Raw genomic sequence first — 288,358 nt, 5'->3', positions numbered from 1 at the left:
AGTTAATGTCAAGGATTCCGAGACAGCGGAGGAGGTGGCCACAGCACTAGCACTGGTCTCCAAGAATTCTCAATACATCATTAGTGATTTTCAGGCCGCCATTATAAACTATACTAAGGGTAGGATCTCTCCTGAGACGTGGCATATCATCAGAGTCAACGAAGCAAAACTTTATAACGCAGAGAACGGCAGGCTATTGCTCTGGTTCCCAGCGCATACGACTCCAGGCATTCCCGCAATCAGCCCCAGCGAGGTAGCACACCGCGAAGCTTAAGGTCTTACTCGCCGAGCTGAGCAAGGAGTGACTTCCATCGGTCAGGGGAACGCGGAGGAGATCTGGAGAGAAAAAGACACATTAACAAGATTAAGCGATATTACCAAATTGTATCAAAATCGGAGGCGAATATTATTACCACTTCACACCAAAATAAACAGAGCTGAGTCTGTTGCTTGGAGGTGATTGCAAGCAGAAACCTATACGAGTTCCGTCCAATTAAAGACTTTCTACCCTGAGATATACGCGAGCGATATATGCAAGCTATGCAAGTCTGCTAGATCCATCCTTCTACACATGTTCTGGGGATCTAAAATATATCAAGAAAATGGCAGTCTCCCCGGAAAACCTGCAGGCGCGGTGGTCGGTCGCGCTGCTCAGCTCAGAACTCCAAGAGCAACTTAGGGCCGTCCAGCGAGCCATGGAAGCCGTGCGAGAGCAACAGCTCCCAGCGACCATCTAGGTGGCCCCAGGCCCGGGCCTCCCAATCGCCGCATTCCAAATAAAGTTCTCACTCATGTTTGTTATGTTGTGTGACCTCACGTGTCACAGTGGTGCATACCCACTGTGAAGGTTTGGCCAAGGATGGCCGCACACCCAACGGCACATACCGAGCGCCTAAATCAAACAAAGTGAAGTAAACTAAATAATCCCTACATACAATACTATTCCATTATCATGTCTGTGTGATTTAGAGATAACTGTGAGCCGACATTATGTGTTCAGGTTCTATTTCAGAATAATTTTTTTTTGTTTCGTAAAACAAACATGCACTTACTTTCACTATTTTATCAGTCAGCATAAAATGTTTATACTTTGTGCTTTTCTTAGACCATACAGATTTGTTATCAAGAAATAAAGTATCAAGAAATAAAGCGCAGTAAACGTGCCGTTTTTGCAGACGAGTTCATAGGCGAGGCGGGCATATTTTTTCGCTAATAACGTGATCTTCAGAAGACTGATGAACGAATGTCCATTACTTCACTTATTTATTAGTGCCATCTACCGCACGGTGCTCGAAACTGGTTTCCTCCTCGCCATATGCGTGACCCTAAATCGCCGCTCGGCCGCGCTGGCGCGGGTGGGGTGGTTGCGCCAGCTAGCTATCTTGTTCCGTGGTCGAGACAAGGTCAATCCAAATAGGCCACGAAGCTTCGGGCGAAAACCAGTTCAGACCAAATTCTCACCGACATCAGCAAGGGTGGTTATTGGGAAAGAAAAACGCATTTGTTGAATAAAACTAGACACAGCTTTATTAATTCAACAAAAATAAAATTCCTAATTAATGTTATACAAGCGTGGCGAGAATAAAAAAATAAAACTCTATTTTACTTTTTCACTATGAATAAATACCGTTTTTCAGCGCCCACTACATGAGGGTGCGTTGACATCGCCATCACTTTCAATGCTATGTAGCGCTTGCAAATGAACAGAAAGCCGCGCTCGTAAAGTTGACCTGTTATAATACGCCCCCCTCACACGTTGTGTTGCTTTGCTTGTCGACGTTTGTCTGAGTTTGGTGACGCGTGTAGTTTCATCGTTTCTTAGCCTGTTTAGTCAAAAGTAGTGAGTTACGACCGCCAGTTACAAACAAAAAGTTGTATGGTCTAAAAAAATGCACCCTAGCTGTATAAGCCTGTTCCCTGGCACTTGCAATCGGCGCACATATAACCTATGTATACAACGCACACATTTATCTGCGGGGATGCCGACCGACGTGGCAGCAGTCAAGGGCCACGCCAAACACGAGAAGATAGGCAATGAAAGATTCTATTTAATAATATGATGAGTGATAGAGTGGCCAGCCTTGCATAAAGAAGAGGGAATAACTTAGGATTCCATTGCTTACGATACTGCAAGAGCCAGAGCCAAAGTGAGAGCTCGTCTTCTCATTTATCTTTTTGCATGAATACCGGCACTTCACCATCGCGAAAAAATTGGCAATTTGGGGAATTGCCTGACTGCAGTGCCCATTAAAAACCATAGCCCAGCTTTCTACCTAACTTCACCAATGATTGTCATTGCTAACTCGAGTGGGCGTGGAGAGTGCACCTGTCTTCGATCTCGGTGGTTCAGCAGTGCCGAGGCGCCAGCAAAGGTCACCGTTAATGACGAAGGGCCTGATCGAAGCAGGGCACTCTCGATTCCGACTCACACGATTCGTTATTTATGACAGCGGGCCTTTGCATGCGAGAAGCGGCTCTAACGCTCATCGACACATAGCGCGGGCTCAGGACGCAGAGAAGGCGCGCACTGTACGCGGCCGATGATTTCAGTGGGCAGCGGAGCATAGTTTGCAATGCTGCAAGAACGTCATACGAGTGTTAATAATTCAGAATGGCGTCACATTACATAAAATGTGCTTTCTATATAACCAGCAAGTCAGTAACGTGTGCTCGCATGTAATGATGAGCGCTGTAAATGCGAGGTCTTTAGGCGCGAAGCATTATGAATGGTGTTCTTTGAGTTTGGAATTAAATAATAAACTGCGCTGCTGCGTCGAGCGTGTGCTCGATACGTTGACGTCTGTGCATGCGGCCGATGGACCGCCTCAGCTCGAGTTTTAGAAAGCGCGTGAATTGACAAGTTTGCAATATGTTGTTCCAGTAAACTACAACTTCCTATATTTTGAGCAGATTATATCTGCAAAAGTTTAGTGTTCCTGTGGACAGACAGACAGACAAGAAAGTTTATTTTGTCCTAAGGAACTACTTTGTCGTAGTCGCGGGCCGCACCTGCACCGGGAGTGGAAGACCGTGATGTTCAGCCCTTTCGCAGGCCCTTTGGACAGCCTGAAGCTGGACTTGAAGGTCGTCGCTCTTTTTTTCCTGTGAACAGAAAAAAACTTGACGCCTGTGTATTCGTACGTCTCCTTCTTTGTCCTCGTCCTTACTAAGTACTGAAACACTGCCTTCATGATGAACCAACAAGGCCATCTTGCCACTCTTGACTCCGCCATAAAGTTGATTGCGAAAATATCACATTTATCAATTCAGTAATTTACCCACAAATCTCAATTTATGCAACCTCTAAATTATGACTTTCACTTGTACATATACTGAAGTTGCCAATAAACACGGCATTGGATGACTGTAATTATGAGCGTTAGCTTGCTTCTCGCATATTTACTATGAATTCTGTTATTATGTGAAATTATTGTATTCCCCAGGAAAGTAGATTTGTGATTTTATTAAACGTCCGGTGTGTCTAGTAAGAGACAGTCAAAAAGCGTTAGCCAAGCAATGATGCATATTCAGCGCTGCCCTGTTGAGGAAAATTAAATCTTATTACTTCTTCCTACCACTAACTAAGAGTGACACGTCATGGACTGAGCTCGGCTCCTGTGTACTGAAGTTGGCTCAGCGTGTTTCACAAAACAAAGGAGTAAACACCCCTAACCAGGCTCTTGTCGCAGACCCCTTTCTTGCTCCTGCCACTGCTACCTCACACTCCTCACTGGCGAGAGCTGAGCAATAATGCGAATAAGCGTTATCGTGTTAGGAAACGAGGTGACAACCTTAGCCGAACACAGCTGCAGCTGACGCATGGTTGTAAATATTCCTTTTTTTTTTGCTGTGGGCCCGTCATGTAGATGTTAAAACTAAAACACTAAAATACAGTATACGGATCAATACAGCCTTTCATACAGGGCATTCGCGCGTATTTTGTCAAGTAATAATGTATTTTTGCTGTAACACTGACAACGTAGCGTTGTGAGACTAGCTTGAAGATAAAGAAAGATTATGTAAGAATCATTACATCATGAAAATCGAAATATATATAAATGTCCGCCATAAAACTTGATCACGATATTAATTTTTCAGAAGGAAGCCCAAGCAATCTCTAGGCACTGCACAACACCTGGGCATACCGACCAGTTCAATAGAAGTACAGAGAGTTGAGCTGGTTGGTAGAGTTTCATCGTGAATGAAGGTAAGGCGTGCAGACACGGACACAAGAGAAGAGAACCAGACAACACAAACGCCGACTACAAACTGAAGGGCGCTCCGTGGTGGAAAAGAAAGTAGACACGAAACTTACCTGCGCATGCTCAGATATGCTAGCGCCACCTGTCAATCAGGCACACGTGCGGGCCTACGTGAGAGATAACTGTTTAGGCATTTCATTTCTTCTTTACGCAAGTTAACCGAAGGCTGGCTCAAGCATGTACTTCCACTACGATTGATGTGCCAGGCCTCCATTAGACTCGTTTCTTCGTTCTTGTGCCTGTATAAAACAGCGCATTCATCGAGTTTGATGAATTTTTTTGTTTTATACACGCACAAGAACGAAGGAACGCGTCTAATGGTCGAGGCCTGGCATAGTAGTGGAAGTGCATGCGTGAGCCAGCCTTCGATTAACTTGCATAAAGAGTAATGAAATGCCTAAACAGTTATCTCTCACGTAGGCCCGCACGTGTGCCTGATTGACAGGTGACGCTATCATACCTGAGCATGCGCAGGTAAGTTTCGTGTCTACTTTCTTTTCCACCACAGAGCGCCCTTCAGTTTATAGTCGGCGTTTGTGTTGTCTGGTTCTCTTCTCTTGTGTCTGTGTCTGCACGCCTTACCTTCGTTCACGATGAGTACAATCGACTTTCTAACACTGGGTAGTATACACGATATGTTAAAACTACCAGCACTACTAAACAGCCTAACACAGTTGCTGGTAAACGCGGTATTAGGCAATATAGACGCACAGTTACAGTCCTAATTATACTTTAACGATAATCATTCGGCTGAATAAAATCAGTTATCTCGCGCATTACTTTCTTGGCTCTATGGTGGGTAGCTAGTAATTCAACTGCAACCACCCGGTTGCCTTAACTTCACCGAATACTATTTATGTGGGGCTGAAAATTAGAGGTTAACAATGAAGCTCGCGAAAACGTTAGGGGCCGCGCAAAGCGAGATATGTATCGAAAATATTCAAGGGCATTCCACCCTGCGAAGGTGGATGGCCAGCGGAGCAATAAACGTCGTGGTAGGAAAACTTTTGTTAAAGACTTTATTGCATCACTCCTTGTCATGTAGTAAAGATTGTCACAATGGCTTTGTAGTTGTTGTGATATACACTGATCGGCATACTCCCAACTCCAGACACCTTTGATAATGTCAAACCGATGCACGTACGCCGCTGGGTGGTCGTGGGCCGGATCGGTGTGGCATCGCAAGCGCTGTGTATCCAACACGAAACGCGTAAACCACTCCCTTTTCGGGCTCACATAGAGTGAGTAGCCACGGACCTTTCGACATCGCATTTCGACATCCGAGATACTTTTCCGTCTCTTCGACGCATTGTCCGATTCGCGACACGCGTCGTCCCGTCTGGCCTGCCGCTTACGGTCAGCCTCTCGGGCACGATCTTCGGTGGTGCACTGTTCGCTTCACTTTGCTGAGGGATTGTAGCCTCTGCCTCACGGGGCTCTGAGCCATTGAATTTTTTGCTTGCTTACGGAGGTGTGAATGCTTATGGGGGTATGAGCCATTGATGATGATAGTTTTTGTGTGCGCACACGAAAATTTTACGTTACCATCGCCATATACAGCTCCACTGTATAATGTTAGGTGTAACGTTAAGAGACAGGAGAGAGCTGTATCGATTAAAGAGCAAACGGAGATAGCCGATATTCTAGTGGAGATTAGGGGGAAAAAAGGGAGCTGGGCAGGCTATGTAATGCGCAGGATGGATAACCGGTGGACCATTAGAGTGGGTGCCAAGAGAAGGTAAGCGCTGTCGAGGACGACCGAAAACTAGGTGGGGCGATGAAATTAGGAAATTTGAGGGGCGATTTGGAATCAGCTTGCGCAAGGCAGGGGTAATTAGAGATCGTTGGCCGATGCATTCGTCCTGCATCGAGCATAAATATAGGCTGATGATGATGATATAAGTGTCTCTTCTTTCGTTTCTTTCATGTTTCTATGCTGCTTATGTCGTCCCTCGTTGTTTGCTGCGCCCCAATCTTGGTAATTAACCATGCGCCAACGAACCCAGCAACATGTTTCATTGAAATATAACTATGAGCCGCAGTAGCTGAGTGTCTGCACAAGGCTGTTGCTGTAGGTTCTATATGTATGCCATATATACATATATATGTGTGTGTGTGTTTGTGTATGTGTATTTGTGTATGTGTGCGCATGTGTGTATCTGTGCGTGTGTGTGCGTAACATTTTAAACATAACTATTGGTCAGTCACCAGCTAAGTTGCAACGAACACTGAAACGATGATTGCGGGAGGACAGTGGCGCAAAGAGTAATTTTACACACACAAAGATTTTAATAGATCTATTTTATTACTGAACTATAGATTACCCCAGAAGCTGCGGTTGGGGATAGCTGCCGGAATTATGAAAGTTGTGACATAGAGTTGCGCCGATAGCCACGTGGATGGTGATAGGCTCAGTGCGCGTGACTGTACCCTGCGGTCACAGCGTTCTTTTCTAGCTTCCAAAGCCCTCGGCGTGACGTTGCCTCTGGCGGTGTTCGCCAACGCAGTCCATTAAACTCTTTGTCATTGATGCAGCACTTTATTACGACGGATTCATGGCGTGCTGTCGCGAAATGCCGCTAAAGCAGCTGCCTCCCCACGGCGTAAATATCATAAATCGATGCTCAAATTTCAAGATTTCTGCAGCTCCCGCATGATCAGGATGGATCGCCAAGAGTGTGCTTAGCAATCAAGAACGATGTAACGCATTCGTTTTCTTTTGTGTGGACGTCATTGATCACCAAAATTGATATTCTGCCGCGAGCTTCTATGAGCAAACGAGAACGCAAAGCATCGGGATTTTTCATGTGTTCTATGTCTATGTCTTTATGCTGAAGCCTCGACTGCATTTACAGTCAAGCACAATTACACCAGAACGCCAGAACGTCTAGATCGTGCTCCGCTATACAGGTCACTTTACTGTAAATGTCGCGCACCGTACCGCTCGCAGCAGTGCAGGCTAAGGACGTTCAGGAAACGATAACCTTGATTTAACACGAACTGGAGAGATACTTTGTGAATTGGGTCACTAATTGTCTTCTGCACACTTCATCCGGCTGATTGTGCGATTGCAGCACACGCTATGACATCGATGTTTGTGGCATGCTTTGCCGTGAACTCCGAAAGTGACGCAAGGTACAGCTGCAGCGCGGCGAATGCCGTTAATGCCTGCATCGACAATTTTCTTGGTTAGCCAGGAGGCTCTTCTTCGTCACTGCTGCCTTCGCCCACCCTCGCCTTCATTCAATCTTTGATGGACTCGGCGATGTCGCTAGGCATCACTTCCGCGCAGATCATCACATCAGTTTAAAGGTCGAGGGGGGGGGGGGGGAGACCTGCGCTCCCAATCCGCACATCTGCTTTGTGGTGGCTACGGAGGGAAGGGATGATGGAGCTACATTCGTTGTAGACCAACAAATCAGCCTCCGGGTACGCCTTCTTATTTAGCTGTACATGCAAAAACGTACACACCTAAGGTATATGAGCCACAAATTTCTGCGGTGCGTGTAGTGCGCACTCCATTAATTTTGAAGAAGGCAGCTACAACGCGAACCTGTGTCTTTATGTCCTCCTTTATATTGCACATTCCATCTAGTAAAATGAGGTGTTTTGACACGTTCGAGAGTTTGTGTAAGTCAGTGAACACTTCAATTACTTGAATGCGTGAGCTACTACGAGCGAAGAGGAGCTCAAGCTGCCTGAAGCCGCGCCAAGCCAAGCCAGTGGCATAAAGTGCGCCTGTGCGTTACCACATGCTAGGCCTTCACGCCTCGATATTTAAAAGGAGTCTCAAAAAGTCCACTGAGATAGCGGCCGAAATTTGCTGTCGAGTTGAGATGAAGGGTAGCTAAAGTCTGCAAGACCGCCCGTGAAATAGGAAAACGGTCAGGAATGGCTGACTATTTTGACCTGAAATCGACAGGCTTGGCACTGCCATGACGGGTGATGACGTGCTTTCTGATTCATTCTTTGCTAGGGATGCATGGGGGAGATCTAGCCGTAAACTGCTTTTGAGGCAAAGTTCTGACATGATCATTTTAGCAGGAGCGTCAAAGATACATGTTTATCGGTATTCTAAATGATTAATGAATGATTTTATAGAGTAGCAAGCACTGGTTTCACATTTCAAATACAAGTGAAATGCACCGACGAGTCATTAGGCAACAAATGAATACATTGAAATAAAATGAGGGGAATTCTGAAGGAAACGTTGAAATTCAGTGACCTGAAATTCAGCAAGAGATTCATTTGTCCAGCAAACGCGTCACCGAAATTTTTTTAAAAATTATGGTTGATCCCTCTTTCATAGGAAGCGGTAGAACACGAAAGTGAAACGTGTCTTCACAGAAGCTGTTGCTTGGTGAACTTACGGTCCGCTGCAGCGAAAGGCGCACGATTTTCGAGGCCGGCGACCGTGTTGCAAGTTTGCTTAGCGCGCGGCGTCCTGCTGGCGAGTGGCTCCTGCGAAGATGCGAGCATTCTGGTCCGGTTCCGTAGTGTCTACAGCAGCCAGTCTAGCTGCCAAGTGCACAGCTGCAGGGATGCTAGTGGCAGAGTTTGCACCGTGCGCCGCGAACGCGCCAAGGCATTCTGGGCCGGTATTTTGTAGCGATGTCTTTCCGATGCTAATGCCTTTTGGCGTTTTCGCGCTTGGTCAGTGGTCAGAGCGACGGTCCGCTCACGTTATCAACACGATCAGCTGGTCGTGAGCGGTGGATGATAAGACTAGTATAGAATAAGGCATAAGGCTTCGCTACACAATACCGGCCCTGCTTCACACTGGCGTGTCTCTCGACGGAGCAGAGAGAGTTTCGCCCTGCGACGTCTTTGCCTTTCTGCGCCTTTTAGCGCCGCAGTTTACCTAGGTGGTGCCATCGCAAGCGAAGCAGTAGGCGATACACTGTTGATGTGTACGTTGAAGCCGCAATCCGTAGGTGACGAGGAGCCACGTACAGGCTAATCCGACGTTAAATGCCTACCCGGGGCCACAGAAGTACATGGGCTTGTCTGATCTTCATCCATTTGAATTTGGACGTTCTTGTGGCTTTGTTTATTGCAATTTATATGCCTTCATTGCCGTAAATTTCAGAGCAATCTATACTTTTCGAAGTGAAGAAGACACTGCGAACGCGTACAATCGCCACTGATCACAACGGCTCAGCTGGCAGAGGTGGCCAAATCGAAACGCGCCAAGCATCTCAAGGCACTGGCTTGCCTGCGATAAATTCACAAGGGCGTTTTACGTCGCTTGTCGACGCATGCGTCCGTGGCGAAATCAGTTGCTTACTTGCGTACGTGGTAAGCGGTCGTGCGTGGAGCAGTTTCAGCGGCCTGGTAGGGCCGCGGTATCAGGTCAACAGAAAAACCAGGCCAGGACTACAAATTTATTTTCGTCATTGCCAACAGGTGCATCCGTTTCGCACACAGTTTTTTTGCATGGTGACGTTAAGGTACGGTGGCTAGATGGGTAGGTGTGCCGACCGGGCGTAGATCGCCACTTCGCCGCATCATGACGCAGAAGTGGCGCTGCGGACAGTATAACGGTTCAGCTGCGCGCAACATCGGCTGCGCTGTGTAGACGAGCAGCGTGTTTGATGGTATCGCTGCCTCTGATTTTAGCTTTGAAGTACGCATTATACAATGCCGTTTTGAGTAGTGTAAGAAAAGCCAGAATGAGGAATTTGTGACTGTCGTCTAGTCAAAAAACACGATATGCTGAATTCAATTTTCTAACTTGGTAATTGGTCACATTTATAGGTATAAACGCGGCGCTCAGGCCTATTGAATTATAGACGTGGATGCATTTTTCCATGCATAAAACAATAGTGCAATGGTTTGATACGGTATATGAAAACGGAGGTGTTCATAGCGCTAGAAGACACGGACACAAACAAGAGAGCAGGACGAGCGCTCTCGTTCTTGTCCGTGTCTTCTAGCGCTATGACCACCTCTGATGTATATAACCAACTAGCCCAAAAAGCCATATATGGAAACGGGTTTACGCGATATTTAGTGAGTTTTAATGTTTCAATTTCAAGAAATCCAGCTATTGTGTTTTATTGCTGCCTCAGATACGGTATTTAAATTGTTACGAGAAGAATTGTGTTGGTAAGTGCATATGCATGGTTCACTGTTTGGTTGCAATAAAATAAAGCAATACATATTGCGCTAAATTCACGAATATGTTTAAAATACAAGAAAAGCTCTCGTAACTTGAGTAAGCAGACGCACCAACATAAATAGCCTAGCGCCAGCAAGGTCGCAACGTTGGTCCACCACATCATAACATTATTCACAGTACACGCCTCAGCTTCCGGTGCTTCCTCTTCTCCCTATTGCTTTCAGGCGCCATTTTATTGCCCATGAGAAGAAAGTAAAGGCGAGTAATTGAATAATAGAACGTCACAACATCGTTTGTGAGCTCTTTCTTGTGCCGCCCACAGCCGATCAAATTCGGATGATTCATCTTCAGAAAGGGTGCACAGTCGGCGATACTGTTCCTTCGTAACTCATCTAAACTGAAGCACAGCGTGATGGCGTCTTCGAGCGATGATACCAGTTTTTTTTAGTGCTGCAGAAGGGAGCAACAGCCCTGCCCTACTCATGCGCAGAAGAGAGCAACAGCCCTGACTTACTCATTCTGTTGAATTCAGTAATGTCCCTGAGCAATTGGAGCACTTGGGTCTTTGCAGGAACTCAATTGCTACGAGTACATAGCCTGCTATACAGAGCCTAGAGTCACTTTTCTTTTCCCTGTATCAGCGCAGCGGTGCTCGATGTAGCAGGCGCTGTGCACTTCATGTGCGGCTTGCGAATTTCCAATGTCGAGGGGCTCATGCACGAAGGCTTTTCGCTGTACCGCTTGCTCATTAACGTCGCCGATACTGAGCAAGCTACTGAGCAGCCCGGGGCATACATTTCCGCTGTCAGGAGACCTTGCCAGATTCGTAAATTTCAATACTCTTTCTCACAAATTTAGAGTCCGACTTGCAGTTCGGAGCGAAGCAGAAAGTCTCCTTCGTGGTTTTTGGTGGAGCAATGCCGCCGCTAATCTCGTCGGTCATTTTTCTGACCTGGAACATTCCACATAGCTTAGTAACTTGCAAACAGTAGGAGAGACCCGGAGCTCTTCATCTTTGAAACTGACACGAACAGACGACATACAACTATTCCAATACGGTCTTTATTTTTTTAATTTTTGCTCGCCGCCTGGCCACCTGCAGGAGATGACGCACGCCGCGGAACCGTTCTACTGACCACAGCCCCAATTTTGCGTCATGACGCGGAGAAGCGGTGAACTACGCTCCAGACGCGCCGGTCGGCACACATACCCATCTAGCCACCGCAGTTAATGCAAGGCATTGAAAAATGGACCCTTTCGGGACGCTCTTACACGACTGTCTCTCATGTCGGAAGTGGCTGCCCTGGTTGCATATCAGATGAACCATCTGTGGGCGGTGACTTTCAAGGACGAAGAAGGGAAAAAGAAGATTGTCGCTGCAGACGCGTTTGATGTCAAGGACCATCTTTGTGTGGTCGTCGACCCAGGTGACCGAGGCATCCGAATCAAGCTCTACTGGCTTCTTCACGGCTTACGGACATTCCCACTGCTTTGTCACCATTTGGGAAGGTGACTGAAATCACCAGAGACAAGGGGCGGGTGCAATGATGCGTTTACAAAGGGCCAACCACCCGTTGTGTGACACTGAAGCTGAAGGCTGGCGTCACCACTGAGGACTTGCCCCACCAGCTGCGAGTAGCGGATTTTGTCGCGCTCGTGCACGTCCCACGCAGAGCTCCTCTCTGCCTCCGATACTGGGGCATCGGGCAGTTGCGACTTGAGTGCCGCGTACCACGCTGCGGGCTTTTTCGTCGTTACGGCCATGACGAGACCCAGTGCGTGCGAACCTACGCCACAGTGATAAGCCTGGCATTGAAGGAGGACGTGACAGATCACCTGAGGGACGTGGTAGAAACAGTGGAAGCCGCTGATGAAGGGAGAGATGCCCAGCCCTCGGTGTTGACGCCCCTGAACAAGGCAACACCTGCGGATAAGGCCACGCCATCGGACGGCTGAAAAGACCTGTGTGATGACACGGCAGAACCAATAATTCGATTGAGATCGAGGAAGAAGACGCGAAGGAAATTTGCACCTCAGCAGAAGCGACGTCCGGGGAACAGCAGGACGCTTTCGACACTATGATGGCTACGTCTAGCAGGGCACCTGCTAAAAGGCTTCATGAGGAGGTGGATGAGAAAGAGAAAAAGTATCAAGAGACAGGGAGTGACGAGCCTCCCCCGAAGACTCCACCGGGACGACGACCGGCGATCAAGCCAAACGCCGCACAACAACCCCGACACCTGCGCTAACGCGGAGGCGTTTTTAGGAGAGCAATGGTGTTGTGGTATGGGGACTCGGGTTTGCCCGTAGGATGTGCGTTGGCCCTTTTCCATTTATTCTTTATTCAAAAGTCCATTTAGTTCTTTATTTCTCTCGCTCTCTGCCTGTCTCTCTTTTTCTCTCTCTGCACCTCCTGTCCGCCTATGCTCTGAATTCACTCTTTCCCAGCTAACGCTCTCCCACTTCGGCGATGCTGTGCACGACAACGAGATCAACCTGGCGTGGCTTTAATGACTTTGTTGTAAATGACGCAGTTACGCCCGAAAGGCGAGGCATCGGTTGCGATGGCAAATTAATAGAGAGCTATACGAAGCAAGGATAGTAGTTTTATGGGCCGTATAAAATTGTAAACATTCGCTTACTAACTAAATAGACAAGTACGGTGTCATGCGCGCACAGGTAAACATGAACACGTCTTGCTCAATGACCGCGGAAACTCGTGAAAATACCAGAGTGAGAAAGCGCGCCAACAGCAGCGGGAAAATTGACCTTCGCACTGTCTCTCTTCTCGCTTCAATGCGAACTAAATGTGGAAAGCACATCGCATACGAAGCTACCGGCACTCGGCGCATGCACTTTGTCCCCATCGCAGATCACTTTGAAGATGAGGCCCGCGCGGTCGCGCTGTGAGCAGCAGACGACGGAGCAGAACGCCCCCCACGCCCTCTCTCTCTCCGTCGCCTCGCCTCCGTGCCTCGCACGCGAAAGAAGAACGCGTGCTTCCGGCCTGCCTGCCTTCCTCCCTCGCCTGCACTGCATTGAGCCGCGATTTCCGGCTCACCTTCGTCAGCGTACAGCGTACGGCAACGATTTTATCGCCGTTGTACTTTATACAGAACCTCACGGCGACGACGCCGACGGCAAAAATGCGCTTGGAGTGTACATATAATTGCTGTCGCAATAAAATTAGAAGTGATGAACACACGGAGCGAATGGTTAACATTTTTCGCCCCAGGTAGAGCGTATGCGTATGTCACGCGGCGGGGAGGTCTGGGGCCTGCCTAATCTTTTTTGCGTAGGAGTATTGCCGTAGTAGAAGCGCTGACGACATTCGAGGGTGGTAGAATGGTCCTCTGTGAGTTTAATTTTTCAGATAGGCGTGGGAGGGCGATATGCGTGTATGCTCCGAACGTAGCATGGGAGCGGGAAGTCTTTTTTGGTCAAGTTCAGCAGCACATAAATTGTGCGACGCGTGTCAGTTTACTTGGTGATTTTGACTGTGTTTGCTTTCCAGCAGATAAAAATAAGTTGCCCAGCGTTTGCGATAAATGTGCCTTGCTTTTAAGTTCGTGTGTAAGGGAACAGCACCTCGAAAACATTGGTTATGTGTTGTTAAGCGAAAATTATGCCGTGTATACGCACTACCAAGGTGATTGTCATGGCAGGCTAGACATAATTCATGCTTCGTTAACTTTTGTACCTTTATTTTTAAATTATTAACTGTCACATATTGGTTTTAGCTAACATTGCCTGGTTATGTCAATGATAGGAAAGAAACAAAGAGCATCAAAATTGGACTTATGGAACCTGAATGCTTCCAAATAGAAGCTTTTGCCAGATGATGTTTTTAGAAAGGCAGTTCAAGAAAAGCTCGAAAATTTGCTCAGCACAACTACGTCTGCGTTTTTCATTGTAGAATGGAAACTCTTCAAGACGGATGTTAAATTAACCACAAATAGTCCAGCATAAAGAAAAAGAGCGTGAAAAGGAATTGCATCTTAGGTTAAAATACATGCTCTGCGCAGAAAGCTCTTCGCCGGGCTTATATATGAAAGAAATCAAAGAAGTGAAGTCTGAGCTTAAAGTTATGGATGAAGAAAATTACAAGGGTGTGGTATTAAGTGCATGGGCAGAACATTTATGGATGGGAGAGACGTCAACCAAGCGAGCAATGAGCGATGAGAAAAAAACGTGCAGTTTGAAAAGAAATCCAACGTCATTTGAAGAAAGCAACTGACACCATGTTTGGCTTCAGATCACATCTTTCAAAACAGGACATTCTTCTGCTTTTACAATAGGAAGTGTTAACCAACGTTCCTAAGGCAGGAGAACACATTGTCATGGCTATCCAGATAAAAGGGGTCTATGACAACCTAAGTCATACAGGCATACTGGATGGACTAGCAGAGACCAACTGCGGTCAAAGAACGTACCAGTACATCCGAAGCTTCCTCAACTAGAGAACAGCAGTTATCAAAGTAGGGGATGATGAATGCAAAGTCATCCATCCGCCTAACAAAGGAACGCCATAGGTTGCGGTAATCTCGCCTAGACTCTTCAGCATAGAGATGATTGGACTAGCCAAAAAACTCCAAGAAATTTCCGACATCCATCATTCCGTATACGCTGACGATATAACAATATGGATAACCAAGGGCAGCTTGGGAGAAAAGGCCGAGAAGCTCCAACGGGCAGCCAACATACTAGAAAAATATACCAAGAGGACTCCAGTGCTCGGCAGAGAAATCATAACTCATTCGTTTCACAAAAAACAAAACAAACAAACAAAGAACTGACCGGAGTTTCAATGTCGACACCAGACTGGAAGGGAAAATTATTCCGGAGAGGTCAATACTTAAAGTGTTCGGGATGTGGCTACGATCGAATGACAGATGTCTTCACACTTTAAACACGATCAGAAAAACAACTCACCAGACTAACCGGATGATAGTCCGTGTGGCTCATAATCGGAGAGGGATGGGGGGAAAAGACACCTTCAGACTGGTGAAAAGCCTGGTCATTAGCAGACTAAGATACTTCTTACCTTAGAATGCCATGAATAAGGAAGAAAAAGTAAAGGCTGATCAAATAATAAGGATGGCATATAAGACAGCCCCGAGGCTGCCACGCAACACTTCATATGAGAAGCTTCTAGCCCTCAGCCTCCACAATACATTTGATAAGCTGGCTGAGGCCCAACTCATAGCGCATAGGAGTCGATTGGCCCGAAACGCCAGCCGGCAGAACTCTTCTTCGCCGAGTCGGCCTTGGAGAATGCATACAAGCACACCTAAACACCAAAGAGCTACCCTGCCAGATCAAAAATCTGTATGGGGTCTCACCAATACCGCAAAATATGGATACGACATTACACGCAGGAAGGAGAAAGGCTAGAGCAGAACACATAGACAAAACAACGAAGTACTTGGACACTGCAAGATTCGCGGATACTTCACCATCTCGGGCCAACGCAAAGAATACGGTGGCGGTTGTCGTAAACGGAAAAGGTAAAATCATGGCCTTTGATTCGGTTTCCCGAGCAACCATTATAGAAGCAGAAGAGATAGCCATTGCCTTAGCTATAAGCGGAAGCATCGAGCGCAACGCTCCACTGACAATAATCACAGATTCTCAGGCCGCATGTAGGAACTATCAGAGGGGAAAGGTAGGCGTGAAGGCACACCGGATACTTACCGAAATCAGCAGAGAACTCAACGTCAAGTATACCCAAACAATAACTTGGGCCCCGGGACACGATGGTGTTACTGGGAACCGCCATGCAGATGAGGTGGCTCGACGTTTCACTAATTACCGAGCTGCCATGGCAACATCGTGGAGGACCCGGCACCTATCGATCCCAGTTATAAAGCAATCTTGCAATACTACAGAGAATTGAGAAGACTCTACCCAGCGCCGCACAAGAACCTTTCAGCCATGGACCCTGCGACGTTACGTAGGCTCCAAACGAATACATATACAAACCTCCATAGATACACATACACTACCCAACAGCATACAAAGACCATGGTGTGGGAGCACACCGACACTCTACGACATCACATGGGAATGCACAGCTCACACAGAAGAGCAAGAGGAGAATAACACGAGAGAGAGGTGGGGAGGCATTGCTATCCAGCTCTGCCCTCGGGGACCAGCTCAGGCTGGATGGTGTGGCCCACCGGTGCCCTGGAATAGGGGCCCGACCACTCGTTGTCGCCCCGTTTTAGGGGTAACAAAGTCTTTTGTGCAAATAAAGTTTTGGTCCTCTTCTTCCAAAGAAATTACAACATTAAGATGTGAAGGGCAAGTCACTAATGATCTTGGAATGATAGAGCACGCATTTCAGTCTTGTTATGAAACCTTGTTGGGGAAAAAGACCTGTGATATTGAATGTTTTAAGACTGACTTCTTGCCCGTAATGCCAACATTATCAGGCGAGGTCTGTGAAGCGCTCGGGAGACCAATAAGTCTTTCGGAAGCTCAGGATGCGATTAACAATCTGAGTTCCTGCAAGTCGCCAGGGCGTGATGGTCTCGGAGAGGGGGGGGGGAGGGGGGGGGAGGGGGGGCTATATACAAGGGCTTTAAAAGTGAAAGAATAGCTGTAGCATTACATCGCGTGATAAATGAGATAGGTGTACGAAAACAAGGAAGTGGCTCCTTCTTTTCGGACATCGCACATTATTTTAATTCCTAAAGTGAAAGGCAGAGCGAGACATTTGGCGATGGAAGCCTATAGACCAATAAGCTTGACAAATACGGACTCTAAAGTTTACACTAAGTACTGGTGAAATGGTTGCAAACTGTGATAAAAGATCTTGTGGTGCCCCATCAAACCTGCGGTATCAAAGGTATAGGTCATATTTTGGAATATTTTCGACGAAAAGGAGAGCCGATTCGCCATGATACAAATATATCTTGAAAAGGCTTTTGATAGAGTCGTCCATGATGTCATTTTCTCGATTTTAGAACATGTTAACGCCGGTTCAGTGATAACAGATGGAGTGAGAATGGTGTACAAATATTTCATTGCAACCTTAATGATTAATGGAAAATTAAGCGCCAGTATAAAAGTGCAGTCATCACTAAAACAAGGATGCTGCTTGTCGCCTCTTTCGTATGCCTTGTATTTAGAGCCGTTTTGTTTGAAAATAATAATAACCCACATATTCGTGAGTTTATCTATTCAGGAATTGAGACTAGAGTTCTGGCTTACGCGGAAGACGTAGCAATTCCTTTTTTTTTTGCAGAGATACAGAGAGTTTGGGTAAAACTATGACATAGGTTCTTTCTTTTTGCGCCGCAAATGGAAGTGCTGTCAGCTGGACTAAGTGCCTAGGCTTATATGGCACAGCAGCTGGCCACAGACGCTCGACTATTTTTGTAACATGAACTGGAGCGTTATCCCTGGAACCTTGGGGTGCCATTGCAACATTATTGTGACAGAGCAGAGTATTGGATCGAAGAAATAAAACGAGTTAAAGACCAGGCGGAAAAATGGGGCGGGCATAAGTTTTGGACGTTTTCAAGAGCTAGTGTGTGCTATTTGTTTTTAGTTACAAAAGTGTATTATGCACTACAAGTGTTATGCATGGCAAGCATTCGGTGCGGAAATTTCATAGAGTGTTTGCAGTATATATATGGGGACCCACTTGGGAAAGAACTTACCCGTGTAACTTGTTTATAGCTTTGAAGAATGGGGACTGGGGCTAACACATTTGTTTTGGAAACAGATCGTCAGTAGATTCTTTTTCTTACGGGATCAAAGTGATATATTTCTTTGTACTGTTATTCAACTGTGCCCGAGCGGGTTGTCTCATCGAGAAATGATCGAACACCAACACCAACTGGTTTTCACAGGGAAGTTCTTAAGTCATTTTCTTTACAGAAAGCACGTTCTTTGAATGAATTTTTGTCTTCTGTGACGTGAAAGAAACTCAATCGGGATCTTGTTGAAGTTTTCTTACCGCTTCCTGTATATCACACGATTCATACCTTAGGACCTGAACGCAATGTTATGGTGGCTAGATGGGTAGGTACGCCGACCGAGCGTAGTTCACCACTTCTCCGCATCATAACGCAGAAGTGGCGCTGCGGACAGTATAACGGTTCAGCCGCGCGCAACGTCGGCTTGCGCTGTACAGACGAGCAGCGTGTTTGATAGTATCGCTGCCTCTGCTCTAGCTTTGAAATACGTGTTATGTAATGCCGTTTTGAGCAGTGTAGGCAAAGCCAGAATGGGGAATTTGTTACTGTCGTTTAGTCAGAAGACACGATATGCTGAAGTCAATTTTCTCGTTTGGCGATTGGTAACATATATAGGTATAAACGCGGCGCTCCAGCCCATTGCATTAAAGACGTAGATGCATTTTTTCCATGCATAAAACAATACTGCAATGGCTTTATGCGGTATATGGAAACGTGTTTACGTGATATTTAGTGAGTTCTAATGTTTCAATTTCGAGAAATCCTAGCTATTGTGTTTATTGCTGCCTCAGTTACAGTATTGAAATTGTTACGAAGCGAATTGTGTTGGTAAGTGCATATGGTTCACTGTTTGGTTGCAATAAAATAAAGCAATACGTCATGGGCTAGATTCGTGAATATATTTAAAATACAAGAAGCGCTCTCATAACTTCAGTCAGCAGACGCACCAACATAAATAGCCTAGCACCAGCAACGTGGCAACGTTGGTCCACCACATCATAACATTATTCACAGCACACGCCTCCGCTCAGGTGATTCCTCTTCTCCCCGTTGCTCTTGCGCGCCATGTTCTTGCCCTTGACAAGAAACTAAAGGCGTGTAATTGAATAGAACTTTACAACATCGTTTGTGAGCTCTTTCTTGTGCCGCTCACAGCCGATCAAATTCGGAGGATTCAGCTGCAGAAAGGATGCAAAGTCGGCGATACTGTTCTTTCGTAACTCATCTAAACTGAAGCACAGCTTGAAGGCGTCTTCGAGCGATGCCACCAGTTTTTTTAGTGCTTCAGAAGGGAGCAACAGCCCTGAGCTACTCATTCTGTTGAATTCAGTAATGTCCCTGGGAAATCGGAGCACTTGGTTCTTTGCAGGAACTCTCTTGCTACATAGCCTGCTAAATAGAATATAAGCATAGAGCCACTTTTCCTTGTAGCAGCCCAGCGGTGCTCGATGTCGCAGGCGCTGAGCCCCTGATGTGCGGCTTGCAAATTTCCAATGTCGAGGAAGTTCATCGACGTACGCTTTTCGGTGGACGGCTTGCTCATTAACGTCGCCGATACTGAGCAAGCTACTGAGCAAGCTACTGAGCAGCCCGGGGCGAACATTTCCGCTGTCAGACAGTGGAACAATTCCGCTGTCTTTGTCACAAATTTAGAGCCCGACTTGCAGTTCGGAGCGAAGCAGTAGGTCTCCTTGGTGGTCGTCTTTGGTGGAGCAATGCCGCCGCTAATCTCGCCGGTCATTTTTCCGACCTGGAACATTCCACATCGCTTAGGAACTTGCAAACAGTACGAGAGACGCGGAGCTCTTCACCTTTGAAACTGACACGAACAGGCTTTATTTATATTTTTTTGCTCGCCGCCAGCCCCCTGTAGCAGACGACGCGCGCTGCGGAACCGTTTTACTGACCGCAGCGCCAATTTTGCGTCATGACGCCGAGAAGCGGTGAACTACGCTCCAGACGCGCCGGTCGGCACACCTACCAATCTAGCCACCGTAGCAATGTGTTGAAACGCGTAAACAAAATGTCGGTTAGACCTTGAGCGAAAATCTTCCTTTGTCAATTGAATTCTGGCACTCTCCCTGTGAAGCCATGGCTACAAAGTAAAGGCTTCTTTGCTCCTTGGTCTGTTAACTGCATCATATGTAACAAACCTGAACCTCTCGAGCACATCTTCTTGAATTGCCATGACTCTGTTTTCTTGTGGAATGTTCTCAAACGAACCCTGAAAAACAGAACTGCCCATAAGCCCTTTCGGTATTCGTTTCTTGCCATGCGCAGGCGCAGGGAGAGTGCCAGCTGACATGACAATGCTTTTCGTTATGAACAGCGTGTGGAAAACGCGATTGGATGTCAGGAATGACCGCGTATATGCAAGGTCTGCGAGCAACACCTAAGTGTAAGTCTCACGTACATGCGTGATGCCCTAAAGCACATGACTGAGCCGCCAAAATGGTTTCAAGAGCTTGACGCTTTGTTGTCTGTGGCCTTTGAAGGCATTTTAAATCAATACAGTCTAGTCAAATGATTTATTAATATTTTATACACCTAGTGACCTGCTTTGTATTTGTACATGTGTACGTATTGTTGCGAAGAATGTAATATAGAAAAAAAAGCGTCCGTGGCATAATGATTTCAATATCAGACGTCTCTGCTAGAGGTCCTGTGTTCGAATCCTACCATCGGACAGTTTTAATGTTTTTATTGTATGGTTAGTTATCGTTTAATTATTGTATGAAACCCTATGCACGACGCTACACTTAGTTCTTTATGCGATGGCTACAACGCATTGTAGCCTCCGCTGCACTGTGACTACCGAAGTCTGCGCTCGTTAGTGTCACGATGCAGTACTTCGTTTCACCGCTCCTATATGGCGGCGTTGGAGCCAACGAGAAAACTAGGAGTCATAAGAAGGAAAGTGAGAGAAATAGAGACCTTGAATTGGATGCAAAGAATGGAAACGAAAAGGACAATGGAGATTTACAAGAATGAGAAGAAAGAAATTCGAAGGGAAAATCTGTACGATAACACAAAGGGCAGTGCCATGCTATTTGAGGCTTGAACCGGTTGCCTAAAGGACGAAAACATACCGGAGCAAATATTCGGAACTAGATGAGGCATGTGTATGCTGCAGCAAATATCCGGAGACCACTCAACACATCCAAATGGAATGTGATGTGTACGTTACCCACTCAGAACAGTAGGTAACGTACATTTTCCAGAAGCGCTTGGGTTTAAAGTGGACGGAAGCATCAACCGGTCAGCAGTCGAGATCAGTAAGAGACATTTGGAGTATTGGTGGAAAAAAAGCAGGGTAGAGATTGATACGACGTGATTTGATGCCTTAGTGGTAGGTAGAGGTACAAGGTAGATATTGAGCAAAAAAAGATGAATTAAATGTATACAAAATGTTAGATAAAAAAGATGTAGAGCATACCTTATTAAATCACGCAGGCTAGGTGACTATTTGTCACCGCCCCGTTTCAAAGGGGAGGCCAATAAATCATCATCATCATCATCATCATGTGAACATCCGTTACATCCGTTGCCGGAAATCAGTCGTGAAACCCGGCATAAAAGACTTTCGTGTTAAAGAAACTCGCAATTTTAGGTATTTAAAACCTAACTTCTTTGAGCTCTTCAACTGCTCAACAAAAACAGGCACCAATATTGTTGCTACCTAAAGCTTGTGGCTCATCGCTCTCGCTGATATCATCGAACGGAATTCGCTCTCTTACACCAACTATGAACTAAGATGTTGACTTTGTGCGCTTCGTATTCTACATTATGAATAGCTTGTGGAACGCAAGTATATTGAATCCTCCTATTACACCGCAACGGCCCAAGTCCGAATATGTTCTTTTAAATCGGTGTAGTCACACTCAGGTAGATGGCACTGCAGTTTTCGCGCAAAATTGAATAAAATGGCAGTTGTCGCTTCCTTTTTCCTCCTATTAATCAACTTTTAACCTTTAAATTGACGAAACTTAGTTTTGAAAGAATATTTGATTGAGGTTAAACTATTACACTGATTATCTTTAATGTCGTTTCTAATTTGGCTTCCCCGAGGCAGCTATTTAATAGGCATGTCATGCTCTGATATATATATATATATATATATATATATATATATATATATATTGACGCGAAATAAGTTGGCGCGTGGTGACACTGGCCCCTTGAGGCGAGAACGACGAAGTTCGTGGTTGCGCGCGCGCTCTCCGAGGTCCAGCTATTATTAAAGGCTGACGTGTTTTTTGCCTATCTGTTGCTGGTCAACCATTCTAGCTGTACTAGCTGGGTGACATTTCTGGTGGAAGTGCTGGGTACGGTCGATGTTAAGATCTCCGGAGCGCACCCCAGACCTAAGCCCGGCGAGTAGTTCGGCCGAGCTTACCCCTGTGCACGTACGTACCAGCCGACGTCTCCAAGGACTCCAGCCACAGCACGGTTTGCTACCCGAACGGAGTAGAATGACGAACCAACCACCTCCTGCCGCTACTGCAGCATCGCACGTGGTCGTCAATCAGATCCGGGCGCCGAATCATTTCCACGGGAGTGCTTCAGAGGACGCCGACGACTGGCTTGACCATTTTGACCGGGTCGCCAACGTCAACGACTGGACACACGAGCGTAAGCTTCGCTACGTGTACTTCGCTCTTGAAGATTCCGCTAAAATATGGTTTGAGAACCACGAGGCGACACTGACGTCATGGGAAGAATTTCGTCGGCAATTCCTCAATGCCTTCGCCAGGGCGGACAGGAAGGAGAGGGCGGAGTTAGCAATGGAGTCGAGAATTCAAGGCCCGAATGAGCGAGTGACGGCGTACGTCGAAGACATGAATCGCCTCTTCAGACGTGCGGACCCCTCTATGACTGAAGCAAAGAAGGTGCGCCACCTAATGCGCGGCGTAAAAGAGGACATCTTTGCTGGCCTCATTCGAAATCCGCCGACGACAGTGGCAGAGTTCCACGACGAAGCCACCACCATGGAAAAGGCCCTTCAACAGCGGGCCAGGCAATACAACCGCGACGCCGTGATTTCAAGGGAGCTCTCTGCCGTTACCCTAGGCAACGACGTCGGCGCCTTGCGAGAACTCATCAGGGCTGTCATCAAGGAGGAACTGCAGAAGATGCAGACGACCGCTGCCTCTGTGGGACAACTTTCCATTGCGGAAATGGTGCGCGCCGAGGTCCGACAGGCCGTCCATGTGCCTGAACAGTATGAGGCACCACAGCAGAGAACGCGCCCTGAACTGAGTTACGCAGAAGCAGTACGCCGTCCACCACCCTCAAGTGCGTATAGCATGGTGCACCCCGCTCAGCAATTGGACGTTAGCTTCAGGCCTCGCAGCACACCGCACATGGCCGAAGCAAGAACTAGGAAGAGCGACGTCAGGCGCACCGCTGACTACAAGCCCCTTTGTTACCATTGTGGCGAAGCCGGGCACATCTACAGAATGTGTCCGTATCGTCATGTGGGGCTCCGAGGATTCGCCCCAAATGCACCTCGTCCACGACCTGGTGAGCAGCCGCCGGAAATAGAGAGTTTCGTCGCGAATCGTCGCAATGGTGATCAACGATGGCACGAGCCCCGTTCATCGTCTCCTGCTCGTTACAGGTCACCATCACCAAGCCAAGCCTTCTCTCGCGGCGCTCTCAGACGCCGCTCGCCTAGCCCGGCGGCTCGGGAAAACTGAGTTCAGCGACCTCCGGAGGTGAGGCCGCTGACGACGACTGTGCGCAAGATCCTCCACTACGACGACAACGACGAAAACAGAACGACGCAGACGTACAGACGCAGTCAAACACCGTGCGAGAGGTAATAACGTCGAACATTCCCGTCACCGTAGACGACGAAGAAATAACAGCGTTAATCGACACTGGAGCGGACACCTCAGTTATGAGCATGGACCTTGCCTGCAAGCTGAAGGAAGTTTCTACCGAGTGGACTGGGTCGCAGATTCGCACGGCAGGAGGCCATCTGCTAACCCCGGTAGGAAGATGCACAGCGCGAGTGAGCATTCGTGGATTATGTACCTCGGAGATTTCGTTATCCTCCCAAGCTGTTCGAGGGACCTAATTCTGGGAATGGACTTTCTGCAGGCTAATGGAGCCGTCATAAACTTACAAAAGTCGCTGGTAACGTTTTCAACGGCGCAGGCCTTAGCAGGGAGCAGCACTGACGACACGTATGTCAACGCCTTGAGGATTGTCGACGAGAACATCACGGTGCCGCCAAGGAGTAGCGTATTGACCCTCGTAACCTGCGACGCATTCGACGACTATGAGGGTATTGCCGAGGCAAATATCCCGCTGTTGCTCGAAAGACACATCTGCATCGCCCGGGGCCTTGTTCGAATACAGAATAAGTGCTCGCAAGTTTTGTTGACAAACTTCAGCCATGAGTATCAGCACGTCCCACAAGGTACAGCTGTGGCCTTTCTGAACGACATGGCTGACTTCTCCGATGTGGGCACGTTACAGGTGACTTCACCGGATGCAACAACTCACGCCAGCCTGAGTACCCGCGTCCACATCAATGCTGACTTAGCAGATGCACAGAAGGATCAGCTACTGGACCTAGTGACAGAATTCTCTGGCTGTTTTTCCACAGAATCTAAAGTCCAGCGCACCTCCATTACGCAACACCGGATAGTTACAGAGGAGTCGGCGCGGCCTGTTCGTCAGCACCCGTACCGCGTGTCACCTATGGAGCGGGAGGCGATTAAGCGTCAAGTTGAAGAAATGCTCAATGATGACGTCATCCAGCCGTCGACAAGTCCGTGGGCGTCGCCTGTCGTACTCGTAAAAAAGAAAGACAACACGCTCCGCTTCTGCGTTGACTACAGACGGCTTAACCGAGTCACCAAACGCGACGTTTACCCCCTGCCACGGATCGATGACGCTTGGACCGTCTGCGTCATGCTGAGTTCTTTACTTCGTTAGACCTAAAGTCAGGGTACTGGCAAATCGAAGTGGACGAGCGTGACCGCGAAAAAACCGCCTTCGTGACTCCCGACGGGCTATACGAATTTAAAGTCCTGCCTTTCGGTCTCTGTTCCGCTCCTGCTACGTTTCAACGAATGATGGACACTGTACTCGTCGGACTAAAGTGGCAGACGTGTCTAGTGTACCTAGACGACGTTGTTGTGTTTTCCAGCACGTTCGATGAACATCTCACCCGACTACGAAGTGTCCTTACCGCAATACGGAAGGCAAACCTCACCATCAAGCCTGAAAAATGTTACTTTGGCTTCCGGGAACTCAAGTTTTTAGGCCACGTGGTCAGCTCCCAAGGAGTACGACCAGACCCAGAAAAGCTAGCTGCCGTTGCCGAGTTTCCTCACCCTACAGACAAGAAGGCTGTTCAGCGGTTCCTGGGCCTCTGCGCTTACTACCGCCGTTTCGTTGAAGGCTTCTCGAGGATTGCTGAACCTCTCACGAGACTGACGCGACAAGCTGTGCCCTTTGCCTGGACGGAAGACCAAGAGCAGGCTTTCACCGAATTGCGCAAACGCCTTCAATCCGCTCCAGTGCTGGCGCATTTTGATGACACCGCGGCAACTGAAATTCACACAGACGCAAGCAACGTAGGACTCGGGGCTACTCTGGTTCAATGGCAAGACGGAGCAGAACGTGTAATTGCGTACGCGAGCCGTAGTCTCACAAAAGCAGAAGCTAATTATTCAACCACCGAAAAAGAATGTTTAGCAGTCGTGTGGGCCATCAGCAAGTTCCGACCTTACTTATACGGCCGGCCATTTCGAGCGATCAGTGACCACCATTCGCTCTGCTGGCTTGCCAATCTACGAGACCCGTCTGGTCGCCTCGCTCGTTGGAGCCTCCGCCTCCAGGAATACGACATGACTGTTGTCTACAGATCGGGCCGTAAGCATAGCGACGCTGACTGCTTGTCACGTTCTCCTATTCCCTTGACACCCTCCGACTTGGAGCTAGATATGCCGTTTCTTGGTGTCGTCGACGTGGTGCGCATGGCTGACTACCAACGTGCAGACTCTGAACTGCTTCCAGTCATCCGACATCTCGAGGGAGCCGACGTTGTTGTCCCACGCCCACTTTCACGAGGATTGACATCGTACTGCCTGCGGAACAATGTCCTGTACAAGAAAAATTTCGAGAACAGCCAAGAAACGTTTCTTCTCGTCGTTCCGACGGCGCTGCGCGAGGAAGTTTTACAGGCGTGTCATGACGATCCCTGTGCCGGCCACTTAGGCTTCGCGAGGACATTAGCGCGCATACGGCAGAAATACTATTGGCCACACCTATTTTCGTCGGTTCAGCGCTATGTGCGAACGTGCCGTGACTGTCAGAGGCGTAAAGTGCCACCCGTCAAGCCTGCCGGCCTCCTTCAGCCTTTGGATCCGCCTCCGGCGCCGTTCCAACAAGTGGGAATGGACCTTCTTGGTCCGTTCCCCACTTCTTCCTTGCAAAACAAGTGGATAATCGTGGCAACCGATTATTTAACTCGCTATGCGGAGACAAAAGCTGTGCCGCGGGGAACTGCTGCTGAAGTCGCCAGCTTCTTCGTCCACAACATCGTGCTTCGTCACGGTGCACCCGCTGTGCTCATTACTGATCGCGGTGCAGCGTTTACAGCGGAGTTGTTGCAACAAGTCGTCACGCTGACGCATACTGACCACCGAAGGACCACAGCCTATCATCCCCAGACTAACGGCTTAACAGAGCGCCTGAACAGAACATTGGCCGACATGCTATCCATGTACATTGATGTGGAACACAAGACATGGGATGAAATTTTGCCATACGTGACGTTTGCTTACAATACCGCTGTGCAAGAGACCACCGAGTTTACACCATTCGAGCTCGTTTACGGACGTCGAGTTACAACCCCCTTAGACGCCATGCTCCCGGTAGACCACGGAACCACAAGGAATGACACCACTGAAGAGTTCGTCGAAAAAGCAGAGGAAGCTCGCCAGCTTGCTCGGAATCGCATCCGCACCCAGCAGAATACCGACGCCTGCCGTTACAACCGGACCCGACGGAACGTCCAGTACTCACCAGGCGACCGCGTGTGGGTGTGGACACCTATCCGACACCGTGGGCTCTCGGAGAAATTGTTGCGCCGCTATTTCGGCCCCTACGAAGTCGTACGCCGGCTCAGTGATGTGAACTATGAGGTGGTGCCTCAAAGCTCTGACCCTAGTTCGAACCGACGCCGTCCCCGTGCTGAAGTCGTCCACGTAGTACGGATGAAGCCGTACTACGCACGCGAGGGATAAGCAACTCTCACAAACCGCTTCAGCATTGTGTACATTCCTGTATGTCTCTGTTTTTTTCATGTTGCCACCTTTGCCCATATTGCTCGCCCCATGCCCTTGAAGCGACCGGGTCGGTCGCTTTTGAGAGGGGAGCAATGACGCGAAATAAGTTGGCGCGTGGTGACACTGGCCCCTTGAGGCGAGAACGACGAAGTTCGTGGTTGCGCGCGCGCTCTCCGAGGTCCAGCTATTATTAAAGGCTGACGTGTTTTTTGCCTATCTGTTGCTGGTCAACCATTCTAGCTGTACTAGCTGGGTGACAATATATATATATATATATATATATATATATATCTACCGGCAACATCGCACCAGTGAGGGCAACTCCGTTCTGCGTAATCATGGATCATGATATAACGCCTGTACTTGTACACATATTCTGTTTTTGAGATCCATTATTGTGCCATTAGGTGCGTGCAGATTATGTGTCACTGCGTATGCGCGATAGGTTGTGACTGTTATTGGCCAGTCTGATAGAATTGGTACGTGACATTGCGACATTTTAGGGGACAGATGCTTTGATGTACTATCGACCAAAATGTTTACGGACCACAGGATTTCCGAAAACGCTAAACATCCGTGCTGCCTTTAAAAGTAGCCAGTGAAACCGTACATCACAATATTGTTCGCATATCCCAGTAGAGGCTGAAAATGGGGATACCAGGCTGCGTTTTGAGGCTGCGGAGATATTCAGCTTTTTGTCAGATTCCTTGGTCCGTAAACTTTCTTCGTCGATAGTACGTGAATTCCGTATTCTCTCTACCTGCGTCCTACATCGCCTTCGTCCTCGTGATATCGCTGCTTCGGCGTCTCACATTATACGCATCATCCAGTCTTAGGGCTGGATGATAGTATGGTTAGACGCTGCATGGATTAAAACAAACACTACTGTAAGCGTCGCATTAAGTTGTACATTATTTCATTAGTGACTTCACTTAGTCTTGCCTTCACAGAGATACCAACATATCCGTAGTACGTGTGTAATTTTTCTTTGTGTGTGTTTCGAGTGGGCACGGCGGACCATCCAGCGGCATGTGGCTTTACAAGCCCTTCTTCTGCTTCGTGCAGGTTTTCTTGCTGAGTCTGCCCGGTTCAACGGATCAGCCAGATATCACTTTGAACAACACGTGCCACCAGAGACTTGCGACGCCACATCTACGTCATCTGGTTCCTTCGCGGCATGACTTTCTACTGACGGCGCTGCCTTCGGGACATGTGACCGTCTCCGACTTGCCTATAAGAAGCACACGCCAGGAATTCAACTTCAGTGGGCACGGCGGACCATCCAGCGGCATGTGGCTTTACAAGCCCTTCTTCTGCTTCGTGCAGGTTTTCTTGCTGAGTCTGCCCGGTTCAACGGATCAGCCAGATATCACTTTGAACAACACGTGCCACCAGAGACTTGCGACGCCACATCTACGTCATCTGGTTCCTTCGCGGCATGACTTTCTACTGACGGCGCTGCCTTCGGGACATGTGACCGTCTCCGACTTGCCTATAAGAAGCACACGCCAGGAATTCAACTTCAGTGGGCACGGCGGACCATCCAGCGGCATGTGGCTTTACAAGCCCTTCTTCTGCTTCGTGCAGGTTTTCTTGCTGAGTCTGCCCGGTTCAACGGATCAGCCAGATATCACTTTGAACAACACGTGCCACCAGAGACTTGCGACGCCACATCTACGTCATCTGGTTCCTTCGCGGCATGACTTTCTACTGACGGCGCTGCCTTCGGGACATGTGACCGTCTCCGACTTGCCTATAAGAAGCACACGCCAGGAATTCAACTTCAGTGGGCACGGCGGACCATCCAGCGGCATGTGGCTTTACAAGCCCTTCTTCTGCTTCGTGCAGGTTTTCTTGCTGAGTCTGCCCGGTTCAACGGATCAGCCAGATATCACTTTGAACAACACGTGCCACCAGAGACTTGCGACGCCACATCTACGTCATCTGGTTCCTTCGCGGCATGACTTTCTACTGACGGCGCTGCCTTCGGGACATGTGACCGTCTCCGACTTGCCTATAAGAAGCACACGCCAGGAATTCAACTTCAGTGGGCACGGCGGACCATCCAGCGGCATGTGGCTTTACAAGCCCTTCTTCTGCTTCGTGCAGGTCTGTAATTGTTCCGGCACTATTAGGAGTGATTGCCGCGGTTTACTGGTCCTGCCGTGCCCCCAGCAGTGTGTTCTAATTGCGTATGATGCATTCTGCGCATGTAAATTACTCATGTGTGGCGATGTCGAGATGAACCCCGGACCTGATACGCCTGAAACGACTACCGTAGATTTGTTGAATAAATTACTTGAAGGCCAAAACAAGTTACCATCCGAGATTGCTGCTTTAAGAACCCAACACGCCAGTGTTGAAAAACTGATATCAGACCTAACTTTACGCTTTGCTGACTTAGAAAAGCAAACTGCCCGCATTGATACCATCGAGCAAACCATGCATTCTCTGCAGGCTAAAGTAGTGGATTTAGAAGACCGTAGCAGGCGCTCCAACCTGATAGTGTTCGGGCTATCCGAGGAGCCAAAAGAAACAGATACTATCCTAAAACGGAAAGTTATCGGCGAGCTCTTTAACGATAAACTTGGTGTTCCCTGCAGTTCTGTGGGAAGAATTCATCGCCTCGGCAAACAGAGTAGAAATATAAGGCCAGTGATAGTATTTTTTCAGAATTACAATGAAAAACAAGATGTCCTTCAGAATGCGCACAAACTTAAAGGAACGAAAATATCGGTGCAAAATGACTACTCCAAACCCACACTTCAGAAAAGAAAGCTTCTCTGGGACAGCGCCAAAGATGAAAAACTAAACGGTAAGAAAGTAACGTTAGTACACGATAAGCTTAGCATTGACAACGAACTGTATGCATGGGACGAGAGCACAAACACGAGAGTTAAACTTCCGAAAACCTATTTGCGGCCGAAAAATGGCAGGAAAGACACAGGTGCGACGTCCGTTCAGTCTGGTGCGGCCGGGACCGCCTGACTTCGCTCTTCCAACGTAAAAGAGTTTCGTCTTTTAAACATAAATGCCCGCAGTGTTGTCAATAAAAGTGAACAGTTGGAGGCTGTTATCCTGGGTCATGATCCGCATGTTTTAGTGGTTACTGAAACCTGGCTGCACGACGAGGTTGATGATAACGACGTTTTCCCTACCGATTATCAGGTTTTTCGGCGTGACAGATCAACTAGAGGAGGAGGAATTGCTGTTTTAGTTAAACATAATATTCAAGCTTTTCTCTCGCGACAAATTGACGATCATGAGAGTATAACGCTGAAGCTTTATTATCGAGGCCGATCCATTCTTTTGTTTGCTGTTTATCGCCCTCCAGATTCCCCACCTCATTTTTTGGCCGCCTTGTCTGAACACATGGCAACATTTAGTCATGAAAAAATATTTCTGGTTGGGGATTTTAACCTGCCCGGTATTGATTGGGAGGGTTTCCTTCCCATGCCCGTGTCTGGCACGCATGTAAGCTTTTTGTTTGATGTTATGTTAACCCTCAATTTGCAACAAGTTGTCAATCAGCCCACGCGTGTTCAGGGTTCATCGAGTTCCATACTTGATCTTGTGTTTGTAAGCCGGTCTTTAGATAATTTTGTTGTTACAGTTCAACATGGACTGTCTGATCACAAAATGGTATCTTTTTCTTGCTTGATTGATGTTGTCGATTGTATCACTGTTGCTGAAACTGTATCTGTAAAAGATTACTCGCGCGCCAGGGATGAAAGCATTCTAGACTATTTGGAACTTTGTCTTGACAAATTTACTGGATCTGATACTTGTGAGCTTTGGTCTGAGTTCAAAAAGATATGCACGTACTGTCTCGATCATTTCATTCCTAATCGAATAAAAAAAACTTCGAAGCAAAATCCCTGGCTTACGCGAGAAATCTTGCACTTGAAAAGAAAAATCAAACGGTTAAAGCGAGCACGTGCCGGAGTAGGGGCGATTCAGGCAACTCAATCAGCGTTAAGCCTGGCCGTGGGCTCTGCTAAACGGCAATATTTTCAACATACTCTTCCGAATTTCATTTCTACCGCCCCTGACAAATTTTGGCGCTTTCTAAGCAAAAAGAAGCAATCTTTAAGCCGCATGATACAGGACGGCTCTGTTCTCACCGATAAAAAACAGATTGCTCAACAGTTTAACCGCTACTTTGCCAGTGTTTTTTCACAAAAAAATACAACTGCTCCATCATACACTTCCTGTTCCCAAACCCAGACTGATATTGTGTCACAACCTGGCGTATTTGCAATGTTGTTGAATTTAAAGACCAAAGCCACACCAGGTCCTGATAACATATCAAACATTTTCTTGCGTCGATACGCTGAGATGCTTTCTCACTTCCTTGTCGTCATTTTTCGCTCTTCACTAAATGCCGGAGTTCTACCATTTGAATGGAAAATAGGGCGTGTAGTACCAGTCTTGAAGAAAGGTGACAGTGCGTTCTTCTGTAATTATCGCCCCATATCACTAACTTCATCATGCTGCAAAATGCTAGAGCACATTATAGCTACTTATATTACAACGTTCCTGAATGATAATAGTGTACTTTCCGCCTTCCAGCATGGATTTCGGAAAGGCTTGTCTACAGTCACTCAGTTAACTTCAGTCGTTCACAGCTTTGCGCAGGTTCTTGATAAGTCGGGGCAAATTGATGTTATTTTTATTGATTTTTGTAAAGCATTTGACCTTGTTCCACACTGCAAACTACTGTATAAGCTCGAATCTATAGGCCTTCCCCCTTTTCTTATTAACTGGATTTGCGCGTATTTAACGAACCGTGTTCAATTTGTCAGCATTGATGGGCATAATTCTGATGAACTTCCTGTTACCTCTGGCGTTCCTCAGGGAAGCGTCTTAGGTCCCCTACTCTTTTTAATTTATGTAAACGATCTTCCTGACATCATTCCAGACAGTGTGCAAATTAGACTATTTGCTGATGATTGTGTTTTGTTTAAGGAAATTGCTAACCATGATTGAATGGTGTAATCAATGGGGAATGCAACTTAATCCAGACAAAACTGTTTATATGAAAATTACCAACAAAAGAAATAGCCTTTCCTTCCCATACCACCTTCCTGCCCGCCCTCTATCTGAAGTTAACGAATGCAAATACCTAGGCGTAACTATAACCAATAACCTTAGTTGGAACAAGCACGTTAAAAATGTTTGCTCGTCCGCCTTCCGTAAACTCTGTTTCTTGAGACATAAACTGCGACATGCTCCTTCTAACGTTAGGCTCCTTGCATATACTTCATTAATAAGGCCAAAACTAGAGTACGCGTGTTCCGTATGGGACCCATACACAAAAACTAATATCGATGCCCTTGAGATGATCCAACGTAAGGCTGTCCGGTTTATATATTCCAAGTATCGTGCAACTGACTCTCCTACTCGTCTGATGAAAAAACACGGTATTTCAACGCTGCAAATCCGAAGGAAAATGCTCAGGCTAAAATTCCTCTTTTTACTCAAAAACAACAAGCTATCCCTTAAACCTGACTCCTACCTCAAGCCTTCCACAGCACGGCTGTCAAGAAATAGGCACCACGAATCACTTACACCCTACTACGCGAGAACTAACATCTTCAAGTACTCTTTCTTTCCTCGAACCATAACAGACTGGAACCAGTTACCTTCATCACACATTGCAAGCCTTGATGCCATTCAACAAACTGTTTGCTGATATGTATTTCTGTGTACATCTCTATGTTATGCCCCTCCTGCCTGGGCCCTTCAATGGGCCTGCAGTATGTTATAAATAAATAAAATAAAATAGTATTTGTCTAGTATAGAATTTACGAGCCATGTATATCCCATCCATATATGTATGCTGTCTCAGCAGTACGGTTTATGACGGGTCCTGCTGGAGGCTCTGCATTAGCGGTGCCGTGTGCGCCGATGCGAGCTCGCCGAGCGATCCAGCGAAATTGCTGTCACAGCAGTCAGTGGCTGTCCCGCGCACTTTGTTGCCGGAAGTTCATGCTCTTCTGCATGATCGGCTACCGGAAGAACATTAGGTAGATGAGACGCGCGCTGTGCGGCATCAGACCGATACGCGTTGCGTGCCGCCGAGTTTTACGATGCGTCTGTCCTCAGCTGCACGCAGCCCGCTTCTGACATCCCCAAGAAAAACGTCCAAAATTTTTTGCGAGAAACTTACCTGCGCTGTTTCATTAACCAATGCAAACAGAGCCCCACCATATCATCATAACGCAAGCGAAGCAAAATTAAGTAGTCACATTAGTTGCAAGTAAATAAATTTTCAAAAATTTCCTTTCACAGCACTGACACAGCCATCATCCCTTTCTTTTCAACGCTCGGAAGGTCACGCAAGCGTGCCAGTGGCTATGTACGCAGTGTAAACTAGAGAAAAATATAGTTTGTTTATCACTCGCCTTTCTATACGAGCCGATCAGTCAGCAAAGCCATAAGCTCGTTAGCGGTGCCATGCGCTTGCTGCTGCTTTCAAATTAACTATTCGGCTCATGTAAACAAGAATCCAAGCATCTCTACTACGAGAAGCAAATGTGAGGTAATGGTGTGCGATATAGCAGTAAATTAGGCAGAAATGGCGCATGGTTACCGGTGTTTTATTCGAACAAATTTTAAACAGAATTACAGGCGCTTAGGTTGTGCTTCTGTAGGAAAATTTTGATCACATTTCAACCTCGCGTTGTTCCAAGAAGCACGCGGAATGTTTTATTCCCTGGTTTGTTTAAAAAAATGAAGCCGCTCTTTTATGCGCAACTTATTATTGGAGAAGCAAGCTTTTGCTGATGCGTGGAGAAGATTCAATATCTATGCCAATAAAATCCGGAATAACGAGGCAATCGACGATTCCAAGTATTTTATGGAATGGGGCGCACAAAAGAACGGAATATTTTTGGAAGATTCTAGTGAGAACAAGGTTGGCGGCAAAGGACTGAGAACGTTTTTTTTAAGTTAAAATAAGAACGTCAGTCAATGTACAGATGGATGATAAAATGGACAGAAAGAGAGAGGACAACAGGAAGGCAGGCATGTTAACTGAAAAACGTGTGGTTGGTAACCCGACGCTGGAGGATGGTAGTATGCGAAAAGAAACAGCTGAGGCAGGAATTACTCATGTATGATGTGGTCCTCTTAGAAAAGAAAAAAAGAAACGGGGGGTCTCGCATCCAGCACCTTTGATACCTTCAGGTAGCCTACAGGATTTATTGGCCAGCTGCATGCTCCAAACGTTCACGTACTATGTGAAGCCGTCGGTCAAAAATCCCCCGCCTTGACGACCAGTTGCACGGGCTAACGCTCTCCGCGTCGCATCTTGTCCGAATACATGAATGTCCAAGATTGTAAACGTAGAAACAGCCGCCGCCGCTGCGCAATTGGTAGACCAACTCACACGTGTAAGTGTGGCTCCCATCGGCTGCAAGTTGACTTTTCCTGCACCTTCATTCCCCTTTACATTATTATTTTGACGCTTCAATATAAAACAACAAATAATTTCCCTTCTGCTTCCTTTGTGTTCATTAACTGTTGACTTTATGTGACAGTGGCTAAAAAGATTGGGCCGGTTGGTTCCCTCCGTTCTTATTCATAGCGTTGAGGGTGGTTTAGCACATGTGCTGGCGATCCAGACAGGTGTATTGTGCCTATCTCTATATTTTGGAGCACTGCAACCGGTTTTGCATCTCATTGTGAAGAACGGTGAAGTTTCAATAAACGAAAGTGAAATTACTAATATTTGAAGAGTGTTTGAAACGTGCAGCAAAATATTGAGATTCCAGGTAAGAAAACGAGACCCGCTGACACACCTAAAGAAACATCATCATCATCAGCCTATATTTATGTGCACTGAAGGACGAAGGACTCTCCCTGTGATCTCCAATTACTACTGTCTTGCGCTCGCTGATTCCAACTTGCGCCTGATAATTTCCTAACTTCATCACTCCACATAGTTTTCTGCCGTCTTCGACTGCTCTTCCCTTCTCTTGGTACCCATTCTGTAACTCTAATGGTCCACCGGTTATCCAGCCTACTCATTGCGTGGCCTGCCCCGCGTTTTTTACTTTTAATGTCAGTTAGAGTATCGGCTATCCCCGTTTTCTCTCTGATCCACACCGCTCTCATCCTGTCTCTTAACGGTAGGCCTAACATAATTCGTTGAATCGCTTTCTATGCGGTCCGTAACTTCTTCTCGAGCTTGTTTGTTAACCTCTAAGTTTCTGCCCCATTGCACTCGCATCGGGGCTACCTGATTGCGATGACAACATCAGTGACTCGAAGACTGCTATCCGGAACTTCAGTAGCGGCCACATTACAAACCTCGCGCACTCTCTACTAGTCGCTCACCCGCCGAAAAACTACATCGCTCTCATCTGGACTCCAGCACATCTAGGAATACCAGGCAACGAAATGGCTCATGCCGCTGCTCGAGGATTCACGGACCGAGTAGACGGACATGTGGGCCTTACCCTAGAACCCAATAACTCCCAACAGCACACCAATAAAGACGCACTCATCACATTCCATGAAATTTGCACGCCTAACGTATCCACCTCTCTCTGTGTCGAGCACACGCCAGAGAGAAATATTGTGACGCCAACTGCAAACTCGCACTTTTCTTACCCCACGCACTTTGCACTTTTTCTTTCCCAACACATACCCGACACACAAGTGTCGCTTCTGCCCTGTCCAGACAGCAGATCTCTCCCATATCATGTGGAAATGCCCCATAAAATATCCCTCCCCCCGCAACCTCAAACCATTAATTAGTAGCGAGGAGCTGTGGGAGACTGCCCTGCGCAGCTCCGATCCCACCCTGCAGGACCGAGTCATGAGGTGGGCTGAGGAGGTAGCGGAGGCCTACCACGACTGGTAGGCGGCCGTCTGGCAGCAGAAGGTGCTAAGACTGGAGCACACAGGCCTCCTTCTCTCCCCCCCGGCCCCTCCCCTTTCTTAAAAACAGAAATAAAAGTTCATTCATTCATTCATTCCTTCTGCCCCATATGTTATCACTGGTAGAATGCAACGATTGGAGACTTTTCTTTTCAACGACAGTGGTAAGCTCCCAGTCAGGATTTCGCAATGCCTGCCGTATGCACTCCAACCCAATTTTATTCTTCAGTAAATTTCCTTCTTATGATCAGAGCTGTGAGTAATTGGCCTAGATAAACGGACTCCTTTACATTCTCTAGATGCTGACTGGCGATCCTGAATTCTTGTTCCCTTGCCAGGCTATTGAACATTATCTTTGTCTTCTGCATATTCATCTTCAACCCAATTCTTACACTTTCTCGATTAAGGTCGTCAATCATTTGTTGTAATTCTTCCCCATTGTTGCTGAATGGGACAATGCCATGTGCAAACGGAAGGTTGCTGACATATTCGCCGTTGGTCCTCACTCCTAAGCCTTTCCAGTCTAAGAGCTTGAATACTTCTAAGCATGCCGTGAATAGCATTGGAGAGATTGTGCCTCCTTGCCTGACCCCTTTCTTGATAGGTATCTTTCTACTTTTCTTGTAGAGAACCACATTATGGATTGATCTGCAATCCTTGTAGATATTTGCCAAGATATTCACGTATGCCTCCTGTACTCCTTTATTACGCTATGCCTCTATGACTGCTGGTATCTCGATATACTGAATCAGATGCCTTTTCATAATCCATGAAAGCCATACACAGTGGTTGATTGCACTTCACAGATTTTTCGATTACCTGATTGATGACATGGATGTGATACATTGTAGAATATCCCCTCCTGAAGCCAGCCTCTTATCTGAGTTGCTTGAAGTCAAGTGTTACCCTGATTATATTGTAAATGATCTTGGTGAATATTTTATATAATACTGAAAGCAAGCTAATGGATGTAAATTCTTCAATTCTTTAACGCCTCCGTTCTTATGGATCAGTATAATGTCGGCGTTCTTCCAGCTCTCTGGTACACCTGAAGTCGTAAGGCATTGCGTATAGAGGGCCGCATTGTATGAAACGACAATTCAGAATCACTGTTTGGTTGCTGAAGCTAATCATTTAAATGTAAGGGCTCCGGTTGCAGGAGCTGTTAGAAATCAAACCCAAGTAAGTCGAATAGGTAAAGCAGGACACCGATTGAAAAATGCCAGGAAACATGCAAGTCGGGAACTCAACGAGGTATTTATTAGAGCTGTGGTACGGCAATGGGTGACATTGGATAATAACATTGACAAGCGATGAATACATAATTGTGGCTAAAATACTGAAAATATTTAATGCGAATGCAATACAGCACTACCTTCCCCTACTTTATTGGTCTTCGATCCAAGAAATTGATACTCTCTGTCGTCGCGCCTAAGTTTCACGGCACGCCAGGAATACTCTTTCACAATTATATCCAGCTTTCTGGAGGCGTTCTTCAAGCGATGATGTATGATAATTTTTTCATGGGTGCCACCATACTGCACATGCAGTAGCGCCATCTATGCCGCTTGTCTATGTCTGTTTTCGCCGTCATGCCGCCATGCCGGCTCAGTATTATATACATGTAGCAACACGAGCAACGTGCAGAACGGTTGTCGGCGCCGTCCGCGTTTTGCCCGCGTTCGCACCGAACGCGCGCGGCGTCCGTGACTGTTACCGGCGCCTCTGGCGGCGGCTCGGAGGTTTTCGAGCAGATCAGAACTGGACACTCGTCGAGCTGCGACGGAAGTCTGCCACCTTCTCGCCTCGCAACGTTTCTATATAAATAGGTTTGTGCTTGTAGATGCGTGTTTACTCGTGCTTAAGCAACTTATTCACGTGCAGCACATGCACGCTACATCTTCAATATTGGTTACCCGGACGTGATACGAACACAGAACCTTCTGATGCTCAGTGTTATAGGCGGCAGTTTCTGGTAGTTGTTCTCGGGCTCACACGGTCTACATACTATGACGTGGAGTCCTTTATGTTTGAAAGGGTTCTAGTGAGAGGCACTGAAGTGATTTAGGTTGGCATGGCCGGAGGTTCGCTTGCGATGAGCCGAACGGGGCAACCAATGCGATGTGTGAGCGTGTGTTTAAGCCTACAGTGAGCCTTGGAGATAATTTGTGTATTTCTCGAATTCGTTTCACGCATGTGTTCTCATTGCATCGTTCTCCCTTCGTTCTAAGCTGTGGTTCAGCAGCACTGAGTAGTTAGGACACTTACGCGACGATGGTAACAGCGTAGGTACCATGCTGCTATAGAATAAGTTGTGTTGTTTGCTTTGGCAAGCGTTGAAAATGTTATCTGCAAATACGTTTCGCGACTACTTCATTCGTTGGACGTGGTTTTCGCCTAAGAGTCAAATAGCTTTAGTTAGTAGCAACAGCATACCATACAGTGTGAATAACATTAGCCTATAGAACGTCCGGCTGCGGACCGCGTGAGTGTCCGAAGCGGCTACTTAGGGGTAGTTGCTGGGCATAGATCGGTTTGTCCTATGACGCATGGACCGAGCATGCGGCATAGCTATGCTTGGTTTTATTGCGGCGTTAGCCTGGGATCATTTTCAAGCGAAACTTGCATTGGCTCACCAGTTTCAGTGGTCACGCAAAAAAACCCGGCTGCTCACGGAGCAGCTGTTTCAGCTGCGCCGGAGCCGGCGCCGGATCACGTGACGCTTAGGGCCAATCAGGGACGTTTGGTGTGTCGCGGGGAGGGAAAGGGAAGGCATAGAGTTTCTCACTATATTACCTAGAGGGAAAACTGGCGCTGCTGCACTGTGGTATCCATGGGAATGCCGGTATATTGTGACTTCGGATTGGCATCGTCCTCGGAGAGCCAGAAAGCCTTGAAGACGCGCCTGGCTAGCACCATTCCGTCTGTCACAATGATTCACATCCTGCTAAAACAGCACGTAAATAACTGCTTTAGCTTCATTATTACAGAAAAAACGTGTTTTATTTAATTTTAAGGACTAGCTATTGGATGTGCAATTATATGAAACGTAAAATGTATCAGCTGGCCGCTAAAGTTGGAGGGCAGACGACAAGATTTTCGCTCGCTTTGGAACAACTTGTCGTCCGTTCTTGCTTTTCTTCTCTTGATTCTGCATTGTAGGTGAGTAAACTTTATTGAGAGAGGTAATATGGGTGAATGAAAGCCTTTTATGTAGATTTTATTTCAAGTACGCGTTATTTGTGTAGCCATAGCCACGTTTTAGACGAAGCTTCGTACAATACCAGCCAACACAAGCCTCGCAGACACATATCCCGTCATTCCCATGACGGCACATCGCCCTTTAAGAAACTCGCATAGACGGCGACGCCAGATTCATGGCTTCAGAACGGCGCAACAAGGAAGACGAAAAGACGAAAAGAGCCAGTTGCAGTGTGTGTCACCGGTTGTGGTTCGAGCACAACGTGATACTCGTCAGTGCAATTCATTCCGAGGAACAACGAAGAAACCCACGACAGCTTCGCTTACCCCCATTTTCCGGTGGGAGAAGGGTTGGTCATTTTTTTCTCCTTTCTTTTAACAGTGAAGCTGTTTAAGCCAGCCGTAATTTGCGGTGCGTAGCTAGAAACTGCCAAGAAAGAAAATAAAATAAACTTTCTTGCCGAGGTGGGATTCGAGCCCGCGTGCCCCTAGTCCCAAAGCGAGCGTCGTAACCACTAAGCTACACAGCCACTTTTTTTTCTTTCACGGTATTTATTAAATTCACACGTAATCCAATAAAACACACGAATTTTGCATAATCATAGAATGGCGGGTGCAATGAGTCACACACAGAAAAACAGAAGAGGCATTGTTCTGCTTTAAAAGGGTGGTAAGGCAAGCACCTCACCAAAATTGGGTACCAGTCCGGTTGAACACGAAGTCCATCATAAACATGTTTTAGGTGCACAGTCACCTGGATGAAATTTACTCTTGTAGGTACAACCGGTTCTGCGTTCCTGCAGAGAATGCATTTATGCGAACCATATGATTGCGTTCGAACGTCGTCGTCTTCGTCCACAGTTGGCGCGTTCGTACGCTCGTGCTCTGCGAGGTGAAGAGGTCTTGAACGCTATGAAAGCGATAGAGAGAGACGCATTCACGGAGCGGGTCTCCTGGAATGTGGTGTCGGCATTGAAACGCGGTGTCGGTGTTGCAAGCTGCGCTATGCAACCCGCAGTGACGGCGGTAAGTCCGAGACGCGCAAAAAGAAATTATCATCATCGTGAGTGATTAGATAAAAAGTTTGCGCGCACTTGCGGAAAATGCTCGGCTACGATCGCCCAGCTTCACTGTTGCAAGCGTGGCGCTTCCGAATGCAAAGTTAAGCGTATTTTCTGCGATAGATGGTGATCAAATCGTCCGATTGACGTGTATTTTTCTAATTTTGCATCAGGAATGGCGCTTATGCTGCATATGTATTTATTTATTAATACTGTCAACCCTTATAGCGGGTCATAACAGAGAGGACGATACAATGACATACATCAAATATGGACAATGTCAATGTACGCAAAGTTGCTTAACACTTGTCAATTCACAGTGAATAAGATGTTCACTTGAATGCTGTTCAGCGCACTTATGACATTTATCACAATACGTACAATGAACATCAAGTCGCACATATCACTTGGCACTTCAAACTAAATTGATAACTCCCGTAAATACACCTCAGTAGCATTTTCAAAGTCGGTGACACGTTTTAGGCTAACAATAGCGTTTGGCAATTGGTTGCACATTTCTATCGCATCCGGGAAAAATGAGTATCGAAATGTATCGCTGTTAGTTCGGTACGGCTTTATGACGTAGTCGTGGTTAGTTCGCGGGTTTCTTTTGCCTGGAGCATGTAGATATTTGAGCTTATCAATCTTAAGTTGATCCTGCATTATTTTATAAAGTACCTCAAGAAGATCCGAGTTGCAACGCTGTAACTTCAGCCTGACCGATTCTTTCCTTCAGTACGTCGAACAAATAAAACGCGCCGCCAGTCTCTGTATCCTTTCCAACTTCCTCTTAAGCGTCACTTGATAGGGACTCGAAACAACGGCTGAATATTCTAGTATCGTCGTAATGAAAGTGGTGTATGCAATCAGTTTTACATCACGCGATGCATGTCCCAGTTTTTTTTTTCTCAAAAAGTGTAACTATTGATAGGCAGTCGTGCAGGCGTTATGTATATGTTGGTTCTATGTCAAATTTCGTGTTATTGTTGCCCCTAAATACTTGAACTAGTGCGCATTCTCCAACAAGTGTCCTGCAATGCTGTAAGAAAAGAAATAAATAGTTTCCTTTTTACTGATGTGTGTATATGTACATTTGGGACAATTTATTTCCATTTTTCCTTTCCTACACCAGTCATCTAAATTTTGCGAGCATTTCTGAAATTTAAGCTGGTCATCTAGTTTAGTAATTGTGGTGTAAATTAAGCAGTCATCTGCGAAAAGCTTAACCTGAGCATCCTCTTCTGCCACGCTACTGATGTCATTGATATAAAGGAGAAACAGTAGTGGGCCTAATACTGAGCCTTGGGGCACTCCTGAGAGTATGATATAATGAATATGACACATAGCCATCCAGTTTAACTACATGCGGACGGTTTGTTAAATGTGCTTCAATCCGTTTTATTACACATTCATTTATTCCTGCATTATGTAATTTAACATTAATTGGATATGAGGCACTTTATCAAAAGCTTTCGCAAAATCCGCACAAACCACATCAACCTGTTGTCTTATATCTACTGCACCGGCAAAGTCGTGAATTGTTTCTATGAACTGTGTAACAGTTGATAACCCGGTCCTGAAACCATGTTGATAAGGATATAGTAAGTTGTTCTGATCTATAAACCTGAGTATGTGTTTTGCTATTATATGTTCGAAGACTTTGCAATGTAACTGAAGTAAGTGACACTGGACGGTAATATGTTGCCTGTCTTCGGTTACTTCCTTTAAATACAGGTATCACGAATGCGGTGCGCCAGTCTTGCGGCAGTGCGCAAGTTGTATAAGATTTTCGAATGATGACAGTTAAATAATTTGACATCCATTCTGCGCATCGTTTGAGGTATACAGCAGGTGTATTATCGGATCCGCTCGACTTTTTCGTATCTAATTTGAGTAGTTGCTGAAATATCCCTTGCTAGTTGATTTGAAGTGTTTCGATTGGAATAGTAGGGGGAATATGCAAGGCTTCTTCTATACTCACAGTAGTTTCTGGGACGTTAAATACAGATTGGAAAATTGTTAAGATTGTTTGCTATTTTATCCTTTTCTCTTATAATGTCGCTTCCAACATGAATTTCGTCAACTATTTCTTTCCTGTCGCTAAAATATCGCCAAAAATTTTTGAGGTGAGGACCTAAGGAAATCGCCGATTCGTTTTTTTCAATGAATGTTTGTTTAGATTTAGCCAAAGTCCGCTTGAGTTCAGTTTTTAGATTAGCCAAGACCACTGGCGAAGTGTTCCTTTTACGCCATCTCTTAATTTTTCTTTTCATATTGTTGCAGGAAGAAAGCAGGCCCACGAGTGTAGAAGAATGTATATTTACAAGCGAAGTATATGGCGTTCAGGCAACAGCCAGAGTCTTCGTCTTCCTCTCGTTAGTGTTCCCTTCTTCTTTCCCTTCACCGTAACAATATGAATTATATCTCCAATGATCCAAGAACTTGCCTGCTTTGTTTTTTTAACCCGCGAGGGAACATATTTGTCTATGCAATGACTTATAACACATTTGAATTCTTGCCATAATTCTTCTACTGTTTTTAGACCAGCGGTACTTTTGAAATTATCAAATTGAATCTCCAAAAAATCAAGAATCGAAGTGTCATCAGCCCTAGCATAGTCCCTAATTTGTACTGGCACATAGATCTTCACTTTCCTAGTTGCTCGGATAGGCACATCGAGACAGATCATCCTGCGATCCGATCTACCACCTTCTACCGTCACACTGTAATCATATAATTTGTTTGATAGGAACACCAAGTCTAGTACGGACCTTGACGTCAGTGTAATTCTAGTATCTTCAAGCACGATTTGTTTCAAATTGTACGTCAACATAATGTCTAGTATTTTTTCAGCGCTTACTGATTCCACCACCACAATACGAAAAATTTTTCCAGTTTATATGCGGTAGGTTAAAATCTCCAGTCATTACCAACCTAGTGTTCCCATTTACATGATAATATAAAAACTTATTCAAATTTTCGAGAAACTCAAGGGATCTTGAGGGTGGCCGATATACAACTCCAATAAGGAAAACAGTACTTTCACGAGTTATTTTACACCAGTGAGTTTCTGGTGCTTCACAATCAATCAACGAAGCATTCAGAGAACCTTTAACTATTATACACACCGCACCTCCACGTGAGTCTCTGTATTTTCTAAATATGTTATAACTGGGAGGAACAATGCAATCATTCGGTACATTTCCATGCAACCATATTTCGGTTATGGTGGTTATGTGAGGATCATGCGAAAGCAATAAATGCTCAAGATGCGTAGTCTTGTTTACTATACTGCGCGTATTAAACGAGAGCAATCTTAGCTATTTTTTTGGTGTCTCAAATCAGCTGCATGAGCTTTCAGATCCATTTGATCTAGTTGATACTGCCACGGGGATGAGAGTAGCAAAAGGGATAGGAAAATTATATTTACATCATATATACAGAGAGAGACGGCTGCAGTCAAGATGGCAGAACAACAACACGAGCGCTGCCCAGGTCATCTTCACCGTCTGTTTGGCGCATTCTTCATGCTCGGCATAGAGCGTAACATAGAACCCCCGCCGTTGAGAGCGCCATCTCGGCGCTTAAGGAGCAGTAGGATCTTGGCCGGCAACATAAGGCCTAAGGCGGGAGACGTGCACGATATTAGTGGCGGACGCGGCAGATTGGCGACTGTCCAATGAAGTGATCTAGTACGTGACCTCTGTCACCTGGCGGAGGACCTTGTAAGGCCCGGAGAATCGGGAAAGCCAACGTGGTGGCAAGGCGTCCAGAGAAGTACCAAGGAGCCCGGAGAGTAATTAACGACTCTGTGATGACTATCGTAGCGGGCCTTCTGGGACAGCTGGGAGGCATAAAGACGATCCGTTGCAATCTGGCGAGCCGTTGCAGCCCGAGAAGCTGCATCGCGGGCGTAGTCAGTAACAGGGTGCATAGGTGATGGTAAAGGAGTCTCGAAGGGCAGTGTGGGATGGCGGCCAAATAAGAGATAAAAGGGTAAAAAGCCAGCGGTGTCATAGCGTGACGAGGTGTAGGCTAATGTCAGATAAGGCAAGGTGCTGTCCCAATCACGGTGGTGTGAGGAAACGTACATGGAGAGCATTGTGGTCAGCGTGCGGTTGAGGCGCTTGGTAAGCCCATTGGTTTGCGGTTGGTAGGCAGTGGTTAGCTTGTAATGGATGGAACACGAACGAAGAATGTCGTCGACGACTTTGGACAGAAAGGAGCGACCACGGTCGATCAGCAGCTGTCGAGGAGCGTCGCGGTGAAGAATAACGTCGTAAAGGCGAAATTCCGCAACGTCAGTGGCACAGCTTGTCGGTAGTGCCCGCGTGATAGCGTATGATATCGCGTAGTCCGTAGGTAAGGCAATCCACTTGTTCCCAGTAAGAGTTGTTGGAAATGGCCCGATGAGATCAAGGCCGACGTGGTAGAAAGAAACACCGGGAATGTCTATGGGTTGAAGAGGACCGGCTGGCGACAAGGATGAATGCTTGTGGCGCTGGCAAGACTCGCAAGAAGGAACGTATCGGCGCAGAGAGCGGTGGAGGCCTGGCAAGAAGAACCGACGCCGAACGCGATCGTACGTGCTAGTTGCTCCGAGATGTCCAGCGGTTGGGGCATCATGAAGCTGTTCGAGGACAGTGGAACGGAGTGTTTCGGGAACAACCAGTAGAAGCTCTGGGCCATCGGAGCTGGTGTTGCGTTTGTATAAGATGCCGTCACGAAGCACGAATAATTGTAGGGACGGGCACAGTCACGAGAGCGTAGACGGCGGATAATGGTGGTGGTGGTGGTAACATTTATTTAGGTCCTGAAGAATCTTCACCCCGTTTTTATAGGGGCAAGACTGCGGGCCGCTCCCACGTTGGGACGGGAAGGCCAAGCCTCACCGCCGCATCGTGGGCCTTCTGGACAGCCCGGAGTTGATTAATCCATTCGTGGCTCTTGACCAATGAATAAAATGCGTCCGCCATCAATACGTGGTCCGCGGGGTGCTGTAAAGAGGGGCACTCCCAGAGCATGTGTTTGAAATCGCTAACTCCGCCGCAGTCGGGACAAAGAGGGGAGACCTCCGTGTACCTACTGATGATGGAGAGTGTGGGATACGAGTTCGTTTGTATTAGCCTGAGGGTCACGGCTTGAGGCCTCGTGAGATTTCGATGTGGCAGGGGGAAAGCCCTACGACTCATCTGATAGTGGCTAGTGATCTCGTTGAAGGTGGAGAGAATGTCCCTGAAACGGGGGGGTTCTGCCTCCGAAAAGGTCGGACCAAGCCCGTCGCCGGTCCCACCCGGCACACCGGCCTCCCAGTGCCCGGCGCGGCCGGAAAGACCTCGCGCCCGGGCATGGGCCAACTCATTAACGTTGGCTAGCCCCCCTAGTTCTGCGCCCTCGTGCGCCGGGAACCATGTAATGACGTGATGAGTAAACACCTTACCCTCAAGTGCCCTACCAACCTCTTCACAAACTGCCCCAGTCGAGAAAGCTCGAAGGGCTGATCTCGAGTCCGTATAAATATCTTCCCTGTCCGACCGAAGGAGCGCCAGCGCAATGGCCAGCTGCTCCGCCTTGCAAGCCGATGACGTCCTGATTGACGCGGCCGATAACACTCGACCCTTCATGTCCACGACGTTAGCAACAAAATGGCTGGAGTCGCCTTCGTATTGGGCAGCATCTACAAAACATGACTCTGCCTCGTGCGCATGTGCGTACCGCAAAAGCGCAGAGGCGCGAGCCGTCCTCCTGCCAGTGTTGAAAGTCGGATGCACGTTCCTCGGAATTGGGGAGACCTTAATAGCCTGCCTCACACTATCCGAAAGCTGAACGTTCCTATCCCTTAACGTCTTCGGATTGATCCCGACCTTAGCCAGGATCCGTCTTCCCGCCTCTGTAGACAAGAGTCTAGCAGTTTGTGCGGATTGCTGCGCTTCGATAACTTCCTCTAATGTGTTGTGGACGCCTAGGCTTGCTAGGTTTTCTGTGCTTGTGCGCATTGGGAGTCCTAGGACTCTCTTAATACTTTTCCTGATGAGCGTGTTCAACTTGTTCATTTCGTGTTTCTGCCATCTGTGCATCGGAGTGACATAATTCACATGGCTCATGAGAAACGCGTGGAAAAGCCTGAGGAGATTATCTTCCTTAAGGCCTCCTTTTCTGTTAGAAACCCTTGCAATGAGTCTGATTACTCCTTCAGCATGTCCTCTAAGCTTATCTATAGTACGCCCGTGCTGACCGTTAGCTTCAATGATCATGCCTAGCACCCGGAGAGAACGAACCCTTGGGATATCGCTGCCGGACGACGTTCGCACGCCAATATCAATCTCCTCTGGAGGCCTCCACCCTCTAGGCTTGGGTCCTCTTCTAGTGGGACGATATAGAAGTAACTCCGATTTGTAAGGCGATAGCCGGAGACCCATCCGATTGACGTGTTTTTCTACGCAATGCACCGCCTCTTGCAGTGCGTCTTCAACGTGCTCTGGCGGGTCAGAAGGCCACGGCGGATAATTGACCGCAAATTTGCCTCGCTGAGCTGTTCGCTGTGTATGTCGGATAAATCGGATATTGCGAAGACACAGGCGTCCGAATCGTGCGCTACCAAGTCGGGAGGGTCCACTGGATGACGGGATAGGCACTCCGCATCCTGGTGCAGTCTGCCAGACTTGTAAGTAACGTCAAAGCTGTATTCTTGCAGTTTCAGTGCCCAGCGACCAAGTCGTCCAGTCGGATCTTTGAGGAAAGACAGCCAGCAAAGCGCATGGTGGTCTGTGATGACCGAAAAGGTGCGGCCAAACAAGTATGGTCAAAACTTTCCGACAGCCCAAACTAGTGCGAGGAACTCGCGCTCAGTGATCGAAAATTTGCACTCTGAAGAGGAAAGAAGGCGACTGGCATAGGCGATGACGCAATTGCGTCCTTGTTGCTGCTGGGCGAGAACAGCGCCGATGTCATGTCCACTGGTGTCGGTGCGAAGTTCAGTGGGGGCTGACGGGTCAAAATGGGCCAAGATGGGTGGCGACGTAAGTAACGTCGAGAGCGTGTGAAATGCAGTGGCCTGTTCAGGGCCCCAAGAAAATGGCGTTTCCTTCTTCAAGAGTTCCGTGAGTTAACGGGCAACGTTGGCGAAGTTCTTGACAAAACGTCGAAAATAGGAGCACAAGCCGACAAAGCTCCGTACGTCTTTAGTGGAACGTGGTATAGGGAAGTCTTTGACAACACGAACTTTTGCTGGGTCAGGTTGCACGCGTTCAGCACTCACAAGGTGGCCAAGCACAGTGATTTCGCGGTGGCCAAAACGGCATTTGGCAGAGTTGAGCTGAAGGCCTGCTCGCCTGAAAACTTCAAGAACTGCCGACAATCGGCTAAGGTAACACAGGCAAGTTGACCATTTGTATCCACAGAGGAGGGAGTCCATCCTCCTTGCAAATGTAGCTGGGGCTTTACACAGTCCAAAGGGCATTACCTTGAACTGGTAAAGTCCATCGGGCGTAATAAATGCGGTCATTTCACGGTCTTGATCATCGACGGAGATCTGCCATTAGCCTGACCTCAGGTCGATAGAAGAGAAGTATGCAGAGCCGTGTAGACAGTCGGGAGAGTCATCGATCCGCGGCAAAGGGTAGACGTCCTTGCGCGTTACCTTGTTTGAGTGGCGGTAGTCGACGCAGGAGTGCCAGCTGCCATCTTTCTTCTTCACCAGGACGACCGGTGATGCCCATGGACTGCATGAAGGTTCAACGACGTCCTTGGTGAGCATCTTGTCGACTTCACGCTGTATCACTTCTCGCTCGGCATGGGACACGCGATAGGGACGTCGTCTGATTGGGCTGGCGTCCCCAGTATTGATCTTATGAGTGACCACAGATGTCCCGAAGGACGGTCATTGAAGTCAAAGATGTTACGGTAGGACTTCAATATGCGCCGCATATCGGCTGTCTGTGCAGGAAGGAGGTCAGACGCAATCATCTTGTCGATATCACCGTCAACATGATTGTGCGAGAAAGAGGAAGGGGCAGAGGATAAAGAAGCGTCGGTTACGAATGCAGCAACGGCACACTCATCGATAGATGCAATATGGCCAAGAGTCATGCCGCTTGGGATAAGTTGCGTGCACCAGCTAAAGTCCAGTATGGGTGGAGACGTTTGATTATCTGCAACTCTAATAAGGACGTGAGGCATAGCGACGTTTTTGACGAATAAGGCGTCAACGATCGGTGTCAAGATGTAATCGCCATTGCGAATGGGCGAACAAGACCGCAACTTCACATACATAATGGCTTGAGGAGGTAGACGAACGTAATCCACTGAGCACAAGTGCGGTTGGCGTGTAGTAGGAGCGTCATGGTAGCACGGTAGGTATAACTGAAGCAAGCCGGTTCCACAGTCAATAAGGCCAGAATGGGCAGACAGAAAATCCGTACCGAGAATGAGGTCAAGGGAGCATTTCTCGAGCACGGCAAGTAGTACTCTTGTAGATCGGTCAGCAACACTTACTCGCGTGGAGCACATCCCTAGCACGGGAAACGTTCCGCCATCGGCGACATGAATGAGCGGTACTGTGGGTGGTGTTAGGATCTTCTTAAGGCGGCGACGAAGCTCCGAATTCATCACTGATATCTGAGCCCCAGTATCCACTAGAGCGACAACATGTGCGTCATCCAGTTTAACGTCTATCAGGTTTCGTCTGGTCTGCAGTTTGGTCAGAGGATTTGGTAGGCGGTTCGTCGATGCAGCATCACCTCTGGGATCTGCATCGTCTAATTTTCCCGAGGGAATCGTTCAATCGGTGACGTAGGGCGGTGAAATTGGGGCGAGCGAGATGATTGGCGACGCGACAACGGCGAACGGGACTGGTGACCACGTGGGAATGGCGAACGACGATACGGCATGGGGGGAGCGTCTTCAGCGGTGGTTTGGGTATGCTCGTGGTAGGGCTGAAATCGGCCATGATCCATGTCGGGGTGACGGTTGTTTCCATAGGGTGCCTGATACCAATACCACCGGCTGTTACAATGGCGGGCAACGTGTATAATACGACGGCCGTTAAAGCAAATGGAACGGTCATGAGCAGTCCTCCACTCGGCTGGGTTGCGAGTACGTAAAGGCGGCCTTTGACCTTGGGCGTGCGAAAGTGAGGGACGGCGGCCGATCGGCTGGGAAGGAGCTGCGGCGCACACAGAGTCCAGGCCAGCATTGGCCAGCTCCTGATGAACGATAGGTTGGACTAGTGGCACCATCTGGGAGCTATGATCACAAGTACGGCGGCACTTAGAAGCAGGAGACGCAGCGTCAAGTTCAAGTCGGATGACCTTTTTCACGTGTTCTACGGTGAGTGGCGCCGACGGCTCAGGTACGTCTTCGCAGGACTACGTTTCTGCCGTGTTCGGAAGTCGAGCAAAATTATTGGCAAGCGCTTGCACTCTGGATGATGGCATCGATGGTGTCGCAGTCTTTGCAGATTAGCTGGTTGAAGGCATCATCTGCTATGCCCTTTAACACGTGGCCTACTTTCTCAGACTCCGTCATGCCGTCGTCGGCTTTGCGGCAAAGGGCAAGCACGTCCTGTATATAAGTCAGGTATGACTCTGTCGCTCTCTGCACACGAGATGCCAGCTCCTTCTTTGCTGCTGCCTTTCTACCTGTGGACTTGCCGAAGAGGGAACGCATCTTTTTCTTGCATGCATCCCAACTCCCAAGTTCGTCTTCATTATTCTGAAACCACACCTTCGCGGTTCCCTTGAGATAAAATAATATGTTTGCCAACATGATCGTCTCATCCCATACTTTCACGCTCGTACAGGGGTAGGCAGTCCTCGATGTCGACGTTGTCAGTCGCGCAGAATGTGCCTGGGTCCTTTAGCTGGGCCAGGACGATTGTTGTCGTTGCAGCCGCCTCGGTGGGCGCAGACACCTCTTCCGCCATCGTGGATAAAGCCAAGCGTCGGCCGCTGCGGAGCTCCATTGTACCATTTGGGTACCCCGCACCTCCCACCAAAATGTCTCGGGGATGAGAGTAGCAAAAAGGGATAGGAAAATTATATTTACACGATATATACAGAGAGAGACGGCTACAGGCAAGATGGCAGGACAACAACACGAGCGCTGCCCAGATCGTCGTCTTCACAGTCTTTTTGGCGCATTCTTCCATGCTCGGCATAGCGCGTAACAATACAACACGCTCACTTCGCTTCATTTGATCAGTATCACGTTTGCCCGAGTGCAAGTAGCTCTTGTCTCTGACGTCATCCGATGCGTATGACTGATCGTTTATTCGAAGTTTATCGTGCACAAGAACTACTTTTGCGCCTGCGTCCCTGTCCAAGGCTGCACTTTCCCATAACTTCTTTCGTATCCGCACTGTTTCCTTCGCATAGTCATTAGTTCTCATTACTTATCCGGATTGAAGTTCCCTTTAGCTTTGCGCAGCTTTTCAGGACGGTATCCTTTTCCTTGTAGTCATAAAATTTCAAAATCACAGGCCTTGGTCTATCAGGATTTACTTTGCCAATCCGGTGAATTCTTTCCACTTATGCGACTTCTATGCCAAGAGCATTAGAAAAAAAATGTCATTTACAACCCGTTTATTTAACACTCGTGCAGACTCGTTCGCGCTTTCAGCAAGACCAAACACCACAAGATTATTTTGTCTGCTTCTATTTTCATAATCGATTAAATTTTCTGATTGTTTTCCTACTGTGGTCTCCAATTTATCTATTCTATTTTTCATTTCGTCGAACATGGCTAGCACACTTTGCATCTTATCAGTTTTAGCATTCACTTCTGCAATTTCTTTCCTGACATCATCCATCTTGCGATCCAATGCATTTTGATTTCCTAGAATATCCTTCAAGATTTCAGCAGTTTTTGGGCCTGGATTTTCCTTAATATCCCCGGCCATCAGCAGCAACAGCAGTATTGACCAGCAATCCACCAAAATAGCACAAAATCTACGAGGGCATGGCAGGACTAACAAGCATCTATTATCACTACGATAACTAGAGCAGTAACTAGCCTGCAACAGCAGTAACGGCGTTTTAGGCATCATGCTTGCAGCCATGTGCCATGCCCTCTGAAGCGGATGTTCTCGCGTTGTTCCTTTTGTAGACTGGTCGCTGGTGACGTCACACCCGTGGCGGCAAGTCCGAAAAATGCGGACTCCAAGCTTGCATTTCTACAAGGTTGCGCATCGACGACGAAAAAGAGGCATCCATCGTCCCTCTCCGACATTCCGACGAGGAACCACGGCAGCATCTGCAACAGCAGTAACGGCGTTTTAGGCATCATGCTTGTCAGCCAAGTGCCATGCCCTCTATATATTACGCAATAGTGAATACCACAATATTTTCTGCGCCGATTCATGCAGTACAAGCTCGAAGAGATAAAAGAAAAATGAATTCATGGGAAATAAGTGCAACGCTATGATCAGCTTGTGAGGCATGCCTAGTTGGGACATGCGCCTAAGTCAAAGTACACGAGGGGATGGAAACAGTTTTTTTTGTGCCCGTCCACGTTGGGCTCGCTCGTTTTGTGGATATTCGATCATCACAAATAGCAATCGCATTCTTTCTATGCGATCCTCGTTCCGCATTACTGCTCTACAGGGCTGAGGAAATGCCGAAGAACAACACTTATTTTTCATGCTGGTTTACAATCGCAGTGATCGCTGTGTGGGGACCCATCAGCGCCATACAGGCATACGTAGGCATAGCATAATAGGCTTGAAATATTTGAGGACGATGCCGGGGGCTGACGAGAATATTGTAACCCTTGACGCTTAGGTATTTCGGGGTTGCATTGGGCACTCTTGCGTTCAGTTCCTACGCCAAGCGATGAAATAATTAAGGTATTTTCCAACTCACGCTGGCAATCTAGACACCGCTGCTCTTCATCGAGTGTAAAATGATGCGGTTACGTTAGGCACACACAGAACACAAATTTCCGTCTCGTGTTTGCGCAGCTGGGATAAATTTTCTCATACTGTAGTTCTTGCTGCAACCAAAATCTACACAATGGTTCTCCGACGACCTCGTATGAAATGATACCACGTAAAGTTTTTAGAGAACAAGCTGAAACACGTCCAAATAGTTCCGCAGTGCATGATGGCAACACATTTAAGCAGCGCCGCGCCGGCTTGCACAAGCCAGAGTGGAGGAAAGGCTCGCGGCGTGCCGCGCGGCAGACCCCTACACCTCGCGTGACGAAAAATTCTACATGCCCGGAAAATTTCCTAGAGAATATGGGCGTGCATGGTTCCACGCTTTCACTTTCTTATTGTGAAAGGTCCGGCGGAAAGTCGTCTGGTCTGCAGAACTTGTCGCTGGGCGAGGTGGTACATCTCAAGGACAGACTGAAAGGCACAAACGCGTGTAATGTATGGTGAAGAAAAACCCATTCAATTCTGGCAGAGCTGGGTCGCATGCCGGGCTTTCGCATGGATATTTAGGCTTACCACCAGCTAGGGCGCTCCACAAGAATGTGTCACTGGTGAACAAACGCAAATTGATTGTAAAAATACATTAACCCACCTCGTGTGCAATCTTTGGTTCCCAAGGTTTCTTTTTTAAGCGATGTCCCTCAATATGCAAAGTATGATATTACGCGCAACTTAGCCCGTGCACTCCAAACGTTGAACTGCACAAGTACGCTGGCTGAATTTTCATCGCCTCTCATAAATCTGTAGTAATGAAGCCTCGTTGCTGATATCGTTAATCATCAACACTTTGAGCACGCAAAGAGTTCAAAGGCTGCGCTGTTCACGAAAAGAACATCAGCGGAATTTCGCGTTTGAATTTTTTCACGTCACCCTGGACAGTTTTTTTATTTCAAGACTGTGCATAGATGCCTCTGCAAACCATGTAGTTGCCTAACGGGGCTCAAATGGCAGAAATCTCGCGCGAGCAGAAAGGCGTTTCATTAAGTTTTCCTGTCAGAAGGTGCTCGGCTAAACCGCACAGTCCCTTTTTGTTAAGGTCAGCGAGCTCGTTTCAGGGACTTCACTCGTAACTGTGCCAGCCGATTCATGAGCGCCGTCTGCAGTGGCCACTGAGCAGAAGACGCGGGCGACGCTGTCAGCCTATCTTTTCTCTAAAAAGCCATCTTTATAGCCACCGCTCAACCATTCAACTCCCCCGAACAAATCGCGATAGAGCTGAATGAATGTTTACCCTAATGACCTTCTTATCTTTTGTCAGCTCACCCCAGAACGAATCTAATTTATTTTACTGCACCATTCACATATTTCTCTTTCACTAAAGACTCCCATGGTTGGGATATCATTGAACCAACGTTTTTCCTTCCGCCTCGGACGACAGCCCCTCTGCATTTCTTCATTTGAAATCACTCAGTTTATTTTTAACGCCTCTCCTGCAGTCCCTAATGTAGTTATCATATTCTGCAATCTCATTTCACTAAAGCATGTGCGCATGCGGCTTGGTATATTCAGACAAACCCATCTGTCAACTGCAACTTTTTTTACATCCTTATTAATACGCACTTTCACATTTATTTACAGACTATTGCTCTTTATCTTTTGCTAATGTATTAAATGTTTTCCCTAATTTTCGTCAAGAATTGCGCTGTTGCCCTAATATTACGCAATACTCAGTTCAACAATATCTTCTGGCGTTACAAAACAAAAAAACAACAGTGTCAGTCAGAAGCCCATATATCTATAAACGCGCAAGAATTTCTAAGCAATTATGAGATCATGGTGGTGCGCTCGCAAAAATCGCTTGTTCGCAAAAGTTTACATGAATACCGCTATTGATGGTTCGAGAGCGCTATTGATCGTATGCTGCAGTGACCGTCCGCTCTTTCAGACGTCACGGAAAGTTCAACTTCCTCATAATCCTCAGCCTATAATTATGTCCATGGTAGGAAGAAGGCTTCTACTAGTGATCTTCAATTATACCCGCCTTTTGCTAGCTAATTCCCAGCTGTGCCTGCACATTTCCTAATTTCATCACCCCACCTAATTTTATGCTATCTTCGACTGCGCATCCCTTCCCCCCTTGGAGCCCATTCTGTAACTCTAATGGTCCACCGGTTATCTGTCCGATGCCAAACAATTTTGGTTTCATCGTTCGTTGCGCTGTCCTTAACTTCTTCTCAAGCTTTCAAATGGCTCATTGAGCGAACACGCCGGCGTCTCTAGCAGGGAAGCGACACCTAAATTCTCTTTGACTGCCACGCCACGTTACGTGCGCGCCTCGACGGAGCAGAGCGACGAAAGGGAACATCTGCTGCCGCGCTGGCGCGCAAGGTGTTGCCTGAGGGGAGAGGGCATCGACGCGATGCCACGTCACCGTCGCTCTCGGAAGCCTGTGTTATCCGTGCGTTCATTGTCCGCGCAAGCTCTCACCTGCGTCCTAAGTTGCCCTCGGTAACCGCTTTAAAGAAATTAATGTATAAATACATATTAAATTGTAAAGGAAAACATTGGCGGTATTGAGTGTTGAACCTACGACCCCACGCTCAGAAGCCGAGTGTCTTACCCACTGGGCTAAACGAATGCTTTTTTTTTTTGTACATGGTACTTGTTACAGTGAATGAAATGATGCATGTACAGGAACTATTTAGCACCAAGTGGCCATTAGTAACCACATGTCAACGAGCCGTACAAGAAAGAAAACGTCACTCAAAGGAGCAGCTTTCATCACAGCAAAAACTTGAAAGATGAGGTTATACACCTAATGAAAAGTGGATACCAATACGGCTGACATTCTTCTAGGTGGTAAATGTCCTTTGGGTGCGTAATCATTTGAGCGAAATGCGATCTCGAGGAAATTGTTCTTTCTTCAGTTCGGTCTTGCATACGAGTCTTCTACAGGCTATGCAGGCCTATCAGTAAAAACATCGAATGGTAGATCGTCACACGGAGCAACAAGATATCGGATACTGTGGGAATTTAAGTCAAAGTATTTTTCAAATTTCTGCGGAGGACATACCAAAAAAATGGCGTCTTTACAATCAATAAAACAGTGTTCAGTGGTTTCGGCACGTCACAAAGGCGACAGGTAATTGACGAAACGAAAACATTCTTTTTCTGAAGCCGTATTCTAACGGGCAAGGTTTCAGTGTGTAATTTGTAAAGACATTTGTACAAGGGGGAACTGGTATTTTGCGCACTCTTGCAAGTTCATCATGTCCTGGTAATGTGATGTATACTGATCGATAAAATGGCGGCGGTAACAACATCGATATTCATCATCATGACCATCATGAGCCTATATTTATGTCCACTAGAAGACAAAGGCCTCTCCCTGCGATCTCCAATTACCCCGTCTTGCGCTAGCTGATTCCAACTTGCGCCTGCCAATTTCCTAACTTCATCACCCTACCTAGTTTACTGCCGTCCTCGACTGAGCTTTGCTTCTCCTTGTATCCATTCTGTAACTCTAATGGTATACCAGTTATCCATTCTACGCATTACATGGCCTGCCCACCTCCATTTTTCCCATTTTGTCAACTAGAATATCGGCTATACCAGTTTGCTCTCTGATGCACATCGGTCTCTTCCTGTCTCTTAACGTTAGGCCTAACATTTTTCGTTCTATCCTTCTTTGTGCGGGCCTTAACTTGTTCTCGAGCTTTTCGTTAAGCTCCAAGTTGCTGTCCCATAGGTTAGCACGGGTAGAATGCAATGATTGTACACTTTTCTTTTCAGCGACAGTGGTAAGCTCCCAGTCAGGATTTGGTAATGCCAGCCGTTTGCACTCCAACCCAATTTTAATCTTTTGTAAATTTCCTTCTCATGATCAGGGTCCCCTGCCAGTAATTGACCTAGATAAACGTACTCCTTTACAGATGCTAGAGGCTGACTGGCGATCCTGAATCTTTGTAATCATTTTTTCGTGACACAGTGAACAAATAATCTTTAGAAAAAACCAAAGCCCCTTTCTTAAAGAAAGGCGGTTGAACGCGAAGCTTTCGCCCATGCAAACTGAATCAAAGTCCAAAGCCAACGATCACGCAACGAACCCAAGATATGCTGAGCGACCCGATGCGATGCATATGTGATATGATTGCTTGTTTACGATTGTATTATTTGAACGTTGACGTAGAATGAAGGCACATTTCGTCCAGTTGCATAGCCTTTATTTTAGATCGTGCAGCCGTTATTTACACGCACACACACACACACTTTCACGGACTGCATGCCGTTGCTGGTAGACGAGATCGGCCTTAAGGGTACGATCGAGCTCGCGATTACGTTCGCGTACGGCAGCTTCTTCTGCCGTGCGCAGCACCCTCGGTGTACCCATGGTGACGGCGAGGAATGCATTGCGTGAACGTGGCGTTGCAGTTCCGGTGGTTCTTATCGGTACATCTGGGAGTGTAAACTGTATTGTTCTACGATTGTGTGCGCAGATTTTTCTATTGTGTGCGCAGATGCGCAGATAGTTCCATTGTGTTAAGTTGGCTTTCTTGCAGTGCGTTTTCGGCACTCATGGAGGAATCAGCGAGACATAGAAACGTTCGCTTTAAAACGAAGTCAGAAAAGAAATAGAAAAATAAACCTGACTCATAAACCCTCATAAACAAGGTCTATATATTAAATTTGAGGATACCACCAATTCTGGCAGGACGTGAACCAGGTTAACCTGCAAGCAGGCTGGTAATACCGGATGAGAGCTATCCCCAAAAAAAGAGAAAGCGTGGGACTAACTAAAGCACATACAAATGCACCAACCCTAACCATCCAGCACTCACTGGTCGAAAAATGTCGCGTCTCATAGGTTCAAAACTGGAAGACCATATAAATTTTGGAAAAATCCTGTGAAAATTTTGAATGTAAAGACTTGCGCAGTGAAGAACCTGAAATACATAGAACGCTTCGGTTGCTAATAGCTGTTGCAGGTTTCTCCTCTTCCAAATATTGAAAGTCGGTGCGGGACAAAGGTATTTGAGTAGCGCTTAAGCGCTGGAACGCGTTCTAAGCGTGGACTTAACTTTTAGGCATGTAGTGGAACTCCTAGATATTTGGGTGGGATACAAGACCACTCAATGCCAGCATGGCCCAATATCCAGACCATAGCCTTGATCTCTTAGGACTATTGATCTGCGCACCGGAGACAGTTCCAAACTCTTCTATGACAGAAATAGTTTCATCGATGCTGGGCTTGTCTTTGCAGAAGAGTCAGATATCATCAGCGTATGCTAACACTTTTACCTCATTACCTAGAATAATAAAACCACGAACATTGCTTCAGTTCAAAATGCTCAAACAGAGTGGGTCTACGTAAAAAGCAAAGAGGAGCGGGGACATGGGACATCCATGTTTCACGGAAGAATGGATGTGGACGGGATTTGAGACGCTACCATTGACAACGAAGCTAGTTGTACAATGACTAACAAAGTCGAACGCCTTTACGCACTGTGGATTAGAGCACTGCACGGGCCGATTTTTTTTGGGTGGCCCGTGCAGTGCTCTTGGGTGGACTTTTTACGTTGGGCGGCCCGCCCGAGCCCGATCAAAACTTTTATGGCGAGACCCGGGCCCCGCCCGGGCCCGGAAATAATCTACGTTACCCGCCCGGCCCGGCCCGCCACCCCTTTACCTTAGGCCCGAGCCCGGCCCGAGCCCGACTCGAAACCGGTCCGAACCCGGCCCGAGACCGAAAAATAATGTTTTTCAGAGTTGAGACGCCCGAGAATAACTCTCTGCACGATACATGCACACCACCAGAAAGCCCGAGCCCGGCCCGGGCCCGCGTCAAAAAACCCGAGCCCGGCCCGGGCCCGGGTCAAAAAGCACACGCCGTGCCCGAGCCCGGCCCGAGCCCGTGAAAAAACTGTTCTACCCGGCCCGGCCCGGGCTTTCGGGTAAGCCCGAGCCCGTGCAGTGCTCTACTGTGGATCCCACATTGGCGTGTTCTAGAATAGAAAACTGTGGAGTGCCGTCAAGATGAAGTCGAAGTGGCGCGAGTACCGGAGGAGAAGAAGAGAACGAAGAAGTTCTATAAAATGGAGGAACGGCTTTATCTGTCTCCGTTGAGTTCTTTACATTTTGGCGCAGTCGCAGAGGATTACAACTAGTGCGCGTTGAGAAGACTCGCCGAAAGGGAAGATGGACACGCCGGGTAGCTACCGTCCAAGTGACAAGAGCGACGCTGACTCGGGCGGGTCTTCTACATCGATCGAGCCGCTCGTCGACGTCACCAGCAAGGCAAGCTCACGCGAGTGTCCCTTGACAGAGAGGGGTACGGCTGAATTTCGCACTTTGATGCACCATGACGAGAACTACTGTCAGATACCGTCCAATGAGTCACCTTCTGGACAGAATACCATATCTATTACGATTAACTTATTGCAGATGCAGTCAAAGCAGGTTGAGAAACAGTCACAGCTCTTGAACATAATGAGCCAGGCGGCATTACACAGAGCCGTGCCAAAGGGTGATGCCATAAAGCCGGACCATTTTGATGGTATGTCAATGGCTGCCACTACGTGGATTGGCTTTTATGAATACGCCTGCGAACAAAATCGATGGGATTCGGACGATGACAAGATAAGAAACCTCAGGCCATTTTTGCCGGGAATTGCAAAAAAGTGGTTCGACAAGAGAATCTTAGACCACCTTAGGGACACGTGGAGTGAATTGAAACAGAGCTTCCTGACATCCTTTGAAATTAACCGGTTAGAACGGTGGAACAATGCCATTTTGTTTAGACACAAAGTCGAAAGCCTTCAAGAATACTTTTATGAAAAGCGAAGGCTACTCCTGCTCGCTGACGCAAACCTTCCTGATACATAAATTGCGCCACTGATTATGCTAGGCATGAGCAGACTGTCAGAAACAGCTGCTGGTCAAATCTCCTAAGACCGTTGAGGATCTCTTCCTAGCCCTGAACAACATTGTTGTACACACCCTTGCGCATGCCGACCGACATCCAACTACGCGGAAGAAAGCCGAAAATGGCGGTCAAGTGGACGCCAACAGTATAGTAACCCGAAACAGATGAACGCAGAAGCGAAAGAGAGATCACTTGGAGTGACGGGATGGAAAGCCAAGTAAAGTATAAGGACTGTGCATCTGTGCCATACAACGATAGAGCTGCTGCATATTTATTGAAGACTAACATTCTTCATGCCGAAATGAAAATTAATGGCAGAGGCACGCATGTGCTAGTGGAGACAGGAGCATCTGTGAGTCTCATAAATGAGGTCCTGGCAGACAAAAGGGAAATCCGACAAGATAAAGCAGTGGAGGTACAAGGTTACAACGGCAGCAGAAGACTTCTGCATTACTGCACAACAGTGCTTGTTGAATACCAGAATCGGATAATCGAGGTTAAGGCACTTGTAATGAATGACGTGAATTTTTCTTTCATACTGTCAAGGCCGGACATGACGTGCTTTAAGTTAAACATATTTGGAAAGATGAATTAACTATCGACTCAATTTTAGAAGAAAACTTCTTGGCACAAGAAACGCAGGTTAAGATGGTCCGAAACGCAGACGAGATACTGACAAAGTATCCTGAGCTCATCTGCATTGGAGTGCACCCTCCTGCGACTTCTTTCCTGGAAGTTCCGTTCAAGCTGCGAGACACAAATGTAGTCCGCAAGAAGCCCTATCCGCTACCTCACAAAAAGAAAGTATGGCTCAAAAACGAACTGCAACAAATTATAGATGCTAATATCACCAGGCCCTCGACATCCCCGTTTGCATCACCTATAACAACAGTGCCTAAGGAGGACGGTACTTTCAGGTTGTGCACGAACTACCGAATGATAAACTGACAGGCTGACTTGTTTCCGTTTACTATGCCACGGATCGATGACAGAATTAATGAAACTGGAGGATGTGAGTGGTTTTCGCGAATCGATCACTGCAAAGGTTATTGGCAAGTTCCTCTACAAGAAGAATACAAGAAGTTTACAGCTTTTGTTACACCTTTCGATGTGTACGAATACAACAGGCTCCCATTTGGCTGGAAGAACCCGGACGCCTGGTTTCAAAAAAATGATGAACAATTTTCTATCTGCTTTAACTGAACGGTTTTGTAACGTTTACGTGGATGACATAATTGTGTACTCTAAAACAGAGGACCAGCACGCAAAGAATTTATCGCAGGTTTTGGAAGCACTTAGTAAAGCCAAGTTGAAGATCAATGTCAGAAAAAGCGAGTTCTTCAAGTGGTCTGTGGTATTTCTGGGCAGAGTGTTTGACGGCCACACGAAAAGCACCAAAGCAGAGTCTGTCGAGAGGATAAAGACATTGCCTCGGCCGTACGTTTGCATTCATTGCGAGTTTTTCTAGGCCTGTCTGGACACTTTCGAGCCTTCATACGCCACCATGACGAAGTGCTTGACATCTCTTACACAGAAAGGTGCACCGTTTGTTTTGAGTGAAAATTGCGAACAAACATATCAAGCACTTGTCAACATCATATCTTCAGATCCGGTCTTGATACTTCCGGACTTCGAAAAACCTTTCGAGCTCTGCACGGACGCATCACTTTATGGAACTGGGGCTGTCCTCTACCGACGGGATGACCCACAGTCACCAGCGCGCCAACTCAAGCCTCATACACATTTACGAAAGCGCAAGAAAACTACGCTACTACGGAAAAGGAAGCACTTGCAGTGGTAATGGCTGTAAGGTATTTCCGAACGTATCTTGAAGGTCGACAGTTCAAGCTGTTTACGGACATCAAAGCACTTACCTATCTTTTCAATCTCTCGCAACCTAAAGGCAGAATTGCGACGTGGATCAACGAACTCCAGCAATTCACATTTGAAGTGACCCACAGACCAGGGGACAAGCTACCAGAAGCTGATGCAATATCGAGGCTGCATATTTCATCAGCAGCAAATACTGAAAAAGTGTGCGCCAGCGACATCTGGGAGGGAACAGAGGAAATTCGACCACAGGGGGAGAAGTTTTACGTGCCAGATACATGCCGGCCAAGAATCTTGCGACTTTACCACGACAGCGCCAAATCGGGTGGACATGACGGATTCTCAAAGACGTTCAGGAAGATAAACCAGCGCTTTACCCCGGAAAGTATGAAAGAAGACGTACATGAATATGTCTGAACTTGCCACCTATGTCAAATGGCTAAAGCCAAATACAAACCTAGAGGAAACGAAGTGGTCATTCCCAAGTATTCGAGCGTACGATTTGAAGTTGTCCACCTCGACTTCGCTGAAGTCAAAAAGAAGGAGGAAGGCGTGCGGAGGACACAGGCTTTCCTTGTCGCCATTGACGAGTGTACAAGAATGGCAGCAGCTAAATGTTGAAAGGAGGATGCCAACTAGGTAATTGCCCTAATGGAACGCGTCATCTTCAAGACAACTGAAGTATTGGTCTGTGATAATGGACCTGCTTTCCATAGCGAAAAGCTCAGAAGATGGGCCGAACAGAGAGGCATCACTCTAAGGTTTTCGACTCCGTACCATCCGGAAGGCAACGTACTCGCAGAAAGGTTAATTCGCGACCTCAAGAAGTATTTGGATTTATACCCTACCTTCCCTGGTGGATGGAAATGCGCCTTGGAAGCTGCAGTGACTCATCACAATAACACCTACACGGAGGGGTTGGGCTGCAGCCCACACTTTTGTGCAAATGGAACAAGTCCTTGGCTTCCTGCAGATCCTCAGTTAGGAATCGCCGGCCGCGTTATTCTTCTAGAGGCCCCCAAGACAGCCTAACAGCAAATGAAATATAAATTTGGAATGAAGAGTCTTCGACAATAGACACTACCATAAGTTGCCTGTGGTTGAACCTGGGAGTTTTATACTGGTCAAGAAAGGACTGAGCGGCTCCAAGTGCCAATTTAGTGGTCCATACATGGTCACCATAACCGCAAACCAGCAAGGAATCCTCAAGTCAGTGTACTACGAGACTCCGGCAAAGAGGATCGAAGTTAGCTCCGTTGCGAACATCATCCCGTACCATCCCAGGAGGGATGGAGTCAGAGGCCCCGGAGAATGTGGAGTGCCGTCAAGACGAAGTCAAAGTGGCGCCAGTACCGGAGGAGAAGAAGAAGAGAAAGAAGTTCAATAAAATGTAGGAAGGGCTTTATCCGTCTCCGTTGAGTTCTTTACAACAACACCGGCTTGGCACCGGAGACAGTACCAAACTCTTCTATGACAAAATAGTTTTATCGATGCTGGGCTTGTCTATGCAGAAGAGTCCAATATCATCAGCGTATGCTAACACTTTGACCTCATTACCAAGAATAATAAAACTACAAACATTGCTTCAGTTCAAAATGCTCAAACAGAGTGGGTCTACGTAAAAAGCGAAGAGGAGCGGGGACATAGGACATCATGTTTCACGGAAGAATGAATGTGGACGGAATTTTAGACGCTACCATTGACAACGAAGCTAGTTGTACAATGACTAACAAAGTCGAACGCCATTACGCACTGTGGATCCCACATTGGCGTGTTCTAGAATAGAAAACCAACGCCTCCTAGATAGCAGGCCTGTGCACTCTGCTTTGTGACATCATGCTACATGGACCGAAACTTCATTCTTTCATATTTTGTCGTTTCTTTCTTCGGTCCCTCGTTACTTGGGAGAGCTTGCCTAATTGAATTGTCGCCTTAGCGCCTTGCTTCCTAATTCAATCGGTTCTTCTTAAGCCAGTCTAGTTACCGCTTCCGTCATCACGTCTATGTTATCACCTTCCTGTTCTAAAGCTGCATGTTTGTATGCGAGCACCAGCCTGAATTCATCTACTTTTATCTTGTCTGTGGGCTGGCCTGTTTCCTCTTGCCTAATTTTGCTCCTTTTCTCTTAAAATTAAGAGCAATCCTTGACCTCACTGACCTATGCGAACTACCCATTTAGCCTGCCTAACACATTTACATCCAGCACTCTGCTGGGGTCCGCACAGAATATGAAATATATCACATTTCCTGCTTCCTGGCCACTTCCTGTGATTGCGCGTCCGAAATAAGGTAATAGTTATTCGGCATAAAGTTCTTTCCACGAATTCAACCAACTTGTCTTCTATACTATTGCTAAAGTCTATGCATTAGTTTCTAAATACCTGTTGCCCAGCCTGCTGTTCCCCCACTTTCACATTAAAGTAGCCCATGAGTACACTATTGTGAGTTTGCACGTATCTCACTGCTAATCCAACATCCCCATAAAATTGTTCTATTTCTTCATCATCATCACTGGACGTTGGAGCATAGGCTTCTACTACCTTTCATTTATATCTCCTATTGAGCATTACTATGACGACTGCTACCCTTTCAATAACGCTGTAGAATTCATCAATGTTACCCGTTTATCTCCTTGTAGATTAGAAATCCTACCCCGTATTTTCTCTTATTTGGAAGACCTCTGTAGCAGAAGACGTGGTCATTAGATCAGCATTGTATCAGCCTCACCAGTTCTTCTCACCTCACTAAGGCCAATAATATCCCAGGCAATGCCTGATAATTCCTCAGTGAGTCCTGCTAAGCTAGCCTCACTCGAGAGGTTTCGCGTGCTAAACGTTGCCAGGTTCAGTTTCCAGTAGTGGCTTGATCTTATACAGAAATTCTTAATACCCTCTGCCGCGTCGGAGGTATGACCGCCTCATTAGTAAGGTGCTCCGCAGGCATGAGCGAAGCGATGGTGAAATTCTGCACAAGGCAGGCCAAAGCCAGTTCTGGTGAGGGAGGTTCCTGGGTGCTCAGGATAGCCTGAAAATTTTTGACTTAATATCTTTGTAAATATTCACTGGAAATGTGTTTGCCACCGTAGCCTGTGGTGACGCCGTATCACTCGCCCATGCTTTTAAGTTTCCTTGTAGAGTTGATAATTTAAATCACTTTGCTCAAGTACTTTGCTGCACACACTGCTAAGTCTCGACCCATTCTGTCTATTCGGGCACCCATGCTGATTCTTTAAACACGCCCCCGTTCAAAACGAAGAGCTGGCGTACGGCAAACGCGGCAAAGCGCTCGTGGCTCCTCGCAGCTATTGCTGTAAACCGTTCTGAAGCAGCGCAGTACAGCTCACGTCAAAATGATCCAGCTGTGACAGCAAAAGTCACCCAGGCACCCCCTTCGCGACTACACTCTGCGCAGTGTGCGTGGCGACAAGCTTCGGCAATCGGTATTCGTTGGAGGAAAGAATACATGACAATCGAAATTCTCGCCTACTTTTTTTATTGTTGCATTGCATGGGTAGACTTGTTTTGAAACTTCTATAACTATCGCTATAATTTTTTTTCTGCCTGACACGTTATGTATTGTGGTGAAGAAATGTTTCATGTATGTTTCATTGTTTGTAGCCTGCCACTGTAATGTCTTTCTGGCCTCTGTGGGTAGCAAACAAATAAATAAATAAATAGGTGCATATCGTTTGCCGTACATATGGCTTCGAAACGCGTTGCTTCTCGGAGAACATTCCGACTTGGCCACATACGTTGCTTCTGTGCACAACATCGCGTATATGCGCGCACCTTTATTGCAATAAGGTGCGCGCCTCGGACAGCATGTAGAGCACCCGTCTCTGCTACGGGAGGTAGGTGGGTTCGATTCCTACCACCACCAGGCACCCACTGGTTCAAATGGGCACAAGTGCAGCCCGGCCTGCCTTTCTGCTTCCTTCACGGGTTATACGCATGGGAAAGAAGCCTGCGCCCTAAATTTCCGTTGAAACCCTCGTGAGCACAAAACGAGTGATGTTTGGGCTGCTCCCATGTGGCGACCATTTACCATGTGGCGCCCCAAATGCACCTATTGAGGTGAGGACGCCTTCGGGTTGGAGGCAAAAACCCATTTCCAAGCGTTGAGGTCTTATAATGGCCCAGCACCACGCCGGGAGCGCGCTTGTACCTATGTTACCGGTAGGTACCTGGCGGCAGCACTTGCCTTTCACAGCTGTGGCGGATGCTCTTCAACAAGGCCGTCTGTGTTTGGACAAGATGCGCCGAGAAACAACTCGTGAAATCTCTAGTGGGCCCTCTTTCGAGATGTGCACCGCCACGAGAGCCGAGCACCAGACCAGCGAACATCTCTACTCATTAGAAAAAGACGGTGGTTTCCCTCATCTTATCCTCTCGTTGGGTTCTCACAAACGCCGACGGTGTTACTTCGGTTTAATCTGGCGCATCATCGAAGAGCCACTACGCCTGTGACACGGCTGCCGGTGTTCCTCATCGCACCAGCTTTGTGGCACGCTTGGTATTTGCCGGGACATCATTCCTGCCCTACAGCAGCATTTAGCTCGTGTGCTGCGTCATGCCCTATCGCTTCCGCGTATTGTTAGAAGCAAGAAGATTATATTAAAAACATATACTTTCAACCTCCTTGGTTAAAACCCATGTGAGGAGCATGAGCGCAGCGCTAAACCTTACTATCGCTTTAATTGCTCCGCCTCCGGGTGAAACTTGCAATGTTTTATTTTATTGAAGCCAAACTTTCACGCACAGAACAAACTCATAACGAATCAGTTTCTGCGTAGCCATCTGTACTGACACTGTAATTGTCCCGCTGGCCGGCTCTGTTCACTACGCGATTACGCATTGAAATTACAAGCGGTGCCTAAATGTCATCTAGCAGGGAAGAAGTTTGGGCGTGTTGGTAGTTCAATCGTAAATTGGGATACATAGCGCTAGAACGACACAAGGACGAAGAACAACACAGGACGAGCGCTCGTCCTGTGTTCTTCCTCCTAGTGTCGTTCTAGCGCTATGTATTCCAGTATAAATGTCCTAACCGGCTACGCCTTTAAGCACTTAAGTCCTTTATTTAAACGAAACTTTTTATGCCTTCTTTCTCTGGGTTTGATTCATGTGCTCGGTCGGTCTCTCGCCGAAAAAGGGGGGGCCAGTCCTAAACTGGGCTGATCACGGAGATAGCGTAATCCGCGGTCGCGTGGGTCACATGGTGGGGTGTCGGCGTACTGTAGATTTGCTGGGCCACGTAATCGCCATGCTGCAAAACACGTTGCAGAAGATGAACAGTTATATGAGATTTGATCGACCGCTTCAAAAAGCTTTGTTTAACACTGATTCCAGCACTTGCATTGAATCTACATACGTTTTCTGTCCCTCCATTAGTAATACTTGATGCGGATTTCCCATGCACAGGGCAGCCAGCTGCACATTACAGTGGCTGACTTTCCTGTCTGTCTCTTGTAATGTCTTTCTCTGATCATGTCTGCTTCCAACATTTTTTCGGTCGGATATTGAGCGTTGAACCAGGTTCAAGCAGCCTGGCAACTCTTGCGCTAGCTACATCAGAAATCAAACGTGGAAAAATAAGAAAGCTTTCATAATTTTTCTATAATTGATACCGACTCCTGTGTGTACAACTCTTCACATAGAAGAAAAAGAAAATTTCCAAAGGTGGTTGAAGCCGGACCCTGAATGACTTGTAATGGTGACGTGTGTTTTCAAGTGCGGCTCATCACGCAACAGTATCAACTGGCAGCAGGAATGCGTGGTTCGAAGGGAGGAAAGCTGCTGAGTGCCTTTTTCTTACTTTTCTTCTGAACCCCGCTAGGCACTCAATGTGGGTAATACCGAAATAATGTCTTGTGTGCACGAGGTGTCTTCAGCACGCCGTTCACCTTTTCGTCGATTATTTCTCAACCAGAGGCTTAGACAAGGGGAAATATAGACCTCTTTTAAATGCATGCCCGACAGCGTTTTCGCACCCAGAAGAATAACTCCGATGGCAGAACGCCAGTTGCGTGCACTCTTCACATTGTCCGACAACGTTCTTGCGGTGGCCTTGCCGTTATCAAAGGCGTCTTTGCTGCCCCAGCATTTGGTGCAGACCTTGTAGCCTAGAGAATCCTACGAATGCCTATCGAAGCTTTACTTGTTGCGCTGTCTTGAAACAAGTTTAGTTTGTTAGCATATTTTTATCTCTTCGCAGTAGCTCCATTGACTGCAATCTAATGGGAGTAAAATCATACTTCACGTGTTAGATGAAATCCTTCTTGGCAGAAATATCTAGAGGGTTAAAAAGCACTTCGCTCAGTCTAAGGTGCTTTTCCAAGGTTTCAGGCCCATTGATCAAAACATCGCATTATCTTTCTGCGCGTATATCCAGACGGAAGAATGCCTGTAGTTGTAACCACATGTCATAATGAAATATCTATTGTACGTAATCTTCCGATAAAAGTAATAGTAATTAATGAGAATTTACTCATCAATTTCTCGGAGTCGATAGGTTGAAAGTTGCAAGTGCAGAAGACAAGTTAGGTGAGTACTCATATCATGATAAGGTGGAAACTTGGGCGAGTTGGTGATTCAATATTGACATGTATGCACAGCGCATACATGCGCATATCATGTTCTAGTGCTAGAAACATTATGCGTAGAACCAGTTTCGAAAAATACGTTCTGAACCCGCGGCGTGAAGTGCACTGCTTTTGCAGGTAACAGACTTACATATAGCATTTGGCGCACAGTGAAACTTTTCTGGAACAGCAATGGATGCATCTCCCAGTCAAGAAAATGCAAGCTTCATCTGAGGGAAGTGCCCTAAACCTCAGTGATGTACCTTTATCCGAGGAATACCAACGTGTTCTGCGACGAGGCTCCAAGTTTTCGTTTGAGCACTTGTGCTGTGTCTCTCTTTCTTCGTCTCGCAGAGAAAGTGATAAAGTGACTTAAATCAACACCACCTAGATAGCACAAGGTCTACGCACTCCGATCCAAGATGTCATGCTACCTGGCCCGACTGCCATAGAATCTAATGGGGATGCTCCCGCGTAAGCAACAGTGATTTTGACGTCACCGCTTTCGTCACGCCAGCCTTGGCAATGGAAATTTTGGGCCAGGTAGCATGACGTCATAGATCGGAGTGTGTAGGCCTGTGCTTAACTAGCAACTAGCCCACCTTTCCATCCTATTGCAACGCTATATTAGGCGCAACGTTGTCGGCTTTTTCATGGCCCACCTTTTCTTGGTCTGACGGGCACAAAGAGTAGTCGAAGATATTCATTTTTATGAAAAGCGCGTGTGGGAAAAAGACGACATAAGAAAATATAGGGCAAAGAAAGGTCTAGCCACGCATCGTATCGCTGACGACATGTTTATTTAAAGTCTGTAATGCTCATTCTGAGATTTGCGTCGCTTTGGCTATAGACGACATACACTGTCTTCGCTATCGGCACATTTTGCTATTTCACTTGATTGGCGAGGTTGTATTGACGGTATTGCGAAGACTGTGACGACGACAGAGTGACAATGGTGTAATGACAAAGAAAGAGTGGCATCCATGGAACGACGAAGGCTGTATGACGACGACGGCCACCATGAGATGATTTTGATGTGGTGAAAATGGTATAACGACTACGGCATGAGATAACGACAACCGCATGACAAAGCTGAAATGAGGAATCAAGTCGATGGAGCGATGAAGGCGGTATGACAACGACGGCATGCTGATAGTGGGGCGGCATTTTTGGAGTGGGGACGATGGAAACCGACAGTGGGACGACGACGAAGGCATGACGAGAGTCGGATGGCGAAGTCAGAATGACCGAGATGAAACAACCGTGACCGAGTCACGACTACAATATGACGTCGAATGTATGAACACTGTGTAACGACAATGACCAGTGGGCACGCCAGCTGGTCATCCGCCAGAGCCGTGACCAACCCATTCATGTTGTTCACGCAGATTCTTCTATCCGCTGCGACAGCGATGGCCGCCGCCCTTCAAGATACGACCGGCAACGACACCCCTGCACTGTCTCTCATACACAGTGGAGACTGCGCTAACGGACCACTGCCACAGCTGGATTCTTGGGCAAGCCTTCACCGGAAACCAGAGCACTCAACTTCCGTTCCACCCGACTACTTAAACACCCTCCTTCCCCGGGATACTTTCAGTGGGCACGCCAGCTGGTCATCCGTCAGAGCCATGATCAACCCGTTCATGTTGTTCACGCAGGTTAATAACACGTACTCCTCTGTCAAAACCTCCCACCGTTGGCGTGCCCTTCCAGCGTTAGTTCTGTATGCATGTTCGTTAAAAAAATTTGGTCTCGTTGCTGCTGCTCAGTGGGGATATTGAATCTAATCCTGGACCCACTACTGAACAGTTGCTGAGGGAAATTCTTCATGGACAAAAGAGTATGCAGAAGCGATTAAACACCATTGAGTCTAAACTTGAGAGTGCGGAAGCCATAGCAGCCAAATATGCGGAACTCGGAGCACACTTCGAGAACATGCAGCGAACAATACAAAATCTTGCAAAGAAACTAATAGATTTAGAAGATAGGAGCAGGCGAAACAACCTATTAGTCTTCGGCTTCAAAGAAGATGCAAACGAAACACCGGATTCGCTATTGACCACATTAAAAGAATAATTATTTTTAGAGCGCTTAGGTGTTCTAGTATCTTCCGTTGAAAGACTGCACAGGATGGGCCGTAAGCAGGCAAAGAAGCACCGCCCTATCATTCTGAAGTTTATTGACCACTGAGAAAAAACAACCGTGCTGAGTAACTGCCACAAGCTCAAAGGGAAAAATATTTCAAGTTTCGGAAGATTTTTCAGCAGAAACACGGCAGATAAGGAAACACCTTTGGGACAGCACAGCAGACGATAGGAAAGCAGGTGCCAAAGTAAGGCTTCAATACGACAAAATAAAGGTTAACAATCAAACATATCGATGGGACAGCGCTCAGATGAAACGAATACCTGTCACCTTCCGTCAAGAAAACCCTGAAGGACTACACTGACCCTGTTCTTGTGTTAAAAAAGAAAAAAAAATATTTCGGTGTCTAAACATAAATGCTCGGAACATAGTAAACAAAACCGCAGAATTAGAGAGTATCGTAACTGCCCACAAACCCCATGTTCTAATAATAACAGAAACCTGGTTGCATAGTGATATCACCGACTCTGAAATAACACCTCGCGGTTACGGAATCTACAGATATGACAGGGATTCCCGTGGCAGCGGCGTTGCAATTCTTTTACAAGAAACATTGAGTGTTGCAAGACTACCTGATATTACAGGAATTGAATGTGTTGTTATGAAGGTTTTTCTTAACGTGTGCAATCTAATCATAGGAGGGTTCTATCGGCCTCCACATTGCGACACCACCTTCTTTGAAAATCTTAATGAGTTCTTGTGCGCCTATAAGAATAAGCGCTGCAGTATGCTACTTGCGGGCGATCTTAATGCTCCTTCTGTGAACTGGAATAACGATTTCCCTGAGCCCCTCTCAAGTGCTTCTGAGCCTTTCGTAGATATAGTAGTGCTTCACAACCTTTAACAGCTTGTCAAAGAACCTACCCGTATTCAAAACAATACACAATCAATTCTGGACCTTTTCCTAGCAAATACTGTCGTAGTCCGCCGCAACCCACAAATTCAGGTTTTCGAAGGTATATCAGACCACAAAATGGTGTACCTTACGTTGGAAGTGAATTTTGCTCCACAGACTGAAAATCACGACAGAACTGTCCCAGATTTCTCGCGTGCCAGTGATATTGATGTATTGGACGCAGTAGATGGTGCTTTTTCGGAATTTCATGCCATGTGTGAATCAAACGAACATTCTATTGATCATATATGGGGCTACTTCACGTCCCTGGTTCTGAAGCGTATCCGTGATTTTGTACCTGTGAAGGGAAAAGTGCTGCGGACGCGCAATACTTGGGTAACAAAAGAAAAAGTACGAATATAACGGAAGTTGACAAAGGCAAGAAAACAACTTAAGCAACGCCCAACTGTTCCCGCAAGCGATCGGCATCTTGGCTTGCGTACATTATTAGCTGATAAAATAAAAAAAATACTATAAAAAATAACACTAAACATTTTCTTGTCTCATCCCCAGGAAAGTTCTCGCAGCACTTATCGCCAAAAAAGAAAGCTGAACACAAACTCTGTATCGGTGATACCTTTTTAACCGACAATGCCGAAACCGCAGATGCGCTCAACCGATACTCCTGCTCAGTGTTTACGCGTGACGATGGTATCAGCCCACAGTTCTCTAGCTATGAACACCCTCTGCCGATTGGTGATATCAGAATTACTGAGAAGGTGTGTTATCACTTATGCTTCACCTCGACGCTAAAAAATCGCCCGGTGCTGATGGAATCCCGAATGCGTTTCTTTCCCGATACGCCGAATGGTGTTCAAAGTATTTAACCTTAATATTCGAGAAATCACTGTCATGCGCGGAAATACCAACAGACTGGAAGTACGCGAAAATCATCCCCATACCAAAAACGGCAAATCCGTCTCCTGACATCCTACAGGCCAATATCTTTACTCTGCACATGGGCAAAAACCCTCGAACACGTAATTTTCAAACACATCTCCACCTTTCTTAACGACAACGCAATCATTGACGCAAGACAACATGGCTTCCAGCTAGGATTTTCTACCGTAACTCAGCTCGTAGAAACAGTTCACGACTTAGCGACAGCTGTAGATCGACAAAGCCAAATCGACTTAATATTTCTCGATTTTGAAAAAGCATTTGACAGCGTATCTCACTCCAAATTACTGTTTAAACTAAAACCCATTTTAAAGAACGACAACTCAGTTAACTGAATTAAAGCATACCTTTCATTACGGAAACAATGTGCTCAAGTCAACGATGCAGCTTCGACGCCCGCAACTGTAGACTCGGGTATTCCACAGGGATCAGTGTTAGGGCCGCTCTTATTTCTTGTCTTTATCAACGACGTCATCAGTGACATACTCGTCAAGATAAAGCTTTTTGCAGACGACTGCATTTTATACGACGAAATACGGAATTCAAATGATCAGGAAGCTTTAAACACCTCACTGTTTATAATACGAACATGGTGCTCGAAATGGCAGATGACTATCAACCTGAAAAAAGACAGTTGCAATGACCATTACTCGCAAAAAGAATCCCATAACATTTACTTATAGCATTAACAACCTGTCTTTATCTGTCGTGTCTACATACAATACTTGGGAGTAGTAATAACATAAGATATTAGGTGGAATGAACATGTAACATACATTTATAATAAAGCAATGAAGAGACTAGGCTTCTTAAGGCGATCAATAGGAAACGCTGCACCTGAAATAAAACTTTTAGCATATAATATATTCATACGACGCATTATAGAATACGCTGAGATTGTTTGGGATCCGCACACAAGAACCAACATCACTAAAATTGAGAAAGTCCAAAATCAGCTAGGTTTATTTTCGATTCGTACAGCTGGCGCACATCCCCATCATCTCTTCTAGAAGCTGCAGAACTGGAAAACCTCGCAATTAGGCGTTACCGGGACAGAATGAAATTTTTCTTCTTGCTCTATAATAATCAATTAGGAATAGATAAAACATTATATATTCTACTGGCTAGCCACTGCTGCACACGCTCTTATCACAATAAAAAGGTTGGAGATTTTTCCTGCAGGACCAACGCATTTAAAAATTCTTTTTTCCCGCGTACGATTTCCGAATGGAACGCATTACCCGCCACAACTGTTGACTGTCCAACAATTTCATCCTTTCTTTCTGCACTTTGTGAATAAACCATAGCATTCATCCCGTATCTCTACCCGTCAAATCATGATTGTTAAAAGGTTTATCTTGTGTTGTTTCTTATGCCGATTCTTTTTCAGTGTCTGCTATCTTGTTTGATCATATTTCATACTCGTGTTTTGTTTCAAATGCCCACTCCTGCCTAACGCCTGGTAACAAGGCTGGCAGTACTTGTAAAATAAATAAAACGCAATGACGACGATGACGTGACAACGGTACGAGGACAACGGTACGACGAGTTGATGATGATGGCTTGAAGACGACTCTACCACGAAGACTGCGTGACGGCGGTGGCGTTACGACAACGACGTGACGAGTCAGATGACGCAGCCAGAGTGACGATGATGCCACGAACACGGCGGCATCACGATGACGGTATGACAGCGAATGAATGACGACGATAAGGATATGACGAAAATGGAATGAAGACAATGGCGTGACGACGACTACATCACGAAGACTGTATGACGTGACGATAGTCGGATGGCAAAGCTTGAGTGATGACGATACGCCGACCGCGACGGTATCACGGCAACCTTAGGACAACGAATGCATGACGATTATGGTGTTATGAGGTCTGCATGACGAGTCGGATGACAAAGCTGGAATGACGACGATATGCAACGACCACGATGACAGCACGACCACGACTACATTACTATAGTAGCCTAAGTTATTGGACAACTTGGGCCACTGCATGGGAGGGTGTGACGACGGCAACATGCCGAGGGGCAGATCACGATGGTGGAATGAGGACGATGAAAGTACAACAGTGGTACCACCAACTCGAGCACCTAGTGCCCCAAGCTGGTAGAAAACTTAGGCCGCGGGGTCGGCGTAAGATGACAGATTGATAGATAGATGGGCGCAAAAACGCCTGAAGTATGCAAACAATGCTAATTGCATGAAAAATCGCTACTCCGTTGTATTTATATTTCAAATACTTATCGCTTCAGTATCTTGTACCCGTAACATGATAACATTGCAAACTGTTTTTGTTGCCTAGCTCTGTTGTGTGCCTTGGCGCACAATGTGCTTCATTTCTATCGTTCCAAAAGATGTGTGATCTTTATCAGCCTCAATTGTTATTTAGAACTTGTCATGTAAACAACGTATGTCTCTGCTGTCGATTGTACTTGAGTTAAAATATCACGTAAAAATCACTAGAATATTTTATGAACGATCATTTTTAAAACAACAAGGCGTTTTATGAATCTGTATGGCTTCACAGTATTATTTCTTTATTTATTATTTTGTTTAGAATACAACGCATTGTCCGTGGTTCGGGACAAAAGGAGGTGATTAACCGTTTTACGGGGTCCGGCTCGCGCTAAGCGCTACAGCAGCCGTATTAATCTTAAAAAATGAAAAGTATACGGATAGGAAGACAAGTTCTGCCACACAAATTGTCAAAATTACGCAATATCCAGTTGTATAATAACAAAGTGCTATTAGTAACATTTCACACGTTTAGTAAATGTTGTTGGCTTAAATTGTACAGAAATATATAAAACAAAGAGCAAAATAGGCTAAAGTCACAATAACAGATGGTATAGAACACCCATTTAACAATAACCAAACTGAATTGTATATTTTTCTGCATTTTTTTTATAAGTCAGCGAACATGAAATTCGAAACTTTGAGCAGATCCACTTGTTTCGGCCACTTCAGTTATAGCACTCTGCTCATCACATAAATTAATAATTTATAATCTGTTGTTTGTTTTTCATAATTTGTTCGCGCTCTTTATACAAATATGTGCGTTTTATGAAAATCATGACTAGTGTTCCAGCTAAGGAAATGAAGAGAAAAGCCACTGCAGTCTCTCGATACTTCACAATATATGCACATTGACAATTTCATCTTATAAATAAGGCAGAAATGGGGAATTTTATGGTTTGACCTAAAGGCCGACGTATCAACGGGATCTCAGGAGTTGAGTAGTCTAATTGCTTTCCTTTGTAACGCAAAAAGTTGATCCTTATCAGTTTTATTACCCGTTCCCCTCGCCAGCACGCAACAACTGAAATGAGCATGGATGGCACAAAAATATAGTTCCATCTTTAGCCTAGTTGGTAAGAAATAACATAAACGATTAGGCATGCGAAGTGCCGCGACCAGCCTAAGTTAGACTGAAATGTGACGCCTAAAACGAATGATAATCAACAAGGTCAAGTAATGACTGACTGTAATGAAGTTTTACTGCTTAATCTATTGTTTTGTTCTGAGGAGAAAACAACATAAAATTTGTATTTTTTTGAATTTATTTGTAGATTGTTACATGAGACCCATAAATGAAGTTCTCACAACCAGTTTGATGTCGCTTCGAGCTAATCGAAGTCAGCCCCGGACAAGAAGACGCTCGTCTCATCAGCATATATTAATAGCTTTCCTGTAGTAGGAATATAAACAAGATCATTCACATACACTAAAAATATCAGGGTGCTCAAAATAGCAGAGAGCCCCATATTTGATTGGACTTCTGTCAGATTGAACAAGGTGGATAAAAATGTATTGTAGTCGATAGTGTAGATAACTATGGATGAGGCTCTTGCCTTTTCCTCTAAAACCGTACGTTTCGAGCTCACAGAACGAAATATTGTGTTTGATGGAATCAAATGCCTTTTGAAAATCTAAGTAAATTGCAACTGTAAATAACTTTTATTGAATATTTTTCTTGATTCCATCTTGAATTCCCTCTCGTGCCCTTTCTGTCAACTTGCCCTATTGAAATCCGTATTATTATTCCACGATGATACTTTTGGCTAATAAAAATTTAGTAAAGCCTGTGTGTAAGACTCTCTTAGCAACATTAAAGAAACGTGACAGCACAGATATTGGTCTGTAACTACCCATTTCATTGTATTTTCCACCTTTATGAACTGAAGTTACGCGAGCTATTTTTAGCCTATCATGGTAGATAGCTTATGACATCTTTCATTGAAAATAGGGTTTAGTCGTTTTGCTATTCAAACGTAACAGCCCTAATTGGTAAAGCTGCTATGGCATCTTCTCCGGCTGCTGACGTGTTTTCAGGAGACTTTAAAATATACATGATTTCATCTTCATATGCAGGAGGTAAAAATAGCGTGGTGTTACGACGGGACGCACGTACGTCAAACAGCTTCGTTCTGGCCGTACGGGAGGCGTGGACTCAGCTGCTCCAACGCTTATAAAATAATCGCTCAGCCAATTGGCTAAGGAATGACCACGCTATCTTATGCCATTTATCTCTAATTCGAATGGCACATGTGATGCAAGTATGTTTGTCAATTCATGAAATACATGCCATGTCTTGCGGCTGTTTTCGGTAGAACTTCGAACTTGCGCTTGAAAAACACAAATGTAGCTTTCTTCATGTCCATACTTAACCTGTTCCTAAACTTCTTAATTTCTTGCAAAATCTATAGGTCCTATCTCTTTAGAAATTGACAGAATAATTTTTCGTATGTTGTACACGCTGATAGAGGTCGTCTGTACTTCACGGTTTTCGTGATTTCTTGTGCTTAAGTACTGTTATGAGAGGAAATGTGGTATTGTAAGTCTGTTGTAATTTTGAAATAAATATTTCGTAAGATCTAGATGGATTACTCTGAAAACAGCCAATTAAAAATAAGGGTGTGATAAGTATGAGACGATGTGGGCTGCCTTCAATCTCTGCCTTCTTGCAGTCAAAAGTAAAAAAAAAAGTCGCAGATTCGCCTGAGGCGAAGTATCGATTGCGATAGCAAATTAGTGGACAGTTATACGCAGTAAGAAAAGTAGATCTGTCGGCCATATAAACTGGTAAACATAGGCATACTAACTAAATGAACAAGCATGGTGTCAAGTACGCGCGCACAAGTAAACACGAAGATGCCTCATTCGATGTACCGCCGAAACTCGCTGTCAAAACGCTGGACTGCAGCAAGCACGGCTGCAGCAGCGAGCGAATTGACCATTGTGCTGCCTCTCGCATTAACGAAAACTAAGCAGCGAAAACACAGCGCACGGCGGACTGTGTAACCCGTCGTGGATGGCGTTCAAGATACAGCGACCTAGCCGGGCGCGCGCGGCCGGGCCGCCCTTAATAAAAGCCCTCCCTACCCTAACCCCGGAGACTTGCACGCAACGGTGGACGGCATGTTTCCTTCCCGCTTCGCTCCCTTGCGTGCGCGAGACGGAGCCGCGATCGCAGGTTCATCTTCACGCGCTTTCACTCGCAACGGCACGCGGCGCCGATTTTATCGCCCTTGGACTTGATATGGTACATCACGGTGACTACGATGGCGACTACGACGGCGACTGTGACGGAGACTGCATAAATGCGCCTGGAGTGTCCATATAATTATTATCGCAATAAAACAAGGACAGAATAAAGGGACCGTATTGCGCACGGGCACAGTCAATGTGTAAGACCTCGTTGTCCGGTGGACCATACTTCAAGTGCAGTTAAGGACAATACGTCCGTATAGCCGAGAGCAGCGCGTATTACGCTCCAGTTTGTTTCAGGGCCAGAAGAGGGTGCCACGTACGCGCCCTCGACAGCTATTATCGATAGCCACAGTTCGTCTTCCTCTTTCATTGCACGAGCTATTTCTTTGCTATTATTAATACAATGCACATGAACCAACCAGCACATGGAGTGTTCATCAGGGCGGTAAATAAACATGATCTGTAAAGCGAGACCATTTCGCTATTGAGCAATGTTTTGCACCGTGATCACGCACCGCTTTCCCTGCATATACAGGGTGTTTCACATAACTTGTGCCAAACCTTAAAAATATGCAAATGCCACGTATCTGGACCGAACCAAGATAATGTTGTTTGCCGCCGCTTGGAGATACTCTGATTTTAGTTTCCATTCCGACTAATTTGATAATTAGTCTTAATTATTAGTTCCACTTCTCAATTATTACAATTAGATAAAAAGTCTTACTGAGAAAATTCTAGAGCAACATGAGCAACTACAAATACAGCTTTCTGTTGCTCAATACGTGCTACATAAAAGAGTTTTTCCGAGCGTGAAAGAAGCCCGCCTGAGCACGAGGTCACGGGATCGAATCCCGGCCACGGCGGCCGCATTTCGATGGGGGCGAAATGCGAAAACACCCGTGTACTTAGATTTAGGTGCACGTTAAAGAACCCCAGGTGGTCCAAATTTCCGGAGTCCCCCACTACGGCGTGCCTCATAATCAGAACTGGTTCTGGCACGTAAAACCCCATAATTAATTAAAAAAGAAGCCCGCGAATACACGCAAAAATTGCCGCTTGAGTGGCCGCTCGAGGCACTTTGCGTGTATTCTATATATATCATCTTTCACGCTCGGAAAAACACTTTTATGTAGCACGTATTGAGCAACAGAAAGCTGTATTTGTAGTTTCTCGTGTTGCTCTACAATTTTCTCATTGACACTTTTCATATAATTATAAAAATTGAGAAATTGAAAAATGATTGTGTTCGTCGAGGAAGGAAGGAAGCGGTGTGTCAAAAGGCTGAGTGGGGTGGCGGCCGAACAGGAGGTAAAATGGTGAAAAGCCAGTGGTCTCGTGACAGGACGAATTTTCGGCGAACGTCACGAAGGCTGACGTGCTGTACCAATCACTGTGATCATCATAAACGTACATAGACAGCATTTCTTTCAACGTGCGATTGAGCCGCTCCGTGAGTCCGTTTGTATGCGTGTGGTAGGCGGTGGAAAGCTTGTGCTCAGCAGAACAGGAGCGAAGGAGGTCTCCAACAACTCGGGACAAGGTGCTGCCGCAATCAGCGAGGAGCTTCCAGGTTGCGCCATGATGGAGGATGACGTCATGTAAAAGGAAATCCGCCACCTCAGTTGCACAGCTTGTAGGCAAAGCTCGCTTGATCGTGTACCAGGTCGTGTCATGAGTCGCGACAACGATCCACTTATTGCCAGATTTCGGCGTCGCGAAAGGGCCGAGAAGATCGAGACCGACGCGAAAGAATGGTTCTGAGGGCATGTCGATGGGGTGAAGGCGTCCAGCGGGCAGCACAGCATGTTTTTTGCGGCGCTGACAGAGCGCACAGGCTGCAACGTAGCGGCGCACAGAGCGGTACAGGCCTGGCCAGTAGAAGCGGCACCGTACGTGGTCGTAAGTACGTACGTACGGCAGGTGGCCTGCGGTAGCTGCTTCATGCAACTGCTCAAGAACAGATGTCCGGAGATGGCGCAGGACAACGAGTAAAAACTCTGGTCCTTCAGGGTGTAAACTGCGGCGGTAGAGAACGTCGTCGCTGAGTACGAACGTGTGCAACGTGGGCTCCGAATGTCCAGAATTGAGACGATCGATGACAACCCTTTACCATTCATCACTCCGTCGTTCAGTGGCAATGTCACGCAGATCAGAAATGGCTAGTACGTAAGCGTCGCTGTCATGCGCGTCATGTTCAGGGTGGTCGATAGGATGACGGGATAGGCAGCGGACGTCCTCATGAAAGCGGCATGACTTGTATAAAACAGCAAATGCATATTCTTGGAGCCATAGCACCCATCTACCCAATCGTCCAGTGAGGTCTTTAAGTGACAAGAGCCAGCACAAGGTGTGGTGGTGGGTGACCACAGAAAATATGCGGCCGTACAAGTAGGGGCGGAATTTGGCTACTGCCCAAACTAACGCCAGGTTCTCCCGTTCTCTAATTGAAAACTTCCTCTTAGCAGGTCAAAGGAGGCGGCTGGCGTGTGCAATTACGCGCTCTTCGTTACGCTGTCATTGCACGATTACATCCTCAATTCCATGACCACTGGCATCCATGTGAATTTCAGTGGGAGCCGATGGTTCATGAGCCAGTAATGGGGGAGCCGTTAGCAAGCGTACGAGGGCGAAGAAAGCTTTCATCTGAGAAAGGCCCCAGGTGAAAGAAACGTCCTTCTTAAGTAAGTCGGTGAGTGGGCGAGTGGTGTCGGCGAAATTCTTGATGAAACGATGAAAATATGAGCATAGTCTAATAAAGCTTCTTACGTCTGTGGTGGAAGACAAAACAGGAAAGTTCTGGCCGGCGCGAATCTTTTCAGGGTTGGGCTGAACGCCGGGGGCACTGACGAAGTGGCAAAGCACCGTAATTTGTCGACGATCAAAGTGGCACTTGGACGAGTTCTTTTGCCGGCCGGCGCGTTCAAAAACAGCAAGAATGGCTGATAGACGCATTAGATGACTCGCGAAAGTTGGGGAAAGTACTATCACATCGTCTAGCTAACACAGGCATATGGACCATTTATAGCCGCGAAGTAAGGAGTCCAGCATTTTTTCAAAGTTGCCGGGGCATTACAAAGGCCGAACGGCATAACCTTGAACTGGTAGAGGCCGTCAGGTGGGACGAATGCAGTTTTCTCACGGTCCATGTCATCTACTGACATTTTCCAATAGCCTGATCGAAGCTTTATGGATGAAAAGTACTTGGTGAAAAGTACTTGCTGGGCCGGACGGCATTACTTACAATATGCTAAGAAACCTTGGGCCGACAGGTACAAATGCTCTCTTAGACATTTATAATAATCTATGGATAGAAGAAAGTGTACCTGATTCTTGGAAAGTCACTCGAATTATACCAATTTTAAAATCGGGTAAGACGCCCTTGTGCCTTGAATCCTTCCGCCCCATTAGTTTGACAAGTTGTTTATGCAAAGTAATGGAGAAAATGATTGACGCGCGACTACAGTGGTGGTGTAATGAAACGGATATATTGGATATAGTAACCTGTGTGGAGCATGAACGTGCATGTGGCAACTTGACGATAGCAGTATTCTTAGACATCAAGAGGGCATTTGACACTGTTAGTCACGTTCATGTTCTGCTAAGTATGTTAGAACTCGGAATATCTGGCAGGTCCTTGCGATGGATTTCTAAATTTTTATCAGGACGCAAGATATTTGTTCAGACGAGCGAAGGAAAGAGTGCTGAACATGTTGTCAAGCAGGGAGTACCACAGGGAAGTGTACTCAGCCCTTTTCTTTTTAACTGCGTCATGGCTGATTTGGCGAGAAGACTGCCATCACAGTTAAGATTCTCACTGTATGCAGACGATGTGTGCATTTGGACATCTTGAACTATTGTTCAATTACTTCAGATGGCGTTACAAGACGGCATAAATATTATTAACCACTTTTTGAGAGAGAGAGGAATGGTTCTATCACATGCGAAAACTGCTGTATTGCCCTTCACTCGGAGACAGTTAAAAAATTTCACTCTTAATCTGGAAGGACAACCTCTAATGATAGTCAAACAGCATCGTTTTCTTGGAATAATACTTGATCGGCAACTATCCTGGGTACCCCACATAAAAGAACTCGAAAACGAGGTCAATGCGATAGTGAATGTACTTCGCAGACTTGCTGGCACATCATGGGGTGGATCAGTATCGACCATGCTCACTGTTTACAATGCATTAATACGACAAAAAATTGCGTATTCCGCGCTCATATTGCACGGACTTTCACACACGTCAGAAGAGCGACTTCAAAGACTTTTCGCTAGAGGACTGCGCATATGTCTAGGAGTTCCACGAGCGACTTCCAGTCGTCTTGTAATAGCTGAGGCTCGCCAATCACCATTTCCAGTTATGAGAACTACAGAAACATGCCGGCATTATTTTCGTCTTCAAACACAGCATAAAAACCACCCATTGGCTCTAGACATAATGAAACGAGATAGATGTTATGTTAATAAAGAAATTCAGGAAAATCTTCATGTATTGCCAAGAAATGAATTTTGGAACTGAGATGTCGAACATCCTCCATGGCTGCTTACTCGTCCAAAAATCGAATTGTCAGTAGATGGCATATTCAGAAAAACAGACATGTGCATTCAAGCTGCTCAACAACTAGCACTTTACCAGATTTATATGCGGTATTCAGGATACGTACACGTCTATACAGATGGCTCCAGTACAGCAACCTCGTCAGCTTCAGCATTCATATACCGCGCCTCAATAAACACGAATCGTTTAAGTTATCTCGTGCGACTTCGTCCACAACGGCTGAACAGTTCGCAATCCTATGTGCGTTAAAATTTATAACTTCAGTACGAGATGTGCAAAAATGGGTAATTTTCAGCGATTCACAGGCGGCACTCATATCACTCTGCAGCACAACATCAAAAACAATCAGTGATAGTATAATATACGAAACACTTAGAGACCTCACGAAGGCAAGCCAAGAGAAGCATGAAATAAGATTCCAGTGGATACCTGGACATTGTAACATTCCTGGCAACACAGCAGCCGATGAAGCAGCACGACAAGCACACCTCAAAGATGATGCAATTTCGCTCCCAATATCAAAAAATGAATTACGCTGTATCATAAGGGCAACATCTTTTCAAATGTGTAGAAATACGTGGTTTGACCAGAATTTGAAGAGCTCTGATTTATACCATATTGATCCGCTTATTGAATTCAAATTTCCGTTGTCATTAGACAGAAATATGGAAACCCTTATTCATCGATTACGACTAGGCACTGCCTACACAAAACATTTCTTACATAGAATTGGCCGTGCGGAAACCCCCGAATGTGATTGTGGATTTGTAGATGAAGATGTATATCACCTCCTTTTAGATTGTCCACATCACGACACACCAAGACGCCGACTTAAATCAACTTTATTGGCATTAGACCGCAGACCTTTCAGTTTAAGGAAACTATTGGGCCCTTGGTCAACAACGGCCTTGCAAAAGAGCGCTATAAAAGCGTTAACAACATTTCTTGAAGAGAGCGGCATTGTTGGCCGTTATTAACGCTTGTAATGTTTCTTTTATTTCAATGTAGCTGTGTATGTGTTTGTGGATTATGATTGTGTTGTATGTATGATTGATTGAATGTGTTGAGATTATGATTTGTGGATTTGTGATTTATGTTTATATTCTGTGCTGACTATATGTGAAAATGTGACTATATGTGACTATATGTAAAAATGCATGTGCACGATGTGTGCACCACCCGCTGACTAGAGACTGTATTGTAAGGTGCCATAATTGTTTATATTCTTGAGACTTTTTTCTACAGTGCAGTGGAGTGATTGAACTTCTACATTCTATGTACCACTTTTTTTTTTTCCTCACCGTGTTGCTGTGCAAACGTTGCTTATATGTGAAGGCTATTTTAAACCCTGTATGTTGTAGGTTAGACGTATTCAAGAGTTGAGGAGTAGCCGGCGCCTTACTTGTGCGTCAACATCTCCTCATATCATATCAATAAAAAAAAATAAAAAAAGTACTTGGCTCCGTGCAAGCAGTCCAAAGCGTCTTCAATACGCGGCAAGGGGTACACATCCTTGCTCGTGATTTTGTTGAGGTGACGGTTATCGACACAAAAGCGGCAACTGTTGTCCTAATTCTTGACAGCGACAACAGGGGACGCCCGCGGACTGCAAGATGGCTCGATAACGCCTTTAGCCAGCATCTTATCGACTTCTCGCTGTATCACTTGTCCTTTAGCATGTGAAACATGATACGGCCGGCGGCGTATCCAATTGTCGTCTCCGGTGTAAATACGATTGGTTATCACCGATGTGTGGGCGAAAGGGCTGCCGTAAAGTAAAAAATGTCGTAAGTTCTGAAGAGACGGCGGAAGTCAGCAGCTTGTGCAGGAAGAAGGTCAGGCGCAATCATCTTGCTGAGATCGTCTATGACAAGAGTAAGCGAATCGGAGGTGCCTGTAGAGGGCGACGGAATTGCTGCGTCAAAAGCCAATATCTCGCAATCGTTGACTAGCAAAATGTCGCCTAAAGACACGCCCCTAGGAACAATTTCATGAAAGCAGTTATAATTGAGCAGAGAAAGCGTGGTCTGATTGCCTGTAATAGTGAGCATGGTGGGGCGAACGGCCAAATTATTTTCAAGCAGTATGTCAGCGGCAGGACATATCACATAGATGCCGCCAGGAACAGATGCAAACGATATGAGAGTGACGTACGTAGTGGCTTGAGGGGACAGGCGGATGTTTTCGGCAGAGCATAGCCGTGGCTTAGTGACTGGTGGACTATAGCAGCCGTGGAGTAGCTCAAGCTGAATCGCACTAGACCCACAGTCAAAGAGGGCTGAATGGGACGAGAAAAAGTCTAAGCCGAGCATAATGTCATAGGGGCATTGTTCCAAAACGGCAAGCAACACAGTGGTTAGGCGCCCCGCGATGCCAATGCGAGCAGTGCACATACCAAGCACGGTAGGCGTTCCTCCGTCGGCGACGCGGAGGGTGCGTGATGCAGCGAGTGTGAGAAGTTTGTTCAGCCTTCGGCGCAACTGGGCACTTATGACGGATATGTGTGCGCCAGTGTCAATGAGTGCTGGGACATTGACGCCATCGACTACAACGTCCACCAAATTTTGTTTGGTCAACAAAGTGATCACAGGGTTTTGCGGTCGAGTCGTCAATGCAGCGTCACCTCCGGGAGCTGCATCGCTTAGTTTTCTGGAGACGGGCGTCGGGGCTGCATCGGTGACGGTGGACGACGAGCCTGCGGTGATAGCGACGGTGGTCGACGAGCTGTTGGCGAACGGGACTGGTGACGTCGAAATGGCGACGGGGGACTGTTGCAAGTGGCACGCGAGCGTCATTGTTTGGCTGTTGCCGTTAAAATGGAGGCTGTTAACGACACTGGCTCTGGTCGGGGTGATCATAACAGGCGAATGGCGGTCGTCGAGGGGAGGGGACAGTGCTGTTATTACAATGGCGAGCAATGTGTCCGACATGCTGGCCGGCAAAACATATTGGCCGATCGTCCGCGATTCGCCACTCGGCCGGATTTCGGTAGCGTGTCGGATACCGCTGACGAGTGGATGGACAAGGAGCATTGGACAGCTGAGAAGGGGAAACGACACATACATAATGAACTCCAAGATTGGCGAGTTCTTCCAACACCACCTAGTGTTGTTGGTTCTGCGCGGACTATTGCTTGCAGAGCTGGCGCTGGGGGGAGGGGGGGGGGGAGATACGTATGAGTCTGTGGATGTTTGTACGGGGGTCGTTAGTTCTTTATTAGCGGTGCTCTTGCGCGCGCTGGGGACGGCCGACCAAGTCCGGCAGCTTCTGCTTCCCAGTCGTTAATTTATTCCTCGTGGTTATCATACCGCACCTTCGCCGCATGCCTTGTTGGTAGAACTCCAAGTTATCTAACATATTTGTGGGATATCCCATTTGTTGTCGGCACGTGGCGATGCAGTCTTCCACGTCGAGGTGGTCGATGCCGCAGAACGTTCCTGGATCCCGCGGCTGAGCCAGTACAACCTTCGGGCTTGTAGGCGTTGATGTGGGCCGCGCCATTTCGGGATCTGTTTCGTCGATCATGTTGCCCAATCCGAGGGGACGACATCTGCGGATCTCCGTTGTTGTCGCTTGTGGGTACCCAGCACCTCTCACCAATTTGTTACGATGCGGAAGTCACATAAAAAGATGTACTTACACTATTTATAAGAGTGACAACGATACATAAACAAGATGGCTATCGACGTGTTACCACATGTAACTCTGTGACCGGCTGTTGACTATACTGAAGTTTGTTCGTTATGCATGCGAAACAGTAGGTAAGGCGCGCGGATAAGAGCATCTCCGATCCGTGCGTAACTGAATACGTGTCAAAAATTAAAGAGGCACTTAATTCTCCTTCCGTGCATTGAATGCCAAAGCATTCTGGGCGTGTAGGATATATCAACGTTCATAGTATTTCGACGTCCATGTCACGTGACATTGTCACGTCACGTCATCACTTGGTCATGTGACCTTGCAACTTAAGGTTCTTACTTCGTGACGTGATCACTTAGTCATCTGCTCGAATTGGGCTAAGTCAATTTTGAGGGTGGGCCGCCCAAACTTTGGGGATGGGCCGTCAATTTTGGGAGTGGGCCGGGTCAGTTTTCATCGACATTGAAGCGTGACGTCATCACTTGGTCAAGTGGTTTCTGGTACCATCGGATGTTAACTCCGGACGGACGCCGGATTTTCTGCATCATTTGGCATAAAATGCTTTCGCATAAATACGCGCTGCAGTACAGTCTCCTGGCTTATCAATACTTGTTTTGTACCATTCTACGCCCCTGCTTCAAGCGCGCTACATTTTTCAGGAACTTCCGCCAAACCTTCTCTCTCGTGCTTCGCAAGCTACTGTTTGAATGATACAGACACGTAGAATGCTATTGACCAAATCGGAATATAAATAAACACATCTTTGTCAATCATTCATTGCATGTACGCGAGAAACGCCAATAGGCTGCCGAGTAGTAATGCTCGATTGGCGCTTTCCTTCGTGAATTGCACGCCGTCGGCCGCGGCAGCAGATTTACATACGTACTACGCCACCGAAAGCGCCAGCAATGCTAGGAGGGCGAACTACGAAGCGCTGCTCGTGAGCCGTTGGAGCTGCGCGGAGGAGAAGGGTTTGTACAAGGGCGAGGAGGAGCGCGATCGGTGGAGCACCGTCGGCGGAGTCTCCGCACAACCGCGAACCGCCGTTAACCGCGGCGCGCGCTCGGCCGATCCGGCGGCGTCTCGCGGTCCTCGCGTGTGCGCGCTTCGCCCGGCGCGGCTCGCCGTGTGCGCCCACTGCATCTCTGGCACACGCACCTTCATTATTCTGTTCGGGAGCATCGCTCGAGTTTTTCCGTTTCTCTCTCCGTGCGCTCTCATTGAGTTCTGCGTGCGACGTCGTCCCATGCCATGCGGCGACGGCCGTCACCAACGTGCCAGCCACGGTTCCATCAAAGCGGCGTTACGTGACCTTCGTCTTCCCGGAAAACAAAGGCGCGTGCGTTGCAGCTGCATCTCCCGTTTCACTGCTCCGCGATGTCGGCTGGCTCGTGGGAGTTGAGCCCGACCGTAGCGGAGGCATGCGGCCACACGTGGGAAGGAGGAAACCCTCTCGCACCTCGTTCCGTTCATAGGTGATATCGCTGATGTGCATTTTGCTGGCGGTGCCGGGTCTCACCTCGACCGAGACCGTTCCTGGGGGAACAATGAGCTTCGAGGACTCGAATGTGACCAGGTGGGCTCAGCCGCCGACCCCGTGCGCGGAGTTGTGCGGGGAGTTGCCCTCAGCGCCCGTCTTCAAGCCGTCGTCACTCGTGCGAGTGGTGGTGCTCGCCGTGATAGGCGCCCTGTCTCTGGTCGGCAACTCGGCGACGCTGGCGTCGATATGGACGCATCGGCGTCGGCGTTCTTCTCTGTACATGCTGCTCGCCCACTTGTCCGTGGCCGACCTTCTAGTGACGTTCTTCTGCGTGTTAGCAGAGGCTGCCTGGACGTGGACCGTGCAGTGGGTGGCTGGTGACGCACTCTGCAAACTGGTCAAGTTCCTCCAGATGTTTGCCCTGTACCTCTCCACTTTCATACTGGTGGTGATTGCGTTCGACCGATTCGCCGCCATGCGTTTTCCCATGCGGCGTGCCAGCGCCCGCCGTACTGCAGCCCGCATGGTGGCCGCCGCGTGGACTACGGCGGCGTTGCTCAGCTTGCCGCAGGTATGATTGAGCGAAATGAGTCGAGATTTAGTCATTCTAGCGTTTGTGAGAGACTTAAACTGTTAAACAGAATACTTCACTGGTTCGAGTGAACTTAACAGCAGCCAAAAAGTGGAAAAACTACGAAGAAAAACGTTGGGCAAAACTTTTTCAGGCCCGAAGTAAGCGAATGCCGAAGCTTTGAGTAAGTTTTCTGGACCGCTGCTCCTAATAGAAACTGACGCATTTACGAAGGGCAGTGTTTGAAGAGGTATCAAGGTGCAGTGTACCTGGCCATTGCGGGATCAGTGTCCCTGCATGAATAGTTTTCTCGGCATTTTCATGCGTTCGTTGGGCCGTAGGCCAGCCCACAAGTTTCCGACAAAATGTAGACTTGCCTTTTATTCCCCCTAGGTTGGCCATTCCTTTAATTACATCGTAGTAAGCAATCGAATTTTTTTTTAATTTGGGTTTTACGTGCCAAAACCGAGATATGATTATGAGTGTCGCCGTATTGGGGGACTCCAGATTAATTCTGACCACCTGGGGTACCATAACGTGCACCCAATGCATGGTACACAAGCATTTTTGCATTTCGTCCCCATCGTAATGTGGCCGCCGCGGCCAGGATTCGAACGCGCGCCTTCGGGCTTAGCATCGCAACGTCAAAGCCACCACGTCAGGTATCGGAAATCTCAGAAAATGCGCAAAATAAATCTCGTGAAGCTGAAGGCACGGCCTGCTTAAAATCAGTGCTTCCATTTTGTTCTAATATACTGTGGGACTTCAAGGTTAATAGGGATCGACGATCATTTAACATTGTCAAACATGCGAAAGAAATAGGTTCAACACAGCAATTTGGGCGAGTTGGTAAGGGAACATTTTCACCTATATGCACAGCACGACACAGACGAGGGGCAAGGAACGCACGGCACCAGCGCTGACTGACAAGTGAGAGTTTATTGCGTGGGAGAATGTAATAAACACTTAGGTCACGCGGTGCGTGCCACAATTGCAAGGGTGCCGAGGAATCAAAATAAACTTTCAGTTGTCAGTAAGCGCTCGTGTCGTCCCTCGTCCGTACCGCGCTGCACATATACGTAAAAACAGAAATGGGTGACACTCATACTACAGACGCACTGATTTTGCGATCCTTGGAAGAAATCTTAAACACTACAAGCGCTGCATAGAGAACGCATTGAAGCTGCCAAGCAGGTTGTATATGCTGCATGACCTTTATGCAAGACCTGTATGACATATGCTGCATACTGCTGTATAGTTGCTGTATACTGTTGTGCCTCGGTTACATCGGGGTACGCACCTCCGGCCAGGCTGGTGCGTGTAGGTGCGTGTCTCCTTCATGGTGTTTGTGCCGTCCTGAAGTCCAACTTAGAATTCCAGGACTTCAGAGAAAGTCAGATTTATCACCGTCTGCACTAAAACAGTGGAGCTTACTCCTGTTGTACGATAGATACAGCAGTCATGTGCAAGTCTATACGGACGGATCGACTACATCGACCAGTTCTGGCGGTGCTGTGTTTATACCGACGAGAGGAGTAACAATGCGATTCAAGACCTCACATGTCACGACGTCCACGGCTGCAGAGCTCACGGCTCTGCGCAGTGCACTTCAATTTATAGACGCAGAGAGTCCTGGTACATGGGCCGTGTTTTCCGACTCGAGACCGGCTTTACAAAGTATGCAGGCAGTTCTCCGACGTGGATCTCACGAACAACTAACGTACGAAATTGTCAAACATCACCACGAGGTCAAACAGAAAGGCCGCGAAATTATTTTCCAATGGCTACCTGGCCAGTGCGCGATCAGTGGAAACGATCTCGCTGACAAAGCTGCCCGAGAGTCTCATCAAGAACAACACAGCGTTCCCATTCCTCTTTCCAGGACAGACGCTGGAAGGCAGCTTCCTCACCTGGCACGCAAGCTCTCTTTAACAGAGTGGAACACCCCAAATATAAGGCGCACCAGGCTACACGAACTGAACCCTTCGCTCCAACTCCGACCTCCACCCGGGATTCACCGACGTGAGGCATCGCTTCTATACCGGCTGTGGTTGGGAGTGGCTTTCACGATGGCGTACTGTGCCTTGATTGGAATGACCGAAAGTGCTACGTGCGACGTCTGCGGCAGCGAAGAGAACATAGAACATTTATTGTGTCACTTCGATCGATTTCAGTCGGAAAGACAAACTTTATCGAACGCATTGCGACGACTTGGCGATCGACCGTTGTCCGTGCAGGTGCTCCTTGAAGACCGTCCCCATCGCTCGTCGGCCCACAAAGCTGTGAAGACACTGCTGTCTTTCTTGAGGACGGCTGGCCTATGTGAACGCCTTTGAATTGCCCAGGCCCTCCGCGTGCGTGCGCGAGCTCACCATGTCCTTCCTCTCCCCCCCCCCTCCTCTTTCTATCTCATCTTTCTATTCCCTATTTCCCGTCCCCCAGAGCAGGGTAGCCAACCAGACGCATTTCTGGTTAACATCCCTGCCTTCTCTTTCTCTCCTCCTCCTCCTCCTCCTGTATACTGTTGCTGTATAGTTGCTGTACTGCTGTATAGTTGATAGCTGCCGTCAAGGTTAAAAAGAAACTGCCATCCTCTGGTCTGTTCTTTATGAAGTCCGGTAACTGTTGCTGTTTGTTTGGAGGACTGAATGAAGCTGTTTGTACTTCCGAAGGATTAAGCGCGCTTGTTGGCTAATGCTGGGTCCATTGAACAAAAGTACAAAACTCCGCCTTCTTAGTTTTCCAGTGGAAAGAAAGTCACTTTGAGAACTGTCACACAAGAATGGGGCAAGTAAACTGTGGCAAGAATCAGAGAGGTAAAGACTTGACACGAAAGAATGTAGAAATATCTCCACGTTGGTCCAACTCATAGAATTATATTTACCGCAATTCGTCGCTGCGAGTAAAAGCCCTCTCTAGTACGAGTGATGTAAAAGATAATTCAGAGCCAGCGAAGCTGTGACTATGGTGGGTCTGTTGTAGTGAATATTGCCCCCACGCATCACTCAACAGAACATGTCTATCGTAAGCGTTCGGGTTGAGAAACTCGCTTTGAAACCTGGCCGTTGCACCGGGGAAGTTGGCGCTAGCGTTGCCAAGGTGTTAACCACCGTTGTCGGGTTCCTGGAGGGCAAGACGACGCTGACGTTTGGCTTTAACATCGCGCTCCCTCAACTTGGGGTCCGCGGCTCTTCGCTGACGTTTCGCCTGGGCTTCGGAAGCCCTCACGCTAGGATGCGCGCTTTGACGACGAGATCTTTCCCGAGCGCTCGCGGCGGCGTTGCTCAAACGCATTAGGACACGTCGTCATTTGCTCATGAATGGCTCATACCACCTTAAGCAATGACTCATACCCCCGTAAACGCGGCCTCCCCATTACGACGACAGAAGAGAAGGGAAATTCTACGCTGGAATGATGAGTCGCAACGCAGCCAGCTGTGGAAGCAGACGACGATGACGAACGCGGGAGCAGTGGCACGCGCTCGTGCTCGGCACGATATCTAACGGCACAGCGCAAACCGAGAGGCGCCAACGAGCCAGCTGTGGAAGAAGACGACGCTAGAGCTAATGGTGCTGATGATATATTTTTCCGGACGCGGACAGGATGCTGCGGGAACTCTCCCTTAACAGCTTCGCTGTAAAAAGGCGGAATCACGTTGAGGAGAAAATTTCAACGCCGCCCTTACAAATCAGCTTTCGCGGTGACCGGCTGGAACTGTCAATATCATCAGCGTCGATCAAGGAACAGCTTTTTTTTAATGTATAGAAAGGAAGCAAGTCGAACAGAGACATTTCCTTCAGTTTTAGGAACGAGTAAACAGGTATTTCTGTTTTCGTTTTCCATGCGTTGTAGCCGTGGAGGATAGTGGAATTTTCAACATAAACAGCCAAATAGTACTGAATTAGCCTTGTGCGTACTTGCCATAATCAAAACGCAATCAGGCGTTTTCTGCCACAATTCTCAAAGCACTACGTGCGAAAATATTGAAGCTTTTCCGATACTCTGTTGTTTTTCTGGTGGAAGCAAAACAAAGCAGATTCTCAAATGCGTGAATTTTAGCCGTACATCAGTTCTGATAATCCTAGTCGCGAGCAAAGTCATTGCGATTTTTTTTTCGCAGCCGAGGTACAACCTGTGTGTGCCGCCTGTCCGACCCATGTAATGCATTGATGCCATTCCACCTGGCGCTGCTGTACCAGAAGAAATTTAAATGTTTTGCTGATGCCGTGGTCGCTAGGCTATTACTCCGCGTTTGTAGATGGAAAACGTATGTGTTGATAAAAACGCTTTAATTCAGACCTTTGCTTTTCGGTTGTGTAATAGTTATGGCAAGTTATCTTGACATTCTGTTATTTAGTGTCAACATTCCTGTTGCTGTAACTCATGTGGTGAATTACTTAAACGACAAATTAGTGCGTAAAAATTTTTAAAAATAAATTGTGGGGTTTTTCGTGCCAGGACCACGACGTGATTATGTCGCACGTCGTACTATGGGGCTCTAGATTAAATTTGACCGTCTGTGATTCTTGAATGTAAACCCAATGCACGGTACACAGGGTGTACCGTGTACCATGCATAATCAGATAGTTGTTGTGGCACGTAAACCACCATAATTTAATTTCTAACTTTTAGCAGCTCTGTTTAGACGCTCCTGAATAGAAATATATTTTGTCGGGCATAATTTTTTCGCTGATTTGGATTTCTTTACTACTTAACAGCGTACTTCACTACTTATCTTACATAAAATTAAAATAGGAGACAACGGCTTTCTTTATCTTTACCGTTCGCTACCACTTCAACATAGACGAATGCCTTCAGAGGGGAAGGAAGCCACGATGAACTATATAAAGAAAACACAAAGTAACAGGAAGGATGCCGTCCGTTTGTCTGCGTCTTCCTCGTGTTTTTTTTTTTTTCTCCTTTTTCGGGGTTTCTTCTCTTTTGCTGGTATTTCCCTAAGTAATATCATGTCATATACCAAATGGCGCAACAAATCGCTCATCTGGCCTGGGTCTCTTTTGAAACCACGCCGGGTGTTAGACAAGAAAGGTCCCATGCACGTTACTTCCACGAACGATCATGTGGTGCCGTTATATGCAATTACGCCTTGACATTGACAAAAAATATCACGAGTGAACTTATTGCTAATACCACACTGTCGTGCTGCTTGCCAACGTAAACTCAAACCGCGTTTAGACGACCAGATTTTATACCTCTGCGTGTGCTGCTCACAAAATTGTCTTTATCAAAATGAGCTTCTTTAACACAAGGGTTGACAGGCATGTGCACGGGTGGTCAACAGTTTCCAGGCCACAGCATGCGCGAACACATTGACTTCGTGTCCTGTGGTTTGTCATGTATCGTATTATAAAAGCTCATAGTTTTTTGCGAAGAGGGTAACGGACACTGTTTCTCACCGCACACAACTTCCGACTGCCAAAGTTATTCCAGGAGCCCCGCCACTTGCTTGAGAGTGAACTTGTTTGCCCCAGCTGTAGCCTGGAAACTTTTCACCACCCCTGTACATTCTTCAGTAAATCCCTCTGTTTTACAGGCGATAGCGAGTATAATGAGAGAATTACGTGTCCGTTAACAGAGGGTATTAGTTGACAAAAACCACAACGTCATTAATAACCAAGGGAGCATAAGCGAACGCCATTCTTGGACCCGCTCTAATCACGTCCTGACACCACTATAGCACATAGAACAAATGGAACTTAGTTTTACACGCAAATGGTCCTCAAAGCTGCTGCATTCAAATTAAAGCTCAGACACGTCGAAAGCAAATTTCGAGTTGTCAAACTGCAACAGAACGCTGCCGAAGCTACATGGACGTTTCTCAAATACATCCTAAAAATTCAGTGTCAATTCAGTGTTAAATGAGAGAGAAATGCGTGAGCGCAGGATGCATTCTTTTAAACCGCTTTCACCATATTGCGTAGTGTTGTTCAGAAGATAGGCCGACACACGTCCTGCTTCTTCGAGGAGCGAAGTGCAACTGACCCGGAGCAGACCACCGTCTGCTTGGATACAAGCTCTGGATAACAGCTGAAATTTTATTGAGCAGAAGGAATAATGAAATCAGTATACTCCACTTGATCGGGAATGCAGTCGTGACGATGCATTTCCGTGCCTCGAACTCGAACTCCGAAACCGATATAGACGGACCTCACGGCTTATGTCCTTCTGATAAAAAACTTAGCCAACTTAGTTTTAACTGATTCTCTAAGCTGTTCATTTTGCCACTCCTTGTAAAACGGCTCTCTAGCTGCGCGCGCATTGTTTACCAAGGCTACAGCCGGTCCATTCTGTCGTCAGGCGTTACGAAAAAAAAACGAGGTCCTGTTTTTGTTTTTTTAATCTGAAGAAAGGCGGGGGTGGGGCGTTGAATTGTACTGAAGACAAGTTCACTGCGGAATGTGGCCTCGGGACACGCAGCGAAATGGCATTTCATTCAGAGGAATGGAAAGTTGGGGAAGTTGATATGGATCCATTTGACGGCGACGAAAAGCGCAAGAAAACGCGCGGCTAAGCGTGCGCATGTGCTCGTTTTCAGCCTTCACGTCCTCGTGTTTTATTGCGCCTTTGATCGTTAAAAAAGGGCATTTCTCTGCCTCTAATGACTTCTTCCGCCGCGTTTTTTTTTTTTTTTGGCAGGAATGCGTGCTTGTCATTTTTTGCACGTTGAGGAAAAAAGAAAGGCGCTATTACATCCGTTAACAATGAGAAAAGCGATGTGCTACGCGTGTGATATGAAGCCAGCGAGCTACACACTGCGAAAAGCAACCTGTATTGTTAAGAGGAGTACAGTGCGTATGACTGTATAGAACCCCTGCATGCTGAAATACGTACATACATACATACATACACACATACATACATACATACATACATACATACATACATACATACATACATACATACATACATACATACAAATATGCATGCATGCATGCATGCATACAGACAGACAGACAGATCGACATGCATGCATGCATACATACATACATACATACATACATACATACATACATACATACATACATACATACATACATACATACATACATACGCACGTACATACATATGTAAAGCTCGATCCAGTTTTAAACTAAGATTCGGGCATATCGTGTAAAGAAATCAAAATATGTTATGCAAATATATTGTATCTTGTTCGTCACAACACGAATTTAGTGTTCAAAGGGGCAACGACATATCAGATCACTTTTTAGCTTTACAGGGTGTTATACGTTTTGGCACTCACCGATACACAAAAAGCATCACATTTTGGTGCAAATGAAGATACGCATTCAGAAGAAAAAAATAAGCATTGTTCTGTAATTAACTATGCAAGAAACTGCCCAAAACTTTTACCAAGCAAAACAATTTTTTAAAATAAAACTAACAAGAATATGAGACATAGTAGAAATTTAAAGAAAGCTTTTACAGTTTTATTGTGCAACTATTTAGAGCACAAAAGGTGAGTTTTCTTTTTCATTGTCTGCACGAGGTAGGTAACATGTGGCACAGTATTTATTTCATTAATTAACTCTGCCACATTTCCGCGACTCTGTTCTTTCAATCAATAAATCATTTATTATTATTATTATTATATTATTATTATTATTATTATTACACATTAATACAATTACAGAGTAAATGTACAGAAGGAGGTCTCAATGTAAAATATGTCAGGGAGACCTCCTGTTAGTAAATGTATGAAAATGTAGAACATACGATTAGAAAATGAGGTGAAAATGGCAGGAAATTGCAAATAAACATAACAATAGTAATTAATCAAACAGCTGGCAGTTGAAGATTACACAGTAGCGAGCAAGAATAATTCTATTTTGAAATACACATGTAAGTACAAACATAAAAGTAATGGAACAGGAAAATAATGATTACATCACATCAACAGTGCACAATCTAACACAACAACAAAATGAATGTAGAAGCAGCTAATAATCTAGGAACATAAACCGATACAGACAATGAATGCGTCTATATATATATATATATATATATCACGTCACGCATGTTAGTAAAAAGTGTTTTAGAATGCGACGGGAACAGTGAAGTGAAGGGCATGATTTTATATTTTATGCCAGAGAATTCCAAAATGAATTTGCAGGAAAGACCGTCATTTTACGTAGTTAGTGTTTACTTTCGGAAGCAAGAGGTTATTATTTTCAGAAAACTGCATGTTACTTGTATTGTAAAGTAGCCCTGAGGGAAGTAGCTCAGAATGCCACTGTTTCTACTTCTAATAAATAAAAGACCTAGTTTGAGTTGAAATGTGCAGGTTAATGGTAGAATTTCAAGAGTGCGAAAAATTGGTGGTGCTGATGCAGTGTATCAACTATGTATAATAATTAGGATCGCCCGGTTCTGGCGGTGAATGAGGTATGTCATGTGTGTGGGGTATCTGTTGCCCCACGATGAAATACAATAAGGTGACTGATACGAAAGCGTGGTAAGGTGATTTTAGCATATGTAGCTGAAAACAATGTCTTGTTCGAACGAGTACGCGGATGCCGAAAGCAATATTCTTAATTACAGAATTTACGTGAATTTAGGTTGAGGGTCTAATGTAACACCTAGAAAAGTAATAAAATTAGATGAAGTAATGGCGCAGTTACCGTTTTATAGTTCAGGGGTTATTGTAGGCGCTTTTCGGACGAGTGAAATAACATAAAGTTTGTTTTAACAGGGTTTACTTTGAGCAAGTTATGCTTACACCAAGAAACACGATTCGTGACGACGGCATTTAACTTTCTGAGTAGACTGTTAATGTCTTTATCACTAATAAATATCGTTGTATCGTCAACATAGAGGATGCAGTCAGAATAATTAAGTGGTGATGGTAAGTCAGTAATGTAGATAAGGAATAATAGAGGACCCAAAATTGATCCTTGTGGAATGCGCTCATTAGTTGTTATTGGAGAGGATAAAACACTTCCGTAACTAACAACCTGGCTTATGTTGGTAAGGTAGCTTTGCAAAAGTGCTAAAGCAAGCCCACAAATTCCAAAGGATTCAAGTTTAGCATACAAAATGGAGTTGGTAATAGTGTCAAAAGCTTCAGTTAAATCAACAAATACTGCCCCTGCCCATTGCCCATTATCCATAAACTGCTTTATACTGTTGGTTAGTTTTATCAGCGCTTATTCGGTTGATAAGTTAGCACGAAAACCAAGCTGTTTAGGTGTCAAAAGTTTAAATTTTGTTAGGTAGTTCGTTAGGCGATTAACAATGAACTTCTCAATTACTTTACTAAAAAATGGGAGGATGATTATGTTTACAGATTTTTTAGCGTAGTCATGAATAGTCCCGTCAGCCTCTCGGAACATTTAAGGATTAGTCGTTTTGGGTGCAGTGAATCGTATCACCCAGCTGCAATTTTCAAATGTCGATGATCGTGGTTCACATATTTTTAATGCGATTTGTTGTAGCAGAGCTTATGACGGGATAGCTTACTACAATTACGTTAAACATTTGGTATTTATTAATGTTAGGTGCTTATTATAGTTAATGAATTCCCAATAATTGGCAGAAACACTGTACGCTTGAAACACGCATACCGGGTGTTCAAAATTAAGATATACAGAATTTTAAAAACCGCCTGTGACGGGTAGCATAATTCTTATTGTTGAGCTGGGTTATTCGAAGAGGCGAACATTAGTAGCGCGAGAAATCGAAACACATATTCAACTAATTAACAAAAGATCACTAATTAGCGTCTTGGTGAATTAGCTTACGACACATATTGCAATTTACAAATTTTAGCCGGTTAGTTTGCAAGACTCTTGAAATGAATTTCCAGGATGACAGCAGTTGGGAGATATTATTTCCCAAACTGTGGGACGAAATGCATGGGCGTTCCAGTTACTTATGTGCTTCAATGTATAAAACAGCATTTTGGTAAAGAAAATTAAGTGGAACAACAGTGCATTTTTACGGCGAGTTTGATGGCGCATATCTCCAAACTGGTGTCATCCTGGAAATTAATTTTAAGTGGATGCGTCTTGTAAACTCACCGGCTACAACTCGGAAATTGTAATGTGTCGTAAAGTAATTAACAAGGAAGTTAATTAGTGATTTTTTGTTAGGTAGTTCAATATGTCTTTCGATTTCTCGTGCTATTAATGTCCGCCTTTTCCAAAAACCCAGCTCAACGATAAGAATTATGCTACCTGCCACAGGCGATTTTTAAAAATTCCGTAAAACCTAATAACACCCTGTATAAAAAACACCTCCCAGATTTGTTTCGGTTGTCAGCCACCGTCTCATAGTAAATAAATAACAGTGTCTACTTGCCATTAGTGCATATATCTTCGCCAATAGCTCATTAAGTAAACTACACAAGGAAGCGTTCTCTCACAGATCTCCGATTACCCCTGCCCTGTGTGAACGAACCTCACTCTGTGAACTTGTTGCTTTCTTTGTTGCGTTCGCATCAATAATTTCTTATTTTAGCTCGATCAGTGTCAACAGCATATGCTTCCTGCTTCCCCGTAGCTATATTCTACACCATTTATTTCACCAAAACAACATTTAAATAAGGTGTTATCGTTGCCTCCGTCTTAAATTGTGATGCTGCTGAACTGCTAGTGCATAATATCTGTAGTCTAAGCCAAAGGATCAGTAGAACACACCGTATTGCGCGTATATGCTCCGCTTAAAGCCCTCAAAGTACATAAAGGGTTCAGTACATGCAAAAGGTATGAATCTTTTTGGCAGATTTACAAATTTATTATCTGATAAATGGTATGCAAGAAAATGATGAGGAGCACTGCCGTACGAAACATGGCTTCTCTTAGGTGAAAGCATCGATTTGAAACCAGTTGCGATTTGTTTGTTTCCTCAAGCCTCTTACGTCGTTTAGTTTGCCATTGTCAAGATCATATCATGATGATGATGACAAAACCATGAAGTTACTGCAGTATACCGCCGCAGATTCTATTGCAATGTTGCGGAAACTGAAGTGGCTGTAAACAAGTGTAAGAAAGTCAACAGCGCATGGGAGAGTTACACAATACTCGAGACCCAATGCAACGTGGAACTAAAGAGTGGAACTGCAGAAATAACATTTATGTGTCGTGCAGCGAGAGCGCGCATTAACGTTGCAAAATAAATATTTCGCTTTGTGATTGCGATGTGCACTTGTCATTTACGATAAAGCACATGCCCACTCTAATATCCCCGATACCCGAGAGAGGGAGACAAAACTTTATTTTGATGGGGCACAGAGAGGAGTGGATCCCCGTGTTGCGTGGCGCCCTCAGTCCGGGGCCCCAGAGCGGTGGTCAAGAAGATGCTGTGAAACCGCTCATATTAAAGGTGACCGTAGGTCTGCTAAGTAGACTCAGACTCACCCAAAATTCTACTCAACCTGTGCTCACTCAGACGCACACAACAAAATTGTATTCAACCTGTTTCGCTCGGACTCGGAGTTATCCAATGTCCACTGAGCCGGGCTCAGTCGGACACCTGTTAATCCAAGTATGAGTGAGTTGACTCGCGAGTGAGCTTGCCGACCTGTACCGGAAAGATAAATACGTTGTCCATTCTTACATTCACCTTTAAAGAGATCTTCGTGCAGCCAGAAAATGAAAAGTGGAGAGTGTCTCAAACTAGCTCCTCGAGAGGGCATGCAACGCCTGCGTGCCTCTTTTGGGGCCCGTGAAGCCCGAAATCACGCGAACACGCATTGGGTGGCCGTGTCACCGCTTTGAGCAAGATGGCCAATACTAACAAAGATACACAGAGAGCAAGTGTCATTCTCGTCGTGAAGTTGCGCCACTCAGGGACGCTGTACGTTTGTACTGTGTGGTGTGCGCACAGACAATACAAACGCGAAGAAATGACCAAGGCGAGGTTGCGCGTTTATAGCGCTAATGGATGAAAGAACGCTACTGCTTGCTTGCCGCATGCAGAGGTACAAAGACCGTGACCTTGACACCCAGCGACGGCCCGGAAAAACGTGCGCCGCAAGCAGCGCAAAGAAAGGCCAAGTGGAAAACAAGGGAAGAAAACGAGCGGCCGCTGCGACGATACCGCTAGTAGCGCTAGCAAACCCAATATAAGCGGTTCTATAGTTGGCGTTTCACTTTGGCCGTGCTTTCTCTTTGGCGCCAGTCTTCCGCGGCCCTTCGGCACCCTGGCTTTTGACCTTTCTCGTGCGGGTCGCCCATGAGTCGCGATAGCTGGACACCACGGCGGCGGCGCAGACGGCGTGAAGGCGCCTCGAGTGTGGACGCAATTGCTATCGCAATAAAAGAGGGCCAGCCAGCTGATATGAAGCCGTAAACTAGCTAACAACTGTTGTTGCTGCTCAGTGCAGCCTTATAATGTGCAACGCGCGCCTTCGCGCATTACTAGCGCGTAACTTAATAGTGCGTGCTTATAAGCAGTGATATGTTCTAGACGTACTCAACCTGCTGCAATCGGGGTTTCTGCATTGTTCCGTGCTTCGTAAAATGTTCACCGTACGGCGTGGGTAGTTGACTACGCCATTGTTACTTTGATTCTACGGATAGCATTACCGCAGAGAGCAACTAGTGGTTGAAATAGTAGATCTATGGAGGAAGAAACTTCGGTTTCACCCTCGCGCCTGCGTTTCTTTACTTTTACAGACTTAGCTCGGGCTTAGATTTTGCGACGTAGCCTTTGTCGCAGAGGCAATAATTGTGTTTTATACAGTGCACAGACCGATCGGACTTTGAATTGAATTGGATTTGGGGGCACGTCTTTAACGCACCACCAGTAGGACTTTATGAACCACTGAATGCATATGCGACTCTGTTGGTGTACAGACCGTTTGTTTGTTTCTGGGGTAATTTCGTGTATCGTAATTTTCATCGAAAATCTGCAATAGCGCATCAGATCTTCAGCTAGTCTTACGCAGGACACGACTGCTTCTCATTTAAGCTATCATGTCTCTCTCGCTCTCTTTCTCTTACTCTGCTCCGTTCCACGAGTTTATTAAGTGTGTTGAAAGAGATATTATTAGAAATTTAACACGAATTGTAAGTTAAACCATGGGTATTCCCAGAGTGTAAGCTATATTATACACGAGAGCGCTGACATTATATGGGCGTAACAGCCATTGTCCTGCAGGGAATGTCACGTGTCGAATTTGTCGCGGTCGGATTTGTATAACGCGACCTCTATGGCGCGTTATGCTGGTGGTAATATATGTCAGAGAGTCGTATGTTAATCTCGGAATGGCTGTCGAGTTGCCTTTTTATAACAATACCAGCTGCTTCCCTAGATTTCGTATGAGAATACGCATCATACGTGGCCACGCTGCACATCAAATTCATGCATTACGAGAGAGAGAGAATAAGAAATGAAAGGCAGAGAGGCTAACCACTATGAGTAATTGTGGTGCTTGCTCCTCACCAACAAAGATGAAAAGGTTAAAAAAATGGGGAGAAACAAATAGAAAGTATTACAAAAATCTGCCTGCACAAACACGAGGAAGGCGCTTGACAACAACTAGTCTTTCACACTATCCCAACGCTTAAAAAAAAGCAAAAGAAAATACTTGTGTTTTTAGAGCATCTTGGGCTGGCGTCTAAGTGGACCAGGACTCAAGAGATACAGAGAGGTATAAAGAAAGCAAAGCAAGGACAGGGAGTTTGCATATCGTTTCGATACCCTGCCCTGGGGGAGGAGGAAGCGTGCGCAAAAGAAACAAGAAATGCAGTAGGAAAAAAAAAAAAAACAAGTGATTCGCGCGCGCACACAGCAGCGTTCACCACGCGATCGAAGGCGGCTGTACGACTCAAACGCCTTCAACAAATGCGCTAGGGTTGACAAAGCGCGTATCCGTAAGGCGGTGCTTGGTAAGCTTAGCTGCTTGGAAACATTCCACGGAACGTTGCTCATGTTGGCACGCAGAAACTTAATTGTGATGCGTCGTACATTTGAGAAGCCATTTTTGCATCCTCGCAGAGCCAAACAGAGCTGACACATTTTCTAGGCAAAATGATTTGGCTGCGAGGTGATTCCGCGTCTTCGCTATAGTGTCCGTTACTTGACGGTCTAGATTTAGTTATCTGCATTAGCAAGCAAAAACGGATATTAAGCCGAATGGAAAATCGCGGCAGCTTGGGTAATCACGTAAAGTGCCTCTTATTTCCATAAGAACACCCGTACGTTTCACAGCGGCACGAATGCCCCACTTTCATCGATAGTGCCTAGCAATCAGATGGGCTCTTTTATGAAGCTCGGTATGGTTTAGGTCTTCAAACAATTGCGTAATATGATTCAACTTTCTTGCGTCTGCAGGGTTTTTTTTTAATCCCTCTTTATGAGCTTGCTTCTGCTGCCTGCTGCTGCTGCTGCAAAAAAAAAAAAATAACTCTCAAGTTCGAGGGAATGAATTCTCATGGAAGAAGTATTCATTCCGGCTGAAACAAAGATGGTCGTTTACATAAACCGTACGCCATATGGTACAATGCGAGGTCGATTGCTGAAAGAAATGTCCTGACAAAAAACTAAAGCCAGTTACACCTCCCCTTTATAGTGGCACGACCATCGAGTGACACTCTTGTTTCTTGCGAAGCACTCAACTCCTGAGACGGCTGAAATTCAAAATAAATCAGAAAAGACAGATAACAAATAATGCAGTACAAAATTCATGGGTTTCATTATGAACATGATATCAGAGCAGAAGTTTAGTTACAAGTTGAGTTACTGAAGCGTCTGGAATAATTAGAATTAATTAGAGATCACTGATTACCGGGGTGCAAGTGCTACTAAGTGACACTCAAGGCAAAAATTAGGGTCGCCTACCATTATTATTTTTTATTTATTTGCATACCTACATTCACGCCGTGGCATTATTGTAGGGGTGGGTTTAGACCGGGAACAAGTTCATTAGAGTGGCATGTTGGGCAAGTTGGTGCATGGTTATACTAGGAGAACGCCAGAAAACTTGAAATAGAAAATAAACTCGAGAAGCAGACATACCAGACCTTCCTGTCGCGTTGTCTTTGTCTGCTTTTCGATTTTTTCTTTTTTCAAATTTGCTGGCATTCTTCTAGTATAACACAATACAGAGTCACAACTTTTTTTTTTTTACATAAAGAAATGTAAACGCATGATAGACGCATCGGTAGGTACGAAAGTATAGATACGGTGCATAGCGTGATTACAGCGACATACAAACAATCAATGCACACAGTTACAAGTCATGATGAGCTGTGCGCAAGGACTGCCAGAGCGCAGCGGCAAACATTTCACTAGGCGCGGACGTACCAGTATCGGGCTGGTCGCTCCACTCTGCAATTGCATGTAGAAAAAAATGACGCGTGAAATGTAAATGTGCATCATGAATAGTTTCGGACTTTCTTACCGTTGTCACTTTTAGATATGTGCGTGGGAGGATTAAGGTAACGATTTCCGATCACTCGCCAACTCCCCACAGTCAATCTGTTTTAAGTATGAACACCTGGTAAAGGTGCGTTGAAGTTTCAGTTTCCGAGGACACAGATCACCTTAAATGTTTGACACTGATATATCGTAACAATTGGAATTAGTCACAAAGCGTACGGATCGATTTTTGTTTTGTCTCCAAGGTATTATTGAGGACTTTAGTGTGCGGCTCGCAGACCAAAGAAGCATATTCGAGTATCGAACACAGGTTAAAAAAATATAGAATTTGTTTAATTTCAAGTGGAGCTTCCATAAAATTTCTTTTAATAATGTTGAGGAGATGTGCTGCTCTTAAGATGATGTACTCCACGTTTTTTTTTTACTTAATGTCTGATGAGAAAAGAAAAGCCCCAAGGTATTTTGCATAATGCATAATCTACTTTTTCGTTGCGATTGCTTGATCATAGTTGCAAACAAATGTCACCTCGCTTTTTGCTGAAGTGATTGTGATTACATTTCGCGGTATTGAGGGTCATGTGCCATTACTTGCGCCAATCGAGAATTCTATCAAAGTAAGCCAGATAAGAAGAATCATCATCATTTTCTATGTCCCCATAAAGGACGCAATCATCTGCGTTTAACCAAAATATTTATACTTACGTCAAATAAAGCAGGTTCTACAACGGACCATTGTGGGAATCCTGAAGTGATAGCCGCAAAGTATGATTCCGAGCAGTTTATGACCACCTTTTGTGAGCGACCTGATAAATAAGTGGGCACCCAGCCGAGCACGGAATCGGGAAGGCTTGACTTCTTTAGGGGCAACTGTGAGCGCGGAACAGTGTCGGGTCCCGTTTTAAAGTCTAAGAGAACGCAATCTATTTGTTTTCTAAAATTAAAAGAAGCAGAAATGGCATGGGAAAGTTCAAACAGCTGCGTGACACTGGAACAGCCCGCGCGGATACCGTGTTGAGCACGGTTGAAGAAATTATTTGTCTTTAAGTGGTGAAAAATGCTTGAATATCATGCATGTTCCAATTCCTTGCAACATGCGCTAGTTAGATATATAAGTTTGTAATTTTGTGCAAATTTATAAGGACCTACCTCATGAACCGGGACGACATTTGCGATCTTCAAGTACCAAGGAAGCTAACCGGAACTAAGGGAAGGTCTAAGCAAAACAACATGGTATCAGCAATGACGGAGGTACAAGTATTCAAAAAATATATATATATATATATATATATATATATATATATATATATATATATATATATATTGTCACGAGCGGCGATCCTGTGGTCGGTGCTTGGACGATGACGACGACGACGGGTGGTTTTTCTGGTGTGCACGCGCTCCCCTGAACGATTGCTGCAGCGTTGTGCGCCTTACCCTGTAAATATATCCATTCTATATATATTCTCCCCGTAACATCTTTGGTGGAGGTGCGGGGTAAAATGCCCATATTCGCGACCTCTTGGCGAACCACGGCCTGAATTAGCGAAATCGGAGCCAGGTTGTTGCTTTGCATACCGTCATGAGGTGTAACGGGTGCCATGGCCTCGAGTTCTCGACGGACGATCCTGGTGACGTTTTCTGGAGCTTGCGCTTGCCGAAGCGTGGCTAAACCTTCGCAGGAGGACGTGGCAGCCTTATTAGGAAGTCGGTCGAAGCGGTGAGTGATACGTTGACTTTTGGCCAGCTCAAAACGACGACATTCAGCGATGACCGACTCCACCGTTGAGCAGTTCTTACACAGTAGCAGATTGAATGCGTCGTCGGCTATGCCTTTCAGTACGTGGCCCACTTTGTCCACTTCAGGCATGTCCTTGTCGACCTTGTTGCACAGAGACAACACGTCCTGAATATACGAGATGTACGGCTCCGTAGACGTCTGAGCACGAACTGCGAGCTCCTGCTTGGCCGCTAGTTGTCGTGCGATAGGTCTCCCAAATAGATCGCGTAATTTCTGCTTACAGACGTCCCAACTCGTCAGATCTGCCTCATGCGTCTCGAACCAGAGTAGCGCAGTGCCCCGCAAATAGAAGATGAGATTCGCCAGCATTATGGTCGGGTCCCACTTGTTAGTGCGGCTGACGCGCTCATACATTGCCAGCCATGCATTGACGTCCACGCCGCTAGTGCCGTTGAATGTCCCGGGATCACGAGGGTGCAAGAGAATGACCGGTGACGGGTCTTGGTCACACTGGGTCGCTTGGTCGGTCATTGTGGTGGCAGCAACGCGCCGTCCGCTGCGAAGATCCAGTTCCCGGTGTTGTAGCGAGCGTACCCCGCACGTCCATCAAAGATTCTATATATATTCTCCCCGTAACAATATAAAGAATGAGGTCCGGTCCAGTCGCCTAGTTTGGCTTCAGCCTACGGAAACGTTTATACACTCCTTCGTAGGACGCAGAGATGTCGATATAATTGTGAGCTGGCGACACTTACACATCAGTGACAGGGGCGGAAAAGACTGACTTTAAATCATTGTTGAACTGATTAGCTTTCTCTGTGCAGTCGGTAATATTTCTTAGAGGATCTGATGTTGGCGACTTTACACCTTCGTCACTGCTATTAGATTTTACAAACTTCCACATTGAAATTTCTTTCTCGGAACCTATTCGTATTGTTTCTTTCATATAAAAAGACCACCATCCAAGCAATGTAATTTTTTCTAAATTGTAAAATTGAGGCGTATTGGCTAAATGTAACTGACCGCGCGCCTATGTTATGTCGTGTATGTTGTGTATGGGCATGGGCTCGTATAAGCAGAAGAATTGGAAACTCCTGGCTGAAAGTAAAAATGCACAACTGCACCTTTACATGTTTTGCATGCGAAAGAAACAGTTCTTCAAAACGCAGGTGATACATGTGCATGGTTGATTGCCGACGTAACATTTTTTGGGCCACAATTTTATGACGGACTCGCAACTGTTAATATTGTTTTTATTATAAATAATATTATTATTGATTGGTTGAGTGATTACTATAAATTTAATATTATTTGCTTGATATTGCTGACTGACTGCTGTATTCACTGTCGCAGTTTCTATTGCGTTTACTGTTACGGCCGGTGTCTATTGTTCGTAGTGAATACTTACTTTCTTCTTTGCCCATTCATTTGTTCACCACAGTTTCTTATCTCATGTTTGTATACAGTCAACCTATATTTTTACAGTAGTTTGTGCAACGAAGGAATATTATTGGCTGGGGTACCCCAGTTAATAATATTTTTTCGTTACACGTTCTTTTATTAGCGCCAGCATACGCATGTTGGCGGTTTGGCCAAATCCTCTAGTTGTAATTATCCTCGTTATGTTGTGGCCACAATAATAAAAGTTTATTTATTTATTTATTTTGCTTATGTTTGCTCGAAAATATATAAGGCCACACAATATGTCCGCTCGCAACCATGTCTGGAAAGGGACGCTAAGCCTACCCGCAGGGAAGCGAATAAAGAGCACGAGGATCAGTGTTACGAGACATCACACAGGAGCAGAGAAGAGCCGCGACTGACGCGGGTCGAGTACCACGGCTCAAAAGAAGTTCAGTTTTTATTATTGCGATAGCAATTATATGGACACTTCAACCGGATTTCTGCCGTCGGCGTCGCCGTCGTCGTCGCCGTCGCCGTCGCCGTGAGGTTCCGTATAGATAAAATCTTCGCCGCGCGCCGTATGCCCCAGCGGAAGCGTGCGGGGACGCGCGCTATCACGGAGAGCGAACGCACTCTATCTCCCACGCGCCAGCAAGGAAGCGGAAAGCCAGCGCCGGAGGGAGCAGGGGGGGGGCACTTCTCTGCCAACAACCGCGCTCTTCGCTCGTCCGCACAGTCTCTTATCTCTCCCACGCGCAAGCAAGGAAGCGGGAAGCCAGCGCCGGAGGGAGCGGGGGGGGGGGGGGGGGGGGAGGCGCACTTCTACGCTGCTAACAACCGCTCTCGGCGTTCGTTCGACCGCACCGTCTGTTATCTACACACGGCTCTGACCTTTACGCGCCGTGCATGCGCCGCTCAGTTTCCGTTGAAGCGATAGACCGCACGTACCTTCGCCCGCTGCCAGCGTTTTGACAGTCGTTGGCTGCAGTCATTCTGTGTGATCTATTCATGTTTGTTTGTACGCGCTCACACCACGCTTGTTCATTCAGTTAGTAATAGTCGGGCCACATTTTCCAACGCACGCTACACATGCAATGCTGCCCAGATCGGCAGTGCAGCACTACAGGTGTGTTCCTTCGCACGCGCTGCCCACGGTAAGCGCTTCTCATCAACACCACCGTTTCACACGCGCCTTCTCGTGGTCATCGAGTCTCTCTTCATGTCGGTCTACTTACGCCGCAGCACACCTGCTTACTTAATCAGCTCATGTTTACTACAACTCATATTGCTACCAAGGCCGCTCACCTTACTTCGTATGACATTGCTGTGTTGGTATCGCATTCATTGCTTCGCCCTTAGGGTGAAACTGTGACATTTTTTTACTTCGCATAAACTTGATTCCTCACCTTTTGGGAATACGAAATCACTAAGAGTGGATTCTCGAAGCCGACACGCCCAAATGTTCTTTTTTTTTCTTTTCTGATGCATTCCCCTATGTACAGAGCGGATTCGCAGGGCCTCGCTTGCGCTTTCTGCATACGAAATGTCAGACGAACACTGGCAGCACGTCTCTCTCGTGCTGTTTCGTGCCACTGCCTGTCGCACTGTAGCACCTTCTGCGGCTGGCCATCGAAAGCTTGTGCTTTCCCAGCTTACACTGTTATTATTAAGCTGGTTCTCTTTCACCGGAATACAGGACCCACATTCAAGAAAGGAACTCTTGTGAGTGCCTTGCTCGCAAACCAATTGAATTGCATGGGAGTGGGCTGCGGATGTTTTTCGAAAATATAGGCTCGCTCATTTTATTCAGAGTAGGGTAATTTTGAAGGCGCGGAGCTACACAGCAAAGAGAACAGAAGAGAGGGAGTTAAGATGCGTGTTTTTTTACGAGAAGCGCCTTTTCTATGGACATGTGATAATGCCAACGTGCACAGAAAGCAATAGACGACTTGATGGAATTGAATCTGGTTTACGTTCCAAAGGAGCACGTGGGCTATAAGGTACGCCGTAGCGGTGGCCTCTAGAATAATAGCGGCCACCGAAGGGCTATTTTTTTTAATCTGTACTTTAAATACGTTGCAGGCGTGTGCTTTGTAGTACGCCCAATAAGACTGCGGCCGCCACTGCCCGTGACAGAACCCGTGACATCTTGCAAAGCAACAGAACGCCATATATTCATAGTGAAAGCGTGTCTCGTAAGTAATAAAAAGTGATGACGCCATAGTTGGTTCGCGCATCAAATTGGCCCATATTAACAATTTACAGCCTTAAATAAAAACATTATTCCCTAAATTTTCTAGGAACCGGTCTTTCTTTTCATTGCCTTCTGCCATGGCCTTCTCTGTGGGTTCTTGCACATATCGAACATTTTATGCGCTACAAAATGGGAACAAACTCTTCCTTTTCACATTAAACATTTATCAGCTTTGAATGGGATCGCCAAACCTGTAATAACGACATGGGCTAGGTAATTAATTGAACAAGTACTAGTTCAACATTGCCTCCGTCTTCTTGCGCCTCCCTTTACACGCAGGTGGTACGAGCAGGGCTCCTCTATTTAAAGACAAAAAAAATTAAAAAAGACGCGCGATATACTCTGCTAATTCCTGCGCATTTCTCTTGAATCCTCCTCTATGCAAGCACATGTGATCTGTGTTCTGTCGAAACCGTTGGTCGGTGCCGCGTGCAACTTGGCCAGCAGCCAGCATTCGATGCTCCCAATGCCACAGCGCAGGCGCCGAGTCGTGCCTTCCGACAACCGAACTGCATGACGCGCATATCTCGGGCAAACATGAGGAAGACACGCGCGCGCGGAAACACCCTGGCAAATGCTTCTGCTAAAAGGTTTCTGCAATATGTCGACGAAAGACTTCGCAAATCCACCTTTCGGTGAAGCGAGCTCTGTTTACTCATTTTACTCAAACTTTACAGGTGCACTACGTTTCTTGCATTGCAGTCAGTGATATTTTTTGCAAATTTAGCACATTTCGCAAATGCTAAGCCATGAATTGCTGGCATAAATTGCAATTCCTGTCGTAAAAAAGCAGCAAATAAAAGCAGCTCTGGCGCGTCATCACTTCAAAAGGCGACAGCGAAAGCTATGAACTTGCGCATTCTTGTCTCACCCGTAATGACACTGATATCGCAGACACTGGCCAACGCCGTAAATAGATATACGCCCGCTACTTGGCTTGAACTTGTCCCTTCTTGATACACGCTGATTGCAAACTTTTGACGTGTCTTCTGCGCACCGCAATCGGCCCGTAAAAGCAGCATAAAACTACCATTCCACACAAAATAGGCACTAAGCTATCAGTTCCTAAAGAAAAAAAAAGCACGTGTTCATCATGCGAGTTCTGCAGAGCGGCTGTTCACTATTAGACAACCATGCTACTTTCGCGTCACGTGCTACTGTTACAGTGCACACTTAGTTAGGCTCGAATGCCGTCTTTACGTGAGGTCATTAGCTGCAGCTATCTGATGTGGATTACAACTTTTCCCAACGTTGAAATAGACCCCGCGTAATTAATATAATGTGTGCGCCTGCTTTTCGCATATCCTTTTTATTACAACAAACTCCTCAGCGCCGCGCTGTCTAAGTACTATCAGCGCTATCGCGTTCACCATGCATAAGCTGCAATGCGCGAACCGTGACTGGAGCTACGCTCTCGAGGAAAAAAAAAGGGGGGGGGGAGCTAGTTAATTACGTCATTCTAGCAATGCGAATAGCCCCGTATTGTCGTCTGCTTTCTTTGTGGAGCTACAGTTCCAATAATATACCGGCCTGTCAAGCAGCGCTCGCTCATTGAGAAACAAAACATGACAGAGAGAGAGAGAGAATAGTTACGAATTAATAATACTGATAGGGAGTATTTTTTTATGACCAGTGGTGCGCCATGACGTAGCGCACTGCGCTAAGGGCTAAGCACGTCCGCGCTTCTCGGCTGGCCAGTGTATTGTCTCTCCGCAAATAATGTAGACGACTGAAAACACGGAGGTATGCCCATTGCTGTAGTTGTAACACCTATTTCAGAATTTTTTCATATTTTAAACAAAAAAAGCAGCACCAAGTTGCGCTCGCCATGGTTGTATCGAACTCCAGTTCTGCGGCACATGCAGCTTGGTGCTCGAACCATTAGTCCACACATAATGCTTGCTGTTTTTTTTCTTTCTTTTTTTTTGCGGGAAACAAACCGATAAACGCGTCAAGAACTCTCTTATATCTTCGAGCTGCACGGCGACGAAAGACGCACATACAGAGCGCTATCGAGAATACGCTTCTCAGGTCGCGGTCAATCATCACAGGAAACACTAAAATGGTGGTAAGGGAAAGTACCTTACAAGTACATAAATTCGTATAGATCTTTCAGTCGGACGATCATTTTAATAAAATGATTTGCTGACGACTATAGGTTCGGCATTTTCGATCCAATACGCGAGATTTCCACGGGCTGTGCCCTCCAATGAGTAGGAACATGTCAAAGGGCACATCGTCACAGCTAGCTGGCACCAGAAATCGCACGGAAGAAGGATTTAAATCGAAGCCTTTGTGAAGAGTTTGTTGAAGCACATCCGAAAATAAGATAACATCCCTGCATCCTATAAAACAATGTTCCATCGCTTCGGGTGCATGACAAAAGCGACAATTAATGGACGTTACGAAAACGTCTTTTGAACGTAGCCAAGCCCTGACAGGCAAGGTTTCAGAATGTAATGCAAAATATGTGCGCATAAAATGCCTCTTCACCTACGAAAACGTTCATTTTTCCAATTTTGGTCACAATCGCCCGCGTACTTCTAACGTGCCGACGCCCACTAGCTGTTCGAGGTGATCGCCACGTGTATCACACTGCATAGCACGGGTTCCTTTTCGCCAAAAGACGCAGGAATGCAATGGGCAAATTTCGGGCATTTGATTAACCGCTGCACGAGAGCTTCGTTTCACATTGGATTCCGAGACGAGTGTTGGACCTGGATGATCTTTCTCGGGAGCGTCGCTGTGCCCGCGGCTCCCGAGTCGCAGCTCATATTGAACGGAATATTACCTCCAAGCACCGGAATAAACTCCCGCCTGACGTCGTTCTATTTATCCATCCTGCTAACTTGAAGTACATCAGCGAGGACACTGCGTGGCACAAGACCACACCTCTTTTGCGTAGGCAATTGGGGGACGGGGTTTAATTTATAAATGAATGCATAAATGGATATAGAGATGATGGAGAGAGAGAGGAGTGACACGGCATATGGATAATAAGTAAATAAATAAAACCCAATGCACTAATTGTATGTGAAGAAATAATCAGTATTAAAATTATGGGATTTCACGTGCCGAAACCACGATCTGATTATGAGGCACGCCGTAGTGGGGGACTCTGGAAATTTGGACCACCTGGGGTTTTTTAACGTGCACCTAAATCTAAGTACACGGGTGTTATCGCATTTCGCCCCCATCGCTATGCGGCCTCCGTGGCCGGGATTCAATCCCGCAACCTCGTGCTCAGCAGCCCAACGGAAGAAATATTAAGTATTAATAATAATATATTAATATAATCCATATAGGCTCGTTTCAGCCGCTTTAACAGTTGTGCGGCTGTGGTTTTCAAGACAAAACTGATCCGAGCACACCGGTTAAGCGGAACCTATGACTAACCTAGAATGCTTAATGCACTCGTGCAAATGTTTTGCGTACGCTTTATTCAAACTTAGGAAAACGTTTTTTTTTTTTTCAAGCCTGCATTCCTGCACTCCTTCAACAAGCGAACATACTAAATTTTTTAGTCGTCCCAAATTTTCTCACCTATATATTTTTGCGCACAGATAATCACATTTCGTAATAATCCCATTAGTTTAGTTCACATGCCGCCGACACCACATATTGTTTCTCGTTTCATATCATTCACACGAAGTGTTTTTAGGACACGAATGGGAAAGCATACTGACAATATTCTCGCAAAATGCGTGCCGCTCAATGAGTGAATTGCATTCTAGAATTACGCCAGAGGTACCTTTGGGGGCATATCTATAGAAATACCGGTTCAGTCATGAGCCGAATGTGCGTCGTTTAGTTTGGGTCAATCACGCGAGCCATTAAAGAAGAGCGCCACGAGACAACGGCGTCATCCATAAAGTCTGTTCGTTGTAGCTGTGGCTGTAGAGGAATTAGCTGCCGAAACTTCAGTGTTGCCTGTACTTCGCTGGAGAACGCGACCTTGCTGCTAGTGCACGGACAAACTTTAGATGTGTAGTTCGCAGGAAAGGATGTCACGATAAAGCCTCTCATGGGGCCCTGGACGACTTGTCTAACGTGTTCTTGCTTCTTCCCACGAAATAAATAAAGAAATGAAAACGATGGAAGAAGTTTCTTTGTGAACAGCCCTTCGTGGTCGTGTGCAAGATTTTATGGTCTACGACTAAAAGCCCCCGGGGGATGTGCGGCGATGGCGTTCGGTCGCTTCATGCAAAGCAAAAACGATGTTTGATTTAGTGGGTTCACTGAATCATTGTGTTTAGTGGGGCGTAGAAAATAGACGAAAAACGGCCAAAATGTTTCGCAAAATGTGCCATTTTGCTTTACACCAAAAGCGTATTCGATGTAAAGCACACTACAGGGTAAAGCAATTACGTATCTCTACTTTCCTGTCACTTTACCTCCCCCTCCCCTCTCTACCCAGCGTAGGGTAGCAAACGGGATCTTCCCATCTGGTTAACCTCCCTGCCTTTCCTCTTTCTTCTGTCTCTCTCTGTGCGTTTAACCGTTGAATTGCAATGCAGAAAGTCACTTGATTCCGACGGTTACATTAAACAATCAGAGTGAATGCACAAAACAATGAAAGAAGGCGACGTTGGCTAGCAACTCAGTTTATTTAGAGAAAAAGCTTCGATTGGTTTATTATTATAATATTGCTGTCATGGATTGCATGAAGGAACAATATTCCTCAGAAGAATGAGGCAGTGCTCCACCGCACACGAAATGTATGTCATGTGCATATGCGCATCTCGACAAATGAAACATGTGGCAAAGAATGATCTTTGCAAACTAACATGGAAACTCGAAAACAAATACTGTCGTTAAATTCCTTATAATAACATGATTTATTTATTCGGAAAGTTCCGAGCAAGGCTGACGAATTTTTTTTCCTAATTATGGCATGTGAGTTTGTCTTTTTCGCATTTCGCAATAAGTTTCATGTTCTTCTTCATTCGAGGAAAAAAAAATGTCGCGCGGGGCGAGGTCAGGTGAATAAGGCGCCTGGAGCGATGGAATCATGCTTACTCACCTGACTTTGCTCCGTGCGACTTTTTTTGTTTCCTCGAATGAAGAACATGAAAGGACTGCGATTTCACGACGTAGAAGAGGTGAAGGAATAAGCAAGAAAGGAGCTATCAGTCATCAAAACAGACGAGCTTGAAAAACGTTTCGAAGAATGAATCGCAGAGTGGACAAGTGTATCAAGTGTGATGGAGACTACTTTGAATGTTATAAGGTTGTTTTGTAAAAAATAAATAAATACATAGCTTTTTAAAAAATAATTCCGGTTATTTTTGGGTACCCCCTCGTAGTAGCGTTTTTATATTTTCAAACCTGGTCTGTCTCGTAGAAAAGTTATAAGCGACAACTTGAAGAGTGCTAAATCATAATTCCCGAATGAAATGTGTCTGTGCTCGCCAGTCTATTGCGATGCTCTCCTATAGGACGACAACAGTGTCATTTGAGAAGGAAATAGCACAAATATAGTAGCACTGAAAACAGAGTTAAGGTGGGAAGTGAGCAGATGTGCGTGTAGGAAGCGGCCGACAGACAAACCAATACAGTGAGAAGCAGTCGAACTTCAAGTAAGAGCTGTATTATTACTTTTGCATTATTAACTATCAATAAACTGGAAGATAATTCGAAGATAGGCGTGCTGGCCGTGGGTGTCTGACTTTGAACATAATATCTGAGGAGCTCTAAATAGCCCTAAACGAACTTGTTACCTTCTGAAGGCTAGGCTGCAAATGCTCTTTTCCTTAGGATATGCTGAACGCGACAGCCAGAGACAGCGCATCAATATATTCGCAACGGTAATCTATACAGGCTTGACGTGCATGATATTTTGCATTCTGTATGGCATTCAACGCATATAGCTACTTAACACTTATACAGTTAACATCAGGCGTCTCTTTTTTAGTGACGTTATATTCACCGTATCTTACGCGCAAACTTTCCAAAATTATCTACGTGAAAAATCTCCCGCAGTGCAACACATACTTGTTTTTCCTCAATATGGGCGTGAAAAAGTGGTACTGGCATCTTCATTAGCACTAATTGGCCACGCACCACTGACCAAAGAAGTCCTAATGAGCTTTCTGACGTGGATTTTATCAATGAACACAGGCATGAGTGCACACCACAAGTTTCCAAGCACCATGAGTTTAGATTCGCGGCTCTTAACGCGGCCCGCAAAAACATTTTTCTGCATACTCTTGTCCTGCATTTACTACCATCCTTCATAGCAGTGTGTTTTCTTTCATTCTTTTTTTTTTCACCTGCAAGAGCAGAGCGCCAGGCTAGAGGAGCTATATATTCTTGGCCGACCAGTCTGCATTTCCTCGAACTTTCCGGTTTCTCTCCATGTCTGCCTGCATTGTTCTCTTTATCAATAGCATCGAATAGCCCATGTTTTGGCTTGTCTTGTTGACTGAAGTTTTTTAATCTGGATTAGAGCTATTCTCTGCCTGTATTGACTCGTCATGCTAATACGTTCGTATCAGACGCCTTTAAATCAGAAAAAATTATTATCCATCAGAAGATTTGTCAAGAGGCTTTCGTTATTGGATAACTGGGACGACAGTAAGTACAGCATTGGCACGAACGACAAGACACACAAGAAGCAGGCGACGTACTAGTCCTTCTTGTTGGTCTTCTCGTTAGTCTGCTCATCGGGACCATGTGCAGTAGTCAAACTAAATGCAAGAGTTTGCGAAGATCGCTATGCTTTACCGCCGCGAAGGTCAATCATTCTCCTTTCTTTCTTTCTTTTTATAGGGCGGGGGGGTGGTATTTGCAGAAAGAAGTGGCCTCGCATTTGCAGGATATGAATACACTAGCAAACTAGTGAATCCCGTGCTGAGCACACAATTGCGGAAATTTCCGCTGGCGCGCGTGACCCAATTTATCCTTTACCCCCCCCCATCTCCACATTTCGCCATCGCACGGTGTCGCAATCGTTTCGTAAGTCGCTAATTCCCCAGTGACTGCTATATAAATTGAGACGCTTAATAGTGTGCAAGAAAGCGGTAAAATCACCACGAAAACTTACTTTTACAGCTTATTGTGCATTCGTATTCACCGGGTCTATTGAATTGGATTCATTTTCCTACTTTTGTCTTAAGCGTTTGCGCAAATGGGATACCGTCCAGATCTATAGCACCAAGCGTCTCAAGCGCAGGCTTCTGCGAGTTGATTACACTCTTCAAGCATGTGTTCGTGACCTTCTGGCTGGAGCATTAATCCTCTGCGTGCGGGGGCCTGGGTTCAAAACCGACCGTTGGACATTGCTGTTTATTAATTACGAGTTGATATGGTATTTTGCGCATATGTTAAGCGCTGTCGATATGTGAAAACGCCACTAACTGTGAATAATTATATATATATATATATATATATTATAAGAAGATAACAAACAATGACACCAAGGACAACATAGGGGAAATTACTTGTACTTATTAATTGAAATAAATAACTTATCAATTAATGGAAAATGAACATGGATGAAAATATTTTTTCATCCATTTTCATTTTCCATTAATTTATAATTTCTTTAATGTCACCTACGTTGTCCTTGGTGTCATTATTTGTTGGCTTCTTATGATATGATTAATAAAAATTCGGCCCCTTGGTTCCCTTTCTTCTCGTTCATTACATAACGAGGGCTCGAATCCGTCAACATTAATGCCTTCAGGTAGCATATTTGGGCTTCTTGACCAGTTGCCTTCAGGCTTCACCCAAAAAGATCACGTACTAGAGACGCATGCGGCAGAAAGGATGTTCCACATCCGCCACCTAGGTTTGGGAGTGGGGGCGCTGCCTAACACTGCCAGGGTCAGTTGTAGTAAAAAGCATAAATACCCCAGAAAGTGGATGGGAGAATGGCGCCGCGGTAGCGCAATGGTAAGAACACCGCACGCGTAATGCGAAGACGTGGAATCGTTCCCCACTTGCGGCCAGTTTTTTCATCCGTTTTCATTTTCCATTAATTTATCATTTCTGTAATTCAATTGGTAAGTACAAGGAATTTCCCCTATGTTGTCCTTGGAGTCATTGTTTGTTGGCTTCTTATGATATGATTATAAATATCGGGCCCCTCGGTCCCCTTTCTTCTTGTTCATATATATATATATATATATATATATATATATATATTGTTGCAGGAAGAAAGCAGGCCCACGAGTGTAGAAGGATGTATATTTACAAGCGAAGAAATATGGCGTTCAGGCAACGGCCAGAGTCTTCGTCTTCCTCTCGTTCGCGTCACCTTCTTCTTTCCCTTCACCGTAACATCACCCTCCCGGTGGGGTTAGCTCCGTCCCGGTGTAGGTTATGGAGCGTCGCTTAATGGGGAGACATAGGGCTTGAGCCTGGCGACGTGAACAACATCGCTGGTGACGTTGGGAGACACTGAAGGCTGACCGACTGGGGCGATCTCGTATGTCACGTCGGACAGTTGTCGTAAGATCTGGTATGGACCAGAATAACGGGAAAGTAGTTTTTCCGACAAGCCGACTCGACGTGAAGGCGTCCAGAGAAGGACAAGGGAACCAGGTGAAAAATGGTGGTCTCGGTGCCGAAGGTCGTAGCGTCGTTTTTGAGAAGCTTGCGAGACTGTGAGGCGATGACGGGCGACCTCTCGGGCCTGGGCGGCTAAGGCAATAGCATCGCGAGCGTAACCAGTGCTGGGTGATTGTACTGCGGAAGGTAGCAACGTGTCGAAGGGCAAGGTGGGGTCGCGGCCATACAAAAGGTAAAATGGGGAGAATCCGGCAGTATCGTGACGGGACGAGTTGTATGCGAAAGTGATGTACGGTAAAGCGACGTCCCAGTCGCGGTGATCGTCGGAAACGTACAGGGCCAGCATTTCGGTTAGTGTGCGGTTGAGTCGTTCGGTGAGGCCGTTCGTTTGAGGGTGGTATGCGGTAGCGAGCTGGTGTTCTGTAGAACAGGAGCGGAGCAGATCATCGACGACCTTTGAGAGAAAGTAGCGGCCGCGATCCGTGAGTAACTGGCGAGGGGCGCCGTGGTGCAGGATGACGTCGTATAGTAGGAAGTCGGCGACATCTGTAGCGCAGCTGGTTGGCATCGCTCGTGTAATGGCATATCTCGTGGCATAATCTGTTGCTACAGCAATCCATTTGTTTCCTTTCATAGAAATAGGAAAGGGGCCAAGGAGGTCGAGGCCCACACGGAAGAAGGGCTCTGTAGGGATAGCAATTGGTTGAAGCAAACCAGCAGGAGGCATAGCAGGCGTCTTGCGGCGCTGACACAGGTCGCAAGAAGTGACATAACGGCGCACAGAGCGATAAATGCCGGGCCAGAAGAAGCGGCGCCGCAGGCGGTCGTAAGTACGAGTGATGCCCAGATGTCCAGCAGTAGGAGCGTCGTGAAGTTGCTGGAGCACGGCCAGTCGAAGGTGCTTTGGAACGACTAGGAGCAGCTCCGGGCCATCAGGACGAACACTACGACGGTATAAAATTCCATCGCGCAAGGTGAACATCCGCAGAGACGGGTCATTAGGCGAGGAGCTTAGGCGTTCCATAAGTGTTCGAAGAACAGGATCTTGGCGTTGCTCGTCGCCAATATGGAGAAAGCCGGAGAGAGACAGAATACTGATGTCCGAGTCTGCATCGGTATCGTCCGGTTGATCCACGGGATTGCGGGACAGGCAGTCAGCGTCTTTATGCAGGCGCCCTGACTTATACGTAATAGAAAATGTATATTCTTGTAGACGCAATGCCCAACGTGCAAGTCGTCCAGTTGGGTCCTTCAAAGAGGAGAGCCAGCAGAGGGCGTGATGATCGGTTACGACGCAGAAGCTCCGACCGAAAAGGTACGGCCGAAATTTCGCGACCGCCCATACGAGCGCGAGGCATTCCCTCTCAGTGATGGAGTAATTTCGCTCGGGCGTGGAAAGAAGGCGGCTGGCGTAAGCGATGACACGGTCATGGCCCTGTTGACGTTGAGCGAGGACAGCGCCGATGCCATAACCACTCGCGTCAGTTCGTACTTCAGTAGGCGCAGAAGGGTCAAAGTGTGACAGAATCGGGGAGGTTGTAAGCCGCTCGATCAGGGTAGAGAAGGCTTGCTCCTGCAGTGGTCCCCAAGAGAAAGAGGCATCTTTCGTAAGAAGGTCAGTGAGAGGGCGAGCGATGTCGGCAAATTGTTTCACAAATCGCCGGAAATAAGAGCATAAGCCCAGAAAACTACGGACATCGTTTGTTGAACAAGGTACAGGAAAATTGCGCACAGCGTGGACTTTCTGTGGATCAGGTTGGATTCCGGCGGCGTTGACGAGATGGCCGAGCATGGTAATTTCACGGCGACCGAAATGGCACTTGGAAGAGTTTAGCTGAAGGCCAGCCCTGCGAAACACGGAGAGTATGGTCGTGAGGCGCCTCAGGTGGCTCTCAAAGTTCGACGAAAACACAATCACATCGTCGAGGTAACAGAGGCATGTAGACCACTTCAAGCCGCGCAGCAGAGAGTCCATCATGCGCTCGAATGTAGCTGGCGCATTGCATAATCCAAAGGGCATGACTTTAAATTGGTACAGGCCGTCCGGTGTGACGAAGGCGGTTTTCTCGCGGTCCATCTCGTCGACGCTAATCTGCCAATAGCCGGAGCGGAGGTCAATTGATGAAAAGTATTGGGATCCGTGAAGGCAGTCAAGAGCGTCGTCAATGCGAGGCAGGGGATAAACATCCTTCTTTGTTATCTTGTTGAGGTGACGGTAGTCAACGCAGAAGCGCCACGAGTTGTCTTTTTTCTTTACTAAGACAACCGGTGATGCCCACGGGCTACTGGAAGGTTCAATGATGTCCTTGTCCATCATCTTGTCGACCTCTTTCTGGATTATGGCCCTTTCTGTTGCGGAGACACGATATGGCCGCCTATGAATGGGGCTGGCGTCACCGGTGTTGATGCGATGCCTCACAACAGATGTCTGACCAAGTGGACGGTCGTCCAAATCAAAGATATCCCGATAAGATGACAGGAGGTGACGAAGAGCTGTTCTTTGCTCGGAAGGAAGGTCAGGGGCGATCATCTTACAAACATCGTCCGCAGGCGTCGAGCACGAAGGAATGGGTGACAAAGGTGCGTTGGTACTCAGGAAGGATTCGCAAGCCAAAGAAGAAATCTCAAATTCATCCAAAGGAGTGAAAAGTGCGACGGCAATGCCGTGTGGCAGCACATGCGTCGAAAATCCAAAATTGAGGATGGGCACCCGAGCGCAGTTTTCGAGGATCCGGATTAAGGTGCTCGGTAGGGCAATATTTCGTGACAAAACCACGTCAGTAAGCGGAGACACGACGTACTCGCCATCAGGTACGGGAGGACAGGGCGTCAGGAGGACATTCGTAGCCGCCTGTGGAGACAGCCGTGCAAACTCAGCAGAACATAAGCGGGGTGAAGCACAAGTTGTTGCGTCTGCGTCGGCAGGAAGCGGCAGATCCAGCTGTACAACACCTGCGGAGCAGTCAATTTGGGCAGAGTGTTTCGAAAGGAAGTCGAGGCCGAGAATTAGGTCGTGTGGACAGTGCTCGAGGACGATAAATAAAACAACGCTATAATGGCCCGCAATGGTCACACGTGCTGTGCACATTCCAAGAACAGGTGAAGTACTCCCATCGGCGACTCGCACAGTGCACGGTACGGCGGGAGTCAGAACCTTTTTGAGCCTTCGGCGGAGAGCAGCGCTCATAACTGAAAGCTGCGCTCCTGTGTCAACGAGAGATGTGACAGGAACACCATCAACTTCAATGTCCAGTAGGTTTCCACGTGTAGGCAGGGTCAACAGAGGATTTGTGGGCCGGGTCGGAGTTGCAGCTTCACCTCCGGGAGCTGCACCGCCTAGTTTCCCGAAGGGAAGCGACCGGTTGCAGATGGGGACGAAGAGCGGTGAACGAGAGGCGAACGGGACCGACGGCCTTGCGGAGACGGGGAGCGGCTGGATCTTGATGGAGCACTGTCGGCGTTGATGTTCCGAGGCGGCGTGTAGGGCGAGAAAGTGCGATTGTCTGGTACTTGGCGGTAGTGACTCGGAGACGACCACCGAGGAGACGACGACCAGCGATTACGGCAATGACGGGCGATGTGTCCAATACCGGAACAATTAAAACAGATGGGTCTGTCATCCGGTGTGCGCCAGTCAGCGGGGTTGCGGCGGAGTGGCGGAAAGCTTTGCGTCTGGGAGCGAGCGGCCGGAGAAATCTGGTAGGTGTTCGTATGGCGGACCGAGCAGAGAGATGGAATGCCCAAACTCGCTATTTCTTCCCGAACGACCGCTTGTATAAGCGAGATAGCGGGCACACTTTCCCGACAGTCGGAACGAATTGGAGCTGGAGCCATGGCCTCCAGCTCACGGCGAACGATACGCGTTAGATCTTCTGATCCTGTCGGCTGAACGAACCGCGGCGGGTCTGCGCACGAAGATGTCGCGGCGGTATTGGGCAGCCTGTCGAAATGTTGAGGGACGCGGCGGCCTTTCGCTTGTTCGAAGCGCCGGCACTCCTTTATAATTGCATCCACAGTGGCACAGTCCTTACACATCAGGAGATTGAAGGCGTCGTCTGCAATACCTTTTAGTATGTGACCAATCTTGTCCGCCTCGGTCATGGTGTTATCAGCCTTGCGGCAGAGAGCCAGCACATCCTGTATGTACACGACATAGGATTCTGTGGACGTCTGAGCGCGGCATGCAAGTTCTTTTTTTGCTGCCAACTGACGACCGACAGGTCTGCCAAACAGGTCACGCATTTTTTCTTTGCAGACGTCCCAGCTGGTTAGGTCAGCTTCATGCGTATCGTACCATTGCTTCGCAGTTCCTGTCAGATAAAACATGAGGTTTGCGAGCATCATTGTTGGATCCCACCTGTTGTTGTCGCACACTCGTTCGTACATCGTAAGCCAGTCCTCGACGTCGGTGTTGTCCGTGCCACAAAATGTCCCCGGGTCCCGCAGATGAGTGAGGATGACCGTTGGCGTGGACTGCTGAGGCGTTGTCGGTTGTGTCGGTTGATCTGCCATTGTGGCGGCAGGTAGATGACGTCCACTGCGAAGTTCCGTGATTGTACCCAGCACCTTCCACCAAAATGTTGCAGGAAGAAAGCAGGCCCACGAGTGTAGAAGGATGTATATTTACAAGCGAAGAAATATGGCGTTCAGGCAACGGCCAGAGTCTTCGTCTTCCTCTCGTTCGCGTCACCTTCTTCTTTCCCTTCACCGTAACAATATATATATATATGTATTGATCAGGATGTTTATAGGATGGCACTCGAAGCAGCGCAAGGGCGACTGTCCAAAAAGCGCAGCACGGACTCTCAGCACGAGCGGCGCTCGAGAGCCGAAGTACCCACTAGAAGGTACTGGTGAGGGAGACCCACTTCAAGGCGCTGGAGCGAACCACCCATTACAGAGTTCCAACGCTTCACTACAATTACCCCGGGTGTGAAAAGGGAGCCGCCCGGCGACTTAACAGGTTGTCACCATGAGTGGGTCATGGTATATCTTGAGGGGCTCCACATTGATGATGTCGCGCCCTCGACGGCGCATGTCCGAAGACGGTTCAACGGGTTCGATGAGGTAATTTACTGGGGACGTGCGTTCGACGACATGGTAGGGGCCTTCGTATTTGGGCAGCAATTTCGAAGAGAGTCCAGTTGCGGTGGTAGGGACTGAGAGCCAGACGAGCGCCCCAGGAAAAAACGTGGGCGCAGAAGTGCTGGTGTCGCCGCGAATGCTCTTCTGCCGCTCTTGTTCATTTGTAGTAAAGCCCCGGGCCAGGTCGCGACACTCTTCAGCATGTCTGGCTGTGGCAGATATGGGGGTATACTCAGACGTGTCTGGCTTGTATGGAAGGATCGTGTCAATCGTGTGCGACGGGTGGCGGCCGTACAATAAGAAGAACGGTGAGAAGTCAGTAGTACTCTGAGGGGCGGTATTGTAGGCGTACGTGACGAAGGGCAGAATGGCATCCCAATTGGTGTGGTCGGCAGCGATGTACATTGAGAGCATGTCGCCGAGCGTGCGGTTAAATCGCTCTGTGAGACCGTTTGTCTGTGTGTGGTAAGCAGTAGTTTTGCGGTGAACGACGTGACACTCTTTGAGAATGGCTTCGACGACTTCCGACAAGAAGACACGGCCTCGATCGCTGAGTAGCTCCAGGAGTGGACCGTGACGCAGTATGAATCGGTGAAGCAGGAAAGAGGCAACATCTCGTGCTGTAGCCGCTGGAAGGGCGGCAGTGTCGGCGTATCGCGTGAGATGGTCAACAGCGACGATGGCCCAGCGGTTACCAGCCGACGTCAGAGGAAGAGGTCCGTATAAGTCGATGCCAACGCGCCCAAACGGCCGCTTATGACATGGCAAAGGTTGTAGACCTGCTGGCGAGAGGTGCGGCGAAGATTTCCGGCGCTGACAATCGAGGCAGGAGCGAACAAATTTCTGCACGTACCGGTACGTTCCCCGCCAAAAATACCGTTGTCGAATTCGGTGGTAAGTTTTGTATACCCCAGAGTGTGCACACTGCGGATCAGAGTGGAACGATTCGCATATTTTAGAACGGAGACTGCGGGGTACTACCAGTAACCACTGGTGGCCGTCGGCGCTGTAATTGCGTCGGTGAAGGAGCTCGTCGCGAACGGCGAAATGGTGGGCTTGACGACGCAATGCGCGAGTGGGTGCTGTTGCCGACGGATCAGTGAGCAAGTCTATCAGCGAGACAATCCATTGGTCCTTGCGCTGTTCTGTAGCGATGGTGTGAAGGTCGATGGAAGAAACGGCCAGCTGAGTTCCTGAGCAGCGGGCGTTGTCGTCGGGTAAGGGGGAGCGCGAGAGGGCGTCGGCGTCGGCATGTTGGCGTCCGTTGCGGTAGAGCACGCGGATGTCGTAGTCCTGTAGACGAAGTGCCCAACGGGCGAGACGGCCTGAGGGATCCTTCAACGACGACAGCCAGCATAGTGCATGGTGGTCAGTAACGACATCGAACGGGCGGCCATACAAATAAGGGCGAAACTTCGTAAGGGCCCAGATGATCGCCAGGCATTCTTTTTCGGAGACGGTGTAGTTGGCCTCGGCTTTAGCAAGCGTACGACTTGCATACGCCACGACATATTCAGGGAACCCTGGCTTGCGCTGCGCAAGGACAGCGCCAAGGCCAAGACCGCTGGCGTCCGTGTGCACCTCTGTAGGGGCCGTAGGGTCGTGTGGCGTAGTATGGGCGGAGACGTCAACAAACGACGGAGCTTTGCGAACGCGTCCTCGCACACTGACGACCACGAGTCGAGGCGCCCTTTACTGCCAAGGAGCTTCGTCAGTGGCGATATAATAGTGGCGAAGTTTCGAGTAAAACGTCGAAAGTAGGAACACAGTCCTACGAAACTGCGCATTTCTTTGACGGACGTAGGTCTGGGGAACTCGGTTACGGCCCGAAGCTTGGCAGGATCTGGGAGAATTCCATCCTTGGACACGACGTAGCCCAGTATTGTCAGCTACCGTGCTGCAAATCGGCACTTCTTTAGATTCAACTGTAGACCGGCGTTGCTCAAACGCGTCAAAACATGCCGGAGACGTTGAAGATGCGTGGAGAAGTCCGGCGCGAAAACGACGACGTCGTCGAGGTAGCACAAGCACGTGTGCCACTTTAGGTTGCGCAAGACGGTATCCATCATGCTCTCGAAGGTCGCGGGCGCATTACACAGTCCGAACGGCATGACGTTGAATTCGTACAAGCCGTCGGGCGTAACGAAGGCTGTCTTCGGTCGAGCGTCCTCAGCGATAGGGACTTGCCAGTACCCTGAGCGCAAATCAAGCGATGAAAAGAATTCAGCTCCTTGGAGGCTGTCAATCGCGTCGTCTATTCGTGGCAGCGGATAGACGTCCTTGCGGGTTATCTTGTTGAGCCGTCGGTAGTCCACACAGAACCGTACGGAACCGTCATTCTTCGCAACAAGAACGACCGGAGACGCCCAGGGACTGTTTGATGGTCGAATAACATCCCGTCGAAGCATGTCGTCGACTTGCTCGTTAATGACACGACGCTCTGCAGGAGATACGCGATATGGACGTTGCCGCAGTGGCGGTTGGGAGCCAGTGTCGATGCCATGCGTGACAGTGGACGTGCGGCCCAAGGAAGTCTGCGCGACATCGAAAGATGGGCGAAATTCTTCCAGCAGGCACAGAAGCTGTGAACGCTGGACCGGCGTAAGGTTTTCATCGATGGAGGAGCCAAATACATCTTCGGGCGACGTATCCGACTTCGAAACAGCACTGAGCGTACAGGAGCTGGGCCAGTGCGTGTCATCGGGTGCGTCCACAATTTGTGCGTCTTCGAGGGGTTCCACTCTGCCGAGACATTGCCCGCTCAGCAATGTGACAGTATAGGGGGATGGATTGCTAACAAAAATGGCACTGTCACCGTGAGTGAGTTGCACTGTCGCAAAGGGGACCAACAATCCTTTCTTAGTGCGAACGCGATCGGATGGCGAAAGGAGTGCAATGGTGTCGCAGAGACCGTCGCAGTTCACTGACACAGCCGCTGACGCGTTCGGATGCACTTGGGTGTCGTCTGTGACGAGTATCTTCTTCGAAAGCGATGGTCTGTCTGCCGGCGTCATCTCTGAGAACGGCGAGAGTTCTATTTCGGCGGGTGTGCAATGAATGACGGCGTTGTGGCGGGAGAGAAAATCCCATCCCAGCATGATGTAATGCGAGCAAGCAGGAATGATGATGAATTTGACGGCATACATGGCGTCCTGAATGACTACGCGAGCTGTGCATACTGCTGTTGGGTGAATACTTTGGGCGCTAGCCGTACGAAGGGATAGCCCCGAAAGTTGCGTCGTCACTTTTCGGAGGAAACGGCTAAGTGGGGCGTCCATAACGGATACGGCGGCTCCAGTATCAATAAGGGCAGATGCTCGAACACCGTCTACAAACACGTCTATTATGTTCGAAGGTCTCTGCTGAGGGCTTTCACAGTTCGATAGTGTCGCATCCCTTGCCTCGTGGACTGCGACGTCTAGTTTTCCCGATCTCGTGCAACCTGACGTGGCCGCATCGGCGACAATGAGCGACGTCGTGGAGACGGTGAACGGCGGGTAGATGGAGCTGGGCGGAACGTCGGTGACCCAGGCGGTGGTGGTTCGTAATTAGGGTGCCTGGACTGGCTCATTATGGGTGATGCGACTCTAGGCGGCTGCACGCGATTGCAAAAACGTGAAACGTGGCCGGCGTAACCGCACGCAAAGCATATGGGACGGTTGTCGGAAGTGCGCCAACGGCTTGCCGAAGAGGGTCCCACCCATGGCTCAGGACGCGGTGGACGTAGCGGCTGCTGATATGGCTGCATGGTGGGCTGCAGACGGAGCCTAGTGACATCGGCACACGTAGGCGGTACAGCCGCTTCGAACGACGGTGGTCCAGCGACGGCTTCGGCGTAACTAAACGGGGCAGCCGCAGAGATGGCTTGGGCCGGTCTAGCGACAACTTGAGCGTAGCTAAGTGGCGCCGGTGCCGGAGGGCGCTGGTGACATTCGGGCATGACTTCGGCGATTTCCTGTTCAATCACTCGGCGGATGGGAGGCGCGAGTGTGGTTGATGGCTGTTCCACATGCTGCGGGTGGGCAAAGGGCAGCAGAGAGAGCTGGCGCGCAATTTCTTCGCGCACAAATGTCTTCATTTCTGCCAGCAAGGTTTTGTAGTCAGAAACGGTTGACAAGCCAGCGAGATCTGCGTCCCGTGCTGGCGGCCGACGGGTCAACGACCGCTGCCCGCGTAGCTCCTCATAACTCTGGCACAGCGTTATTAGCTCTGCCACCGTGCGAGGATTTTTGGCGAGGAGCATGGTGAAGGCGTCGTCGTCAATGCCCTTCATGACATTCTTGATCTTATCCAACTCGGACATGGTCGCGTTGGTTTTCTTGCACAAGTCCAGGATGTCCTCTATGTAACTGGTGAAAGATTCCCCTGCCTGCTGAGCCCGTTCGCGCAAACGCTGTTCTGCTTGTAGCTTACGAACAGGAGGGCGGCCAAACACGTCGATAATGGCAGTCTTGAAAGCGGACCAGGTCGGGAAATCGGACTCGTGGTTGTTGTACCACAGACTTGCTACTCCCGCCAGGTAAAATACCAAGTTGCTCAATTTTCCTACCTCGTCCCATTTGTTGGGTACGCTCACGCGCTCGTAGATAGCGAGCCAGTCCTCCACGTCGGTGCCATCCGCGCCAGTGAAGATAGGTGGATCGCGATGACGAGGGACACCGGCACATGCGGGTGGAGCGGGAGGAGGCGTTTGCTGGGAGGCGTCTTGCGGCATGGCAGATGGTAGTGCACGGGATCGAAGCTCCAGGGGCATCGAAGGGGCTTCGGAGCGGTTTTGAGGGTACAGCACTCTCCACCAATTGATAAGGATGTTTATTGGATGGCACTCGAAGCAGCGCAAGGGCGACTGTCCAAAAAGCGCAGCACGGACTCTCAGCACGAGCGGCGCTCGAGAGCCGAAGTACCCACTAGAAGGTATTGGCGAGGGAGACCCACTTCAAGGCGCTGGAGCGAACGACCCACTACAGAGTTCCAACGCTTCACTACAATATATATATATATATATATATATATATATATATATATATATATATATATATATATATATATATATTCACATCAGACCCGTTTAAAGCGAAGCTTTCTATGTGTACCCACCCGGCGACCGACACGAAACAGTAGTTTGTTTGGTAGACAAAGCAAGCTTCGCTTCGAAGACGTCCGTTATGCTCTATTCCGGCTCTTTTCACGAATTAAAGCTGAGAAAGCGCAGCTTACATTTCTTTTTGACCTCACTTTCCTATTCCGGCACTATCTTGATTTGAAACGAAGAATTTTTTTTCTTTTTTCTTGTAGCATACGAATTGCTGTGTTTGCAGTTCATACGTGAACATAGCAGCGCAGATGTACCAGCATAAATTAGGCTCTTCGCCTGGTCTCGTGCATCCTCGCGCTTTCGTTCTATTTTGTTCTAGTCAAGTTGCTCGTAAAAATATCTTTGCAGTTGTCGAGGGTGCGTTTGAAGTGCAAATACAGCCACGGCAGCGCGCACCAAGTTGACCTTATTGCGCAATTGGTATAAGAATTTTCTTACGCTGATCCTTTGTACACGTGAAAACGTTACCACCAGAGATTGGGATCGCGTACACCATGGGTGCGATCGGATATCTTTGTTCGAAATGCGTTTTGTTCAATTGCTGTGATGTCACGAAGTGGCAGTATGCAAAATTTTTTGACAACGGGAGGGAGAGAGCAGCCAACCGACAAGCGGTGAACCATGTCGTAGCCGCAGCCGCCGTTTTGATCCAATCAAATTCACAAGACTTGCCATGCGAAGCCGGTCTCGTACCGAGCGGATGATCGCTCGAACTTCACATCTCTCGTTGCGTTCTGCTCCTAGCAGACGACGTGCTCGTAATCAAAATGATTGACAGGAGCGTGTCGACATTTTGACGTCACCACCGCTTTCCGATTGGCTGCTCTCTACCTCCCGCTGTCACAAATTTTGCATACTGCCCCTTTGTGATATTGCAGCAACTGAACAGAACTCCAAACGACCAAAGATCTCCGGGCGCGCCCTATATCTGTGAAACGCTGTCCGTGCTTTTTTTTTCACCCTCACCTTTCAAGTAAATTTGTCTGCACAACGGGTACAAGTTTTCAGGGTGCAGAAGAGACATAATCAACGTGCATATCCTGCCCTACCTTTCTGTATGTTTTTTTTTTCGGGGATAACTTTCTCTTCGTCGTATCCGCTGTTCCCCCCGCAGCGACGGACAACCAACGAGCCCAAATCGACACGTCAAAGTCAACACCCTGTATTTTATCTTCTTGATAATAATGAAGGTTCTGTACAACGAATACTATACGGGAAGAGGAAACGCTACCAATCGGTAAAATTCACCGAAGGGTCTACAGAGATGTTTTAAGGAATTGCTCTGTACATCAAGCATTGCCTGCCTTGTCTCTCTTTGCGGTTGTGGAAACTGTCGCCTTTGATCATTCACGATGCTTCGAACTACGGAATAGTCTCTACAACGCATGCCATAAAATGCGTCATAATAGCGTTCACATCAGCTCGCTTTGTGCTTTGCCGCACTCTCTCATCATAAAGTAAACCTAGCGTCCACAATAACTGCATGTGCTAGGTAGTTTTGGAGGGCTTATTTGTTCTTAACCCTTTTCCTCATAGCGTTACTGGTTATATTAACTCTATGCTTTCCCTACCGGGGACAAGCCAGGATATTTGTTTTCACCCGCTATCTCACCCGCTAACTTAGTTTTCGCTCAGCGCAAGACGCGCCGGCATGATTTGGAACTTACACGATGTTATAGTTGATTCCATCTGTGGTGTATGTTCTCGTCGAACTTTGAGTAATCAGATGATATGCGCGACACGAATTCTGTAGTACTTTCCGGAAGGCACGCGGGCACCAGCGATTACACTGGAACGTTCGTTCGACGAGTCATGCATAAAGGCCGACGCACTTGACCCGCTGACCAGATTTCGACGATAATCGACCGTGCTCGCCGCTATCGTTGAGCTTTGAGTGCCACTTGTCTTGCTCGATACAGTTTCGCCCAATGAAGAGTCATGCTTTTGACAGTGTGTTAATAATCCCGTCACGACCACGTGCCATGCCAACATGTACCGCTCCTATGGGCACCGTTCACTGTTCATATGGCGCTACGACAGTTCATGTTTCGCCCCAGTATTGCCGACGCCGGCCGCTAGAGAGGTGATGAAAATGATGCGCCATTCCGAACGACAACGGCTTCCTTATCGTCGCTCGTTTGAGAGGTATGCCCTGCGCTTTGACGATATCAAGCTTACAATTGTTCACGCTGCTCATATCGATTGCGAACGCGTGCTATCATATGCAGAGCATGCGCACTTTGATATTTTCACAACTCGGACAGTCTTCTTTCGTGATAAGCGATCGAAAGTATCACGGCCAATGTATAGACCGTTTTTTCATGGGCGCCACCATTGCGTAGGCAGTGGCGTTATCTATGGGCAGTTGGCTTGCTGGCTTGGGCGAACGCCCGTGTTGTATGCTGTGGTATACGCTCAGCGGCAGTTTCTGGTAGATTTTTTCGCACTCGCGCGCTCTATGTAGCGTTAAATGGCGTCTTCTACGTGGGGAATGGTCCTGTGAGGCGTAGTGAAGGAATTTAAGTCTGAAGTAATTAAGCGGCTGGAGTAAACTGCTGGTGTTAGGGCGGACAGAGCACCCAGCGCGAGGTGGGCGCGTTTGTTTGAGCTTACAATCAGCCTCGGATATCAGTTGGGTATTTCTGAAAATTCGTGTTACGAATGTTACCTTACTGCAGCATTCTCAGCACTGTAATTCTAAGCTCTGGTTTAGCTGCAACGAGTAGTTACGAAACATTTGACTATCCTAACAGCGTGGGTACCGTTCTGCTGGAGAATAAGTCGTGCTGTTTACTTTGACAAGCGTTCAAGTTGTTATGCGTAGATACACTGGGCAACTGCCTTGTTTGCTGGGCGAGGTTTCCACCCACAAATAAAATAGTTTGGTTAATAATAACCGCATACTGTACAGTGTGAATCACACTTTTCGAGTGGTCGAACGACCAGCTGCAGACTGCACGAGCGCCCGGGGCAGCACTAAATGCTGTGCTATAGATATGTTTGTTCTATATAGCGTATGGTCCAAGTGGTCCACGAATGCGGCACGACCATGCGGAGTCTTATTGCGTAGTTATCCCATGTTCTGTTTTATTTTGCCGTAAAATGAGGACATATGAACTCTTTTTTTTTGTGCAGTCTCCCAAGTTCAGTCATTTACGACGCATTCACACACGTTACGGAAATTGTGTCCTTACAGATAGCTATTGGATTCTCTTTATGCGATCCCCTTTGTATATTGTACTTTACAGGACAAGCAAGGCAATGCCGATCTAAGCACGAAGCAATTGTGTGTATCATGTTGGTTTGCCAACCGCATTGCTCGCTGTGTTGAGCAAAGCCTTCGGCCTCTTGCAGGACTCTAACGTAGACATAGTGATTTGAAGTGTACTAGACTTAAAATGAGTGAGATCAATGCCGGTGGCTGATGCAAATGTTTTACAACAACTCTTCGTCGAGTGAAAACCGATACATCCAACATAGTTCACAAGACATACACACACCGCGGCTGATGATGCGCCTCGCATTTTTGCACATCCAAGAGACATTTCCAGATACTGTAGCTACTGCTCCACCTAAAGGCTACACAGTGGTTGTTCGACGACCTCGTAAGAACTGACATCCCGTAACTTGCACTCAGAACTAGCTAAAACACATGCGAATCGTTCCGGAGCGCGCGAGCGGCAACACATTCAAGCCGCGCCACGCCAGCTCGCCCAAGCCAGAGAGGAGGAAAGGCTCGTCGTGCGCCCTTTCCTCCTCGCCCGATGAAAAGGTCTATACAGCGTCTCTCCAGTTTTGCTGGTTTTGACACTGGCCGTCCCAAAGCTTCACTTGTAGTGGCGCATAGATCGCGCGCAAACTGCAATGAACGGTGTCTATTGAGGGGCAATCTGGGCTTGTTCATGTGAACCTGCAAACATAATTTGGCTTCACCATGCATAGGCTATTTTCAAAATGAGTTATATGGGCGTTTATCAAAGTGACTGTGGTTCTCTCTTTTAGTGCAAAGAACATGCCTTTCCAGCTAACCTAGTCTTGAAGCTCTCCATTGATGTTTTAAACGCGAAGCATGTTTTAAAATCTATTTATACATCTATCTATCTATCTATCTATCTATCTATCTATCTATCTATCTATCTATCTATCTATCTATCTATAGCCGCCTACGTCTTTGTGCTCTCATGGTCGTTTCGTTCACTAGGTATGTACCAAAATTGGCATACTATGACAAGAATATACGACTAACATAAATGATATGTCATGGTATGAATGTCATGACATGCATGTCATATATGTCAAGAAAGAGCTGCCTACGTCTTGGTGCTATCATGGTCGTTTTGTTAACTTGGTAGATACCAAAATTGGCATAGTATGACAGGAGTGTATGACGAACATAAGTGATAGGTCATGACATGCGTGTCATGTAGATTATGACAATTACCCAGCAAAAAATATTAACGCTGAAAAACCACTGAAATGGTTTCGGACGTGGGTAATAATTGAAGGAAGCACTAAAGGATGCTGATAGAAGTCATAGTCATGAGCATGACTCCGCATTAATGACATTGACTCAGCGAAAAAGGATTAACACTGAAAAACCACTAGAATGTGGGTTCGGACGTGGGCACTAAGTGAAGGAAACACTGTAGGAAGATGGTAGAAGTCATAGTCATGACCATGACTGAGCGAAAATGACAATGACTCAGCGAAAGAACATTAACACTCAAGAACCAGTGAAATGGACTTGGACGTGGGTATTAAGTGAAGGAAACACTAAAGGATGATGGAATAAGTTATAATCATGAGCATGACTCAGCAAAAATGACAGTGACTCAGTGAAAAATGATTAACACTCAAAAATCAATGGAATGGGTTCGGATGTGGTACTAAGTGAAGGAAAAAGCTAAAGGTTGGTGGTCGAAGCCATAGTCATAAGCATGACTAAGGCCTTACGGTCTCTTAGCTGTCTCTAAACTGACTCCTGAGGCCTCATGACATGAGTGTCATGTATGTCATGAAAGAGCTGCCTATATACGTCTTGGTGCTCACAAGGTCGTTTCGTTAACTTGGTAGGCTCCCCGCACACTGCTTCGCATAACATCGATTCTCACAGGTTGTGGAATCTGCCGGCTTTTAAATGCAAAGCATTTCGTGGCGAACATTTGCGACTTTGAGTGTATCTATCTAGCCGCCTACGTCTTGGTGCTCTCATGGTCGTTTCCTTAACTTGGTATGTATCAAAGCTGGCATAGTATGACAAAGGTTTATGACGAACGTAAATGATAGGTGATGACATGAATGTCATGACATGTGTGTCATGTAGGTAATGATACAGCCGCCTAGGTCTTGGTGCTCTCATGGGTAAAAAACACGATGTATCAAAGAATCGAGAATTAATGATGGTAATAGGTGCAAGTAAGGTTATGATACATAGTGAAATATTTATCGCGCATGTTGCAGCATATTGCGGCATTACCGTACATGTTGCCACAGGTACCGGCTTCCGTTAACCTGTGGCAACATGTACATAGGACAAACCGGTCGGTGCGTAAACACCCGTCTTAAAGAACATGAACGTTCTCTCGGTAAAGAAAATCATTCACACTTGTCGAACCACTATAATCTACGTCATTGTGATCCGGTATTTTTTGACACTGACATTTTGTTTTCAGATAAAAACAAACACGTGAAATAACAGAAGCGTTCCATATCAAAAAGTGTGCTGAAAATGCATAAGTCAACCATCGGTTGCAATTACTGACAGATAATTTGCATTTTTGAGTACTGGTTGAACTTTTTATTGCGATAGCAATTATATGGACACTCAAGAGGATTTCTGCCGTCGGCGTCGTCGTCGCCGTCGCCGTGAGGTTCCGTATGACGTAAAAACCAGTGAAATGGGTTTGGACGTGGGTACTATGCGAGGAAAACACTAAAGGATGATCGTAGAAGTCCTAGTCATGAGCATGACTCCGCAAAAATGAGAATGACTCAGCGAAAAAAATGATTAACACTTGAAAACCGCTGGAATGGATTTGGACGTGGTCACTAAGTGAAGTAAACACCGAAGGCTGATGATAAAAGTCATAGTCATGAGCCAAAATTCGCAAAATTGACAATGACTCAGCGAAAAAAGATTAAGACTCAAAAACCACTGAACAGGTTCGCACATGGGTGTTAAGTGAAAGAAACACTAAAGGATGATGGTAGAAGTACTACGCCACGCGCTGCCGCCCGGGCGACTGTATCCTGAAAGTCGTCTGCGGCGGGGGCAGAGCCCTTCCTTCCTGAGCTGTTTTCACGGCGACGAAGGTCAATTCGCTCGCTGCTGCTGCCGCGCTTACTCACTACAGCATTTTGACAGCGGTCATCAAGTGAGATGCGTTCATGTTTGCTTGTGCGTGCGTGACATCATGCTTGTTATTTAGTGAGTATGCCTATGTTAACAAGTTTATACGGCCGACAAAACTACTATCCTTACTTCGTATAGATGTCCACGAGTTTGTTATCGCATTCGATGCTTCGCCGTTTGGGCGAAACTCTGACATTTCTTCAAAGCCCTCTTCTTAAATAAAGATTTTCAATCTTAATACTTGTCTCCTGGCGCATATCTTTGTTTGAACCAATAAAAAGAATCGGTTTATTTGGGTCGTTTTTTTTAAAGAGTGCGCCATAGTGAAATGGCTAACAATCTCTATCCTGTAACAATGCCACAGCGAAGCACCGGAAACACACACACCATGTCACTTCGCGAAGATTGGCAGTGGCAAAAGCTCTAGACTTTAGAAGGCCACTTATCCCCCATAAGTGTATCGAGCCGGGAAAAAAGTTATGGTTGGTCCCACCTTCATATGAGGAAGGAAGGAAAGAGTGGAGAAGGAAAGGCAGGGAGGTTAACCAGTTCAGCACAAACGGTTTGCTACCCAACACATGGGAGCGGAATGAGGGGGAACCGCCTTCATAGGAATCGGTAGAACACGAAAGTGAAACGTGTCTTCAGAGAAGCTGTTGCATGTTTGCTTCGTGAACTCACGGTCCACTGCAGCGAAAGGCGCACCATTTGCGGGCACGTTACTATGTTGCAAGTTTGCTTAGCGCGCGGCGTCCTGCCGGCGAGTGGCTTCGGCGAAGGTGCGAGCATTGTGGTCGTGCTCCGTAGTGGCTACAGCAGCCATCGGAGCTATCCTGCTTCACGCTAGGTGTCTCTCGCCGGAGCAAAGCCGCTAAGCTAGATTCGCCCGGCTGAAAGTTGTATGATGATGATGATGATTTATTGGCATCCCCTTTGAAACGGGGCGGCGACAAATAGTCACCTAGCCTGCTTGATTTAATCAGGTATACTATGCATGTTCTTTATCTAGCATTTTTGTATACCTCTCATTATTTTTCTTTTTCAAAAATTTACCTTGTACCGCTGCCTATGATTTTAAGAGATCAGGTCGTATCCATCTTTTCCCTGCTTTTTTTCCACCAGTACTCTAATCGTCTCTTGCTGATCTCTACGGCTGATCTGTTTATGTTTCCTTCCACTTTAAACCCAAGCGCTTCTGGGAGTTGCACGTTACCTACGGTTCTCGCTTGGGTGGATCCCGTCGCATTCCATTAGGGTGTGCTGAGTGGTCTCTGGATCTTTACTGCAGCATACACATGTCTCATCTAGTTCCGAATATTTGTTCCGATATGTTTTCGTCCTTAGGCAACCGGCTCGAGCCTCAAATAGCAAGGCACTGGCCTTTGTGTTATCGTACAGATTTTCCCTTCCAATTTCTTTCTTCTCATTCTTGTAAATCTCCATTGTCCTTTTCGTTTCCATTCTTTGCATCCAATTCACGGTCTCTATTTCTCTCACTTTCTTTCTGATGATCCCTGGTTGTCTATTTACAGTTTCGATTATCCTGTACTTGGTTGCCAACTTTCTTGACCTCTTCCTCCATTCTGTGTCCACGCTTTTCATGCAGAGATACTTGTGCACTTTAGCAGCCCATTTATTTTCATCCATGTTCCTGAGCCTTTCTTCAAAACTAATTTTGCTTTGTGCTTCTCTGACTTCAATAGAGGCCCAACCCATGTCACCATGCACTGCCTCATTTGTCGTATTACCGTGTGCTCCCAAAGCCAACCGGCCTACTGATGTTTGGTTAACTTCCAAACCCGCCAATATATCCGATTTTAAGCATATGGCATTTGCGAATGTTAGCGCTGGCACCATTACTCCTTTCCAGATTCCACACACCACCTCATACTTACTGTGGCCGCGCAGTGCTCTGTGTTTCATCATTGCTGCATTCCGCTTCCCCTTTATTTTCAGATTATCGTGGTGGTTGCTTGAGTAATTCTTTCCTTCGTTTATGTGTACGCCGAGGTACTTATATTGCTTCACTATGGGTATTACTTGCTGTTGAATTGACACCACGCAGTTACTCGTCCCTTCATTCAAGATCATAATTCCTGATTTCTCTGTGCTAAACTTAAGGCCCAGATTTGTCGCTGCATTCCCACAGATATTCGCAAGTATCTGTAAATCTTTTTTATTGTCCGCTAGTAGCACAATGTCGTCTGCGTACATCAGTCCAGGGACCTTCTGTTGCACCATTTGTCCATTACGCATGTAGGATAAATCAAAACCTAATTCGCTGTTTTCCAGTCGTCTTTCTATGCCCTTGACGTAAAGCGTGAACAACAATGGTGACAGAGGGCATCCTTGCTTCAATCCTTGGTGAATTCCCACCATTTCATTTCCTTTTCGGCCTTCCCATGCCACTTGTACTTGGTTGTATCGCCCCAAAGCGTAGCGCCATCTTGTGGCGCCCACTGAAATCTCCGGGGTTTTCGCGGAGAAAGGGGAATGGGCGGGGCGGCGGCGGAAGGATACCACCGACGATGAGCGGGCTGCGGACGCCAAGCGTAAGCGTGCTGTCTGCCAGGACCACTAGGCGGAAAGAAATGCGAACCGCCCATGTGGCCCCGATCCCGCAAACTTGTAACGTTTTACTAGAGCAATGGTCAATCACCACATACACAGCTTCGCTGGTCATCCACCTTCACAGAGAGGAATGACACTGAATTTTTCTTTGGTGCTAACTTTTTTTAATCTGTTCTGTAGAGAATGCCCCCCCCCCCCCCCTTATTCAATGCGCTTCAGCGGGCCTGTAAGGTATTATGCAAAAATAAAATGTTACGAACGGCGTATGAAATTCGCCCAACGTCCTGAAACAAGTGTACATGACCGTGAAGCCAACATTTAAGCAGATAGGCCGAAATTTGCGAGTGATGTCTGGGCTAAGTTCCTGTAGCGTCACTTCAATACGGGCTTTCTAATTCAACATATTTATTAAACAAGACGTCGAAAGTGTTTACGACCACTTATTCGCTGTATTTCCCTATGTCCTTAACAACTCTAAGTAACGCTGTGTCTATGTTTGGCGAAAATAATGCACATGTTATCTTTAAACGTAGGCAAACTTTAACGTTTCTCGTCTAATTATTACCCTTGGAACGAAATACTAAATCTTTGTTGTCACCCTATTTTCACGCGTGCCGCGAGGCACCTATTATGTTGGCCGCGATGTCCCCGGCGAACTAAAAACATCACCCCATTTATATTTTGAGGACATAGGGGGCAAGTTATCGGTGATGTGTAGACAAAGCACAAAATGTGCGGGTATATTAGGCTCTTTGCAGCAAATTACGTACGAAAGATATACATAGTGTGTTACGTTTGGCCGAGTTGGGTTCCAAGCCGGGAGAAGAAGACGCCGGGAGAAGGAAGAACGTAGTTTTAATGCGGCATGATTGCCGAAAGAAGGTGTACAAACGAAGCCGCCAACGGCGTGATCCGCAGTCCTTTATAAAGGAACGCCGTGATCAAAGGGCGAGTGAAAACATATCAGCGCACATGCGCGAAAAAGATTATCGTCCGGAACAGATGAGCCAGACTTGGGCGCCGGCTGATAAGCGGTACGCAAACGCAACAGCGTTATCGGTGATGTGTAGACGAAGCACAAAATGTGCGGGTATATTAGGCCCTTTGCAGCAAATTACGTACGAAAGATATACATAGTGTCATAACTGTGTTTTGCGGTGAGCAAGGAATTTAATCTGCAGTCTGTGCAGAACTATAATTGTCACCGGGCTACAACATAATGAAAATGTAAGAAAGCTTATCTTTGATGTGCAAGGTAATTTTAATGTGCGTGGATAAATTACAGGCTTTTTAAAAAAAGTATTTAACAACTATTTGCCCGGAAGCCTCATTCAGCTGTTATCATGAATATTTTCCAGTGTCCTTAGAAAACTGTACGTGACACCGAGCTCACATTCGGTGGAATTAGTAACAATGTTAGCGGTTATACGCGTCTAAAGTGTAACACTTCTCGCATAATTATGTTCGTTGCAAATATATATACATACAGAACCCTCAATTGTTCTCTGTATTTTTGGCCATAAAAAGAACCAGTGATGGCCTTGGGGAACTAAACCAGTCACTTTGTTTATATTTAGGGGAAATATAGAGCCATGTTATGGGTGACGCGTTGGCAAAGGGGCAAGTGGCGGAGACGCGCGCTCACCTGCACCCTCCTAATAAGTGCTTGATCACGCTACCAAATTCTTCCGCACCCTTGAGCGCGCTTGATCACCTTACCTCCAACATTAGGCTTTCGGGAGAATTACAAGCATCAGATAGCCACCGTCTATTTCGGCTCACCTTGGTACCCTTTCTCTCGCACCAACAGCATTTAGCGCGTGGAGCTCGATCTTATCACACTTGAAGTTTATATGGAACCTCACGGAGACGGCCAGGAAGGGTGTCCGCACATTTGTTATATAAATAAATTGATTTGCCGTTTCAAGCGCGTATTTCCGGGAATTTTCATAATTAAGCAAGCGTCCCCACTAGTCCAAAAAAAAAAAAGCCGGCAGATCCCACGCCCGGAGGCAATCGACGTTAAGCGATGGAGCCTACCAAGTTAACGAAATGACCATGAGCGCACCAAGACGTAGGCGTGACGCGTGACATGACATGACGCGCATGTGACACGACGCGCATGACATCACATTCATCTCATTAGTCCTCAGGACTCCCTTTAGCTACGCCTAAGAGACCTTAAGGTGAAAGCTTCAGTCATTCTCATGACTATGACTTCGACCATCAACCTTTAGCCGTTTCCGTCTCTTACTACGACATTCGAACCCATTTCAGTGGTTTTTGAGTGTTAATATTATTTCGCTGATTCATTGTCGTTTTAGCTGAGTCATGGTCATGACTATGACGCCTACCACAATCCTTTAGTCTCGGCGGTCAGTGTAGCATTTTGGTTTGTAGCGGTTTTCTTCTTTTTTTTCCCCGAGGCTGATAAGTCTCCGGAGGCCAGCGCCGCCAAATTAATGTCGGCTGGCCGCCCACCCGCTGCAGCTGCTTTGCATCGGCTTAGTACCCACGTCCTAACCCACTTCAGTGGTTTTTGAGTGTTATTATTATTTCGCTGAGTCATTGTCATTTTTGCTGAGTCATGCTCATGAGTATGACTTCTACCACCATCCTTTAGTGTTGTCTTCACTTAGTACCCATGTCCGAACCAGTTTCAGTGGTTTTTGAGTGTTAATCTTTGTTTCGTTCGGTCATTGTCATTTTAGTTGGCTGTTTTGTGACCTACATGACACGCCTGTCATGACATTCGTGTCAAGGCCTATGGTTTATGTTTGTCATACACTCTTGTCATACTATGCCAATTTTTGTACCTACCAAGTTAACGAAACGACCATGAGAGCACCAAGACGTAGGCGGCTGTTTCTATCTATCTATAGATAGATAGAAACAGCCGCCTACGTCTTGGTGCTCTCATGGTCTCATCTACGAGATAGATAGATAGATAGATAGATAGATAGATAGATAGATAGATACTGTCAAAGTGGCAAATGTTGGCCAAGAAATGCTTCGTATTTAAAATATACAAGTGCTTTGGCAAGCCTATTCATTTTGGCTTTCTTCATAGCAAACGGAAGTAGAGCAGGGCAACTCGAGCGCGCTTTTGAAGCGGGAGGGGGAGGGAGATAGGAGGAAGTGAAGCAGGCGATATCAAGTCTTCGCGATGCATTGGCAAGCAAGAAAAATAAAAATGTCGCAGTTTCGCCCGAAAGGCGAAGCATCAATTGCGATAGCAAATAAGTAGAGAGATATTCGGAGTAGGGATAGTAGAGTAGTTTTATCGGCCGCATAAACTTGGACACATTCGCTTTCTAACTGATTGACAAGCGTGGTGTCATCGCGCACAAGCAAACATGAATAGATCACACTGAAATAACCGCAGACAACGACTGTCAAAACGCTGGCGCGGCCGCTGCAGCGGGCGAAGAATCGTGCGGTCTATCGCTTCAACGGAAACTGAGCGGCGAATGGACAGCGCATAAAGGTCAGAGCCGTGCGGAGACACGGCCGGGCTCGACTGGCGCGCGCACTCGCTTCTTAAGAAGCGAGCGAGCGCGCGCGCCAGTCGAGCACAGCCGTGGTGGAGATAAAGAGACGGTGCGGGCGACGGCCACCACAGCCAGTGCAAGCGTATTTGTTGGCAGAGTAGAAGCTGCTCCCCCCGTCCCTCCCGCGCTGCCTCCCCGCTTTTTTTTTTTTTTGCTTTCGCGTGGGAGATTGCGTTGCCAGTTCTTGCGCTGGGTTGCAAGATAAGCATTTGGTGCCGTAGCACAGCGTCGCCCCGCCTCCCTCCCCCCTATACCCCCACGGCCTTTTGGGCGACAATCGCGTTTGATTTCCGCCGTGCGTTGGCTCTCCGTGACAGCGCGTGTCCCCCGCGCGCTTTTACTCGCGCATACGGTGCGCGGTGACGATTTTATCGCCCTTGGAATCTATACGTAACCTCACGGCGACGGCGACGACGACGGCAGAAATCCCGTTGAAGTGTCCATATAATTGCTATCGCAATAAAACAGGAAAAAAATAAGGGGAGGGGGGGGGAGATGGTAGGTGTGTCAGTAAGTGCAGAGCAAAAATCGGGTGCCGGCACATAGAGCGACATTTTAGAGCTTGAAACCTGAGTCGCTCGTGCGCTATTCTCTCCTACGGACTCTCCTCTTCTGAAAATAGCTTGGGCTGCTCTAACTTCCACGGTGGGAACATAGTTCGGCATTTAATGCGCGACAGTGCAAAGTATATTATACGCATCTAGTTAGCATTACGGCGGAAACTCTGAAGTTAGTTAGCATGTTGCAAACTCAGCATCGTCCAGCTTCAAAGCGAGGACTTCAATAGCGCCGCAGATTTCTTTAATGGATGGCGTGGCCCGAAGCGCGCCACCCGCCGGATCTTTTCGACCGTGTACGATGAATCGCGGTGATCTCGGCACTTGTTTTGGGAGGCGAAAGCAGGGGATAGGGAGAAGAAGACCCTAATGAACGCTCGATGAGCCCGCTGGCATCGCACGGCAGATCGAAGCTCAATTTGCTATTCCGTGTACGACGGAATGGGCGAACGAGGAGGCCACTTAGTCACTGAGGGGTTTGGAGCCCAGCTATTCTGTCGATAATGGGGGCACTCGCATCGGCTGACGCCTGCAGATGTCTGAAATTGACTTACGAGTGAGCTCGACAAAGTTTGGAATTTCGCGCAAGACAAACGGCTAGCAAAAAAAGGAGCTGGTGGCATTGAGAGAGCGAACGTCGAGCGACTGAGAGGCGCCATCCAAACTCCACAGCTTACTCTCGCAAAACTGAAAAGATTTATCTGCTGTTGCTCGTTCTTGTAGGGCACATCAAAGGCGCCACCCGTCTCAAACGGTAGAAGGAAATTATTACGCTGCATTGACTCCCATACTGAAAGCTAAACGAAGCGAGAAAACATCCCGTGGAAGAGCTGAATGATGCGTAATGTAGCACGTTGAGTGAATCCCGCAGTTCAATCTTTACGTGTTCGCTGAAGAGGTGTCGCGCACTCCAGCACACTGAGAGTCACTTTTGAGGAATTTATGAAACATAACGTCAAGCTAACACGCACCGTTTTTGCTGAAACTAAATGTGCTGGGGTTATAACACGCTGACCGAATCGGAATCCCCGGGACTTAGCAAAAACAAGAAGAACGTGTCGCCGAAGAATATTCGGGCGTTAGTCTGCTGAACGTTCAATTGTGGCAGCAGTGAAGTCCTCAAAATCTGGTTTGCCTTCTCCGTCGGTCCCGTCCATCCGTCAATTCTGTTCCGCTGAAGACAACCGTTGTCGTCATCAACGACACACGACGATTATTTTTTTGTCGTTGTCGTCAGGCCACTTCATTATCCGCAGCATACAGAAAAGGAACCATCTCGACTGGTGTATGAGCCCATGCCAGTGGAGCAGTGTTTATTTGCAAGTCGAGGGCGCTAACCATAGAGCTATCGTTTTTTTATGTGATTTTCTGATACACAGCAACACAATACTCACACACAATCGGAAGACATACGTAAAGTTTTCACAAAGCTAAAGCTGTGGAGATCTGAGTACTTTTATCTGTAGCTCAACCTTGGTTCGGCTGACACCACATTAAAGCTCAATTAATGTTGTCAGTGGCTTGACGTTGGCCGACCGGGCGTCGATGTCTGCACGTCGTATTGCCTTTCCGTCCCGCCATGACTAGAATAATGATAACATCGACTGAGGTGAAGTCATCAGATTGAACGGACAAGAAACGGAATTCGTATGGATGAATCGGAAGATTTTTTTAGGGTATTTTCGGGCCAATTATTCATTGTCTTGCTCGTGAAAACGGTGTCATCGGCACAAAGAAGACGTACATGGCAATTATAATGGTAAACGTCAAACACGGCGCATACCCACACGGCGCATACCCAAAACAACTTCAATTACAAATGCGACAACGCAGCGACAACAGCACAATTTTTTCGCACAGAAGCTGATAAGATTGAACGCCGCCACGTGCCCTATATAGAAAAACTGCAAATACACACAAAAAATTATTTCGCTTAAATCTCGTATGTTGCACTGCGTTATTTTGTTAGTGATATCAACGGCAGCAGAAGAAGCCCGCGAATACACGCGAAATGGCCGCCCGACTGGCCGCTCGATGCACTTTGCGTGTATTCGCGAGCATCTTTCACGTTTGGGAAAACACTTTTATGTAGCATGTATTGAGCAACAGAAAGCTGTATCAGGAGTTTCTCGTATTGATCTACAATTTTCTCATTGGCTCAGTGACTCATTTCTCATTTCATCTCATTATAATAAGGGAGAAGTTGATTAACAAAATAATACTAATTATCTAATTAGGGAGACTGCTAAAAATTATCTTAGTATTTCGAAGCGATGCCAAAGAATATTACCTTGGTTCTCTCCAGATACGTAGCATTTGCATATATTTAATGTTTGGCCCAAGTTAAACTGAAACGCCCTGTATATTGACATCGACATGCGATAAAAATTCACTGTTAGTCAGCGCCGTGGTGTCTCTCCTCTCACCACCGTCTCGTTCGTAGCGCTGTTTCCTTGAATTTCAGCAATATACCAAACAGACCAATTCAAGATCCTACCACTTCAAGGGATCGGCTCCTTTTTAGGCGCATGAAAAAGCGATGCGCAGTGTTATCGAAATAACCCAAAGATTACGGTGCAGCGCAATCTCTTCAAGAATAAACTGGACGCCAGTATAATTTGCGGAAAAGCGTGCCATCTTTCTGCGTCAAAACTGCATCTCGAATATTTTTCATACAAGAAAACGCTAAAGGTGCTCTTTCGAGAGTTCCAGTAAGCTGTCATTCATGACTTAGGAGTACCTGCCATACATGCGGTCTCGATATTAGTCTGGAGGTGCTCTTCTCGGTAAGCGGGGTTCTTGTTACTATTCGACCAGGAGGAACTTCTTCAACGTGCCTTTCTCCGTACAAAAGCTATAGTATATATATAACGATCGGACACTCGAGATGTCTTGCGAAAACATTGAAGATTATTTTAATGCGATTTGCATTGTTTGGGAGCTTCACCCGGTTTGCGTTAAATACATTTGCTTCTAACTTCTTTCCCGCCGACTTGACTGATCGAGTGGTATGTGCCACTGGGAATGTGCGGCTCTTTTTTGAACTTCTGCCAGTCCAACTTGTGTCACTGGGCATGATCAAATGTCACCCTTCAATGAGGCTATTTAAAGGCAGCTTGGGTAACTTGGTATATGCCGCTTCTAAATTTAAAAAAAATCAATATTTTTTTTCTGGTGTTTGGTGAAATGTATAACCTCCGTCATATATGTATTCAGACTATCTCGAATGCATACATGAAGGACACGGGCCACGTGCGGACTTCTCGGCTGCGCCGCTAAGCGGCACAACATGTACAGAGGGAAGAAGCCCCCTCTTCTCACCTTTAGGTGAGAAGTCACCTAAAGCGCTGCTGAACAAGCCAGTATCACCTGCAAGTGGCATCTTTGCCAAATGTGAGCGAGAGCGCCCGTATAATATTTTAATCAGAGATGGAGATTTCAGCCTTCCCCAATGGCTGACGTGCTGCTGTAGAATAAATGCTGGAAACCTCATTAGACCTAATTTTCACGAATCCCCCAAAAACGTAAAAGAGCAGCTTTACAACACAACTGTTCGCACAATACTCGAGTACGCTGGCGCGGCTTGGCACCCTCATATCTCATTACTTATAGACAAATTTGAACGCATTCAAAACGGCGCTGTCAGGTTTTTTTCTGGAAATTGCAATTTCAACAGCAATGTATTATTAATTAAAGAAAGCCTTGGCTGGCAAACACTAGCGCAACACCGCTTAGCAAGGAAATTGCAACTTTTTTTTTCGAGTTTACTCTTATCTCAAATGCGAATAAAATAAAAATAAAAAAACATAATAACAGCAGTTAGAACGTTCAAGTACAAAGGCTTCTGATTACACAATTTTAGCTAGGGTTTACATCGTCATAAGAAATTGGTAGCAAACTAAGATATAAAGTGGTAAGTACAAAATTCACTTAGTTTACAAACATATAGTTGGGAAATTGCTTCGATTACACTATGTTAGCTAAAGCCGCTCGAAACCTTTGGTTATCGTGAATGGATACGACTTCAGCAGGAAGGTGGTTGCATTCCGTGGATGACCGAAGGAAAAATAACTGCAAAAACGTTTTAGTGTGACATGATTCGAGACCAACCTTATAAGGATGGTCGATTCGAGATGATACATATTGTGGCTGAAAAATGAGATCATTGTGGAGTGTTGAATGGTGGTATAGCTTGCGAAAAAGAACTGAACATGCGATTTTGCGACGAGAAGAAAGTCGACTAAGTGAAAGGTTGGTTTTCATGGCAGACACACTTGCAGTTCTATTGTAAATACGTAAGATGAAACGAACTGAATTATTTTGAACGAGTTCTAATAAAATTAATGCTTTGTGAGTGGCAGGATCCCAAACAGCGCATGCATATTCTAGTTTCGTACGTATAAGGGTAGTATAAAGAAACATTTTAGCAGCGAAGCTGTTCTATACTCGGCGAGAGCTTTTCTTGACATTGGAGCGAAGGCTACGGAGGCGGGGCCTCCGCACATTTGTGTTACTACGCAAGTAGTCCGGCAGCTTGCAGCCGATTTCAGTTCCAGTTTCGGTTTTCGCTAGCTCGCAGGGCTAGTGTGTTTAGCAAAACGTATTCGTCGACCAGCTCGGGCTGACGGCGCCTTACTCCAGCACAGACATTGCAGATAACCTGCTTGGTTTGTTTGGAGACCCACTTCTTGTCACTTCTTGTGGTGCCACATTTATCAATCATTGTCACATTTAGAGTATAGCCTCCTCGGAGAACGAAAAGGAGAGTTTGCGGCCACGCACAGTACCGCCGGCACCCGGGACGCCATGTTTACTGCGAGAGCCACCAGCAGGCGGTGCCAAAAATGTGGTGCCGTCCAAGAAATAAAAAAGAAAAAAATTAAGGCGCAGTCTGACTTTTTTTTCTATGAACAGCTGCCAATATTTGTTGTATATTTATAATTAAGAAAGTTTTATTTATTCGGGCCAAGTAACTCTTAGAATCAGAAAATAAAACAGGCACTATTTCCTGGTGCGCGCGCATGCAGGCGGTTCGGCTCTGTAGCTTCCACAGTGGTGTCAAGGAAAGCTGTCGCCGAGTATAGCTAACCGTAAAAGTGGCGCCTGCTGTCGCGAAACCTCGCCGAGCTATGACGTCACTGCGTTGCCTAGCAACCACCTCACGGAGCGGCGTGTACCTCGCCTCCATATATACATATATATATAGGGATACCAGAAGTCACAGAGGCATTGCGTAATCAAGGAGTACAGGAGGAACACGTGAATTATCTTGGCAAATATCTACAAGGATTCCGCAGCTACCTTGGTTCTCCACAAGAAAAATAGAAAGTCACCAATCAAGAACGGCGTCGGGCAAGGAGACACAATCTCTCCAATGTAATTCAATTCACTGCATGCTTAGAAGAAGTATTCAAGCTCTTAGACTGGGAAGGCTTAGGAGTGAGGATCAACGGCGAATATCTCAGCAACCTTCGGTTTTCAGATGAGATTGTCCTGTTCAGCAACAATTGGGATGAATTACAACATATGATCGAGGACCTTAACCGAGAAAGTGTAAGAGTGCGGTTGAAGATTAATATGCAAAAGACAAAGATAATGTTCAATAGCCTGGCAATGTTATTACGTTTGTAGCCATTTTCTTAAAGTGGAGGGGCCCAATTCACAGAAATAGTACTTACTCTAGAACTGTTTCCGGGAAAAATTCAAAGCAATTGTGACGTCAAAGAAAATATTGGCGAAGGCGACCAGCCGCTGACGAACAGCTGTTGAGAAGGAAAAGCCTTGTGAATTCTGCGACCTGTTCTACTTTCTTTCCTTGTACGTGCATAGTAAAGCACATTGTCCTATTCTAATTCCTGTTCTATTCATTGTCCTATTCAGCAACAATGAGGAGGAATTACAACAAATGATTGAGGACCTTAACCGAGAAAGTGTAAGAGTGGGGTTGTAGATTAATATGCAGAAGACAAATATGATGTTCAAAAGCTTAGGAAGGAAACAAGAATTCAGGATCGCCAGTCAGCCTCTAGAGTCTGTAAAGGAGTACGTTTATCTAGGTCAATTACTCACAGGGGACCCTGATCATGAGAAAGAAATTTACAGAAAAATAAAATATGGTTGGAGGGCATACGGCAGGTATTATCAAATCCTGACTGGGAGCTTAGCACTGTCGCTGAAAAGAAAAGTGTACAATCATTGCACTGTACCGGTGTTAACATATGGGGCAGAAACTTGGAGGTTAACAAATAATCTTGAGGACAAGTTGGGAACCGCACAAAGAGCGATGGAACGAAAAATGTTAGGCTTAATGTTAGGAGCCAGGAAGGGAGCGTTGTGCCATGGATCAGAGAGCAAACGGGGATAGCCGATATTGTAGTTGACCTTAAGAGGGAAAAATTGAGCTGGACAGGCCATGTAATGCGTAGGATGGATAACCAGTGGACCATTAGAGTTACAGAATCGAGACCAAGACAAGGGAAGCGCAGTCGATGACGGCAGAAAACTAGGTGGGGTGATGAAATTAGGAAATTTGCCGGCGCAAGACAGGGGTAATTGGAGATCGCAAGGAGATGCCTTCGTCGTGCGGTGGATATAAATATACACTGATCATGAATTCATAAAGATAACACTTCATAACTGTAAGTGTGTGTTGCTTTATTACGTTAAACCCAATCAAATAATTGAAAGAATTGGAGACGTGAGCGCACTAAGGGTGGATTCGTGTACTATACGGCAGGGGCTTAAGCAGGCCAATTACCAACTCAAAGCTGCACACTTAGGCAGCTATATCTGGATGTGCTGCAGCCTATTCGCCGATATCACATTCCGTCTGAGTCGTTTTCTAGACCGGAGCACACTTCAGAAACCGAGAATGGACGAACGTAACATGTATAATTGTTATTTTCTTGCAGCAACCTTTGTATGCGAAACACCCTGTAGTCTTAGGGCACAAGTGGCATTTTGAAAAATCGCACGGCTTGTAGTAAAAGGTGATTTCTTGCTTGCTCTGGCATATTTCCTTGCTGAATATCAGCGACGTATTTCCTAGGATCTTAATGGAGAATTACTTGGAGTGGCGCACATATGCACTTTCTTACGTCGCATTCTTCGGAGCTATAGTTACTTCTTTCCTTCTTGGCATCCGTTGGTGCAAAGACTGAAAGCTGCACTGGAAGAAACCGACAGTCGGAGGCAGCCGAATGGATCGATGCCACGACGTACCCTTCGCGAGTGGTGCATGGATCTCGCGTAACAGGCGAGCACGTGAATGGCGCGGTGGTGTCGGTAATTGGAGCTCCGCTGCTATTCAGCCGGCAAGCCGGCCAAAGCGCGATCCCTATCCCGGTCTCGACGGGACGCCAGCGAATGCAACGCTGGAACGCCCGTCTCTCTCGCTAGGTGGCGACAAGATCAGTGAACTTCCAAAGGAGAAGGCGGGGAGCCAGACACCCGCCGGTGCCGGAACGGCGCATCATCAAACGCGCATCTCGAGGCGATGCGACAACGAGCAATTAACCACGGTGCTTCGGCTAGCCTTCTGGCCCCGAGCGCCAAGCGAACGCAATTACACGCGGACTCGGTGCCAAGAGTCAGTGGCACGAGGGGTGATAACTGTGTGCAAGTTGTGAGCCAGCCGCTCTTGGTTTGAGCGCCAGAGTATTGCGCGCATTGCTATATCTGCTATAGTAGGGGCCGTATGAGCAAGCTTTGAAGATGATCAGCACATTACGAAATGCCCGTTGCACGAACTGTCGACATAGGGAACACTCACTCCGCTGTTAAACTTGCAATGTTGGACGTGCCAGTTCAAGGCAGCCCTACTTTTGAAGCGAAGCTTTCCTTGCCCTCTTTTTTATTTTTCCGCTGATTCTGCTGCTGCTATCGCTGTCTTCCACACCGTGTCGGGAGGTGACGGACAGCACACGGTAGTAGTGCGAGAGAAGAGACCATTATCATCAGCCTATTTTTATGTCCACTACAGGACGGAGGCGACCTCCAATTACCTCTGTCTTGCGCTAGCTGATTCCAACTTGCGCCTGCAAATTTCCCAATTTCATCACCCCAACTGAGCTTCTGCGGTCCTCGACTGCGCTTCCCTTCCCTTGGCACCTATTCTGTAACCGGTTATCTTCCCTGCGCATTACATGACCTGTCCAGCTCCATTTATTTCTAATGTCAACTAGAATACCGGCTATCCCCGTTTGCTCTCTGATCCAGACAGCTTTCTTCCTGGCTCTTAACATTACACCTAAAATTTCTCATTCCATCGCTTTTGTGTGGTTTTTAACTTGTTCTCGAGCTTCCTTGTTAACCTCCAAGTTCCTGCCCAATGTCTTAGCAGCGGTATAATGCAGTCATTGTCAACGTTTCTTTTCAACGACAGTGATACTCTTCTAGTCAGTTTTTGGTTGTGCCTGCCGTATGCACTCCAACACAATTTTTATTCTTCTGTAAATTTCCTGCTCATTATCAGTGTCTCCTGACAGTAATTAATTTAAATAAACGTGCTCCTGCACCGATTTTAGAGGCTTAATTCTGTTGTCATGAATCATGAATTCTTATTTTCTTGCCAGGCTATTGGTCATTACCTTTGTCTTCTGCATATTATTTTTCAACCCTAATGTCACACTTTTTCGGTAAAGGACCTCAGTAATTTGTCAATATTCATCCCCAGTGTTGTTGCACAGGGCAATGTCATCTGCCAACCGAAGATTGTTGAGATATTCGCCCTTGATCTGTGCTCCTAAGCCTGCCCAGTCTAATAGGTTGAATGCCTCTGAGCATGCAGTGAATAGTATTGGAGAGATTGTGTCTCCTTGCCTGACCCCTTTCCTGATAGGTAACTTTCTACTTTTCTTGTGGAGAACCAAGGTAGCTGTGGAATTTTTGTAGATATTTTTATCTGAAAGATAAACAGGGTAATATCATCAGCAATTTCGATGACATAGTTAAAGCAGCGGAATAATTCTATACTGACCTTTACAATACCCAAAACAGCCAAGCTACTTTCATTCGAAGTAGTGATGAACAGGATACAGAGGCTTCTTCTATAACTAGCGATGAAGTTAGAAAGGCCTTGAAAGACATGACCAGGGGAAAAGCTGCTGGAGAAGATGGAATAACAGCAGATGTAATCAAAGATGGAGGAGATATGATGCTTGAAAAGCTTGCGGCCCTTTGTACGCGCTGCCTCACAACTTCAAGTGTACCAGAGAGCTGGAAGAATGCCAACATTATACTAATCCATAAAAAGGTAGACATTAAAGAATTGAAGAATTATAGACCCATTAGCTTGCTTTCAGTATTGTATAAAATATTCACCAAGATAATTTCCAATAGAATGAGGGCAACACTTGACTTCAGCCAACCTAGAGAACAGGCTGGCTTCAGGAAGGGATATTCTACGATGGATCATATCCATGTCATCAATCAGGTAATCGAGAAATCTGCGGAGTACAATCAACCTCTCTATATGGCTTTCATAGATTATGAAAAGGCATTTGATTCAGTAGAGTTACCAGTAGTCATAGTAATGAAGGAGTACACGAGGCATACGTGAATATCTACAAGGATTCCAAAGCTACCTTGGTTCTCCACAAGAAATGTAGAAAGTTACTGATCAAGAAAGGGCTCAGGCAAGGAGACACAATCTCTCCAATGCTATTCACGGCATGCTTAGAAGAAGTATTCAAGCTCTTAGACTAGGAAGGCTTAGGAGTGAGGATCAACGGCGAATATCTCAGCAATCTCCTGTTTGCAGATGACATTGTCCTATTCAGCAACAATGGAGACGAATTACAGCAAATGATTGAGGACCTTAATCGAGAAAGTGTAAGAATTGGGTTGAAGATGAATATGCAAAAGACAAAGATAATGTTCAATTCTTGTTCAAGGGAACAAGAATTCAGCATCGCCATTCAGCCTCTACAGTCTGTAAAGGAGTACGTTTATCTAGGTCAATTACTCACAGGGACCCTGACCACGAGAAACAAATTTACAGAAGAATAAAATTGGGTTGGAGTGCATACGGCAGGCATTCCGAAATCCTGACTGGGAGCTTACCACTGTTGTTGAAAAGAAACGTGTACAATCATTGCATTCTACCGGTGCTAACACATGGGGCAGAAACTTGGAGGTTAACAAAGAAGCTCGAGAACAAGTTAAGGACCGCACAAAGAGCGATGGAACGAAAAATCTTAGGACTAACGTTAAGAGACAGGAAGAGAGCGGTGTGGATCAGAGAACAAACGGGGATAGCCGATATTCTAGTTGGCATTAAGCGGAAGAAATGGAGCTGGACAGGCCATGTAATGCGTAGGATGGATAACCGGTGGACCATTAGGGTTACAGAATGGATACCAAGAGAAGGGAAGCGCAGTCGAGGTCGGCAGAAAAGCAGATGGGATGATGAAGTTAGGAAATTTGTAGGCGCAAGTTGGAATACGCTAGCGCAAGACAGGGGTATTTGGAGATCGTAGGGAGAGGCCTTCGTCCTGCAGTGGACATAAAATATAGGCTGATGATATATATATATATATATATATATATATATATATATATATATATATATATATATATATATATATATATATATATATAATGTAAGAAGCCAGCAAACAATGACACCAAGGACAACATAGGAGAAACTACTGGTATTTAATAATTGAATTAAAGAAATGATAAATAATGGAAATGAAAATAAATTAAACAACAACTGTCCGCAGGTGGGGAACGATCACATGTCTTCGCATTACGCGTGCGCTGCTCTTACCATTGAACAACCGCGGCGGCGTTTTCCCATCTACTTTATGGCGTATGCTTTTACAACTAGAACTAACCCTGCCAGAGCCACCACTCACAAACCTAGGCGGCGGATGTGGAACTTCCTTTCTGCTGCAGGCGTCACGAGTACGTGATCTTTTTGGGTGAAGGCAACTGGTCAATATACCCACATATGCTACCTGAAGGCATCAATGTTGCCGAATTCCAGCCCTCGTTATGTAATTAACGAGAAGAAAGGAAACGGAGGGGCCCGATTTTTATTAATCGTATCATTATTATAATCATTATTAAGTTAATTGAAATGAATGAATCTCCTTGGTGTCATTGTTAGTTGGCTACTTGTGATATGATTAACTTGTGCGTAACGTAACTTGTGCCAAAATTGAAAAAAAATATATCCAAGTGTCACGTAGCTGGACAGAACCAAGGTAATGTCGTTTGCTGTCGCTTGAAGCAAGTTAGACACTTTATTTGTATGTCGCCTCTTCACGTAATTAGTTATAATAATAATTAACTTCTCAGATATTATAACCAGCGCAGTTTTTTTAAGCCTGAAAGACAGCCTGCGAAACAGAAAAAGGTGCCGCGCGACACTTCTCGCTCGATTTCGCCGGCATCTTTCAGTCTTGGAAAAAAGCTTTATGTAGCACGTATTGAGAAACAGTGTGCTGGATCGGAATTTTTTCATGCTGGAATACAATTTTCTGATTGACAATATTGCTGTGCATATAATATTTGAGAAGGTTTATAATTAATAATAACTAATTAGGCAATTAGGCGAGATACAAAGCAAAGACCGACTTGCTACAAGAGAATCAAAGAACATAACCTTGGTTCTGTCGAGCTACGTGGCACTCCCATATATTTAACTGTTTGTTTAAGGTTTTATTTATTTACTCATACTGTTGGCCTGTCGGCCTTTACAGGGTGGGTCAAAAGCAGCATTTCAACAATTAGTACACTACATGAATACTCCACTATTACATAGAGCACAAACAAACAGGTCAATAGCAGCATTTTGGCAATTAGTACAGTACATGATTAAGGCAGTACATGAATAAGCGAACGTAACCGAACAAAAATGATAAAGAAAACAAAAAAAAAACGTAAGCGTACAAAAGCTAAATATTCTGAACATACTCCAATCACTAATACAAGACTATAAATGCAATGTTAACAAACGAGCTCATACACACCCCAAAAATTACGCGGGACACCCAGCATATGGCTTTTGTTTCTTTGGTATAACAGTGTATTTTTTCCTGTGGTAATGGTCATGATTAGTGTTTTTAAATTTATTTTATTTATGCTAGTTTTTGTTTTAGTGTGTGAGATTAAAAAATCAACATACACATAACTTTGTAGCCGAGATATCTTGCACATTATTACGTGAATATCAATGTGTGATCTTGTGCTGTCATTTTGTATTGTATACTATACTGTGAAGTGGTTTCGTCAAAAGTAAGTCGAATTGTTGGTATTCTTGTTTGTTACAGAAATTACGGTCAACGTGCTTGTACTACCTACGTATTGGCGGGAATCAACAAATCAGACAAAAAGAAAACCAAATCAAACATCACACGCTCTAACAGCAACGAAAAGCACAGACCCGGCACGAAAGAAAATCGCAGAGCCCGTGAACGGTTATGCAACATACCCAGATAATATGAAATGACCTGGTGCTCTTGTCAAGTTAAAATGTCCTTCCTATATATTCTACTTAAATGTAAGCCTACTTCCGTGTGGACACGTAATAAACGACGTTGGGTTTATGGAAACAGAAAGAGAATTGGGCGGGGCTCGATTGGCGGGCATCCATAGCAAACCCTTTGGCTTAAATTCTGCAGCTTGCCATGAAAGGTACTAAAATGTCTGTCTCAGGGGTTGATCGACTGGATCCAAAAACGTTCAAAGAAAGGTATGCCTTGTGCCCTGTAGCTACATTTCTCGGCTGGAGTTCCTGCACAGACCGGTCATCTCCTTTTTGGCCGTTGAAGGACTCAAGCCATCAGTGCCAAACGCGAATTTTTCACTATAAATGAAAGAGCGAAAGCAAATAGCGTTAGAAAAATGGCTTGTAAGGCAAGAAAAACGCCCCACAGAGGTTTCTCAATCCCATAAGTGTGTAGCAGAAGGGAGGGGCTTACCTAGTGTAGCGAAAAGACGAAGTGCAGCGAAAAATCGATAGGTCAAACATCCCTGAGCAGCTAAGGAATGGGGGAAGACGGTGTAGCGACGTCGTCGAGGCCGAAAGGCGTGGTCGCTTCGCATCCTCTATCAAACGAGCTTGCCTGATTGCACGGCATGAACGAATGTGCTCACAATATATGCCTGCGGAGAAAAATTTTTTTACAGGAGTTATTTCTAAACTATAACGGCGTTTGAGCATTGTACCTACGATGGGATCGTTGTGGTATGACTGCTTCCACGACAAAAAAGTGGTCACAATTTTCTTAATAGATACCCATGTATCGACGTTATATAAAGTTAGGAAATTTGCAGGCGCAAGTTGGAATCAGCTAGCGCAAGACAGGGGTAATTGGAGATCGCAGGGAGAGGCCTTCGTCCTGCAGTTGACATAAATATAGATAATGATCAATACAGCGCATAGTAACAATCATAACTCTCGATTTCGTACGGAACACATCGACCCTTTTGTGACACAAGAATTTTGTCATGCTTTGTGTGTTATCCAGTTATTAGAATCATCATACTTAAGAGTGCCGGAAGTACAACTATGAAACAACAAATGAGACAACGGATAAAGGCGAAGCTTTAGCATGTTTGTTATTTTTACGTGAGAACGTTGTTGTAAACTGAATTTAAGTTAAAGAAACATTTATAAACAAATTTATTTGTTTATTTATTTTAGCCAATATACAACATTATTTTGCAAGACGCGGGTAAAAGCATTCTTTCATGTTCTTCCGTGCTACACTGAAGGCCCCTGCCACAATATAGTTTTTGCCGTAACACAACATAAATATGTAAAAAAAATGGGGGCAGCTTCACACTAAGTGGTGCGAAGACTGGGCAAACAGCGAAGCTGGCGGCCCTTCCCTAGCTTTAACTTGGCCTTTCATTAGTTTTAACTTGGTTTTCTGTTAGCTTTAACTTCGCCTTTTCATTAGCTTTAACGTGGTTCTCTCTCGAGCGTCGTCGTCTTCTTCCACAGCTCGCACATTGGCGCCCCTCGCCCCAACAACGCGAATGCATTCGTGCCATTGCACCCGCGTTCGTCGTAGTCGTCTTCTTCTACATTGGCTCCGTTGCCGCTCATCATTCCAGCGTAGAATTTCACTTCTCTTAAGTAGTGGGACGCGTAGAGCTGCTGCCCACGTCGACCGCGTTTCCCTGCGTTCGCGCCCAACGCGCCCGGTGTCACTCAGTGCAGCCGATGCCTCTGGCGGCGGCTCGGCAGGTAAACTCACGAGGCAAAGTGTGTCTCGGCACCTCGGCGACGCGGAGCTATACTCTGGAGTGACGTCATTGCCTAGCTTCGCCCCCGCACGGCTGTAGGGAGAAGCTAGGCAGAGGTACGGCACGGAGCGAGCGGTGCTGCTGCGGAAGTTAGGCACGGCGTCGCTAGGTGGCGCTGTGGCGGAACTAGATGAGGCATGTGTAGGCTGCGGTAAAGATCCAAAGACCACTCAGCACATCCTCATGGGATGCGAAGGGAATCATCCAGCGGAAACCGTAAGTAACGGACAACTTCCAGAAGCGCTTGGGTTTAAATTGGAAGGAAGCCGATCAGCCGTAGAGATAAGCAAGAACGATTAGAGTACTGGTGGAAAAAAAAGCAGGGAAGAAATTCTCTTAAAATCTTAGGTAGCGGTACAAGGTAGACTTTGAAAAAAAAGAAGAAAAAGGTTAATGAGAGTGAGTGAGTGAAAAAGTTGTCGCAGTTTCACCTGAAAGGCGAAGCATCAATTGCGATAGCAAATTTGTAGAGAGCTATACGGAGTAATGATATTAGCTTTATCAGCTGTATAAACTTGGACATGCGGCAGCACCGGCAACACGCAGAACTGTTGTCGACGCCGTCGGCGTTTTGCCCGCGTTCGCTCAAAATGCGTGCGGCGTTGGTGACTGTTGCCGGAGCCTCTGATATAAATAGGCACTTGGTGCCGCAGCTAAACGTCGCCTCCTTCCCCCCCCCCCCCCCCATACCACGGCCTCTCGCGCGTCGGAAGAAGGCGCGTTTGCTCTACATATATGGTGATTGTAAAGGAGGAAAGAGACGCCTACTTCTGCAGCCCTTAAGGGAGCACGGCGCAGAACGCGCGTTTGTTCTCCACCGTGCGTTCACTCCCCGTGAAAGCGCGCGCCCCTCGCGCCCTTTCACTCGCACATACAGCGTTCGGCGCGCGGCGACGATTTCATCTCCATTGACGTAATACGGAACCTCACGGCGACGGCGACGCCGACGGCAGAAATCTGCTTTTGAGTGTCCATATAATTGTTATCGCAATAATAACTTTATTGAGGTGCAGAGAAGACGCAGGGGACACCCCGCGCCACCCAGCTAGTCCCACGTAGGGACCGGCAAGCCGAGCTTGACGGCCCGATCGCGGGCACTCTGGACGGCCAGGGTTTGGTCGTTGAGTTCGGGGCTGCCCAAAAGCGCAGCCCACCTATCCTCGGTGAAGGCGGAGCCGATGGCTTCACACTCCCACAATACATGATTAAATGTTGCCGTTAGTCCACAGGCAGGGCAGTCCGCACTGGGATACCTTTCAGGGTATATAGCGTGAAGAACCGCAAGGTTAGGATACGCACGAGCTTGTAAAAGTCGAAGGGTCACCGCCCGCGCCCTGCATAAGGCAGGGTGAGGGAGGGGGAATACCCGTCTTGACAGATAATAATGCTTAGTGATCTCATTATACGTCATCAATGGTTCCCCGCGGAGTAGGGGGACTGCGGAGGCGGCGCGGTCAGTGAGTCCTCGCGCGGCCTCGTGCGCGCTCTCGTTAGGGTTAGAGGGAGAGCCCTCAGTCGACCCCAAGTGAGCGGGAAACCAAATGAGAGAATGCGGAGAGATACTTTTCAAGCTTTGGAAAATGAGAAGGGCCTGAGGGGAGACCATCCCGGTTTAATAGTCCTTAATGACCGCCTTATAATCGCTATATATTACCTCTCTGCGACCATCGAGCACAGCCAGCGCGATTGCAACCTGTTCGGCTACTAATGGCCTCGAAGTGCATACTGTAGCGCAGCAAGTGATCCTGGAATTAGAGTCGACGATGGAGACGGCGAAAGCCTCTTGTTGGACATAGGCCGCGGCATCCACGAAGCTTGCCTCAATGTGGTTGTTACGGACATGTTCGAGTAGAGCTCTACCCCTGGCCCGACGTCTGCCGACGTTGTGTGCGGGGTGCATATTGCGGGGAATGGGCGCGATGTGTAGTTGAGATCTGATGTCGCTGGAAATCCGCACAGCGTCGGGGCACTGGTCGACAGGGTAGAGGTCCATCTCATCGAGTATCTTGCGGCCCGCCGGGGTGCCGGATAGCCTGAGCAGCTGTGAACGCTCTTGCGCCACTATTATTTCTTCGAGCGTGTTGTGCACTCCGAGGTTTAACAGGTTTTCGGTGTGAGTGCTCACAGGTAAGCCGAGGGCAAGCTTGAAGACCTTTCTGATGAGGGAATTTAACTTGTTCCTCTCTGCAGCATGCCAATCATGCATGGCCGCCGAGTATGAAAAGTGGGAGAGCACAAAAGCATGTATAATGCGGATGAGATTGTCATCCTTGATTCCCCGGTGCCTGTTGGCGATCCTCCGGATGAGGCCGAGAGCACTCTCCGTTTTGGCGATGATCCTTCTGAGTGCGGCACCATTGGCACCGTTAGACTCGATATACATCCCCAATACTCGGAGCGAGTCCACTCTGGGAACCGGGGACCCGTCACCAGTGAAAAGCCGTATTTCGCTTTCGGACGCCGATTTCCAATCACGATGGCCACTACCTCTGGGTCTTTTCTTGTAGAGAAGTAGGTTAATGAGAGGTATACAAAAATGCTAGATACAGAACATGTATAGTATACCTTATTAAATCAAGCAGGCTAGGTGACTCTTTGTCACCACCTCGTTTCAAAGGGGATGCCGTAAAATCATCATCATCATCATCGGCGGGGCGAGGAAGTGGCCCTCCATTGCTAGGCGACGCATGTGACGTCATCGCCAGGCGCAGGAATTTGCGTACGCCACCGGACTACCTCCAGCTGAAACAGCTTCGCCGTTTAAAGAAATTCTGTAACACTAGACACTCGCAGTGTAACAACAAATGTACAAAAATAACATTACCGAAGAAGCCGTGTACAAAGACATCAGGGGTATCAATAAATTTCCAACAAGCAAATGCATCGGTCGAGGGTTTGACTTTTCTGCTCTTTATGCTTCAAGAAGCAAGAGGTCCTTCATTTTGTGGTAGTAAACACTAACGTCGGCAGGATGGCTCGGTGGCTATTCATTTTATAAATTGTGAATTCATTAACGTAGTGTTTGCTTCCCTTAGTTATTGAGTGAACGTGGTTTCATTATAAAATTATGGCTGATATTGGTATGAACTGTCTTCTGCGTGATATTTTCTGCAAAGTAAGGATTTATTTAAACCTTCTTGGCGTAAAACTTCCAAGGCTAGCTGATATGTATAAAATGTCCTGACGTAAAGTATTTGGAATTCCTTTTGTTATACACCCAACTGTGGCAGGTTTTTCAAATGAAATTTTTTTCGCATCCCATTTGTGGCAGGATTTCAGAAATGAACCATATTTGTCCTATTCCTCGGGTCGTCTTTCCTAATGACCCATTTTATTAAATGCGAAGCATTTCTTGCCGGCGGCTCTGTCCGTCCCTCCATCCGCCGTGCGGCGTTCACACCCGCACTGCGCATGCGCATCCTCCACCGCCTCCTCTCCTTTTATGTATATGTATAGTATATGTACGCCAAGCTCCGGCTTCGGGAAGCCGGAATCGGAAGCCAGCTTCCGCTTCCGGTTTCGCTTGCGTTTACACTTCCGGTTCCGCTTCCCGCTTCCGGAGAACGCTTCCGGCGTTTTGCCCGAACGATCCCCAGGTGCTTCGCCCACTCATCATCATTCACTTCGTCCTCTGATTCTCCTCCCGCAACGCCGCGATGAGTGCCACGGACAGCGCCAGCATCGGAGAAGGAGACTGGCAGCCAATCACCACAGGCTGAAATGGACTCTTACAGAATACCCCCCCCCCCCCCCCCACCCCTGTTGTGAGGGACGCCACAGCAACGCGCGCTGAGTGACATCCTCCCAACAACGACAGCGGCGCGACAGCGTCTTAGCTGCGTCCGAGCGAATGACGAGGGGCGAATGGCATACAAAAAGAAATTAATCCTCAGGAAATGCGACTCCAGGGATGGAACTTACTACCAGGACCTAATAGCTTACCTAAATCTTTCTCCGCCTTGTAGATTTTCGCGGAACATAATTTTATAAGTTACTGCAACTTTCCCAGGTCTTGTGTTGGTGCTGATTTTGGCTACATCGCGCTGTGATCTAAAAGCTTCTGGATTAATTAGCAAGGTGGTGTAGCGATATTTCCATTCAAAGAACAAGAAAATTAGCCCTTGTGTGCTATTCCGTTGCAGTCGGCCACGTGGTAATTTTTCCTTGTGTGGAACAGCAGGTATCACTAGAAGATATGTTCCGGTAATCTCGTTTAGGTTGTGAGGAGCCAGCTTATTTCAGAACGGGCTATTCTGTTGGGGTTAATGCTATGCAGTGAAACCAGTGCTTTTATTGCGATAGCAATTACATGGACACTCCAAAGCAGATTTCTGCCGTCGGTGTTCGTCGTCGCCGTTGCCGTCGCCGTCGCCGTGAGGTTCCGTATTACGTCAATGGAGATGAAAGCGTCGCCGCGCGCCGCCGAACGCTGTATGTGCGAGTGAAAGGGCGCGAGGGACGCGCGCTTTCACGGGGAGTGAACCCACGGCGGAGAACAAACGCGCGTTCTGCGCCGTCCTCCCTTAAGGGCTACAGAAGTGGGCGTCTCTTTCCTCCTTGACAATCACCATATATATATATATATATATATATATATATATATATATATATATATATATGTGTGTGTAGAGCAAACGCGCCTTCTTCCGACGAGCGAAAGGCCGTGGGGGGCGGGGGTAGGGAGGCGACGTTTAGCTGCGGCACCAAGTGCGTATTTATATCAGAGGCTCCGGCAACCGTCACCAACGCCGCACGCATTTTGTGCGAACGCGGGCAAAACGCTGACGGCGTCGACAACATTTCGGCGTGTTGCCGGTGCTGCTGCATGTCCAAGTTTATACAGCTGATAAAGCTACTATCATTACTCCGTATAGCTCTCTACAAATTTGCTGTCGCAATTGATGCTTCGCCTTTCAGGTGAAACTGCGATAACTTTTTTGTTAGGAGAAACGCTGTTATGTTTTTGCCAGTGTATTTTTATATTATATACAGGCATCTGTGAACTTTTTAGCATAGATGCAGACCGGCTGCGGCTGAGTTCCCTTTTATTGTTCGCGATAGGTTGTGCCACGGCCGCTGGATAAAAATAAAGTTGCTGCCTGCCGCGTCAGGCGGGCTGCAATGGGAGCGAACGTGACAGCCGTAGTGGCATTCGCGGCCGCTTGGCTGGCCCGAACGGCCCTACCTGTCGAGTATAGGAAGCGTCGGTTTCCACGGCGACGACGTTACAAGCGCGTTCCTGGCACTTTTTCTATGCCGATGACAACAGTCCTCATCTGGTGGTGCCGTGACGGATCACGCCGTTGTCGATGCACGCGGCAGGCCGCAACGTTCTAGGGGCGAAGCTCCTTAGGGTGTGGGTCGTTCCCTCCTCTGTGGTAGTAGTAGTATGCAGCCACCTCTAGTTTATGAATTGCTCAATAGATGGCGCTGTGTGTCCGTAGCCACCTGTACTTTATTAAGTGTTTTTTCACTAGATGGCGTTCCGGTACCGGTTCCACTTCCGCTTCCGGTTCCACTTTGCGCGCGTTCGGTGCGAACGCGGGCAAAACGCCGACGGCGTCGACAACAGTTCTGCGCGTTGCTGGTGCTGCTGCATGTCCAAGTTTATACAGCTGATAAAACTACCTTGACTCGACCCCATGGCTGCTTGGCATACTACTCAGGGTTCCCCTACGGGAAGATGGTGTAATTTTCTCTCTCGTTCCCGACGCGCGCTCTCTTTATCTCTCGTCCGTAGCTGTGGTTTACCCGAATGATCCCCCGGTGCTTCGCCCACTCATCATCATTCACTTCGTGGATATGCTGTGTTTTTTTTGCATGTCTTTTTCTCCTTTTTTTCTCCTTTTTTATCCAATGGCCGTGCCTGTGCTTACCCTAAATAGTAGTTTTATCAGCTGTATAAACTAGGACATGCAGCAGCACCAGCAACGCGCAGAACTGTTGTCGACGCCGTCGGCGTTTTGCCCGCGTTCGCACCAAACGCGCGCGGCGTTGGTTACTGTTGCCGGTGCCTCTGGGGGCTCCTCGGAGGTTTTCGAGGAGATCAGAATGGGACACTCGTCGAGCAGCGTCGGACATTTTACCCACCTTCTAGCCTCGCAACGTTTTTATATAAATACGCCTTTGGTGCCGCAGCTATATAGACGTCGCCCCCCCTCCCTCCCTCCCGTCACCCCACGGCCTTTCACGCGATGGAAGAAGTCGCGTTTGCTCTTTATATATGGTTATTGTAAAGGAGGAAAGAGACGCTTAAGTCTGTAGCCCTTCAGGCAGCATGGCGCAGAACGCGCGTTTGCTCTCCGACGTGCGTTCGCTCCCCGTGAAAGCGCGCGTTGCTCGCGCCCTTTCACTCGCACATACACCGTCCGGAGGGCGACGACGATTTCATCGCCGTTGACGTCATACGGAACCTCACGGCGACGACGTCGCCGACGGCAGGAATCCGCTTTTGAGTGTCCATATAATTACTAATGCAATAAAAAATTCATGTGCGAGTTTTTTTTAGGGGCGAAGCTCCTTAGGGTGTGGGTCGTTCCCTCCTCTGTAGTAGTAGTAGTAGTAGTAGTATGTAGCCACCTCTAGTTTATGAATTGCTAAATAGATGGCGTTGTGTGTCCCTACGTGAAAGAGACGCCGCATGTAGTTTTATGAATTGTTAGGGCTCTGTTATACTCCGACGTAACGTCGACGCGCGCGCACGCTGGGCGCAGCGACGCTACGCTAGCAAAACGCGAGCGCTCTATAGTCTGACGCGTAGCGCGACCGACGCAACCAGCGTCCGTCGGCGCGGCCCGGCGGCAGCTGGATGCAGCATGCTGCATTTCGCGCCGACGACGTTACCCAGACTGCACCGCGTCCGTGTTTCTTTCCACGCGGCGCTCACTTTCCGCGCGGCGCTAGATCTGCTCTACTGAGCATGCGCTGCTTTGGCTACGGCCGCTGCGTCGGGCCGCGTCGCGTTGGACTATAGGGGAAGCGGATTTGCGCCTGGCGGGGCATCGACGACGTGACGCGACGAAACGAACCCCGGCGCGCGCGCGCGTTGTGAACGCCGGAGTATAACAGAGCCCTTAACTAGAAGTCCGTAGCCCTGGTTGGCATGGAGACCGCTATGCATGTATGTATACGCATATATACATATATATGTATATGTATAACATAAACGGAAGCCGACTTCCGCTTCCGTTTCCACTTCCGCTTGCGCTTCCGGTTCCGCTTCCGTTTCCACTTCCGGTTCCGGTTCCGGTTCCGGAAGCCAGCTTCCGGCTTTCGGAGAACGCTTCTGGCGTTTTTCTCTCTCGTCCGTGCACAAGGGCGTTCGTGCCCGACGCGCGTTTTCTTTCTCTCGTTCCCGACGCGCGCTCTCTTTCTTTCTCGTCCGTAGCTAGGGGCGCTACATTGCACAAGGGTGTTCGTTCCCGACGCGCGCTCTCTTTATCTCTCGTCCGTAGCTGTGGTTTACCCGAATGATCCCCCGGTGCTTCGACCACTCATCATCATTCACTTCGTGGATATGCTGTGATTTTTTTAATGCTAGCTGCCGACGTTGCTACTGCCAGCAAATTCTAGAACGCACAACAGTTCTTTGTAGCCACACGGACCAGTTATCTACAGAGATAATTGACGCTGCTTGTATTCAGAGGCAGGGCGCCATATGCTTGCGAGAACCTTCCCTGCACCTTTTATACAGTGAGGTGTCGTTTGTAAACCCAAGATAGTGAATGTATTAGAGAGGTTTGTTGTTGTTATCATGTCAGTGTTAACTTCGCTCTGTTAGCTTTTCTTAAATATGCTTCTGCGCTATACAACGCCACAGCTTATAAAGTTTTGAATAGCTTCTTAGTTTTCATAGTTCTTATTTTTTTATTTCATGACATTACTAGCATAAGATGAGTATATATCTATGCGTGTTTCTGAATAAGCTTTGGTTTGAATTCAGGGCCTGTCACGTCGATTTGTTCTCTTAGTTGCTGGGTCTTTCTTGCACTGTCCGTTACACTTTTACGTCGCTACTCTTGGGAGACTATGAACGCAATCGATATCAAATTTAGCCATAAGCGGAGTGAGGTGAGGCGGCACTATGGCCAATGTTCCGCGGAAGTGTATTTTGTGAGGAGAAAAAACTACCTTTGTAAAACTTTCTTCTTTCTGGGGTTTTACGTGCCAAAACCAGTTCTGATTATGAGGCACGCCGTAGTGGAGGGCTCCGGATTAATTTTGACCACCTGGGGTTCTTTAACGTGCACTACAACGCAAGCACACGGGCGTTTTTGCATTTCGCCTCCATCGAAATGCGGCCGCCGGGGCCGGGATTCGATCCCGCGACCTCGTGCTCAGCAGCGCAACGCCTTAGCTGACTGAGCCACCCCGGCGGGTACCTTTGTAAAACTTTCTTAGCAAACAAGTGTTCTAGAACGTTCTATGCGAGCAGGGTTTCAAAAGGAGCAGTCTTACACGGGCAATGTTTTTAAGTATGTTGCTGGAAAGTATGCTGGAAATTGGTTTGTGTTCCTTCAAGGTTGCACAAATCTGCTTCAACAGGAAGACTGATCGGTTGTAAATTATACATGAATGGTATTTAAAATTTTTGTTGTTTGATTATTTATGTGATTCCGAAGCGCGAGCTCAAACGAAGCACACTGCTTTAACGCAGGGCTGTATTTATTTATTTATTTATTTATTTATTTATTTATTTATTTATTTATTTATTTATTTATTTATTTATTTATTTATTTATTACAACGAGTCTTCTTATGGCTAGGCTTCCGTGCATGGTTACAGTCCGTGCGCAGAATTGTGGGCCGATCCTGGTGATGTGCAGAAAAAGTCCATGCGCAAGAGCACGTACCCCTGTGGACTCCGTGACCTGTAACGTGCCCCTGAATTACCCTTGTCACACTTGGGACCAAAAGACGTCCCACGAACAAGGGTAACTACGATCGGATCTTAGCCTACAAGCCGACCCCCGTCGACCATGTCTACGTTTGCCCCGTCCTCTCTTTGTCGGCGTTCCTTGCGTGTCTAGTTTGCTGCCGCTCTCCCAGGGCGGCGGTACTGTCGCGCGTGTATGTAAGACAAGGTGCCATTCTACATCTAAATTTTCACTCCTCTCGTCGTAATGCGGAGGCCAGATTTGTGGGGATCCCATATTGAGCACGCGGGATCCAGTTTTGGATGCACTAGAGATGCATTTGACACGCTAATGATATGACACAGGGCGTAGCTAGGCTCCTGTTACGCCGAAAGTAGCCTAGAACGCGGATTGCTTCATTGGTAATATAAGTAATGTGAGAGGACCAAGAGCGTGTCAGTCGCTAAGGCGTTGCGCTGCTGAGCACGAGGTCGCGGGGTCGAATCTCGGCCACAGCGGCCGTATTTCGATGGAGGCGAAAATGCAAAAACGCCCGTTTGCTTGCATTGTAGTGCACGTTAAAGAACCCCAGGTGGTCAAAATTAATCCGGAGCCCTCCACTACGGCGTGCCTCATAATCAGAACTAGTTTTGGCACGTAAAACCCCAGATAGAAGAAGAAGATGTGGTTACGCCGAGGTACTTTCATGAGGGTGCAACAGATATGCAAGACGTACCGACCGTGTAGCTTCCAGGCACGTAGTTCAACCTTCGGTGAAATGAGACTACGTTGTTTTGTTCACATTTAACGACAAGAGCCACTTTCTGCGCCAATGCTGAACTTAGTCGAGATCGTTCTGAAGAGCCTCAGTGTCGCAACTGGTAGCAATGGACTTGTAGATGACAGAATCGTCTCCGAATAAACACATTTTAGATTATATACATGATGATATGTCATGAATATAAATGAGAAACAACAGTCGGCCTAATACGGTACCCTGAGGTACGCCGGAAATCAAGGGAGTTAGAGGGAAAGTGGTCGAATGCCTGTGGACACTCTGTGAGCGATAGCCAAAAAAAGTTGCAATTTCGCCCGAAAGGCTAAGCATCGATTGCGATAGCTAACTAGTGGACAGCTATACGAAGTAACGATAGTATCTTTATCGGCGTATAAACTTGTAAACATACGCATACTATCTAAATTAACAAGCATGGTGTCACACGCACACAAGCAAACCTGAACGCATCTCACTCAATGACCGCGGAAACTCGCTGTCAAAATGCTATAGTGAGTAAGCGCAGCAGCAGCAGCGAGCGAATTAACCTTCGACCCGCTGCTCGCATCAACGCCAACTAAACCGCGAAAACACAGCGCAGGGAGAAACGACTCTGCCGCCGCCGGAGATGGCTATTAAGATACAGCCGCCCGGGTGGGAGCGCGCGGCGTAGCAGACGCCCATATTAACTTCAGAATAGCATACTTTTGAGAGGGTGAAGATGATTTCAAGGTAGGAAGCAACATCGACAAGCTGACATTGAAGGCTACGCTGAGCTGCTATGAGAACGCCCCCACCACGCCTATAATGCGGTCATTCTTGAAGCTATGAAAATTCAGAAAGACAGATAGGAGTTCCTTATTAGATATGGACCAAGATAACCTTGCAAGTCTCTAAGAGCACAACAACATTGGGTTGTGTTGACTGGAATAAAGCTGAGAATGAATCGTGCTTGGGCAGGTGGCTTCTAATGTTAGCGTAAAGCAGTGAAAATGATCTTGCACGGGCATTAGCGGGACGTCAGGGCCCTAGCCATGGAGAACGAGCAACGACTTGTCTGGTCACGTGATACAAAAAATACGCCTTGTTATCTATCAGTGAGCTGCCATGTCGCAACTTAAATGGTTTTTGCCGTGACTTAGCATATTGACAAAGATGCCTCTGCGCTGTCCGAGTAAAGGTCAAACGCCCGTTGAAATGCTGTACGAGGAGTCTTTTAGCTTATCGAGCACGAAAGAACACGTTCATTATTCTTGAAATGAGCGAATTTCACAAGCACGAGTCGCGTCCTGTTTTCCTGCAAGGTGCCAAGCCTGTGTGGATTCGATGTCCCACTTAAACCAATGGATTCGATATCCATCGGTTTAAGTGGGATTGCCAAGATGCGAACTACAAAGGTCAGCAGCAAATATCTCAGACTGCACCCGTGACTCGACGCCAGGGTTTCTGAAGCCAAAAAATACCAGGTTTCAGCGACGAGCCCGGTCTTTAGCATCGTCTATTCTTGAAGTTTCTCACGCGACTGGTTGTTCTCCCCAACAAAAGCATCTTGCCTGCCTTGCTCCTACATTTCAATTTAGTTATTCGTGTGCGTCACAAGATGCATAAATAATTTAAGTGAACGTTATGATCGTTTTCAAAGATTGTCAATTGTGACAAGCTTCCGGTTTCAATTCACGGGATGACTTTCTGTGGTCGCCTTTGAAATGCTCATTTACCAGCGAAGAAGGTTTCCATCTTACTTAAGGCTATTGTTTGCCTCTCTTCGCATTCAAAAAGCCATATTTTTATTGACAGTAATCGGCTGTTTTCATAAAGGCAGTGAGTGGTAATTAAAGTTTCTATTAAAGTAGCTCTAGTCTGTTCAAGAGTTATAAAGATTGCGCATTTTGCAAGCCTCAACACTACGGTTAGCAAAGATGTCACGGGTTGACAAAAAGGCTAACGCATGGATGTGACCAGCAATTCTGTGGCTTGTGCTGAATTATCTTAAACAAGACCACATTTCGGCAGGAATTCCAGCATGAAGGTATACGCATTGTTTTTTTAAATAAGAGTGGCGTGCTAATGATAAACATACGCTAAAAATTTCTCCTAGAAGAAATTGAAAAGCCATTGAAGTTCAAGGGAGCTCATAGGGCTGCACAAAGCTTGTTTCAAAATTTTCAGAAAGGACGCCTTGTTTTATTTCTTTAATTGTATTACTTCCATTTCATGAAATGTGCCATAACATTTATTCCTTCTGGTATACGCTGTGGGTACATCAAATCATGCTTGCAAAATTTGGCTACTTGCCGCTTGGCTGTAATGAACTGGTAAATTAAATGGCGCGTCGTGTAAAATGAAAAATATCGTATGTACGTGTTCATGCTACAAAGCAGTCTACTTCTCATGGCCAATCCACTCGCCTGAAAGAGGTACACGAGGTGAGAACGGGGTAAGAGATTTATATTAGGCTATATTTGGCTAGAACATGGAGGGGAGGTATTCGAAGCGTCTGCTTCCTGTCTTGGCTATGGTTGTATAAGTGATTAATTATCATACTAATTATCGTGAGCTGTTGCCAGACTTCTGCAATCAGGAAGCGATTGCAGCGAGTAGTGTTGGTAAGCTTAACCTAGAATAGCAAGTGAGTTGCGTTTATTGCAGGTTTTCTTTTCTTTTTCTTTTTTAAAGAGAGAGACATGTTTATTGCGCTATAATGACATTTTATATTATAGCTAACACTCTTTACGCTGACATTACAAGATAGCGAATGTATTATGGCTAAGTGCAAGAGCTGCACCGTAGAGTGTCGCAATTTGACAGTGCGTTGTTAACGTTCGTACTGATGTATGGTCTTTTTGCTGTTCCTTTCTTTGCAGGACAAATTAACTTTATTATCGCTTAAAATGAATTTGGAAATCAAAATTTCCACTTATGGAAGCATAAAGTTAAGGAGTCGTTATGTTTCACCTTTACCATGTCATCACGGGCTCCACAAGGCGCTACCGACTATCGAGGGAAAAAAAACTGCCCTATGGTCCCGTTTACTTTGTTGTTCCTTTACTGCATGTAAGGGAGCGAAAGCATGCCGAGGCCAGCTGCGGCCCATTGTTTCAGCGCTAGTGCACACGCCCAGCCGCCTGATGAATGAACTTCGTCGGGTTGCCGCGTGCGAGAGACTGTTGTTCGTGTTCACGTTCACCAAAGAGCGGCCGAGGAGAAGAGCGCTGAAAAGAGCACTTGATTCGCCGGTGCCTATAGTGTGCGTGTTTTGTTTACGCCGCCCTTCGCGCGAGGGTTCTCAGCTAATGACACCGCCATTGGCCTGTCGGCCACGTTCAGCTCAGTACTCTGTCCGAAGAAAGCAGGCATCGTGTCCCGGTGCGACGAAGGTCCCGCGTCATTACCCTTGCTGGGAGACAGTTCCTACCAGCACGCTTCACCGCAAGCGACCTTGAATGGTCGTAGCATTTTTCGGGTCATCGTGCCTCTCTGTCTTTTGGTATTATCCCTACACGGTCGTAAATTATGCTACTGCTTTTTTTGCATAGTCAAATGACAATGTGAACGGCATTATATTGTCCTATACAGACCTTCACGGCTTAAAGCTTTCTCAATACCATATCTTGCTTTGTATTTTAATGCTGAATTTCTTAATGTTGGTGCTTACCTGTCCCTGTAAACATTTTTAGATCACCAAGTTAGCAAGACAGTTGTGCGTGCTTCAATACTATTCCACTGCAGTTCAGGAGCGAATTACCTGCAAAATCACAAACACGACGAAAACAAAAGCGACGGGTCTACAAACATTCCCGGTACAAACAGAGGCGCACAGGATTTCGATCGCGTGCTTGTGCCACGTTTCTTTTCCCCGAAGCCATCACACTCGATGGATTGGGTACAACAGACAATATAAAAATTGCAAGTGCCAAACAATATAAAAATTGCAAGTGCCAACACAGTTTATTTTCTTTTTTTTGTTTATAGTTTTAGAATGCCCATTTTCGTGACGCAAATAAGAATACGGAAATAAAAGAACACACCAAAGAGGCCCACTTGCATTGGAAGTTGTAGGAAAGCTGTAATACACCATACTTGCTTCTCTATTCAAATATCTAACACTATAATGCAAAATATATCACTTAATCACTGAAGCACATCCATATAAATACAACAGCACGGCTGAGCATGCGTTTTGTTCGACACTTGTCACAGTGGGCCTTCTGCTCCATATTTCTTTTCTGCTCTAAGTTGGAGTTTGTCAAAAATTATTAACAGTGCGCAATAATGAATAATTAATTCGAGGGTCGTGCGAAAGTAAAATTTGAAACCGAACCGAAAAGGAATTGAGTAATGCCAGAAGCGAAGCGAATATCCAATACTCTTTTAAGTTGTTTTCGTATAATGAACAGCCGTTCTCAGAAATAATATTTAAGGATGTTCGCATCCTAGAATTCATATTTTTTGCAAGTTTCCATCATCACATTGCGCATCATGAAGCTTATTACTAAAAGCAAAGTCAGGGACGACCTATCCTCCTCTTCTTTCTGGGGTTTTACGTGTCAAAACCAGTTCTTATTATGAGGCACGCCGTAGTGCAGGGCTCCGAATTGATTTTGACCACCTGGGTTTCTTTAACGTGCACTACAACGCAAGCACACGGGCGTTTTTACGTTTCGCCTCCATCGAAATTCGGTCGCCGCGGCCGGGATTCGATCCCGCGACCTCGTGCTCAGCAGCGCAACGCGTCAGCTGACTGAGCCACCCCGGCGGGTAGGGAGCACTCATCTTACGATGAGTGTCGACGGTAATGCGAGTAGCATTCAAGCAACGTAGCAACACGCCGCATTGATAAAGATGCGTTTATTTTTTATCTCTGAAGGTCATCCTTGGTCTGCCGTTCCTTCGGCTTATGCGGGACCTATTTTTCCAGTATCAGTTCATGTTCTTTGACACTCACATGCCAACGTCAGCCATGAGTATGATGATATGGCGATGACAGTTCTGAAATATACATGATTATATAATGAAAACTGAGTCACGGTGACGGCAGGAGGACAATGGCAAGACAATGACGGTATGACGACGATGGTTTGACGATGATCAAGAGACGATGAGGGAATGACGAAAAAGGAGTCGCGTCCATGGAACATCGAAGGCGTTATGACGATGACGCCATGACGACAATGAGATTATTGTTAAATGATGACAATGGTATAACGACTAGAGCTTCACGGCGATGACACGATGACAATGACAAGTGCATGTCGACAATGGCATGGCGATGACTCTATTGCGAAGACTGTATGACGGCAATGACGTGCGACTACGGCTGACGACAACCGGATGACGAAGATAGAATGTCAACCGTGGAACGACCACAACAGCCCAACGATGGCAGTACGACAGCAAATCCAGACATCGGCGCAATGAGGACGATGACTTAACAACGGCGGCATAATGCCGATTGAAGGGTGGCCACTTCATTACGATAATATGGTAAAGAAGAAATGACAGTGATGGAACGACGAAGGTGGATTGACGACCACGGCACGACCACAATGGGATAACGTTTCTGATGTGATGACGACTGTAAGAGGAACATGACGACAATAGTATAACGGCGACTGTGATGCCGATAGCATAGTGATAGTCGGATGGGGACGTTAGACCGACGACGTCGGGACGACCACGACGTCATCGCAACGATGCATGACAATGAATGCACTACGATCACTGTATGACGACGACGCAGTGACAACGGTGTCGTGACAGCGTATGAAGATAATAAGATGACTAGACAGTGTGATGACGACGACGGGACGGCGGCTGCATGATGACGATTGTATGGCGATGATGGCTTGAGGACGATGACATGACGAGAATCGGATATCGAAGCAGTAGAGACAACGATAGAACGACCACGAAGGCATCACGATAACGGTATGACAGCGGATGCGTGGCGATTGTATGACAACGATGTCGTGGCGACGATGGCATGATGAGAGCCAGAAGACGAAGCTGGCAGGACGATGATGCAACAACCATGATGGCATCAAGACCTAGTGGCCCAAGCTATCAGGCAACTGGGTCATTGGGTGGATGTTAGATGTGTGACGACGGCGGCATGACGAGCTTCTGATGAAGAAGCTGAAATGAAGACGTTGGAATGACCATGCCGGTAGAACGACCGCGAGCATCTATTTAATGGTCCAAACTGGTAGACAACTTGCGCCCGTGGGTTGGCGTAGGGAGGCTAGCTAAATAGGCTCAATATCGCTGAAGTAGGCACAAAAAAAATCCTTCGCTTGCGCAGTTTAAATCCAGCACTAATGAGGCTCCACTAACGTGAAACCTGGGGAAGTACGAAGCAGCGATGCGCCAGTGTTGTCGCTCCATGTACGCCTGCAGCTGGGCGTTCATGGCACAAAAGAAGTTCCGGATCGCGCCAACTGCTTATAAAGCCCTGTTCCTACTCTCGTGCCACACGGCGCGCGCTGATCGGGTGCTAGGGTAGCGCTGCATGGAGTGAGGAGGAAAGAGCGGTGGCGCCCTCTCTGGCGCTGCGTTGGTACGAGACTGGCGTTTGGGAAACGATTTTCATGGGTTTCTGGTAATTAATGCGCTTAATGCTTGATTATTCCTGTCTTTTAAATTATTCTGAATCATGTTAGTTCATCTTCAACGGGTTTTGATCAATTGTGCACTTATTTTAACCCTGTTTGGAGAAGTTCTTGCACGTGACCACGACGGCCCGTGACCACAACGACACGAGATCACAATGCAAGACTTTCACTATTTTCACGAGTGTCTGGTAATTAATGTTCTTAATGCTTGATCATTCCTATCTTTTACATTATTCTGAATCTTGTTAGTTTATCTTGAACCGGTTTTGCTCAATTATGCACTTGTTTTTTCCCGGTTTTTGCGCGCAACCACGACGACATGAGATCACATTACACGCCGACAGCCCGGGCCCCTCATGTGCTTCGCACTCAAGAGAGAGAGAGAGAGAGATACAAGCTCTAATGCATAATTCAGATGTTAACCTAGTTGATCGCCAGACATGCTACCCTATGTGTTGCGTGATGATTATGATATACACAATAATAAACACTTGTTTTGATTATGCACAAATTTACCCACCCCCCATTCTCCTTGCCCCGTTTCCGTCACAGCTGGATCGGCAGAAGATGTCGACGCTGTCGATGCTCACCTGCAGCTCCGACAGCATAGAAAGCTTGCTCTACAAGCGCTTCTGCCCGAAGGCCATGACCCCCTCCCTCCTGGGCTTCCACGCCGGGAACGCGTGGCACCGTCTACGCACCGGCACTGCAGTCACGCCTGCGTTCAAAGCCCAATACATTGACAAGTCGCTCGACCCCACCTGTCGAACTTGCACCACGGGTGCGCCAGCCGCAGCACACCATTTGCTATGGACATGTCCTGGCCTGTCATCACTGCGAAGAATCTGCCTTGCTGGGCTGCAGAGCTCAGTCGCCACACTTAATTACTGGATCCTTCCTAGACGGACCCCTCAACACCGCAAAGCTATATATGACAGCTTGCTCACCTACCCTATAAGAAGCGAAACCATTAACTCAATCTAGGCACCTCACCGGAAAAACCACTGGGGTTGCCTTTTCATACATGCACAATTTTCTATTTTTTATGATTTAATAAACGTATTTCTCCCTCTCTCTCTCAATAATAAACACATTAGGCACTCGCTAGGGTTTTCAAACAAATAAGCGTTCGGCAAATTCTCTAAATATGCATTGGATATACGTGTCCACTGCAGGACGAACGCCTGCAGTGGACATAAATTATAGGCTGATGATGATGATCATGATACGTGTTCAAAATTATCTTCAAGTACAAAAAAAGGTGTTCGGGGGGTTTTACGTGAGAAGCGATAGTGGGGGACTCCGGAATAACTTTGGCTACCTAAGGTTCTTCTCGAGCGCCTAAACTTAGGTATACGAGCCTATATATATTTCACCCCAATCGAGATGCGGTCCAAGCGGCCGGAATCAAGCCCGCTATCTTGTGCTCAGCAGGTCGACGCCATAGCTAACGAGATTCCGCGGCGGGTTCTTCAAGTGCCCATGTCTCGCATAGTTCTAGGCTATTGAATCCATCACATAGCTATATAATTGCAAGTTGGCGCGTTACTGTACTACATTTCGTTACTGTACTACATACATACGCTACTGTACTAAATTTCACGGCGTTCTTCTGCTGAGCACCAGGTCGCGGGTGCGATTCTCGGCTGCAACGGCGGCATTTCGAAGCTGGCGAAGTACAAGAACGTTCGCGTGCTTAGATCTAGCGACACGGCAAAGAATGCAAGGTGGCAAAAAATTTGTCCAAAGTCCACCACTATGGCGTCCCTCATTACACGATGAGCAGTTTGGTGATGTTAAGCCTGGCATTTTTGCAAAGTGGTGGGACACTGAGCATTACGCATTGTGGTTTGAAGGGGGCGTTTTGAACGTGTGAGAAACGAGGTGATAACACGAATGCTGACTGTCACCTAGAGGTTCACTGGACGAACGGAATTATATACAGGAGAAAAGCTGGAACTAATAAAGATAGCCAGCGTCACAAAAAAGTTACAGGCCTGCTCTGCACACGCAGCAGAGTCACAGCGTAAGCTGGTTGAGCGACGCCAGAGTAGCTCCAATTTCGGCACCACACACAACATGGTCTTCGCGGCAAAGTCTCGTCGCCTCGATTTTGACGAGGACCATCTGAACAGTCCGCCCGGCGTCGACGGCAAGCTGGGACTCGCTCCGCGACAGCCGACCGGACCAGACGTGTTGCGGATGGGCTCCTGCTCCACCCCGATAAGCTGCGAGTCGTCCTTCTCCGCCAACGCCGTTTGCTATCGCACCTCCGGCTGCCTTGGTTTCTACGCTTTCTGGCCCGCCGCTCCTGAGCCCAGCCGCTAATCCGGTTTCGAGTCGGACTCTGCCTGCGCGGCCCTGCCGCGTCAGGCTCTCCCACTGTCAACCGCCGCCCCGACTACTGAAATGGCCGCCGCAAATTCGCCCGATGATGCGGGCCCTTCCAGCGATCACCAACTGACACCATCGATGGTCAACCTCCCTGATGAAGACTCCGATATGGATTCGCGTGAATATTCCTCCCAAGATCCAGGCCTCCTGACATCGTCGTCCGATCCTGCTGCGAGCTCCCCTTCCCACGGGCCTCCGTGGGAATACTCTCTCAACAAGCACCGGGCGAAGAAGCTCCGCAGGGCCGCCCGGGAAGCTCAGATCTCCTCATCATTGGGTGCAGCTAATTCCGTGAGTGGCACTCCGTCCAATGTCAACGTCCCGTTCCCAGACATAACCCGAAAGCCCGGTCCTCGTCGCCCTAGACTTCCACCCCTTCCAAAGGGAGATCTGAAGGTAGTTATCCGGCCGACAAGAGGCCTAGCCCTCAAGCAATACCCCAACCACGCTATCTCGGCAGCAATTGTCATGTCCTGCCAGACCCCCGCCCGTGTGGAGGGGAAATACGTCGTGCGCCCCCACAAGGGCTCAAACATCCTGATAGTCAGCACCCCGCACGAGGAAACTGCTGACGAGATCTGCCAACTTACCCACCTGAAGCTGGCCAACCAAGCCCACCCCGTGAGAGCGTACGTGCCGTTCTCACCGCAAAGCATCAGAGGTGTCATTCACGGACTCGACCCCAACAACACAAGAGAAACCCTCCTGAAAGGACTGTGGGTGCGGGACACCCGCATCAAGATCCTGGGCGCCCGCATCTTGGGCACATCTACAACGGCACTGCTCACCATAGACGGGCCCCACCTGCCCAGGCTGGTTTATCACGGCGGGTGTGAATACCCATGCCACCAGTTTAGGCCGGCCCGGCAGTTCTGCCAGATGTGTATGCAGTCGGGACATCGTCCGGACGTGTGCCCAAACCCCAACACACCGGTTTGCCGCCAGTGCGGCATGCAGAACCCACCCCCCACCCATGTCTGTGAGCCGAAATGCGGACTCTGCGGTGGTCAGCACGAAACCGGCACCAGGGAATGCCCCAAGAGACTGAAACCAGCAAGGATGCTTCAGCCGCCACCCGCCCGCAACAACGCAGAGAAGAGGCCGCCTCGATTGGACGGCCTCCCCAAGATCTACAATAATCGCTGGTTCTACTCCGAGGACAGTGACTCAGTGAGCCGCAGCCAGTCCAGGAGCCGGTCTGGGTCCGGAACCCGAGCCCGGCAACAACAGGCACAACCACCACAAATTCGGACACCGCCCACACCGATGCCGAGGAAGAAGAAGCAGCAACCCGCCCAAGACACAACGAAGCAGGTGAGCTGGGATGGCAAGGGCAAGGACTCCCCTGCTCCTCAAACAGACCCCCGAATCCCTAAACTACAAGCTATTATAAAAGCGCAAAATGCTAAGATAGCAGAACAAGACGCGAAGCTCACAGCGCTTATGGCCAAACTTGAACAAGTAATTAAACACAACACCGCGCCGCCACCAGCCACACCCCCACAGCAACCCAAATGAAGTAGTGACACACCAAACGCTACAGCGAACACTACAGGACATGGAGAAGACACTAGTCAGCTCTCTCATCGAAAATGTCACCCAACTATTCAGCGCGCTTCAAGCAAAAATCGAGAACATAACTGCCACCCTCACGCAGGTAACTGCTACACAGAACCAACACTCCAACTCCATACAGGCGCTCCAGACTCAACGCCGAAAACGTGCCTCGTCATGCGAACAAGGCCCCTCCCGCAATCGCAGTCGTGCGAGTTCCATCGGGAGCGATTCAAGCCCGCCAGCCCACCTAGTCCCCCAATATGGCCCCAAACCATAAGCCAAACACTACTGAACACATCGAAGTATGGCAGTGGAACTGCAGAGGTTTCAGAAGAAAACAGGGTCTCCTGAAGCAATACCTCTGCACCACCCCCGTAAGACCTGACATTATCTGCCTGCAAGAGATAGGAGCCGACAGAACCCCTACGCTAGCCGGCTACTACACGATCCACCAACCCCACATGGCGAAGGTTGCAATCCTCGTCGCAAAAGACATCACTGTTATCGAGCACTCGTTGTCAGAACCGGAGGTTGAGCACTTAACCATAGAGATCGTGCCCAACAAACGGGGCCGAAAGAGCACGTTCGTGGTTAACACGTACAAGCCACCAAGGCCGGCGAAGGCCGATTTCACCAACCTCCTTTCCGAAGCCAGTCGACTGGCGCAAGCAAACCAGCTTATTGTAGTCGGGGACTTCAATTCCCCTCACCGGGACTGGGGGTATCAGTCAAACTCAGCAAGAGGAGTGACAGTAGCGCGAGCAATAGAAGCCCTACGAATGGAACTCCTTACCGACCCTCTATATCCGACCAGGGAAGGCAACAGTGTCACCCGTGACTCCTGCCCCGACCTCACCCTGAGCAAGAACGTTGCCGAGGCCACATGGACGAACCTAGGAGAAACCCTGGGCAGCGACCACTGTATACTCAGCACGTCCATATCATCTAGCAAAATTAGAAGACATCTGGGTGCCGCCCATATCACTGACTGGCCCAAATTCCGTAATGCACCCGTCCCGTCAGGTCCAATCCAGTCGATACACGTCTGGAGCGAGGACATTAGACAGGCATACAAGACAGCCACAGAAACAATACACCGCACACCGGAAGCCCCAGAGGTAGACCGCCACCTTCTCAAGCTATGGGAAAAGCGCAGCCGGCTCGTGGGAAGATGGAAAAGGCAACGGCTAAACAGATCCCTCCGCCTGCGGATCGCACAGCTCACAGAGGGCGCTCAGACATACGCCACCACCCTAGCACAGCAAAACTGGCAACAGTTTTGTGAGTCACTGCGGGGAACGCTGGGAACCTCCCGTACGTGGGCAATCCTGCGGAACCTCATCGACCCCTCTAAATCAAATCTGAATCTACACGCACCCTGAAGCGTATTGCTCACCTCTTTTCGGGAGACAACGTAGCCCTACTTCTGGCTCTAAGGGACAAATACATCGGCACCAGCACCGCGCCACCCTGCTCTGCGACCTATCTGGGTGAGGAAAATCCGGCACTCGGCGCTCCCATCTCCGAAGCCGAGGTGTACGCCGCAGTACGATCGTGCATTCGAAACACTGCGGCTGGAGCGGACAAAATTAACAACGCCATGATTCGCAACCTGAGCAAGGCACAGATCAGGGACCTCACCAAGTACCTGAACGACTCGCTCTGGGAGAAGAATGAAATTCCCTCCGAGTGGAAACACTTGGAAATCATAGTAATCCCAAAACCGGGCAAGAAGCCGGCAGTGGAAGCTCTACGACCTATATCTCTCACATCGTGCCTGGGCAAGCTCTACGAGTGAGTCGTCCAGACGCGCCTTCAACACTACATAGAAGATAACGACCTTTTTCATCCCTCCATGATTGGCTTCCGGTCGGGCCTGTCGACACAAGACGCCTTCCTTCTCCTGAAGGAGGAAGTACTCTCTAACATCCCGAGGGGTGGCGAACACCTCATTATGGCGCTGGATCTCAAAAGCGCGTTTGATAACGTGTCTCACGAGGCAATACTCTCCGAGCTCAGCAATCTCAACTGTGGCGAGCGCACCTTCCAATATGTCAAGACATTTCTGTCCAACCGAACGGCAACAATAGGAATGGGTGACACGAGATCGGACCCTCAAGACATGCCCAACAAGGGCACACCACAGGGATCGATCATCTCCCCGCTCCTATTCAACGTCGCCATGATCGGCGTCGCAAGGGCTCTGCAGCAGGTTCCGAACATCGGATACACCCTGTATGCGGACGACATTACGATCTGGACAAACACCGGCTCTCTAGCCGAGAAGGAAGACACACTCCAAGCGGCAGCAATCTGCGTCGAAACAGAGGCCATTCGATGCGGACTCCACTGCTCCCCCGACAAATCCGAAGTGATCCGCATACAGGGACACCACTACAAATCGCCAGGCAACCTAAACATCCTCCTACATGGGGTCCCAATCCGGGAGGTACCACTCATCCGGATCCTGGGCCTCTGGCTGCAGAGCGACGGAATGGCCAACCACACACTCCAACTGCTCAAGACTACAACACAGCAGATCTCTAAGTTGATCCGCCGGGTGGCCAGAAACAGAAAAGGCATGCGGGAGGAGGACACGATCCGTTTGGTGCAGGCACTGGTCATCAGCCGCCTTTCCTACGGGCTCCCTTACCTCATCCTGCTCCGAGCAGACTTCAACAAAGCCAATGCGATGATACGCGTAGCCTACAACAACGCCCTCGGTCTCCCACCGTACACACCCAACGTCAGCTTGGAAGCTTTGGGACTAAATAACACGTTCGAGGAAATTCAGGAGGCGGTCCTCCTGACCCAGAGAGAACGCCTCCTCTCCACAGCGACAGGCCGACACATCCTAAAGCGCATCGGCTACCCGGCGGACCTTGACGCTATCCAGTCGACCACAAACATTCCGACATCGTACCGGGCCAGAGTACACGTGGCCCCGCTCCCAAAAAGCATGTCACAATCCCACAACGAAGGCAGAAGAAACGCCAGAGTGGACTACCTCAAACGCACAGTGGGACGGAGCCCGAGGACGGTGTACGTGGACGCCGCCCTATATAAGAATACATCGAACGCAGCAGCAGCCGTGGTGGTGGACTCTTCTTACGAAGAAGTCTGCAGCATCTCCATCCCGCACTGCACCGTCACAGAAGCGGAAGCTGCGGCGATCGTGCTGGCCGTTCAGTACGGGGACGCGACCAACCGAGAACTTCAAGTAATAACCGACTCCCAAGCGGCGTGTCGGCTCCTTTTTGCAGGCAGAATACCTCAGAAATTAGCTAGATTCACGACTAATCCATTGGCTAGAAATTCATCGCTCAAACATCAGATCACGTGGGCTCCGGGGCACTTGGGGCTGGAGGGTAACGAGGCCGCGGACAGGCTAGCTCGAGGTCACACAAACCGAGCGGCCACAATCCTCGATCCCACTACCACCCTCCCCGTACCCGCGGCTTACGGCGCGCGACTTCAACACCTGCGCAAACAACGTCAGCTTTACCCCCCACCACACAAGGGGCTAAATGCACAGGAAGCACGGGACTGGAGACAGCTCCAGACCAACACCTTCCCCAACTTACACAAATACAGCATCATCTTCTCAGAACACTACAAAGACGCATGCCCATGGTGCAACGAACGACCCACCGCCTACCACGTCACGTGGGGGTGTACAGGCCCCAAACCCCCAGACATACAAACACAACAACCGGAGGAGCAGTGGGAGGCCACTCTGTCCAGCCCCGACCTAGAGACCCAGCGCGGACTGGTAATCCAGGCGAGAGCGGCAGCCAAGGCCACTGGGCTCTTGAAATGAAGACTCCACTCGATGTACATTTTCCTCCGTATTTATTTTATCTGTGTGAATAAACGTTTTCTACTACTACGGCAAGCTGCGGCTTGTAATGCTCTCTGCACAGCAGTCTGCTGAGCCCGATGATGCCTGGTTGTAGCCGCGCACGTAGCTCTACGATTCGCTTCTTCAGCAGCGGTTCGTACCTTGCGAGGAGGCGCATAACGTGTACCGAAGAGGTATCCAAAATGCGTAGCGCACATATAACATCGGGATCGCGGTGATCGCGTTGAACATCGGGATTCAGCCCCCCCCCCCCCCCCCCGAAATTTTTTCGTGCCGGGATGCACCGCCGACCAAACCTACCACCGACGCCGGGAATCCTTCTGGATTTTGTCTACAATGTCTTTTTCACGCTCGACAAGACATTTCGGCACGAACATTGCGAACTCGGGCTGGATTTCGTGGCAACGCCCTTGCACCTGGAGTCACGTACCGCAAGGAGCCCCAACCGAGCACAAACTTCCAAGGGCTTTTTCATAGCGAGCGGGCGCGTTGCGGCATCTCCCAGCGGCCGCGGAATCTACGGAGCGCATGGATTTCAAGTACGAAACTTTATGGGTATAAAATTCTCATAAAGTTTGACGCGAAAGGTGCACTGACATTTCCAAAGGCATGCTTTCAAAGATTTTCAATTCTGGAACTTTATGGGGTTAATGCGCTTATAAACTTGGGCCAACATGCGTGCACTAGAGCCCTCGTGTCCAAGCCGTTCCGAAAATGAAAGCACGCGCTCGCAATCTTCTACACACACAAAAATACTAAATATCACCGTGAATGTCAGCTAGCAGCTGATTTCTCCAAACATTTTCAGGAAGCGTGCCCAAGGTGATCGATCAGCTCAACCAGGGCAGGCAAAGTAAAATATGAGAAAACAGAAGAATGTAAATGACCTATATTTGAGGAAATTCTTTTTGCGGGCGACAAGGTCTGGCTCTCTGTGGCCAAAGGGACAGTGGCCCTATGGATTTACGCATAGCCCCCGCTGAAAATACAAGTATTTCCAGAGCGCTTCTTCGCTTGCGAGCTGATTGTAGAGATACATATCTGAAGAACCATTTGGAAAGTTGCCCCAGTAATGCCTCGTATTTAAGCCCAGATGCACAAAACCAAATTATATAAATTTGTGGTGAAAATATCAAAGAAAGCCTAGATGCAAAAGTAGGCTGCTTCTCCATACTTCCTGACGAAACGATGGACATCGCTGGAATCGAACAGCCTACTGTTTGTGCAAGGTACCTAAACGAGGATGCCAACGACATCGAGGGAGTGTTTTAGGTTTTAGCACCAGAATAGATGCCCTCTCTCAATGCGACTGCATGGTTCTATGTAAATCTGTACAAACTGCTGCAGATTCTAGTCACCCTTCCAGTGATCACTTCCAGCGCAGAGGGAATATTTTTTAACAAGAGTTTACTAAAAAACTACTTGCGCTCTACAATGCCTGTGGAACGCATGGTTAGGCTGGCGCTTCTATACACCCACAGAGACGTCGGCATCAACGTGTCCGAAGTCATTTCCCGCTTCGCTCAACTTTCCCGCCGAGAGAAGTTTGTCCTTTAGATAGCGAAGCAGCAAAAATCAATGCAAGTAAAAAGCTCTGTTCCTTCAGGTCCATAAGCTCTTAATTATGAAAACGTATGACTGTTCATTAGCTTTTAAAACCGCAGAAATTTCCGCCATTTATTCTAGCAGTTAGCATCATGATCAAAATTATCATGCGAATACAAAAATTACGAGGACATCAATAACCAATTTTGACCAACCTTGCTCACTGAAAGCCCGGCGCACGCGGCGTTTGCCAAAAACACACTCGGATATTGGGTAGTTCAGCTTGCGGCATCATCTGTGGCTTTCGTTTGTCCTTTTCTTTCCTTTTTAGCTACCTGCTCTGATTTCTTTTTTGAAACAAAGCAATACCCTCTTTTAATTTTAGGTGCAGAATAATTGTTGCCCATGTGCAGGCAGTTAAATTACACATTTTCGTACTGATTTCTGCATTATTGCTCTATTATTCTACCTGTATGGTGCTGTCGCGACCGCTGCATGGCCCGAGTATATATCACGATTTCTGCGATCATAGTTTTGTTCTTGCCTAGATCATCTGTCTTTCTGTGCGCAAAGTTTACTATCTGTGACTGCGCAACATGTTTATTTGTCTTGTTTGACGCATTATATACAGTGACGTTTGCTTAAATACGTAGACTTATTAGAGACTTAGACGTATATTTAAGTATCTTGTTGCGAGGTTTTGTGTATACAAGCAGCGAACTTAGTTTCCAGCGACTCTTTTTTTGCCCTTTAGCGAGTTGTATCTTCGCATTAGTATATTCCATTCTATCATCGCATTTCTAATGTATATATTGCAGAACTCCTGCTTTTTCTTTGTACTCACTGTTGCGAGTATAATCTCGCTGTAATTACAATACACTATCGGTAACAGCTGCTCGTGCGCAATCTATTCCAACGAGGGATAGCGTCATTCACGTTTTTTCCTGGCCGTTGCATATGTGCGAAAATGTAAACAAGGTTCTTGAATGACAAAGATTCATCAATATGTTTGTCCTCAACTTATTCATTTCATGGTCTTTACGTTTTTCATATCAGCTGTGCATGCAGCTGTGATGCAGCTGATGCAGCTGATCAGCTGTGCATGCAGCTGTGCATGCAGCTGGTTTCGAACTGATATAGTTCTAAAGTTCGTGTGATATTTTCTTTACCTATTAAACAGACAACAAAAACGCGGCAGCATTGATATCAGTTATTTCTGCGACAATTTTTGGGACATACGGATATATTCTTTTATGAAAAAAATTAATATTTTACTTGACAGTGCGTAGCGTTCAATAATTCGTTTGCAGCATCTAATATACAATGGCATTGGCAATGCAGTTATTACGTATGTATTTGATCCCTCGAAAAATTCTATAAGGAGGAGGCCGCGCTGCAACCTGAGCCCCCCCGAACAATATTTCGGTCTACGCCACTGGCCGAGACGACACCATTGCAAAGAAGCTACGTATAGAAAACTTTCTCACTACGTATGTAGAAATGTGCTTAGTGACGTTCGGTGCATTGGTGAAGTATAGCAAAACGAAAACAATCTTCGTTGCGCTTTACAGAACTCGCTTTCTTCATCCCGCCAAGTTGAGATTGTACAGCGAAGCTAAGGGCATTTTTATTTACTGGCAGCATTAAAATACACAGGTCCTGCACATTTTAAAAAATCAATTCTGGCCACACTGTACCAATGCGATCTCATTAAGGCACCAAATATGCAAGGTCATCATACAATTTTTTCCATTCTCTGTCTTCGGGCTGTGCTATGTAGATACACATAACGATGGCAAGCCACGCTTTATACATATGATTGAACCCAACGTATGCATTATATTGCTTTTATTCGTGGATGACGGGCTCTATGAGTTAAATAACGTCCGTAGGCAAAAGCACAACGTTTTCTTTCTCTGTTTTTTTGCAATGGACATTCTCGAACGCAAACTTGAATGTCGTCCCTGAAGAATGAATAGTAGAGGCGCGCATTGAAATACGTTACGAAGGGATATTCAAAGCGGTGATATGAGCGCCATTGCTATTAGTCAACACAAGTAATAAATTATGCAAATGTAACGCACATACTTTATTCTATGTGAGGCGAAGGTTCCTTGAAATGATTAACGAAATGCTATAAATCTGCCAATTTCATTCCTTCGTATTTGACGTAAAGGAAACTGGCGTGCTCGCATGCGCTCTCGGCCACTCGTTCTACGCAATGTGACATCATTTCCCAGAGCTAGCTTTATAGGCCACACGACATTGTGGCCTATAAAGCACCGGGTTGCTGTGGGGGCGAGAACCGAGGTTCGACTCCACTACTGTACATGTAATTCAATTTTTAATGCGTTAGCATTCTTAGGTTACTTCACGCAATTTCCGGCGCTATTAATGTTAGTAGCTATATATGTTTGTAAAAAATTAAATTCTGGGATTTTATGTGTCAAAACCACGATCGGATTATGAGGTATGCCGTAGTGGGCGACTCCGGAATAATTCAGACCACCTGAGGATCTTTAACGTGCGCCTAAATCTAAGTACACGGGTGTTTTGGAATTTCGCCCCCATTGAAACGCGGCCACCGCGGCCGGGATTCCATCTCGCGACCTCGTGCTTAGCAGCCCAGCACTATAGCCACTAAGCAACTACGGCGGGTCTCTGAATGTTTGTATTTAACCGTTTTTCCGCCTACCTGCGTGACTGGGTAGTCCGTGGTCAAATGGCTAAAGCATCTGGCTGCAATACCGAGGTGATTCCCACACACTAAGCGACCCATGCCAACATGGGTCACTTAGTGTGTGGGAATGTAGACTTCAACGAACCTTTTTCACGCCGACATGGGTTACTGTAGACGCAAGACTGGGTAGGTATCGCTGTTATTAGGAAACTTATTAACGCCGACTTGGAGCACTGCGTATGCGCCACTCGGTTTGTTCTAGTTTTTAATGAACCCTTCTGATGCCAACTTGGGTCACTGGGCATGTGCCAACAGGCGTGTGCCGCTCTTCAATGAACGTCTTCGCCACCAACTTGGCTAACAAACGTGCCACTCAGAATCAGCCACTGCACAACGACGAAAAATATCCTCTTAAATTTCTTCTACGCTCAGCAGAACCAAACCGGCGTCACAAGGGTTCCGCAACGACCGCAACGCGACGCTTTAACAGGCTGCGCCATCAATGCACTTGGAATGTGCTGCTTGTCAATGAACGTCTTTCACGCCAACGCTTTAGCGAGCTGTGCCATGACCGCACTGGGTATGTAGTGAGCCTCTCGCCAACGTGGGTTACTGAGTGTACACCCCTGAGTGTACGGCAACTGAGGGAACAATCTTCAGCGTTCGCAGTTCCCGATGCGCCACGCTTCTCGTCTCGGAGGCCACGCGAGGACTTCGTTGCAGTGCCACAAGATGGCACAGCGTGTCCAGAAAGAAGCGCGAGAGAGGAGCGTGGTTGCAACATGACGCCTCTGTGTCACAGACCCCGTGAACGAGGCGGAGACGCCGGACCAAATTCCAAAGCCGAATTATCACCTTCCGAAAATAATCCCACGAATGCAAGGACAATTAAGAATTGGCCCCCTGGTGCGCCAGCGACCGCCGGTTGCTGTCCGAAGACCGAGTAAGAGCCCAGCGTTGTCAAAACACAACAAAATATATTCTTCACACTGCCAATTCCAACATATCTTGAAGCGATTTAGCTTTCCTTTCTTTCAGATAGAGTGACAGGCTCGGGTGGCAACTGATGAGGAATTGCTCCTTGATCAGAAGCTCTCTAAGTGCACCGTACTCCTGTGCAATCTCTGAAAGTTCGGTCCACCTATCAAAATTGTGACTGAGCCGCGCGGCAAATTGCGTAGCAGTCTTGCCATCGGCTGGCTTTCCAGTCCTAAACTTGTCTCCGAAGCCTTCTACGGTGAACATAAATCTCTTCAGTAAAGCGGCTTTCACCCTTCCATAATTAGAGGCATCGGTTGGCGTCAGCCTGCCGTACACACTAAGTGCTTCGCCACTCAAACACGTGCTCAACGCAGTGGCCCATTGATCCTCTGGCCAATTCTGGCTTTTAGCAACTGTCTCAAATCTGTGCAAGTAAGCATCCAAGTCATCTTTTCTTTCATCAAATGTCACAAGCAGTTTGCTTGGGTTCAGACGGAAGCTAGTTTCTTCCCTTTCAGTGCTATCGACCCTTGCCTGAACGGGAGCGTCTGTGCGCTGCTGCAAACGAAGTCGTTCGAGTTCTAACTCGTGCTGTCTTTGTCTTTCTCTCTCAGCTATTTCAGCTTCCCTCTGTCGCTCCTTCTCCTCTCTTTCTTCTTTTATCTGTCGCTCCTTCGCCTCTTTCTTCTTTTATCTGTCGCTCCTTCGCTTCTCTTTCTTCTTTTCGCTCCTGGGCCTCTCTTTCTTCTTTGGCTCTTGCGGCCGCTAGCTTTTCTCTCTCTTTTTCTAAAGCTTCTTTTTCCTTCAGGCTAACCCACTTACGTAATTCCGCTCCGGCAAGACCCATCTTCTCACCAAGGGCAGCTAATTTCTCGAGATCCATAATGCCCTTCAAAAATCTAGCCGCGTGCAAAAAATATCTGCCTAGATTTCAACAATCGAACTGCTCTCTGCACACAAGTTAGCGAAACGTGGTGCAATACTCAAAATCGTTTACAATAGTAATGTACACGACCCTAGGCTCTTTCTCCCTACTATGGACACATAATTTGCACCAGAAAGGTCCTGTCGCGGACGCCAGAAATATTGTCACAGACCCCGTGAACGAGGCGCCGACGCCGGACCAAATTCGAAAGCCGAATTATCAGCTTCCGAAAATAATCCCACGAAAGCAAGGACAATTAAGAATGGGCCCTCTGGTGCGCCAGCGAACGCTGGTTGCTGTCCAAAGACCGAGTCAGATCCCAGAGTTGTCAAAACAAAACAAAATATATTCTTCACACAAGGCAGTTACACACACACTTGCACACTTAGGCTAGACACAACACAATACAAATCAGATGGGTATTAACAAACACAAGAAAATAATTCACGACAAGCACTAAGAGTCCGACACGTAAAGTACAAAATAAATAGGAATACTAGGTGTCCAATCGTATTCACCGTGCTGGTTGGTCTTGGAGTCAGACGATCTCGGCGTTGCTCGCGCAATTCTCGAAGAAGGAACTTCTTCCGGAAATGCAGACGCTTGATGAACCCGTCGACTAGCTTGCCGGGGAATCCCCTTCTTCCGCAGACGCTCGGTCTTCACGTTACATCAGTTCACCGGTGCGGACTGAACTCTCTGAACTCCTGAATTCCTGAATTCCCCTAAACGATTCTCACACGGCGGTTATATAGCGTCCACAGGCGTTCTCGAACATTCTTATCGGTGTCGTGATCTCGTAGCATGGCCAAAGCTTGGGAAGCTTCTACTCTTTCTCGTACCTTCGACAGCCGCTGTCGGAGCATTCTCGAGGGGGGGTGATGACTCATCCTGTTGGTGTATGCTCACGCGGTAGTATTAGGGAGCATTAGAATAGGGGCCCCAAACGTTTTGGGGCCCCAAAGAAATAGCGTCGACACCACTGCGCATGCGCGAGACGTTAACTGCGTTTGGGTTTTGCGTTGGGCACGCTATTTCACCGATTTAGTGGGAGCCCCAAAAGCAGCCCCAAAAGCTTTGCGTCAACAAACATGGCGGCACCCATCGAAGCGACGGCTCGCCGAGTACCAAACTCGGCTTGATTCTTGGTAATGCGTGAAGTTCGTAAGCTAGGAGAAGTGACTGCGGTTATCGTTTTCTCTCAACTAACGTGTGTAATGAAGATTAATTCATTGGACGCCGCTGATTCCGAATTCGATTGTCGATTTCACCGCTCGTAGGCCTAACGTGGATTAGCTTGGCTGGTGAAGGCACGTCAAGTTGGTTACTCAAAATTAGGCGCAACAAATCGCTTGCTGCTAATAGAATAACCTCTCAACTGTAATTAAACGAAAAACCACGAAAGTCAAAAATTACTCTTCCTATCATAAAATGGTATAGTTTATTTTAATATTTATAATAGTTTTTCTTTGACACCGTAGTGGCGCTGCAAGCGCAAGACGCTATTCGCAAACGCAAAGCCCTATTCTAAAACTCTTCACTCTTGCATGCCCCAACGCTAACACCAGCAAAGCTCTTTGGGGCCCCAAACTTTTGGGGCCCCTATTCTTAAAGTCTCTAATGTCTGGCGACTCGCCGGGTGAGAAGGTGTCTCGGCGCGCGCGTGTGCTCTCTCTCTCTCTTTCTCCGGTTAAGGTCGCTTCGTTGAGTCTCTTCCAGACGTTTCGGCGCCGTTGTTAGCGTTGTTGCTTGAGGCGTATGCGCTCTCCCCCTCTGTTGAAGTTGCCGCGGGGCCGGCGTGTTCTTTCGCTGGCTTGCGCGACACTCGGCGCGCGCTTGGATTACGCGCTCTTTTGTAACACTCTGTCAGCGTTCGTGCGCACCGGCGTGCCATGCGCTTGGAGGCCAAGCGCAGGCTTCGCGGCGGCGGCGCTAGAAGGTGCCGCGTGTTAGAGAAGCGATAGTAAGAGGCGATTGGAAGATTGATGGAAGAAAAGTAGGGAAACGACAAACAACGTACAAAAACAAAGTCCCCAATAAGGGTTCAGAAAGTTTGGTGATGGAATTTTTTTTATTACAGGTAGGACATTAGGCAATATAACAACGAGCTTGGTGGCGCAACCCACCGCCTTCGTTCCAAAGGGGACGCTCCTAGCATCCATCCATCCATGCGAAGCGCGAAAGAGGGATCCGGCTGCAGTGCACGCCTCTTACATGCCTCGTTTCGACAGTGGCAATTCTTTGTGTCCCGCGAATACACGCAGAATTGCCGTGCGACTGGTCGCTCGAGGCACTTCGCGTATATTCGCGGGCGTGTATTCGCGGGCTTGTTTCACGCTCGGAAAAACACTTTTATGTAGCACGTACTGAGCAACAGAAAGCTATATCGCGAGTTTTTCATGCTGCTCTGCAATTTTCTCATTGACACTTTGACAATTAGAACAGTACTTCTCAACTTAGATAATTAATTACAATTAGCTAATTAAATCTCACTTATGAAAAAATTACTTGCGGCTACTCCATTGCACTGGAAACAATATGCACTAGGTTTGCTTCGCGTAACGCCGTTCCTCTTTTTTTAAGTTGCGCTGCGTGATAGCGGGGACACCCTGTATATTGCCACGTGCGTTTCGTTATGCAGCATGCCGTTCGATAAGTAGTGTCACGTACAGAGCGTACTTGAAGTGGCCAGACAACGCAGGAACAAAAAAAAGGGGGGTAGTTTATTCGGGGCGAACTTGTGCCCTATCAAGAAAAAACAATACGATGTCTTCGCCGCAAGCGCACTTGATGCGGGCCAGCGATGGCGATAGACAAAATTAATGTTGTTCACTACCAGAACCTCGGCTTTAAAAGAAGGGGATACAACCGGTTACCGCCCCGCTACTCTCTATCGCGAAACCTGATAAGACGTGCACGCCATTTACGTTAGCTACCATGCGTGCGTATAGAAAAGACAGCTCTAATCGAACGGCATGCTATAGAAATAACGAAACGCACGTGGCAATATATATGCAAGTGTTATTGATATACTGTACGACGCCGAATAGTTGTTTCCGTTCGAATGTAACGCATAACAGCACTATTGAAGTTTTAAAGGTGCGTGACCGATGCAAGTGAGGTCTGTTATTCCAAATGATTGTGTTGCCGGAGAGTCGTGGCTGTTGCGCAGAGGCGCAGATCCTGAGAGAATTACCGCACGGGTGTTAATAAGTCCTGCTTCACAAGTTTCTAGCTGTCATCAATGTAAACGCCTCATTTTGGGGCAGCTTGTATTTCTGTGAACTTGATTCAGGCAAGTAAAACTTTTTTTGACAGTCTCACCATGTTGCAACCCATTAAAACTGCATGGGTGCCCCATTTGGTACCACTCTTATCTTATTCAACGAACGCAGCAGATATACACATATCTCTACGTGTATGTGAGTTATGCCGTTCCTTGAATTGCTTCATTATTATCGTTATGACTGTGCGCCGGATAACTGAAAGCAGCCGTTTATAATATACAAGCTGCTCAGTTGAGCGAACATAGTTGGGAACGGCATTGCATTTATGTATAAAATATAGGATAGGATAGGAATAAACTTTATTTGTCCAACGGTTATTGCTGTTGGTGCCCGGGCCTAGGCTGCCAGGGGTCCATCGCTGCAGGAAAATTTTTCTGAGATTCCCAGCAATAGCCCTGGCCCGCTGGACGGCCCACTCCTGGTCTCCGGGTGCCTCGCTGACGAGGGCGGCTTGCCATCTCTCAGCGAGGCGCCCCGCTTGAGAGGGGTATGAAATATAGGATAAGCATAACATGTTTCTTTTGGAAATCAGACTCGAGAATAATTTATTTTGTGTACACCCCTAGAAAAAAGTCGATGAACACAGCTACTTGCTTTTTGTTTTTAATTTAAAGAAATTCTTGGGTTTTACGTGGCTAAACCACGATATGATTATAAGGCACCTGGTTTAGCTTTCACCACCTGGGGTTCTTTAACGTGCACCTAGACAAAAATGCACGAGTGTTTTTCCATTTCATTCCATATTTTGTTTTCCATATAGTATCCACTATATAGCCACTAATTAGGCTACCGCGCCGGTTTCTTTCTTTCTTTTCTTTAAGTATCGACTGGAAAAAATTCCACGTATGGCTTACGGCCAAAGATTACCATATAGAATGGCTAACTAAAACTGTTTTTGGAGCTCGAAGTCCGAACACAATAAATGACCCCGTACCACTTACTCCGCATTCTGTTACGCGAGGAAAGCGGAAACATGAAGGAAATGTTGCGCTGCAGTTTTTTTTTTTTTTCTATAACAATACATCCCCTAAATATGAGTACGAGACGCCGGATGGGGTAGATATGTTTTATTTGTTTGATGCAGGAAGGTTACATATGTTTCTCTGTCTGTGTTTCGCAAGACCTACTGATGGAAAACTATATGCGCAACAATACACACGAGAGATACATGCTGCTTGAAGAACGAGAAACAATATTTGTTTTCCAAAGGGAACCGTACACCTCAAAGTGGAATGAAAGCCGACACTGTGGCCGCAATGCATGCGCAATCCCCAAGCGGCATTAAAGAATAAAATAAAGAAGAGTAAGAAAGGAATTTATTCTGAAGGCATAAATACATGTCATATGCAATTATGAACATCATCTGAGCAATCCAGTGGCAATTACCAGCGCGCGAAGTAGTACGAATGACCCCGCCGAGCAGTATCGCCAGCAGTTTCCAAGGGCGCGACCTTGATGCGGCCCAATCCACTTCAATCGCAGCGTTGCCAAAGTATTTTTCGTCGTCGGGCGCCTCACTGCAAAGCATGCGCCTGCCCCAGCCGCTCGTCGACTGCAGATGGCCCTCACCCAGTTGACCCCCAGTATTCAGCAATCCTGAACTACCACAGAGGGAGTCGCTTGTGATATCCCCTACCCCATCGAAAACTAAAGACGGAGGATGCCGCTGCCTGGCGTAGGCTCCAGACAGGCACTTACACGAACCTACACATATTACATCGCATGCACCGCACAGCCTACAGGGACGAATGCCCGTGGTGCGGGGCCACACCAACCCTATACCACATTACGGGGGAGTGCACGCTACACAACATAGAACACCAAGACACGAACACCACGAGGGAGCAATGGGAGGCACTGCTGTCGAGCTCGGCCCTCGACGACCAGCTCAAGCTGATCCAGAGGGCAGAGAAGGTGGCAAAAGCCAGCGGAGCCCTGGGGCGCGATCTTGTACGCGTTCCAAAATGGAACGGAACGCCTCCGTTCCATTTTGGAACGCGTACAAGATTGCGCCCCTGGACTTGGGGCCCCGACTATTAGCGGTGCACCGTCAGCGCAGGACAAAACTATCTTTGTAATAAAGTTTATCTATCGATATATCACTCAACCGTATTCTAGTACACTCTAATAAAAGGCAGACCGTTGCTGAAACCTATAACTTGTGGGTGCGCGACGTGTCGACGATTTGACGCAGGCCCTATGGCACAATAACCAGCGCAGTTTCCGGTAGACGGAGGTAACAGAACAGAACCATTTGAAGTGATCAACGCGGACCTCACCAGACCATTACTGGCCCCAGAACACTATGCAGCTGAAACTAACAGAAAAAACTTGCAGTGGCTTAGCTCGGCTATGCCAGGATATACGCAGCGTTAGCAAAGGTTCAGCTGATTATTCTTAGCTTTCCTGGTTGTCTAGATTGTCAAGGATTAGCTTGATTGTCATGCTTACTGCTGCTCCAATGACACACACGCGGTATACGTATTATGTGGCACATGTATATTTATTTTTGCTCAACGTCACGTTGCTCTCCGACTCTCCGTTCTTCTGCGCTGTTGAGCAGCATTTGCGCTCTCCTTCTCCATGGCTATACCACACTGGCAAACGCCAGTCAGAAGCGCAGCGGCTCCAGCGCAGTGTCAGACGGCGACTGCGCAGCGAGCGCGCGCCGGCGCCAGTGCGTCTACCACGGCTACGACGTCACTCCTCTGGAATGCGCAGACCGGCTGCGGGGAGTCGCGCGCGGCGGCGGCGGAGTGCGCGAGAGGTGCCGGCTCCGGTTAAAGCCCCTTGATCTTGAAAGTAGCGACACTCTCCTCCGCGCGCGCGCTTTCCTCCTCAATTCTCCTCGCCCACCGGCTGCGCGCGCTGCGCACGGCACGCTATTGCGCCTGGGCTCCCGCGGACGGGCCGCAGAATTCGATGGAGGCGCATTATTTTGGGCCAGTTGCGCGCCCCAGTGGCGTAGAATATTTTGAAAAATGGTGATAACAGCAGGGAGAATGCTGAAGGCAACGTTTATGATGAGGTTGGTTTCATCTTAAAGCCGCATGAATGACACACACTTATGTAAAAGGAGCTATGAGGCGAGTTCTATACTCCAGTTACTTTTTCTGCCACATGATACGCTGCTTTCCTTTTGGATCTGATCTAGTATTGCTTGTGGCAGATCGCTCTATGTTTGGCAGTTTTTTCTTGTATGTGCACGCATGTGCACCGCAGGTATTATATTCAGTGTGCCTTCTTATAATGAATTACTGGCGAGAGCATCGTCCGTCCATGTGTTTGTCTCAATGTCAAAGCTTTTGCGCTGTGGTTTCTGCATTGAATAGGACGGTTGCACAATTTCAGTGTGATGAAGCGGTGCCGGCAGCCACTCATCACCCACAATAACAGAATCTGAGGAAAGGTATTTACAGATTATTCTTTAGGCGTCGGTGTCAATGAAGCTTAAAAAATACTCGGTATACCTATGGGAGAAGGCATTCTGTATTTTTAGGCAAAAGACACGCCTCTAGAAAAGGTATTTTGATAGTTCACACCAACATAGCATTAAGTTATGTAGTAGGATAGTTAAAATTGTGATTTTGATTAGCGGGAGGCCCTATTGCCGACGCATTGTAGATTGCGGGCAAGCATGCCGTGGCGACAGGCTCTGCATAAAGAATCATAGTGTCGTTGGCTGCATCGTTAAGCGACCGAGATCATTATTGCTGAAATTATTAGAGGCGGGGCAAGGAGCAAGCAGCAGCAATCACTTACGACTGTCAGTTCGAGGTTCATGCGCTGTCGAGGGGGTTTCCTGTGCTTCACGACAGGTCGGTGGGAGAAAATTGCTGGAACTGCGTTGGGCTTCAGCTTTCTTTTTTCCAAGTTCTTGTAATATGCGCGGCTCAAATTGGTCTTCAGTGAAATGTAGCTAGAACATTTATCGGAAGAGTTAATCACTCAGGCAGGATGAATAAAACATCCTTTATACAAGTACAAGTGGCTAATACGCTGCAGTGCGGAACATTATTGCCTACATAATATTCCCTGCATTGCTACATCATAACCATAATCATTATTGCTCAACCTTCGTAATCAAAGCGCATTGATACAATGACATCTGCTCGTGTTACATGGATGGAAAAGGTTTACCCACAGAACAAAACCGAAGAACGATGATTGTAACGCATTCGCTAGTAAAGCAAAGATTCCCGGCCTTCACCTAGAAGTCGATATCAACAGCAAGGGTGCGCGATCATGTGAACATCTCCTGCACATTACCTGTATCCGTGAGACAACCACATAATAATCGTCACCCACTCACGCATGCATGGCAGCCCAGTTCAAAGCAAATTCAAGAACTGAAAAAGATCACCAGGTGTCCTTAGCTATCGCCTAAGAGACTCGAAGGCGAGTCTTGTAAAATCTACTGTAATTCATCTCAATCCACGCTAATCCACCTTCATGCACCTTATTCTACCTTAACCCACTCTAACCCTCCTTCATACATCTTAATAGAACTTAATCCACCTCAATGCACCCTTATCGTCCTTAATCCACATTATTCAACCTTAAACCACCCTAATCCTCCTTAATACACTTTAATCGACCTTAATCCATCTTAATATTCCTTCATGCACGTTAATCGACGTTAATCCACCCTAATCCTCCTTATTATATCTTGATCCACCCTAAACCACCCTAATCCAGCTTAATCCTCCTTAATCGACCCTAGCCCTCCTTATTTAACCTTAATCCCCCTTCATCAACTTTAAACACCTTAATACAATCGTTAATCAGTCATGAATTACTTTGCTAATCATTAATAATTTATTATACACGGCTGGACATGATTTGACTCGCTTCTGGCCTTCATTAGGTCACGTTACTTTCTGTACCTCAAACGCTCACCTTGAAACATATCCAACTAAGGGTCTCGCCTTAAAATGTGGACTAGCTGGCGCTCATCACCTGCAATACCACGGGTATACTTGCCACTATTTTTTGGGGCCCTGCATTCATTGTATTTGTGACTGACACACACTTCGAAGTAAGCTGTAAATAGCTCCTCTACAAGCTGCTATTTCGATTTTCAGTAAAACAGGCAATGGATCCTAACAATCACGAAAAGTGCGATCGAGAGGCTGTATCTTCGGGTATATCTGTTAAGTGGAAAGCAGAATCTACAGTGCTGCATTTCCGATTGAATAAGAGTTGAGGACGTGCGAGGTGATGGAGTCCCAGCAGAATATTCAGCATTCTGAGGAGAACCCATTTTATGCAACGTACAAATTGCCGCAGCAAAAACGCGAATGAGCAGGCCGGAAGAATTGAAAAAATGCACCATTAGGGGATGCTTTGATACGAGCAATAAGACAGGCGCCTTACCTCGCAAACAACACTGTTCCTTGTCGGGACAAAGTTCTTCCGGCCAATGTTTTGCAGCCACTGCTTCTTGCGCAAGCTATCACACTTTCCTTGCGGTATCGTAAAAACTGCATAGCCATCATCACGCTTCTTGCTGCAGTTATATGCGCAGCAGCACGGCATAGCACCAGCAGACAGTGCTCGAAACAGCGTGCAATGTTAGCGCGCGACGTTCTCTATAAGCCGAGCCAGCCGAGCTGAGGCGCAAAATGGCGTGAACGAAAAAGCAAAACACAAGCAAAACGCAAGCTCCGCTCGTTTCCAAGCGCAACGGCAGGGAGACCAATCATCGTGCAGGAAAACGCGCCCAAGGCCGTCTGTCGCGGAGGGGACTCGCGAGGGGCGAGGAGGAGGCGAGGAGGTCGCGCGCCGGCGGCAAAGTACAAAGAGTGGCGGTACTTTCCTACATCAAGGGACTTTAGCTCCGGTGGCTCCGGTGCGCAAGCCGTGTGACATCACTTATCCTTGCGCATGCGCAGTACGGCCCTTGATGTACCACGCGAAACGGGCTTGGCTAGGCCAGTGTAGCTAACGCTACAAAAGTCAGAGCCCTTCCACCCTGAGAAGAGGGAAGTTCAGCGAAGCTGGCGCTCTGCTGAGATTTGCTATGTTGGGGTTTAGCTGTATTGAGCATTTGCTATGTTAAACTTGGGTACTAAATGGTAAACCGACCCCTTGGCTACGTATTCAGGAAAGAGGCTTCGGTGCAGGCTCCGAGTAGCACAATGGGGTATTTTTTAACAGTTAGACGACGGCTATACAATGCCCGGCTCTGAAAGAACAGACTCGGCATCCACGGGCGACGGCGTTCATAGCGCGTTCCTCAGGTTCCCAGACAAGAGTCCTTGACCAAAGCTAACGCAAACTCCTTTCACACGCCACTCCTCCGTTAACGTATTTTTTTCGTAGACAGGCGGGAGCCCGAAGAGAGCCTGTGGCACAGGCGGCCGAGGCCGGCAGGTGCGCGCGTGCGCAGACACACACACACGCACAGTCATACGTAGTGGCCGCCCATCTCTTCCCCGCTATCAGGCCGCCGCGCCGCGCCCTCTTCGCCTTCCTTACATTTATCAACGGCACTGTCAATAGACGCACGTGGAGCAGCCAGAGGGGCGAGGGAAAGCGCGCGCGTCAGCAGCCGAGGCGCGCCGCCTGCCTAGCCTCGCTAGCCTTCCAGCAGGGCTCAACTCTAGTCGGGCGCAGCTTCCAGCAGGCTTGCCGCCCTAGCCTGGCAGCCGCGCCCAACTCTATTGAGGAGGGAACGCGGCATAAGAGAAGGTCAACTGGTGCAAGAGAGATAGCAGGGGCTCAGCTAGCTGGGAGGTAGGAGGGACCGTGTGCTCAAAAATACGATGACGCTCGAGGCAATGCTGATGATGATAGTTTTATTCTACACGCGGTCACAATCCTCGGGGACTGTGCCCTTAAAAGCTTCGCTGTAAAAATTTCATTGTGATCTTCCCCTATGCAGCCACGCCAGCTGTGCATTTGGAGCACGTAAATAGCCCATCTTCGGAACCTTCTGCATGTTTTTTTGGCGATGTGCTTCGAGGCGATGATTGTTCACAGTAATAATGTGAAACATTGCAAAAAGGTAAGCAAGGACAGAGATGGCATGCCTACACAGTTGAAAATAATAATTTAAGACAATGTCTAACCATAGGCGCCGACTACGGGGGGGGGGGGGGGGGCTCTGGGGCTCGAGCCCCCTCCGGAATTTCCCCGGAGGGGCTGAGCCCCCCCCCCCCCCCCCCGGTGATCCGTAGCCGACCCCCCCGCCCCTAAACTGTCATTACCGGAGTTCTGTTACCCACATAACTTGAGGATTCGCTTGCGGGGCCTCCACATTTTCACTTTTGTTGTGGCTACAAGCTTACGGCACCATTGTTCGCGCGGACGTGCACGGCTTTTAATTTATACTTTCCCTTTATTTCGGCAAATTCTGACAATAGGAGGACAAGCGCATTAGAAGCACCATCGGCGGCTACCTCATCCGTGTTTCCTCACTTTAACATTTTTTTAAATTTTCCCTGAGAACACCACGCACACACACAATATATTTAAATATATACAAAGGACAAATGTTATTATATTTTTTAAATAGAAGGAGGTATCCAACTAAATGGATAGCCTACACCTAGAAAATGAATATGTTGATGTATGTTCACCTCAATTCAAATTACTTTGCGTGCTTTTTTGACCCTTAAAAAAACCTGCAGACTTCAGTGACCCCTTCGGTAGAGTCTTCTACCAACGGCGTGTGAAAAGCACGTGAGTGATATGTGTCTCAATATTGATTCTCTTTCCAGTAGGCAATGCTAACGATCGACTGCCGACAAAATAAAAGAAAAAACGCTCTTCTAATTATTTACAACTTTTACGCGTTAGGGATGAAAACATCGCTTCTTGCATGCAGAGGCCATAAATACGGGGTGTTTCAGCAAACGCTTTCAAAAAAATTTTAAAGGTTGCCTGTGGCAGATAGCACAATTATAGTTCATGAGCTGGTCTACTCGAAGAGGTGGACATCACTTGCACAAAAAATTGAAATGCATAATCGACTAATTAAAGAAAATCACCAATTAGGTTTTTAACATAGTAACTTATGACCCGTGTTGCAATTTACAAATTCTAGCCGTGGAATTCGCAAGGCGGATGCTCTAGGAACTAATTCTCAGGATGGCACCAGTTTCGAGATAATCCGAACATTGTGGAGAAATGCATTGGCGTTCCAGTTACTTTTGCGCTTACCCGCCGTGGTTGTTTAGTGGCCATGGTGTTGGGCTGCTAAGCATGAGGTGGCGGGATCAAATCACGGCCACGGCGGCTGCATTTCGATGGGGCGAAATGCTAGAACACCCGCATACTTAGATTTAGGTGCACCTTAAAGAACCCCAAGTGATCTAAATTATTCCAGGGTCCTCCACTACGGCGTGCCTCATAATCAGGTCGTGGTTTTGGCACGTAAAATCCCATAATTTGTTCTTTTCATACATTTGTGCTTTGATGCATAAAACGACGTTTTGTTGAGAAAGTGACTGGCACGCCAATGTATTTCTCCGCAAAGTTAGAGAATTAATATCTCGACACTGGTGTTTGCCTGAAAATTAGTTCAAAGTGGATCCGCACTCCACGGATAGAATTTATAAATTGCAACATGGTCCATAAGGTAATTAGCTAAAACCGAATTGGTTAATTTTGTTAATTAATCGATTATTCATTTCATTTTTTTTGTACAAGTAATGCCCGCCTCTTCGAGTAGACGAGCTCATGAACTAGAATTGTACTATCTGCCACAGGCCACCTTTAAAAATTGTGAAAACTGTTCGCTGAAACACCTTAATTGTATATAGAATTCACTCAGTAACCGAAATGATGCCAAGCTGGATTCACTCAAAATGACAATAAATAGAAGTCTAGAAGTCGTGCGCAGCAGCGCTTATACTCGGACTCAAAGTACTAAAAAAATAAAAAAAGAGTGCAGTTTGGCCGGGAAGGCGAAGCAGTATCAGTGATAGCGAAGTAGAAGACAATTACACGGAGGAAGATTCTTGCCGTGTAAATCCGTGTAAGGATCGCACCCGTTTAAGCTCCGCACCCATAACTTGACAGCGAATATTTAAAAAAAAAGACATCCAACTGAGAAGCAATCGCGTCCCGTGCGTTCATTCTGATCGGGCTGAACAGCGAATTGTCGCGCGCAGCGTACTTTCGCGCGTCGCTACTGGATGTCGATAGGAGGCGAACGCGGAAGTTTACGGCGGATTTCATACGCGTAGTTGGAAAAGTGAGGTCGCATGGCCCGGTCCCATGAAAGGCTCGTCAAAATCGCGAGGGAAAAGTGTGGCCCTTACACGAGTTATAGTGGCCATATAAGTTAATTGTAGTAAACATTCACCTAAAGTTAAAATAGTAAGCATAGTGGTCATAGTGTACAATAAGCATGGACCATGTAAACCTGTAAATACTTCACTGGATGACCTCGAGCACTCGCTTTTACAAAGCAAGCATTGTGAAGAACGCCGGCAGCGGGAGGCAAACGGTTCGTACAGCTGCGCGATTCACCGCAATCCTGAAACTTAGATTCATCATCATTATCTGCCTATTTTTATGTCCACTACTGACGGCCTCTGTGAGTGATCTGCGATGACCTCTGTCTCTTAAATCTGCAATACTAGGGGCGCAGAAAAACAGCCCAGCAAGGAAGACAGCAGGCATGAAGTTAGCAGCCATCCCTGGTTGCCCTTTATCATTGCATCCACCAACGATTACCAACAATTAGATATGGCACGAGGGCCCCATAAGCGTCAGCCGCGCACAGTCATTCACAGCTACGGCAGGGCTAGAGGAGAAGACGCGTGCTCTCCGTCGCTTTCGCATTTGATTACGTGACCTACAACTAACTCGCATATTGAGCGCGTGGGAAATAATGCCCATCAAGCCGCCAACCTTTTCGGCTCTATGTTACGTGCTTTTGCCCGCACCCACAGGGTATGGGCCGCTCATGTATATGGCTTTTGGATTTAATGCGGAACATCACGGCGACGATAACCGCGACAATTTGCCTGAAGTGTCGATTTAATGGCTTTCGCCATAAAGCTAGAAACAGAAAATTGTTAGCAGAGGGTGTATATATATATATATATATATATATATATATATATATATATATATATATATATATGGGTAGCTGGTCGGGCCCCAGCCCACCCCCCCCCCCCCCCGGAAAAATGAAAACTTTCCGCCTATGTGTCTAACCATATATTCAAGTGAAATGGAAACAATTTTCGGAGTGAGTAGCATGATGGACAGCGTTTTGCAAATGAGCAGAGCCATCAAGTCAGCAATGAGGAAGGTCATTCGCAGCAAACTTCTTTAGTTCGACAGACTGCGCATACTAACAATGGAGGTAGAGGGTGTACTAAACAATTGACCGCTCAATAAAGGGAACTGTACTAGATACAACCAATCGCTCTAGCTGACACCAGTGGAGGAGAGCAACGGCTTTCGGAGTAGTTTGAGAACGGCGCGGAAGCATCACAATTGAACAAATTAGGAGTATACGGCAACAAAAAAAGAATTGGTGGCACTGGTTGGACATGGAATGCCGGAAGAAATTACGATGTCATTCCACTTACGAAAAGCAAGTACTACGTGTTAAGCAAGAAGACGTTGTGTAGCTTGGCGGTGGACATAGACGGGTCCTTTAGGATTTGGTAAATGTTGTACAAGTCTGCACTCCTAGAGGCTTAAAAGTTTGGCCATTCGTACTGAAGGTTAAAGGAAGGCTTTCCCGCCGACAGGTGCGGCAAATCTCAACCTGAGTCCTGATTACTTTTTTTATGCTGCACAATTGGCCGCAAGGCATAGAGAATAATAGAAAGCCAAATAAAAGCTTCTAATTCGGCATCATGCAAAAACTGTATCAGTATCTTTGCAAACTTCTGGTCCATCACCCAACGGTTGTGGTTTTTACGTAGGTATACCTTCAGTCCAGCCGTTCTTAAATTCCAAAGTCTGATCGCCCGCGTTCCAAGACACGTCCAAAACAGGTATCGACACGTCCAAAACAGACACGTCCAAGACACGTCCAAAACAGGTATCGAAAAGATTGCGACGGCCAGTAGCTGTATAAACTAGACAAAATGTGAAAATAAGATGAAGGCGATGTGTTTGTGTGCAGTTGCGCCCTCGTGATAAACAAATATACATAAAAAAGAACTTAAATTTTTTTTGCACGAATGATAGCAGCTCTCTCGCTTCCACAAAGGCGTTGATGAACGTAGCTTTATTGAAACGATGAACTTTGCGGATACAATAATTGTGAGGTGGTGCGAGGAATTTCGAAAGGAGTATAATGGTGTCATCGCTAAGGCTCGCAAACGCCATTCTGTGCTTAAATTGAGAGGTCGTGTTGGAACTGGAGGCTACCCAAAAGACGTTGTGCCGATTGGCACTGGAGGCCTACAGCGAAACCATAAATGGGCAGGAAAGCTTGTCATTGGTGGCGCATCTATTGAAGTCCGAGAAGCGAAGATCAAAATTAGTTTTGCCGACAGATTAGTGAGCATGTATATAAAAAGTAATAGCCGGCAATAGTGGCAAAATATCTCTAATTAGAAAGGGGGAAATGATAATGATATAAAAGGTGAAGAAAGTTGGCAACCAAGTCCAGGGTAATTGGAAGTTCAAGTGAGCGACCTTGATCATCAAAACGAAAGTGAGGGAAACGTAGATGTTAAATTGCATGCAAAAGAACGACACGAACCGTCCATGAAGTTTACAAAAACGTGAAGCAAGAAATATACGTAGAACACGTTTTCTGCGATAATATAAAGGGCAGTGCGTTGCGTTTTGAGGCGTGAGGTTTTTTTCTTTTCTTTTCTGTCTTCTTTTATAGGGGGGTGGGGGGAACAGCAGGGTCTTTTCTTTTTTTTCGCCCGAGGTGCAAATGTTCGCGCAAATACAGGTGCAAATATTCACCATGATGTTGGGCACGTGTCAGCTTCAGAAATAAAAAAAAAAAAACGACTGAGCACATTATCATTGCATGCCAAAATATTCTTACGGGGAGATAATTACCCAGCCAAAATTGCATGATTCGTCCACCTTGAAGAAGCACGGAGGAGAAGGAATGAGGGAATCCTATAAGCTCGATTTTTGTTTGTCACAACCACATAAAGGAAACTAACACTGAAGCCCGAAAAAGGACGAAGCAATGAACTGTTACGCTTCATTAAAACGCAGAAATAACAAGCTGAAGGAAATGAATGCGGACGAAAAGATAACTTGGCACACGTGGGAAATGAACCTATGTCTCCCGTGTGTGATCAATATTCACAGGGGAGGGACCCAGGTGAGGTAGACAGCTACAAAGCAATGCAATGAGCTTGAGCGCATGAAGCCAGCGCTTTCAGGTCAGGAAGGCCACTTTATCAGCAGCATTGAAAAGAAAATGGCGCAGTCAGTCAGCGTCGCCAGGACTCCATATATGGGGCCGAAACTTGGGGGTTAACAATCAATCCTGAAAGAACACTGAAGGCCACGCGAGTGAGGAAACAAAAATAACAATGAAGATAGGGGGGTGGCAGCATTGATAACAAAACATGCGCTGGTGGTTGATGTTCTAGAAGAGATTAGATGAAAGAAGTTGAGCTGGCGTGACATTACAATTCGTGCAGTACAGCCGGCTGCCTGTTAGTGTAAAAGAACGGGTGCCAGGCCGTGAACTAGAAACGAGTGTGGCAGATTGCTAAATGGAGCGATGAGGTGAGAAAATTTATAGGGGTATGGGAAAGTGAAGACCACGGGCCCCTTTGTCTTCCAGTTGACTCAGGGCGGCTCATTCTGATAAGGGTGATGATGACGATAACGCTTTATGCTAATACCGATACCAAGACGTCTATAGAGTTGCTATAGCTTCTATTACGTCTTAACCAAATTTGTTTGTACGCGAAATTATCGGTCAGCTCACTTTATTGAACTATTCAGTTGTTTGCATTGCTCGTGAATAAAAAATAGATATCGCTATTATGATCACCATCAGCAGCAGCAGCGATAGTGTGACAAGTCCACTACAGCAAAAGGGGTTCTCTCAGAGATGGCCAGTTATCTCTGTAGTATAATACGCCAGTTGACTATCCTAAGCATGAAAATTGGTTAATATCATCAGTCTATATCACACTGTGCCGCCCTAGATTTTTGCTTGCCATGCATTCTGTAACTCTATAGAGCACTGGTTATTTTTGCTCGACAAGAATGAATTGTGAAGTATTCGCGCCAGTGCTGACAGCTCCCTTTCACATGATCACCGGAGATCCGCTTTATACATCGCATAGGGTGCCCTAAACCACTTTGTCCCATCAGTCTTATGGAGAACCGCCTTTCGCCTGTAGTACATACTTATATTTCCTCAACCTGTAAGGTTACATTTGTGGAACACATTGCCTAACGGGGGGGGGGGGGGGGGGGGGGTAACTGAGGGACTACAAGATCACCGTTTGAAGAATTCACACCATGGGGCCTATATTTGTGGGTACATCATGCCCCTGATGTTTACGCGTACTAGAGTTAGAACAACGAAGTATTGCAATTGGCTAATACTTCCAATTGTGAGACTGCACGAAATTGTCTGTATTTTTATTCATGGTTTATTTGTAGCAAACGTTTCTCCTATTCATAATATAGAAAGTGCTCTGAAATGGAAACCTAAAGTGCGCCGAGTCTGCCAAAAAAAAAAACGTTGGAAAATGAGATTGTTGAGGACATGCTTAACAAGAATAGTTGTAGCAGCGAAGGCCAAGGATGATGAAGTTTTATGTTTAGGTCTAGGATGTATTTCTGTCTTGTGCGTTTTTTGAGGATTAAGTAAATTATACTGCTACAACAAGGTTCATGATATAAAGACTGGTGCTTTGACTCATTAAAGAATTACTGAAGTGTGTTCTTTCCCCATTTCCACAAGTACATGCTGAAACGGCAGGGGAATGTTGTGAGTGCCTCGTCAGCGCCTTGTCTGTCGTACTCACTTCGTCCCGTCCTAGCTCTGTTTGTTCCCGTCCTAAGGGGAAGTTCTGCATAACTTGTCCTAGCGAGAACATCAGAATTGCACACGAATGCTCGAAGAGGCATATGATTATGTATTCCTTGCGGATGTCATCAGGAGACTAGCGAAAAACCGTCGGGTCAGGCGAACGCATGTTCATCAGAAACGTATATCTACCAATACGTCAAAGTAGGCGTTTCAAATCGGACGAGATTTCGTTTACTCAGTGTGGACAGGGACACAACAACAGTAAAATCAAAGCAGGGTGTTAGCGCCTGCACCCGTCGGAAGCATTGTGCCGTTTATAGAAGTGTGCAAACGATGACAGAACTTGAAGAAAATGACAGAACAAATGCCGTTTCTGTTGTCCTTGTTTTGTCGATATTTTGTTGCACTTAAGGTGTTTTTTAAACGAAGTTTTATAGGCTCACTTGTGCCGGTCTCAGTGTACGCATACGTGGTATCATCATCAGCATTGGCTCGAGCGTCGTTGTCTTCTTCCGCAGCTGGCTCGTTGGCGCCCCTCGGGTGGCGCCCGAGCAGTTTCCGTGCGCTCATTGTAATTGGGAAAACGAAGCGAGCTCTCTGTGGAAGCCGCGTCAACTTTTGGATCTGGAAAAATGCGCTTAACCGCGGAACTGTGACATGACGAATTTCGGCTATCAGAGTGCGCGAAACTGAAACCGGGAGGCTGGAGCGAGGGCAAAGACGCGGCCCTCGAGACGACTTTGTGCTTATGTCACCCACGGGACATATCCTGCGACGATCCACTTCGGCTACACTATCGCCTTGGCCGTCAGGTGCGTGCTGATTGGCTGGTTGAGCAAAATCAGCTGAGCTCATCAGCACGTAGTACTCAACCTGCCAATCAGCTCATCCGATTTTGCTCAACCAGCCAATCGTCGCAGAATACGTAGCTGCAGCGGGAATACGGCTCACTACGACATCGAGGAGAACGGAGGCCGGCGTGCTGGAAACAGGCCTGCGCACATTCTTTTATGACGTCATGCTACTTGGACCGAAATTTCCATTGTCAAGCCTGGCGTGACGAAAGAAGCGACGTCAAAATTGCCGCGGCTTACTCGGGTGCACCCCTATTTAGTTCTATGGCGGTCGGGTAAGGTATATAGCGTGACGTCGTGGATCGAAATGCACTGTCCTTGTCGCTGAGAGCCCGCTGCTGGGTGACGTAGGCAGCCTCGAGGGGCGCGTCTTTGCCCTTGCTGCAGCCTCCCTGTTTCGGTTTCGCGCAATCGGATGGATGGAGTTGGTCGTGCCACAGTTCCGCGGGTGAACGCATTTTACCCGATCCAAAAATTCACATGACTTGTACGGAGAGCTCGCTTCAATTTCCCAATTACGATGAGCCCGCTGAAATTAAAAGCTTAAAAATAATGAACTAACTTTCTCAATTCACGACTAATCACCACGTATCATCCCTCACCCTGTGGTTTGAACCACTGAAGGCATGTCTCTGAAGGAACCACACTTTCATTTCAAAACAGCTATTTTTAGATATTGCTTAATGTCTTCGTAGAAACGCCGGGTGTATAAAGTATCTACAGAAAGCTATATTCCCGGTTACAAAATACGATCGTGTTAAACAGTCCGTTGCTATCACGCTAACCAGCGTAGACTGGAATCAGTGTCGATCATGATGATGCGTTCTGTGCATCATGATGCGTTCTGTGTCGCATATGCACATGGTACATTCAGCTTCGGATAACAGTCATTTTCACGGAGTGGGGGATCTCCGCGCTTTTCTGAGCTGTAATGGTTCGGAACCTCTTTCGAAATTCTGCATTGTAAATTCTGTACTAAACAGTAGGCGTCTAGCGCCGTTTTGTTGTGTGGGCGAGCCAGAGAATACTTATGAATAGGCGGTTCCCATTGGAAGTATTCGGCGGAATCTTACGCGCAGTCAACGAATGCAGTGCAAAGAGTACGCAATAAACTGCCGTGTAACAGTCTGTCAGGGCACTGAACGCAATATGTATGCAAGTGTGAGCCTCGAGTGCTCGTAGACATGGTGCTTTTTTTTACACTATGCAGTTTTTTTTTACAGAAAAAAAGTATTAGCTTTGCAAGCATATCGTTTTTGCGTAGGGGTTCAGTGCGAGGCGGTCATGCTTTGGCGCTAATAACGGGCGTTTCTGAAAAATAATTAGCAGGAAATTCGTTATGACGTTTTTATGAGAGCCTTGCGACAGCTTTTATATGGGTAACATGGAGGTAGTGATATTGACGCTCGTTTGCATTGCTTGTCTTTTTTCCGGTTGCCGTTTTTCAGCGGCTATTGTCACAACGTTATCGCTTGATGGAAGACGCGCCCTTATGCATCAAAACTTTCTCGAATGTCGCTGCCGATTCCGTAGAGAAATAATCGCTTCTTATCATTTGAGTACATTCTGGAACGCTCGCGAGCACCAGCCTCTTGACACTCTTGACCCGTAGATCACATCTTCAACGACTGCCCACCGTACTTATAGTTGTCCTTTAAGTGTCACTGTTTTCTTTTTATAGGAACAAATCAGCCCAATAAACAATTAGATTCGTGCCCTACAGTTCCCACAGCCTGGTTTTTCACGCCACCCGAACGTGAAAATATTTTTCTTCACCCCCCCCCCTTTCTAATACTTGAATATCACTTCCATTTCGAGATATTCATAATCAAATTTCAAAACTTAATCCAGCCAATATTGAAATCGAGACCCTTAGTTGCATGTCTTTCAAGCTGGTTTAAGGTGGATTAAGGTTAAATAAGGAGGGCTAGGGTCGATTAAGGAGGATTAAGTTGGATCAGGGTGGTTTAGGGTGGATCAAGATGTCATAAGGAGCATTAGGGTGGACTAACGTCGATTAACGTGCATGAAGGAGATAGATTAAGGTCGATTAAAGTGTATTAAGGAGGATTAGGGTGGATTAAGGTCGATTAAGACGTATTAAGGAGGATTAAGGTGGATTGAGATGGATTAAGGTCTATTAAGGTGGATTAAGGAGGATTAGAGTGGATTAAGGTCATATAAGGTGCGTGAAGGTGGATTAGTTTGGGATGACGTGAATTACAGTACATTTTACAAGACTCGCATTCGCGGCTCTTAGGCGATAGCTAAGGACACCTGGTAATCTTTTTCAGTTCTAGAATTTGCTTTGAACTGAGCTGCCATGCACGCGTGAGTAGGTGACGATTATTATTTGATTTTCTCACGGATACAGGCAATGTGCAGGACGCGATCGCGCACCCTTGCTGTTGACTTCTAGGCGGAGGCCGCGAATCTTCGCTCTAATAGCGAATGCGTTACAATCACCTTTCTTCGGTTTTGTTCTGTGGGCAGACCTTTTCCATCCATGTAACACAAGCCGATGTCATTGCATCAATGCGCTTTGATTACGAAGGTTGAGCAATAAATAAGGATAATCGTTATGATGTAGCAATGCAGGGAATATTAGGTAGGCAATAATCTTTAGCACTGCAGCGTATTAGCCACTAGTACTTGCATAAAGGGCGTTTTATTCATCCTGCCAGAGTGATAACTCTTCGATAAATGTTCTAGCCTCATTTCACTGAAGACTAATTTGAGCCGCGCGTATTACAAGAACTCGGAAAAAAAGCTGAAGCCCAACGCAGTTCCAACAATATTCTACCACCGACCTGTCCTGAAGCACAGGAAGCCCCCTCGACAGCGGCATGATCCTCGAACTGACAGTAGTAAGTGATTGCTGCTGTTTTCTCCTTGTCCCGCCTCTAATAATTTCAGCAATAATGATCTCAGTCGCATAACGACGCAGCCAACGACACTATGATCCTTTATGCAGAGCCTGTCGCCACCGCATGCTTGCCCGCAATCTACAATGCGTCGGCAATAGGGCCCCTCGCTAATCAATATCACAATTTCAACTATCCTACTACATAATTTAATGGTATGTCGGTGTGAAGTTTCAACATACCTTATCCAGAGGCGTTTCTTTTGCCTAAATATATAGAATGCCTTCTCCCATAGGTATACCGAGTATTTTTTAAGCTTCATTGACACCGATGCCTAAAGAATAATCTGTAAATACCTTTCCTCAGCTTCTGTCATTGTGGGCGATGAGTAGTTGCCGGCACCGCTTCATCGCAGGGAAATTGCACAACCGCCCTATTCAATGCAGAAACTACAGCGCAAAAGCTACTTTGACATTGAGACAAACACATGGACGGACGATGCACTCGCCAGTTATAAGAAGGCATGCTGAATATAATAACTGTGGTGCACATGCGCGCACATGCAAGAAAAAACTGCCAAACACAGAGCGATTTGCCACAAGCAATACTAGATCAATGCACAAAGTAAATGAGCGTTTCATGTGGCAGAAAAAATAACTGGAGTATAGAACTCGCCTCAAAGCTCCTTTTACAATAGTGTGTGTCATTCATACGGCTTTAAGATGAAACCAACCTCATCATCAACGTTGCCTTCAGCATTCTCCATGCTGTTATCACCATTTTTCAAAATATTCTACGCAACTAGGGCGCGCAACTGGCCCAAAATAATGCGCCTCCATCGAATTCTGCGGCCCGTCCGCGGGAGCCCAGGCGCAATAGCGTGCCGTGCGCAGCGCGCGCAGCCGGCCGGCGAGGAGAATCGAGGAGGAAAGCGCGGCGGGGAGGAGAGTTTCGCTACTTTCAAATTATCAAGGGGTTTTAGCGCCAACGAGCCAGCTGCAGAAGAAGACGACGCTCGAGCCAATGCTGATGGCTCGAGCCATCGTGAAACGCGCACGTTTTACAGCTGGCTTAAAAAGGTTCGCTCTTAAAAAACAAAACAAAAAAGAACGTTAGCCGACACACTAAAACACTCCAAAAGCAGCGATAGGAGTTCCGAAAATCCGGCAAAATCCCCTAAATACAGACAACCAGAATCACGATCCAAATATGTTTTACGGCGTCTACGTAAACCACAGTTGAAAAAAAGACTACACTTGTCAAGAGTACCTTTCTCTTCGACCATCCATCTTGGTATGGTCGCGCTTCCTTTGTGTATTTGTTCGCTGGCATGACTGAGTCTAGGATTCGGTATCATCGATGGCCCTATAGGGCTCCATCGTGGCGGTCTTGCGAACAACGTGCCCGAGCAGCGTTGAACTGAAGCATCATTTATCCTTTCTTCGGAGACCAGTCGCACTGTAAAGATGGCATTTCTGATTTCAGTTGACATTTTGTTTTTAACTGATATTTTAACACGTTCAGCTGGCTGAAAACAGGCTCAATTTTCTCTCACTTCTAAAGGGCCGTGGATGAACCACACATTTGCGACACGTGAACCACGAATTATTCTAAAAAATTTTATTTTTGTACCGTCCAAAAAGAAGCAAGCATTACTTGAAAAGCACTAAATGACCCGCCGCCTGCAAGGGAACAAATTTTCATGCTAAACAGTGCCACAAACCGATAAATTTAGTGGTAAAGCCGCTTATTTGGCAACACTGATGTTAATAATAGAGGAGGATTTGTTTTGGGGCTAGTTCAGTGGCGTAGCCAGAAATTTTGTTCGGGGGGGGGGGGGGGGGGGGGCTGAGGTTAAAGCGCGGCCTCCTCCTTATAGAAGTTGTCGAGGGATCAAATACATGAATAATAACTGCATTGCCAATGCCATTGTATATTAGATGCTGCAAACGAATTATTGAACGCTACGCACTGTCAAGTAAAATATGTATTTTTTCATAAAAGGATATATTCGGATGCCCTCAAAATTCTGGCAGAAATAACTGATATCAATGCGGCCGCGTTTTTTTTGTCTATTTAATAAGAAAAGAAAATATCACACGGACATTAGAACTATATCAGTTCGAAACCAGCAAAGCAGTGTATACAGCTGATATGAAGAACGTAAAGGCCATGAAATGAATAAGTTGAGGCCAAATATTTTGATGAATCTTCGTCATTCAAGAACCTTGTTTACATTTTTGAACATATGCAACGGCCAGCAAAAAACCTCAATGACGCTGTTCCTCGTTGCAATAGATTGCGCAGGAGCAGCTGTTACCGGTCGTATATTGTAATTACACCGAGATTATGCTCGCAACAGTGAGTAGAAATAAAAAGTAGGAGAGAGAGAGAGAGAATAAGTCATAAGGGAAAGGCAGGGAGGTTAACCATGCTGAACCCGGTAGGCTACCCTGCACGGGGGAAGGGGGAGAAGGGATTGAAAGAGAAGCAAGAGAGAAGTTCACACGTTGCACATTTACAGTTAAGCGTTCATCGCTGAGTTTCGTCACAGGCGGTCATGCAGGCTTGCGCACTTCAAAAAACACAGCAGCGCCTTTGTAGCACTGCACACAGCAGACGCACGAGGCCACGCGCCCAAGATCTTTTCCTCCGTAAAAGGCCTGTCGTCTAAGTGCCCCAAAGCCGTCCGAAGGGCAATCCTCTCATCTTCGTATCTGTGGAAGTCACATAAAAGTAGGAGCTCTGCAAAATATACATTAGAAATGCGAAGATAGAATGGAATATACAAATGCGAAGATACAACTCGCTAAAGGGGAAAAAAGAGTCGCTGGAAACAAAGTTCACTGCTTGTATACACAACACCTCGCAACAAGATATTTAAATATACGTCTAAGTCTCCAATAAATTTACGTATTTAAGCAAACGTCAGTGTATATTATGCGTCAAACAAGACAAATAAACACGTTGCGCAGTCACAGATAGTAAACTTTGCGCACAGAAAGACAGATGATCTAGGCAAGAACAAAACTATGACCGCAGAAATCGTGATATATACTCGGGCCATGCAGCGGTCGCGACAGCACCATACAGGTAGAATAATAGAGCAATAATGCAGAAATCAGTACGAAAATGTGTAATTTAACTGCCTGCACATGGGCAACAATTATTCTGCACCTAAAATTAAAAGAGGGTATTGCTTTGTTTCAAAAAAGAAATCAGAGCAGGTAGCTAAAAAGGAAAGAAAAGGACAAACGAAAGCCACAGATGATGCCGCAAGCTGAACTACCCAATATCCGAGTGTGTTTTTGGCAAACGCCGCGTGCGCCGGGCTTTCAGTGAGCAAGGTTGGTCAAAATTGGTTATTGATGTCCTCATAATTTTTGTATTCGCATGATAATTTTGATCATGATGCTAACTGCTAGAATAAACGCCTAAAATTTCTGCGGTTTTAAAAGCTAACGAACAGTCCTACGTTTTCATAATTACGAGATTATGGACGTGAAGGAACAGAGCTTCTTATTTGCATTGAATGTTCCTGCTTCGCTATCTAAAGGAAAAACTTCTCTCGGCGGGGAAGTTGAGCGAAGCGGTCAATGACTTCGGACACGTTGATGCCGACGTCTCTGTGGGTGTATAGAAGCAGCAGTCTAACAATGCATTCCACAGACATTGTAGAGCGCAAGTAGTTTTTTAGTAAACTCTTGTTAAAAAATATTCTCTCTGCGCTGGCAGTGGTCACTGGAAGGGTGACTAGAATCGGGAACAGTTTACACATTTACATAGAACCTGCAATCGCAAAGGGAGAGGGCATCTATTCCGGTGCTAAAACCTAAACACACTCCTTCGATGTCGTTGGCATCCTTGTTTAGGTACCTTGCACAAACAGTAGGCTGTTCGATTCCAGTGATGTCAGTCGTTTCGTCAGGACGCATGGAGAAGCAGCCTGCTTTTGCAACTAGGCTTTCTTTGATAATTTCGCCCCAAATTTCTATAATTTGGTTTTGTGCATCTGGGCTTAAATACGAGGCATTACTGGGGCAACTTTCCAAATGGTTCTTCAGATATGTATCTCCACAATCAGCTCGCATGCGAAGAAGCGCTCTGAAAATACATGTATTTTCAGCGGGGCCTATGCTTAAATCCATAGGACCACTGTCCCAGTGGCCAACGAGAGCCAGACCTTGTAGCCCGCAGAAAGAATTTCCTCAATAATAGGCCATTTCCTTTCTCCTGTTTTCTCAAATTTTACTTTGCCTGCCCTGGTCCAGCTGATCGATCACATTGGGCACGCGTCCTTAAAATGTTTGGAGAAAATTATCAGCTGCTAGCTCACAGTCACGGTAATATTTAGTATTTTCATGCGAGTGGAAGATTGCGAGCGCGTGCTTTCATTTCTCGAACGGCTTGGGCACGAGGGCTCCAGTGCACGCATGTTGGTCCAAGTTTATAACAGCATTAACCCCATAAAGTTCCAGAATTGAAAATCTTTTAAAGCACGCCTTTGGAAATGTCAGTGCACCTTTCGCGTCAAAAGTTTATGAGAACTTTATACCCATAAAGTTTCGGAATTGCAATCCATGCACTCCATAGATTCAGCGGCCGCTGCGACATGGCGCAACGAGCCCGCTCGCTATCGAAAAGCCCTTGAAAGTTTGTGCTCGGATGGGGCTCCTTGCGTTACGTGACCCCAGGTGCCCCGAAATCCACCCCAGGTGCCATGAATCCAGCCCGAGTTCGCAATGTTCGTGCCAAAATGTCTTTCGAGCGTGAAAAAGACATTGTAGACAGAATGCAGAATAATTGAACATAGCTCGCCTACACGAACATGTCGCAGCCTATGACACTAGGACACCTGAACAATGGAACATTCCGCACTCAAGAACGATTTATGGACAACAAGTGCTTCGACATACACTTCCGACTTTACTCAATAACCTCGCCTTACGAGAAATAGACCTTCTGTCCTTATGCAGCCTGCACAACTACTTTCAGTCAAACTAATCCTTGTTGTTTAATGAGTTTGTTCATATGCAATACTCTATGACTTTTCCCCCCTTTATTTGCTTTCGTTTATGCTGCACTGAATATAGTGCTATGTTATGTTTCTTTCCCTATTTTTCTTCCTGTTTTTGTAAATTGACACCTTCCCATCTGTTTACTCACATGTGAGCGCCCGAGGCCCTCTGTTGCCTTTGATGGGTTTTTGGGCTGGTCAAGTTGCCAGCGTGCAACATTTTATCCAGAACCCCACCATGTAATTCTTTTTATGGGAAATAAATAATAATAATAATAATAATAATAATAATAATAATAATAATAATAATAATAATAATAATTATTATTATTATTATTATTATTATTATTATTATTATTATTATTATTCCCAGTGTCGGTGGTAGTTTTGGTCGGCGGTGCATGCCGGCACGAAAAAATTTCGGGGGGGCTGAAGCCCCATCATATTTTTATTTGATATCATCATACTTATCATCATACTTATTTTCATATTGTAGCGCATGTGACGTTTGTCTGCGTGTCTTCCCTGTGAGTGTGCGTTCACGCTACAATACGTCATTAATGGGCTTATCAGAGACCCAATTTACTTTAGAAACTGGTAAGGGCGTTTCCAGGAACAAATTGAATTGGCCACCAGTTTATGAAATCTTTGTGGAGGTTGGAAAGACCGTCAGAAGAGACAGGATGATAAAGCGTCATCGGGAACTCGTGCGCAAAGTTTAATGATAATATTATACAGTCTGTAAAGCCTATTGTTGCCTTGAGAAGTTCATTTAGTGTGGCTTGATGTCCTGAAATTTCTGCCACTGTAGTAGCATCCTCGATTGGTTTCTAGCATGTGTCCAACATTGCATCTGTTTCAATACTGTCTTAAAAAACATTTCCCACAAAACGGCTACCTAATACATCATGGGACCAGTCTTGGCGGCTTTAGCATATACACCTACACTCAACCTTAATACCCGGTGACACTTGTGGTGGACGTTGAATTGTCCGTGATCTGTTTACGATGGCGCATCACTTTAACTGTAATATAATGTTAAATTTGGTGTAGCGAGCAGAAACTTCGCTTTTCATTTGCTTGTTTCCCAATGGCATGAGCCCCTGACGTCAGCATTTGAACAATTATCCAGCATTCACTTTATGCGACAGTTATGCGATCACTCTACAGTTGCTTGTGGTTAATTTGAAAACGAAATTTCAGGAAGCTATGCAGCAGCGCTGTACAGCTTGCTAAGCTGGCTTTATAGTTTTTAATTGTATCTGCGTCGGCAGTTAAAGGTACCCTGCGTGCATTAAGTGTAACAGTTACGACATCAACGCACTTCAATTTAGCCATGAACTTATGTTTATAAATAAAGTTACCACAGCGAGGCATCGATTGTTTTTTTATATTGAGTTCAGTTTAACTTTTTGAGCGCGCAGCATCTAGACGCGAAGTGAAATAAACCAAGGCGCAATTTCCCCGATCTTTTTATGGTTACGAGACCACAGCTGGTCCCGCCATTTATGACGCATACCTTTGCAGGCATTGAAAGCGCTCGTAAGCGCTTTTCTCTGAAAATCAATGCAATAACCTGTGTGCAAGCAATAAGCGGAAATATGACTTCCAATGTAACCTCGCTAGCAGGCTTGTCTGCAGCATTCGTGGTTCTGTTGACGACCCGTTCCTCCATTTATGATGTTTTCTTTTTGTTTTCAACTTGATGTACTTGTGGGGGGATTTTTTTTTCTTTTTTGCTACGCAACGTTTTCAGTTTTGTGCCATTCAAAGTTGCCTGTTGCTGTGGGGCCTCGTAAGCGAGCTCAGCCATGTAGGTTTCGCAGAATGCAGCGCTCCTTGCTGTCCTGCTTTGGACCACTGGTACTTGTAGCGCACGGCAATAAGATGAAACTGCAATCTCTCAGTTTAGGTTCTTCTGTGTTAGTTTTTTTTTCGTTTCCCGTGTTTGATGAAATCATGCGTTGAAAGCTGCCCTGTATTCGCGCTGCGAACCTGTTCCGATCAGTTCTTTATTTCAATACATTTATAGATGTCTTCTTGGAGACGGCCTTGGTTTTATTTATTTGCTAAATCTCCTCTGAGAACTACTCAATCCCTCGCCTGTGGTGAGACGTTAGCTCACCTGAGCTTCTGCCCGCGGTAACTAGATCACTTTTCGGTATCGTTGACAAGAATGCTTGATTTGCATTATAGAGCTAATCCAGATAAAGGAAGGCCACTTTATTTCACATAAACTGAGGTCAACGCCATCGTAATGAAGTTCAGTGTGATACCAATTACTCATGTCTTTTTGTGTGTGTGTGTTTGTCTTTTCGCGCTTGGGGTCTTCTCCAAGAAAAATTCCGACAGAATGCCTCTCACGATGGCTGTTGAGTTTAATACGATAAGTATCCATGCAATGCAGTGACACACCGTATTGCAGAAGACACCTTTACTTAGATTCTGTGGTGGTCATTGCGATATTTCCATTGCTTCAGCTATATGCGGCATTGCTTCGACATACACTGTCTCCGGGATTGGCCCACTTTGTTATGACACTCGCTGAGCAGGATGCGGCAGTACGACAACGACTGTATGACGACGACGGAGCAGCGCAGGTGGTACGAACATGACGGCAAGGCGGTTACGATTGAGAAATGAAGACGGGCATCCCTCCCCGATCCCGAAAAAAATTTCTGGCTACTCCTCTGAACATATGTGCAGATTCGCACGCGGAAAACAAATAAATTCACACACCAAGAGTACTTTTCTGATCAATGATTACTTCTTCAAAGAAGATGGCATATCTTTCTGTATGATATATAAAAAAAATGCAATTTTGGGTACATACGCTATCAATAAGGTGGTCTTCTTGAGTGCGCGACTTTTAAGCTCCAGAATTGACCGTGCTTGGCATATTAATAATTATAAGGCAATTGTAAATATTACGCCTTACTCTCCGTTTTTCAAGCACTATCCTTAGGAACTAATATCTGAAACGTCGTTTGGCTATGTAAAGCTGAGGCATTCATTTGAAACCCAGAAGACAAATGAAAGTCGTTTGTGTTCGCACACTGAAGTTCCAGGTCATAAAGCTTCAGGTCATCTGGAATGTGACGGCAGCTCCCCTTGCTGCATGAGTTCTTTACAGAGTTTTTGTGTCGACAAAGTTTTTTTTTTTTTTTTTTTTGGGGGGGGGGGGGAATCACCGTTTTGCAACCTAACTTCTTATTTGCATTCTGAACTTTGCGTGACAGTGTATGTCGTTTGCCTTCTGTGCTGCTGCACCTTGATATGTCTTTCGTCTTGTTGCTGTCGAGCTTATTTCCTTTCCATTTGCGGATTACTCTTTCTTTTTACTATTGCTTTTGTCATTTCACAGTTGTTTTACTAAATGCCGCATTTTTTTTCATTTCACGAACAATCTTCACATTTATGTATGGTGTTCTTTATATGGCATTCCTATCTTTCCTGTAAATCCTTCGCATTGGTAGTTCTTGCTTTTATACCATATGTTTATTTATTTGGTGCCTCACTAGTTCTGTCTTGTTGTTGTTTTTTTTTCACTATTCTTCTATCTAATGCTGTCATGCTCACTCTCAGCATTTTTTATGTGCATGTACCACCTTTTGTCATTTTCCCTTGTTCTGCGATAGCCCCAGTAAAGCTATCACACTGCGGCGCATGGCGTAACCTTACACCCATTTTACCTTTCTTGACACCCTGGCCTACGCAGCGTCTGTTTAATACGCGAGCGAAAGCAATAACTTCAATGCGATGAGAAGGCAGCTGGCAGTTCGAGCCGACATGGGACGTCTGCGCAGCCAGGTACCGCCAGAGAAACTGAGGGATCTTCGCAAAAGACGCGGGCCCCTCTGACGGATGCCTTATCTTAAGGACAACCCTGCGTTTACCTATAAGATAACAAGAACCCCATTAGAGCTCAGCAAGTCACGCCGTGGAACCGCCACTTCTGGGAGACAAAACATGTTTATATAGTTATAAAAATGCATTATAACATGCGGGGTTTTACGTGCCAGAACCATGATCTAATTATGAGGCACGCAGTAGTGGGGGACTCCGGAATAATTCGGGCTACCTGGAGTTCTTTAATGTACACCCAAGTCCAAGTACACGGGTGTTTTAGCATTTCGGCCACATCGAAATGCGGCCGCCGTGGCCGGGATTTGATCCCACGACCTCGTGTTCAGCAGTCCACCACGCACTATAATACCTTGTTCAATGGGAGCGTTTCTGAAGCTTTGCTACTTAATCCACTGTTCGCAAGAAATGCAGTGGATTAGAAAACATTGAGTGACACACTGCTTTTGGCTTTTCTCTTCTTTCTAATTTTTTGGGCTGCCTGTGTGCAATCAACTAGCGGGTTTTTTAATACGAGAGAGAGAGAGAGAGAGAAAAACATTTATTAGGCCATCGAGTTGATCTTGAGGACGAGTGGGTGGTGTCCTCATTCCAGGTCTCCACTGGCCATGGCTGCTCGACGTACTTGCTGGACGAGAGCTTCTTGTCCCGCCAGGGTATCGCCGGTCAGCTGTACCTCGCACCGCTCAAATGACGTGTTAGGCGTCTTTAAATGTTCAGGTTTGCCCCCGCACCCCCATGAGATGTGAAAGAGTGTAGGGCGTGTGTCGCCGCACCAGGGGCACATGCCGCGATATGTTTGTGGGTATATTTTGCTGTATCTGTGTAGGTTTGGGAATGTGTTTGTTTGGATAAGTCTGAGGGCTATTGCGTCTTCAGTGCTGAGCTTTTTGTGAGGGGCAGGATAAATCCTGCGGTTGAGTCGCTGGATCTCGAGTCGGTCGCAGTAATTTGATGGCAGGGGCACAAAGGTAAAGGGTGGGGATTGATCAGACGATTCGTTTTGCCCCGCTCGGTTAACTATATCGCTCGAGCTAAGGCGTTCGCCCTTTCGTTCCCCTCCAGTCCCGCGTGACCCGGCATCCACGTGATTTGATGGGATTCTTGCAGCCTCGGGCCTAGAATCCTAGCCGCCAGCACCGGTGTTCGTCCGTTGGTAAAGTTGCGGCAGGCCTGTTGCGAGTCGGTAACGACATGAACTTCCCTGCCCACCCTGTCATGTTGCTTTATTACTAGCGCCGCGGCTATGGTCTCAGCCGCAGCTGGGGTCTCTGCCCTGACGGAGGCCGCGAGGGTTAAGGAGTTGTCTCTCCCGTTCACGGCAGCTACCGCGAAGAGGCCCCCTGCAGGGTACGCCGCCACGTCCACGTACGTTACGTTCGGGTCATCCTTGAATTGTCGGCGCTGTCTGTCGACCCGCGCCTTGCGTCGTCCTTCATGGAGTTCATGACTCATGTGCTTTGGTATGGGGTTCGCCGTGATCTTGCTTCTGACCTCAGGCGGGAGTGATCTTTGCCCATCGAGGGCACGAAGCTCCGTTGCCGTTCCGGTCCGGTGGAGGATGGCTCTGCCCGCCGCCGTGTTCTGTAGTCTGGCTTTTTGCGAAGCCATAACCGCGTCCGACAGCTCAGCGAAGGTGTTGTGGATCCCGAGAGCCGCTAACTTCTCGTTTGAGGTGGTAACAGGGAGACCCAGGGCCGTTTTGTACGCGCCTCTGATGATGGCATCGACTTGTTCTTGGTCGCGTTTGTTTAGCGAGTCGTAGTGATACGGCATGCTAAACGTTACTCTGCTGATCACCAGAGCCTGGACGAGGTGGAGCGTGTCCTCTTCTCGCATGCCCTTGCGGCTTCTTGTTATTCGCTTGATAATCCGCGAGATCTGGTTGGTGGTGGACCTTAGGGTTTGGATGGTGTGGGTGGCTTTCAAGTTGCTCTGGATCCAAAAACCCAGTATCCTAGTCTTTTTGTTTTCCGTGATCTTGTGGTCCTCGAGATAGAGGTCGATAGGGCCGGGTGACTTGTAGATGTCTCCTCCATGCACCCGGATCACCTCGGACTTCTCGGGCGCACAACGCATCCCGCTCGCTGCCGCAAATCTCTCCACGGCCGTCGCGGCCTCCTGAAGGGTGGCCTCCTTTTGCGCGCGGGAGCCCTTGGTGGCCCAGAGCGTGATGTCGTCTGCGTATAGGGCGTAACTTAGGTCCGGGATCTTCCGCAGCTCTTTGGTCACCGCTAGCATCGCGATGTTGAAGAGAATCGGGGAGACTATCGCCCCTTGCGGCGTTCCTTTGTTCGGCACGTCGATCGTATCCGATCGAGTCTGGCCTATTCCGATGGTTGCCGTCCGGCCCGTCAGGAACGATTTGACGTAATTAAAGATGCGGTCTCCGCAGCTGATGTTGTTCAGTCCCTTGAGAATGGCCTCGTGAGAGATGTTATCGAAAGCCCCTTTCAAGTCGAGTGCGAGCAGGAGGTGTTCTCCTCCCTTCGGGATGCCCTTGAGAACTTCTTCCATCAGGATTAGGAAATCATCTTGCGCAGATAGTCCCGGCCTGAAGCCAAGCAAGGTGTGCGGGAAGAGATCACCGTCCTCTATGTAGTGTTGGAGGCGGGCTCCGATGAACCTCTCGTACAGCTTGCCGAGGCACGAAGTCACCGAGATGGGACGTAGGGCGTCGATCGCGGGCTTCTTGCCTGGTTTAGGAATGGTCACGACTTCCGCGTGTTTCCACTCGTTCGGTACGTGGCCCTTGCTCCAGAGTTCCTCGTTTGGGTATTCGGTCAAGTCTAGGATGTGCTTAGGGCTCACGTTTCTAATCATGGCATTGGTGATTTTGTCGGCCCCGGGAGCAGTGTTGCGCTGTGAGGCTCGTGCCGCGGCATACACCTCTTCCTCCGTGATCGGAGCGTCCAGTTCTGGTCTTGGTTCCCCTTCGTATTTTACGAGGCAGGGTCGTATGGGGTCGCTACCCAGGTATCTGCTTTTTAGGGTGTCAATCAGATCCTGGTCATTCCCGGGGAATTTGTGAGCGATTTCTTGAAGCGTCCGACTGGTTGTCGATTTGGCCTTGTCGGGCTAGATCAGGCAACGCAGGATGGCCCACGTCTTCGCCGTGCTCAGGGTACCCTTGAGCGAGGTGCAAAACTGGACCCAATTTTTGCTGCGTCAGCTCGGTCGCGTAATCCCTGGCTTCTTCTGTTATATGCGCGATTCGTAGACGGAGTTTCCGGTTTAACCGCTGTCGCTTCCACCGTTTGAGGAGGCCCTCACGGGCTTCCCACAGGTGTAAGAGCCGGCGGTCGACTTCGGGCGTCTCGACCGTGCGCTGGATGGTTTTGGTGGTTTGGATGGGGGCGTCTCGGAGGTGCTGCATCCATTCCGCTAAGTCCGTTATACTGCTTTCGGGTGGGGAGTACTGCCTGTACGCCTCCCAGTGCGTGAGCCTAATTTCTCCAATTGTTCTCTTGAGTTTCGGGGTGGACACCGAGATGCTGAGGATGTAGTGATCGCTGCCCAGTGTTTCGCCCAGGTGCGTCCATGAGTATTCCCTTACGTTTTTGACAAATGACAGGTCCGGAAACGTGTCCCGACTAGCACTGTTGCCTACTTGGGTTGGTTGGAGGAGGTTGGTTATCAATTCGAGGCCCGTTTGGTCAACCGCATCGATGAGCGACCTCCCCTTCTGCGTGTCTTGTTGGTAGCCCCAAGCCGTGTGTCTAGCGTTCATATCTCCCACCACTACCAGCTGGTTGCAGCCAGCGGCTCTCGCGCTGTCGTGAATGATTTTGCGGAAGTCGTCCTTTTGAGCCTTCGGCGGACTGTACAAATTCAAAATGAAAGTGCTACGTCTACCCCTCTTCTGCGGGAGGACTTCTACAAGCACGTGATTAATATCATGATGTTGATAATGTTGTCCCACGGCCGTCACCGTTTTGTGAACTAAAACCGCAACCTTTGGTGATCCCACGTGTTTAATTACGTAGTAACCTCGTAGCTTGATGGGCTGGTTCCCGACCTCTTGAAGGCAGATGACGTCGGGGGGGTATGGGTGATTTTGGATGAAGAGCTGGAGCGAACTTGCCTTCTTGTTGAAAGAGCGACAATTCCACTGCCAGATCTCGAGGTGTTTGTGGGCGCTGCGTGTGGTGTTAGCCATTGCTGACGCCGTCGCAGTTGTCGGCGTCGCTGACGTCACCCGTATTGTTTATGCGCCTGTGCGCCTTGATGCGTGTGTTGTTGTTTTCGTCGTCAACCCGCTTGCGCGAGCCAAACTCTACCTTGCGTATTCTTCTTTCAAGGTCTTCACTGCTTAGTGTGTTCTCCTTGACCTTATTGTTTAATTCGCCCATCTGGTAAAGCATCTGTTGCGTCGTAGCATAAATGCTTTCGAGGGTGACTACACTTGATTGGCCTGACTGACTTGACTGGTTTTTTAGTACGAGTATTTCCATACCCAGTAGTTTAATCAATCAATCAATCAATCAAAGAGAGCGTTCATTATTTACAAAGGTGGTACATATTTGATCGATTATAGAGAAGGAGCGCCCATAGCTCAAGGCTGTTTTGAGGTGTGTGAAGAGAAGTGAGTAAGCAACAGTGATTATACATTAGCAACGACTAGCACATGCAACTAGCACTAATTCACATGCAACAAAACAACAAAACGGTACGTAGTAGTAAGTATGAGAACCATCAAATAAACCTTCCATTAGAAATAGGATTAGTTTTTTCCGTAAATATAACAAACCATATACATTGTTTTAAACCGTAAGGCAGGTTATTCCAAAATGCTACAATTACAAAGTGGGCCATGTGTTTTGCATGGTTATTGGATACCTTTTGGTAGCAAAAAGTTGTTATTCAAAGCGAACCTGGTGTTATTGGAATTGTAAAGGCTACCTTGTCAAAATCCTTAATTGGAATGAGGTTGTTTATAGTCTTGAACAGCGTGATGATAAGGTGATAGTTAACCATAAGCCTTAACGGAAGGATTTTATATTTCCGAACGAGTGCAAGGACGTTGGTGCGGAAAGGACTGAAGGAGATTAACCGAATCACTTGGTTCTGTAAATGCTGTAATCGAAGTATATGTGTGAGATACGTATACACAGCAAGTAAAATGGCTGTGAATGAAGATGTACTGTAATGATAGTAAAGTACGACGCCGAAATTATGTATACGCTGCGCCCGTTCTGTTTTACGTGTCCCTTCTTTGTCCGCGTATTTCGGGCACTGCCCTGTCGATACTCGCAATGATAACTGGGACGTGTCAAGCTAGCGTTGCGTCTAGCGAAGCTTATTTCAGGCCCATTTTTTTACTCGACCCGTTGTCGTCTAGGCCTGGTAATCGAATCTATTGTGCCGCAAACTGCATCAGAACGCACCACTTTATTTACGGGAAGGCGGCCGTGTCTTTAGCTGGCCTGCTGATAAAGCATAACTGATGTTTCATTCACCGTATATGTCTCAGTCATCTTAGCTGACTTGCTCTCGTGGCGAAAAAAAAAGTGCAACTACTGCAGTCCTTAATAAAACTTATTGTTGGGCTAGTTGGTACATTCTTCACACAACGATAGGACGCAACACATCAAGGAAAAAATACAGGTGAAAGAGCGTGATGCTCTTTCCTTTCACCTCTATTTTTTTCTTGATGTGTTGCGTCCTATCGTTGTGTGATTACTGCAGTCCTCTTTGCTATATCAGAGACTTAACAAATGCATTCTCCTCCGATAATGATCGCATAAACCTTATGGTGTGAGAAAAACAAGCCCGTAATAATATTATTAATTTTGATAGTTAAATCACCCATGCATCAAAGAACTAGATCCCTGCAAGCAGTCCGCGCCAGGAGGAATAATGCTAAGTCGGTGGCCTAAAGTGCGCATCCGTGATTGCTTATCGCCTATCATCTTGAAACACTGGCCATAACTTACCTGCAGTAGCATGCGCTCGCTTAAGCACAACGTGGAGAGGGGAAAGTGTGTTTCATCACATATTCAGTGGTCCCAGATTGCACATATCCAGTAGCATTTATCCAGTAACCCCAAGGGCACATGCCCTTGGGGCATGTGCCACTCGAAGTAATGTTTAGTATGGCATTTCGATGCGCTAACTTTGAGATGATTGTCAACGTGCGATGATACATAATGAGGAATGAAGGAAGGAGATTGCTTCAAGTTCTCATTGAAGAAACAAATTGTGTGAAATACGCTCAGTCGGGCAAGGCGTCCTAGTACAGAAAAATTAGGAAAATCCAACGTTTTGTTTTTTTCTTCTACTTTTTCTTTTATTTATGAAACGCTGGATTGGCGCCCATTATTCAAGAGAGTGAAGACACCCGCCGTGTTTGCTAAGTGGCTATGGTTTCGGGCTGCGAAGCACGAGGTCGGGGGTTCGAATCCCGGCAACGGCGGCCGCGTTTCGACATGGGCGAAATTTAACACCCGTATACTTATATTAAGGTGCACGTTAAAAAAATCCCCTGTGGTCTAAATTATTCCGGAATGTCTCACTACGGCGCGCCTCATAATCAGAGCGTGGTTTAGGGACGTGATTATCATCAGCAGCAGCCTAATTTTATGTCCACTGCTGGACGAAGGCTTCTCCCTGCGATCTCCAGTTACCCCTGTCTTGCGCTAGCTGATTACAGTTGCAACCTGCAAATTTCTTAATCTGGTCACCTCACCTAGTTTTCTGCCGTTCTAGACTGCGCTTCCCTTCTCTTGGAGGAGGAGGAGGAAAAAAAATGTCACAGTTTCGCCCTAAGGGCGAAGCAATGAATGCGATAGCAACACAGCAATGTCATACGAAGTAAGGTGAGCGGCTTTGGTAGCAACAACACGCAGAGCTGTTGTCGACGCCATCGGCGTTTTGCCCGCGTTAGCTCAAAATGCGTGCGGCGTTGGTGACTGTTGCTGGAGCCTCTGATATAAATAGGCACTTGGTGCCGCAGCTAAACGTCGCTTCCCTTCCCTCCCCCACGGCCTCTCGCGCGTCTGAAGAAGGCGCGTTTGCTCTGCATATATGGTGATTGTAAAGGAGAAAAGAGACGCCTACTTCTGCAGCCCTTAAGAGAGCACGGCGCAGAACGCGCGTTTGTTCTCCGCCGTGCGTTCACTTCCCGTGAAAGACGCGCCCCTCGCGCCCTTTCACTCGCACATACAGCGTTCGGCGCGCGGCGACGATTTCATCTCCAAATGACGTCATACGGAACCTCACAGCGACGGCGACGCCGACGGCAGAAATCTGCTTTTGAGTGTCCGTATAATTGCTATCGCAATAAAACGTTTATTAAGACAGAAAAAAACAAAACAAGCAGGCGTCTTCCTGCTTGTGTTGGGAGGTGCCCTCAATCCAGGGCTCCTGCGGCTCTTGCTGTCTCCCAGGCCCGCCGCACCAGTTGTTGCTGGTCACGAGGGTCCGAGCTAGTCAGCACGGCCTCCCACTGCTCGGGTGTGGGGTTGGGTATATGCAGGGCTACCTGTATATTGGGGCATGGCCATGTGGTGTGATATAGCGTATCCTATATCACACCTTCTCCTTCTCTTGGTATCCATTCAGTAACCATAATGGATCCACCGGTTATACATCCTACGCATTACATCGCCTGCCCAGCTCCATTTTCTTTCGCTTAATGTCAATTAGAATATTGGTTATCCCCGTTTGCTCTCTGATCCACACCGCTCTCTTCCTGTCTCTCAACGTTAGGCCTAACATTTTTCGTTCTGTCGCTCTTTGTGCGCTCCTTAACTTGTTTTCGACATTCTTTGTAAACCTCCAAGTTTCTGCCCCATATGTTAGCATTGGTGGAATACAATGATATTACACTTTTCTTTCAACGGCAGTGGGAAGCTCCCGGTCAGGATTTGGCGATGCCTGCCATATGCACTCCAACACAATTTTATTCTTTTGTAAAGTTCCTTCTCATGATCTGGGTCCCCTGTGAGTAATCGACCTAGATAAACGTACTCCTTTACAGACTCTAGAGGCTGACTGGCGATCCTGAATTCTTGTTCCCTTGCCAGGCTATTGAACATTGTGTTTGTCTTCTGCATATTAATCTTCAACTCCAATCTTACACTTTCTCGGTTAAGGTCCTCAAACACTTGCTGTAATTCGTCCCCATTGTTGCTTAATGGGGCAATGTTTATATTAGGACAATGAATAGAATAGGAAATATAATAGGACAGTGTCCTCTACTATGTACGTATAAGCAAAGAAAGTAGAACCAGTCGCAGAATTGCCAAGGCTTTTCCTTCTCAACAGCTGTTTGTCAGCGGCTGGTCGCCTTCGCCAACATTTTCTCCGACGTCACAATTGCTTGGAATTTTTCGCGGAAACAGTTATGGAGTAATTACTATTTTCGTTAATAGAGGACCTCCACTTTAAGAAAATGGCTGGACTTTATTTCTACGTCCTACGCGAAATAACCTAGCGGCGCCGGCGCTTGCACATTTTACCTTGAGAAACTCAATGAATTCACTAATGCTTATGCGCCACCGGAGGGAGGGCCTGCGTGGTCGGGGTGGTTCGGGATTATTTTCTCGGCCGCAGACGTCGACGCCGACGCCGGATTTCCTGCGACATGGGGCCTTTAACGCTATCGCATTAACAGGGTTGTTGGCCGCACTGTTGCGAGTAGTGCTTCTTCCACTCCCAAATAAGCACGCGTGCGCTTTGCTAGAGGGATCAGTCTTGATTTGGCAGTCACTAAAAAAAATGGAGCTCCCGTTTAACGCTAATGCGAAGTGCAAAATTCGCGCATTTATTCGATTTTTGAGCGCAAAAGGCGTTAAACCAGTTGAAATCCATCGGCAATTAACGGAAGTGTATGGACAATCGTGCGTGGATGTTAAGAAGACTTGTAAGTGTTGTAGAGAGTTTACAGTCGGTCCTACTGAAATTCACGACAAAGAAAGCATGGTAAAGGACCGTCAATTTCCGACAACACAGTCGCGACGATTGAGGATAATCATGCGTGACGATCGAAGGAACACTCTGGATGATCTCTGAATTTTGGTTCCTGAGCTTTTTCAAAGCACCATACACAGGATTTTAGCGGAAAAGTTGCAATATCGGAAGTTGTGTGCAAGATGTGTACCGCGTATGCCGACAGAAGACCACAAACGGGAACGAGTTGATACTCGCCGTGAATTTCTTCTCCGGTATGCAGGCGAAAAGGTGAACTTCATGGACTCGATTGTCATGTGTGACGCAACCAGGGCATCCCACTTTACACCTAAGACAAAACAACAGTCACTCCAGTGGCGGCATCCCTATTCGCCCAAGCCGCGAGAACTCAAACAAACAGTCTGCCAATAAAGTCATGGCAGCTGCGTTTAGGGACCGGAAGGAGGTACTCTTGGTCGACTCATTGCCTGCTGTGGCAACAATAAACGCTGACAGGTTCGGTGAAACACCTTAAAAACTCAGAAGCGCAATTCAGTACCGAATAATACGAATGTTGAGCAAGGGCGCAAGCATGCTCCACGACGACGTCCGCCCACACGTTGCCCGTCAAGCCGTCGAGCTCCTGCAAAACTTTGATTAGAACATCATCACCCATCCACCATACAGACCAGACTTGGCAACGAGTAACTACCACGTGATCCCTAAGTTGAAGGAACATTTTTCTAGGACGCTGGTTCTGTTCCGACGACGAGGGGAAACATGTGGTTCAACGCTTTCTCTATAGTATAGAATAAAGCATTCTTTATCCTTTAAAATGATGTAACTATTATAGTATTGAATGGTTGTTTGTATATCTAAAAATATAGGAGATCGTACTTTTGGAATTGCCCAAAAGCCTAAACTGCACGAACTTCTATTAGGCATCAGCAAACACGTAATTTATTTATTCACCAAAATAGTGCGATAATGAATTATTAGAAACAAAGGAAGAAAGAATGTCACACACCCCGTGAACGATGCGCCAACGCCGGGCCAAATCCCAAAGCCGACTTATCAGCTTCCGAAAATAACCCCACGAAAGCAAGGTTGGGATCCAAAGACCAAGTCAGAGCCCAGGGTTGTCAAAACACAACAAAATACATTCTTCAAACAAGGCAGTTACATACACACATACACACTTCGGCTAGGCACATCACAATACAATTCAGATGGGTGTTAACAAACCACAGGAAAATAATTACCGACAAGCACTAAGAGTCCAGCACGAACAGTACAGTATTAATAGGAACACAAAGTGTCCACTCGTAAATACCGTGCTGGTCTTGAGCCGGAAGACCTCCGCGTACCTCGAGGCAAATATCAAAGAAGGAACTTCTTCCGGAAATGCAGACGCTCGAGGGTCTCATCGGTTAGCTTGCCGGGGAATCCTCTTCTTCCCCAGATGGTCAGTCTTCACGTCACATCTCTTCACCGGCGCGGTCTGATCCCCCTACTCATACCCGCACGGCGCTTTTATCGCCTTCGCTGGCATTTCTCGAACTTTCTGACGGAATCGTGTTCCCATAGCATGAACAAAGCCTGGGAATGTTCTAGACATTTCTCGCGTTTTTGGACGCGGCCGCCGAAGTCTTCGAGGAGGGTGGTGACTTGTCCGTTGGCGCACGCCCGGGCTGTCGTACACACACACACTTTCTCTCTCTCTCTCGACACTGTAGCCTTCGCGTATCTTTTCGAAGCTTCTAGTCTGCGTTGATTGCGTCGGCTGTCTGGCGTATGCGTTCTCTCCTTCTGTCGAAGCTGCCGCGGGGCCGACTTGCTCTGTGGCTGGCTTGTGTGACACTCGGCGCGCGCTTTGATTATGCGCACTTTTTTGACAAAGAAATACCGCAGTGTGTACGTATAAAAACAGTGTTGGAGTGGCTAACGAAAAAACTGTCTACTCCATATCGAATGTATGTAAACATAAAGCCTAATGCAAATGTTTACACCTTTATGTACTATCCACCGCAACCTTAAATAATTAGGAGTGCTGAACGTTATAAAAACTATTTATGTTTTTCCCCTTACTAATGTTTGCTGGAATCATATGCATTCACTTCGTCAATGTAACTACCTTAAGTGTTACGTGCTTTTGCTAGCCGTCACTTAAAATCGATCCACAAAGCTAGGTATGAGCATATTTTTGCGCGAAGATGCGACAAAGAATTTACGGTCATTCAATTGAAAGGAAAACTTCAAACGACAAAATTGTAGGGCGCTCTGGGAAACGTCAAGTTCTGCAGCTTCCCGCTTTCTACTTCTGAAGTATTCTTTTTTCCTGCTTCCTAAAGGACCGGATGCTATGTTAGCCTCCTTAGATTCCGGCAACATTGATGCCTTCAGGCAGCATATGTGGGTTTATTGACCTCCATATGTAAAGGTGGGCCACTTTCGACATCCTGTGCGACCTTTCGTACCGAAGCCACTACAATGCCTCAAATGCATGAAGCTGGGTCACGTGAGAAGCGTATGCTAGAATGCAGCAGTGTGTTATCGCTGCGCTGAAACACACTCCGCGGATGATTGCAGGGCCACTGTTCTTAAATGCTCGAATTGTCATGGGCCCCATGAAGCTTCGTAAAAGGATTGCCCAAACATGAAAAGGGAGCTCGCTGTATTAAACCAAATGGCGAGAGACCATTCGTCTCACCGAGAGGCTGCCAAAACCATCAGAAAGCGGTGGTATCGCCGTTCGTTGAAGAAAGTCACCGCCTCTACCGCGTCTGTCGCATAACCATCGGCTCCACCTGCCTTGCCGCCCAGACCAGTCACGGCTGATAGAAACCAGAATGCTGTAAAAAGTGAGACTGCGGCTGATGCAGCTTGGCCTAGGTTGCCAACACCACAGCCACCCGTAAATTCACAGCGCACATCGGCAACCACGAATGCTGAACCTCCAGCCCATAAACGGCCTGAAGAGGACAAACAAGTGATCGCGATGCTTCGATCTATGATGAACGCTATTCGCGTACTCCTAGGCAAGCTAAAAACGTCGTCAGCTCAGAGTGCACTACAGGTACTGGATGTTCTAAATCTAGTACTTGCAAGCCTTGAGTAGACACCATGGCTCGTCCAATACTGTCAATTCGCACTGAGGTCAGACAAGCTTCGATTTTACAGTGGAATGCCAGAGGCTTGAGGCCCCGCATCTCATCCTTCCGTCAATATATTTTCACAAATCGGATTCCCATAATTGTTATTTGTGAACCCAACGTACTTACTCCCATCAAACTGTCAGGGTACGAACCATTTGTATCGTCGATGTGCGAGGAGCGCACCAAAATTGTCGTTTACATCCGCACGGAGTTTACGTATGCGCACCATGCAGTACAACCACATGATGACAATCAGTATGTCTGCCTACGTGTAAGAAAGAAACACGTGTCATTCACACACATTGGTGTCTACTTATCGCCGTCAGGACGATTTGAATGCGATAGACTGCGAGACATATTGTTACATACCATTGGTCCTTGGATTATAACCGGCGATTTAAATGCACATCACTTACTCTGGGGTAGCTCGGCAATCAATTCCAGAGGCAGGAATTTGGTGTCATTCGCCAATGATCACGATCTTTGTGTGATGAATGATGGCAGTCCTGCATACCTGCGAGGCTTCAAGTACAGCAGTTGCCTGGATTTGACTTTGGTATCACGATGCTTCAGCTCGCAAGTACAGTGGTTTTCAGACATATAAACGCATGGATGTGACCATATTCCCACTTACTTGAAGATCAGGGGGCTAAACAATTCCTCCTCGTCGAATTCAGTACAACGTATCTATTGGACTAAATTTAAGCTACATATGAAAAATGTATGCAGAGAAGATCTTGACCATAGCCTGGAGGTTACCATCTCAGAGGCAATGAGAGAAGCTTCATGCCTCTTAACGTTGACAGCGAACCGTTCCCAATTTCACGTAGAACTGGAGAGGTTAACGGCACTTCGACGACGAGCTGAAAAGAGGTACAGGCGCACGAAGGCAGTTTGTGACCTGAAAATGGAACGAAGAACACAGAAGAAAATCCAGCGCCGTTTGGACAAATTGCAGGAACAACGTTAGAAGTCCTTTTGTGAATCACTGGACCCTCGTAAACCACTTTCATACATCTGGAGAACAGTTCGTGGCCTCCGCTCGTCTCTACAACAGCGACATCCTTTCATGGCCTTAGCCCTACATCAGTGCCATACGCAACTTGAGGTGGCAAATGATTATTGAGCGAGGATCGCTGGCGTGTGTGTCACCCCCAACGCCGAAGATGTTAGTGTCGTCCCTGTGTCTCGCGTCCCAGCAATGGAACTTCCATTTTTTATGAAAGAACTTGACGCATCTTTGGCTATAATGCAGTGATTTGGGCTTGTTGGTATGACATCGTGAGGCTTATAGCGCATGAAAAGACAAGGACGAATGAAGAGGTGATGGTGTGTAATGGTGTGTAAGATATTTTTTGTAAACGGCGCATGTATGATGATGTATGCGAAACACTTGTATATATGTGTGGGTCCTTTGCTCGAAATAAATACTGTTGCAAGTTAGCGCCTGTGTGTGTCACCTCTTCATTCGTCCTTGTCTTTTCATGCGCTATAAGCCTCACGATCTTTGGCTACTTCTCGACGTTCATCTTCACCAGGGCCTGACGGCATCACCTATGCAGTTCTTGCCCATCTTGGACGAGAGGCCAGGCAAGAGCTGTTGAATTACTACAACCGCCCATGGCATGACGAAGTTGTTCCTCAGCACTGGAAAATAAGCCGGCTTGTACCACTACTAAAACCAGGAAAGTCGCCTTTAGACCTGACTTCATATCGCCCTATTGCCCTGGCAAGTTGCATTGGAAAAGTAATGGAAAAGATGATCCTTACACGCCTAGAATGGTACCTTGAACGCCAGAATATATACCCTGACTCAATGACAGGCTTTCGGCGAGGCAGGTCTTCAATAGACAATGTTATCGACCTGACAATGTACATACAGCAACAAAAATGCCTCAAGCGCATATCAGTGACGCTCTTTCTTGATGTGAAAGGGGCGTATGATAATGTCACACATGAAGCGATCCTTGAGTCAATTGGAGGCTGTTAGAATCGGTAGCCGTATGTTTCAGTGGATCAGAGACTATTTGACCAGAAGGTCCTTCCTTGTGCAGACCAAAAATGGCCCCTCTGCCAACTATTATACCTACGGCGGTGTCCCACAGGGTGGGGTATTGAGCCCTATTCTCTTTAACCTAGCTATTATTGGCCTTGCTGAACTATTACCCAAGACAATGCACCTGTCAATGTACGCCGACGATATTTGTCTTTGGTCTTCTGCTGTGACTCGTCTACAAGTGCGCGCAAGAATTCAGCGGGCAGCCACCCTAACTTGTACGTATCTCCGAAAACAAGGCCTTACTATGTCCATCGAAAAATGTGCGCTCATTGCGTTTACGCGCAAACCCATGACACCGTACCCTGTTTCTCTCAATGGCCAGGCTATTACATACCAGAAGTCTCACCGCTTCTTAGGTGTGATTATTGAACGGAACCTTTCATGGAGCCCCCACTGCATCTACCTGAAGCGGAGACTAATTTCGATTATACATATAATGAAGTTCCTGTGTGGAAAAACTTGGGGAACGTCGGTACGGTCCATGCTGCAGCTGTACAGAATACTGTTTCTGGTCTTTTTACGATACAGCTTGCCGGTTTTGGCGAACACATGCAAAACAAATATTCGTACCCTCCAAAGTTTGCAAGGTCAGGCTCTGCGGACATGTCTTGGACCTCCACGATGCGCCTGGACTCATGCAACAATCGTGATTGCTAGAAACTACTTGATTCCAACATACATCACGCTTGACAACCTCAGAGCACACATTCGACACCTGTGTCGCGTACCCAGTCATCACATTGATGCTTTGCCGGCACAAAGACCTCAGGCCACGTTTTCGAAACTTGTCGCGACACATCGAGGCTGCCTTCCATCGGGCTTTACACCAGCAGCAAGACCACTGTCACCCCCGTGGTGTCTACGACAGCCACAAGTACACCTCACGATTCCGGGAATTATGAAGAAGCTCCGTCATTCCACGGTAGCTCTACGACAGTTGACATTGTCATTGATGAACGATGCATATGAACTAAGAACGCAGGTTTACACTGATGGATCTGTCTCAGCCACCAGCTCCACAGGCGCTTTTATCATCCCGGCCTTACAAGTCATAAGGAAATTCAATGTGTCCCACATAACGACCTCTACGGCAACAGAACTTGCCGCCCTACTTGCTGCTGTTTATTACATCGTAGAAACACCACCTCGAAAGTGGGTCATTTTTTGTGACTCCAAGGCAGCCCTTCAGAGCCGGCAGTCAGAATTACGACGCAAGACACATGGACAACTGGTGCTTGAGACCAGAGAGGTTCTCCATCAAGTCCTCGTGAACGGACATGACATCATCTTTCAATGGCTGCCGGGGCACTGTGGCATCGTCGGTAATGACCTTGCTGATGATCCGCCCGTTCAGCCCATAAGGAAACCCTCACTGTTCCTATACCGTTATCAAGGACAGACGCTGCGACGGGTCTTCGTTTACTCGCTCAAACCGAGACAGAAACTTCATGGAGCAGCCCGATTTTTACGAACTGTCATCTCCACCGGCTGGATCCTACACCGAAGCTACAAATTCCATCGAACTTCCCCCACCGTGATGCAACTTTACTTTGCCGCCTCTGGTTAGGGGTGGTGGCTATTACGAAAGTGTACTCATTCCTTCTGGGCATGTCCTGCACACCAATCTGTGACTCATGCAACCGTGAGGAGACGGTGCAACACGTGTTGTGCTTTTGTCATCTTTATGAGACCGAACGCGACATTCTCCGGAGTGTGTTAAACGATTAGACAGGAGACCTTTTTTCAGAGACAAAGATTCTTTGACCGTGGCCCTACGCGTCGCAGGTTTACAAAGCGACGCGGGCATTGTTACAGTTCATGAAGTCGACTGGCCTCAGTGACCGATTGTGAAGTGTTGGACAAGCGCACGTATTCCTACTGCGAGTACTTTCTTCCCTTTCTCTCTTTTCTTTTCATCCCTTTAAACCCCTTCCCCGTGTAGGGTAGCAGACCTGACGTGCGTCTGGTTAACCTCCCTGCCTTTCCTTTCTTCTTTTTTCCTCCTCCTCCTCCTGCCTTCATCCAAAAAGATCACGTATTCGTGACGCCTGCGGCAGAAAGGATGTTCCACATCCGCCGCGAAGGTTTGTGAGTGGTGGCGCTGGCTAACACTCCCAGGGTCACTTCTAGTAGTAAAAACATAAATACCCCAGAATGTGCATGGGAAAACGGCGCCGCGGTAGCTCAATGGTAATAGCATCGCACGCGTAATGCGAAGACGTGGGATCGTTCCCCAATTGCAGCCAGTTGTTTTTTCTTCCATTTCCATTTCTAATAATTTATCACTACTTTATTTCAATTTGTAAGTACAAGTAATTTCCCCTATGTTGGCCTTGGTGTCCTTGTTTGTTGGCTTCTTATGCTATGATTAATAAAAAATCGGGCTCCTGGGTAACCGTTCTTCTCACATTAAAATAATTTTATATATATAAAGGACACGTGACATGCCCTTTTGTGCGCCGCGATTGCAGTGCTCTGACACGTGTCATGCATTAACGCACAGCGCACGCGTCCGCGTCCGCTTTATAGTGACAGGGCAGCGGCGCACGCGTTGACTGCACGGTTTCCGCCAGTGATGCGCTTCCTTCGCAGCGGTTCATGATAGGAATACGCAGATCAGGCAGCACACCAGGCTGAATGTGTTTTTTGTTCATACTGGACAAGCTTGAGAGCACTGAAATCGCGGCGCGCAAGGGGATATGTTACGTGCGTCTTTTCATATTTCGCGGAGTCTCTTTGGGGCACAGTTAAATGATTACGTAACAAGCAGAAAGTCGGAAGCTGCTGAATAAGACGGTTCCTAAAGCGGTCTACAACTTTCTCCTCGAAATTTTTGCCCTAGAGTTAATATTTGCATCTTTATGCTATCAAGCGGGAAAAAAGAACAAAAAAGAAAGGACAGTTGGACTTGCGCCATGCAATACCGCAATATATATATATTGTAATGCTGAGGAGCAGACAGACAATCGGCCTTCCGCCAGAACGCCTTGTTTACTTCTGCCTCCTCTTATTCGCTCCGCGTCTCCCTTGGCTCTGCCGTGCACTTTTTCCTTACACTCGGCCACGCTGTTGAAGATAGCTCAGGCGATTGGGAGAGCGTGCTGGTGATAGCCATCTATAATCGACATGACTTGGGAATGGGAGTCGTCATCGTTAGGGCCGTCCTGTGCGCAACCAGCTTCTCTGGGGGTCGGAACTGAGTGTTGCGCTCGGGTCTCACTTGGCAAAGCACGGCACACTGCACAGCGGCTGGCCGCACTGATGCGCCATGCATACAGCGAAATCCTGTGCTCAACCATCGTGTGCCTCTTCGCGACGTTGCCGTTGACGAGTCAAAGCTCACCATTGCAGTCGAATCGGCGAAGCTCGACAATATTCTGACTGCTGCCGAGTCGTCTATGTCCGAAGGCGGAGTCAAAAGCGATGCCTGGTCAGAGCCCGCGATATTTTCCGCGCTGGAACCAGGGAACAGCTGTTTGTGCACTTTAGTCTGCGGTATCTTATTCGTATGATAGGGACTTTTAGGCGGCATGATAAGGTCTTCGATAATTATGGTCTCGGCGATGCCAGCCGCCTGGGCTTTCTTTAGCGAGACCTCACTCAGTGCGTAGCGAATGGTCGCACGTTCAGTCAACGGTTGCTGCGAAATCCCGAGCTTTGGCTCCCGCGGGTCCAGAAGTTTATCGCCTGCGCAATCCATATACAGATCACGGTTGCGGACTGGTAGCTGCCCATCATCGCAGCTCGACGGACCCGCGATGTTCAGAGGCATAGACGGCCGTCGCTCGTGAACTCGAACTTCGCTTCCGCCAACCGTTCTTATGGGTTGAACGGCTCTTATGGAAAGCGTAAGCTCGGAGGCCGCCTGGCGGTGGGTCACAGCAAGAGCAGTGGTTTGCCGGGCTATTTCCGCCGGCTGCTGGAAGTCGCAGTGCCTCATACCCGCCAGGCTGTTTGTCCAGCTGCCCGAGGTACCAGGGCCGGTGTCCACGGATAGGGCGGCCGTTGTGGTAGTCGTGGCAGCCGGTTGTACCAAAAAGGAAGCATCGACGGCATACCTTGGTGGCTGAGGAATCGAAGAAGTGCCGGGCATAATATTTTCGCCAAGGGAAGTGTGGATGGCGTTCCCAGGCAGGGCAGGTCCAAGACGGAGGGCCCGAAGCGCTGTCCCACCGTCTTCGGTAGAGCCGACGATGATAGCCGGTGAGCCGGCGCCTACGGCGGGGCAGCCTGCGGCTCTCCCTGTCGAGGCGTTGCTGGGCACACCTGCCGCAGGATCGAAGCGGTAGCTCTCCGGAGAGCCGTGCGCAGAACTATGCTGTTCGGACTCACTGCAGGCATGGGTAAATGGGCTAAAAGCAGCTATCAGAGCTGCGCTCCAAGCAGACCAGGACAGCTGCTTGATGCCTTGATAGTTTTTCCATGTCTTGGCGGCACCGGAAAGTCGTTGTGCTGCAACCAGCCACCTTGTGTGGTCGTTCCAGGCATGACGATCACCCAAGGCATTGATGTTGCGGAGCCAAAGGATGACGTCGTCTGGAAAGCCGCGAAACGTTGGTATTTCCACGAACGCCGGCGGCAGGGAAGCGTGGACGGCGTTCCGAGGCAGGACGCAACCGCCGACGGACGCGAAAGCGGTCGTCATACCCTGGAGCTGTTGTGTCAGCTCGGCGATGGCGTGGAAGAGCGCATCGGTATATCCCTGTCCGAGAGCCGCCAAGGCGGCTTGGACACCGTCCCCGGACAGTCCATTGGGTACCTGCGACGGTAGGGTGGTGGGCTCCATACCGGCGGAAGCGTGAACGGCGTTCCTGGGAAGTAGGGACCCGGCACGCTGAAGCACCGTGCGAGGAACACTGACGGCTGGAACACCTTAAGGCAGGTCCATTATCGACTGCGCCATTGTAATGCTGAGAAGCAGACAGACAATCGGCCTTCCGCCAGAACGCCTTGTTTACTTCTGCCTCCTGTTCTTCGCTCCGCGTCTCCCTTGGCTCTCCCGTGCAGTTTTTCCTTACAATATATATATATATATATATATATATATATATATATATATCGTGCATTTGGTACCGTCCTTGGAAGTCCTTCGGCACATTTTTAAATCTTTGCTAATAATGACCGCGGTCCGTGCACCGAAAGGCGGGGGACAGATTTGCGACGGTGGCCGGAGATGGCGGCCAGCTGGCATGTTAGGGAGGGAAAGCGTTGCGGTCATATTCATACGCGTTTTTTGTATAGTTATCTCACTTTAATTATGTAGTGCCTTTTTGTGTTCATTTAGTTTTGGTTGCTGTCGGACCTGGATGAAGGGCGGGTATTGTAGGTCAAATCTACAAAAGATATTTGACCGTCGTACTTAAAAAGAGATGTCTGTGGCAGCATGCCGCAATTATTTTCTCTAAGATGGACTTCTGCAAAAGAACCACACACAGTGCCTCAGCTTTTTGTGATATGAAAAGTTCAACGACATACTGACACAGACACACACCAGGTCCTGCGAAGCGAACCACGAGAACGCAATTGATTTTTTTGCAGACCGCCGACCCTCATCACAGCCAAATGGTCGTCGCATTGGTCACCGTCTCATCAGTGGGACATTTTTGTTTGTCATCCGCATCTTGACGTCGGCGGTCGGCCGCTTCTTCTGCCGTCGTGAGCGTGTTCTCGCGAAGCATTTCAGTGGCTGAATGGGCGCCGTCGATCCTCCCTTTCCCTCATAGTCGTAGGGACACCAGATCGATTATTATGTACACCGCAAAGTTGATACAGTCCTTTGAAGTGAACAGCGAGTTGAGTGAAATATGTCGAGATTGAGTGCGCAAGCTTGTAAAATTATTATCTGGGAAAGAAAATCAATAAATAGAGTGTCGTACCCAACCCGAAAGAACAATACTGAGAATGCTGAAGCTTACTTTGTTGGCTGTTTCCTATAGTGAAAAAATTAATGCAGTTTCTTGAAATATAATTATATGGGCTACCTAGTAGCTGCTTTGCTGACATACGAAGATAAAGCAGTGGGTAGGAAAATGTAGTGTAACTTATGTCAAGAGCGTGCTGAAACCAAAGAACCAATATCGAAGACTCACGAAGCTTAATCTCTGTTTCCGCTTGTCTGTCTTGAAATACCTAAAAAAATGCGACATTCAGTGTAGTTGCGCGTTTTCTTGGGTTGATAACGTCATCAGCGTCGACGTATATCTAAAGAAACTTTTATAATGTAAGATAACTGCTTGCGAAAATGTGCATAATAACTACTTAACTGAGTGAAATAGGCCCTGTGAGAAAGCTGACAGCGCTATCTAAGTGGACTCTATAACCGTTTTTAGATATAAACGAAAGCTTATACGCTTGCGGCTCAGCTTGAGACGATAAGTTCAGGCATATTTCACTCGCGCGACGGAAGCGGAGAGCACCAGGGACGCCCAACTGACGCATCCCTCGGCGGCTCGAAATGCGAACAGCCGCCGGCCCGCCATTATCTCGGCCATAGAACACGGTCGGTAGTGCATGGTGATTTGCAAAGCGTCACTGCGGAGCTACTGCGTCGGCCGGCGAGCATATTTGGCCCTCGCAGTCGCCGCGGGGCCCCTGTATTGTTGGCGTTTCATTTCGCCCGGTGGGGAGGAGGGTGCGATGGGGAGGAGTGGTTTTACGGGCGTATATAGCATTAGAGTTCCTCATTCGGGGGCTAAGTTTGGGTTGGCCACGCAAAAATGGACTTCATGAACTCAGGAGTAACCAATATCACATCTATTTCACAAACCTAAAACTAATCGGAACAAGTTTCCTACTACGATAAAGGGGTAATCTTAATTGTCCAGAATGTATTAGAGCATACATTGCTTATTTCTTGCTTAGTTAGGAATTGTGCGGCTTTTTAAGTTGTCTGCAAAGCAGTCGAGTTTATCCTTAAGGAATCACTTAAATGTCTGGCCAGCCTTATATTTAGGCACTTGTGAGCAGCAGTGTTGCCAATTTAGCAGTTGTCCAGCTAAATTTAGTGGATTCCGGCGTTGCCAAATTGGCAGATTTGTTCACTTGCGGGCGGCCGTTCTTTCAGCGATTTTCATATGATGTTGGTTTCTTTTCTGTCGGTAGAAAAACTTACTATTTTGAGCAATAGTTCGTGTTTCCCATGTCACAAACGAGCAGCTTATCCTTGCCCCTTCGGAAGTAAGGCGAAATTATGATCAATCACAAAGTGCGTGCTTCGCATTTCTTCCTCTATGTGTCCATGCCTACTCAGAGCTCTAGCATAACGACATACTGTAGCTCGTAGGCACATTGACAAATAAGACACACGTCACATCCACCACTAACAACTTATTACTAACTTGTTACTTACGCGTTGTTATTAACGCCGGTAATGTATGTTTGTGTGTATTTAATTGTAATTGTGCCTTCGCGCTGCAGTATGTCGTTAAGCGAACACTAACTAGCCCAACGAGTCCACCTGCAGAATAAAGCTCTAGACTTCGTAGCAGTTTGCTATTTTCGCATTTAACGGAATCTTGGATTATTAAATAGCTTTGCAGAAGTGCATTCAAAGGTTCAGCTGGCTAATTTCGCTTTATCTCTATGGTGGTTGCGTGGTCCAACACGGACGTTGAGCGTGTTTTCATCTAGTTTAATGTGAATAAATCTAGTTACGCAACAGGATGTCCACTGAGAGGACGAATGTCATCCTTACTCTGCGGGCTGGTCTCCAAAAAAGTGGACACTTTGGCCGAGCACGTTGTTCGCAAGATCGCCACCATGAGGTGTATACGGTGTCGCCAATGGCACCGACCCTAGGTCCAGTCACGCCAGCGAAAAAACACACACAGAGAACCCATGGCCCCACCAAGATGAAACAGAGAAAAGTTTTGTATAATTGTATGCCCTTCCCGGCAGTGTAATATGATTTTCAGCCAGTGAGTGCAGGTCATCGGAAGCATCTTTTTTTATTTTAGTTCTCTTTCGCAATACGTTTCCACACTTCACAGTTGCACATAAAGCACTTATTACTATTGATAATCTATGTAATTTTATGCCAGTATGGACGAAAAGAAAAAAAAATTCTGCTCATTGTAACTCTTTTGAGACCGTGTTCTATGTAGGTGAAATAAAACTGATTTTGAACGTGATTCTGATTGTTCTCTCCATTTACTGGGTGTTTTAACGGGTTTTAAACTGCTCGTATTGCAAGTTTTAGAGTTCTTTAGGGTCTTCACTAGCGGGCTTTGTAATTTACAGTGGGCAACACTGGTGAAGCAGCTCAGCATGGATGCAGCGTATACATTCTGGTTCATGAAAACGAATTCTCATTTTCAAGAGAAGCCTTAAACCGGCCTTTCTTCTAACAACCAGTCGTCTATTATACAATATGCCGCCTTTTTTTTATTTAACCGGGCAAGTATATTCTGGTATCCGCTTATTGCATTTTTTGCATCTCGGCGAGAAGGTCAATATTTGGGTTAACGAAAATTAAATATAACAACATGATACGAACAAAAATTAGAAAATAGAATATAATGGCTTAAGCAATTCGCGTATTGTTTGAGCTAATTGGTGAGACATACTGGTATAAGCGCGAAAAAACGGAGCCAAGGAAATACGCATGGGCTGGACTGACGCTCGTCGTCCTGTCGATGCTAAAAAAGCTCGTCTCCCTTCAGGAACAAAGTTAGCTTGTAGTGGGCGCCAGGCCTGTCGTTGTGTGTTACTTCATCTTCAGTTTTGCGCGATACAATGCTTATGTGACAAACAACATTAGGCTGTTTTTCAACGGTGGCCGCTTTTTTTTTTCTAGGGATCTTGCCGCAGCCATTTATTTCCTGCAACGGTGTCATTCTCGTGTACCACACAATCTCATGTTCATGTCCTACTTCCATCGTGTCGAAATTATTGTGCTTCAGCGCTCGTCAATAAATCGAGCGCTGCACCGCCCGCAAGAACTGCGCCCTACGAAACGAAACATGCGATTAGGGTCGTCGATACGTAATCTATATGCACTTGCCATGATGAGTTATTGGGCCCACCAGGTGTGTATACAGTGGCGTGTCTGTTGTTGATCTTGGGTGCATATAAAGCTCCTACTCTTCCACCGACGCCGCCTTGCGCGACGCTATTTCGCTGTGTCATTTCTTTTTCTTGCCCTTATTCGTGCGCCTAATGTGCAGGTGTTCATCTTCCGTGTTCAGCGAGGCCCATTCGTCGAGGAGTTCTACCAGTGCGTCACGTACGGGTTCTACTCTGCACAGTGGCAGGAGCAGCTGTACACCAGCTTGTCGCTAGTCTGCATGTTTCTCCTGCCTCTCGCCACGCTGGTCACCACCTACATCTGCACATTCTACACTATTTCAGGTAAGACGCTTTGTTCTTTGAGGATACACCTCATAATTGATATACTCCTACTATATGGCACTTCGCTGTAAATTAGTCTCAAATGGCAACTTATGCCATTTTGGACTAATAACTTTCGTGTTGCTTTCAAAAGCTTTCCTTTCGTTCAAGTGCTTCAGGCAGTAGAACGCAGCACTCGCAGGGCTAAGGCAAAGGAATGACTATTGGAGTGAAGATACAAACGTGAAGAAACTGCACCCACAGCGAAATAATAATAACTCGTGAAATCTGCGATTTCATGTTTCTTTATCAACTATGACCGCAGTTAAACGCTCGCAAAGGGGTATTCTGCATGCGTCCGTTTGTCCGTTCCGCGGCGCTCCAGCATTCGTCATTATACCACGATTGATGCATGGTGTTCTTTTGTTTTACTTATTATTAACATCACTGCATTCGCCCCGCGGGCAATATTGTAGCGGGGGTGCCCATTACAAGATTAACAATAGTAATAAAATAAATAAACACAAAATATTGAACATCAGTGTAAGAAAAAGTCGCCCGCCACGTGTCAGTCAAAGTAAAAAGACACATGATGAGAGGTGGATTGGGCGTAGATTAACACTCCTTCATCATGAGAGTGTTCATGAACATGACGCTTGAGTAAGGCGGCAGGTGGGCCTCGCAAGCGCTGGTTCCGCTCGCTTGCGTCGCTCCGAATTTTCGCCCTGTTCTTTTTTTCCCCACTGCTGAAAAAAAAATGTCATTTCGGGGCCGCTTTGGCGGTTCGCCATCACTGCAAGCGCCTATACTTGCAGGGTTCGTCGGCATTTACATCCTCCTGATGCGGCGCCCAGCTCGTACGTCTTCTTGTGCGGCTTCGCGAGTGCCACCGCAGTACTCGCCGCATCGGTGCGGCGCATCTAAGCTGTTGCCCGGTGTTCCGAGGGAGCCGAGCCATACTGATGCAACCCTTATCGGTGCCAAGACCGTCTTCTTCTCAGAGAGGAGTCCAACGTGCCAAGATGGAACCGTTCTACTCAAACCTATCAATACTGTCTCAATATGGGTGCCTGCTATGACACTAGTTGACAAGCTGAAATAACTCGAACAGATACAGGTCTCAGAAAAATGTTTCTTTCCGGTTCCATACCGAACTCTCTCTCAGTCCAAGAACACTTGCACTTCATTGCGCAACAACTCGAGTACCTCACCTCTGTTATAGTGGCTAACTCAAGTGCCTAACTCGAGTTCACCAGATAACATTTTGCAGTGAAACTGTCGCGGAATCTCTGGGAAGTCGGAGAGCTACGCCATTGCCTCAGATATTGGAAGCGGTGTGCCTGGACTCCAATGCTTCGAGAATCCAATGGCCTGTCACCCATTTCAGGGTTTGTGGCGCACTCCTCACTTTCAATCTTGCATAGTTGGAGTGCTACGCCTGCTGTCCCTTTAGGAAAGGTGGCCGCTTTCGTACGATCCACACTTTATAAGACCCATGTGGGCCTTTCGCGGTGGTGCACTTTATGGAAAAAAGTTGTGGTCGTATTCCGCTCCAACGCACGGACGTTATCATCGTTTCGCACTACGCCCGTCCATGTAGCGGTCGTACGGCACGGTTGTGTCTCGGCAGGTTGACGCATCAATGACAGCAGCATCCTGGATGCCACATTATGGTAGGAGGAGATTTTCACCCGCCACACACCTCATGAAGTTACGCTACGTTTAGTGCGCGTGGTACGTTTGTACTGCACACATTTATGGAGTCCCAGTTCACGCTCCTTATTAATACGTCTGTTCTCACCCCTCGGTGTGAAGACCCTCGCGCACCGCCACATTCGCCGGACTTGGTGGCTAGGAAGGAGGACCGTCTCGTGGCCATGTGAACCCGACTTCTGGGGTTGCGACCATCATCCAATTCACCTTAGCTTTTCTTCGGGCCTCCGCTGGCTGTGTCGAGTGGTTGATTGGGATCGACACAGGGTGGTATCAGAAAGCACAGTCTTCAACTTTCTGCCGGACCCATCGCTTTGTCTTAGTGGGACACCGTTGAAGTGCCACGTACGTCATGGGTGGATGAATCGTGCCATCTCCAGATTTGCAAATTTTGCGTCTATGGGCGTCGCGCAGCCACATAGAACTTGCATCAGAACGTCACCCTAAATCAATTGCCATTCGGTTATAGGCTAAACGCAGCAGCTCGGTGCCATGAACAACGCTTGGAACGTGGCTTCTGGATGAACTGGTGCTCTTCGCTAATGGAACGCCGTCGGCGTCCTCCAGACCCCGCAGACTGTGCCCTGCTAGCATCTTGTAAGGCACCAGAACTATTTGCGTCTGTTCTGTGTTTGACCTTCCGTTTGTGCCTTGTCTCTTGTTTGCGCTTTAAAAAGTGTCAAGTAGGCACAAAATAGGCCCACAGAAAGTTATATTCGCCGAAGCCATCGCCCGCACTTACATTCCTGCTTTAGATACGGCCCCACCTCCTTTCATTGTTCAAAACCGTTTGCTAGCGGACGCAGGCACGCTGCCTGTGCTCGCCGCCAGCGAGGGCAAACAAACTCCCTTCAATCTGGCGGAATGTGCAGCAGCAATACACTTATCGAGCCATGCAGGGCACCAGGACCGGATGGAATACCTGAGAAACTTTAGAAAATCACGAATGGCAAAGTTCTCGATGTGTTTCTAAGGGCTACCAACGAAGCTTCGGACAGGAGCCATTCCTCATTGTTGGCGGCATGTAGAAGTGGTTCCTATCCCCAACCAGGGCAGCCTCCAGTCAATTTCGCTCATACGCATCCAATAGCGCTCGCCTCAACGCTGGGCAAGCAGATGGAAAGTATGGAATGGTAGTGCTGGTACGATTCTGGCCAAATTGGGTTCCGTCTCTATCTGGGCACTGAGAATGACCTTGCGTACGTAGCTTTCTTCTATTGTTCTCAGCCAGCGAAGGCCACTATCGACGGATTCGCAGCGTTCTGGCTATGGACATTCTCAAAGCTTACGACCATGTCAGCCACGAAGCTATTGTCAGAATTTTCATTGGCTTGAGGTCCCCAGCCGTATCTGCGTATTCGTGGGGGCTTTTCTCAGCGTTTTCACTTTCTCCATTCCCCTGGCTGGCCACGCAGCGGGACAGTCCTTCTCTCATTGTGGTGTCCGACAAGGATCTGTGCTCGTACCTGTCCTTTTCAACGTCGCCCTTCTTCCACTAGCTTGGAAGCTAGCGACGATACAGCAGGTACAATACATCGTGCATGCGTACGACAACACTTCTTGGTCTGTTGATCAGGAGTTGATCGATGGCCTCTTCACATCTGCGCTTAGCGCATATGGGTGAGTCAGCCATTCCAATGCGATAGTTGTATAAGTGAGGGCTACTTCTACGCACAACCGACACAGCAGTGCTGCGTCTGGTCGTGACAGGACTGTTGGAAACTACAGTTTGAATTATTGTTAGAGTCTGTGAAATCAACTGTTAGAGTTCTACGGAACATTCCATTCACTCAAGGCAATGGTATGGGCGAGCTCGCAAAACTATCTTGAGCGTCTACTCTTGATAAAGGTAGTGTCGGTGCTCCAGCCTGCTCTTCTCGGGCAGGGCACTGGCGAGGTGGTTCACCCATTTGCGAGGTGGTTCGTCTCCAATATATGCCACATCAGTGCGAAGAGCGGCCAGCTCAGAACCCGTAGGTGTCGGGAAAAAGGAAGTCTTAAACTTGGTTACGACCATTCGAAATGAGGCAACAGTGGCGCCCGTCGAACCATCCGACATTCCGTGCTTATAAACAGATCGGATTAGCGTACGAAGTATGTAAAACATTCCATGTGATCTGCTTGGGAGCCGAGAGGACAGGCTAGCCGTCTTCGCAATTTCTGGAACAAGAACATACACAGGAGGCCTTTTTCAAGCAACACAGAGGACATGGCGTTCTTGTTGTGGGCCAGTATCTCAATGACATAGAGTGCTGGTTAGCCGCATCTGATCTGGAGAACGCTGCCTTGAGTCTTTTCTCTGGCTAGCGAGGGAGATCGTGGTCTGTTGTATGAAAGTGGAATGGAGGAAGGAAAAAACATAGGAGGGAGCATTACGTCACGCAGCCAGCCTTAGCAGGCGAACGCTCCGTGTAGCCAGCAGTGGTGGCCCAACACGTGACCTCTTGCGTCGAGATCACGGAGAATCGAGATTTGCCGAAACGTTTGGTTACGGTTACGGTAGTTTTACAGCGTAAGCTGTTATGGGCTCATTCTAATAGCCGTTTCTGGTCGCGATGATGCCGCCGCCGCTCCCGTAACCGCCGGAAATGCGAAAAAAAGTACCCGCTCTCCGCTGGGATCAAACCGAGGCCCGCTACGTGGGAGTCGGATACTTTACCACTGAGCCATGCAAGTGCTTGCTATCAGGGAGAAGAAAAGTAACCTTTATACGCGCCCTATACGCCGGCGCGCCGGCGCAGTATCGTGGCGCCATCTAGTTAACGTGCCTGCAACCGCCGCGTGCGACGAGATGCGATTCAGACGAGGCGCGCAATAAATGCTATCCCGATGTTAGATGGGCGCCACGTATTCTGGGTACCTCTTCGGTACACGTTATGGCGTCTCCTCGCCAGGTACGAACCGCTGCTGAAGAAGCGAATCGTAGAGCAACGTGCGCAGCTACAAACAAGCATCATCGGGCTCAGCAGACTGCTGTGCCGCAGCTCACCGTCGACACCGACGCCGGTCGGACAGTTCAGATCGTTCTCGTCAAAATCGAGGCGGAGACACTTTGCCGCGAAGACCTTGTTTTGTGTGGTGCCGAAATTGGAGCTACTCTTGCGCCGCTCAACCAGATTACGCTGTGACTGTGTGCTCCGTGTGCCGCGCAGGCTTGTGACTTTTTTATTCGGCGCGCGCTCGGTCGGCAGCTGCTCACATGATAGAAGGAAAAATATATTTTTCATTGTTTAGATTTTTTTCTTGGTATTGTTTTTGTTTATTTGTCGTCATACAGTCGTTATGCATTCGTTGTCATACCGCCATAATGAAGCCGTCGCCAATCGTCGTCATTCCTGCTTCGTGGTCAGACTCTCGTCATGCTGTCGTCGTCACGCTTTCGACAGCGACCCAATGGTCCAAGTTGTCATCATGGCAGCTTAGGGCACTAGGTATATGTTTGGAGTCGTGATGTCCTCGTAGTCGTTGCATCGTAGTCATTCCAGCTTTGTCACTGTCGTCCTGCCGTCGACATTACGCCGTTGTCGTCACACTGTCGTTCTCATGCCGCCGTCGTCCCGCTATCGTTTTATAATGTGATCACCTAAGTAGCGCCATCCCATTGCAATGTCGTCGTCATACCGCGGTCGTCGTTCCATCAATGACAATCTTTATTCTTTATTGTATTGTAATCATACTGTCGCATCGATTCATGGTTACGCCACCCTTGTCATGCCCTCATTGTCAGACGCTTGCTATCGTGGCTTCACTCTCAAACCGTCGTCGTAATGCCATCGTGGTCGTGCCATGATCGTCACTCCTGCTTCGTCACCCGACTCTCTCATTCCGTCGTCTTCACGCCATCGTCGTCATGCAGGTTTCTTTGTGCAGTCATGCACTCGTCGTCATCCAATTGTCCTCACGCCATCGTCATGCCACCGTCGTCGTACAGTCGTCATCATGCATTCGTTGTCAAACCGCAACCGCATGCCATTGCGATCGTTCCATCGTGATCATTGTAACTTCGACATCCGACTCTCGCGATGCCGTCGTCATCATACATTTGTCGACATGCCATCGTCGTCAGGCTGTCGTTTCATCATCGTCATCACTTCAATAACGTCATCCCATTGTCGTCATACCACCTTCGTCAATCCATCGAAGTCATTCCTTGCTCTTCATTCTATCGCCCTCATTTTTAGTTATGTAATAATGACTGTGTGCCATTGTCATTCTATTGCCGTGATTGCGTTACTGTCACACAGACGCTACCATGCATCCGTTGTCATCCGCCGTCGTCATGCCATCTTGGCCGTGCATTGTCGTCATTCCCGCTTCTTCCTTTGGGTGCCGTCATCGTCACGCCATCGTTGTCATACGGTCGTCGTTATCTCATTGCCATCATGTCGTCGTGGTTACACGCCTTTGTCGTTCAATCAATATCATCCCTTCTTAGTCATTCCATCGTCACTGCGTCGGCGTCATACAGTCGTCGTCATACCTCTATGCTCATGGACAACCTTCGCAATCGAGTAACATAGCAAAGTGGTATGATATACGAGTATGTGGCATATATCCCGTGCAACGAAAGTGTCAGAAATAGCACTACACGTAGTAAATGAACGCGACTTCGGGAATATATGGTGCCTCGCTACATTGTTCGATTGCTATACGCATTACCGTCGACAGTCATCGTGAAATGAGCTCTGCCGTTACTTTTTCTTTTTCTTTTCTTCTCGCAGTGCAGCGGAGCGCGTTTGGGTCTGCGAAAAAATCCAGCAAGGAGCGGGGCGGCCGAAAGTCTGGGCGCAGACGTGGCGGCGACCAGCCCTCATGTTCGGAGGTTCGGGCCCCGTCGTCGATGGAGGAAGCCAGGCGGCGCCTGCTGCACCGGGCCAAGATGAAGTCCCTCATGATCACCGTGGTCATCGTGGCCGCCTTCATCATCTGCTGGACGCCCTACTACTGTATGATGATCATCTTCATCTTCCTCGAGCCGGACGACCAGCTGACGGAGGAACTGCAGGCGGGCATATTTTTTTTCGGGAGCTCCACGGCCATGATAAACCCGCTCATATACGGCGTCTTTCACCTGCGGCATCAGAGGCCTTCGAGGGGATCGCGGCAGTTCAACAGCAGCGCCGCGTCGCGTGCAGTCGACCACTCGACGTTGCTTTTGGCGGGCTCGCTCAAGAAGGCGCCTGCTGCCCCGGCGGCATCGACGACGGAGCCGCCGCCTCAGTGCGGCGAGGACTCAGTGAAATCCAGAAGTGGGCGTGGTTGTTCTGTTTCCGAAGCCACCACTGCCTTAGTGGTGGGGAACGGTTGCCCTACGCGGGCGGTGTCGCATTCCTCCCTGGTCACACAACACCGCAAAGAAAAAAGGAGAGAAGGAGAATCAGATGACGAGAGCCACACCGGATGTCGCACTTCACAAGAGGGTAGTTAGGACTACTGTGTGTGTCCGCGAATATGGTGAGAAAAAATAAGAACATTGTTCCATACAAGGCCATTGTTCCGTACTTCCTAACGATGAATGTGGCAGATTCAGAGGGCTCTTTCGGAGTAAGAGCGCGGCTCTTACTAGAGATGGAGCATCCATATTTTTGAGTTCTTTACACAAGCGCTCGCACGAAAATGGGGCCCTTGACTGCTGCTGACCTCAGCACTGTGTCGAATGCCGAGTTTGATTGCAGGAACAGTGACGCAGCGAGTGCGTTGTACAGCAGTTGCGTTTCCTCGGCATAATTTTGCTTCGATTCGGCTTGTAATGGCAGGCAAGGGGTGTGCGATTGTCAAAATAGTTCGTATAACGAATGGAACATATTTCGATTCGATTCAGGTGCTCTAATCGAATAGTTGATATTTGTAACACCGAATAATTATTGCATAGCTTTTGAATAATCAGCAGCGACCTGCGAGCACCAGACAAAGGAACAACTAAACCGGCAAGTGGGGTTCGTCTTTTTCATTTTCATCCTTGAACTGCCTGAATCGAACGCATAGACAAATCTTTTATGCCATTGGGGGCATACAATTTGTCACTAATTCATTCGCCTGCAAATTCTATTTGCATTTTACTCTGTTTCAAAAGTCACTATTCGCAGATCCCTTCTCAAGGCAGAATCGTCATTGACAGCTTCTTTGCTTTCTGATAATTTTTCAGAGTTTCAGACCAAGCATCAGGGCTCTATCCTTGTTTCTCATGAGTCATATTTCCTCGAATATTAAAACATGGTCATTAGCTCAGCTGCAGCACTTCTGCGTGCGTGTGCGTTTCCCAATTTGAGAGACAGTGCTTGCCAGCATTTAAGCGTATAAGCAAATGACAATATTTTCATTGGTGATCGTTAACCATTGTCGTGGCTCACCTTTTAATACTCATGATGTGTTTTGCGGGAAGCTTTGGTAATAATTATTCAGGGCAGTGATTATGTAAGTTTTCGATAATCACAATTATAAAAGACGCTCGAAAGACGTACACAACAAAGGCGCATGTGAAGCATGTTTACTCTGTCTAATTTTTTTTCGGCACAATATTTGTTTAATCTTTTTTTGTATTTTTGGAATACAAGCCCCGTTTGTCCAGCTTTTTATTTTGCCAGACGCTTATATAGCAAGTTTATACGGCTGATAAAACTACTATCCTTATTTTGTAGTCCACTAATTTGCTATCGCAATCGATGCTTCGCCTTCCGGGCGAAACTGCGACTTTTTTTTTTTTTAGCGCAACCTTGCACTGTCCATAGAATGGCTCTTCATAAAAAGAATAGCTTCAAATGTGTAACGGAAAGCCAATAAAAGTACCAGACTGCCTTTTGCGACACCCATTGTCTTTTGTCTGTCACTGAAACCTTAAAGGGTGGCTGACATGAACACGGTCGTCCACTCTTAGGGGAAACACGCGAGCGTGTGGCGGCGCTCACCGGTGCGCCACATGCAGCCGCCAGGATAACTACTGGCGCAGGCGCGTTGGGATCCAGAGGCGGCGCCTATGGCGTGTCGTCTAAAGCAGGGAAGATATGACCTGGTCCGTTACAGGCATAGGTAGCGGTACAAGGTAGATAGAAAATTTTTGAGGAAGAGAACTAATATTAAATAGCGCCCATCCGTCCGTCCACCCGTCAGTCCGTCCGTGATGTAAGACGATCGCTTTCCAGATAAAGCCCGCAGCAGCGAGAGATTTTACCTTCGTGCTGCCTGTCGCTTCAACGCGAACGAAATGGCGAGAACACAGCGCTCATGGAGCTCTCAGCGCACGCCGAACTCTGCCCGTTCCGCAGATCGCTTTCAAGATATGGGCCCGCGCGTCTCTCTTCAACGCTAAGTAAGCGACGAGAGCACAGCGCGCCAAGCTATCAGCAGTCGGTACTCTTTGTTGGCATCGCGGATCGCTTTCAAGATACGGTCCGCGCGGCCGTGACATATCCAGGCGTTGACGGAGTACGTTTGGTCACAGCTGATAATGGTTCGACGCGGATGGATAACGCGCTAAAGAGCGATAACGGCTTATAATGATCGGAACGTCACAAGTGCACCTTTCGCCGCCACTTGCAGTACTTTGCTAGCATTATCAAATCCCCTTGCGCCGCCGTCCGTACCAGTTCGTGTCGCCGCAGTGCTATCGTTTGCACTGGTCGGATCAACTTTCATAACATTGATGATGACACCGGGCTGCGTGGAGATGAGCAAGTGGCACAATGCTCACGCATACCTAGACAACGCCCGGAGGCGTTTCACGCCGTATGCACGACGGGCTTGCCTAAGCGCTAGTCGTGTGAGTTTACCTAATGAACTTGTCAAAAATATCAGCAATGCTCAGCCCAACTGTTCTATCATTAGCGCCATGTGTTGAATGGAAACAAGCGATGCAGTCGACGAAATTTTTCTGAGGCTAGTTATAGTGACACATGTAGAGCGTGTCAAGGTCGGCTCGTGTTTTCACGCTAGGTCGTTTTGCCGCTGAACACAACTTAGTCGTCCGTTCATTAGGAAGGGGCGGTTGCATCGCTATAGCAGCGACGTAATCCGCGTTTACAGTGCGTGATTTTACAATAATTGGCTGAGCAGGTAGAGTAAACCAAGTCAAGGAGGACAGCTATAGACCAGAGGTGCAAGGAAAAGGAGCGACGAAAACATTGTACGAAAGGAAGATGCTGTATTATACGCCTCAGCTCCTCTGACTTTTGACGTGTGATTAGCTCCGAAAAAGAACAAAAGCGGCGCTGTGACCGCCGCTCGCATGACGTCATGGCAAGGATTCGCGCTTGTTGTCTGCTACAGTTCGGGCTGCGTTCGGGCACCTTCTGCAACATTTCCCTTTGTTCGCTCTCGTTCCCCTTGCTGGTACATTGATGACAGTCCTCTCAAATATATTATGGCGATGTCTTGGCGCTTTAAAATTTATTGAAAGAGCTTATTTTCCAGACAGACAGACAGACAGACAGAAGACAGACAGACAGACAGACAGACAGACAGACAGACAGACAGACAGACAGACAGACAGACAGACAGACAGACAGGACAGACAGACCAGAAGACAGACAGACAGACAGACAGACAGGACAGACAGACAGCGACAGACAGACAGACAGGACAGACAGGACAGACAGACAGACAGACAGACAGACAGACAGACAAGACAGACAGACAGACAGACAGACAGACAGACAGACAGACAGACAGACGACAGACAGACAGACAGACAGACAGACAGACAGACAGACAGACAGACAGACAGACAGACAGACAGACAGACAGGACGACAGACAGACAGACAGACAGACAGACAGACAGACAGACAGACAGACAGACAGACAGACAGACAGACAGACAGACAGACAGACAGACAGACAGACAGACAGACAGAGCAGGACAGACAGACAGACAGACAGACAGACAGACAGACAGACAGACAGACAGACAGACAGACAGACAGACAGACAGACAGACAGACGACAGACAGACAGACAGACAGACAGACAGACAGACAGACAGACAGACAGACAGACAGACAGACAGACAGACAGACAGACAGACAGACAGACAGACAGACAGACAGACAGACAGACAGACAGACAGACAGACAGACAGACAGACAGACAGACAGACAGACAGACAGACAGACAGACAGACAGACAGACAGACAGACAGACAGACAGACAGACAGACAGACAGACAGACAGACAGACAGACAGACAGACAGACAGACAGACAGACAGACAGACAGACAGACAGACAGACAGACAGACAGACAGACAGACAGACAGACAGACAGACAGACAGACAGACAGACAGACAAGACAGACAGACAGACAGACAGACAGACAGACAGACAGACAGGACAGACAGAGACAGACAGAGGACAGACAGACAGACAGACAGACAGACGACAGACAGACAGACGGGCGGACGGGCACGGACGGACGGACAGGCAAGGAACTTTATTAATCCCCAGAGATAGCAATATATTTCTCAAAGGCAACGTTACAGTGCCGGCCAACGGAGGTCAGTTCGGAGCGGTGCGAGTTTTTCATGCACAGTTCTACACTCTGCAGCGGTAGCTCACGGATAACAAAAGCATAAACGCACTGAAAGCCTAACAATGTAGTTAAGCGACCATACTCGCCGTGGTGCAACAATCATGTAAGAAACGCTGGCTGTATATGACTTGATTTATCAACATTTGATTTTAACCCGCTAAATCCTGTTTGCTCACGATGAGCTGTTCATTGGCAAAATATTAAATTTTCGCATTTATTCACAGAAACGTTCAGCAGTAGCACGAGGACTAAACAACACATCGGTATAGATTCTACCAGTGCCGTTTGCTTTTTGAACTGCTTCTCAACATTAAGCCGTTCTTAACCAGTTAATTTTAAGCGGCGGTAATATTAAGTAAAGTTCATTCAGGCTTTAAGTGGTCTGCCGCTCACAAAAAGACGTGGACCAATCTTTATTCTCTTTTTAGTGCTACATGCTCTACCTAGTTCAACAATTTAGGGCTGCTTGTTGCTTGGGGAACCGTTGTGACAGATCTGCTTGGCACAACCGATACAGCTGCTCGGCGCAACGTTTTGGGCGAAATATGCTTTTTATACCATGTGGCTGCAGCCAGCAAGAAGCCGAACCTTCTTTCTTTAGTGGTATTGGACACATAGAAAATATCAGCATTCACAGAAGGAGGTCAAGAGAGACGGGTTTATTTGAGGAAAGGCGGAGAGGTCGGCCTGAGCAACAGTTTGCTCTGGCCTGCTACTCTACACTGGGGAAGGGGGGGGGGGGTAGAAAAAAGAGCGATGAATGATGATGATAAGATAAGGAGGTGCGTATATACATGTCCATCACGTTGGGGTCATTCTAGAGTCGTGCGTCGAGTCCAGTGGCATGAAGTAAGGCTATAGTCGCTCCGGTGATTACAGCTGCGCTGTTGTTGTCAGGCAAAGGACCTAATACAATCTGGTCAGATATTGGTCTTTTAGTAACTCGTTCAATAGTAGAAGTAAGGCTCTGCCGTTCTCTCGCGTACGCTGGGCATGAGCAAAATATATGGTCAAGTGTTTGTGGCGATTGGCAGTGATCGCGAGTTGGGACCAGTGTCACTGTAGCCGATGATATGCGTATAACGCCTCGTGAGTGCAACACCAACGGTGTATCATACTCTTTATACTCCTCTTCAGTTTATGAGGCATGCGGAACTTAAAAATCAAGTGAATTCGTATGAGGCTTTCATATATAGTGTCTTGTTTATGTGGTTGCAATACGAGGGGGTCTTTTATGGGCTGACGCAGCGATTAGTTCTCAGTTTGTGTAATTGACCACCATTGTGCTTCCAGACATCGTCATGCCGACGGAAGTTGCATGAGGACGCTGCCTGGAAGAGGCAGCCGAAGCTGCACTCTAGTGCCTCGAGTATGTTATAGCCATTCCAATTGGCGCTGTAAAGGACTCCTTCATGGTTTCAATTCGAATGGAAGTGTGGCCTGAGTGAATGGAAGGGTTTCGCGAACAATGCGCGCCTCGTCATAACGTCAAAATGATTGTCGGTTGCTTCCATTGCGGGAGGTGTCTACCATATTGTCCATAAAGACCACTTCAGGCCACTATGAAACATAGCATGGCATGTAATGGCTTGGCTCTTGATCTTAACCACGAACCATTTGTTTCAGGTGATTGCTATACATACATAAAAAGCAGTCGTGTTAATTGCCACGTAGATTGCTTTTTCTGGGTGGCTGTGGGAGAAAGATGAAAGTAGTAGCCAATGTTTTTCATAAAACATGCGGGCGTCACTCTTGTCCTTACGCGTTACTACAGTACCCACATTTAGTAGAACAACTCATCAGAGCAATAAGAACCTTGGTGAAAGCATCGCAGGCAGTATCCTATTCTAACATACTGATTTATGTATAGAGTTGACACCAAATACCAATATTGCTGTTCCGTGCAAAACGAAATGTCTACCATAAATAAGTACTAAATGAATTATAAGTTTTGAAGCGTCGTACAATTCAAATTTTCCATACTGAATTTGCAGACATCGTTTTTACGCTATATTTATGAACACACATGGCGCACCTCTGCTTTCCAAAATCAGTAAGCCCTGCAACTGTATATAGCTTCGATATCCAAGCCGCAAATTTTCACGATTCACTTAGTTTCAAAAAAGAGACTGCACTTTATGCGTGACATCAGAAAGCAGCCAAAACAATGTAGAAACGATGGAACCCAGCCTTCAGGACGCAAACACCAGGAGAGAAGTAGACGTCTACTTCTCTCCTGGTGTTTGCGTCCTAAAGGCTGGGTTCCATCGTTACTACAAGTATGTACCAACAGGCCCAGCAACAGACTCTTCAGCCCAAACAACCTCCAGGAAGTGCGGCTGGCGCACTCCGTACACCGAGCATGCATGAAGGGAACGAGAGCGCGCGGAACGTGAGTGAGCCGGAGTGAGCGGCGTCATGGCCGTGACGTCACTCGGGAGAGGGCGCCACTACAACTTCTCGCCCCTAATAAACACGGTCACGCAAAATACCGAGAACTCCCTCATAAACGCACAACACGTAGAAAAGCGGGTGTTCTGCGAGCAGATTATAATTACTCTTTCGAGCTGTTTTTTCTACGAAAGCCGATAACACTCAGCGCATTACGTACGGTGATACGAAGCCTTCATTTCGGGCACGCTGCACTGTGATGCACACAAATTTGCGACGCCAGCATGAAGGGAGGTGTTCCGCGCGCCAGCATAGTCGCAGACGCGCATGTGCAAGCAGTTTGTCGAGCGGCTTCATCGGGCGCTCCGCGGAGCGCTGCCGCTCGACGTATTCGATGGCAAACGAAGGTCCGTGGGACTGTGATGACAAGTTCCTCGAGTGCGAGTTGTTAAACAGAGGCAGAGCCCCCAGTTCAGGAGAGACGAAGCCATATTTCCCCCAAAATTAACTCAATATTGATTACCAGAAAAAGAAAACAACAGAATAGCACACAGCACACAGAAAGTACAGAAAGAACAAAATACAGTTAGCGGCGTTATTCCTTGCGAGAAGTTCAAAACATTCTCGATCGAAAACAATAAAAAAAATTGAGAGTCCTTCCACTATGCGAGGATGGAAGACCAGTTAAGCACTTGGTTTTGTTTAATTATATTTATTTGTTTTATTTGTTGGTTATGTTAAATAGTTCAAAAGACCCAACACATATCTTCCTTGTTTACTTTTGTCTTGTTTATTTTTTTCATTCCATTCACATGACCACCATATTGATCATTGCCTTATGGTCGCTATAGTAAACTCCAATTGGTTGCACACTGATTCTAGACGCATTCTTGCTAAATGTGCGATCAATGCCTGATCTGTTGCGTGTTGTTGTTGGCACATCCAGTTCATTGCAACACTTTAAGCCGAAATTGTAACGTTTCGGTGAGATCCACTTTTGAACGATGAGATCCACCTTCCGTCGGATCTGCCGATGTCTACGGCAAGCCCTCCACGACGACGATGGATGTGTTGTTGCTGAGAGACACCCAAGCGAACACATCAGTCAGAAAGACTTGGATCTCTCTCTTTGAGGTTGCGATGTATACCGCAGCAGCTACGGTGCCATCTTCTAGCCTAACGGCACAAACGTCCGCACAATCCGAGATGGTGGCATCATTTACGACTGGCGTTCTGAGTCCAAGGGGCAATGGATGACGTCGCTAGGAAAATGGCTATGTCAAGAGATTCTCTTTGGGTCCCACGCGTGACAAGGGTAGTTCAAGGGTGCGTTACAGGTCCCCGAGCCCACAGGGGTATTTGCCATTGAGAGAGAGAGAGAGAGAGAATAAACATCTTTAATGTGTAAATGCAGCTTTGGAGAGGCGTCCTCATTCCAGAATGCCTTGAGCTCCGGCCGCGTCCTGGGCCCTCGCAATCAGCCGCTGCTGATCTTCGAGGTCGGAGCTGGCCAAGGCTCTCTCCCAAAGCTCGTTGGTGTGGTAAGGGTTCGGAGGATTGAGTGGTGCCGCTCTGCAGCCCCCTACTATGTGCCTGAGGGACCTTGGACCCTTTCTGCATTATCACCAGGATCGGCCCACATGAAAATTTGTTTTTTGTCAACATCTCGGACACACGTTTTTCCAGATCCTAGCCATAGACAGCCTTGCTGTAAAATCTCAGTCATAGTTACTCAGAAGTCTTAGTTATTCGGGTGGCAGTGCGTTGACAGTTTACAATGGCCCTTGCTATGACGGGGGTAACAATTTGGGGGTGGGGGCAGTGGCAGGCGAGTGACGCGGACGCAAGGTAGAGCCAACCACGGAAGTCGGAGTCGAAGGCCCAATCCAAGTCCAACGCGATCGGAGTCCAAGGCCCTCCAAGTGCGACCGCTACAACTGAGCGGCGCACGTACTTACAGAAGCTCAGTAACAAGGCCTTGGTGTGTTGTTGTATTCGTCCACATTCGCAGGCTTTGAAGTTACTGCACTCTATATTAAGACACCGAATATAAATTTCTGGCCCATCAAAATTCTGCCGTCCCATTTCATTAAGATGTCTTACATGGCTACTTCAACTTGACTTTTTTTCTTTTAGCCACAAAAGTGCCTAGATATTACCAGTTATATCATGCAAATTTGTACAAGAAATGATCATCACAGCACTAGATGCAAGTTTTATGCTTGTTTACTGATCGATACAATCACTACTAACGTCAGCACATGCTGACCAAGTGATTGCGCCAGTGGCTTGTCATCTTTGCCGCTGTTCATTTAGAAGAGCCACTATCTCCTCCCACAGCTCGTTTTTTAGAGCAGCACTCATACGTGGCGAGAACTCGGTAGAAGCTCCCGCCAGGTATGGACGCTGCTCGATAAACTGCAACAGAATAGCGGCCTGTTCCTTCGACACGCGTGGGCCTTTCGCCGACATTGTGAAGCCTTTATAAAAACTTGGGAATTTCAGCCCGACCGCAACACAGTAAGGCAAACATTTTGTCTAAGCTTATCGCCTGTATAAAATGCTCACCTCGATTTGATTACTTTATGTTTTACCTTTTTATACCGTTAATGTAAAAAAAATGGCAGCCGATCCACGAAGTGAATGCTGATGATGGAGCGAAGCTCCTTGGACGATTACGGCTGCTGCTCGAGCTTTCGCTTCGGGGTCTTGCTGCCGTTGCCGGCGTGCTGCTGCTTCTCGTGCTCGCAGCTCAGGGTTAGCTTCGCGGCGTTGCCGTTGGGCTGCCGCGTCTCGTTCTCGAAGTGTAGGATCAGAGTCACGACGTTTGCGCTTACGTTCGCGCTCCTCCATACTGCAATACTGCGCGCCGCGCCGCTGTAGCGACAGCGGCGCGGCGTTGACATGCGCGCAAACCGGACGTGCGCACCATTGACAGGCGCGCACGTCCGGTTTGGATCGTGCTGTGCGATGATGCACCCCCTATACTGCGATATTTTTGTTTGCGCTGTCCAATTTGCGATGTCATCATTACTGCGCCGTCAACTTTTCTCTTTTTGAAATAAACGAGAAGCAGAACACAAACAAAAATATCACAGTATAATCATCGGTCGCGAATAACCAGACACTTGTGATCTCTGCAGCTACATTATTATTTCCATCAAACAAAAATATAAAGCAGATAAGACGTTTCATGTAAAAAGAAGATGCAGGCGTTACATTTGTGAACTACATCCACACGTCATGTTATTTTAATTCTTTGAGCGCACTGCCGCACGACGGTGGCATAAGATAACACGCTCTATCTCCTGTTCCTAGTCCCTCAAAGTGCCACCGGACCATGATTGGCCCATTAGATCTCTCACAGGCGTACAGACGGTGCAGTTACTTTGTTTACAGGGCCGTGACACCGCGGTACATTAAACCGCAGTCGGCGCGTTTCTTTTGCCGAGAGCCGCGAAAACGAATTGTTTCGATGAGCGATGCGCCAAGCGAATATGCAGCTTGCTTTTTCTTACGCCTGAGTGTCTACCCACTTTCGTTGCTGGCGCTCGCATGCGCGTTTTAACTTTCGTCATGGCAATGTGTGCTGGCTTCACTGCGAAGGAGCTCGGGCTCATAATTTGACACAGGAATGACTTTTCGGGCGCGGGAGCGGCATGAGGACGCTGAACAAAGTGTCGCACGTTAAAGAACTACCACAAAGGTGCAGATCACAGCTGTTGTGAAAATAGAAATAAGTTGTGTGGCTGTTAGCATGTTTGTGAATACGTTGTGCAGCATGACCATACATTTTGGAATACAATATTCAAACTACATACAAAGCCATTTTGTCAATCAATTGCCACTTGAGCAAACTGTTGCTATTTTTAAAGGCTATTCTCTCAATTTCTTAAACTGGAATAATAGATCTGCCACTGGGAACCAATTTTGCGAGAACGAATAATCCTCAAAGGCCGATTCTCTACGCGATCAAGCATTCCGCGCCTACACGATCCTTACATAAACACAGTAGTTGTCTTCACAATCAAAACCACGCACGTTCACTTTTCACTTGTTCTTGAAGGTTCCCTCACTGCCTCCTCGGCTCGTATTAGCGCCTGATAAGTTTTGCCAACTGAATACCTCGTACATGCCTTATTGTAGGAGCACTCTCTCTGTAAGACTGCCGTCCTGGTACAGAACGGCTCAGAACTATGCGATAGCTCCCACTTTTTCCTTTTATTAAAACTTACCGCCACGCACTGTTCATAAAACGCACCCCTCCATTAGAACGAGATCGAACAATTTTCCGAATCAGTCAGCGCCGACCACTTTTGGTCACTCTGTGTGGCTTAAGCGCGGGCACTTGCGCTCCTGCTGACGTGTAGCCGACTTTGACGCCGCCAGATGCGCAAGGCTGCCATAAAGAACCATGTAAGATCGCGCGCGTATAGTACTATAGTTAACGCAAGTCAAAGTATGTGACGATGCACTTCACATTGCTTTCGTGCTGACGGCGCTTACTGGGACAGTGAACCTCTACAAAGACGTCGAGTATTCGAAGGGGTATGCGTTAATAATGGAAGACTTCACTCACCTGTTCGGACCGATCAGGTCGCAGTCGTCAGTTGTCAACTTCTCTGCATAGGCAGGCACTCGCTTAATTTCACAAGTGAGACGAGTGAGGCGCCTCCGAAGGGCCTGGACACGATGGTACTACCTCGTCGAAAAACCAGCGAGCTATTTAAAGTCCTCTACATTTCCAAAGTTGTGCGCATGAAAACCACAACGGACACAATGGCGCTTCGCTTGGTTCTCCTATCTCGGATTCTACACCTGCTCAAACGCGAAGGTGCCTCCTGCTAATGCTCACAAGACATCACTATAGACGGCGCAGTGGCAGCGCGCTAAGCTTAGGGTTCTTGCAAGGCTCGGAGGAGAAGGCAGCGGCGCATGCGCAGAGTACAAGTCTTGAACGCGCGGTCACTTTATCGATAAAGCGTGCGCTTTGAAAAAAAAAAAAGGGGGGGGGGGGGAATAAGCGCGGCGCGTGCCTGCTAGTTTGTAGTGACTGCGGCTGTCCGTGCACCTGGGGAGTACTACATACGCGGTCGCGCGCTTTATTTTGGCGGTAATCTGCGCGCGGTATCTTGCAAGCGATCCGCAGACGGCTAATACCTTTGTACGCGCTGTGTTTTTGCCGCTCAGTTTCCGTTGAAGCGATAGACAGTACGAAGATCACTGCTTGCTGCTGCTGGTGCCGCACTTTCATACGCCAGCGTTGTGACGGTTAGTGTCAGAGGTCATCGAGTGTGCTGTGTTCATGTTTGCTTGGGCGCGCTGACAACATGCTTGATAATTCAGTTAGTAAGCAAATGTTTGCAAGTTTATACGGCCGATAAAACTGCTATCCTTACTTCATATAGCTGTCTACTAATTTTCTATTGCAATCGATGCTTCGCCGTTCGGGCGACACTGCGCCTCTTTCTTTTTTTCTTCTTTTTACGTTTAGTGCTAGTATAAGCGCTGCTGCGCATGGCGGCTATTGATCCTGATTGCGAGTGAATCCGGCTTAGCCTCACTTCGGTTACTGAGTAAATTATTTTTATTTATGACCGCTGCAGGCATGTGGGGATGTTTCCATCCCCAATAAATGTTGTAAATTATTACAACAGTTTTTGGTTTTTTTTTTCGTGAGTCGTTAGCATTGCCTACTGGAAACAGTAGCAATACTCAGACACACAACATTCATGTGCATTTCACACGCCGCTGATAAAAGACTCTGCTGAAGGGGCCACTGAAGACTGCAGGTTTTTCTTTTTCAGGGTAAAAAAAGCACGCAAAGCAATTTGAAGCGAGATGAACCTTCTTCTTTTGGGGGTTTTACGTGCCAAAACCAGTTCGGATTATGAGACACGCCGTAGTGGAGGGCTCCGGATTAATTTTGATCACCTGGGGTTGTTTAACGTGCAGTAAAACGCAAGCACACGGGCGTTTTTGCATTTTGCCTCCATCGAAATACGGCAGCCGTGGCCGGGATTCGATCCCGCGATCTCGTGTTCAGCAGCGCTACGCCTTAGCTGACTGAGCCACCGCGGCGGGTGAGAAGTGAACATCATCATCATCATCATCAGCAGCAGCAGCAGCAGCAGCAGCAGCAGCAGCAGCAGCAGCAGCAGCAGCAGCAGCAGCAGCCTATATTTTGTCCACTGCAGGACGAAGGCCTCTCCCTGCGATCTCCAATTATCCCTGTATTCCAAGCGTATTCCAACTTGCAGGCGCAAGCAGGAATACGCTAGCGCAAGGCAGGGGTAATTGGAGGTGAACATAGAGCAACGTATTCATTCTCCAGGCATAACCTATCCTTACAATTAGCAATAATTGTGACTTGGCTAAATCCTTCTCTTTAAAAAATGTAACAAACTTATTCCTGTGTATATATTTAAATATATTGTATGTGTGTATATAGTGTTCACAGTCGAAATTTAAAAAAAAACGTTGAAGTGAGAAAAAATGCTTATGAGGTAGCCGCCGCTGGCGCTTCTAATGCGCTTGTCGTCCTATGGTCAGGATTTGCAGAAATAAAGCGAAAGTGTGAATGTAAAGTCGTGCACGTCCGCGCTGATGCAGTAAGCTTTCAGCCACAATAAAATTTTTAGTGAAACGTTGAGGCAACTCTAAAGAAACCGCAAATGATGTGGGCAACAGAACTCTGGCGATGACACTTTGGCGAGAAATGGGGGGGGGGGGGAGGGGGGGGGCAAGCTTCGGATTTCCGGGGGGGGGGGGGGGGGGGGGCTCGAGCCCCAGAGCCCCCCCGTAGTCGGCGCCTATGGCATGTTCAATGAAAAATCCCAAGCGGCAGTGGAGAAGAACTTTGTGGGTGTTTAGAAAAGTTCAGTGAGGGTTAAGACTAAGGTCATCAAATTTTGTAAGGACTTGGAATTGAATGCTGTTGCTAGTGCTATTAGAAATAGTAAGGGGCACAGTCTGAAGGTTTTCTTTTCTGCAAAAACACATAAGGTAGATCTCCCTTTCAGAACCATTGTGAGCGAAGGGGGGGCTTGGCAACAGAATGTTAGTCAGTTTTTACTGAAGAGCCTTAAGTGACTCACGGTTGTTGATCCTTTCCGCGTGAGGAAATCTGAAGTCACTGAATATGTGAAACACAACGAGAGTATAGATTATGGCCTGTCTGTCGACGTTGAGGACTTGTTTTATTCAGTACCTCAACATAAGCTTTTAGTTGCTGTTAGAAAGTGCATTGAACAGAGTGGTGAATGCGATTTCTAAAACTCCGCTTGCTTGTCGGTTCATAATTTAACGCTTTTAGAATTTTAACTTAGTGCAACATTTATTGTTTTTAACGAACAGCCTTTTGTGCAACGTAAAGGAGTGTGTATTGGGTCTTGCGTGGCTCCGATTCTATGCGACATATTTTTAGCTGATATTGGCAGTTCGCTTGATTTGGCTTTTAATGGGGGGAAGGTATTCAAAGTGTTTCGGTAAGTCGATGACTTTTTAATTCTTTTAAAGAAAGAGGATGGTTTCACTGCCCCTCGGAGTACTTTAGATGTCTTTATTTAAGCTGGGCAGGGTTTGAGTTTCACTCATGAATTGCTTGGAACTGAGGGGTTACAATTCCTGGATCTCAGGCTAAAATTTAGTGTAGGCCAGGTTTGCTGAGAGTACCTCCCACGGGTTAAGAAGTGTCTCCTGCCTTTTGACTCGGCCCACTCTAAAGTAGTAAAAAGGGGCATTGCATTACAATGTCTGGATGCTGCGCTCCGTAAGTCATGCCCGCATTCAATGCAGCATAGCTTTGACAATCAGATTGGTCGCCTATTAGCAGCGGGATTCCCTGAGTTGCTTGTTGTTGCGGTGGCCGAGTCTAGATCCTGCAGAGGGTAAAGAACAGAACTGGAGCGGAAAGGGCTGAGACCCAGCGATCGATGGCGAGACCCGTAGCCATGCCTTATATGCATCAGGTCTCGCACAACCTGAAGAAGGTCGCGAACAGGCATCGTATTCATGTGGCCTTCACGGCTCCTAATAAGCTATCCAGGCTCTGCCCTCGAATTTGCGGTGGCAGGAAAGGAGGTTGCCAAACCAGCCATGATAGCCGCTTCGTGGGGTGTGTGACAGGAGTGGTATACTCCGTCCCCTTGTTGTGCGGGAAGGTGTACATCGGCCAAACCGAACGGTGCATAAACGACCGGCTCAGGGAGCATGCGCTGAAAGTTAAGAAAAAAGAGGACAGGTATGCACATTTGGTTGCCCACATCATTACGTGTGGTTGCGAGGCACGATGTTATGAGACCACTATCTTAGGCAAATCACCAAACTACATGGCTCGAGTGGCTCTAGAAGCATTCTACATCCACAAGAACTCAGATATTTGTATAAGCGAAGCGTCAATTCTTTTGCACAGTACCGAACTGAACTATTTGAACTCTTGCCTGCGCCAGATAGTACTGTTAACTTTTTTAGATTTCTTTTTATCACTTCGCATGGGAAAGGGGTGTGACTCTGGTGTACGTGGTTCGGAGGGTTTGTTGACTGAAATAAACGGTTGGTAGTAGCGCTCGTCCGCGTTTGTCGCCTCTTCGTGTGTGTTGTGCGTACTTTTTTGCGCTATGTCTGAAAGTAACTCGTGATATGTACTTGGGCCATGCGACGGTCGCGACAGCACCATATGGGTATATAATAGAGGAATAATGAAGAAATCAGTACGAAAATGTGTAATTTACCTGCCTGCAGAGCGGCGACAAATTTTCTGCACCCAAAATTAAGGAAGGGTATTGCTTCGGTTCAAAACAGAAGTAAAAGCGGGTAGCTAAAAAGGAAAGAAAAGACCAAGCGAAAGCCACAGATGATGCGGCAAGTTAAACTACCCAATATCCGAGTGTGTTTGCTGGGAAACGCCGCGAGGGCCGCGCTTTCAATAAACAAGGTCGGTAAAAATTGGTTATTGATGTCCTGGTAATTTTCGTTTTCACACGATAATGTTGATCATGATGCTAACTGTTTGAATAAACGGCGAAAATTTCTGCGGTTTTAGAAGCTAATGAACAGTCATACGTTTTCATAATTACGAGTTTATGGACCTGAAGGAACAGAACCTTTACTTGCATTGATTTTTGCCGCTTCGCTATCTAAAGGACAAACTTCACTCGGCGGGGAAGTTTAGTGAAGCGGTCAATGACTTCGAACACGTTCATGCCGACGTCTCTCTGGACGCATATAAGCGTCTGCCTAACCATGTGTTCCTCAGACATTGTAGAGCGCAAGTAGTTTTTTAGTAATCTCATGTTTAAGATATACTATCTGCGCTTGAAGTGGTCACTGGAAGGGTGACTAGAATCTGAAGCCGTTTCTACACATTTACATAGAACCTGCAGTCGCAATGAAAGAGGGCATCTATTCCGGTGCTAAAACCTAAAAGTACTCCTTCGATGTCGTTGGCATCCCTCTTTAGGTACCTTGCACAAACAGTAAACTGTTGGATACTGGCAATATCCGTTGTTTCGTCAGCAAATATGGAGAAGCAGCCTGCACCATTTACTTTTGCATCTAGGCTTTCTTTCATAATTTCACCACAAATTTCTATAATTTGGTTTTGTACATCCGGGCTTAAATGCGAGGTATTGCTGGGGCAACATCCAAATGGTTCTTCAGATATGTATCTCCACAATCAGCTCGTAGATGAAGAAGCGCTCTGAAAATACCAATATTTTCAGGGGGGGGGGATTTGCTTAAATCCATAGGACCACTGTCCCTATGGCCACGGAGAGCCAGACCTTGTCGTCCGCAAAAAAAAGAACCGCCTCAATAATAGGCCGTTAACTTTCTTCTGTTTTCTCTTATTTTACTTTGCCTGCCCTGGTCCAGCTGATTGATCACATCGGGCACCCTTCCTGAAAATGTTTGGAGAAAATTATTAGCTGCCAGCTGGCAGTCACGGTCATATTTAGTATTTTCGTGTGTGTGGAAGTTTGCGAGCGCGGGTTTCTATTTCTGAAACGGCTTGGGCACGAGGGCTCCAGTGCACGCATGTTGGCCCAAGTTTATAAGAACGTCAAACCCATAAAGTTCCAGAATTGAAAATCTAAAGCACGCCTTTGGAAATGTCAGTGCGCCTTTCGCGTTATAAGTTTATGAGAACTTTAGACCCATAAAATTTCAGAATTGAATTCCATGCGCTCCGTAGATTCCGCGGCCGCTGCGAGATGCCGCAACGCGCCCGCTCGCTATCGAAAAACCCTTGAAAGTTTGTGCTCGGATGGGGCTCCTTGCGTTATGCGAGTCCAGGTGCCAAGGGGTTGCGACGAAATCCAGCCCGAGTTCCCAATGTGCGTGCTGAAATGTCTGTTCGAGCGTGAAAAAGACATTGTAGACAAAATCCAGAATGATTCCCGGCGCCGGTGGTTGTTTTAGTCGGTGGTGCATGCCTGCACGAAATAATTTCGGGAGGGGGAGGTTCTGAAGCCCCATGGCGGAAACATGGCGGAAACAACGCCGGTATACCACTTGCTTCAGCTCTTGTGCCATCCGTATCGGCAAAGGCGCGTTCCCACCACGGCGTCAGGAAGAACATCTGGTCGCTTAGGCCGGAGCCGCGGTCTGACTCCTATCGCGTGCACTCGAGCAGTATACACGCTCGCCCTCATCGCCGCGCAAGAACTATCTGCAGCAACTCTGAGCATGACGGGACGCCGCGCTCCGGGGCTGCGCAAATCGCAATGAAAGCGGGAAAGCTGTTTACTCTGCGCCGTACAGACGGACCGTTGTTGTCTACAGTAGTCATTAATGCGAAAGCATTACATCACCCGTGAGGTAGAAAAGCCGGCGTCGTCCACAACGAGTGGTATCAAAAGTCTATGTGACGTCATCAGCGTCTTGAATGAAATCAGTTAGAAGATAGTAAATGGTATTACAACGTTAATTAGTAGTAATTATGGGTAGTTATTGTGAATTAACGTGAATTACAGTGCAGTGAATTACACTGAAGTGAATTAAAGTTACAAGTTAGAGTAGGGTGACTAAGGTGGAGTCAAGTGAATTAAGGTGAAGTAAACTACATTACAATGAATTAAATTTGCTTAAGGTGGATTAAAGTGGATCACCATATCAACTCGTAGCTACTTGGCGATGCGTTCTGAATGGTTGATGTCTGGTGATTAATGAACGCAGACAAAAGAAAGCGAAGGAATGATCGCTAACAGGTTGTAATACTTAAGAAGTCTGTATTGGTAATGACTTAGAGAAGTCATAATGCTTTCGCATTCAAATCACGTAAGGATACTAAAGTGACAATTTTTTGCGTATGAGCCGCCACAGGGGTATCGCTAAACTCCACCGCGCCTCTACCAGCCATATAACTCTTTGTAGTAAACCGTCTCTGTGATAGCGTTCATGATTCACCGTTAAAACCTGCCATGTTTGGCTACGTCATAGTGCACAGCTATTGCTTTAATATCAACAATCTTTTTATTCTTCGGCGCGAACGTCCGTCACATCCAATTATTCTCGCGTTGCAACGGCAGCCCCCGCCACATCCGAGTTGCACCCCACCACCCGTATACTTCGGCCGGCAGCATGCTGCACTGTCAATGCTTGAAGGGGTCTGCTGCGTCACGGCGCGAAGCTCCCCTGACTAGAAACTGGCGTAGTTTCTGCGCGCGCTAAGAGTGCATGTTTATTTCCCCTTAACCACTACGATTAGCAACATCTAGGTTTTATAAATTAAATTAAATTATTGGCTTTTACGTGCGAACACCACGATCTGATTAGGAGGCACGCCGTAGTTAGGGACTCCGGAATAATTTGGACCACCTAGGGTTCTTTACCGTGCACCTAAATCTAAGTACACGGGTGTTTTCGCATTTCGCCCCCATCGAAATGCGGCCGCCGTGGCCGGGATACGATCCCGCGACCTCGTGCTCAGCAACCCAACACCATAGCCACTCAGCAACCACGGCGGGTTGGAAAAGATAGGAAATTGAAATGAATCACATCGAAGTTTGCATTGCGAGTATTATGAAGTACAGTTTCAGTTTTTTTTCTTGCAATTTATGATATATGACGGTCTTTGTGATGACTTCAATTTCCTGTTTTACGTTTAGGCTACTGACACTGCACAAACTATATTTTTTGTCATACTACGGAATACAGGCAGCAGAGTGCGGCTCATAAACACATCGGGATAATGAGGTGTAATTTGTGGATACATTTCTCGCTATGGGTAATATAGGAGCTCTTTTCTCGCAAATATGTGTCTTGGTTAAGAGCGCTTGTGCTGAAATTGGACTGTTTGTCCGCGCTTTCCGTGGAGCTCCGAAGTGACTGTGAAAGCCTTTCGCTGTTTAAAGGTGTAAGCCTTTCGATGCCAGGCGCCTGAATTACACACAAAGAACGCGCTCGTCCGGAATCAGAAAAGTCGCAAGCATCATGCGAAGGTCGGTATTACCCTTCTACGGGTTAGTCGCGTCCTTGACAAACAAGTAAAACCGCGGAGTGACAAGTCATTTTTAACGACGGGCTGTCGTTCTTATCGTGATCACACATGACGACTTGCGCCAACGTACCGCGCTTTGTCAGGAAGTTGTGATGGTTCATTCTTTAGAAAGGGTATTTATTTTTTTCCGCAACGTAACTTACGTCATCGGGGCAGATTTAAAAATATAAAAGTCACGAGTCAGGGCCGCGAACAGGGAGGGGCCTCCGCTGCAATTTGAGGACGAGACAGCAGGCAGGGACGTGGACGATGGCAGCAATAACAAGTCCAGGCGGCTTCACTCGTTCTGCAAAGTCGCTCAAGTGCACTCCACAAACACTTAGAATTAAGGCAGTAGAGGCCGCCGCAGCGTCGGCCGTCTGACCACCGTCTACCGCATAGCTTTATGCGGCAACGAGAAAGAAAAACAATCCAGTTCGTTTGAATGAAGTTATTCGCTTCGACCGAATTTTTCCGGTCTAATGCAGCGCGAAAGTGTGCGATGCTCGTATGAACAAAGCGCTCTCTGGTCCCCCGAGATTTCGGTTATTCCGGCCGCAAAATATTGAATTCAACTGAACAAAATAAGCTTTCTATTTCGAACGAGGTTTCTCCGCTCAGGCAAGTATAGTGGAACTAGCGAATCCGGTTGCACCCGCTAAATGTCGCGGCATGGTAGCCTTCGAACATGCGACCAGCAGCTCCACAGAGCCTTAGGCCTAATCGCGTCCATGACGGATACCAATGCCACAAAAGACCCATAAAGGGTTCCAATGAGCCGCCGCGAGGAGATGCAGGCCTAGATAAGTGGTCCCCGCTCGCTGCTCAACACGCAGCTTCCGAGCAGACTCCTGGGACTGCGCCCCGCTGACGTCCTAGCCAGCGTTTCCGGCGCCCCGCTCCCAGAGCCAAAGATACAGAAAGGAGGATATTTACATATGTACAGGGAAAATCGACCACCGCGTCGGCTGCTGCACTCACTCGCTTCGGGCGTACTCTTAGGAGAAAACTCGCTGCAAATCTCAGCGTCTACACGAGCTCGGTGACACTAGTGCAGCGTTAACTCGCACTCAAGAAAGCACATGCCCAATCTAGCTAGCAGTCACACCTTCGGTTGAGGCCTAACGCTGGTCCGGACAAAGCCTTCAGGCTTCCGCGCATCCGAACCGATCGTCGTCCCGTTTTCCAAGAGCTTGCCCCACGTTGGGAACGCCAAAATGTCGGGATATGGGGGGATGCCAGCGGCCCTTTGCCTCGACACACCGAGCCCCGCGGTTGGCGCACGCCTGCGCATCAACTCGGAAAGCATTTATTACGACCGCAACTAACACTTCGAGCAGGCCAGCTAGCTATAGTTCACATCGTTGAGGGTTCCCTCGAAGAGAATAGACAGTTTTAGTTTAGCGTTCTTACGCTCCGCTTAGCTGCTGAGCGGAGCGGAAGCACGAATGCGCATGCGCTCTCCGCTTAGCCGCAAGCGGAGCGAGAATCACGGTCCGCTTACAAGCTGCCTAAGCGGAGCGGGGAGCGTTGCTGCTGTCTTTCGCTAGCGAGGGTGGGCGATGCACGCGCCCTCTCTCGCGCGTGCGTCGAAGCACCTTGCATCGAGGCACCAGTCGTGCGAGCGCGAATAGCTTGTGTAATACACCTCCAACTTGTTCTTGGGCCAGCCAAATAAAGTGAACCGCACAGCTAACAAAAACGTCGCCTGCGCATTGGCGTCACAAAGGATTGGATTGGATTCGAAATGCAACCTCGCTGGCTATCACGTGACGTTCACCAAGTCGAAGCTTCATTTTTCATTCGATAAAATGGACCGGTAACGCATTACAAGCACCAGCCTAGATACTTCATGAACAAATAAGTTATACATATATATATATATATATATATATATATATATATTCGTTATACTTTGTAAAAGTGACAAAACGGTTTTTTTATTTTGTTTCACTACGCTGAATTTGGCCAGAGGGCGCTGCAACTACCAAAGGTCCGCTCCGCTACGCTACACGCATAACTAAAACGTGAAAATCGCCCGCCGCTCTGCTGTGGCTTAGCGGGGCAACTCTGAGCGGAGCGGACCGTAAAGACGCCAAACTAAAACACTCTAGTAATACACTAGGTAAAGAAGGGCTTCCGACTTACCAACTGGGGAATACGGGGGGGGGGGGGGGGGAGGGGAGGGGGGGGGGGGGGGCGCAACGCGGTTGACTAACCATGTGCGGGAATACGCGAGCGGCGGCGGAGACTTCCGCCGTCGCCGCTTGCCGGAGACCAAAGAGCCCCGGGCGATATCAGCGGGATCTCACGTGACCCACCCGGTGGCGCTGATAGCGCTTGCGATTCCCGCGCGCCGCCCGCGGAAGGAAAGTTTCCCCTCTCCCAACTCTCCCTGGCACGCATGCGCTTGACGCGACGTTAGCTGCCCGTGCGGCGGTTATGGGACCCGAGGACTGTACCCGAGGGTTCCCACAAGCTGAAAAAACATTATATTTCTACGCCTGAGGCACGCATCATGGCATTCGTATTTACAGCGTATGCTGGTCTAGAGTAAACAAAAGTTTTGCATGCTTTTACTGGCTGCGGGCGTAGCTGCGTTGAAAATGAACTTATTCGCAGAATCTCGGCCGCGTAAACTTTTGACGGTGACTGTGCCATTGAACACCTGTATTTTCTTTATTCTGCCCGTATTTTTTTTAATGAATGGCCTTCCAGCCAGCGTCATGCAATGCTTACACCTGGTTAATTTTCAGGACAGCCATCTCAGACATGATGTATTAAGTATAAGAACTAAACTACTATGTAGTACGTCATTATTATCACCAATGAGGTGTAATAAATTTGTAAACAAATAAAGGATAATAACATTGCCTATGAAATTTTACTCAAATCTCAGGACTACTTCAAAACTTCGCCTGTTCGTCTTGTGTACCTACCTACGCTTTTTAAGAAACTGAAAGGGCGAAAATCGAGTGTGAAATTGACATGGCCTGTGGCACCATGGCAGAAAAGGGAAGGTTTGGCTTAGTGGGACCATATGAAAGGTTCAGCTGCCATTGTGCTACTCACGCACAAGGAACGACGCTTTTGTATTTTATTTATAGGCAGTAGACAAAATGATAAATGATGCTCAGTGCACGCTGGCGTGATCATGACAAAACGACCGTACCGATGTGGGTCATAAACTATTCTAATAAAGAAGCATTTCTGCACTCTCGCGGTCCTTTCTCATGTTTCTTCAATTGTTCAAACATGTTAAATTTAGGGTAGGAGAATATTCTCACAGAATTACTAAAGAATTGCACCAGTAATTATATCATGGTGCTGTGACCAGATTCAGCATCTATATAGAGTTAGTCAAGAACAGAACAGCCGAATGCTATATGGCAACTTCGGTAATTGTAGCTGAAAACAGTGTCTTCTTGCACAACTTTGTGGGCATAACTCAAAAAGGGTGTGGTCTGTGATTGGAATCATTCTCTATTTTTACACAACAGGCTACATTAACACGTCCCAGAGTCTTTTCGAATAATTTCCAATACTCCTCTGCGTAAGTTGTGGTAAAAGGGCAAAATGATATGAAGACCTTTAGTATTTCTGGAATTTTGTGAAGGTATATGAGAATGGTTCCAATGATAAGACACGTGCGCTGCATATTGAGGGTAGAATGTTTGTTTCGAGGTACTGGTTTCTACTAAGCCAACAAGCTTGTGCAATAATTCGGACAGCATTCATTTGCACTGAAGATCAGGTATAAGCGAAAATTCTGCTTTGATATAATGCAAATATACTCATTCAAATAGCTTCAACTGTATTCCTTTGTAAAAAAAGTTGTCGCAGTTTCACCTGAAAGGCGAAGCATCAATTGCGATAGCAAACTTGTAGAGAGCTATACGGAGTAATGATATTAGCTTTATCAGCTGTATAAACTTGGACATGCAGCAGCATCGGCAACACGCAGAACTGTTGTCGACGCCATCGGCGTTTTGCCCGCGTTCGCTCAAAATGCGTGCGGCGTTGGTGACTGTTGCCGGAGCCTCTGATATAAATAGGCACTGCGTGCCGCAGCTAAACGTCGCCTCCCCACGGCCTCTCGCTCGTCGGAAGAAGGCGCGTTTGCTCTACATACATGGTGATTGTGAATGAGAACAGAGACGCCTACTTCTGCAGCCCTTAAGCGAGCACAACGCAGAACGCGCGTTTGTTCTCGGCTGTGCGTTCACTCCCCGTGAAAGACGCGCCCCTCGCGCCCTTTCACTCGCACATACAGCGTTCGGCGCGCGGCGACGATTTCTTCTCCAAATGACGTCATACGGAACCTCACGGCGACGGCGACGGCGACGCCGACGGCAGAAATCTGCTTTTGAGTGTCCATATAATTGCTATCGCAATAAAACACTACGTCTGGGGCTGCAGCCAACTTTTCTACTTCTGCGTCTTTTAATTGCACACACTGGACGCTATTTATTTTTGTGGTACGTTTCAAGCCGCACAAGAGTCGCACAAACACGCCTTTCCCAAGACATAGCTGAAAAGGCAAAATATTTCTTATTAATGTCTTCATAAAAAGTGGTCGCAGTTTCACCTGAAAGGCGAAGCATCAATTGCGATAGAAAATTTGTAGAGAGCTATACGGAGTAATGATAGTAGCTTTATCAGCTGTATAAACTTGGACATGCAGCAGCACCGGCAACACGCAGAACTAATGTCGACGCCGTCGGCGTTTTGCCCTCGTTAGCACAAAATGCGTGCGGCGTTGGTGACTGTTGCAGGATCCTCTGATATAAATAGGCACTTGGTGCCACAGCTAAACGTCACCTCCCTTCCTTCCCCCTTCCCCCCCCCCCACCGCCTTTCGCGCGTCGGAAGAAGGCGCGTTTGCTCTACATATATGGTGATTGTAAAGGAGGGAAGAGACGCCTACTTCTGCAGCCCTTAAGGAAGCACGGCGCAGAACGCGCGTTTGTTCTCCGCCGTGGGTTCACTCCCCGTGAAAGAGCGCGTCCCTCGCGCCCTTTCACTCGCACATACAGCGTTCAGCGGCGCGCGGCGACGATTTCATCTCCATTGACGTCATACGGAACCTCACGGCAACGGCGACGGCGACGCCGACGGCAGAAATCTGCTTTGGAGTGTCCATATAATTGCTATCGCAATAATATTCGCCTTATGAAAGGAATCAACTTTCAAAACACGTTGGCTCGGCATGGCATTCACGAACGCCTATTCCTTCCGCATTGGAATGGCTCACAGCCCTGCTTGCGACAACTGTGACCGCGAGGAGACAATCAAGCACCTACTCTGTGACTGTCCCCGCTACAATGTGGCAAGAAAAGTGCTCGCGACTGCGCTTGAAAAACTGGACAATCGCCCCCTCACAGAAGAAAAAGTTTTAGGACACTGGTCTAGACGGACTTCGGCACTCAAGGCCTTAAGGGCTCGGCTGAAGTTTTTAAGGGCTTGTGAATTGTGCGACCGGCTTTGAACGTTGTAGCGCGTAGGGTCGCGTTATTGCGCAAATTTTCTTCAATTTTTTTTATTCTATCACCTTTTATTCCCTTTGCCCCTTTCCCCAGTACAGGGTATCAAGCCGGTATTCACACTGGCTAACCTCCTTGTCTTTCCGTCTCTCTCTCTCTCTCTCTCTTCAAAACACGTTACCTGGGGTTATTGTCCAAAATACAATATACCTAAAGTGCAAAAATGTTTGCATGCACGTTCGCATGTTCTCGAAACCAGCCAGCTATTTTTTAGGAAGACGTTGGTACAGTAGAAAGAAACCAAACAAGAACCGTAACCAAATGACCTGCGTTTCGGAATGTGCCATCTGGCGGAGAACCGCTAAACTAAGCAGTGACAAGAAGAAGCGCGTCGCAGCTGGCTTCGAACCTGCGAACTCACGATCGTGGTATCAGTGATCTTGAGCTGTGGTTGCTCAACACGCTCGGCTACCGCTTCGAAGCGCTGCTGTTGGCGAAAAGTAGGTTTATGTATGTACCACAATAAATTCCGCGACCTTGTTATAAAAACTGCAATTTTGGAACGACTTCTTTGCCATTTCAAGAGCTGCTACTGCAACTAGCTGAAAGCTGATTTATTTAAGTTGATAAATCCGCAGGAATACGTCAATCGATGCAATAGGTTCATCGCAAATTGATTTTCACTGGCCAAAAAAGCCTCCAAAATTTTGGCTTTTCAATAGACTCCCATACTTGAAACTTCGCCCGCAATTTGGAACTGGTTTTCTGCCGTAAGTAATGGTACCGCTTGCATGAGATTTGGGCTAAGCGCCTAGAGCCTATTACCACGGGAATATTTTAAAAGATGGCTTCTACGATTAGTTAATTGAAAAAAAACGACGCTCTCCCATAGAAACGCGTATGTTTTCAGAGGCGGCCGCTAGAAGCGCTGTCCGCGATGTCCCAAATTCCTGGTAATGTATAACATCTTTACACGCCTTTAATTTGAATATCTGTTTCTTTTAGGCTCATTGTAACTACTGTATGCTACATACTGGGGCCGGATTGACAAAAACGTTCTCACGCTAAAACTGTTCGTAGAAGCAGGTGTCAGCCAATCATGGTGCAGCACTTACGATCGAAAAGCATTCTGAATTCGGCCCTTGCTGCTTTGTTTCTCTGTTTTAGATCTTGTTTGGTTTGGGTATCACTTCTTATAATGTTACCTTGAAAAAAAGTTTTAATGCGTGTATACATCCTCCCCGCTATAATCCTCCTCGAGCGAATATGGGACTGTGTGATAAATAAATGAAAGGCTGTTCCAGTGACTGAATTGTCGTAGTTCTGTTTTCAAGGAGGCCTAAATGTGCGTGCGATGAGGCGAAATTTAGTCACGGTGTTACGCAGGCTAATAACCAAAGTGGGCCAAGCAGCAATCAAAGATATACGTACCGCCGCAAATATACACAGGCTTCAAGCGTTGAGTTGTACGAACAATGCTGAAAATGTGTTCCTATAATAAAGTTTTACCGCATGGCCTGCAAATTGGTTCTTAGTTCACTAAAGGCATGTTACTCTATTGATGGTCTAGTCGTTGTGATGATTAGGTTCTTTATAGTGTGATAGGAAACGCATCCAAGGTGTTGCGCCTTGGTGCTTCCAATAAAAGACAAGGCTGGCAGCAAACCACAGGCAAGGGAAACATTTATCAATAGAAAATAACACTCTCTTATATACACGGTCTAGGAATAATAAAGCGAAAAGATTACAACGACAGTTAAATCACGCGATACACGGATAAGTTCACGAACAAAACTAGAGTTCACTAAGATAAGTAGGAGTAACAAAACAAGCGGAGGTTACGTGAAAGTAAAGTGTTTACCAGTTATAAGCGGGGATGGTGGTCCAGAAGTATATGTGGAGGTGGCACCAGCAAAATGAAGCCTGGGGTCGGAGTAAGGAAGCAAGTCTCGAACGGCCGACGTGACGCTGTCTCAAGCAAGGTCTTGCCGTTGAGAAGAGTTCACATATGTTCGTCTCGAGCGTCTCCAGCAGGTCCGATGTGATCGAGTGGAAGGCCTAGGCATCCAGGCCCAGTCACCTGGCAGCCCACTCTTCCGCGCCTCGTCGTCCAGCTTCCGGAGAGCGCTCACTGTTGAGCAAACCGTAGCTTGCTGTGGGTAGATGCCAGGTCGTCGGCAAGTGCAGAGCCGGCCAGGTAGATGCCTCGTACGCCCGGGTCCAAGCGCCCGTCAAGCTCACACCTCTGCACCCTAGCCTCCTGCCCTTGTTCCAACTGCCGACGTGTCTTCTCCCTCTTTCATCCCGTTCACAAATTCGAAAGGAACATCCTTTCCTTGCTCCAATGCTTCTAGCTTAGACTGCACCCGCCACTTTAGATCCGGTCCGGTCAATCCCATCTTTATTCCAATTTGCCTCAACTATTGCTCCGCCAGTTTCATTTGTAACCCCAGTATCCGTGTCTCTAATTCCAACTGCGTCTTCGCAGCATCTCGTGCAGCGAGCACCCCTTCGTGAGCTTGAGCGGTTTGTTCATCAACCCAGGCATCTAATTTCGCGCCCTGCAGCCCAATGCGCTCACCCTACGCAACCAGCTCTGCCAGACGCGTCGCCATTACTGTAAGTTCGGGCAACCACGAGCAAAAGGTTTCGTCTCATTATAGTGAGGTCCTATATTTAGGAATACTCGCAGCAAAACAGCCAGCCTTGTTCTGTCGCGGATGCCAATTTGTCACGGTTCGCTCATGGAAAGCGACTTGAGATAACGTCGCTATCCGTGTTTTCTATTCAAACGAAGGATGAGAGCGTTTGATCTCAGAAGTGAAAGAAGAGCGTATATTTGCATAAAGAAAGCAGAAACATAACACACTAAAACAAAGGATAAAAAAATAAAGAGCACTCTACACTGCTTCCTGTCAAGCACGATTCTAACAAACTAACGTCACCACAGTTCTAATGCTATATATATATATATATATATATATATATATATATATACAGTTGTTAGGCGTGTCCGACTACACAAGCACAGTGGAATGAGAGCGGGGTGCGGCTCACCAACAGTTTGGGGCATATGGTCGCGTCGATGAGGAACGCCGAACCATCGTCGAAGGAAGGCACTGGTCACTCCTTGAGCGCACTCCAGTTGTCACGAGAGGGGACCTTCTTCTGGCTCAGGAGGTTAGGCAGTCCTGGTTCTGCCTGTAGAATCTGGACGCTCGAGCCCGTGGCCCGACAGCTCATTGCAGTCACGCGGTGGGACCGTGTCCTAGCTCCGGAGGCTAGGCAGACAAGGTTCTGCCGGTAGGAGTCTGGAAGCTCGGGCCCACGGCCCTACGGCTTACTCCCGCTCCCGGCGGACGCTAACTTCTTCGGCGCTCGCTTGCGTCCGAACACCACCACGCCGTTCTCGGGTCTCCACACATCTCTTCTTCGTCCTCCCTTTTCGCCTACGTCACCCATCGTGTACGGCCCTTAATGGTCGCTTTCTTTTTAGTATTTTGTTTTGACGGCGCGTCAAATTTCACGCGCGTCGCTTCTTCGTCGTCTGCTGCTTGCTCTCGATGTTCTCTTCGCCGCACCCATTCGCTGTCAATGTTGTATTCACCGCACTGCTCTCTTTATCTACTACACTGGCTTCGCGCACTGTCACAGTCGTATGCGCGCCGTCATATGCAACAGTTGTCGCCTTGTGTCACCCTTGAATCACCTGTTAACAATAAGATTGTCGAACTTAGTGGGTCCTAGTGGTTTTCCCTCATTCCTTTGGTGCGAGATATCATTTTGTAGTTGGATTCATGATCTGTTTCGTTAGCCAATTTATTGTAAGGATAAGACCATGCCGCGTGCAGTTGTGCATTTGCTCTGTGCTCTATTATGTCTGACTGGCGGCATTTTCAAGCTTAGTAGATTAAATAAAAGAAGCAAATCAATGCAGCACTTACACCTAGCGCAGCATGGGCTAGAAAGAAACCAAGTGCTAAGATCCAAAGACAGAGAGTTCATAAACTGTCACTGTCCGCTTTCAAAAGCACAAATCCAATTTGCTTTGTTTTTGCCAAGGTTGTGACTGTTAGTTGACTGACTAGGGGGGGGGGGGCGGTTTTTTGGCAAGAAAACAAAGTAGTATCCCTGGCATTTCCGATAAATGACTATACTCCCACAGTCCACGTCTCGGCCGCACGAGAGGGGAGCCACGTGTGCAACTTTCAACAAAAAACGACTACAGCGCAAAAGCTTGTAATACTCGCTTTTGCGCACTACCGTTAAATGTCGCACGTTTAATAAAAGGAAAAGAAAGAGGAAGTAGCACTGTGCTTCTTGATCACCTCGGACGGGGACTACTTCTAAGAACGCCAAACGCAGATGACTCTACCTACTGCAAAAATGTTTAGGTGTTTCCGTCGAACGAGACAGTGACGTTATGTTAATGTATTGAGACGCTGCCCAAAACAAACAGGAAGAAAACAACAAGAGACGGGAAAGAGCGCACACTAACTAATACCACCATTTTTGGGCACTTGTACTTTGGATTCACGTTTATAGCTACGGCTTGCGCGATAGAATATTGTCACGTAGTAGTGACGCTGAAGTAAACAGTCGTAAAACTGTTAATGACGAAACTTATTCTTTATTGGGCGAACCTGTGCCCACAAAAGCAAGCTACACTCAAAGCACAAAGCACAACGAAAGCGGCGAACACAGTCGGCGGTCGTCGAAAATCGGATCAGCGGCGAAACGCGTCGGCTTTTATACCTGACTCATCGAAGGTTCCAGATTAATCCCTGATGCCCGCGTGTCTTCCAGAAAGTTCTAGACAATTCGCGTCGGTCATACAATCAGATAACATAAGCGTCGGTGAAAACAGGCAATGGAAAGAAGCATCGATAACGTTCTAGAAACTTCCGATACAGGCGCGTCCTGCGCCGAGCGATAACGTTTAACATTTGTTAGCCGGTGGAAAGCGGCCACCGGTGAAAGATAAACATGTATACGTGTCAATACCCTCCCCTTAAAAACATCGTCCTGATGCTACAAACACGAAAGCGAAAACAAAACCACGCGTACTGAAAGGGACAAAATTAACAAAGCAACAAAATAATTGCCGCGTATCTGCGTGCTTCGCTGCAAATGTCGTCGAAAGACGATAGTCTTCTGCCGGCCGTACTACATGAGTGCTGGTCTGATCCGCGGCCACCCGTGATGCTGTTCTCGTACCATTTCCGTCCTGGCATGATAAATGCAATGGAGGTTTGTTTGAACAGATTTCATTTTACCGCATTATTTCATCAAGCGGCCATTTATGTTTTGCCCTGCCTCAGACAGCGCTTCCTTTATGTTGAATCGGCCGCATCTGGCTGGCATTGATAAAATTGAGGAGGCGCTGCGTGAGACATGGACGCCATCTGGCAATACATCGGGAAACATGAGCTTGTGCAGAGGGTTTCCTTCCTCCATGGCAGAGGGCGCTCGTCGGCGCGCAGTCGGGGAACGTCGTTCGTCGGTGCGCATAGCATGGCATTTTCAGCGCAGCTAAAGAAACTAGGGTCTTTAGAGTCACGTATCTATGTATTTTCTATTAAAGGAACACACCTCCTAATACTTACCTAGTGATGTTGCGCCTCAGATATGCGTAATATTTATTGTGTGATCGATAACGTTCACAAGTATGAACATCCGTACCAGTTTAAGTAGTGTGGGCGGTAAGCAAGTGGTCCGACTTTGGCCGGGTGGCTGAATCGGGTGACAGACAGACAGACAGACAGACCAAAATTTCAGCGTTTAAGTTCCCCAAGAAAGACTATCGTCTTTAAAAAACCTGTATAAGTTCGTCAGCGGGCGTAGAAAGGCGGTGGTCCGCGATGGCTTGTCTGGCTGTAGCGCAGGATCGCTTGAGTTAGTTCAGCCGTGAAGGCCGTACCTCTGTCGGTGATGAGGACTTCTGGGGCAGCGTGACGCAGGAGGATGTTCTCAACGAAGAATCGGGCTACCTCGGCGGCACTGCCTTTGGGCAAGGCTTTTGTTTCGGCGTAGCGGGTGAGGTAGTCCGTAGCTACGACGATCCATTTATTCCCGGACGTCGACGTCGGAAAAGGCCCCAGTAAGTCCATCCCGATCTGCTGGAACGGTCGGCGAGGTGGCTTGATCGGCTGTAGAAGTCCGGCTGGCCTTGTCGGCGGTGTTTTGCGTCGCTAACAGTCTCGGCATGTCCTTACGTAATGGGCGACGTCGGCAGAGAGGCGAGGCCAGTAGTATTTTTCTTGTATCCTCGTGAACGTGCGTGGAAAACCGAGGTGTCCAGCCGCTGGGTCGTCAGGGAGAGCTTGCAGAACCTCTGTACGCAATGCTGAGGGTACCACGAGGAGGCAGTTCGTTCGCAGAGGAGAAGAGTGTCGTTTTGCAAGAAAAACGACGCCAATCCTCGCCTTAACACCTTCAGCACAATGACGGTCTTGCCTTCCAGGTAGTCTACAAGGCTCCTTAGTTCCGGGTTGGCTCGCTGTTGTTCGGCGAATTCGTCGGCACTGATGGGTCCCAAGAAAGTGTCGTCATCCTGGTCGTCCTGTGGCGGCGGTTCGACGGAGGCGCAAGATAAGCAGTCGGCGTGAGAGTGCTTTCGCCCGGACTTGTAAACGACGGTGATGTCGAATGCTTGAAGTCTCAGACTCCATCGTGCGGGGCGACCTGAAGGATCCTTCAAGTTAGCTAGCCAACACAAGGCGTGGTGGTCGCTCACAACTTTAAAGGGCCTGCAATAGAGGTAGGGGCGAAGGTTTGATGTAGCATAGATGATGGCGAGGCACTCCTTTTCTGTTGTGGAATAATTTGCTTCCGCCTTCGATAGCGACCGGCTAGCGAAACTTACAACCCTTTCAAGTCCGTCAGTCCTCTGCACAAGAACGGCCCCGAGTCCTACGCTGGTTGCGTCGGTGTGGACTTCGGTATCGGCGTTTTCGTCGAAATGCGCAAGTATTGGCGGCGATTGCAGGCGTCGCTTCAGTTCTTCAAATGCTTCGACTTGCGGCGTCTCCCACTAGAACTCGACGTCGGCCGTCGTGAGATACGTTAGTGGCTCAGCGATCCGTGAAAAATTCTTGACAAAGCACCTGTAATAGGCGCACAGTCCAAGAAATCTACGCACTGCCTTCTTGTCTTCTGGCATAGTGGGGTCGGCGTGCCGGAATAATCGAGTCATTTCTTCAGTGTACATACCGATGCTCTCATTCAGGAGCTGTACATGGTTTTCCAGCAAGGCTGCCGCTTTTTCTTTACGGACGACGCTAGTGAAGGTGTCCAGGAATGCGGCTCGGAAGAGGTCCTAGGTTATTAGTGCACGCTCCCTATTCTCGAACCAGGTTCTGACGCTGTCTTCAAGCGAGAAGTAAACATGGCGCAGCTTGTCGTCGCAGTCCCACTTGTTGAACGTAGCGACCCGGTCGTATGCCTCCAGCCAGCTTTCGGGGTCTTCACATGGCGAACCGCGGAAAGTCAGCGGCTCCCTGGGTTGTTACATCACGATTGCAGATGTTGGCGCAGGGGCTGTCATGGTAGCTGCTGCCGAGGTCGTGACTTTTGTCCTCTTGGTCTTCTCGGGAAGAAGTCCGTACTCCGGGAGAAGTCCTTGCTGCCTACGGTTTGCTCGATGGTCCTTGGAGACGTTGGCGTTGTCCTCCGGTTTCGGGCTTGGATCGCGGCTTTGCGGGGGCGTTCGCTGCATGAACGCACTAGCACCTCCACCAGATGTCACGTAGTAATGACGCTGAAGTAAACAGTCGTAAAACTGTGTATGACGAAACTGATTCTTTATTGGGCGAACCTGTGCCCACAAAAGCAAGCTACACTCAAAGCACAACGAAAGCGGCGAACACAGTCGGCGGTCGTCGAAAATCGGATCAGCGGCGAAACGCGTCGGCTTTTATACCTGAGTCATCGAAGGTTCTAGATTAATCCCTGATGCCTGCGTGTCTTCCAGAAAGTTCTAGACAATTCGCGTCGGTCATACAATCAGATAACATAAGCGTCGGTGAAAACAGGCAACGGAAAGAAGCATCGATAACGTTCTAGAGACTTCCGATACAGGCGCGTCCTGCGCCGAGCGATAACGTTTAACATTTGTTAGCCGGTGGAAAGTGGCCACCGGTGAAAGATAAACATGTATACGTGTCAATATATCCATTTTCCCCAACAAAAAATCGACCCACCACCCGAAATTCTCTTTCTGCGTGCTGATCTGCACCATCCAATAGAAAACCGGATTTACAACATGTCTATGCCACTGTATACGCAGTGGCAGACACCAAGCTGCTTTTTGTAAACGACACGCTGTGCCCCATTTGCTTGAAAAAAATTATCGGCACTCAGTCGCAATAAGACAGAACCGCGCCTGTATTCGAAACGTGTATGTGTATTGCGCCTGGATTGAGCGTAATAAACAATAATAATATTTACTACGATAATATTAACAAGAAGGTCAATTTCGCCCGACAGGCCAATCACTGATTGCGACAGAAATTTATTAGAGAGCTGTGCAAACTAAGGTTAATCGTTTTATCAGCTGCCTAAACTGCTGTAAACATTCGCTTACTAACTAAATTACCCTGCACGTTGTCACGCGCGCACAAGCACACACTAACACATCTCACTCGATAAGCGCGGACACTCGCTGTCAAAACGATGGCATGGGGGAGAGCGGCAGCAACAGCGAGCGAATTGTCCATCGTGCTACTTCTAGCTTCAACGCGAACTAATTGCGCCGAGAATACACCGCACACGATGGCATCAGGGGCGCTTTAACGAAAAGCTTTTCCAAAATGCTTCTATTCTATTTTTGCAATCACGCCTCCATGATTGCCTAACTTTACTTGTCTTTCACGCAGCGTAAAGGAAAAATATTAACGTAGCTTGCACGGGAGGCGCTACAGAGAAAGCGGACCTGATGGGCACCTAGCTTGGCCTGGCTTTTTGGCTAGGCTAAGCACTACCAAGTCATCCCCAGCATTTTCCGAAATTTATTGATCATTTATCGATTATCGATTAGCTACTGGTTGACTATCGATTGTCTATCGATGAAAGACTAAGCTTAAGTAGTCCCAACCATGCTTAGCTACACTTAACCAGGCTCAGCTTCGCCAGTTCACAGAGGTATGTGTCATTGCGCTTGGACCCTTTCTGCACTACCGCCAGGATCGGCCCACAATTTCTGTTCGCAAGTTACGGACTAACGCTCGGCTTAAACAGCTCCGCTGTTAACTGGTCGTGGGAGGCGCGACTCACCGAACTGGACTTGAGAAGCAAGCTGGCGACCCTCGACCAGGCCCGGCGAGCCGCGGAAGCCAGTGGGGCCCTGGAATAGGGGCTCCACCCATAGACATCAGTAAGATTTTTGTTTCAATAAAGTTCCTCCTCCTCCTCTTCTTCTTCTTCTCCTTCTTCTTCTTCCGCTGTTAAAAAACCTCGAGAGCTACTCACTCTTATATGATGTGTGTACACTAATTATGCATGTGAGACCGAACAACAGAAAAATATTATCTTTCGATTCTATGCCTTTTTACCGTCAGCCATCCGCAATTGGTCAAAAGTTTTCGGGCTGCGCCCACTTCGCCTGTCTGTCACCTGACGTCCAGAAACCGTGAAAAATCACTGCGTTAAAGTGGCGTGTACGCATTAAAGATGCATTATTACGCCGATCAAAACTTAATTTTGTTTTTAATAGCCGGACACTGCCCCGTTCCGACATGAATAGAACGTGGGTAGCCGCCGATCACTCTGGCACTGGCTAGTCGGTGCTGCCGTGGAGAATAGATTTATTTGCCTATATTAAAAATATTGCGTGACATTATATGGTTGTCGAGCCCTTTCGGCACGTAAACGACATCGCTATGTCAAATTTTCTTCACTGAAGATTCGTTTTAGCTGCATTGTTAGGTTTCCGTTACACGCCGGCGTGATTTTCTAGCAGACACCGAAAGCTAAGTACGAAGAAGCAGGGCAAACCCAGACGCCAGCAACACCCTCCTCATCAGGTTATCTACTTTCACTGCGCTAGCCCGGCCCCACCTTACCGCCTCCACTTCTGCGTGCTCCTCGCCCTTGGTCAGCCAATCAGGTAAGAAATATATGTCAAGTTAGGCAATGCTATTCCTTCTGAAAGCAAACAACAGTGACCTCCTATAAAATAGGAGAGCGTTTCAATAGCCTTCTCAAACAACGCTGCGAGTCACCGCCCGATGCTTGCTTTGGCGGTTACGTAAATTGGACATCAGGAGATTGGAAGGAAGACAGATTGGAATAATTTTACGTTATAGGGTCCCAGCCATCGGCCCGCCTAGACTTAGCAGCCAGCGCAGATCGCTTTCTAGATCGGGGCCGCGCGGCCGCGCTCAGCCACGTCATACGTAGCCGCCACGGGAGTAAAACGTCCCCCACTTTCCCTGCGGCCTTGTGCGCGATGGAAGGCGGAGCGCTTTTTCCCCGCCTTCCTCCCTTGCGCACGCGAGACTGAGCAACCATTCTTTGCTCACCCTCTCACGCTTACACTTTCACCCACACCATACGGCGTGCGGCCACGATGTTATCGCACTTGGACATTATACGAAACATCACGTCGACGACGACGGCAGAAATGTGCCTGGAGTGTCCATATATTTGCAATCTCAATAAAATTATATGGATGCGACTCAGTGTGGGAAGCAGAGTAAGCGAAGCTTTCTCTGCTGTTTGCTTTGACTGACCATAGTACGCGGTGATGTTAACAGTGAATGGTTAATTTCTTCAGCACTTAGTGCAATGCGAGAGTGGTGAGTTGATGTTAAACGTTACCCTGCGTCATAACTGCGAGTCGGCCTAGTTGGAACAGATTCATGTTCTTAAATTTTTGTGCGCAAACAAACAGGGACGAAGAAAAGGAGACACAAGGAAAAGCGCTTTCTAACAACTGATTTTTATTATTGAAGAACCACCGGCTCAAATACCCACAGATCTGCGCGATCCTGTCAATAGAACACGTCAAGAGCGCATAAAATAACGCTTGTCGTGAAATGCCGCTACGCGGTGTTAATGATTGCATAACAAATGAGAATGACGAGGTGTCATTTCGCAACACGTGCGGCATGACTGTTGAATCCTTTCTTGAACTTCTGCATTTTTATTTAGCTAATACACACGTAGGATTCTGTGATGAAACGTATATACAGGCAGGGGGCGTGTGCATCGGGTCAAAGGTAGCTCCCATCCTTAGTAGTATTTTTCTGGGAAGCATAGACAGAGTGCTGGCAAAAGATTTAGAAGGTGTAGTATATAAGGTATACAGATATGTAGATGACTACTTGATTTTGGGCTGTCATGTAGACAAAGATGTTTTCAGAAATAGGGTAGTAAAATCCTTTAATTCTCTGGGCAAGGGCTTGACATTCACTTCTGAAGTACCAGTAGATAATAAGCTACAGTTTCTAGATGTCAAGTTAGAATTTCTACCGGAACATGTGTGTTGGTCATTCTCGCCCCGAGATGGAAAACCGCTAATGAACTATGCCTCTAACCATTCCAGGCTTGTGAAGAATAGTATAGTCATTTCATGTTTCAGGTCAGCGTTGTTGAAATCATGTTATCACACAGTAAACATTGCATTGCTTGAGCAAGTCAATCGGTTGAGAAAGGCTGGGTACCCGCTCGTTGTGATGCTGGCGTCATGCTCTAGATTAATGAAAAAACTAAAACAGGAGAAAGAATCATGCACAAGTAATCAAAGACAGAAAGATTTAGCTTCTAAGGTGTCAGTGATTCCGTATGTTCATGGCCTTTCACACAGACTTAAAAAGGTGGCTGGGAGTTACGAAGTAAAAGTGGTGTTTTCGGCAAAAAACAAAATAGGTAGTGTGTGTTCTAAGGTCAAAAGTAAGTTTGAAAGTAAGGATGATGCTAAGAAAGGATGTAGTATAAAACATCCACGTAAGAACCAATTGGTCGATTGCGCGATGAACGTTGTTTATCAAATTCCTTTGACGTGTGGTCATGTGTACGTAGGGCAGACTTCGAGATGCGTTAACACGAGACTAAGGGAACACTTGTCTAGTCTCAAAGGTCGCCCTAGTACGCATTTGGCGATGCATTGTGAAGAACATGCGTGCTCACCTTGTCTTGGAAGCACCGCCATTTTGTTTAGGCATAGAAATCAAACCGCGAGAGAAATTGTGGAAGCTCACTGGATTGAAAAACTAAAAGAAAAATGCATCAGTCATCCTTCTGTTTCATTGTTAGATAAAGAGAATTCGCTCCTGTCATCATATCTTTAACGCATGTTCGCCGTTTGTGCTTGTTTTATGAACATTGCTGCTTTTTATGCTGACCGCGTAGCGGCATTTCATGGCAAGCGTTATTTTATGCGCTCTTGACGTGTTCTATTGACAGGATCGCGCAGATCTGTGGGTATTTAAGCCGGTGGTTCTTCAATAATAAAAATCAGTTGTTAGAAATCGCTCGTCCTTGTGTCTCCTTTTCTTCGTCCCTGTTTGTTTGCGCACAAAAAAAATTTAAGAAAAATTACCCTGCGTGCACCTGTTTGCCCGTGTAATACACACAATACGCAGTGAGACGTGCTTGCTTGAGGCATTGTTGTGCGCCATTTTTCATAACCTTCGAGATTGAGCCACCAGGCTTCTCAGATAAATGTGGCACGCTTCCATTCGCACCGGCAACATACTGCATCCGGCCGCAATGTTATCGCACTCGGACTTTACACGGAACATCGCGGCGACAGCGAAGGTGACGCGGATGACGTCGGCGTAAATGCGCCTGGAGTGTGCATATAATTGCTTTCACAATAATAATAAAAAAAGTGTACGGGAAATACCGCTGCCATAAACTAGAAGCTTGTTTCCCCACAGTACGACTAAGTTTGTGGAGAAACAAATTCATTGTATGTTTTCTTCGTATTTCCAAGCGATTTGGTGCGACAGCATTTAAAAGCCCGGAATCAGGTTAGTCATGTCCGCATGACTGTCATACCAGTGTTTTATTGCGCTACGAGGACATTGTAAGAGTCATTTTACGAGAGGAAATATTCCCGACAAGGCGGGGCTCCGAGAAGTATTGTCAAGCGATTACTTATTTGCGCAGCTAAGCAATCGTGTGGCTCACAGCAGGCCCTACAACAATTGACCCGGTGTAGTTCAGCGGTTGCGGCTCCACTTTCTCAAACCTTCACAACCTTACCTTCGCGTATAACGTGCGAGGTTCGCGTACACTTAACAGGCACGCATGATTTTAGTTCTACTTCCGAACTGAAAAAAGAAACCACGCAGAAACTCCTCTGGGAGTTGTGTAAGTATGCGGAAGCATTGTGCCACTTGTTAATCGCCACGCAGCCCGGTGTCATTATAAATGTCATGAAACTTGATTCGACCAGCATAAACCCTTATCAACCCTCATCGGTCGTTATCAACCTTATCGAACACGATCCGACCGTTGTCAACTATTATCGGTCCTTATCAACCTGAATGTCCAGCGAAGCTGCTGCAAAACTACCACTACAATTGCTGAGGGGGGCATTCAATGTTTTATTCATGATTCGGATGCTTGTTTTGAACTTGTTCTTTATTGAAACATGTGCTGTTCTGAGTATTGTTTGGGTGACCTCAGTGAATGCATTCATTGCATTCGTCTTACGTGACAGACGGACAAATTTCTGATTTGGTAGGCATAGAAATGCTTATGCATTTAAAACTAAAATGGCATCGTTTATTAAACGAGACGAAGCTGCTGATTTTCGCCGTAACACGGGGACTCTCTTTATTTCGTTCCTTCACGCGTTCTATAGATCATAAGTTTTCCCTTTCAATTTTTTTACACTGATAATATTCAAGCCTTCGCATTGTCGGCACATTGCACTGTCAAGTAAACACAAGTAAACACAAGTAACAAGTGCTCTAGTTGGCGATGTCCTTTTGTGTCAAAATTTGCCTAATAGTAAATCTTTCTAAATACCTTATCTTTCTAAATAACAAATGAAAAACTTTACCATGCGCCAAAACTTGAGAAAAAGGGGCACGGGCCGCCGTTCTTAGTGCTTCGATGGCACTCCATAAAGCCATTTGGCCCGCTCCTTCTTGCAGAATCTGACACCATCATTTTTACTTATACGTCAGGGCGCAAATATGCATCACAGCTGCACATTCGTGTCCATTTTTAGCATGCTCCACAAGCTCTTTCCCATCAATTCAATGGCGGACGAATCTTTTGCCCTTGTAGAGATGCTTTGCCGCATAGTAGCCAAACAAAAGCGCACCAGGAAAAAACTTCAGCCAGCGGAATAAAACCAATCTGGACCTACATATATAGAGAGACCTACAGTATGTGCCACTAGGGTGCAATTAGCGGATTAGTTTTTACTGCGCTGCAAATGACGTTTTGAAAATCACCCCATGCATTTTAAATGGGTCTACAAAAGTGCACCAGGAAAACAATCTAGCCGGCAGAATTAAACTACACTCTACATATAGCGTGAGAACGTTGTCGGGATTGAGTGCCTAAAGTGCAAATCGCGAAAAACGAGCCATTGCTCAGCAATCGATTTTAAAAAATGCTACCCATAGAGTTACGCCGACCGCATCGCCCCAGGCTCGGCTTCACCGCAGTAGTCGATGTCCCAGATTGCTGGACTTGGATAGCTTCTGCGTTTGACCCGTTGGCTGCTATATGCATGCCGAGGATGCGTATCTTCGGGACTCGGGGAATACAGGAGCCGTCTTGCGTATACAGGAGTATTTCCTCACACTGGCGCGATTCGCTGGTAGGCTTGAGCCGGCGGCGCGGGTGGTAGAGGAGCAGCTCCAATTTGATTGGAGATAGTCGGAGACCCGTTTCTTGGAGGTAGGTTGCTTGTAAGGTGCCTTCTATCTGACCGTCACTGCCCTTGTCGACCCACAGGGTGACGTCGTCTGCATACAAGGAGTGATGGAGGCCGTGAATGTCGTCAAGGCAGGCCGGGAGACCCAGCATTACGAGGGTGAAAAGGAGCGGGATATGACCGACCCTTGAGGAGTGCCGGCGCTTCCTAGTGCATGTTCGTCGGATGGCATGCTGTCGACCGCGAGGGTAACTGCGCGGCACGACAGGTATTCTCTTACGTAGCTGTATCAGCTGCGCTCGCCCGGGTTGAGCTTGTTATTTCGGTTCAGGATTGCAGCATGAGATACATTGTCGAATGCCTTTTGCAGATCGAGGCCAAGGATGGCCCGGGTGCCTCTAGTTGGGTCGTTGATGATCTGGTGGTAGACCTGGAGCATAACGTCTTGAGTGGAGAGATGTGACTGGAAGCCCACCATAGTGGGTGGGTAGGCTTCTGTGTCCTCGAGGTGGCGGTGATTCGGGTGAGGAACGCATGCTCCATCACCTTGCCAACGCAGGATGTGAGGGAAATGGGCCGCAAGTGATCCAGGCTGGACGGCTTGCCTGGCTTCGGCATCAGGACTGCCTTAGAGCGTTTCCACGCCTCTGGGATGCGACCCACTCGCCAGCATTTGTTTACGTATGTCGTAAGAGCGATGATCGAGACATCATCGAGGTTTCGTAGAGTCTTGTTCGTAACCTTATCGGGACCAGGTGCTGATTTGCCATTAAGGTCGTGGACAGCTGCGCGGATCTCTGACTCGTGAAATTCTTCATGGAGCGGCGCGTTTGGCTTGCCGGTGTAATCTCCGTGTTGGACATCGAGTCGTTGAGGGAAGTACTTCTCCAGCAGGCGTGTCACGATCTGTTGATCACTCGTGGTAGTCTGTTCCTTGTGTAAAAGGCGCTGCAGGTTGGCACGTTGAGCAGACTTGCCCAGCGTTTCTCCCAACAGGTGACGCAGGAGACGCCACGTGCTGCCATTGTGCAGCTGCCCGTCGATTGCGTTGCAGATGTCGTACCACTGCTGCCGGCTTAAGGTCCGGCAATGTTCTTCTAGCTGGCGATTGATCTGTGCGATCTTCTTACGAAGCTTTCGGTTGTGCCGTTGCTTCTTCCATGTTGCGTATAGTGATCTCTTGGCTTCCCAGAGGTGGGGCTAGTCGACTGTCGATCTTATCAACCTGGACTTCAGGTGTGACCGTCTGTGTCGCCCTATGCATGTTGCCATTGAGTGTCTCCATCCATGCATCGCTGTCATCGATGGTCTCCACAACTCTCTGTTCGACTCGCTTTCGAAACTTGTCCCAGTCCGTCCATTTGAATAACTTAGGGGGAGGGGGTGTACCCGCCTGAGGAATCCGTGTTTCTATGACCATGTGGTCACTACCGAGATTTTCAAAGGTATTGCGCCACGTTGCTTGAAGCATGTTTCAGACCGCCGTCAGGTCCGGCGTCGTGTCCCGTGCCGTTGACGTGCCCGTGCGAGTCGGCACCGTGGGATCGGTAATAGGAGTTAGTTCTGCATCATGCAGGTCCTGCCACAGGCGTCGGCCTTTGGCTGTAGTGTAGCCATATCCCCAGGCCTGGTTCGGGGCGTTAAAGTCACCCCCCACCAGAAACGGGTGTGCGCCCGCCAAGGCAAGCGCACCCCGGAACAGAGAGAGGAAACGATGCCGCGAGTGAGCCGTATTACTGTATACGTTGAGGAGAAATACTCTGCGTTTACGTGTCCTATTATGAAGGAGCTCTACGAGCATGTGTTCCGCATGTGTACCGCGTACGGTGTGTTCTTGTATTAAGATCCCTTTCCGTATTAAAATTGAGAGTCCTCGATCAACGGGAATTGGCGAGGCGTGTACATTGTAACCTGGAAGCTTTGGTATGGTGCCTACTGTTTCCTGTATCATTATGACGTCGGGCTTGGGTTGCGCGTGTCGGACGTATTGTTGCAGCAGTGGTTGTTTTTTTCGTGAAGCCCCGACGGTTCCACTGCCAAACCACGAGCTCGTTATTTGGACTGGCCATCCTGGTGCTGTACGTCTGCATTACCTGAGATAGGGCTAGTGTGAATGACTGTAGGTCCCATGGTGGGCATCATTGGCGTGCTTTGGCGAAGGCCTATGTGAGTCTCGATTCTGTCTAAATGGGTTTGAACCCTGTCTGTGCGAGCAGTGAGGTTATTGACCGCAACGCCAATGTTGCGGATCGCGGTTTTAATTTCAGCGAGCAGCTTCCTCATTTCTTCTTGTTCTTTGCGCCAATCAATTACTGTGGATTCGAGCTAGTCGAGCTGTTGAGACTCAGAGCTGGCCGCAGCGCGTTTCTTTGCGGGCGGCGCCGCACTGTCGTTACCGTTCGTGACGGGAGTGGGGACTGAAGTTGGTTTAGGTATAGATGGCTGCGCCATCGACTGTTTAATCTCGCGGATTTCTTCGGTTAACTGTTGCACGACCGTGCGTAACTGCGCGTTTTCGCGCTGTACTGCTTCTAATGCCACGTCTCTAGGGTCCCTCTTATTGATAGGCTCCGAGGCAGCCAGCTCCCTGAGCCGTCTCAGCGAGCCCTTAACCGCATCTGCCCAGCTCACCTTGTCAGGTAGCGCCAGGTCCTGGTGGCCGGTTTGCTTCGGACTCCGTGAGCTTGAACGACCACGGCTCTGTCTGGGGGTTCTGCTGCCTGCCCGGCTCCGGGATCGGCTCTGCTGGCGGGATAGAGTCCCCGCTGCCGAGCGAGACCACGTCCGTCCTCGAGAGCGGGAGCGTAAAGCAGGTGGGAAGTGTTCGTCGTAGTTCTGCTGCTGTAGCTCGAGGGCAGCCTCCGCTTCTGACCTTTGTCGGTCCCTGCGTCGTTTCTTAACGAGATATGGGGTCTTGAATCGAGCCATGCAGGTCTTGTCCGCTGTGGGATGCAGCTGTCGCACCACCTGTCGTGCGCGCCGCTTCGGATTCCTAGAGGAGAGAAAGGGGGGGAGTGTAGGAGAAAAGAGAGAGGGGGAGGGGACGCGCATGCGCTGTGGGGGTGTGCGACGCCGTGGGACGCAGGAAGGACGGACAAAGCCCCCGCCGTAAGCTGCTTCGCATCTAATAAACTTGCTATACAGCCCCGGAAAAAGAGAAGAGAACACGAAAGAAACATCCGCTCGACGGAGGGAGCTCCTAATTGTACTGTTCAAAAAACGTCGTGCATACACCCCCACCATTCCAAAAGCGTTGATGTCACGCGAGAAGGCATTAACATGAAGAAAGTCCTTTCTACAAAATAGCACCCCAGGGTGCCTTAGAACGCGTAGTTATAAACCGAGGTACACGCAAGGAATATGAAGCATGTGCTTGCTGCGGTAAAGCTACGAAAACGATGGAACGTCTTTTATTAGAATGTGAAGATATCTACGCAGCTGTCGGTTTAGGCTCCTCTGGCCTTCTTGAATCTCTTGGGTACAGGGGTACCAGGGGGAAAGTAAACTTGTCCCCAATAGAAATTAGCAAGAGGAGTTTGGTGGTTTGGTGGCAGAAACGTAGGGACATCACAAACAACGGAGGCATACAAAAACAATGTTACCAATAGGGGCAGAATTAGTGAAGCCTGGTGGTATTTACAGGGTATTTACAAACTGCGGTAACGCCGCATGCATAATATGGCTGCTAAAACCAGCCTCACGTAAGTTTGTTCGTTTGTTAATTGTTTGTTTTGCCTCCGTCACTAGCTCACACCCTCTATGGGGGATCGACCAAGATGCGGATGGAATTGAAAGACGATTAGTAATTCCGTGAAAACAATTGAGAGAATTGGGAAAGAATCAAATAAATAGAAAATAACTAATAATCATACATTTGACTAAAAAATCAATAGCCCCTCCCCTGTCGAGGAAACGGGGGTAAGCGAAGCTTGTCGTGTGCCTCTTCGGTGTTCCTCGGAACGAATTGCACTGACAAGTGCCACATTGTGCTCGAACCCAAACCGGTAACACGCACTGCAGCTGGCTCCGCAGTTCCGGTTGAGAAACTCATCGTTGAAACCTGGCCGTCGCACCGGGGAAGTTGGTGCAAGCGTTGCCGAGGCGTGCACCACCCTTGTCGGGTTCCTGAAGGGCAAGACGACTCTGACGTTTGGCCTCAACATCGCGCTCCCGCAACTCGCGGTCGGCGGCTCTTCGCTGACTGTTTGTCCTCAACATCGCACTCCCGCAACTCGGGGTCCGCGGCTCTTCGCTGACGTTTCGCCTGGGCTTCGGAAGCCCTCACGCTATAATCGGCACG

General features: G+C 47.3%; 1 protein-coding gene across 1 annotated transcript; it reads left to right on the top strand.

Annotated features, from left to right (window-relative positions):
• The first annotated feature begins 86,481 nt into the window (after nucleotides 1-86,481).
• Nucleotides 86,482-244,811, top strand: LOC119443765 (gonadotropin-releasing hormone receptor). Its single transcript, XM_037708456.2, has 3 exons — nucleotides 86,482-87,450; nucleotides 237,468-237,651; nucleotides 244,065-244,811. Exons 1-3 carry the CDS (start codon nucleotides 86,887-86,889, stop codon nucleotides 244,769-244,771), a joined length of 1,455 nt encoding a protein of 484 aa, XP_037564384.2. The 5' UTR covers nucleotides 86,482-86,886; the 3' UTR covers nucleotides 244,772-244,811.
• Nucleotides 244,812-288,358: the final 43,547 nt, after the last annotated feature.

This window comes from Dermacentor silvarum, chromosome 3, assembly GCF_013339745.2.
Source record: "Dermacentor silvarum isolate Dsil-2018 chromosome 3, BIME_Dsil_1.4, whole genome shotgun sequence".
Taxonomy (NCBI): Eukaryota; Metazoa; Arthropoda; class Arachnida; order Ixodida; family Ixodidae; genus Dermacentor; species Dermacentor silvarum.
The sequence above is the reverse complement of the archived record's forward strand: the minus strand, read 5'-3'. Positions and strand labels throughout refer to the sequence as shown.

Coding starts and splice junctions, on each gene's coding strand:
- LOC119443765 (XM_037708456.2), top strand. CDS start 86,887: ATGTGCATTTTGCTGGCGGTGCCGGGTCTCACCTCGACCGAGACCGTT. Junction 87,451..237,467: donor CGTTGCTCAGCTTGCCGCAG/GTATGATTGAGC, acceptor CCTAATGTGCAG/GTGTTCATCTTCCGTGTTCA. Junction 237,652..244,064: donor CACATTCTACACTATTTCAG/GTAAGACGCTTT, acceptor TTCTTCTCGCAG/TGCAGCGGAGCGCGTTTGGG.